At 37.8% G+C, this 288,358-nt stretch overlaps 7 protein-coding genes and 1 non-coding gene across 19 annotated transcripts; 3 read left to right on the plus strand and 5 right to left on the minus strand.

The window, feature by feature from the left end:
* The first annotated feature begins 5,018 nt into the window (after nucleotides 1-5,018).
* LOC106056647 (protein dachsous-like) lies at nucleotides 5,019-104,296 on the plus strand. Of its 4 annotated transcripts, none has more exons than XM_056038978.1 (25): nucleotides 5,019-5,159; nucleotides 7,707-9,620; nucleotides 74,272-74,452; nucleotides 80,604-80,831; nucleotides 82,026-82,262; nucleotides 82,672-82,835; nucleotides 83,092-84,205; nucleotides 84,914-85,401; nucleotides 85,778-86,029; nucleotides 86,482-86,776; nucleotides 87,043-87,282; nucleotides 87,701-88,045; nucleotides 88,451-88,647; nucleotides 88,762-88,931; nucleotides 89,545-89,830; nucleotides 90,373-90,505; nucleotides 91,478-91,693; nucleotides 92,152-92,369; nucleotides 92,773-92,939; nucleotides 94,760-94,890; nucleotides 95,623-95,813; nucleotides 96,441-96,542; nucleotides 97,206-97,347; nucleotides 97,707-97,881; nucleotides 98,404-104,296. In XM_056038978.1, the coding sequence occupies exons 2-25, from the start codon at nucleotides 7,872-7,874 to the stop codon at nucleotides 101,414-101,416; spliced, it is 10,434 nt and encodes a 3,477-aa protein (XP_055894953.1). In that variant the 5' UTR covers nucleotides 5,019-5,159; nucleotides 7,707-7,871; the 3' UTR covers nucleotides 101,417-104,296. The 4 variants fall into 4 exon arrangements, with proteins under 4 accessions (XP_055894953.1, XP_055894954.1, XP_055894955.1 ...); XM_056038979.1 differs by lacking the exon at nucleotides 5,019-5,159 and adding an exon at nucleotides 5,174-5,428; XM_056038980.1 differs by lacking the exon at nucleotides 5,019-5,159 and adding an exon at nucleotides 5,174-5,357.
* Nucleotides 104,297-104,816: 520 nt separating this feature from the next.
* LOC106056652 (mannan endo-1,4-beta-mannosidase-like) lies at nucleotides 104,817-118,204 on the minus strand. Its single transcript, XM_056038982.1, has 13 exons — nucleotides 117,960-118,204; nucleotides 117,344-117,499; nucleotides 116,410-116,593; nucleotides 115,572-115,692; nucleotides 113,897-113,980; nucleotides 111,267-111,305; nucleotides 109,903-110,100; nucleotides 109,107-109,230; nucleotides 108,664-108,874; nucleotides 108,176-108,267; nucleotides 107,426-107,579; nucleotides 107,156-107,227; nucleotides 104,817-105,738 (listed from the first exon to the last, which is right to left on the minus strand). Exons 2-13 carry the CDS (start codon nucleotides 117,346-117,348, stop codon nucleotides 105,514-105,516), a joined length of 1,509 nt encoding a protein of 502 aa, XP_055894957.1. The 5' UTR covers nucleotides 117,349-117,499; nucleotides 117,960-118,204; the 3' UTR covers nucleotides 104,817-105,513.
* A 2,174-nt stretch (nucleotides 118,205-120,378) lies between these two features.
* LOC106056653 (mannan endo-1,4-beta-mannosidase-like) lies at nucleotides 120,379-128,935 on the minus strand. Its single transcript, XM_013213467.2, has 12 exons — nucleotides 128,843-128,935; nucleotides 127,285-127,456; nucleotides 126,784-126,904; nucleotides 126,042-126,122; nucleotides 125,742-125,780; nucleotides 124,952-125,152; nucleotides 124,237-124,360; nucleotides 122,779-122,989; nucleotides 122,250-122,341; nucleotides 121,829-121,982; nucleotides 121,030-121,101; nucleotides 120,379-120,768 (listed from the first exon to the last, which is right to left on the minus strand). The coding sequence occupies exons 1-12, from the start codon at nucleotides 128,845-128,847 to the stop codon at nucleotides 120,544-120,546; spliced, it is 1,497 nt and encodes a 498-aa protein (XP_013068921.2). The 5' UTR covers nucleotides 128,848-128,935; the 3' UTR covers nucleotides 120,379-120,543.
* Nucleotides 128,936-138,392: 9,457 nt separating this feature from the next.
* On the minus strand, nucleotides 138,393-148,535 carry LOC106056649 (mannan endo-1,4-beta-mannosidase-like). Its single transcript, XM_056039046.1, has 9 exons — nucleotides 148,394-148,535; nucleotides 148,149-148,191; nucleotides 145,974-146,162; nucleotides 145,224-145,347; nucleotides 144,233-144,443; nucleotides 143,366-143,457; nucleotides 142,891-143,041; nucleotides 139,534-139,605; nucleotides 138,393-138,647 (listed from the first exon to the last, which is right to left on the minus strand). The coding sequence occupies exons 1-9, from the start codon at nucleotides 148,400-148,402 to the stop codon at nucleotides 138,423-138,425; spliced, it is 1,116 nt and encodes a 371-aa protein (XP_055895021.1). The 5' UTR covers nucleotides 148,403-148,535; the 3' UTR covers nucleotides 138,393-138,422.
* Nucleotides 148,536-151,759: 3,224 nt separating this feature from the next.
* Nucleotides 151,760-184,698, minus strand: LOC106059287 (mannan endo-1,4-beta-mannosidase-like). Of its 2 annotated transcripts, XM_056039678.1 has the most exons (12): nucleotides 184,630-184,698; nucleotides 179,035-179,224; nucleotides 177,114-177,234; nucleotides 174,919-175,020; nucleotides 174,152-174,190; nucleotides 164,805-164,993; nucleotides 164,201-164,324; nucleotides 161,155-161,365; nucleotides 158,953-159,044; nucleotides 157,673-157,826; nucleotides 155,829-155,900; nucleotides 151,760-152,136 (listed from the first exon to the last, which is right to left on the minus strand). In XM_056039678.1, exons 1-12 carry the CDS (start codon nucleotides 184,632-184,634, stop codon nucleotides 151,909-151,911), a joined length of 1,527 nt encoding a protein of 508 aa, XP_055895653.1. In that variant the 5' UTR covers nucleotides 184,635-184,698; the 3' UTR covers nucleotides 151,760-151,908. The 2 variants fall into 2 exon arrangements, with proteins under 2 accessions (XP_055895653.1, XP_055895654.1); XM_056039679.1 differs by lacking the exon at nucleotides 174,152-174,190.
* A 1,068-nt stretch (nucleotides 184,699-185,766) lies between these two features.
* LOC106065948 (uncharacterized) lies at nucleotides 185,767-239,238 on the minus strand. Of its 8 annotated transcripts, none has more exons than XM_056039038.1 (24): nucleotides 226,041-226,462; nucleotides 225,204-225,338; nucleotides 224,371-225,088; nucleotides 222,045-222,166; nucleotides 216,222-216,278; nucleotides 215,439-215,509; nucleotides 214,242-214,338; nucleotides 213,492-213,560; nucleotides 211,275-211,366; nucleotides 210,220-210,293; nucleotides 209,798-209,880; nucleotides 209,001-209,078; nucleotides 207,738-207,790; nucleotides 206,014-206,091; nucleotides 196,406-196,466; nucleotides 195,831-195,942; nucleotides 193,670-193,731; nucleotides 192,787-192,933; nucleotides 192,100-192,270; nucleotides 191,523-191,675; nucleotides 190,575-190,628; nucleotides 188,781-188,837; nucleotides 188,230-188,319; nucleotides 185,767-187,015 (listed from the first exon to the last, which is right to left on the minus strand). In XM_056039038.1, exons 3-24 carry the CDS (start codon nucleotides 224,735-224,737, stop codon nucleotides 186,902-186,904), a joined length of 2,262 nt encoding a protein of 753 aa, XP_055895013.1. In that variant the 5' UTR covers nucleotides 224,738-225,088; nucleotides 225,204-225,338; nucleotides 226,041-226,462; the 3' UTR covers nucleotides 185,767-186,901. The 8 variants fall into 8 exon arrangements, with proteins under 8 accessions (XP_055895013.1, XP_055895015.1, XP_055895019.1 ...); XM_056039040.1 differs by lacking the exon at nucleotides 226,041-226,462 and adding an exon at nucleotides 225,902-226,015; XM_056039044.1 differs by lacking the exons at nucleotides 224,371-225,088; nucleotides 225,204-225,338; nucleotides 226,041-226,462 and adding exons at nucleotides 236,734-236,865; nucleotides 239,101-239,238.
* A 1,779-nt stretch (nucleotides 239,239-241,017) lies between these two features.
* On the plus strand, nucleotides 241,018-241,089 carry Trnaq-cug (transfer RNA glutamine (anticodon CUG)). The gene has a single exon. It is a non-coding gene; the product is annotated as a tRNA-Gln (tRNA).
* A 28,703-nt stretch (nucleotides 241,090-269,792) lies between these two features.
* LOC129927819 (uncharacterized) lies at nucleotides 269,793-270,791 on the plus strand. Its single transcript, XM_056039333.1, has one exon. The coding sequence runs from the start codon at nucleotides 269,793-269,795 to the stop codon at nucleotides 270,789-270,791; it is 999 nt and encodes a 332-aa protein (XP_055895308.1).
* Nucleotides 270,792-288,358: the final 17,567 nt, after the last annotated feature.

Genomic DNA, 288,358 nt, shown 5'->3' on the forward strand with positions numbered 1-288,358 from the left:
GCGAGTCTAGCGGTAAAGAGGTAGGCCTATTGGATCTACAAGTTGACTCGGTGCACACAGAAAATAAAGTCCAGTGCTTTCCGTTTGATCTTTTTTTTTTTTAACCATTTCAATCAATTGAACAATGAGTGTCTTTTCAGCACAAAGCTTGGTTACATTTTAATAAAGAGTTGTGAACCGAGAGTTGATTATACATAGCTGAGGTTCTATTTTCTACTACTAATAGTAGTAACGTTTATTGTTTTAAATAAACTTACGCAAGAATAACAAAATAATAATAATAAACAAGATTACAAAGAGAGTTTGTGTTACACAAACTCAGAGGCGGCCCCCGTTGAAGTCGGATCCCTGTCGGATCTGCATATTCGCAAATAATATTCAAGAGGTGATTTAATTTTGATGTAAAATGTTTTACACGTTTCGGATGTTCCTTCAGAGTTGAAGATAATTACTTCCTAGTCCAAACCTCCCGCAGGACGACGGGGGATGGGAGCGGGCAGGGTTTGAACCCTGGGCCATCCATAAATCTGAACGACAGTCCAGCGCGCAAACCGCACGACCAGGCAGCCATCCGATGGTCAAAAGTAATAATGTTTCAAAGATTCATTTGCCGTAAATTTAAATTTAATAAAAAAATAGTAGATTAGTTTTAGTATATTAAAACATTACAATATTGATCAAAACGTTTGGAAATGAAAATCTACACTTTTTTTTTACACTTTAAGTTTAGAAATTGAAATTCTACATCTTAATCTAGTCTTTTTTAGTCTAAACTAGATCTAGAAATTCTAGATCTAGACTCTAAAATAATTTTAATTAGAATATAAATCCAGATCTAGATATACTGTAATAAAAATCTAGATCTAGTTTAAAAAATCTAGATTAGATCTAAATCAAGATATCATTCCTTTTTTAAACGCGAGTCACATAACGAGGCTTAATAAACATTACTATACCGAGTTCTTTTTTCATTTCATTTGAAGAATTAATTCCATATAACGTCAGAGGGAAAAAAAAACACTACGTCACACGGCCTAGCTAGACTAAAAATCGCCTTCATCTTTAAGAGCCATTTATCGAGTGTTCATAGACTTTGGTGCACCGAGTGCGTTCTTTAAGCATTTCATTTAAAGAATTCATTCCATATGACGTCAAAGGAAAAAAAACACTACGTCACACGGCCTAGCTAGAATAAAAATCGCCTTTATCATTACGAGCCTTTTATCGAGTGTTCATAGACATTGGTGCACCGAGTGCGTTCTTTTAGCATTTCATTTAAAGAATTCATTCCATATGACGTCAAAGGAAAAAAAAACACTACGTCACAAGGCCTAGCTAGACTAAAAATCACCTTTATCAACACGAGCCATTTCTCGAGTGTTCATAGACATTGGTGCACCGAGTGCGTTCTTTTAGCATTTCATTTAAAGAATTCATTCCATGTGACGTCAAAGGAAAAAAAAACACTACGTCACACGGCTTAGTTAGACTAAAATATGTTTTCATTAATACAAGCAATTTTTTCGAGGGTTAATAGACATTGGTGCACCGAGTGCGTTCTTTTAACATTACATTTAAAGAGTTCATTCATATGACGTCAAAGAAAAAAAATTCCATTACCTCACAATAGGCTAGTACCGGTACCATAAAAAAAAATGTCTTTATTTACACGAGATATTTAACGAGGGTTCATAGACATTGGTGCACTGAGTTCTAATAGATATTATTTAAAATGGATCAAAGCCACATTGTTTTTGCGTTTTGTCTGTCAGTCGGTCTGTCCGTTATCTTGATATAAAAAAAACAACTAAAAGTTATTAAAAATTGATTAACCTTTATTTTACGTTTCAAAACATCGCAATAATTTTTAGGTATGAACACAATTGAAAAGTTTATATAATAGATTGTTCCGGATGTTTGTATAAATAGTAAAAGAAAAAGAGAATTTCAGATAAATGTAATACCGTTAATTAAATTTTTTGAATGGTCTCGTATAAAAATTAGATGTACTACAGCCACGTGGAGAGATTTTCATACCTTACTTTGGTGTTTGGATTCTGTTTTCCTTAAAAATCGGAACATAATATTAACGATAATTAGATTTTTTAATGTTTTAGGTAGAAAGTTAAATGTACTGTAAGAGAGTAGTGAGTTAAAATATTTTTCATAAAAATCCGTAAAAACATTATTTCGTAAATGAGAAGATTATTTGTTTATTAATTAGAAGAGGGAGTTCAAACAATTATTTGGCGTTAGTAGATTTTTAAATAAATTCGGAAATTTCTGGCGACGATTTGTAAGAAACAAAATCCGGAACTTTCTTTATCGATTACAAAACTTCTATGTTATGTTTTACAAGAAAATTAAATGTCTAAAAAGTAATTTTCAGTAATCAATTCTAGTAAATTACTTTTTTTAAAAGCCTTATGCGATTTCAAACAATCATTAGGCATAATTCATGTTTTATAAAACAATATCCGGAACATTTTTACACTTAATGAAATATAAGTCAGTATAGAGATTATGATTTAGCATTAATATGCTATTTACATAAAAAACGGAACAACATATTATTGATAATGTGTTTTTGCAACGTTTAAGCATGGAAATTGAATGTAATATAAGTTAGAGGAGCAAACAAACATTTGTTGGCGTTGATTAGTTTTGCACAAAAAAATCCGGAACAATCAATTTTAGATACTTAAAACTATTGAGATGTTATGGGAGGAACATTAAAGGGTAAATCAGATTTTCAATAGCTTTTAGAGTTCTAGTTTTTTAAATCTAATCGTGACGGACAGACCGACCAACAGACAAAACGCACAAAAATAAGCTTCTTTTATTCGGATGGGGGCACTAAACAAAAAATAAATAAAATCTGATTTTTAAAAAAAGTTTAAGGAATTGGTTTAGCACCTGATCATGTTGCGACGTTACGCTACTGCACGAAAATCGCTGCATAAAAAGTCCATTTAAAAAAATGTGCGTGATATTTACATACAAAGTGCATTATTAGCCTTTATAAACAAACAGAAATGTTTTCTTTTAATTTTAGCAGCTAGTTGACCAGAAAAAAACGTCTTTAACTATTATTTGTATTTGTTGTAAACATTTCCTGTACATTTTAAAAATATATTTGACTTAGTGATACTGAAAATACACAAAAATTGTCCATCTTTGTTAGCATATTGTAACATTGCCTCCCTTACATTTACGTAATTGTTTTAGAATTGGTGTATTTTTATGAAAAAATCGCTTACATAATTAATTTTATAAATTAAACGGTTTGCTTTTAGAAAACCAAAAGTAGCCGTTGCACCTAAACTTTTCAAGCCGGATTTAATGATGAAATAATATTTTTCATATCTCTTCTAGTTTTCGAGATCTGAGTGTGACAGACGGACAGACGGACATTTTGCACAAACCTAATAGCGGCTTTTTCCCCTTACGGGGGCCGCTAAAAATACACGTAACATATTGATGGTGTTCCTTCAGGGCACAGTAGATTCGGATCACTATGGAAATTTGGTCCCATGGTGACCTGCTGACCAATGTCAATAAAGCGAAAACTAAAATATTATGGCCTTATCACCAAGTCCTCAGAGCTCGCAAAGGCCTTCCTTCAGGGAACAGTACAAAGGAAAAAGAGACAGACAGAGAAAGCGATGGGAAGACAACATGAAAGAGGTTCTATCCAAGACAAAAGACAGAGAATGGAGAAAGACGGTCGACAAATCTTGCGTGGTGCCCCAACGGTCCAACAGACTAAGGGATAGGTGAAGGTGAATCTAAAGAGTATGTATACTCCTTACGGCTTTACGTTAGGTTAGGTATCAGCAGGTCAGTCACGGACCTTAGTGTGCAGACATTGTTGCAACAAATTTAAGTTGATTATGGGATAAATAAATGAATATTCATGGCTGTCTTCCATTCCGAAAATTAAGGACGAGTGCAGTGTTTTACGTGCCTACGCAGACTCATTTGCGACCTGCATATTTAGCCGCCTCTCATGCAGACAAAGCCATTGTCCAGTCTATTTAAGTTTTCTTTTCGTCTTCTGCACATGTTTCTGTCTTCTATACGGGCTTTCCTTTAATCTCAGATGCGTGTCCCGCGTTAAAATAATTCTATATTAGGATCATATATCGGTTTTAATAGAAGTCTACATGAACTCGAGACCTGCCCGAGTGGGTACCCACACTGCCCAGTGGTTTGAAACTGATGAGGTTCCACTGAATGGGCCCATTAGAATAGCAGTAACACAGTTCCGTTCAAATTTAATGACCTTATCCGTGCTACCATGGCCTTTAATCAAGGGCCGGATTAGACTTGATAAGGCCCTAAGCAATTAGAGACACGGAACCTCTTGTAACGCAGTTTTTCCTTCCGTCCCAAAATGAAAATATGTAACCATTTTTGGGGGCCGCCAGGCAAGGCGAGTCCTACTTTTATTACAGCCAAAAAGTATGTGCATAAGCTTTGACAAATCTATAGGCAAACCATTGTGCTGTAGGTCATTAACTATTCCATGTTTGGTACTCTAGATAGTAAAAGACATTTCTCAACTTTGTATTGGAAACAGGCTATGCAGTATCATGACACAATAACACTCTGAGGGTTGCATGTAGATAGTAGGTCTATATCGTAAATATAAGCAATATAGTGTCTAGGTCTAATGTTTAGTAATATGCCGTCAAATTGTAAACGACCCTTGAATCATAATTGACTGATATTGTGATAATCGATCTTGATAAATGATAATTCATTAGCTAGATCTAGAAAATTTAAATATTCTTACTATACGTTTATGCCCGAAGACAAACTAGATCATATAGCTTTTGACATTTGCTTGATTTAGGCCTACGCTAAATCTATTAAAAAAATCACAATAGATCTAAACTATTCTAAACTGAAAACAAGAACAAGAAGGGAACACGCCGGGAAAATAATCGTCTTCTGCCAGCCCGCGTCGCTCTGCGATAGGCTGTAGCTACGCTGTGTCGCGCGAGCGGGTAGCAACGAACTACCAACAAGAGGGGAAAATCTGCATTTCTTGGCCCTACGGCTAATACACCTCGTCTGACGCTGGAGTACAATTTTACCCCCACTTGCTTTTTTTTATGTTTTTTAATGTGTATAGTTTTACGTGTGTAGTTGAGGTGAGAAGTCATTTTTACTGTTTGTTTTCTTACGTAACCGTTTTCATAGCCTACTATTCATTTTTTTTTAGCTGGGATTACTGGATCTGGATATTAACATGACTCAATGAACTGCTGTGTAGACATTGACTTTGTTTTAGTTTTAGATTCTATCTTGTTTCTAACAAAGTTTCCTGCTTTCACGTGTGTTAACGACAGGTGCCAGTTACGCTTTAGAGTTCTATGATGAACAGTGATAACAGTGATTAGTGTGGACTCTTCTTTTAGGAGTAGGGCTGAGTAGAATCTAACTAACATGTTCCCTGTTGTTGCCGTGTGTAAGATCTAGGATTATCTAGATCTATAATTATAATATCTAGATCTAGTTAGAGTTGGACTGTATTTACTCTATACTTCTATACTCTATAATCTAGATCTAGAATCTAGATTCTATAACTACTAGAATTAACTAGATCTATAACAGACGAGTATTCTATCTATTCTAGAGTCTAGAGAGACTAGATTAGATCTAGACTAGATTAGATCTCAGAGATCTAGATCTATTATAATCTAGATCTATAACTGAGTAGACTCTATAATTATTACATTTACATTAGTCAGAATCTAGAAGTATAATAAGACTCTTCACTCTACTCTGTTTCTAGATAGACTCAGAGTATTAGATCTAGACAGTTAGTCTAGTTAATAAATAATTAGACTAGACCTCTAGAGATCTAGACTCTATATATACATCTAAACTATTCTAAACTTAAAGGCTAAAGGAGTATCTAGACTCTAAGTCTAGATCTAGATCTATATAGTGTCTATAGACTCAAGATCTAAATATCTAGAGTATATTTTATATTATTAGATCTATATAGACAATATAGTCTAGATTACAAGCCTTAGCCAGTTAGATATATCATCATATAGTGATATAGATCTATCACTATCTAATTTACTAGATCTACTAGATCTAGTATCTAATTACTAATCTAAATTTCTAGATCTATATTTTTATTTTATACTATAGTCAACTATAGTGACTATAGACTATAGTCTAGTTTATAGTATAAATAGTCTAGATATAGATCTAAACTCGATCTATTCTACTTGGTCTAGACCAAGGCGGTTACCATTACCTGTTAGTCAATCTAGACTCTAGATCTAGAGTAGAGTGTAATCTGTAGAGTAGTTCAATAGATCATTGTCTAGACATAGATCTATATCTAGATTAGATCTAGATTCTATAATTAACCACAGGCTAGGCATATACTCTAGTCTCTAGATCTATAATAGTGACCTATACTGCTATAGACAGTATAGATCTAGTAATATAGATCTAGGCTAGTCTTGGACTTATAATTATTTTATCATACAGATCTAGATCTAGACTTCGTCAAGTTCTTGTAGATAATCTAGATAATTTGCCTTTAGCCTAGATATAAAATATTATATAGATATATATCTATATTATATATAGTCTTTAGAATTAGATCTAGATATGAATGAGATTGTAGATAATATACTAGCTAGATCTATTAAAAAACAACTAGATCTATTTATATATATATTTTTTTAAAAATATTTTTATTTATTTTATCTCTTCCCCCCCTCCTCCTCCATTTCCAAAAAAATGATCATCTGCCTGAAGTTGCATAGTCTCTCTCATTCAGAAGGTTTTAACAATAGATCCAGTTATCTGTATATATATATAGATTCTATATTTCTGTAAATAATTTAGATCTAGAAGTAATAAAGTTTAGGTCAATGTAGATCTGGATCTAAATTAAAAGCATATAAATACTCTAAGGACAAAGTTTTTCTCTCTTGCAATTGAAATATAAAAATTAATGCAAAAATACTAAATTTCCGTTTGCTTCTGAAGGAGATCTAGATTAATTAAGATTTATATTTATCTTAGAAAACTGTTATAAAAAGGTCAAAAATTTTTGTTCATTCTTATTGCTACAAAATAATCCGATCCCCCTTTCCCTTAAAAGGGCACTCATACTCTGGCATGTCATTAAATTCTAATTGTTAAAAACTTTAAAGGTTACTGTATTTTTTTTAAAGTCACATTTCTGTGGAAATAAATATAAGTGTTATAATTTCACTTAAAAGGTTGAATAAGTCCAATATATTAAGAAGGCTAGGTTCACTTTGCTATCTTAGATTTATAAACAAAGATGTTTAAGTCTGATAGAACTGTTGAGGTAAAACTTAAAAACAAATCATTCCATGTTTAATTTTTGTAGCAGTGTTTATTTGTTTTGTTTTTTAATTATTATTATTATTGTTTTTTATTTGTTATTTTTTGGCTGACAATTGAGGTCTGCTCCTATAGGGGATAAGACTTATAAAGAATTTAATATTTTTGCCTATATACATTTGTAGAAGTAGTCACATTGGAAAATAAATGTCTTCTATTGAAAAAATATTTCTTATTATTGAACACAATTTTTCATTGTCATCTTTTTATATTTTCAATATAAAATTTCCTTTAGAAAAGATCAAACCAATCTCTCATCATTGTATCTATTATTATGTTTTTCTCCATTACTACAGACAATGCTCAGATTTCCTCACAAGCGCTTCAATAACTAGATCTAGAGATTTGGATATTTTGCGTCAAGATCAAGACCTGATGGATGATGCAGTGCCAGGACTCTCACAGCCTCCTAACGTTAACCTATAGAAGCTTCTGCAATAGCCATTTGGCAACAAGTGAAAATGTTCCAGATTGTGAGAAAGATCTGGCGCATTTTCCTGTATCACATCTGGCTTTTAAAATTCCTTCTGTTACTGCTCCCATTCTCTGGAGGCCAGTCTGATACAGTGCAGTACAGCCTGACCCTGAAAGTTGTCGAGAATTCTCCTGTGGGCACTCTTGTGGGAGAGGTAATAGGACAAGGATTTGGTCCGCCCTATTCAAAATGGCTTCCTCCGACTGACAACAAGACCGTTAATAGTTTCAATGTCATTCTCGCAACAGGCAGAGTGACCACCAAGGATTCTCTTGACAGGGAAGACAGAGAGTTCTACACCATTATACTAAGCACCTTAAATTTGTCCAATGCCTTGGTCATTGTAACTATTCAGGTTTTAGATTTGAATGATAATGCTCCAGTGTTTTCTAATCCATATTACAACATTAGCATTTCTGAGTCAGCCCCTGCTGGACACAAAATCGCTCTGGGTAGTGTGAGGGATGAAGACTTAGGTGAAAACACCACCCAAATTGTTGAGATTGTCAGCGGCAATCAGGATGGAGATTTCACCATACAAGTTCGAAACAGCAGCAATATTGATAAAATAATAGACTTGGTTGTAAGTCCAACCAAATTGGACTTTGAGAGGACCAAATTTTACCATCTGGTTATCAGGGCAACTGATGGCAGGGGCCGATCCTCTGAGATGAACATTTACATCAATATTTTAGACCAGAATGACAATGAACCTATTTTCAATATTAGTAAATACTCTGTGAAAATTAATGAAAGCATAGCTGTTGGGACGTCAATCGTTCAAGTGTTTGCAACAGATTTAGACTCTGGAGACAATGGAAGGATAAGCTATTCAATTGACCACAAAACTGATCCAGAAGAGTATTTTGTCATTAATTCAACCACAGGTTGGGTCAGAGTAAACAGACCCCTAGATTATGAAACACAGCAAAAATTTTCTTTGACGCTGGAGGCTAGCGACCATGGAAGTCCTCCACAGATGGGCACAGCAGCGTTAGAAATATTTGTTGACAACATCAATGAGCAACCTGCCAATATTTCCATAGAGTTTCTAGATCAGTTTAAAAATGGCATTGTTTTAGAGGATACATCAGTAGGTACAAAAATTGCAACTGTCAGAATTGATGACCCTGACATTGGTGCCAATGCCAAGGTAAGCATCAAACTGTACCCAAGCTCCAGCAGTTTCAGCCTCCGTGATCAGGATTTATATTTGGAGACTCCTTTGGACAGAGAAACCCAGGCTGTTTATTGGTTGTCTGTGCAGGTGACTGACACAGGCAACCCCCCACTCAGTGCTGTAAAAGAGTTTGTAGTCAACATTGGTGATGTGAATGATAATTCGCCCAAATTTATTAAGTCAGTGTACCAAGCAGAAGTAGATGAGACGGCTGAAATTGGATTAGAAGTCATCACAGTTTTGGCCACCGATGATGATGCAGGATTAAATGCCAGGATTTCGTACGCTATCCAGGACAGCTCCCAGAACATGGGGTGGTTCACTGTGGATTCTAACACAGGCAAAGTTTACACCCGGGCTACACTGGACTGTGATCTCAATGCACATCCAGTGCTGGTCATCGTGGCTAAAGATGGTGGTGACCCACCCAGAATGGCCAGTGCCCAGGTGAACATAACTGTAAAGGATGTAAATGATAAAGAACCGGAATTTGAATTCAGTTTCTACAGTATTACAATCACTGAAAACAGAAGAACTGGGGATTGTTTTCTAACGGTGAGTACTTACTAGAAACCCTTCACAGTGTTCAGATTTTAGTTTTAAAATATTGTGTATGATTTCAGCATTCCTGTTTAACTTTTTATCTATCTAGAGATCTACTTGCAAATATAGATTTTTTAAATTCTGTCTTTTAGTTTCAAAATTCCTTTTTTTTTTTACTTAAGCTTCAACAACATTTAAAAAAAAAATGTATGACTGTAAATGTAAAGCTTTCTTCTTAATTGTTTTTAATCCTTTAGTTAGCAAGATATCATATTGAATGGGATTTTTTTATTTTGTTCATTCTCCCTGTTTAAAATTATTTTTCTTTCCTGTCTTTTTAAAAATATTTATTTTGTTTATTATTTTGAATTATGAGCCAGTAAAACTACTCTAGTTTGCTCCAGGAAAATCCATTAAAATTGTGAGGTACATAATAAAAATATCTTGATTATTATACTAGCCAACAACAACTGTTAGTTAATAAACAAGTTATGGCAGTGCCTCTAATCTCATTGTGCACCTGCAGTACAAAGCTCACACCTGAAGGTTCTGTAAAAATGTTAGTATTGAATCTACCCGACACCTAAAAATTGCCGAATGGCGTAGAATTGGCGTAGAATCGTTTATTATCATGTGCTATTTCAGCTCTTATCTCACAAGTCCTATTCCCATTTTGTGTTGTTGGTTAGCAAAATGTCCTCCTCTGCAAGATGTATGAAAGAATACCATGACGTGATTATTTTTCTCTATTTCCTGTCTTGGTCTTTTCACAATGCTTGCTCTGTCTTAAGGAGTAGACTTTAGTTTACTATCACTTTAAGTAAGGTCAAGTGGCTGTTGTCTTGTGTAGAATTTATCAGGAGGTGAACACAAATCTATAATATAAAGCATATTATAATGCGTATGTATGTATGTCCCAAATTAAAATGAAAACCGATAGACCAATCTTGATCAAACTTGGTACAAATGTTCCTTAGATCATGGCGGAGACCGCAGTGTATGTTTTATGTCCATCCCACAACCGGAGGGCCCTACAAACAGACAAAAAGTACCTAATTGTATCTCTATTAAAGAACGAAACTTTTAAACAAATCGGGTAAACCTGTTTTTTTAGTATGACATAGATCTAAATCCAATCCAGTAATACCCAGACTTAGGCCCGCAGCTAGTAGTTATGTAGCCCTTTAAAATCCAACTTGTTATGTATATAATGATATAAAATATTCACAACCTACATTGTCCTACATTATAGTGATATGATCAATCCATACTTAAAAGATTCTAGATCTACCTAGTAGTCGTTGGGTGGGGGGGGGGGGAATAAGAATCCAATGAATTGTGAAACAAAAATAAAACGAGATTTTAAAAAATTCTTTGACTTCTGATAATTATGCTTTGGTCCAGTGCATCACGAGTCGGCGTGTGGGTCTTGTCCACTGAAGACATTAGTAACGCCGATAGCATTCCTTTTTTTTTTTTCTGAAGCCAGTAACCTTTGGGCTGTTTGTTCTTCTGTGGAGGGTTGCCGAATCACATTTCATTTTTCTTTTTTTTCTGTCGTTTGGCCGTTGGGAAATACCTCCCCTTCCAACAGAAATGCCCCCATCTCCTTCCGGGGATTGGGGGGGGGGGGGGGAAGGCAAAGATGACGTACTAAGATGATTGACAAGAGGATCAGTGTCAGACTCCTTTTTTTTAATTTCAAAAAATGTTGTCATGCCAAATATTTGATTCGTGTTTATTTTGTGTCGATTTTTTTGTTGTTGTTCCTAGAGGGAAAACGTTTGAGATGGGGTAAAAGATCGTTGAATGGGAGCTTCAGTTGGTTTGCGCACTTCCTGTGGGACGCTGCAACCTCTCAGCATGGCTTGCACTGTTTTGTTCTTTGGGAATCAGCTGGGCTGGATGAAGACTCTCATCAGAGTGTCTGCTCAAATGGACGGGACACGGAGCTTTTCTTGATGTCAGACATTCAGTTTATGACCATTGTTTGTCACCACGAGACTTTTGAACATTGCAACAAAATACGAGAAAACAAATTTCATAAATATTTATCCCATTGATTACACTTGAAGGAGCCATATGTATTTTTAAAAGTTAAACGTAACTCCTATTTATGTTGTAGATCTTGTATCTGATTGGGACTAGTAGATGTGTTTTTATCATTTGTATATTTGGTTCTAAAAGAAAATTATAATAAGGCGAATGTCTCTGAGTCTGAAAGTTTAAAGTAGTTTCTGTATTACATAGACATGGCTGTGAACTATATCTTTGTCACATAGACTCTATTCCTTCTGTAGAGCTTTTTAAATAGATAATGACTAATTTAAAAGATATTAAAGTAGGTAAATGAATCACAAGGTTAACTTTATGTATGTCTTGAACACTAACATGGAGGAACATGGGATACGTAATAATGGTATTACTATAATGAATATGCCTTTGCCTTTTTTTTTTTTTTTTTTTGAGATTTCTACTTTACATTGATAGAACTAATGAACTGTTCTAAGTGCTATACTATACATAATAGGAGCGGCTAAATGGGGCCAGAGAGAGAGAGAGAGAACGCGCTGAACCACAATTTAAAATGTCTGAAACTGATCTGCCGATGAGAAAAGAGGACGGGGCTATTGGCAATGCCTAGATCAATTTATATGGAATACTGAACAGACCGTCTCATTGTGCAAATATTTCACGGGGGAGGGGGACCCAAAGTAAAGAGGCCCCCCTATACACGAGGCTGAAGTGTAGTGTAGTATTTGGATCAACTTCGTCTAAACTGAAGCTCTTTTTGCCCCCCCCCCCCCCCCCCCCCGTTCCACCCTTTTCTCGCCACGCCGGGTCCAGTGTTTGCAAACCGAGGGAGACAAAAATTGGGAGGGAGTTGACCTGAATGTTTGGAGAGAGAACGCTAGCACTGGAAGTAGGCTACAAGCCTGGCAGGGTTTGATTGATTTACTCATATTTACCATTTACACTGTTTGAAGGTGGAATAGTGTTTTGAATACATTGTACTTGAAAAGTCTACAGACTATATATTCATCTATTTTTTTTAAAGAAGCTTCTAACTAGACAGTGTGTTTCACGTTGATCGTAGATGTTTGTATTAGTGTGTGGTACAAAATGCATTCGATTATTCACGTAATATAAGTTCAGAACTCTCCATCTATGGGGCATTTAGAGTCCATCCGACTCATGGGCGTCCTATAAATCCCGAAACTCAAAATACTAGTCTTCTGTGGGATTCAAATTTAAGCCCCCCCCCCCCGGGCTATACCAGTCCGCCACAACGCCCTCAGTTGATCGATGGTGTAATTTTTGTTTAAAGGAAACTAATTAATTTATTATCGTATTTTGTTGTATATGTGTAGATATTTTTATTTAAAACAACAACAACAAAGGCGTTTGATTATCTGTTGGTTCACTTAGTTTTACGGTAAGTAATGGGAGAAAAAATACGTGGGGGGAGGGGGAGAGACGCGCCCTCAAACTTACCTCCTCTTGACATTTTTTTCCCCGAAGAGTGAAAGTGGCTTTGACTTTAAGTTTGACAAACATTGTTCCTAGGGTAGGTCAAATAATGGGGGGGGGGGGGGGGGGGAGGAGCTGTTTTTGGTCTTCTCCAGGTCAAGTTACAGTGCACTATCGGAGAAATCTGACACTGAACTCTTTACAAAAAAAATGTTCTCGATATGTGTACCCGAAGCTTATGTTCTCTTGAGTTGAGATTAGTCCTTCAACTTTTACGGTTCGCTATATAGGAGGCCAACGGGAAGAATTATGCGTTGGCTATGTAGTAGTGTCAAATTATTTTAACCGCCACGGGCTAGCTCAAATATTTGGCCCTTTAAAGAAACCTGTAGATATAAATCTAGCCTCAAACTGAAAAGCCATATTACTCCAATTTTAGAAACGCATAGGAAAATAAAGTGGGCGGAGCAAAGGTTTGTGTTGAGTCCATCAGCCTTTACACTCCATACACATACACGCATTTTTTTTTTGTTTCGCTGAGTCCTGTTATAAATGGGATTTTAATTATATTACCGAGACGTTCCCTGTGCAAATGTTTTGCCCCTGGCCTCGAAAATTATTTTTGGCTCCTTCAGTGTCCTTTGAAAAACACAGTGAAGACACAGTGAAGACTTGTTTGTTAGGCTCTGTGTTCAGATAGTATCTTTTGGCAGTCTAGTAGCTTGATAGTTTCAAGTTGTTGCTTTTTTTTAAAAGGTGTTTCTGTAATAAAATAGACTAGGACTAGATCGGCTTTTTAAAAATATATTTTTTATGTTTTGTATTGGCTACCTTGTTTTGTATTGGATACCTTCTGTTTTGTATCAGCTACCTTCTGTTTTGTATTGGCTACCTTCTGTTATGTATTGGCTACATTCTGTTATGTATTAGCTACCTTGTTTTGTATTGGCTACCTTCTGTTTTGTATTGGATACCTTCTGTTTTGTATTGGATACCTTCTGTTTTGTATTGGCTACCTTCTGTTATGTATCGGCTACCTTCTGTTTTGTGTTGGCTACATTCTTTAACAAAGCTGAGACGTGGTGGCCGAGTGGTAAAGGGCGTGGCTTCCAAGCTGAGGGGTCAAAAGTTCGAATTGCAGTAAAGACTGGGGGTTTGAATATAGAGATTTTTAGTGCGCCTATTAGTCCACCTATCTCTAATGGATACCTGACACACGGTGTGCTGGCCTTGAGACTCTCCTTCCTCAGTCCTAGAAACAGATGAGCTTTAAGCCATTCAAAGGTTTGGGTTAAAGGGCTACCTTTACTTTTGAAAGACTGTTTTATTTGGAGTTGATGTTGGATTGTTAACCTACGCAACTCTTGTTCCACTTTCTAATCCCCCCCCCTTCCAGTGCTATCAAGTGCCAGACTTAGAGGAAACAAAAACTGACATTGTTATAATTAATCTTCTTTTTTTTTTTTGGACCGCCTAATGTCCATTCTTCAACTAATTCCATTTACTTGCTAGCAGAATATGATATCCCTTTTTGAATACTTTATGACTTCTTATGATTTATCAGACATAACATGACGTTAAGAATTTTATCGCGGGTAGATTGGAACTGCATTCAAACAAATGTCCCCCTTCCTCCAACTCCTATGTCTATCTCCAGCCTAGACCTAACCCGACCCTCCCCCTCTACGACATACACTCGGAGGGACTAAAAGAAAAAAAAAAGAGCTTGCCTTCAACCAGGGACTCAATACTGATCGTTATCGCCGCTTTCTGTGGGCCTCGCCACTTCTAGCCGTCTCTGTTACCTGTTCCATTGCTTAGAAGAATGGTACTGGTGAAATTAAGAAAAAAAAAATACCATAAAGGCTGTCGGGCCTAGCAGTTATTCCTCCAGTGTGCTCCAGAGATCAATGCACTTTTTTCTTTCTTTTTTTATTCGCACTAGAGTAACTTTTTTTTTTAAATGAAAGATTATACAGAAAGAAAGAAGTATTTGAATGAGTAGAGCGCCTTCGTTTTTTTTTTAAAATCTAATCTCTATCTATCTATCTATCTATCTATCTATCTATCTATCTATCTATCTATCTATCTATCTATCTATCTATCTATCTGTCTGTCTGTCTGTCTGTCTGTCTGTCTGTCTGTCTGTCTGTCTGTCTGTCTGTCTGTCTGTCTGTCTGTCTGTCTGTCTGTCTGTCTGTCTGTCTGTCTGTCTGTCTGTCTGTCTGTCTGTCTGTCTGTCTGTCTGTCTGTCTGTCTGTCTGTCTGTCTGTCTGTCTGTCTGTCTGTCTGTCTGTCTGTCTGTCTGTCTGTCTGTCTGTCTGTCTGTCTGTCTGTCTGTCTGTCTGTCTGTCTGTCTGTCTGTCTGTCTGTCTGTCTGTCTGTCTGTCTGTGATTATTTGTTTGTTTGCCAGCCTAACAACTTGTGCCATTGTGGGTAGTACATCACTTTCTTTGCTTCCTCTGGACAACACGAACACGCCCAAAACAATGTTTGACCGTATATAAGCAGAACGGAATCAACTTTCCGAAAACTTCCTTAACAAGTCATGGGATTTTCTTTTAGTCAGGAGTTGGAACTTGGGGACTAGATGTCAGGGGTCATGTTTCCGTCCTCTATAAGTAGTCCCACCTCATACTAGGACACAGACCTGGGTTCGATAAAAATAAGAGTAGAATGCCCACGACCCTGTCGTTGTCTTTTCACTTACAACAATATTTTTCTTTCTCAGCGGTTTGTCTTGACCATTTAAAAAAAAAAAGTTGAAAGGACTCCTGGTTCTCTTTTTTGAATGCACTGAGGCCTAACGGTTGAATACAGATTGGGTTCAGGGCACTCTGGGGCCAGTTAGGCTAGTTTAAGAGTTCGGCTTTATTCACCGTGATTCCCCCCCCCCCTCCTATTTTAACGTCGTTGGTTGTAGCCTCAAGGACCATTTGCCAACTTACTGTACCGTACTTGGAGTCGCCTTGGAGTCTGTTAAGGTTTGGGAGGAGCCGTGATGGTCTGTGGTGAAAGGGCATGGGTAAGGTGGAAGTCGTCTAGTAATTAAGATGAACTTACCGTGAAAACTATCTTAGGGATTGATGGCCTCTGGGCTGGGTTGACAAGGTCTTTCTCTTGGACCTAACAAAAAAAAAAAACAACAACATTCTGATGGAGGACGAAGAAAAGGCGAGGGGAGAGGACCGCCTGTGGTCAAGTGAAACTGAATTTATTCTCAAAAACTACTAGGCCCCCTTTTTTTGTTTCATAGGGGAGGAACTGGCGAGATGATATCTAAAAAAAAAAAATCAGTTGACTGTGATACCTATATGTCTTCCGTGTTCGCCTTTATGAACTGGCTCTAACCGTACAACAAATGTGTGGTGGTCATAGTTCACTTTCAAGTATTGCTTTATTTCAATGGCAAACCAAAACAAAAACATTTCAACATTTTTGATGAACAAGTTGAATTGAGGTCACTTAAGAACTGAATGTCTCTTTCAGTTCCTGACTCTTATTTTGTAAGCTGCTAGAGAATAACAAGAGTTACGCCCCATGAGATCATCTGGAGAAGAACAAGTTGTGGAGAGTTGTCTCTAGAGAGAGAGATTTTTTTTTTAGTTTAGTTGAACACAAATTGATAATTTAAAAAACAACAACAACAAAAACAACTTGTTATTAGCGTAAAGCACACACTTGCGCACATACACATACACAGTGAGTAAGAGGTACTGATACTTGATAATTTGAATAAAAAACAAATGACTTACTGACACAGTATGTACGTGTGGCATAGAGGACTTGAACGTAGTTGAACCTTGTCTACACTGTACTCTAGTTTTGTGTCCATCTTTAGTTTGACAACGATTGCCATCAACATGTCTGCACGGTGTCTCTTTTATGTCGCATGCATTTTTTTGGCATATGACTACTTTATATCATTCTTGACTTGAATATCTCCCTCTGTCTCTAGTGCTTGACTTGTATATCTCCCTCTCAATTCTATTTACTGAAAACAAATAGCACCCATGATTTTCAATCAAGAACTTTTTGTTTTCATGGTTAGCCTATTATCAACCACCAATAAGTCCTACTTAACCAATTACAAAAATATCCACAAAAGCAGGTCTATGGCCTCCTTCAGTCGCGAAGCGACTATGGATCATCTCATGGAAATGAGATGAATGCCTGGGCATTAGCTGTGGTCGGAACGATGTCGCCCACACATCAGTTCCCCGCACTCCACGCAGCTGATGTATCCAAAGGAACGGCAGTGCCGATACAGTTTAGGGTCAGCGGCGTCGCAGGTTCTGCCAGAGTGTAGCACTGGGTGCTGCAAACTGCCTTAGGGTCGCCAGCTCCTGATTTTTCCTCAGGGTTGACTCCCGAAGCCTTTCCCATTCTTTTGGTAAAGCTGCAAGGCAACAAAGGTTTGAATTCAGAGTTTTCCTTCTCCTAGGTGGGTAGCCAGCCATGGCTACCGAGCCCCTCCTGCCCGAATTTTACTGGTTAAGGCGCCAGTTACTCGCCTTTGCCCTTTCTCCTGTTAGTGAGAACAGTTCCGCCGGACTCAATATCTGAGCCACACGTGAAGGCCAGGAGTTGGACAGGTTGTCAGAAGCTATTTGAGACGCGTGCCATTAGGAAGCATTTTATAGGTAGTGGATATTCTTATTGTATACGTGTAATTAGCTGGCCACTTTTGTTTTCTACTTGAAATTTGTTACAAATATTCTTGTCACTAGATCATAGTCGATGAGAACAAAATATGAAACCCTAGAATAAACTTTTCTCGACTGTTTATATAATATCCACAGTTCACAGAGCTTGATGGAGTGTCTTCACCCATTGTTGCAAATAAGATTTGAATGAATTGTTTATGTAGAACACCTCCTAGTATGGATCTTCTTTCATTTCCTATTAGTAGTCTTCAGTGTTGATAGCGTCATTGCAATGTACCAATGACACTAGATCTATGTGGTACATTCTATTTGTCATCTAGTTGCCGTCCAGCAAGGCACACATTAAAATGTCATCGTGTCTGCGCTCATCTCTCCGAGGGACGCTCCATCCAGCTGGCTATTTTGATAGTCTGCCCCAGCCATTAGCCCAGAGAGAGGAATTTCATTTAGTCGACCATAGGTTAAGCTTTGGCTATTGAGCTATGAACCTCTACTATACCTGAGTGTCTCAATCGAACCGTCGTTTCAACTCTATCTCCAGACTGTCTCGTGCAATAATCTTTACACAAATCATTCTTACAGATTACAAATCACAAATCCCCGCCCCCTCCTTTTTTTTTCCAAAATAAGTAATAAAAAAAGATCATTGGTCAAATGTTTTACCGTTCTTTCCTCTAACTGGACACTCGTGTACTGAGTGAAACGAATCACTTTAAGGGGGTATGTTCTTCCATCTTCCTCGACTATCTTCAACTTTGACCTGTGTCTGGACTGAGTACCGTCTGATCGAGTTCTCTATCACCATTTATGCAGATTGCGTAGAAAACAATTTCCAAATCACCCCCGCCCCGTCCTTCCCCATCTCACTATCTCATACATCGCCACCATAACTGTTTTTTTTTTTTTTTATATATTTTTACTCCCTCGGTCTAATTCTACAACCATCTCTAACCTCCTCCTCCTCTTTCCCCCCCCCCCCCCCCCCGTCTTTTTCATTTTCACAACTTTGCTAGACTCATCTTGGAAGACGAGCTTCAATCAGGAGCCATTTGTCCAACGGGTTTAGAAATTTCTCCTGGCAATCACTCAGGCATCGAAAGTCGTGTTTGTGGGAATGGGGGGGGGGGGGGGGCTTTGGCATGGCCTAATTTTATTGATTGAACCTTTTTTTTTAAAGGGTCGGTGGAAATATTTTGAGGTGAAGTCACACAAATTTTCCCTGGACATGAAATATCTAAGCGGAGACAACTTAGCGAAATAAAAGAGAAAATCTTTCTCGTTGAGCCAACGACGCGTCGAAATGTAACTGGGAAATGCTATTAGATCATAGACTGGCCCAGACTGGGATATTCACATTCCATCAGATTAGCAAGAATTGATCTACAGTAGTAAGAAGAAAACAGGCGCTGTTTGAATTTTTTACTTCGATTCCCCCCCCCCTTTTTTTTTTTTTAAATTTTTGCTATACATTCTTTTACTCTCGGCGAATTGTTGAAATGTGTTTAAGTATGTGTACAATATCTGTGCATGATTTCTCAAAATTGAGTGATTTATATAGCTCCCCCCCCCTCTTTCTCTGTCTTTTCAGTTTGATATTACTCCATCTGGATGAAACTAATGTTCTCATTGCGTTAGCATATATATATATATATATGTGTGTGTGTGTGTGTGTGTGAGTTGAGCCCCACCTTACACAGGTTTTAACAAGTGGACTAGGTTTTAAGTCGGTGTAGTTCTGCTATTCTGACTTAAAGCTGACCAATACGCCCTGAGAGGTTGCTGTAGTCACCAGTCGCACTTGCTTAACGTCCTGACCTGCGAATCAAACGAGAATGATGAATGGTTGGTCCAGCAGCGCGGCCTCCCCCCTCTCTTCTATCTCCCCTAACGCTCTGACTTAATGATAGGATCAGTTATAGTCACAGCACTCCCGATGACTCCAGGGAGGAGGAAAAAAAGCGGGTGGGGGGTGTACAAGGAGAGGTTCGCGAAGGCATTAGTGTTCAATCGTCCCTCCAGCCCTCTCGTCCTCTCCTCCATCTTCTTGCCTGTCCTCGTCTCGCTTAGTTTGATAAGATTTTATGAAGGGTGACGTGCACTCTGGCCCGTTATCTAGAATAGTGTCCGGTTAGTTTCTTGTAGACTTTCCATTCGAGTCCCTCGAAAGTCTAAAAGTAACTGTTCTTTGTAACTTTCATCTGGACTAAAAGATAAAGTCACAAAGAACACGACACAATTGTTACAAACACTGAAAAGTTCTGATTGTATTTAATGTGCATTTCAATCTACGACTTAATTAGAAATAACTAGCTGCTGATTTTATTTCAGATTGAATTGTCTACTAGTTTCTACCTCAAATATTACTTCTTTTTTTTAACTAGCGTTTAGTGTTTTTTCTTTAGAAAAGCCTTAAATATTATTTTTTTTACAACCTGTATTTTTACTGTTATTACAACCTTAGACAAATTGTGACATCTAAATGTTACACTTTTTGTCACGTCTAAATGTCACGCTTCATTAATTTAAATTGACCCGAAGGAAGGGCGCTAGTCGAGCACAGGGATCTGGATAGTGTCCAGGCGTTTGTATGCTGTAGACTTTGGTTTCTGCTTAGTCTTTCATTGAAAGGCGCTTCATTAAATATATTTCACATTCACATTCAATTATTTTGAGCCGTTAATGGTTTCCTTTCAAAAATAGTAGTAGATTAGTTTATATCTAATTAAAGTAATAAAATCTTCACAGTTTGTTTTCTCAGTAGATTAGTATAATTCTAATTAAATTGTTAAAATCTTCACATTTTGTCTTCTATAGGAAGCATGTTGACCGAGCACTTTTCCCACAAGACGCTATTTTAATTTTGTGTGTAGATCCTCTGAAAAACTCATTATTAACAACCTACTTCGGCTTAATTAAAGATAGATGCCTGCTGAGACCTTTTTTTCCTCCCTTCTTAAATTAGATTTAAAAAAAAAAAAACTAAATGTGCACTGGTCTTCTTCATTGCTGCTCCCGTCATCTTGACAATCTTTCCCTGCACCCATGTGGCACCCCCGTGTTATTACTTTCTTTCTCTTCCACTCCAACAGTTATGCTGACCTAATCTTGATGGAAAAAAAGAAAACGCTGCCGTCTGGCACTTCTTTGCCTATAAACTTGTTTACAGATGCCCGCATACACAGATCAAGATATACGGCGGTGATTTTTTTTTTTTTTTGGTTCTGTTTCTGAACGTATTTCTACAGTTTTTTGTTGCTGGCATGGGCGTAGACCACAATAAAACAACGTTGCATTTATACTGTAGTGTTTTAAACAATATACGAACAAGTGATATGAAAATAAATCTAGATAATTATTGATGACTTGCCATGTAGGTAAACGTTGGTTCGTATAAAGAATCTCCTTTTGTTAATTATTTACAAACTCTCTCTCTCAGACACACACACACACATTTTCATTCCTAAATCATTGGTGTATTATAGAGCTTCATTCAGAATGTTTGTGTCAAGATGTGGTTCTTTCAAAAGTTTTACACATTTTTTTTTTGTGATCGTAGTCACGTGGGTTTACAGTATTCCATAGTTAGTTCCTTTATTTCCCACAGCCATGAACAATGACTAGATCAGACGGAACGAGTCACTCCAGCAGTAAATGTGTCAGTCCTAAGGCCCGCTCGTCTAGTTCAAGTCTCTTGCATGGGGATGGGAAGAGCATGGAGTCGTTTGGAGTTGCGCAGATTTTTCGTAAAGATAATTCTCTTGAGAAACTGTCTGGAGTGTGTCCATGGGAGTAAACTGATATGTCACTTGTCAGGCCAGGCCTCACATTGTTTCGGATAAAACGACTCTAGAACCTTCATTGGAATGCTTTCAATATTTCGATTGCCCTGTATGGTCAGGGATTACAAAGTGTAAATCATGCTTTCAACTTACAGTCACAGGTTGAAAAACAATTTGAATGTCAATAATAACATTAATACTACTTCCTAAAGTTCTTATGTTGAGAGTAAGGAAAAGAGGGGTGGAGATGTTATCGGATTTAACTCATTGTTTACTTGAGCCATTCCTCATTTTTGCTCTAATGATTTCGCGCGTGCGCCTCGCGTGATTTCTTTTTAATCCAATCAAGTGTCTTTTGATTGAACTATTCAGGCCGGGTCTGGAGTGGAATGCGAGCGTCAGAACTGTCCGTGATGTGGCAATGAGGTAAAAAATAATTGAAGATCCTTGTCTCGAGTGCCTGGGCCCAAGCTTCGCTCGAGGGATCCATCCCTGCATTCTCTCCCGCTCCTCGTGTCATTTGTCATTTTCACCCCTCTGTCCTGTCTCGCTCCTCATGTTGTCCCTCCCCTCTTGGACTTTGTTGTTGTATTCAGTAGTTTGTCCAGTGTTTGCTTGCCCAGAAAGAAAAGTCGTTGAAGACTGGACACCGGAGGAGAGGGCCAGCTGTGTCATCAGTTGTGTTGTCGTGGGTTGGCTTTGTTTAGCCCTTGCAATCATCATGTGGCATTAGCGCAACTTTTACTTTCAAACTTTGGGAGGGGAGTGTGGGGTTAGACTTCCGCTGCAGCTCCACGCATTCTCATGGCGCTAATTGTTGGTTGAAGCTTATTAAGTCTATGTTGTAGATCTTTGAAATATATAAATTGTCTTTCTCCAGGTTGTAACGTTATATAACCATCAAACACTTTTTGTTATAAAAACATTTTTTTACTTACATAAATAAATACCATCTATAAACTAAATGTCAATAAATAAATACCACCTATAAACTAAATGTCAATAAATAAATACCATCTATAAACTAAATGTCAATAAATAAATACCATCTATAAACTAAATGTCAATAAATAAATACCATCTATAAACTACATGTCAATAAATAAATACCATCTATAAACTAAATGTCAATAAATAAATAACATCTATAAACTAAATGTCAATAAATAAATACCATCTATAAACTAAATGTCAATAAATAAATACCACCTATAAACTACATGTCAATAAATAAATACCATCTATAAACTAAATGTCAATAAATAAATACCATCTATAAACTAAATGTCAATAAATAAATACCATCTATAAACTAAATGTCAATAAATAAATACCATCTATAAACTACATGTCACCACCTTGAAGATTTAATCTGAAGAAAAACAAATGTTCTCTGTGCAATTCAGTGATGGTGAATACATGTAGTTACTTGAACAGATTGAGGGCTGGGGCGAACATAAAGGCGTTTGTAGAACAAAAAAAAAGAGAGACACACTGTTAGGTATAATCGCTACACAATTTAGATCCAATAAAACAGTGTATTTGAAAAAAAAAAAAAGGCCCACACGCATCTGTTTTATTTTGAACGCTTCACAAACTCTCTGTAAACAATCAAATCCATTGAATGGTTTGTTTAGTTTTGAAGATTGGCTGTGTGTGTGTGTGTAGAGTCCCTAGACCACAGAAAGCGTGGACGTTAGTCACTATAGGTATGTTTGCTAGATTTGTGTGACAGTGATTGGAGAATGTTTACCGAATGACTAATTTCTTGGAAGTTTACCTTTTGTTATCCTTTCAAAGGAGAGGCAACACATTTCGTTTCTCCCTTACTCCCCCCCCCCCCCCACCCCGGTCTCTTTCTATTGTGGTGTTCAAGGCCCTTTGTCATCACTGTCCCAGTGGAAAGTGAACTGGTCTCAGGGGAGATCACCGAATCTAGACTCTTGCAGTACTCTAGACTACTCTAGAACCATGACTCCCTAAGCATGTAGTAAGTGAAAAATGGTCTAGGTGTCCTTAAGTCATGATGTTACTGTTTGATGTCCTTATACGACACAACTTTAAACCAAGACTCTCATACTTATTTCATGTGTTGATACAAACTAGCCAAAGTCACCATTCTTATTCCGCTACTATACATTGCCTCTTAACGAGGGCCCCAAAAGTAGGAACACGTTGGTTACAATTAATGTTGTAGTGAATACATCAAAAGCAGTACTATATCTGACATTTTTACTTTGTTTAAAGAATTAAAACTATGTTTTCAAGATGTGAATAGCTGTAGAACTGTTGGATGAAGTCTTTAACGTAGTCTATTACATCCGATGCACTAACGACAACAACAACGTCTCGTGAAGACTTTTATTCCAAGAGCGTCACGTGCGTAATCTCCATCTTCCCCATTCAACAGGCTACTGACTTCACTCAGAGCAGATCACTGTATCACCTGCTCAAAGTGACCACCTAATACGTTATTAGACTACAACGATTCACTAGTTCCCCTTGGACTGGTGCAGGCCATGTAGTGGGGATGTTCATCACAGTAGTTTGCTCTTTAAGTTTAAACTTTCACTTTGAAGATCCAGTTGACGTTCTTGAAGCAACACAATTCACTACGAGAGAACAAGTTGAGAAAGTGATGTGGCCAAGTGTTTTGGTTATTAAAACAAGAGGCTCAATCAAAACCGTAAAAGAATGTTGTGTCAGATTGGTAGAGATTTGAAAGAAATAGTTCAAAGAATGTCAGGGAAAGCACATTGAAAAATCTCTGTTGACAACGAAATAATTAAAAAAAAATCGCTTACTGCTACAGATGAATGTACTTAGAAATTCCATTTTACAGTCCACAATAATTTTATAAGGTGTATTAAAATTCAACAAAATACGCTATATTTATGGTGATTCAATTCTGTTCCATTGGTTCTACTTACTTCCATAAACTACATTGTATGTGATAACATTAGAAAGAAACGCACCAATACTACATTTATCATATACATTTATTATATACACCTCATGTATTGGATACATTAATTTATCAATAGTCTTTTGTAAAAATTGGCTAGGAATTTTTTTTTTTATTTCTTTTGGAAACAGGGGAGTGTGACAAGTCGGATTAAAGTATTGGCCGTTTTGGGTGTCTAGGGGATTTTTATGGTTTGAGAATCCTTACTTGCACATATAAACTACCAGCACAGCGTTATAATGCAGGCAACAAATACTATATTTTAGATGTAAAATTATGTACAGTTTATTATACAAAGGATAATTAAAAGGTAAAATGCTGTACAGATGCTAGAATGGGATCTAGCGTATTTACATTAGGAGACTATCATCATCAGATATTAGAACCAAGTGGTCTGAGTGTCATTAGGCTGGTTGCTTAGCTTTTGGTCCGGTGCTGCACTGGTGAGACTGGTGTGGCTGATACTGATGCTGTCTGCTGGTGGGCTGGCGTAGTGGATCCAGGCTCCGTGTGCAGTCCAACTTGTATGGTTGCAGAGCTAAGCTGCGTCTACCAATCAGTTAAGCCAGTGACGAGTCTGTGGCTAGCGTTGTTACTTGGACTCTTGAAGGATGAGTAGGTCTGATGTCTACAGATCTGGTGCCAGCAAATCTGCTATCAGCTTTAGGTTGCTAAGATTTCAGGCGGGTGTAGCCTATAGATAAAAGCTGCAACGATATGATGTATGCGTTGGTTTAGCCATAATGATAACACTGGGAGGTAGATGCCTTTCCGTGAAGGACATCTTCAGACTGATGTATAGAAACTATAAGCTAGTTTCATAATTATCAAAGGGATCTAACAAATGAATATAGTGTCCCATCAAGGGAGATAACAATAATAATGGGGACTCCCATAAAGGGAAATAACAAACAATAATAAGTGATATATGATAAGTAATACAAGTGTCGTTCACCAATCACGGTGAGTAGCAAGTACCTATATCGCTTAGATAAATGAGATGAAAGGGGAAGGGGAGATCAACGTCTGATACTCGCCCATGCTCTCACATAAGTAAACATAGAGCATAAGTAAATACATACTCAGTGATAAGACATGTTTACATAAATGTTTGGATAATTCCCTGCCAAGGAATTAATCAATGATACTACGTTGAAGGCTCGTGCTGAGCGCTAATATATCAGAGTTAAAACAATAATAGTTAAAGAGCTAAATACATCTGGTAAGAATTGTTAATAAACTCTAGCCCAGCTGGTTTGAACATTTAGCCATTAAGGTCATGATATAAAATATAAGTATACAGTAATCTACTTACATTATCCATGATAAGAATGCACAAATATATACACTAATAATGTAGCAATAAATGCCCAAATATATATATACATTACTAAGTAAAATGGTTCTCAAGCACGTTACTAAGTTACATACCACCAATCCAAGTGAAATAAGGGAATGAAATTAGTCTAGAGCTCAAGCAAGAGATAGATGTGCTCCCTGTGGGCTCTCCAGCGTGAATGAGATCGGACGATGAAGTTCTGTCCATATACACGTGGAGAGATGGGGGGGGGGGGTGAGGGGCGGGAGATAAGAGCAAATGTGGTCTAGACTATTTGACGTCTTTGACAAAGGGGTCCACGCTTGACCGTGACGAGAGTTTCCGGGAGATAGACATTGCGCGAAGGCGCGAGTTGAAAGTCCAGGAAATCAGCCCAGGTGGTCAGGTGAATTATGAAGGGGAGATTATCGGAGCTCGGCCAAAATCAAGGGAGATTATACCTTGATAATGGCTAGTGCTAGACGAACAGCATTGCCCGAGGCGTTAAGTTGAATGGGTACTTTGAAGTGACCAGCCGCTCCCGGAAGGGGGGGTCAACGGATGTTTGCCACGATAGATGGAGGGAGTGTACTCTTGTCAAGAGTCTAGTGTGACACGTGTCAAGGCGGGGATAGTAACATGTGACATCGATGCCAATGGGGTGGGGTTGGATTGGAGGGGTGGTGGCTGTGTTTTTAGCGCTTGATTGGCTAAATTAATACAATTGATGATTAATAGCGAGTAAATAAATTAATTAAATGCTTAGACCTGAGTGATATCTTGAGTGAGCTAAAACGGTTCGTCACAACCCTCCCTGCGTAAGATAGGTCTTTGTTAAAAGATCTATAAAGTGCTAACGTTGATATCACTCAAGTTTCGTCTACTGTCGGTCTCAGCATTTAAGAAATTTTTCCCAGTAGTTAAGAGGTTGCCGAGGTCCAGAGGGGTGTCCGTCCTAAGGGTCCGCTGTCGCCTATGTTCTGTCCGCAGGCGGATTGCCACGTGGAAGGGGCAATTCTGGAAACCTGGGGAAATAGGCCGGGTGGATAGGATTGGGTACATCTCCTTCTTGGGGCAGACCAGTAAGTGGGATGGACGTTATGGCGGAGGGCCCAATGCGCGTATGTTGGACGGGGCTTATCTCTAAATCCATAGTGAGGCGATTCTTCGTGAGTGCGATTTATCGGCTTACCTCTAATTTTCCAGACACGGTCAATGTCAGGGAAGAGTGGCCTTAAAGTGTGGGTGGAGCCGTGATGAGGTCCACTTTCACGAGAGTGAAAGTTTACTTTCCTCTGTGACTTCCTGGCAGCATCAGTGCCAGGGATGAGTGGTTTGATAGCTGAAGAGCGGGAGTTACAAGGACTCTCACGAGTGTAGGTATTTCGCTTACCTCGTGACTTCCTAGCAGTGCCAGTGCCAGGGATGAGCGGTTTGATTGCTGAGGAGCAGGAGTTAAACGGACCTTCACGAGTGTAGTTATTACGCTTACCTCGTGATTTCCCGGCAGTGTCAGTGCCAGGGTGGCGCGGCTTGAGCTTGGCTGAGGGGCCAGTAAAGGATTTGTTAGAGTGGTGACAAGGGCTTCCAACCGGCTGGTTGCTGCCACCTTTCTGCTTTGTCGTTCTACCAACGGGCAGAGAGAAGTATGGTTTATTGACAACTCCTAGAGGTATGTACCTGGAGCCTAGAATGAAGTCATACACTGGCGATTCCATGACAACTGCCTCAATGGTACCATGTACGTACCTGCACTCTACGTGGACCCTAGCAATAGGAAGAACCTTTGGAGGGATCTCACGGTCAATGGACTGAATCGTCACAGTTCTATCTGTGAGATCAGCTGGGTCAACCAGTGCTTTGCAGATAACTGAACTTACCGCACAGCCTGTGTCAAATAAGGATCGGACGTACCGCCCATTTACCAGAATGGTCTCGATCCCAGGGGGAGATGAGACAGGTTGAGGAAGTAACGGTAGGACTTCCGTTTCCGTTAGGCCAAGAGAAGTGGGTTCAGGGGCCACAGTCAGTGTTGATATGACGTATGGGTCGCCCGCTGTTCTATCAGTCTGTGTTTGCTGATTAGTCACAGAGGGTTTGAGGACCGAGGTCATTACTGAAATGGTCTGTGGGGCCTGCTGCTTTTGGCGGTTGCGGTTAGATTTGCGGCTACGCATGCTGTTGTTGCAGTCATGGTAGGCTTGGTTAGGTTTGTTGCCACGCGTGCTGTTGTTACAGTCACGGTGGGCTTCGTTCTGGTTATGACGAGGCTTACATGCTGGGCGATTACAGTTTTCGTGCGTGGCTGGTTGTTGGATTGGTGCTTTTTTAGGTGGGGTTTTGCTCGAGGGCATTGGCTGAATTGGGGCATCGCAGAGACTATTAGACTCAGCAGGAGGGTCGGGCTGAGTAGACAATGTGGTATTGTTGAGAGGAGGGGTATCAGGCATGAATGTTTCATCCTTAGCAGTAACTTCTGTGTCCATTTGGGCAGTGTACCCAGTTGGGACATGAGCCATGGTCTTACTCTCCTCTGCTTCCTGGTCTTGTCTTGCGGATGTGTTGTTCAGCTCCAAACTCTGCGGCCTATAGCTATCTCTGATTTCTAGTATTTCCTTCTCTTTGGCTAAGGCTACTTCTATTTCCCTTCTCTCTCTTTCCATAGCTATTTCATGTTCCCTTTCCTTCTCCTTTCTTCTTTCTTCCATCTCCTTATCAATTTCTGCCCTCACAAATTCTTTCTGCTTTGCCTCATCGTCATACAAGAAGGCCGCGAGTTCTCTGAGTTCAGCTATTATTTGTTTCATGTCAGAGTCCGCTTTGGAGCGTGTGCCACTGGCCATGGTGGTGAGGGGTGCTAGGATGGTGAGGGTGGGTGATGAAGGGGAAAGGCGGAAGGTAGAGTAAGAGGTGGAGACGATGATGGAGCTGCTGAAAGCAATTACTTAAGAGTTACAGGAAAGGTGGTATTGACCTTTGTTTGGTGCTTAAGAACCTGTAAATGAAGTACAATCACAGCAATACAAGTTTAGAAAAATAAAATAGCTCTGAATGACACTCTATAGTCTTGTGCTCTAACAATGATGATAGTTAAAATACTGGAGAGTTGCCTGCTGTGCTTGCAGTATTAGTTGGGTAAATCCCGGACGAGGCTCTCCATTGTGACAAGTCGGATTAAAGTATTGGCCGTTTTGGGTGTCTAGGGGATTTTTATGGTTTGAGAATCCTTACTTGCACATATAAACTACCAGCACAGCGTTATAATGCAGGCAACAAATACTATATTTTAGATGTAAAATTATGTACAGTTTATTATACAAAGGATAATTAAAAGGTAAAATGCTGTACAGATGCTAGAATGGGATCTAGCGTATTTACATTAGGAGACTATCATCATCAGATATTAGAACCAAGTGGTCTGAGTGTCATTAGGCTGGTTGCTTAGCTTTTGGTCCGGTGCTGCACTGGTGAGACTGGTGTGGCTGATACTGATGCTGTCTGCTGGTGGGCTGGCGTAGTGGATCCAGGCTCCGTGTGCAGTCCAACTTGTATGGTTGCAGAGCTAAGCTGCGTCTACCAATCAGTTAAGCCAGTGACGAGTCTGTGGCTAGCGTTGTTACTTGGACTCTTGAAGGATGAGTAGGTCTGATGTCTACAGATCTGGTGCCAGCAAATCTGCTATCAGCTTTAGGTTGCTAAGATTTCAGGCGGGTGTAGCCTATAGATAAAAGCTGCAACGATATGATGTATGCGTTGGTTTAGCCATAATGATAACACTGGGAGGTAGATGCCTTTCCGTGAAGGACATCTTCAGACTGATGTATAGAAACTATAAGCTAGTTTCATAATTATCAAAGGGATCTAACAAATGAATATAGTGTCCCATCAAGGGAGATAACAATAATAATGGGGACTCCCATAAAGGGAAATAACAAACAATAATAAGTGATATATGATAAGTAATACAAGTGTCGTTCACCAATCACGGTGAGTAGCAAGTACCTATATCGCTTAGATAAATGAGATGAAAGGGGAAGGGGAGATCAACGTCTGATACTCGCCCATGCTCTCACATAAGTAAACATAGAGCATAAGTAAATACATACTCAGTGATAAGACATGTTTACATAAATGTTTGGATAATTCCCTGCCAAGGAATTAATCAATGATACTACGTTGAAGGCTCGTGCTGAGCGCTAATATATCAGAGTTAAAACAATAATAGTTAAAGAGCTAAATACATCTGGTAAGAATTGTTAATAAACTCTAGCCCAGCTGGTTTGAACATTTAGCCATTAAGGTCATGATATAAAATATAAGTATACAGTAATCTACTTACATTATCCATGATAAGAATGCACAAATATATACACTAATAATGTAGCAATAAATGCCCAAATATATATATACATTACTAAGTAAAATGGTTCTCAAGCACGTTACTAAGTTACATACCACCAATCCAAGTGAAATAAGGGAATGAAATTAGTCTAGAGCTCAAGCAAGAGATAGATGTGCTCCCTGTGGGCTCTCCAGCGTGAATGAGATCGGACGATGAAGTTCTGTCCATATACACGTGGAGAGATGGGGGGGGGGTGAGGGGCGGGAGATAAGAGCAAATGTGGTCTAGACTATTTGACGTCTTTGACAAAGGGGTCCACGCTTGACCGTGACGAGAGTTTCCGGGAGATAGACATTGCGCGAAGGCGCGAGTTGAAAGTCCAGGAAATCAGCCCAGGTGGTCAGGTGAATTATGAAGGGGAGATTATCGGAGCTCGGCCAAAATCAAGGGAGATTATACCTTGATAATGGCTAGTGCTAGACGAACAGCATTGCCCGAGGCGTTAAGTTGAATGGGTACTTTGAAGTGACCAGCCGCTCCCGGAAGGGGGGGTCAACGGATGTTTGCCACGATAGATGGAGGGAGTGTACTCTTGTCAAGAGTCTAGTGTGACACGTGTCAAGGCGGGGATAGTAACATGTGACATCGATGCCAATGGGGTGGGGTTGGATTGGAGGGGTGGTGGCTGTGTTTTTAGCGCTTGATTGGCTAAATTAATACAATTGATGATTAATAGCGAGTAAATAAATTAATTAAATGCTTAGACCTGAGTGATATCTTGAGTGAGCTAAAACGGTTCGTCACAGGGAGAGAGATACTTAGTTCTATTTGTATCCTATTTGATCGGCGATATTTCTAATGAGAACCTTATCTTTGTTGGCGCGGTTCACACTTTAGAAGCGCGTGGGAAACATGGATATGCGATTTTTTTAAAATTCCTATTCACATTTGAGAAACCCTGGCGTGCTGGCAATGGCCGTGTTTAAAGCAACATTTGCCTGACACAATCTCGCCATTCAGAGATAGGCATTTACTTCTTTAGATTTCCACTTGCCAGAGTTGAACAAAAAAAAAAAAAAAAAAAGAAAAACCTTCGTGTGTGCGTGTCTACATTTGTATGTGTGTTGGTATGTGTGTGAATGTTGAAGTCTATGCGTGGCTATATATCCGTGTGTGCTGGTGTTTGTTTATGTTGGATTTTATGCGTGTTTATATGTCACTTTGTTAGGGAGTTTGCGTGTGATTATATATAGGAGAAATAAGGCGGGCGGGAGATTGTACTGAAGTTTATATGTAAAAAAAAAAAAAAAAAATGGGTCGCTTACGAGATACGGAGGTACGAATCTAAGCGATAAGTCGTTTGAAATTTGTAGTAACTGATACTGGTCTGAGTAGATATGCAAGAAAATCTGGGCCTCTCAAGTGACGCCTGGGAGGACTGCCTCCAGTCTGTCGTCTTTATTCTGATAGATGGTGACTGACATACGACCAGACTTCTCAGAGACTTAATGTGGGGGTCGGAGAGACCTAGTGGGGGGGGGGGGGTTAGTATCGGGAGACACGAATGTGTGAAAGGTTTGGTGTGTGGAGATTCACGTTTTTAGTAAAAAAAAATAAATATTTGTAGCTTAGGTTTGGTCTTTAAAAAAAATTGATTGTAAATGCAAAAGTCATAGTACGTAAGTACGTCAACGGTATGCTTCCATGGCTGCTAAACTAATGAGATAGCTGGTGGAAGTAACAAGTCAAATTTGTTGAAACCAATGTCAAGCTTAGTGCTGCTATTCTCTGAAAGCTGTTTTTGTGGAACTTAAGAAAATAATAGATTAAAATACAACATCGAAATATTCAGGTATAAAGACTTTATTCAGATCCGAGTTTGTTTTATAAATGTGATGCTAACAGCAAAGTGGTTTTTAGTGGAACATCATCGACTCCAATTTACTTTTATTTTAGGACTCACATGACACCATTAGGTGAACTTAAATTATTTTGTTTTATGCATATTTTGCTTGTTTTAATCATCTTTATTTCTTTAATAAATGTAAAATTATTTTTTTTCTCTCTCTGAGTTTAGATCATAGCATTGAGCTTTACTGAAGTATATATATACATATATTACATTCGCTATTCACCTGTAACATTTTTTTTTTTTGTGTGCGTATATCCTCGAACAACGCGTGACTCTTGTATAGTTTACAATATTAAACTTCTTTCCTCCCTATCAAAAGACTCGGCAGATCGGAAACACTAGTCATTAAAACAGAACTCCCGATTCTCTTAAAGCACTACTATTTGGCGTTCTCATACGTAACTCGCCATCTAGTGCGATGCATCATTGTTTTGTGCACATTTCTGATTAAAGCAGAATTATGAAGGCAATCTAACACAATTGGACTTTAGCGAAATGATTCGATCTCTCTCTCTCTCTCTCTGTGATTGATGACCATCTGCTGTCCATTTCCTCCCACCCTACTGCTGAAAGAGAACCAAACGTGAAACTGGACTGAGCCAACTTTTCCGTAACCTTTCATTTCCTGGACAGAGAGAATGTCAGCTGCGCAGAGCATCTGTAATTAGTGGAATTTTGGGGCTTACAATTAGCCATTGGACATTACTGGCGTTTACATAGAACATCACTGGCGTTTGCTGTTTGCGTGTTAAGTGCAAAAAAAAAAAAAAAGGGGGCCCCTTGATGAATTGAATGAGTACATGAACAGTAGCACCCATGTCAGTGTGACTTAAGTAGCAGCATCATTTCTGATTCCATCCTAGGACAAAGTAAAACAAAAGACAATTTATCATGTTCTCTTTAGTTTGTTCTTGTGTCATTAGAGCATGGAACAGATGGCTTGAATCAGCCAAGAAAACTCTTGGCTTAGTAGAAATGACGTCTCTTACTAATATGTAAACGACGTATCCTTTTTTTCCCCCCAAAGAACGCATACAATTTATATGAAAGTGTTTTTTGTTTGCGTCCTCTCACATTATCTAGTTACCAGTAATAATAGGAACACATAATAGAGGAAAGTTCACTAACTATTCCTCGAAGGGTGATTTTTTTTAGTTAACACGCATTCTAGTTTGTTTGTTCTGTTTTTCTTCTATAAGTCTGATAGGAGTGGATTTCTTCAGGGGCTGCTCCTATCTTGTCATTCACACCAGGAATAAATGTGAGCTCGAACTTTCTATCAATCGTTTGAACATACATTTCACCCAAAGGAAGATGTTGATGGATTGACTTGTTCACCCATTAGCTCTTTTTTTTTTTTGTAAAGAAAGAAAAGACAGGCACCTAGCCCTCCCTTAACATCCCATAATTCCTTGGCAGCCTTCTTAGCTTGCATCCATTCACTGGCATGTAAGCCCCTTCCCCAACGTTTAGCCGACTGTTCCAATGGCGTCTCGCTTTCTTTGATCCCCCTTCTCCATGGGAACTTCTATGCAGCAAGTGGCCAACAAAATGGTGATTTGTTCTTTTCTTTAGAATCATTTAAATGTTAGCTTTTACTTTTCTACAAAGGGCTCTGTTCGCGGTCCATTGAATAAAGTAATTCCTCTCTCGCTCTCCTTCTCTTCCTGTCCTATACAAATATAAACATAACATACATATCTTGTGTTTCGAAGATCTATACTGATTTTTTTGTTTTGCCCTGGGCTAAATTAAGCGAACACAATCATTTTGTTTTTGATAATGTTCAAGATCTGTTGATCAACGTTCTTTCTGACGAAAGGGAGGGGAGGGGGCTATCGTCTTTTAAATGACTTTTATTTCCGTGACACACACCCAAAGAATGCCATCATGATTTCATCAAACTTACAGGATCGGATTCTCTGGTATGTGATGATCTACAATTGGGTGGCATAAGATGAACTAGAGTTGTGTGGTGATAAACTAGAGTTGTGTGGTGATAAAAACTAGAGTTGTGTGGTGATAAACTAGAGTTGTGTGGTGATAAACTAGAGTTGTGTGGTTAGTGATATACTAGAGTTGTGTGGTATGTGATATACTAGAGCTGTGTGGTATGTGATATACTAGAGCTGTGTGGTATGTGATAAACTAGAGCTGTGTGGTATGTGATAAACTAGAGCTGTGTGGTATGTGATAAACTAGAGCTGTGTGGTATGAAATAAGACTGTTTTTTATATGATCACCAGTGTAGCGGGGTGTCGTCCGCCCTTACATTCGCTTCAGGGTCTAAACGGTTGCAGGGGCACACCTCGGGGAATTCAGAGACACCGATAGGGTCACCCATAATGTTCTCAACTTTGTACGCACACTCTTTTGTCCTGTTCGAAATGTTTACAAGCAAACCTGCCTCTTCCAATGAACACCAATTGGAGACTTCTTTCTGTTGAACTATCACGGTTTCACACTGACAATGCCAAAATGGATTATTATGAACAATCGCTTTAAGAAATCCTGATTAGTTTTGGAATTGGGTACTAGCTGGTGGGTTCATTTCGCCGTAATATGCAAAGAAAATGGTTGAATCTTATCAGCATAACCAATGAACTGGGGTGATCTTATAGTTACTTCAAATCTTCTCAAAATGAAGACTATGTGTATGGTCTACATCTGTGGTGTACGTAGCTAATGCTAGAGACGTTGTTTCCCAGTGAAACCAAGAGAACTGAACCACAGAATCAATGTGAGATTGTTTTTATTTACTTGTCCCACCTGGCCCTTCTTCACATTCCTCTTGACTTCAACTCGGTCTATCCATGTAAGATTTATGGTCCTCGAGCTCGACAGACCTGGAGCATTCAAACAATTTGACCATTGTTCTGTTTGTGTTTGTGTGTGTGTGTGCAGCGCTCGTGTGTGTGTGTGCGTGTGTCATATGAGCTGTGAATAACCGCTTTCACTATTTCTTTTTGCATTTTGTTTAGAAGGGGAGGGGGGAACCAACTTTTTTTTTATTTCTAATAGCCACTTGACCGTCACTTGTCAAATCTAGACATGTAGATGGAGGGTGACTGGATGTTTCATTACTCTTGGTCCAATGTGAAGCGTTTGCAGTTGAAGTGCAGGATAATAATTTTTGAATATAAGCCATAACATATTGCCTTGTGATAGCTTTTGCACTGCTCGATTGGGTTGTTGAGTGAAACAGAGGGTGGAGATAAGGGGGAGTTGACTGTGGGGAATATGGTACTCGATGTCTGGCGAGGTGATATACGGTGGGGTGGCCCATAAATTATGCGGGTCGAGATCTCAGGGGCGCGCGAGAACAGTGATGGATTAGGAATTGTTTGAAAAGATTTCCCTTTCGCAAGCCGTGGGGATATGCTGAAACGTATGGTATGAAAACCTGGGCTCTGCATTATCGTGTCTATCTCTCCCCCCTTGTCCCATGTTTTTAGACACCATGTTAAGCCTGGTTGACTTGACGTTTGTAGCCTGGTGCTGACCTTGACTCTATATATGTATGTAGATCTTGGTTTCTACAATAGCTCTTGTGTGATGAAAACTTTAACTTTTTGTTTTCCGGCTTTGAGCTCAGTGTAGCTAGGATGGTGGTGATGATAAATAGCGGACTTGGTTGTTGCTGTCTGGGTTGTGTTTTTCCTAAGTAATGTTGTTTCTTCGGATTTACTGACTGCGCCCTAATCAATTAATCATGCTTCTCAATAACCTGTTTATTTTTTTTTTCGGTGGCTGTTTGGAACAACGCTTTGTTGTAGAGCTGAGAGTCCACTGTTTGAATTATTTTATGGGTTGGAATGACATTCAGTTTTCCTTTTATTGTTCATTGTGTCTTCCAGCGCATACATGTTTAAGAGACAACTTGATATACATTTTGTAGACTGTGCACTAGTGCCCTCCAGTGTCTTGCTCGTCTCTTGAAGATTTGTTCCACTTTCTACATGTTCTCCTTCTTTCTAACGCGGATCAGACAGGAACTTGTTGAATTCTGACCAGGATTACTGATTAGAACTAATGCTGTCGCCAGCGGTTCTAATGCTTTCACAGGGTGTATACAAAGTCGTCGACACCCCCAGTTGACCTGCCTTCGTTGGCTGGCTCGGGTTTCTTTTCTCTCGTTTAATGTTCCCTCCTTTTCATTTCTTCCCCCCCCCCCCCCAGCTGGATAAATCATTATTCAGCTACGCTTTTCTAGCTCCCCTCCCCCTTACCACACACACACTCTTGAAAACCCTTGACCCCAACAAAAATAACAGGTGGGACTTTAAGACCCACCCCTCCCCCATTTTTTGTCAAAATTTCTCTACATGAAGACAGTTTTCCGTGCCCTCAATAAAGGACTGAAAAAGAGTCACCTCCTGCCCATGTCTGTCTCTTTCTATGAGACAACTTGTTAATCTCTTTAGACTAGTGTGCGCAGATTCCAAGGACGAGATCCATGTTTTTTTTTTTTAAATAGTATTTATGAGGAGTCATGCCTGGGTTGGTTTAGAATTATAATAATATAGTAATTATCAGGCACTCTACCGTACTTGTATGCTGTAATAGATGCCAGGTTGTCCATTGAACTAGCTAGATCTATTTGGTTTGGTTAGAGCGGAAATCACAACTTTGCTTGCTGGGTAAACTTTTAGTTGGCACTTTCAAAACCAAATCCGTCATCAGTAAATAGGAGTCATGATACGAGTTGTGGAGTTGAGTACTGGTTCTTATATTTTAAGGATAAAAGTTTTTGTTTTGTAACTGGCTTCGACATAAAGTCAGCTCTTCAATGTTCAGCAACACTAGCCGTCTCTTTCAACCTGAAATAATTGGTCTCTCTCTTCCGTCTCATTTAGTCGTGGTCTTCAACAGCCGAGAAGTGTTCTTATGAAATGAACTTATTGGTATTCCATTTAAGGCATGTATTAACATAGTTCTATAGAGACGAATGCTGTGCGTGAAGTTCCACTACTAAATGTTTCAAGTCTCAAGCTCTACTTACAAAACGTTCGCTTGATGGACAGTTTGAAGTCTTTTGGTTGTCTACTATTGACAAGAGTGACGAACACATTTTTTTTTTTGTAATGGGCAAGTAGATTTTAACATGTCTACTTAAAAAAAATCATTTTATCGTTGGAGCATTACAGAACACCCCCCTTCCTTCTCTCTCTCTCTCTCTCTCTCTCTCTCATTCGGTAGGTAAGAATTGAGTGGGTGGGGCGGTCAGACATGGCTGCCTGGTGCGGTCTAGTGTTCACAGAATTGAAAGGGCACTTGTTTGACGCGTCACTTTAGATCAGAAAACAGTCTCAGTCGAGCATGCATCGCTAGATACGGTTTTGTTGTCACACAGTCTGACTACACTCGATAAGCCACCCCCCCCCCCCCTTTAAAGACCGGCCATTCATGCCTGTGGGCTCCACAGATGATGTAAATCATTCTTAAGTACCACACTCTCTTTGCCACAACACACACATCTACACGTTAGGCATGGTCGTTCTAATGTTTTCAGTGTAAACCGATAGATGAAGTCTGAGATATATACATTTATATTTTGTAGAGGGCTCAGTTGCACTTATATTGTATGTATACATATAGATCTATAAGGTAGGCAAATTAAAAAAAAAAATCAAGTCATTAAAACAGATAATTCCTCAAAAGATTACAGGCATTACAATTTTATTTCTTTTCTATAAGCATAACCAGATATTAGTTACGTTAATTAATTCCAAGATAACCCCCCCCCCCCGCCTCTTTTTTTTTCTCAAAGTATTAGTAAGGTAACCCACCTCGACGTAACTTGTATTAATTGTCCCCCGTCTAATTAATCACTACACCTTAACTCGGTGAGCAGGTGCGCCAACACACTGGGCTCAACACACCTTAACATTTGGTCCCCAAAGAGCGGACTCCGAGATCTCCACTGAAGGGAACACACACGGGTCACAGCAACACGCACGTTGATTAACCAAGTGTTTGAGACGGGCCGCCTAATCCAGGAGATTAACATCAAAGCCCGGAGTTCTCCAGGTTGGCTAATCCCGAGTTAGATACACGTTTTGAAAACGAGCAGAAACAGGAGGAAGTCGTGAGGTGTAACTTTTGTTGCTCTTTAATAAATTTTTTTTGTTGCCACTTGCCGCGAGAGAAACAGTTTCTTGGATGAAGTCAAGGGGTGTTCATGTTAACTGGAGATCAAATACAGGATATTAACACAATTTACGGGACGTCACACTACTTTGTAAAAACACTGTTATAAAGTAGATCAACTGAAAAGCAAAAAGTCTTTCAAGGAAACTCTACCCCTCAACCCTATACAACTAGATACCATCCATGAAACAAAGTGTTCTAGTTCATTTATTTCTCGCTGGTTGAAAAGACTTTTGACTTTAAAGTTTATGTTGTCGTTTTAAAAACACGTTTTTTTCCCTACATCTTCCATTGGAATGGCCCACACTATAACGCCTTCTCCCACATTTGTTTTGGTAGCCCTTACAAAATAATCTAATAGGTAATTAAAAAGTTGGAAAATGTCATCGGCAGTGAAACAAAAATGATTTCGAAGTGGGAGAAAACTTTTTTGGGCAGTTGTCAAACTGTATAAAACGTAAGAAGAGCTGAACTGTTTTAAAGGGCATGCTAAGGAACAAATAAATTCATTATATACATATATAATGCATTTTCTACTTCTAATATCTAATGTAAAAAATAGGAAGTTGATTTAGTCAGTGAGGGATTGGCTTTTCATAAATAGAGATAGCCATACTGATGACATTGTGCATTGCAGTGAATGTGTTTGTTTCTTTTACATGTTTCGGATGTTCCTTTAGAGTTGAAGATAGTTTACTTCCTAGTCCAAACCTCCCGCAGTACGACGGGAGCGGGCAGGGTTTGAACCCTCGACCGTCGATAAATCTGAACGACAGTCCAGTGCGCAAACCGCACGACCAGGCAGCCATGTGTTTGTTTGTTTTGGAGCAAATCTCGTCTCGACAGAAACTTTGATGTTATTGTAATGTATTCTAATATAGTAAGTAGTATAACGCTACACACAATGACTAATACTATCAACAGTTTAAAACCATTATGCCCTACCAAAGTCTCTATAGTTCCGTGTTGATTTACATTTGGGCTCTTTAAATAGTTCATTTTGTCTCATTGTCTTTGGTAATAAAACTTTTGTTTCCTTATTTTGAGTGGTCGTAAGCTATTGATCACACACACACACACCCATCAGTCAGATTGGGCTTGGTCCTATTGGTAATGCTTACCCGAGGCAATATCCGTCCCTAGATACTCTAGATATACAGCTGATACAAGGCTTAATGTCAGGGGGGTGGTGGGGATTGCATGCCACTATTTGAAGTTACACTCTACTTGTCTTTGGGCTAGGTGGGGAGAGGAACGAGACGACACGTAGTTTTAGTTTTTAATCGAGCTTCGGGATCAATGTGCTTACAGAGGCTCACTCTGATTTGTAAACCGAAACTCTTATTTCTGTTTAGGTAACGAACTCTTTTGTATTTTGCCTAGATCTACAGGATAGCTAGAAATGTCCGTGTGTTTTTAATGTATTAGATGTATCGAGAATGTGAAGGCATGTCATGCATGACTTAGAAACCTTTGAACATAACTTCATCGGACCATTGGTAGGAGATGACGTTACTATCTGCACAATGTCAAAAGAGGTTAACAAAATTCACTTAGATGCGTGGCAGTTGTGGTTTGTGAGCTTTCTACTGTCTGGCTCCTCAGGGTGTAAGTGAAGTGTTTACATTTTGGGCATCACCTGAGAACCTACTATTGTGTAGTACATTACAGACTTAGCCCGTAGTTGGACACCTCACACCCACCCTCCATGTCTTTAGCCTCACGTCATTTTCCCTCATACAATAATTAATGTGCCCAGAGTTCCAGACTCCAATTAAGTGTCAGATTCATGGGTTTCATCGGGTCCCGAAAGAATTAGTAATAAAGCCGCTGTAGGAAGTTGCTTGTCTAAGCTAGAATCTGTTGACACTATCGCCCAGTCTGTAGGCTCCTTCCTCCACACTCCCTCGGCTTGCCCGTGTTGCCCTCGAACAGGCTCGACTAATTCGATGCTTTAGGATTTTGCAAGTACTTTCCCACATTCCACACGATGTCACAGCATTGGTATTAAACTGAGTAGATTAGTTTTATGTTAATCAGTTCGACGGTTGTTCTCCATACAGAGACATAATGGAAAATACGATACGTTTTGGATACTAAATGTATTCCTTACTTTATCTGAATGTAAAAGTTACCCCAGTGGAGCTAATCGCTCCATGTTAGATAAAGTACAGTACAGATATAAAACTATCCACCCTGAGTCTCCACTAACAGATAATAGAAGCAAGAAACAAACTCGTATGTCGTAGTCTAGCAGACATAGATCTAGGCCTGTGTGGGTAATACATCATGCCCTATTCTACCTGTCATAACTTGTAATTAACAAGTAGAGGTTGGTACGATAAGAAACAAAAAAGTTTTCGGTTTAAATACTCCAGGCTATTTAGAAGGCGGAAAACACGGGGTTGGCTTAATCAAAAGATAAGGCGAATGAAAAAGTTCACTTTAATGTCAGCTCAACTTAAAGAAACAAATCAAAGTTAGTTATACCACATTGACAAGGCTTTCCTGCTAGTCACTAATTAACACTAACATGTCACACGCATTAGTCACTCTAGTGGCCCGTTTGACAGAGTTGTCTTTTATGTTTTAAAACAGCTAACGAATAGATTACACCTCTTTTGTTTTTCTCTTTACATTCTGGGAGGTGATACAAATGGATCTTGTCTCTTCCCTCCACGCTCACCTTCCCCCTCCCTTTTTGTTTCCCTGTTGTTTTAGAGCTTGTTCTTTGTTTTCTCTGAACCTTTTTATTTTCTCTCACAATTCAATTTTTTTAAGTCATCTTTTTAGTAATATAAGTCGCTCTTTTTTTTTAGCACATTGAATTATGTTTGTTAGCTCCAAGATTTCTTCTTGTTAGCATCACGATTTCTCTTTATTACAGTAAGTTTTTGTTGGCCTAAAGAATGCTGATATGCCAAACAATTAAAAACAAACAAAACAAACAAGCAACGTGGGTTGTTCTTATAACAACAAAATGAGACCTCTCAATTGTGTCTGAATTTACTATTGGACAGAACTTGTGTTTTGAGACCATAGCAAGCTTGAAGGTTTCTCCTTGTACAACTTAGAGCTTGTTCTAAAAGGCCAGAAGAGCGTATATAAAAGATGTTTGAGTCATACTCCACCAACTCGTGTTTCTACTGTCTGTCACCTGCCAATCTCAACTGTCAGAGCTTACTGACAGGTCAAGATTATGAGACCTTCTCTGGGAGTGATGGGGGGAGGGGGAGATGCACATATGTGAATACAATTGAGTACGTCTCTGGTGATGTTTAGGGGGCACGAGAAAGCGGGCAGCATGTGCTGTCAATTGCCGCACATGCTGGAAATATTGGGCTGACTTTATTGTTGTAGAAGGCAACACGTTGGTGTGGAATGGTTGATGACGTGAATACTTTCAGTAGCGCCTAGTGGCAGAGAAATAAATAGATATTGTTCAAGAGCTTCAAAGAAAATGTCAAAGTGGAAGCGATGCCTGGTTTTGTTTATTGCACATTTTATTGTCAGTTTGATACACAGTTCTTTTTTATAATAGTTTTACACAGCTTTTGTTACCTAGTCCTAGGCAAAGAGTTTTCAAAATTTGTTGAGTGTCCCATCCTCTTTGGAGTTATAAAATATTTTTCGCACCCACCTCCCACCCGATAAAAAAGAATATCAGTATGACTTATCGAACTGCTGTCCCACTCTGACCTAAGTTTTTTAACCCTTGTGTTGAAGCAAAAAAAACTACTCTGTTTCTCTTGGCCGTACACATTGAAATGTTTGCGAGCTCCCACATCACTCAACTTAAAGAAGTCCTGGGCATTTTGCCGACTATACCTTCTTCTGGTCTACATTAGTTTGACCTGAGACCTGATGGCACACGGTTAAAACCCATGACACGATAGTCTTTCCTGAAAATATTTTCACTTTGGCACGGGAACTATAGTTTAAAGTGAATGACAGAATAATGCCATAACCAGACAACTATGACATCAGAATCATCACGGACAGCTTTTAAATGTGGTCTTAATACTTGATAAATAAAGGGCTCCGAAGATCGCAGTTGGAAATAAAGTGAAACTTTTCATTTCTAATCAACCCTCTGTCATTCTCCAGTCTTCTGTTTAAAAACTTGAATATTCGCCAAACCAATGTGTAAGTAAACTTTTTGTTTACACATCTCTTGAGACATTGACTCATACAGAATTCTTTATATATACCTACCACTATATTGTAATATATATTATGTGAAACTTTTCATTTTGTTTTCAAATGGTATGAAGAAACAGTTTGCATAAAAAATAACGAAAGTTTGATGCCCATACCCCCTAATCCTAAATCTTAATATTTTTGTTTTGTTTTACAGAAATCGTTTAAGCTTAATTGACACGGAACTTCTTGTTCTATATTTTATTAAAATCTATGAACTTTATACTTTAAGAAACAAAAATCTAGATCTATACTATATCTATATTCTACCAGAACTATGTAACCCAGAGCTTCGGGATCAAAACGTGTAACAAAATAATGTCATTAAAATATACTATAACTTATAGCATTAGACTTTAAACACACACATGCACCAGTATTAGGGTCACTATTGACCATACAGATAGTCGTGTGCAAGCTAACGAGGCGCGCACATTAATGCCCACCCACGGATCCTATAGCTCTGATGATGGCCCCAGAGTCCTGCCCTCACTATTTGCCCCATTGTGCTGCTCTTGTCCTCCCAACAGGTATCGCGTTGCTCATCTCTGTTTCCCCCATCGATTTCCTTCCCTGTCAGGAGGTGCGAATCAGATCCACGCTCGTGGGGCATATCACTTCAACGACGTGTCGTCTGCGTCCGTTCGCAATGTTTATCTCGTGCGCGAGTCCTACTGTTTACAGTCGAGAGTTCATAGATGATAAATAGCCAGCCTTCCCTCCAAGCATTGTTTTTGTTGATCTTGGGAGCATGGCTTCTTATGTTGACTGGCCTAGTTGGGTTCATGTGTTGTGTGGACATAATGATTCATTACCAGGATGCAGATTCATTACGGCTCCTGGCGATGTTGTTTTATCTTGTTCTTTCACCCACAGTACAAAAATAGTACCACACTGCATGGAACCTGTTAGTTCTACGTGCACTACTACCAATAAGTGCGGGAGTCGTCAGGGCGCTCCGGAGTCTCCATCACTAGTCTCGAATTTGAAATGTGGGATGGACATGGTGGCCGAGGGATAAAGCGTTGGCTTGTAAACAGAGAGTGTTGATTCAAATTCCGACGGAATGGTATCTTTATTGGATGTTTATTTATGTGTGCTAATTTTCTCCAAATAAAATGGATAGCTCTTGTATAAAGTCAAAGATGATCTGGCTATTCAACGCATGTGTTACCTTCTGACCATTGCAACGGATCAACGGATCCACTTTACCTGCCTGACTTTTAAAAGTCATTTTCAGCCTGCACTGACAATAAAGACTTCATAAAATAGCCACTATAAGCTGAGGTCACCCATTTACAGTTACAATAGATAGAACGTCGTATATCAGGACGTCAGTTATCCGGAACATCAAATATCCGGGCTACTTTTTTTTTAGTTCGTTATCTAGGTGGTCTTGCTGATGTGTAGCGAAAGATCAGCGGTTATTTCTCACTACCTAATTCCACATTCCGTTATCCGGGTGATCGATTATTTGGACAGAACCCGTTCCCAATTAATCCGGATAATCATGTGAATGTCGTTATGTAAACTTTGATGGTCTTGAATGAGTGATGGTTATGTTCAATTAAAAGTCATACTGGACGTCTATCTTCAACAGAAGGAGCACCTTCTTTGAATCTCACGGAATGAAACACATTTAGGAACTCCTGCAACATTTCATGATAGCGTCAAAAGTCAATGGAATGAGTTTTGTGTGTCACTGGGTGCTGTAATGTAACCTGCAAGGTGTAGACTCCAAAGTTTTCATGACTTCTGAAGTTTCACTTCACACCTTCCTCTCCCCACCACATCACTTCTTTTCTTCTCATTAAATAGTGGGAGATGTCAGTCCTACAAATGTGACTTCACAACAGTTGTAACTGAGACACGTCTTCAAGTCTAAACAAAAAATAAAATCTCCCCCCCCCCCTTCCTTTTATACATACTATTTGTATGTTCTTGTATATATTTCCCCATATCCTATACCTCCATAGTTGGACTTTTTTTTTTTTTCTCTCTTTTAAGCCCCTTTCAGTTCTTCTTCTTCTTTTTTTTTTTTTTTTTTAAATGACTGCTTTCCTTCAGTGTATAGTGCTTTTGTTTTTGTCTCTCATTCCTCCCAGCATTGAACTACGTTCTTCTCTCCTTGTCTCTTCCCGCTCTTCTTTGTGCATTCAAAAGGTCCTCACACCTTTAGGTCAACTGAGACGTTTAAGTTTAGGGTTCTCTTTTAAAATGAATCTGTAGAGCTTATCGCAGCTCCTGACACTGTGGCTAGTCTTGTATTGGGAAGAAAGGTGGAGGCATGTTTCAGATTTTTTTTTATTTACATATTTTAATTAAGTTTTCTGATGCATGTTAAAGACTAACACTAACAAACTATTTTTGACTTTTTTTTTAAAGTCAGCTTTTCTTCTACTAAGGCTAAACATAGTTTTATCTATTTTATTCTCCACTGGGGCCATGATTCACAAATATATTACACTCCGAACCAGAAAAAGATGTTGCACATAAAACTTGACATTCTTTGAACCTTGTAAGTGTAGCCAGGGCGGCCCTTTATCTTATGTACAAACAAGTCTACTAGAAAAAGACATGGATGATTGTAGCAACGTTGTATTGGTCTTTGCATTTTGTAAGGTCTACTGTGTGTGTGTGTGTAGCTGTTAAACTATAGATTGAGATCTATCAACTAAACTGGGTATCAACAGTTTCCATTACATGTCACACCAGCAGTCAGTTCTTAGATTTATTGACTACACGTTATAAATATAAGCGACACGTGCCAAGGTGATTGTTTTGTCATGGTAATGTCTACGCAATCCACTGCCAACCCATTTCCCAGACAGAAGGTAACCCAAGCTTTCTTACTTAGTGTCGTGTGCAAGAGACGATGGTGTTATTTCCTCCAGACACTTCCCTTGCATACACTTTATAGTCTTTCTGCCATTATTTTCTGTCATTCGCCCCTCCCCTCCCAAATGTATCCAGCAAACCGAAGTTTCATAATGTGTCTTCTGTTCCTGGTATATATCCATACCATCAGAATGTTCTTCACCTTCCACCCCTCCCCTCCCCTACAACTCCTAAACGTGGCTGAGCTCTGTTACCATGACCGTTTGAAGAGTTTCTGTTCAGACAATGGGAATCTGAAAGCCCCCACGAGAGACATTTATCATCTCCACCCTGCGCGAATATGACCAGGCCCTCGTCGTTGAGGACGCCAGGAAGGTTGGGCGGGGGGGGGGGGCATATCGAAATCACGCGCGTCACATGGTCCGGATTGTTGTGCTTGTCAGACCCCTCATGGCCTGCATGCATGGAATAACAGAGCCTTTCCCTAACAGTCACGCGCCCTCTGCCAGGAAATAAATACTACTTCCCGGGCCAGGGGGAGACAACTAGGTAAGCTAAGTGAGTAAATTCTGCCATAGGCTTGTGTCTTTTCTACTTCAATCTGGCGCATGTTCACCTCGTGCTTAGCGCGAGCAGGTTCCTAACACCCGAGAGTGGGAGGAGGGGGGAAACATGAAAAAAACATGGCTGTTATTAAAAAAAAAACATGTTTCAAAAAAGTGAGTTGTTTTGTTTGGCCACATTTGGTTTCACCCATGCTGCTTCTCTCTGACAGTCGCTCGGACGTCTTTGTCTCTTCAACAATAACTCGATGGAATGCACATGTTTTAAACCATACATAAAAAAATGAGTATTTATTGTTCTGTTGAAACACGATGAAAAACTAAAAACGTGTAAGATCTATTTTTAAAATAATCATGTGTATATAGATCTCTCTCTCTCTCTCTCTCTCTCTCTTCTCCCTCTCTCTCTCTCTCTCCATTTTTTAACATTGCTTATTATCATTTACATTATCTATGTTGGAACTGTTTTATTGTCTTTCTTGTAAGTAACATCCTGATGGGATTGTAGATACACCGGGACACTCTAGTTTAACTATCATCTTCAGACAAATCCCATTGAAGTGAGTTCACTAGAGCACTATCCTTTTTGAAGTGACAATGATTACAGACTGCGGCCTAATGGGATAGCAGTGTTTTAGGCAAATCGTGGCCATTACTGGAGTAGAAACATTATTGTTGAGAGCCCTTGTATCACATCACTGTACAAGACGCGGACAAGAAAATGTGTGTAACTTTACAGGGAAACAATCTAGTAGAGAAAATATTCCTGGCAAATGGTAACGTAATATCTGCGGCCCAGCGTGGCTATGTCGGCCCTGGGCGTCGTAGAACAGTTTGCCCTGCGGCCCAATTTCTCCTTTCTTCCATTTCACGACATGGCGGTTCTATTAAAGATGATTCTCATCTCTTAATGCAATGACCCTTCCTGCACAAAGTGCACCAGCTTAAGGCTACAATCCTTCCTCTTAGTTCATCGATTCCCTTTTTTTTTTCTCTTCTTGTTTAATTTTTTTTTTTTTTGGATTTTTTTTGGGGGGGGGGGGGGTCGGAGGTGGGGGTGAGGTTCTTTCTCAAGGCGATAACGCGCCCTAAACCAGGGGAATGAAAATGGAAATTTGATGAGCGAAAATTTTATGGGTGCATTGATAACGATGGAATTGTTGGGGCGGGTTAGGGCGTAAAATACAAGGAGGAAGGCGAGCAGAAAAAAAAATGAAGATGTGTGCATACAAACTCATTTCTCGAGGAGCTGGGAACAATCAAACTCAGGGCGTAATGCATTTTGTCAACCGGGGGAAATGCGAGGAGGAAGAGCGTGTCAGCGCCCCGAAAGGTTTCAGAGTAGTCACTGCAGAGCTTGTCTCGAGTGGATGAGGTAATAAACAAGGTTAGGACATGTCTGTGGATGAACAAAATGTCCTCGAGCATCTGGTGCTGGAATGTTAGGACATGTCTGTGGATGAACAAAATGTCCTCGAGCATCTGGTGCTGGAATGTTAGGACATGTCTGTGGATGAACAAGATGTCCTCGATCATCTGGTGTTGGAATCTCTAGAGTTTGATAATATGGTTTTGGTGGAGAGACCTATTTATTATGTAGCAACATATGTAGTTCATAACTGGGTCTGGTAATCTTCGAGAAATACTGAAATCTATCTTAATCTTCGGAAAATGCGATGCCTTATTCACTATTACCGATACTAGTGCTGTGTCTTTCATGGGTGGAGCAGTATGTAGATTCAATGTATTTTATAAGGACATAAAGATGCGAGCTGAATAGCAAAGTTGCGTTAAAACGAAAAAAACAAAAACAAACACCGCTGAATAAATGATATGTGGGAAGTGAAAAGTCAAACCAACAGGAAAGGGTTCCTATCCATCTCTAAATATTCATATAGTGTCTCGTGCAGGTTACTCACACTTGTCCAATGCACATTTAAAAATAAGTTGTTGCTGCTCTTCCTCTCATGTCTTGTTGCTAGTCCTCTAAAGTCTTGTTGCTAGTCCTCTAAAGTCTTGTTGCTAGTCCTCTAAAGTCTTGTTAGTTAGTCCTCTAAAGTCGTGTTGCTAGTCCTCTAAAGTCGTGTTGCTAGTCCTCTAAAGTCTTGTTGCTAGTCCTCTAAAGTCTTGTTGCTAGTCCTCTAAAGTCTTGTTGCTAGTCCTCTAAAGTCTTGTTAGCTAGTCCTCTAAAGTCTTGTTGCTAGTCATCTAAGGACCGTTTTCACGTGTATGTAATAATGTGTAAGTTTCTATAATGCGCGCAGTGCGAATTCAATTGTATCGTGTGTGTTTATGTTAATGCCATTAGCTTGTTATGTATGAGAGAGACGAGCCAGACCTGGGCTGTGAGATCCCCCTCTCCTCGACGTCCCCCCTTGGGAAAGTCATTTCTGTCATGGAGTCAGACAGAAGAGTTTGAAAAGCCGACAGCTCCTAAACAACCAAAGAATAGTTTGATAATAACCTGAACGATTCTCCAGAGGGTGCGACGGGCGCTGAGCTGTCATGGCGTTTAGAGATAAGCAGTGTGAGAAGAGTTGACTGTTGAGCCGGGGCATGGTTCATTGACAGCATTTCTATCTCGAATAAAGTAGTGAGCCACTGGATAACTACATTTACACTGTCACATCATTCGTTCTTTTTAGCCACTCATACCACCGCCCTTATTTAAAAAAAAAAAGTTATTTTATACCACAAGAAATCTGAGGCAGTTATGTTGATTATGATTGGAATCTAGGCTGTACTCGCCTCTTACTTGGTACGGTGACGATTAGTTGGTTTAAAAAACAACAACAGGGTTTGGGGATACCGCATAGCTCCAATGTTACCTCTTCTTCTACCCCTCCCCTTTTTTTCTATTCCGTATAGATTTGAAATCCTGTCTACATTTCGACAACAAACGTTCCCTGTTACCAAATTCTCTGTGTTGAAACTCTACTGAAACCAGACTATGGAGTTACAGTAACATTAAACTAAGTTCGATACATCCAAGATTTTTCTTGATCACATGGCTTCAAAAAAAAAAAAACAAAAAACTTTTTAACCCGAGAGCACCAGAGCGAGGTTTTCACTAGACTGTACATTGCCTCTCTCCTTGTAATGAGTTAATGCATCGAACTGCTTCATTACAAGTGTATCCAGTGGGGGACGAGAAAGGTGGCTAACAGAATTACAATACTCTTATAGCTTTAAAGAAAGAGAGAGACTAGACCCATACACATTAACTAGGGATCCAGCGAGTCTAGTTTACTAGTAGTCTTTAAAAGTAGTGCGCTTGCTAGAGTTGTTTTTTTTTTAATGTGGTTTATTCAGGCTATACTTTCACTTACAATAACACACAAGACCAACAGGTTGACGCCTCTATGAGCAAACCATACTAGGTCTGAATAAGTGTATATACTTTTTGATAATTAACAAGCTAGGTTGTTGACTTAATGACTAAAAAAGACTCTCATGCTTGGTGCGTGAACTCACTGCTGTATTGCTAAAACAAATGAAGCAACGACTAAAACTACGCCAGCGGTAAGACATACGACTTTTCAAGTTTTGTCTTCTGGACATGTTTTTGTGTTCTCCTGAACCATGTTTGAATGCCAACACGAAAGAAATGTAGAAAGGTTAAAAGGGGAGAAAGGAGGAGGAGTGTGGGGGGGAATGTTTGGGCGAGAAGAGAATGTTACGTGTATAGCCTTGGAATGTACACGTCTCTCACCCCGCCCCGTGTTTTGTTTTTCCTCCCAATGTATCTACTCACACTGTGACGACTGCATCCTATTTTGACAGTTGGCATTTTCAAAGATCTGCTTAACTGCAAGAGTTTAGGGAGACGAGAGAGAGAGAGAGAGAGAGATGAGAGTATATGGGGGAGGGGGGTAATGTTTGTAAGATGGAGGCGTAGGGATTTACCTTTGATCACCCACCTAAGGTGCCAGCAGCCAGGGTAGACCTTAAGGGTTCTAGATATTCGTGTCCGGTGTTGATGGCGTTGCTTGTCTAGCAACCACCTTTCACGTGCTAACACTATTTACATCACAGCACAATGGGACATACAGTTTAGATTGAGTGTTTTATCATAGGTTCAAAATCAATTCAAATTCAAACAGATACGTGTGTGGTTGGAGAATAGCATAGTTTCAGAATTTTACAAGAAAACTAGTCTTGAAATACAAGTTAAAGTTACCCTTTTTAAAAAATGTCTCCCCCCCTCCCCCCCCAGATACTTACTGCCCCCATCACTTCCACATCAACAATCCTCCCCTCTCTCACCAAGGATATTGGGCTGGTGGGGGTGGGGTCGTGAAACTCTTGACATTCAAACATTTGTACATACAAAAAAATTCTTTGAAATATTTCCATGTTTTTAGAAAGAAATACAAAAGTCAGAATTAATTTAGTAGGTTTAACTACACGCTTAGCTATTCAGTTCAGATCATTGGTACCCTACCTGACAGCCAGAGGCGTCTCCTTCAAACAAAAACTGAGATATTTTTAGGATCCTCATTACTAAGACAATATACTGTGTAGACATTTGCATTATTCATAAGACGCGACAGTTTTTATAGTGACGACTTTCGCCTCAGTTTGATCTTTGTGTGTTCTGATGTTATTCTACCACCTGTCAAGAATGACATGTTTTGATTCACAACAGGCACAAGTACCCGATGTGTTAATTCCCGTGGTCTTTATGTTTTCTTGAGGTAGTACCCTTGGATTTGACCCAGTGGCCCTGCACTCCTCCCTCCCTGGCACAACACATAGAAACATTTGAGATTTATCATGGCGGAAAACAACTAGGCTGTGTTCTTAGTCACACCAAGGCTACTGTACTCACGGATACATCATCTAGCACTGACTGTTGTCATAGGTTTAGATCGGTAGTACTTTGTGGAAATGACACACAATGATGAAGTAAATACTTCATTGTTCTCAATCTCTAAACACACTGGACATAATCTAAACTAATTTAGTACGTTGAACTACACGCTTAGCTATTCAGTTCAGATCATTGGTACCCTACCTGACAGCCAGAGGCGTCTCCTTATTTGTCTACCAGGCGCAGTTCTCAAAGTGATTGCAAATCTTTATTGAGAATTCGAATTTCCTGTTTGCTCGACCAAAAAGAATATTATTAGAAGGCGATGTATACATAACTGGGATATAATACTGTATCGATGTATACATAACTGGGATAATACTGTATCGATGTATACATAACTGGGATAATACTGTATCGATGTATACATAACTGGGATAATACTGTATCGATGTATACATAACTGGGATAATACTGTATCGATGTATACATAACTGGGATAATACTGTATCGATGTATACATAACTGGGATATAATACTGTATCGATGCATACATAACTGGGATATAATACTTTATCGATGTATACACAACTGGGATATAATACTGTATCGATGTATACATAACTGGGATATAATACTGTATCGATGTATACATAACTGGGATATAATACTGTATCGATGTATACATAACTGGGATATATTACTGTATCGATGTATACATAACTGGTATATAATACTGTATCGATGTATACACAACTGGGATATAATACTGTATCGATGTATACATAACTGGGATATAATACTGTATCGATGTATACATAACTGGGATATAATACTGTATCGATGTATACATAACTGGGATATAATACTGTATCGATGTATACATAACTGGGATAATACTGTATCGATGTATACATAACTGGGATAATACTGTATCGATGTATACATAACTGGGATATAATACTGTATCGATGTATACATAACTGGGATAATACTGTATCGATGTATACATAACTGGGATAATGCTGTATCGATGTATACATAACTGGGATAATACTATATCGATGTATACATAACTGGGATAATACTGTATCGATGTATACATAACTGGGATAATACTGTATCGATGTATACATAACTGGGATAATACTGTATCGATGTATACATAACTGGGATAATACTGTATTGATGTATACATAACTGGGATAATACTGTATCGATGTATACATAACTGGGATAATACTGTATCGATGTATACATAACTGGGATATAATACTGTATCGATGTATACATAACTGGGATATAATACTGTATCGATGTATACATAACTGGGATAATACTGTATCGATGTATACATAACTGGGATAATACTGTATCGATGTATACATAACTGGGATATAATACTGTATCGATGTATACATAACTGGGATAATACTATATCGATGTATACATAACTGGGATAATGCTGTATCGATGTATACATAACTGGGATAATACTATATCGATGTATACATAACTGGGATAATACTGTATCGATGTATACATAACTGGGATAATACTGTATCGATGTATACATAACTGGGATAATACTGTATTGATGTATACATAACTGGGATAATACTGTATCGATGTATACATAACTGGGATATAATACTGTATCGATGTATACATAACTGGGATAATACTGTATCGATGTATACATAACTGGGATAATACTGTATCGATGTATACATAACTGGGATAATACTGTATCGATGTATACATAACTGGAATAATACTGTATCGATGTATACATAACTGGGATATAATACTGTATCGATGTATACATAACTGGGATAATACTGTATCGATGTATACATAACTGGGATATAATACTGTATCGATGTATACATAACTGGGATAATACTGTATCGATGTATACATAACTGGGATAATGCTGTATCGATGTATACATAACTGGGATAATACTATATCGATGTATACATAACTGGGATAATACTGTATCGATGTATACATAACTGGGATAATACTGTATCGATGTATACATAACTGGGATAATACTGTATTGATGTATACATAACTGGGATAATACTGTATCGATGTATACATAACTGGGATATAATACTGTATCGATGTATACATAACTGGGATAATACTGTATCGATGTATACATAACTGGGATAATACTGTATCGATGTATACATAACTGGGATAATACTGTATCGATGTATACATAACTGGAATAATACTGTATCGATGTATACATAACTGGGATATAATACTGTATCGATGTATACATAACTGGGATAATACTGTATCGATTGCATGAATGTTTAAAGGACTCGGGAAAGAAAAGAAACTTGTTATTTTTAATGTAATACAAATAAATATGACAAAAGCTTCACTTTGTACAGCCGTAGTCTTTAACTGTAAACTTTTGACTTTTGCTCGCAGATGTCGTCTTGAAATATTGATTCACTTTTTGTCTCTCTCTCCCCCCCCCCCCCCCAAACCAGGCAGATGTTATCTTTAATGGATTATAATAGTGTTATTTTTATTAGATGTTTTCTTGCCTTTTTATGCTATATGTCTACATACTTTTTTTTAAGACACCAAGACCCCATAAAGTACCAAATTCTTCCTGTTATAAAATGAGTCTGGTTTATCAGACCAGCCTGTTTTAAGAACCAAACGATCGCGTCAAGATGTGGTCCGATTAACCGTATTGCTCTGTAAATATATCTGGCAGACCTTGGAGACTACAGGACGTTGTGTGTCTACGTTAAAAGTTTCAACCAGCAGCGACTTTTCCCTCGGTTTTCAACTGGAGTAGGCGCTTCCACTTACCTTTTGTCTTTTGTTCGAATCACTTTGTCCCGTTTGAGTCATTGTGGACTTAACCCGAATTTTTTCAAGATACTCATTATCTTGTGTTTTCTGCGCGTGACGACACAGGGGCGCCGGTAGACAGAACATTCCTTGGCATTCGGCTCATCTTTTATTCAGTAGAATTTGATCTGCTTGTACATGGAGAACACAAAAAAAAAGGGAAAGGGCCCCGGTGTGGGAGGGGGGGGGGGGGTAGAGTGGTACATCCGTTGTGCTCTTGATCGTTATTCTCATAACCTCCCTTCCCAGCCCGTTGAAGCTCTTCAGAAGTCGTCAATCTAAACAAGACCTCATCCAGCAACAGCCTGAAGATTCCTTAAAGTAGCAGCTTCCTTTCCTCTTGAAATTCTTTGGGGTTTTTAAGTGTGCTATTTAAAGTTATTTTTTAAAATCACGTTTTAAATTTCATTTTTTTTTTGTAATAAACACTTTTACAAGGGAGGAAAAGTTTATGGTTTTTCGTTTTGTGCTCTTTTCTCTTTCTTTATCTTCCACATTATTATCTCTCTGCTTTTCTCTCAGTCAGACTTTTTCTATTTCCCACATACAGTCTCTTTGCTTTCTCTCTCTTCCTCTTTCACCTAGCTCATAGATATCTCCCGTTCTCCCAGACCTCGTTTCCATTTCTTTTTTCCATTGTGCCGTTTCCTGCGAGTAACCCCTTGGTATTCTCTGGTAACATCGCCTGTGGGGCAGCCGTCATGTTTTACATAAACGTATCTACTGGGACTAAATAGCACCCACCTATCACCGAGATGTGTGAGCGACATGTGCTGCACGTGTTTGGATGAAAGAAGGCCTAAAACTATGTGTGTGTGAGTGAGTGCGTGTGTGAGAAAGGGTTAGACTTATACCTTTTGTCTATCCTCCCCTCCCCCCCCCCCACACGCCCTTTCCCTTCTAGTGCAGAAGAGTTGTATCTGAAATCTCCAAATTGTTGACAAGTGTTGGAATGTTAAACTTGGGTTTGACACCAGTGAAGACAACGCTGGACGTTACACACAAAAATGTGTTCAACTAAAATGTTGGACGGAAAAGTTTTGAGCCTTCGTGGATATAAGGACGTAAAAGTTTTGAGCCTTCGTGGATATAAGGACGTAAAAGTTTTGAGCCTTCGTGGATATAAGGACGTAAAAGTTTTGAGCCTTCGTGGATATAAGGACGTAAAAGTTTTGAGCCTTCGTGGATATAAGGACGTAAAAGCCAGGGGGAAAGGGGGGGGGGAGATCATTGTGACTACTTACTCTAATTAAACAAAACATTGAGGGAGCAGATAGGTCCAGGTCTATTGAGTAGTTGTATACCGTTCTGAATACATGTGACTAGTTTTGGAATCCAAACAACATGGACATAACATCTTCGTGATATTTGTCTGCCTAAAATTGTAGTATCTCATCTTTAGAGGGAACCGTTTCTTTAAAATGGGTTATTATTATTTATCTAATTGCTAATTAGTAAGGTATGGAAAATATTTGGCCTTTAAAAATCAAATGGCCTTCTTCAAATTGAGAGGAAGTTTGGCCTCTCCTTCAAAAACTGATGGATTAATTTCATCAACAACAACTTGATTGGTTTAAACAAAACAAAAAAATGACAGCGCTATTTCTCTTCAAAATGATTCGATTATTTGGAGCGTAAAATGTAATAGTTTGTCATAATGAGATTTTTTTTTCGTGTTCATCTTAACCCGCCGGTCTTGAACATTCTTCAATAAAACACTGCGCTATTGGATGAACTGAACTCAAGGTCGTTTGGTTGGCTATGTAGGCCGAAACCTCTTGTTGTGAAGGTCATCAGAAAAGCATGTCAGTTTGATAGCACCGAACCACTGCACGACGTGACCGGCCTCAAATTTATAGGAGTCATGACAAAGCGAAATCACTTGATTCAGATGGTTTTGTTTCATGTTGTCAGTGCAATTGTCTAGGACTAGGCTGAAATCATATATGTTGGGGGGGGGGGGGGCGCCATGATACTCGAGAAGAAATACATGAGATTGTCGGACTGTGAAATGTGTATTTTATTGCTTTGCGCATTACACTGTTGCATATCCAAACACATTTGATATAGTATCTGATATATGATATGCAAGGACGTGAATCAGCTCTTTATTGGAGTCCCTATGCCAGGGGAAGGGCGAAGGCGCCAAGGCCCAAAATTGTGCACCATCATGGTCTGTGTAAAACTACGTGATGCCAGACCATTGTTATGTTTCCTACGTTGTGCCATGACATTTGTCTCAGGACTTAATGAACCTGCTTGTCCCATTCTACATGTCTCATTCAGTGGAGCGGTGACTGAACTCAAGGTCGTCAAGTGCTCAGAAGCCGCCAATGGCAAGACTAGAAAAGTTCCAACATTCTCCAAGATTCCCCCCCCCCCAATTTCACGCTTTATTTGTCTCTTGTAAATATACATGTCATCGCATTCTTATTACTCCAAGAATGCTGCTGGGGTTTGACAATGGGATGTGGTAGTGACTATCAAAAAGAACTGTATGACCCAGTACACTGGTGCTAACTGAAAGTAAAATGCTGCGACGCTGTATCGCAAGGTACCGAAAGACAGACACTTTCTGCAACAACGACGGATTTTAATAGACCAGGAGAGATCTCTAGAATCTTAAGTGCTGACAGAAGAAATTGTATCTGGAACTCATTTCAACGATTATAAGGTTGTCATAAGCTTTACACATAGCATGAGTCATCTGCTCATTTTGGGATTTTTTAAAAATAAATAAATGAGTGCTCATAGTAAAACTTTTCAAAGGAAAGACTTCTGAACGCGTATTAAGAACTGAAGGCATCTTGCCAACATCATGAACACTGCAATGTTTGTAAAAGATATGATACTAGACGTCATTTTATAGTTTCTTTGTTTTTCTTCATTTCTATACCACACTAGAACATAAGAAGGAAATCAAGAACATAGGAATGCCTGGGAGGAGTTCTCGTTTCTAAAGGAGATCTAAGTTTATCTCAGAAAGAAACAAATTAATAGCGTTGAATTGCTTTATAAATAGCGTTTCGTTTTATGAGCTTTGGTCACGGGGTTGAAATATGTTCACGGCACTTTAGTCTGGCGTAATAACTTAATGGCAATGTTTGATCTGTCAGACCTGGCACACGTGTAACCCTAACCCTCTTTGAACTCAGCGTGCTCTGATTCAAAACAAGTTTCTAATGAATTTGTTGTTGTCCAACGAGACATTCTCTTTGGATTCTGTCGATGAAAGCCAGGACTAGTTGGCCACGCAGCAAACATCAACGTTCATAGGAAATGACCTTAATTAAGCTCACAAGCTGTAGGTCCATGTCAAAATGGATATTAAGACTCCCAAATTATAATTATGTTGATCTCTAGCTAAAAGTAAAGTTCCCTTTCAGACGTTTCAATCAATGGGGTTGATGATGTAATGAGAGTGGAAAGATCCCAAAACAAAAAATTCCTGGATTTAAACCCTGGACCCCTCGGTTCGGAAGCCAAGCGCTTTTTACCTTTGACTGTACGATTGAGTTATGGTTTTTTTTTTTTGTTGTAAATCCATAAATATGGTGTTTTTTTGTCTATTGTAAATCAATGAATATCACTTGAATGTACTCTTACACAAAACGAATCAGGTGTAACCTTGGTTTGAATGAGCACTACCCAACTTTCCACTTGTTGGTTTGTTTTCAATGAAGAAACACAATGTGTACAAAGAGAAATGTCTTTGGTGTATTAAGGAATAGACTGTACATGTTCTTCTACTCTAGACTCTCTCTATCGTGTGTGTGTGTGTGTCTACAGAGGTGGTGGTTCTGAAGGTACAGGTGATAGCTAGAGCTACGATCAGAGGAAGCACACTTTGGCTGGGGGCTGGAATGAAACATCAATAATACAGGCAATAAAAGTAGTCAGAGAGGACGGGGAAGGATATGCACCCTGCTCTGCACGCACTCTGTAGGGCACGCAAGTCATGAATGAAATACCCGCGCATGCCCGGGATTACATTTGTGTGGGCAAGGCACTGACATTCATTCGATCGTTTTTACGTTATCAATAGATTTTGTTTTTCAAGACGGTCTAGAACTAGATGTTAGGGGCTGCAAATTTGAAGGTCTTGGGACCCGAGATCAAAACTTTTCATTGATCTATTGTAATGAGAGCTGTTTGATTTAGTACAATCTTTATTAATTGGCCTCCTTCAGAAATTACGACTAGGGCTCATCTCGTAGAACACGTTTTCCATGTGGCTGGAGCCTTATTTTGAAGAGACACCCCCGTCCACATAAAACGCAGGTTAATGTAGCATTCACTTAGGTGGTAGAGGAACTAGCTCTATTATTAGGTCACATAAGGGTCAGAGTAGAATGACCTTTGTAAAGACAGCAGATTCTTTCGCTAGCCAAAGACATGCGTTCAACTTCGAGCTAAGACGGGCACTACTAACTTCTTTAGAGTATTCAGTTTTGATGTGAAACCTGTTTTTTTTTTGGGTGAATGTAAGGTAATAGTTTGATTGGTGTCTGTATTACAATCTATTGAATGTAATTAATACAATCTAAGCCATTATACGGCCAGTAATTTCATTTGCAATCTAATTTTAGCGGAAGCGATCGTTTAAATCTAGACCTGTATGGCAGTGCGTCTCCAAAAAGAAAAAAAGTTTTGTAATGACCTAAGATCGTTTCTTGACAATCTGCCACCCACTTTACCATTAATTTACCAATTTTAGTAATCAAACCCGGCTTTATCCTGTCCAGTATTTAGTCTACAAGTCTGTCTTTACCCTGTCCAGTATTTAGTCTACAAGTCTGTCTTTACCCTGTCCAGTATTTAGTCTACAAGTCTGTCTTTATCCTGTCCAGTATTTAGTCTACAAGTCTGTCTTTATCCTGTCCAGTATTTAGTCTACAAGTCTGTCTTTACCATGTCCAGTATTTAGTCTACAAGTCTGTCTTTACCCTGTCCAGTATTTAGTCTACAAGTCTGTTGTTACACTGTCCAGTATTTAGTCTACAAGTCTGTCTTTACCCTGTCCAGTATTTAGTCTACAAGTCTGTCTTTACCCTGTCCAGTATTTAGTCTACAAGTCTGTCTTTACCCTGTCCAGTATTTAGTCTACAAGTCTGTCTTTATCCTGTCCAGTATTTAGTCTACAAGTCTGTCTTTACCCTGTCCAGTATTTTGTCTACAAGTCTGTCTTTACCCTGTCCAGTATTTAGTCTACAAGTCTGTCTTTACCCTGTCCAGTATTTAGTCTACAAGTCTGTCTTTACCCTGTCCAGTATTTAGTCTACAAGTCTGTCTTTACCCTGTCCAGTATTTGGATTTCATTCCTTTTTATGTTAACGCCAACATCTCTGACATTTAATTTAACAAAAAAAAATGAGCATTCAGCTAGGAGCCATTTAAATTATTTTCTTTTAAAGATATTCCCTGATTCGATATTTGGCGTGAGCTATCTTGTCTAACACGCTGACACTTTGTGCAACGTTTGAAAATATTGACATGCTTAAAAGGTTGCTCCAAAAGAAAATGTGAGCTCTTCCCACTGAATGTAGACACTAAGTCAACTTGGCGTGTCTTTAGAGCTCCGTCTAAACGCAATGAATGGACACCCAAAGAACGATGCCGTCCATCTCCAAGGAAAGGTGTGTGTGTGTTTATGTAGAATGTAGTGTATGGCTTTTAGAAACGAGGCAATGATTAGCCTTTGCAAGTTTATCAAGTAGACTTTATAGAATACATTTGGGACAGATGTGTGTGTGTCTTTGTATGAGACACAGTATTTGAAAGGCAGTGCTGTTGATTCATACACAGAGTATATTTTGAATATACCAATAATCATTAAATCATTTACCATTAAATTCTAGAATTTTTATTTTGAAGAGATGATGTAATCTTTTTTTTCTGAGCCAAATTATTTAGTTTTTGAATCCTAATTAAAAAGATATTCCAGCATCCTTAATAAAAACAACTCGCCTCCTCCACGTCCTCTTTCCATTCATCCCTTTCCTCCCAATTCACCCCTTCCCCTTTTCTTCTTCTTCCTCCTCCAACGCCCTTGTTTTTAATCGAATTCCTTAATTAAAGAAAACGCCAGTATTTCGTCTTTCAGTCCGTGAAGACAATTTGCATACCAACGCCAGCACAGCCAAGAAGAAGAACCACAGATACTCTGTGTTGCAACAGGCCTTGCCTTCTCCCTTTAGAGCTCTCCCAGTTTTTTCTCTTCTATAAGCTTTCCACTGGGTTCAGTTTTTGTGTGTCCATGTTGAAGACATAATCTCCAAAGCGTTTTGTTCCCATTCAACTCGAAGAGCGGCGCTATCTTGACAAACTCGGAGGGGGCTAGGAACTAGAAGATTAATCTTTGCATTTTTTTTTTCAAAGGCGGCTCTAGTTGAGAGTGACACTGACTGGGTGTAGATAGGGGACTACGAGGTGTAATACAGAACAAGTCACCGGAAGTTGCGTTTAAACTAATCATGTGCAAGTACGTGTAGTTGGCAGTCAGGAGATGGCCGAATCTGTAATCACTATTGGGTGCAATCTTACATATCAGTCTATCATACCCTCCCCCCAGAAAAAAAACTAAAAAAAAACTGCCAAACTTTTTCGGCCCCCGCGTGGAAAGGGGCCACATATAATTTCCAACACGCATGTCACTTGCTGCATCGATTTAAAAAAAAAAAAAGAAGCAACAAATGGTCGAGTCCAGTTGAACCGAGCCTTTGCGGCTTCATTACGTCATGTGGACACAAGTCAGGTAGCACTACCGTGTGGGCCGGATATGGCCCGCGGACCATTTATTTGAACTAGTTCACCTCGAACTACTGACTACTCATATTGGCCGTTTTCGAACCGTGGACTTGAACTTGGTTGGCTTCTTTGCTATTTAAGTACATAGTCGTGAAGGCTCTCATAGTCTTCTCATGTGCAATGCTGTTTATACATAATCAGAGGTGTAAATACGGTTTAAAAATACCTTACCAGGATTCGGTTTTGTTGATAGCTAAGCAGCAATGTACTCGACAGAGAATGGAATGTATCCCAAGTCTAGGCTCAACATACGCCACCCGAGAACGCAGGCACCCCGATTCATTGTGATCATCAAGGCGAGGCAGCCACCTCCCGCAGAGCAATCCGCTGCGTGCAATGTTTGGACAGCGTAATCCTGCCCATTACTTCATTGATCCTGTGCTTTAGAACTGTACAAAACTTTCCCGCGAAGTCTCCATGAGATACTATAACCCTGCGTTTTGTCTCCCGTCACCCTGTGTTGTGGAGGGCTAGCAACTTATCGGCTCTCTCAATAGTTAGCTATGGCGATCTCTTTCTCTCTTGTTTTAACTCAAACCATTTGAGCAGAGAATTCATGATAGGAACTCGTTAGTTGCCAGGATAGATTTGTTTGAAACAGTTTTACGTGAGAGCCAGAGGAAGTGAGACTTCGGACAAAGAAAAGAAATAAGTTTGCAACTAATAGATAGCGATAGTACAGAACACACACACACACAAACACACGCACACTGAGACCTAAGATCTCATCTGTATCTATAGAGTTTGTTGTAAAGGTTATGAATGAGCCCACCCCTTTTAGTTATGTCGCTGGTCTTACTTTTCAAGGAAGTTTACTCAATAATTTTATACAATAAAGAAAGTCAGTTATACACAGTAATACGATAGATAGTTTTAGACTGTAAATATGTTCTTTCTAACCTTTCTTTCAGAATTGTGAACACAAAAAAAAAACAAAAAAAACTGGACATAACTAGGACAGTTTTGCCAATTTTTATTACTAATGTTTTAAGGAATCAAAATGTTCTAATTTTAATTTAAAATTATTAGTACTATTAGACTTGACTTTTTTTTTGATGCTCCAAACCTACAGCGTGCTATTCACTGTAAAGAGTTGAAACAAAGTTCAGTGCCCTACCAAACTATCACATCAACATTTGAATAGATCCTCTCAGCTAGGGGTGAATACGCTTGAAGAAACCTCACACACTCAATAATCAGTCCTCACTGTTGTGATGAGGGAACAACAAAAATGGGTACCGGAGAAGGATAGGGAATTATTTCCTACGGACTGAACCAAAAATACGGTAGAGACACATTTCTATGTTAAAAGATGTCAATTAGAAATAACTCCAGAAGTCTTATTTTGTAAGCGACAATTTGAAGATTTTCTTTTCTTGACTAAAACTATAAACTTTTCAAAATCTAACTTTGAAAGACTTAGATGTATACAAACTTCTGTTATAGTCTTTGTATCTCTTGGACTTCAGATTCTGTTCAGCCTTGTAGTTCAATGTTCTTTCTCTGTCTTGAGGCCTCAGTCTCACGCAATCTCTAGTGTTCAGGAAGACCTGGACTTGAATGGCTTTGAAAACAGAACCGATTGAGGCCAAGCTTAGTTTGTATTCTACTCAGCGATCTTGCAACACGAAGTACACAAATATCCACTTGATAGATCTAGTAGAATAAGAATTATTTATGAGAAAGTGACGTCGACTCTTCTAAACAGCAGCGGGCAAATACCCAGCAACCTAGAATGTCGATCTACCATCCACGAATGGAATCTGGGCGAGGATGATACAATGCCGAGATCTCAGTGTCAAGCGAGAATGTGACACTGGAAGTGATGCAGAGCTAATGCGCCTGAGAAAGCTAAGACTGACGCACACGTGTATCCCATTAAGCCCAGGCTCTGAGTCGCTCTGGAATGTGATGGAAGTATTACACCCGAGTCCACTCGTTGGCGCGAACAGATTTCATTGACTTGCTAGACTTCCAAGTTTCATGAAAACATTGGACACAACAATGTACATCTTTCTCAAGCCTAGTCAGCGGCGGCGCATTGGAAGGGGGCACTATAGGGCTTATTAAGAATGGTAGTAATCAGCGTTGACACTTCTGTTGATAATACATCGGTTGACACTGTCAACTTTCTTCCCTCTCACTGTTGAGGGAATTCAAATTCATTAGTACTTTCTTCAGTAGTGTGAATATGACCATTTGGGAGTTACAGATAAGTACTGTCATGTGTCAGTTACCACGTGGCAGTATGTGCAAGTACTATTTCACATCTTAGAGATGCTCCAACTCTTTTTCAAGTGACATTTATTTTTGCTAACAATGTTATCCAGAGAATGGAATAGTGTAGCCCTGTAGTGGTTGTTGAATGAAAAAATGTAGCTCTGTAGTGGTTGGTGAATGGAAAAATGTAGCCCTGTAGTGGTTGGTAAATGGAAAAATGTAGCTCTGTAGTGGTTGGTGACGGCGTGTGCAAAAAGAGTCACGTATGCCGTCCCGCTTGTGTCGGTAATGAAGTACTAAAAATAAATTTAATTGGTCCATATGGAGATTTCAACTTGGGCACTTTTTGTCTTGTTTCAACGTACAAGAGTTTCTCGGTACTTTGAAAGTAGACGTCCAGAGAATAAAATAGAATGTCTGGTATGTGTAGATACCTGGCGGTAATAAATGTGCACTGAAATCCAGAAAACTAAGAAATTCATTGTAAGAATTTTAAGCTGATTGGAATTGGCATGCAAGTAATTTCTTTTTGACTTCTCAGTGCAATGCTATTCTCCTCAGCCCCAAGCATTGTGGCTCAGATTATCGTTAAATCATCCTCTCCCTGGCAGCCCCCCCTCCACCTCCTGCTCCCACTCCCTGTTTCAGAAGCGTTTCTCCTTGAAATGTTCTAACCAGGTGTCCTGATCATTTCCAATTGGCTGTTAGACTGCACACGATGAAAAGAAACTTTCAACGGGGACGCCTCGGGGGAAAAAAACAGATTTCGACTCCCCCTTTTCGATTATCGACTGTGTATCACATTCAGAACTGTGGGCTGAGTACCATGTTCTACTAGCTGGGCGTTGAGTACCACATTCTACTAGCTGTGCGTTGAGCACCACATTCTACTAGTTGAGTACCACATTCTACTAGCTGTGCGTTGAGCACCACATTCTACTAGTTGAGTACCACATTCTACTAGCTGTGCGTTGACTACCACATTCTACTAGCTGTTAGAAGCTTGAAAAATGTCTTTTTGTTAAGGAATTATTTTTTTTTAATACTAGAAATAATAAAAATTGAATGTTGAACTAAAGTGTTTTTTTTTTTGTGTGTGTTTGTTTTCTCAAGGATTTAATAACGTGGGACAAGCTTATTTCACTTGAAGAGTTTAAAAAATAGGATTGAAAGTTCATTTTGTAAAAATTAAATTTTGATTACCAAGAGCCAGTCAACAACTTAGAAACTAAACAAGGACTTGGATCTAAGTCTTCACAGAGTGTCTGTGACACGGTGCGCTATTACTGCTCAAAGATATGGATCACCTGAACCTGAGATGCTGCTAATGAGGCTTAGCCACTTGGTCTCAATACTTGCCTCGCACTGGGACACGCCATCCTGTCCTGTCTTGTTAGCAAACACCACGTCATCCAAAGTGATTGGGAGATTTTTGATTGAATGAGTTCAGTGTCCCTCTCTCAGCCTCCCCATTTGTTGATGGAGTCACAGGCTGCAGTTAACTGTGATAGTCATTTGTAGTCTCCGCATTGTTAGTCATGTCTCATTTTAGTATTCATTTGAAGTACTACTCTCTCTCTTTCTCTCTCTCTCTCTCTCTCTCTCTCTCTCTCTCTCTCTCTCTCTCTCTCTCTGTAAGTCTTCCACTCCACCTCCCCCACCACCCTCTTTTTCCCTTTGACTCACACAGATTTAAAGCTTCTCTATTGATTAGTGACTGGTCGCTTCTTCACACTGTGGTTCTACTAAGTAAAGAACATAATGCATAGTGGAAGAGCGTATTGCATATCCCGTGAGGTATAATTATAGAGTGAGGTGAAGGGTTGGACAAAGGGACAGACAAATGGAAAAAGTACTAAGTTGTCAACATACAATACAGTATAATGTCATAAATCACGCGAGCACATTCACTATTGTCATATGTTAGTGGCCATTGATTCAATAGTACTGTAGCTAACTGTTTAGACCAAATTACTTGTAAGTCTTGATCTATGTAGTCGAACTTAAAAGTTCATCAGAAATATTTATGGTGACCTGACTATATTTAAGAAGTGTATTTGTTTTATCATCAATGGAAGTGAACTAAATCTCTGTCTTTGGCACTGCCAGGGTCGATCTTCGTTACATTCTTTGGAGCCCCCCTAACGCCACTAAGAAATTATTATTGTTATTATCATCCTTCTTATCGATTTCCACAGAATTCTAAATTATCTATTATTATTTAACGATACACACAGAAGCCTAAAATAAAACACGTCTTTGAAATAAACAAGGTTACGAGACAGTTTATGTGGAAACAAACTCAAAATCGGCTCTCAAAGTGGTCCATCCTTGCTGGAAAAAAGGCAGGTTTCAATATTTTCAGAAGAATATCGGTATTAAATTCTATCAAAGGCAAATGACAGAGAAGAATGGAGAAAGAAGGTTGACAGATCCTGTGTGGTGCCCCAAAGGTCCAGCAGACCAAGGGATAGGTGTGGGTGAATGTGAAGTTGGATGTGAATCTGTCCTAATTGATGTCTTATAATGAGTATCTAATTGTTTTGTAAACGGTCAATCTCTTATTCAAAGTCTCTAAAATTTCTTTTTTTTTAAATTAATTTAGTTTTATATTTCGGATGTCTGCGTGCACGCGCAACGGACGCGATAATATGAAAAAGAAAAAAAACTACTTAGTAATTGCTGTTTTAAATTATGTCCAGCTTATTTGCACAGTAAATAGATTTTTCTCTTTAATTTTTTTTTTTTTTTTGTAAATGTAGTATTTAGTATGACAGAACTTACATAACTTGGCAATACAATAGTAAAAAAATAATATTTTTTGATTAAAATTATAAAACCTTTTGCATAAATGTGTTTAAAAAAAAGGTTAACAGTTACCTCCCTTATTTAAAAGACTCCAGTGTTTGTTACTATTAATAGTGAATATTTGTGAAAATTTTATGAAAAAACTGCTTGCATAATTCATTTAAAAAATTAGATTTTTCGCTTTCAGAAAAGAAAAAAAAGTAGCCGTTGCATCAGAACTTTGAATGATCTAAAATATTATGATGTCCGATTTTCATTTTCTCTTCTAGTTTCTGAGATGTAAACGGGACGGGCGGACAGACAGGCCACACAAAACTAATAGCATCTTTTCCCCTTTCGGGGGCCGCTAAACCTGGCCGACTGACACGTCGATCTGATGATGAGACATTGAGACAACCCATACTAGTCATCTGGTTATTTGGAGACATTCATAGCCCTATCGGAGCTAAAATCTAAGGCTACCAATCTTACTTGCCTTCTTGGCTCTGTCACACTGGTCGTGTCGCGGAGACATTTTTGATTTTATCAGTTGTTTTTTTTTTCTTTTGAGAGGGAAAGGGAGGGTGCAGAAAAAAAGAAATGGGCGTATCGTTGAGAAAGAATGCACTAAGGCTCAATGTATAATTAAGTCCAGAAAGAAAAGTCTTGTGCATTGAAGACCTGACCTCAAGGCATCTGACACACATGCTAGCTAGCAACTCGTGATGTAGACACCTTCAGACGACGTGACTTTGGAGTTTGTTGAAATGACGCATTTAGCTTCAATATCTGTCCAGTTCAATTGTACAGCAGTAGAGACAGCGACCTCTACAGTCGTTCACACTAGTTCAGTAGTTGAGTTGACTTTTTTTTGGCTTACTTTTCTTTTCAAGCTACAGCGTTTAGAAATTCAGCCTCCCCCTACCTCCCCTTACTGTTGCCTTGCTAATCGTAGTATTCTGTTTGCAGTATTTGTGTCAATTCACTTCCAAGGGTAAACAAAAGAACACTGTAACAACTTATCTTAGGCTTTCTACTTACTGTCACTGTCGTGTTGTCTCTGCATTGGTTTTGTCTGTGATGAAATCTATCGGTGAAAATCACAGACACACCACGCGCGCACACAGAGAGAGAGAGAGAGAGAGAGAGCACTACATTGTAATAAATATGTCAATAGATACAATTTAGTAATATTTTTTAACTATTTTGTATATATATAATATAGATCTAGTTAAAAGACCAGATTTACTCTAGATTTTGATAGGTGCACTCGATGCCACATTTTGTTGATATTAGCAACGAATAAAGCCAATATGCGATGACTTTCTATTTCTATACATTTATTACACTTATAATTATTAATTAAACATGTTGAAACATAAGGTTTTTTTATGAACTTAAAATCCCCCTCTTTAATTCGTATCAATTTTATTTTACATAATATGTTTATTAAAAATTTAGGTTTACTTTCGAAGACATGGCCCCTTAAAAACAAAAAATACTCACAGATGTGTCACACATTAACATTTCATTAACGTAGCGATATCAGTTTTTTTAGAATAAGAGAACATGAAATACCAATACATATCTCATATTTACCAAGTATTGACCCATCTCAGACATTTCCCTTACTAACTATACGATGTTGTAGATTTAATAAAAAGCATTTTTCTTGAACGACTCCCTGTGTTGCTAGGGAGCATTACCACTCATTCTAGCAGACTACGCACCCACTGGCGACATAGCTCTTTGATGCGTCTTGTTCGGTTACAAATGGATAACACGTCAACCTTTTTTTTTTTTTTTTTTTTAATGTACACTCTCTTCAAGAAAAATGGACAAGCTTTTCAGTGGTGACATTAACTAAAAAAAGTACGTCTTTGTCACAAAGCAATTTTTTTGGATTTTTAAACATTTATTTATATAAAAACTATGTTACTCAATTAGTTATTGGTACCATTGTAAAGCTCGTCCATTTTTCTATAAAATACACATGTTTAAAGGTTCATTTGTTGACATACGCCTCATTTGAGGAATAAACCAACAAGGTATACAACGATCACAGCCGCTAGCACGAGTATTTGGTGCGGTGATGTTACGCGTAAAGGATTATTACTGTTATTTGTTTAACCAAACGGGAAAACTTGTATATCTTCTTAAAAGGCTTAAAATAACCTTTCTAACGGTACCATTTTTTTTTACTGTAATGGGATATTTATACTTTAAGATAATAATAATAATAATGATAATAATCTTTATTATCCGTAAGGAAATTTGTCTTACAATTTGTGCATCACACCAAACAAAAAACATTATAACTATAAGAAACCAAAGTGTACATTCACACCAGACTCACTCATAATTTACATGTGACAAAGTTTATACCAGATTGTTCTTATTTAATGATTTGATTGCCAGGGTAACAAAAGAGTGTTTGTGTCTGTTTGTCTTTGGTATCGGTGTCTTGTATCTCTTTTGTGATGGTAAAATCACAAAATCCTGACCCAAAGGGTGATTCTTTATTTCGAGGATCTTGTTAGCTTTTTTATAGATGTTTGGCTAAAACGTAAAAAATGTTACGCAATTTAAAAAAAAAGCAATTTTCGCTTCGGTTTTGGGTCCCGACTGATAGGGATTCGAACTCGAGCGCCTCCCCGCCCCCGTTTAAGTCAGGTAACCATCTCATCATCTAATAAATAGATTTATATTGTAACACACACTGACCGTGTCATAATCTCCTAAATCGTAAAAAAAAATATCTTTATGTATGTGTACAGCTTCAATCTGTAGAAGCTATGAAGTGAAGTAACTGCAGTGCTAGGGCTCAATGTGCATTGTGTGCTCTTATTTGACAGTAATGTGTTAGAGCCAATGTAGCACACACGTGTGAATGTCTTGAGATGATTATGGACGTGACATTCATCAAGTCACTTCTAGATCTAGTTCTTTCCTGAACTGTGGGGACACACACAGACACACACACGTCTTCTAAACTTCTAGATCTAGTTCTTTCCTGAACTGTGGGGACACACACAGACACACACACACGTCTTCTAAACTTCTAGATCTAGTTCTTTCCTGAACTGTGGGGACACACACACAGACACACACACACACGTCTTCTAAACTTCTAGATCTAGTTCTTTCCTGAACTGTGGACACACACACACACAGACACACACACAGACACACACACACGTCTTGTAAACTTATAGATCTAGTTCTTTCCTGAACTGTGGACACACACACACACAGACACACACGTCTTCTAAACTTCTAGATCTAGTTCTTTCCTGAACTGTGGACACACACAGACACACACACACAGACACACGTATTCTAAGTGTTTTCTCAATTTAAAGAGGACAACAAATGAGCACCTAACGTCACCCAACTCCACTGGATTTGAATCAGCCCCACCCTCTCTCGTCTCAGCCCAATTGAAATAAAAAATAATTGACTTTGACGAAAGAGAAGTGAGCTAATCCTCAGTTGGGGCCCAGCAGTTGGGGGCCCCTCAGCGGGCTACACCAGCCACATAGAGCCGGCAATGGGCGAGCTTGATGGGATTAACATACACCGTTGTTATGAAAAGACATTTTTTTTTCTCTTATGATCTGTCACTGAGTGCTTCGTAACGACAAAATGACGGACCTTTTCGCAAACACTAAGACCTGAAAAGGGCGGTAATGGGTTCGCCCCCTTCTCCCCTGGTTTCATTGTGGCGCAGAAAGTGTAACATGTTAAGTCAGTTAGAGGTAAGACAGTATCGCCTTCAGTCAATACACATCTGTTGGTGTACGTATGGGACTAGAAGGGTAGGAGGCGAGTCCTCTTTTAGAGTACCATTAGTTTGAGGAAGATTTGTCTATAGTTCTTTTTGTCTTGTCTTCTTTTCAAAGTTATCTCTAATCAAATACAAATGTATTGAATTCAAGTCTCATATTTCCATAGATTGAAATAATCAAAATGTTTATCTTACTAGACCAAGCCGAGGACGACCTGGCCATCTAGACTTTTTCTTCCTTGTTATGGAAAAATTGGTAGAATCAATTCTAAGAGCTGTCTGTCTCTTAATTATAAAACGGGTTTTAGGGAGTGTGTATACTGTATGTGTTTGTGTGTGTGGGGGGGATGTTTTAACACTGTGTGTTCGTCTCTCTCATGCCGCACAGAGACAGACGTGTAAGGGAAGGAAAAAGAATAACGCCCTCAATGGCTTGACTTTTAACTGGAGAGGTGTTTTGCTATGTTCTTTGTATTCAAAGCTTTTCATTTCGGAACCAATTTGTGCATGTCGATTGGGTCTACTGAAGTCGGGAATACGTGTTTTTTTTTTTTTTTTGTGTTTAGTGCTGTGAACTTGTTCGGGTTATTGAGTGTATAGGCAATATTCTTTTCAAGGGTTAGCAAGATGACTGACTAGTTGGCTGACTTGTGGTGTCGCCTTGCTGGTGCCGAGTTTGAACCCTGTCCACTACCAACCTTAGATTTGTGTGTGGACAAAATAATCTGAAGGAAGATCCGAAATTAAGAACTAAAACAAACTGGAGTGAACGTCACTCCTTCTGTCAGGTCAAAATTGTGTACACGTTATTTCTCCTCTTCCCATTCGCGGATCAAGTTGTAACTTTGCAGAGAATCAATTAGAAAAGTTTACTACAAAGTTAGTTAGTGTGAAATAAATCTTACAGTATTGTGAGATGTGGCCGTAAATATCCCCTTAGATAAGCTTTGTTTTTTCTTTTAAACTATTTTTAAAACTATTTTTCTGTGTTCAGTCTTGGCTTAATATTGCCCCCCCCCCTTTTTTGTTTTTTCTCTTGTATGTCTACATTTGTCTAAGACTTCTTCATCTCCCTGTCAAAGTTTGTTTCCCTATGTCTTGATGTGTAAGACAAATGTTTGTCACTTGGTGCTACCTCTTTAGGTTGTATACAGGCTAGCTTCCTTCTCTTTTCATTGAGTCAAGCATGTTTCCAGACATGGTGGCCTGACAGTACATACGAAAGGAATGGCCACTCAGTTGTACTTGCTCTTCCCACTTACACTACTCAACACTGTGTGTGTGTGTGTGGGAGCTGGCTAGGATTTATTTTGTACTTTGCAGTGTCAATTTTTGTCGTTTTTTTTTTTTTTTTTTTTTTTATTGATTCTCTCTTTCTGTCTGCGTGTGTGTGTAACTCTCCACTTCTAATAGAGTTAATCCACCTTCAGCTAACTGTTCACCAAAACTAAGTCTTAAATGTCATGATTTATTTCGCACTCTAAATGAAGATCTACACTCTAGACATGGACAACGCGAGTGGTTTTCGTTGAACATTACGTGTTCTACCCAGCAACAAGTGAATCATTTACATCGGACAATTAGGGGAGCAAGCAGTGTTGGGGAAACTAGGAGACTTGTTGAATCGTGGGAGATCATAAGTTGCCCCCCCCCCCTTTTATTTATTTATTTATTATTATTTTATTTTTTTTGACAAGTGAATGTCTTTATGAATGTAATGACTTATTTGTGCGATTGCTAGCGACATGAATGTCAATGTGTTGATCCTCACTTTATTAGAGAATACTGTCGATTCTTTTAATACTTTGAACTAGATATCTATATCTGTATTAGTTTTTTTTGAGTCATACTTAGTCTATAAATAACATGCACTAATAGTGCGTATCCTCACAGTGAGGTGGTTGTTTATCTTCCTTCAAACCACTTCCCTTTTAACCAACTTTGACTCTGGCTGGTCCACCAGCCATCATTGTTATGTAGTATACTGCCCGCTGACCACTAATGAAACGAAATGACTGCCCAAAGTAAACGCTCCAACCGTCGGACGCTAATGCCCACGATGGCTGATGTGCTTTTGTGGTAATGACCTGGATTTCCCCGGCCACGGGAGGTCATGTTGTGGTTGTGGGCTAACAACCGGACCTCGAGATCTAACACGTCCTCTCTGGTCGGCTCCTTTGTGCCTTTTATCACGTCGGTGTCATTACGGCTGATCCATGCATGCACCTTTCTAACGGTATGGAAGTAGGAGAACTGTTTTCTTTACAGGGCAATGGTTTTCATTGCTTTGAATAAATCTTCATATTATTTTTGTTAACGTTGTAAACCTAGATCAACTTTTGGAGGCATTTTTGAATGACGTCAAATCTGACATTCAAATAGTCAGTGAGCTGCTGTTACCTTGAAAACAAAAGTGGATCTGTATAAGATGGACTTCTTATGTAGTCCTCATGTTACTTAGGCTAGCCTTAGAGAATTGGGTTTTAAGCCTTATGTCATGTCCTACTTGGTTCATGTCCTTTGTTCATGCCCTACTTGGTTCATGTTCTACTTGGTTCATGTCCTTTGTTCATGCCCTACTTGGTTCATGTTCTAGTTGGTAATAGGTAAAGAACATGGTGGAGATGGTGTGAAAAGTGAACATCAAACAGCTTTGTTTAATTGTAGTTAATAGTGCTCTCTATCTGACAAGGTCACGTGAATGCTATTCACCCAGGTCTATTGATAATACATCAATAAATCGAAATTTCTAGTGAAAGTCTAGTCCGAGTTTTGTAAACCTTGGTTCACAAGTTAAAATAGCAACGCCACACACACCGACGTGCGTGGGTAAACACTCTCACGACACACAGAGCGCCCCCTCCTGTTGAGCCCACAGCACCGCTAGCACTCCACTGTCAACACTCTTCCTCCCTTTCGCCTGGTCCATCTAGGAAGCAGAACTGCAGTGGCTTCTCCACCCCCCCCCTTTCCCATTCTAGTCTCACCTTAGTGGGGAGGGAGAGGGGGCGTCGGGGATGTGACACTGAAATGTCTCAGTCACAATGGTCGCAGCGCCCCGGGATGTCGCATGCTACTCCTAAGTAGTTGGGGATGGGGGCGGACAGTTGGTGACCTGTCCGGCCCTTTGCTGGAGGAGAACGCGTTAGCCGTTGACCCGTAAAACAGTAGAATGATTGAGGGTCAGACAGAAGATGTTCTTCCTGTGCCCCGTCCACTGTAGTTGGAGATGATGGAAGCTTCCCTCCCCCCACCAGGAACATTTCATGGCCAATAACTAGAACTTTACAACGTTATTTATCGAGGAGTCCGCTGTTCAAATCCTTGGACTAAAATAGCGAAAGTAGTTTGCGTTGGTCCAATATGGTGTTGGTAATTGTGCTGGCCACACTTCTGCTTTCGTTTGACCATCGATTTTACATTGACCACACACAATGATTAGATTAGAAAATATTAATACATTTCATTTATTGTGTGTCATTAATATATAAAAAAAAAAGCGGTTATTTTCAAGCACTGTTCCCGTTTTAGTTTATCTAGAGCTAGATATCCAAGTCATGTGCCCCCCCCCCCCCATCTCAGAATAAAAAATTAAATTCCAGAAAAGCGTAATTGTACATTTGGGTGGTGTCTGTTTTGTTTCTTTTTTTCTGCTGTTGATTTCATTGTCATTATTCCTGAAGAAAAATTCACTGAGGTTGGGGTGTTGTAGAGTAGCTACTTTGGGGACTCCCTCTTTGTTCTTTGCAATCATCCCCCCCCCTCCTCTCTCAAAGCTTTAAGTGCTTCTTGTCCCCCCTAGTGTTGAGTTGACTTTAAGCTCTGGCTGTTTGAACTTAACACAGCAAACTGCTTTCACTTGGTGTGGTGAGTTTGATGTAGATGTAAATGCTGGATGACTACTGAGACAAGGGTTCTCAACTAGATGACTACTGAGACAAGGGTTCTCAACTAGGTGACTACTGAGACAAGGGTTCTCAACTAGATGACTACTGAGACAAGGGTTCTCAACTAGGTGACTACTGAGACAAGGGTTCTCAGCTGGTGACTACCGAGGCGGATTCTTAGCTAGGTGAGGGCCGAGACAAGGTTTCTCAGCCAGGTCCACAACTATACAAGCACTATTAGATATACTTAATACACATTCAAACATTATAGCGACTTCACATATATATTGACACTATAGTACTATTTAATTAGCTTCTTCTTCCTTTTCAGCATAATGTTATTTTTTTAACCCCCCTCCTCCCCCAGTAACATCACTTTATCCCAGCTACGGGGGTTCTAGTTGTACAAAGAGAGATTCCGGGATCAAAGTGTTAATGTCTCTGTGCATGTGTGTGTTTGAATGCCTCTGTGCATACATGTGTGCCTGAGTGACAGCTCCTCTCAAGATGCACTTCAGTTGCAACCTTCCAGTGTAATCCCTTGGCACTGTTAGATTGTCTGGCTGTATTCACACGATCTTAACTCCTCTACAGTGGCACAGCCGGTAGCTCATTATGGCAGCGGAACACAAACTCATGCACTGTTTTTTTTTTTTTTTTGTTCGTTGCTGCTCTGTACGTTGAACGAGAACACAAAAAAACTGTGTGTGCGCTACACGGACCAAAATTGTAAAGAGCTGAGAACTGAGTTTAGTCTGAACAAAACCTACACTTCTACAGAACCGCTCATGTGTACATCTAAGTAACATAGATTTCTGGCTTTAGATACATCTTTGTTTTAATTAGTATAGAGGTGTCTCAAAACTTTCCCTATGCTAAGTAGAAAACAGTTGGGCTTTTTTTTTTAAACTTCTAGAGCGTGATAATTCCCCGGAACTACAATTTCCAAGCAAAGTTTCTGTTCCAATAAAATTGTATTTCTTGAATGCCATGTTATTGAGGTAATGTTGTTGCATTGAGTGTCCAGAGCAAGAGAACTATTTCTGATGTCACTTTAGAAAGATGAACAACTTTTTCTTTCTTTTTGGCTCCACTACTGCGCCTCCCCCTTCTCCCATTCTTTATGTTTTAGTCACTTGTTTTCATTTTGTTCCTTTCTAATTGTGGATTGACCTTTTAGTATTGATGCACTCTATTGACGTGTGTATCATGCACTAGAGCACTGACTTAAACACCTGCCTCAATGAGCTATTGTTTCTTCCCTCAGGTTTCAGCCTCTGACCTGGAGTGTGGGAAAAATTCTCCCGTGACCTACAGGATGGCCCGAATGCTGGCACCGCTGTCCGAGTTCCGAGTGGACCCCATCAAAGGGGACATATGTGTCCAGGGCACGTTGGATTACGAGACGGCCACGTCCTACCAGTTCCAGGTGGAAGCCGTGGATGCAGGTGAGTGCGTAGTGTCACTTGGGGGTCTGTTGAAGCCGTGGATGCAATGAGTTGATTAACTGTACATTAACAATTTTTTAGATCTTTGTTGACAAAACTTGATATCTCATCAATTAGGGTATTTGTGATTCAAGACATAGTTAGGGTATATGTGATTTCATCACATAGTTAGGGTATTTGTGATTTCATCACATAGTTAGGGTATATGTGATTTCATCACATAGTTAGGGTATTTGTGATTCAAGACATAGTTAGGGTATATGTGATTTCATCACATAGTTAGGGTATATGTGATTTCATCACATAATTAGGGTATTTGTGATTCAAGACATAGTTAGGGTATATGTGATTTCATCACATAGTTAGGGTATATGTGATTTCATCACATAGTTAGGGTATTTGTGATTCAAGACATAGTTAGGGTATTTGTGATTCAAGACATAGTTAGGGTATTTGTGATTCAAGACATAGTTAGGGTATTTGTGATTCAAGACATAGTTAGGGTATTTGTGATTCAAGACATAGGGTATTTGTGATTCAAGACATAGTTAGGGTATTTGTGATTCAAGACATAGTTAGGGTATTTGTGATTCAAGACATAGTTAGGGTATTTGTGATTCAAGACATAGTTAGGGTATTTGTGATTCAAGACATAGTTAGGGTATTTGTGATTCAAGACATAGTTAGGGTATTTGTGATTCAAGACATAGTTAGGGTATTTGTGATTCAGGCTTGAACTAATTCTCTTCTACTCTATTTCTAATCACTAGATTTCATAGGTCAACTGTTACCATACACACACACTCACAATGACAGAAAGTGCGTCTTCTATTTTCTCAGTTTCAACGCTTACACTCTTGAAAGACGTTATTGCAACAGAGAAATTAAAAGGGAGAAAACTCAAATGATAGAAAGAGAAGATAACTGAATCAGAATCACATTATCATGACATGTGTAGAACAAACATTACCTTTTTTTTTTAAACAAGAGTTATCTATCTTTGGTCATAAAAACACTATTTAATAATGTCGACCCTGGGAAGGTACTGGGCTTTATTCGGGAAGTGGGGCTATCTACGAAGATCTGATTTCTGAATTTGTGAACATGCACTATTTACATTAGATTTTTACCAAATATTTAAATTTTTACTACCTTTACTATTTTAACTGTGAATAGACCTTAAATTTAATTATATTACTGTATAGAATCTGGCCCTTGTTGTTTAGAGAGAGAGTAGTCCTTAAGGGACTGCAGGCACGACATGGCCTAAATTGTGCCGATGTGCCTCAAATCAACAACAAATCTTTGGTCATACATATGCGCAACACAGTCTGTCTCAAGATGTAGCCATAAGTGAACTATTGTAGTCATGTTGAAAGATTGTATATCCTGAACTGGTGAAGGCAGAGCGTTCTTCAATGATATGGTTTGTCTGGAAACATACTGGTAGACCTAGTTCAATATACATGTTTCCCACATTCATTACAAAGTAACCAGTCAGATACATTGAGAGGAGAAATGACACAAGGGATATACACACACACACTCACAGCCCGGCCCACTGACTTCCTTCTCCTCCTTGGCACCCAGTGCTCAAACCCACATGCTTCCATTGTGTCCATCTTTTTGTTAGTGCCTGGCGCCGAGTGCCGCCCCTTTCATGTCTCTTGTCGGTTTACAGTGGTGCACATGGATGTCATTCTGACTGGAAACAAATCATTTCACCTCATCCTCTTGGCCTGGACTAATTACTTGCAGCACCTGGCAGCATGGGACTCTTTTTTTTTTTTTTATCTCCCCTTATTGTGATTACACTGAGCAGACGACAGGGTGTGTGAGAATATCATACAACAGATCTTCACAATCTGCTGTAATCATGTGATAATTAGATAGTCCTGTCTCTCTCTCTCTCTCTCTCTCTCTCTCTCTCTCTCTCTCTCACACACACACACACTTCATAAAGTATCTCCCTATTTCACTTTGGTGACTTTTAGCTGTTGTTGAATTTCCCATCAACACTTGCTGGGGATGTGTGCGTGCGTGTGTGTGAACTCTGGTCCGCGTTCTGCATGTTTCATTAAACAAGTTCGAACATGTCCTAGCTGGCCATAATCACATCAGTGCATCGAAGACTTCCTTTTCATGAATTGCACATTAATTCAACTAAAAAACAAAACAACGCTGCTTTCAATCACGTGTGACATAACTTATATTACTTGATCGGCTTGTGGGGTCACCTAGTTTGAAACTAGTGTGTTTGAAATGCTTCACAATCTGAATGAGCATTGAATTGAATGATTTCATTTTAATATTTTGGGTTTTTCCGATCTCATTGCAGTTCTCTTGTTCAATGTAACAGCTTCATCGCTTGTTGCACACACATCATTTCATTGTAAATATAAACACAACTTCTGATTGATTTGTGGGCACTTAGCAATAACACCATTATCCGTTATGATGTAATAGCCTATGCCCAGCTTTAGTGAGATTCAGTAGGAACATTAAATGCATCGCATGAAAAGTCAAAGCATTGAGAATGTCTCATCTGATGAATCACTGCTAGAAACGAGGCACTAATACTTTATGCCAGTGGTTTGAATGTTATTTCCATTCAGGATCCGGTCAAGTTATCGTTAGGCTAGACTGGTGTTCTATTTCACGAGGCAAACGTGTAGGACTCCATGCGTATCATGGGCGTAGCCAGGATTTTTTTTCGGGGGGGGGGGGGGGGTTGCCCCCGCGATTTTTTTTTATATGTATTTATGTGTGTGTGTGTAAACATAATCTTTATTACATTCTGACCCTTCATTCTTTCGGAAGACGTTTATTGTGCCCTAGAATAGGTTCTTCCATGAGTTAGAGGAAAAATTGTAGATTCCCCGCCATTACTAGCAAGGAGGTCTGGGGGAGCGCTAGGAGCTACCCCAGCGCGGGGCTCCCCCGCCGCCAAGCACTATTTCTGGTATTGAAAGCCAACAAAATGCATATTCTGAGGTATCTACAGTGCAATTTCCTGCTATTAAAAAGTTTTATTTCAAAAACCTAATGTGCTATTCTTACTGACTTAGACCCTCCCGCGCTGTTCGGAGCATTTGACGTCAAGCTGTTTCCATTAAAATCTCTCACAGGTAATGTCTGAAGCCTCTTCCCACCTGCCATGAGGACCTCCATGAATGAGTGGCGTTAAATTATACTAGGATATCATTGCAATTCTTCTTAATCGTAATTCATTTTGTCGGAGAACATGTCCCGCAAACCTCATGCGTCGATCTCTCACAATCTTACTAAGGGGTCGACTTCCAGTTCGGCATAGGATTTCCTTGATTAAGACCCAATCTCTATAACTGACTCCTAAAATCTGTCTTAGCCATCTTTGTTGAGCCACATTTAGTGTTTTTCAATTTCGGCAGATGACTATTCACTGCAGTTTATTAATGGAGCCCTGCCACTGGTAAAAATGTGTAACCTCTCTAGAATACGCTCTTGGAATTAAGTGACTGTAGTTTGCTTTAGATTTTATATCGAAAAGAGAAGTTTTGTCGTCAAAATCATTTGTTGGGGGTTTTCCACCTCAAAATGCTCTGTAAGGGGATCTTAAACTCAAAACCATCTGGAGGGGTTTTAAACTTTAAAAAAAAGCCATCTGTAGAAGAGGGGTTTAAACTCAAAACCCCCGATTGGATTGGCTACGCTCAAATAATTTAAGTGTGTAATTTGCTTTTTATTATTTATATTGAAGAGGTATTTTTAGCATCAAACCCCTCTGAATGGGGTTTAAACTCAAAACCCCTTTTGGCAACGCTCATAGCATTTTGAGTGCGTAATTTGCTTTTTTTCTTACACTGAAGATGTACATTTTAGCCTCAATCCTCCCTGGCGGGGGGTTTAAACTCAAAACCCCTTTGGCTACGCTCATAGATTTTATAGTGAGTAATTTTCTTTTATTTATATTGAAGAGGTACTTTTCAGCTTCAAACTCCACTGGAGGGGAGTTTAAACTCAAAACCCCTTTGGCTACGCTCATAGATTTTATAGTGAGTAATTTTCTTTTATTTATATTGAAGAGGTACTTTTCAGCTTCAAACTCCACTGGAGGGGAGTTTAAACTCAAAACCCCTTTGACTACACTCATAACATTTTGAGTGTATAATTTGCTTTGTTTTTATTATTAAAGAGGTATTTTTACCTTCAAACCCCGCTGAAGTTATGTTTAAATTCAGAACTGAGTCAAAACCCATTTAGCTACGCTCTTAACATTTTGAGTGCGTAATTAGCTTTTTTTTTATATTGAAGAGGGGGTTTTTAAATCAAAATCTTCCTTAACTGTGCTCTTGGAATTAGGGGATTTTCGTTTGCATTTTTTTCTGTTTTGTTTTATAGAATAGGAGGAGTTAACTGCAAAAACCCCAGGTAGGGGGTTTAAAACTCAAAACCCCTGGTAGGGGGTTTTAAACTCGAACCCTCTGGTAGGGTTGTTTTTTTTTAACTTGAACCCCCCTGGTAGGGGTTTTTAAACTCGAACCCCCCTGGTAGGGGGTTTTAAACTCAAAACCCCTTTGGTTGTGCTGGGGCAAGTGATGGTTTAATATTAAAATCTCACCTAAAATAAACAAAATCAAAGCAAAAAATCAGTCACTAAATTCCGCAAGGGGGAGGGGGTTGAACCCCAAACCCACCCCCCCTGGCTACGCCCATGATGCGTATGTTACTTGTGCGAAAACACTTTGAGACTCGCTGCTGTGCAAGTTGATCAATGAGTCTGTTGACTTGAACTGTTTGCTCTGTTAACCTTTAGCCCTTTTGTTTGTTCGCCAAATGAGGGCATAATTAGTTGAAGCTCTCGGGTCCACCTACGTCTGGATCTAGTCAGTTCAGGCTACAGGGACTCTTGGCACAATACATATGCCCCTTTTTTATATATATCTTATCAAACAATATATATTTGTTCTTAAGTACAACATTGAGGCGCCTATAGTGGTATTGTCTGCATTACCCCAATACTAATAATTAAACCAAACAAACAAAAAAAAAAAAAGAAGAAACTTCTAGAAAGAATAGAATAAAGTAGATTAACTTGTAGAGTCAGTCTTCACTACATCGAAAGCTCCTGTATGATTGTGTAGCTTGGAACTATGAAAGGAGTGCAAGATTTCATTGATTCCCAGTCACTGTAACTCTTGATAGGTTAAGGTGTCAGTGAAAAGTGACTGTCAGTACTATGTATCCTCACTTCCAGGTCAATGACCGTCTTTCAAATGTTGGGGGTAGATGACGTAAAGCGAATCTGTTTTTATGAGGATGGCATGTGGCCAGCACAATGACCAAACTGCCTTTACTTCCCCGACATAAGTCAGGTACCCATTAGAGTTGGGTGGGTTAATGAGCCTTCTAAAACTCAAGAAGTTTGAAATCCAAGTCTTCACTGAGATTCAAACTTAAAATACCTCGGACCAGAAACCAAGCAATTTACCACGCTTCATGTGTATCATGTATGACTGTTTTTTTTTTTAAATTATTTTTTTTTGGCTTATGCTTTTCTAAAGAAATGTTCTAGAAATGCAAATATTTTTGTTGTTGTAGCGTGGTTTGGTTTGAAAATGTGCCCCATGTTAAGTTAATCTTGCCTTGAAGGAATCCACTTCATACATAGGGATTTAGACAGTCATGCACTGGGCAACTAATCAATCTAATGTGCCCAAGAAAGTAAAAGTGTATCAGATGTATACATTTACATTTAGAAAAAAAAATTATTCTACCCAATGGTCCGTTTCACTAAAACAAGGACATTGAAATCCTAAGGCCTTCAAGTTAATGTATACTCCCTCCCCTCCTTACAAAATGTTCCTCATTTGAATTCTTTAAAAAAAAAAACTTTCTTATTTTTTATTTTTTTTTTTGCTATCTTAAAACTTAGAATTACTTTTTTTGCTTTTGCTAACAGCTTTTTCAAACACCAGGATAATTAAAAGCTAAAAAACTTATTTTATTAAATCCTTAGTCAGAGCATATAATAGGTTGACAGAAGGAACTTCACATTTTGGATTACTGTAACCTGTTTGTTTAGGACAAACATATTCCTATACTTCCATATTATCTTAGTTTTTTTTGGGAATGTTTTGTAAATTATAAACATTTTTATTTTAATTATTAGATAACTTGACAACTCAGGCTGTGATACAAGTGGAGATATCTGATGTCAATGACAACCACCCCAAGTTTGAACCCAAAGACTATGCCATCAATGTCATGGCTAATGCCAACCCTGGACCCTTGGTTACTGTGCAGGCTAGGGACAGAGACAGTGGCCTCTTTGGAACTGTAACATACTCTATTGTGTCTGGGAATGACAAGGGTTATTTTACCATCAATAACAACACAGGTATCTCATGGAAAAAATTTACAAAAAAATGTAAATTACATTTTGTGAAAAAGTTTAATGTCTTTTTTAAAAGCATAAGTTTGAAATTAAATGTAGTGGGCCGGATCGATTCATATGTCCCTAAGAGATACACGCTGCGCTCCTAGGACTCACAACTTTTAATTGTGCTGTGTGTTCACTCAAATTTAAGGTTTTGGTGACTTTTTAGGTAAACGGGCTGCAGGTCTGGGACTGGCTCCTCATTTGACGTAGACAAATCACCTACTTCACTACATTTACGAAGAATATTCATTTATTTAGATGAGTTTGCTATTTAAATACTTGTCATATTTGTGTATGTCTGTTCTATTCTGATAGCAGCTAGTGTCACAAACCAAAATGTGTACAGACACCAGTTTGTGTTCATGTGCAGCAGAACAACTAATCAATAGAGTCCTATCCTGGCTTTGGAATGGTGACCCCCCCCCCCCCCCCCCCCAAACCAACCGCTCACCCACCTTCTCATAGTTTAGAATGTTTTATTTACAATTGCTATTTCTGTTTCTAAACTAATTTAATTATTTGTGTTTCTAATGTATTTTATTTAATGACATTAGATTTATTGGGAAGGGAAAAAGGGGAGAAACTACCTGTATATTTTTTTATTTATTTTATTGTCAGGTGACCAGGTGACCTGGCCTTAAACAAGGCAGGATAACCTGGGTACTTTGAGGACAAAGCTAGAGTTTGCATGGGTTTTTCACAGCGGAGGGTTGCATTCCCCACTTCTGCTTTTCAAATATTTTATAATTAATATTTACCTTTAAGAATATTTTACTAAATTCAAGGTCAAATTTTAAGACAACCCACTTATTTGATTAAAGTCATATAGATCTCTTAGTTTTTCATTGATGTGTATTTTTTTTTTTTTTTAATGATTCAATAAGCTATAATAAAGTTCTACGTTTTGAACTATTAAATCTGATTCTGGTGTCCTGTGCTATGTGTGTACATGATTAATAAACATATTCAATACTACATCCAAGTGACAAGTAGAGCCACACCTAGAGCCTAAACTGTAGTGTAAAAGCCCTACAAAATTAATTGATAATTTGGGTCATTTCTTTTTCAGTGTCCTTGTTTTGTTTTAAATTAATTGAATTAAATTCTTTATGAAATCTTTTATAAGCATCATTTCTGTTCATTTCTCTGAAGGGTCCATCCAATTGATCAAAGTGCTTCCTAATGGACTATTTACGCTGATCATCAGAGCCACAGATGGTGGTGGACTGACATCTCTAGACAATGCTGTGGTCACTGTCAGTGTCATCACAGGCAATGTGTTCCCACCAATCTTCACTCCCACAATGTTCAACTTCACTGTCAGCGAGGCTGCAAGTATTGGACAGAAAGTAGGACAGGTCCCAGCAAGTCTCTCCAACCCTACTTCAGGTAATCATGTCATGGAAATATAGTTTTAAAAAAGATATTAAAGGTAGAGATGAAAAATCAATTTGCTCATATTTAAGATTATTTACTTCTAAACACTTTTGTAAAGTAGGGAGTCCCACAAGATAAAATAACTGGTATTATAAGCATATATTCTATGAAGAAAGATTTTAGAAGTAAAAATTTCTAGCAAAGTTTGCCTAGAGATATATCTCTGAAAGTATAAACTTCAAATTTTTATTTTTAAAAACAAAACTTGGAAACACCCAAATCTTCTAGATCTATCCCATTTCTAATTTGTAGTTTTGGTTCATTCCATTATTGTTTAAAAAAAAAAAAAAAAACTTGTTTAAAATTTGTTCCAAAATTTGCAAAATTATAAAAATTCAAACATTTTTTTTTTGATGCCTAGAAATCAAGTACAGCATTCGTTTCCAGACTGTGGATTGGTTCAGGCTAGACACTGTGACTGGTGAGCTTTTCTCTAAAGCATCCCTGGACAGGGAGGTCAGTCCTTTTGTGGTACTCAGCATACAGGCAGAAGCCTACTTCCCACCTGTCTTTGCTGTGGCTCAGGTTAGTTCAAATACTGACTCATTGATGGCCTCACGTGATTGTTGCCATTTTTGAATAAATTGTTTATAATATCAAATATTTCTTGCATGTTTTCTCAATTAAAAACAAAACAAAACAATTTATTGTTTATCATAAAGAAATTTAATATGTCCTCCAAAAACTATAATAATAATTCCACACATGTGATATGTATAACATAAGTTACAACATTAAAAGATCAATAATCAATTTTTGGTTTTGTTTGTTCTATCTTCAGGTCAATATTACAATTCTGGATATAAATGACAATGCTCCATATTTCCCATCAACAACAATGTTGGAGTTGGAAGTTCGTGAAGATGAAGTTGTTGGCAGTAATCTATATGTTGCTCAAGCTTTTGACAAAGATCTTGGTAACAATGGAACTGTGCGATACAGGCTCCAGGACACTGCTGATAAACCTTTTTCTATTGATAGCATCTCTGGCAAGATAACTCTAAACAGAAATCTAGACTACGAGGCAGTGCAGAACTATTCCATTGGCATCATTGCTGAAGACCTCGGCACCCCTCGAGCTTTGAGTGCCAACATGACACTCACTGTCAGGGTCAAAGATGTTAATGATAATGCCCCCCAGTTTGACAGGGCTCTCTATTTGTTCAGCGTATCAGAAGATGTTCCTCTTGGTCAAAATGTCAACGTAGTTTCTGCCACAGACAAGGATTCTGGGAACAACAAGAAAATATCTTACTCCTTTGTGGAATCACGCTACAGCTCTGTATTTGGCATTTCACCAGTCAGTGGACAGATATGGACAAGAGAACCACTGGACAGGGAGCTTCATGATTATTATGAGTTCACTATTAAGGCAGTTGACCATGGCAGTCCACAGCTTTCTGCCACAGCACTAGTCAAGATTAATGTCACAGATGTCAATGACAATCAGCCAGAATTCTCTAGAGATGAATACAGGTTCTCTATTGCTGAAAATCTGCCCCCCAACAGTTTAGTTGGTCAACTTACTGCCACTGACCGAGATGCTGGAAGCAATAGCCTTCTGGATTTTTACCCCTCTGGGCTGAACAACAACTTCACTGTTGACCCCAGAAAGGGTGAGATTCGGACAAAGGTGTCCCTAGATAGAGAACTGGTTTCTGAGCATGTTATCATCTTCTATGTCTCTGACAGTGGCTCCCCTTCATTGAGCTCCCAGACCAGGGTGAGAATTAAAGTGGAGGATGTGAATGACAACAGTCCAATCTTCCAGAGACAAGGTCCTTTCATTCTCAATGTTTCTGAGAACCGGCCCAAGGGAACAGAAGTGACCACTCTTGTTGCCATTGATTCAGATGAAGGTGACAATGGATTAGTAACCTATTTCTTTGATCAGAGTAAGTAGTCACTTTTGTGGGTGGATTTGGGTGGACAACCTTGTATAGTTAATGAAGGAATACTTTCTTGATTATTTTATATGCATTTTTATAAACTTGTAGGCTATTAAAATATTCATCAAATTTCAATTTTTTTTCTTTAGAAGACTAATGAAGTTAGAAAAAAGATATCTCAGCTTGTTTAAAACTCACTTTTAAGACAGCAAAATGTCTAAATCTCCTTTTTCAACATTTGATCAAAATGTAAAGTTTTTATCCAACTTCTGAAGTTTTTTTCTGTAGATCTAGAAAATATAAATCAACACAACAGTTGCTACCTACATGTATGGTTTCTTGTGGGGGACTTATCAAGGAGTCCCAGTTTTTAATACAAGATGAGTTTCAAATTTTGCCCTGTACAGATGAGTCATACAGAGTTGTTGGATGATGTGGGCTTAGATAAAGGCACATTTCTTATTCCATATGTTTGGACAGACTTGACTTCTTCCCTTGTGTTATTTGAGCATGGAATGGGTCAGCAAGGAAAACCAACTTGGCAGATTTTAAGTGCCTGATTAACATGCATTAGATTGACATAGGAACACATGTAGGGCATAAGTCTCTTTTAAAGTAACGTCTGTAATTTATAAGAAGATATAAGACAGGGAATACAGTACAATAAAAAAAACAACATATTTTAAAATGTTTTTACATTGACTGTCATTCCAGATCAATCTGAAGGTGTTGCTCTTAACAGTTTTGAAATTCATCCACGCTCTGGTAAAGTGACCACAAAAGAAGTCCTGGATTATGAAACGCTAACTGTATATCGCTTGGTTGTGGTGGCCCGAGATAATGGACGCATTTTTATGGAAACATCCCAGCAAGTGACTGTCCAGGTCCTGGATGTCAATGACCAGGCTCCCATGTTTCCTTCTAAGGCTGTCACATTCGACTGTGTTGAGAATGTTAGTTTGGGCACTGTGGTGGGGAGGGTCAAGGCCACAGACAAAGACTCTGGTGAGAACGGAAAGGTCAACTACTACCTGGTGGGAGGTAACATCTTTAGTGCTCTCTCTGTGGACAGAGTCTCTGGGAACATCACCACAGTTGCAGAGATTGACTATGAAGTGGCATCAACCCACATTTTGAATATCCAAGCTTTAGATAGCAGCGCAGCACTGCCCAAGTCAAGCAATATCACAGTAACTATCAGAGTAAGTCACTCAAATGATACACAAACATCATTGTTATCATAATTTGTAAGTTTTCAGAGTAACATTTAGGTTGATAACAAAGATATTTTGTTTATATTAATGGAGGTAGAGTTTCTGATCTTCTTTAAACTTTATTGAAAGTAAAAATTAAGCCAAGGCAAAAAGAGTAGTGATTCTTAATGATGATTTAGGATTGACTGAGGAATTTTCATAAACTCTTTAGTATAAACAGACACATTGCTCTAAAGCTCTTCTTTTTGCACAGGTTCAGGTTAAGAGAGAGTATGTATAGACTTAGAGATCATAATGTTTAGTTTTCATTGCAGATGTAACTCCTTGAATGTCTTTCCTCATTGCTTAATTCCATGCTCCACAGATCATAGATGTTAATGACAATGCCCCTGTGTTTGACCAGGATCCTGTAATTATCCGCACCATTGCAGAGAATACCCCAAAGAATCAAGTGATCCACAAGTTCATTGCCACAGACAGGGACTCTGGGGTGAATGGAACAGTTCGTTTCTCCATTGAGACGTACTCTGGAAAGGATGAAGGGCTCGGTCCATACTTTGACATCAACCCCAGCACTGGTGAAATGTACATCTCAGGACTCATTGATTATGAAGCTGTAAGTAAATGTTGAATGTGGTTTAGTAGATGTATATTGATGTAATTCAGCATTCATTTTTTTTGTTTCTTTTTATCTGGGAATTATAAGTTCCCAGATGAATGTGAATTGAATCCTAGATTGCCTATGTAAAGCTAAGGCTTCCATAATGATTATGAATGCCAATGAGGACCACTTTAATTTATCAGTATTTTTAGTATGTCCATGAGTCCAACCAGCTCTAATGGATAACTGCATAGGTTAAGGAAGTAAGGAAAGCTCAGAAATGTTTGAGCACAGCCAAACAATAGCATGTCACTGGCACACTACATAGATAAAAGCCAAATGTAGTTCTCAACCCTCGATATAGTTAACAGGAATTTTAATTTGCTCATTCCATAACAACAAAAATTTTAAAGCAACTTTTTTTGGGGTGTTTTTTTTTTTACATAATCAGTCCTTCTCTTCCACAGGTAAAACAGATTTCGGTGATGGTCAAGGCCCAAGATTCCTGCCCGTCACCCTGCAAACCCCTCAGCTCTTTAATGACCACCATAATCTTTGTCACAGACATTAATGACAATGCCCCAGTGTTTGAGTCCCCGTCTGAGCTGACCGTATCAGAGGAGGAGGTTGCTGGTTATGTGGCGGTGGTGGTGGTTGCTGTAGATGCAGATTCAAACATTGACAACAGCGGCAACAACATTGTGAAGTATTACATTGTATCTGGGAATGAGGACGGGAAATTTCTCCTGGATCCTGACACGGGTAATTGCTGCTTGGTTCATTGAAATTTGTTTATACATTAGAGCTACACATTTTTTTATTTCATTTTAAACTCTCAAATATAGCCCAACTCAACTTCACAAAATAAAAAAAAACATCACTTCTATACATTCAATAGCCAATGGGAAATTGTTGCCTTGGCAAAGGTCTCTGCTTCATGATCCAATGTTGTTTTTCATGTGTTTCTCTAGACTTTTCATGCAGTTATTTCTTCTGAGTCATTTGAGCTTTTCAACTTTTACTTTCAGGCTATCTAACAATTTATGATGCTCTGGACCATGAGGTGCAGACAGGCTACCTCTTAAACATCAGTGCCGAGAACCTGGGACTGCCCAAAATGGTGTCCTACCAGCAGCTGAACATCACTGTAGCTGATGCTAATGATAATCCACCAATCTTCCAGAAGACTGTCTATCATGCCAACATATCAGAAAATGCCAACCCACTGACCTCATTTTTTACAGTCAAAGCCACTGATGCAGATGAAGGTATGCTATGGTTTCACCCACTGTTTAATTAAGGTTATAATGGGTTTCAGTATAAAATCTGAAACCAAGTCCTTTGTCACCAATGAGATCCCATTACAGAGAAACATGTCATAGTCGACTCATGCCTTTCAGTAACTATAAATGACCTTCTTCACTTAACTGCCTTGCCATCTTAGTATCTAAAAGGATAATAGTGGTCCTTATGATTGATGGAATGATAGTTGTCAGACTGATTTATAATTACTGCTCGGTCAATAACATACTGACATCTGGGTCTGTGAGAAATTTTCAAAAAAAGAACAGTTTTTAAAATACATTTTTATTTACAAACTATTATTCTCGTGGATGATTGATTGAACATGCAATGAAAATCAGCAAAGTAATAACATTTTAACCTTTAAAACTCTTTGTATCTCAGGTGCCAATGGTCAACTGACATATCAGATCCCTACTGGCATAGCAGGAGACAAATTCTCTGTGGATGGCCGCACAGGTGTGGTTTCGACCACATTGAAACTGGACCGGGAAGAGATGGACTCTTACATACTGACAGTCTATGTGAAAGATGGGGCGTATCCCTTCCACTACAGCAGCTGCACAGTCTTTGTGACTGTGACTGACCTCAATGACAACCCACCCATCTTCAAGAACCCACCTTTTCAGATCAGCATTCCAGAGAACAGGGACCAGAGCTCAGTGCTGACAGTGGTAGCCCTAGACAGAGACATTGGTGACAATGCCAGGATTACTTATGAAATAACTGGTAAGACGTTAGTTTCAACTAAACCTTCTAAAGTGTATAAGTTGTTCAAGGCAATGGAAGTGTTTTATGGGACAACCTTTAATCCAAAAAAAGATTTGCTATTGATTTAAATTATCTTCTGACTTAAAAGCTAAACAGATTTTTAAAAAATGTCAACATTTTTAAATGTGTTTAATAGCTTAAGCAGATTTTTAAAAAGAAGTTTAATGTGCCTATTGCTCCATTGTGCATTGCCATAAAATCAACATTGAGTTTGAAGTAGATGTAGTCAATAATGAATTTAAACAGTAATCCTAACTTTTAAAAAAGTAATGCCTAGCACTTCATTGAAACAATACACTTGCTTAGTGAATGTTAAGACTATCTCTTCTGTTTAGCTGCAAACATTTTTCACACTCTTTACAGGTGGCAATGATGGAAGCTTCAGCATTGACCCTCAATATGGTCATTTGTCTACTCAGGCTTTGGACCGGGAAACAAGAGCTCTGTATAATCTGACCATAACAGCAAGAGATCACGGGGCTTCTCCTATATCTGCTAGCACCTATGTACTGGTGAATGTTTCTGATGAGAATGACAATAGCCCAGCATTTGATAAATCAGTAAGTTCTTTGTCAGTCTTAGTCTTGTTTGGTCAGATGCTATTTTTATTTCACTTCTGTGTTTAACTGTTTTGTATGCTCTGAAGACATTTTGATCATTCTCATATCTGACAGATTTATGAGGCTTCTATCAGTGAAGATATCAGTCCTGGCCAAGTCATGCTGACTGTGACTGCCACTGACCCAGATGCAGGACTGAATGGGCTGGTCATGTACTCCTTGAGTAATGAAACTGATGGCTTCTTTGAGATCAACAGTACATCAGGGGAAATATACACTAGTGGGTGAGTGAGACACACAATAATTGGAGTGGAGGCTATCTCACTAAGTTGACCTGCTCCCCACTACCAAGTATTATTAAGTATTTTGATGCTGATTTTCAAGAATCATTACTAAGTCTAAAGAATTAAAACACAATTTTTTTCCAATAAAATCTTACCTTATACATTTTAGACATTAATCTAAAACAAGACACATACTATACTTATCTAGGTGTTAATCTAGTTTTGTATGTTAAAGAATAATCTCTCATTAGTTTTTCTGGCTGATTCAGAACATATAGCTTGAATTATTATCTAATCTATATAGCTTCAATTATTATCTAATCTACATAGCTTGAACTATTATCTAACCTATAACTATGAATTAGTGACAGATTGTCACTTTTCCAGCCTAATCGTTACCCTCCAAATACCAGATGATGCTGTTAGTGATGTGCTTTAACTTATTCTTGCAATTATTAGTTTCCCAATGCTTTTAGTTGGAGATACTTGTAACTTTTTAGCTTCTAATGGTGTAATAAAGATTTCATATAAAGGCCTATTGTTTTTTGTTTTTTTTAGGAAATAAAATAGATTTGAATTATTTCCATTAAAAATTTGTTTGTTTGTTTTTCAGCACATTTGATAGGGAGAAGAATGCTTCTTTCTCTTTCATCATTATGGCTTCAGACAGCGGCGTGTCGGGCCCAAGAAACACTACAGCCCGGGTAGATGTGACCATCACTGATGTGAATGACAATGCCCCTAACTTCACCATGGTACCTTTTACTGCTAACATCCGTCAGGACCTCCAGATTGGGGCCACTGTGCTTGTTGTCACTGCTCTTGACCCTGACCTGGATGCAAATGGCAGAGTGGTGTACTCCCTGATGAGCTATGCTGGAAGTGACAATAGCCTACAGGTCAGAGGCAATGCATTATCAATTCCTATTTCAATATTTAGTTTTTTAATATTTGTTTTCAATATGGTTTCCACTCATATTTTGGGGAAAGTAATGGGGTAGTCATTGTACTGGCCAAATGACACCCTTGTCAACCATCGTCTATAGACAGTTGACCTTTACATCGTCTGTCCTATAGATCACAAGGTATGAAAGGGGTACTTTATATATTATTATATGGTGAAGCCAGTGTACACCTGAAAAGTTAATGATCAAATCCTGGCTTGGCTATTTTTACATTGTTCTATAATTTATAGAATTCACAGTTCTTATGACTGTAAAAGTGAATTGGTCTTTTTTTTTTTTTTTTTTTACCAATTTTGTAAATGAATTCTTTCAAATGAGATTTTACTAAGGTTAGTCTTTAATCTCAAAGTTTTTTAATGAAGAAAACTCATACAAATTAAAATAATAGAGTATACTCCAATAGTCATAGTATCTTACAAATATTTCCAATTAGGTCCAATTTGTTTGATTAACTTTATCAATATTTCTTCTACTAGTATTTCCAAGTGGACTCCACTACTGGAGTTGTAAGGACCAAAACATCACTTTCACCTATCTCAGGTGCTCAAAGGCTATATGTGGTGGCCACTGATTCTGCCATAGCGCCTCAAGCCAAACTGTCTTCTACTGGTGAGCTCATCATTTTCATCTGATTTGATTCAAATAATAAATATCTGCTTAGAAATATTCACTGGAGGAGTAACAAAGTACAACTGAAGTAACAAAGTACAACTGAAGTAACAAAGTACAACTGAATTGAGCTGGGTGAAGAGAGAAATCCAATAAGTTCAGTTTATAGACATGACTAATTTAGATTACTGATCTGAATCCTCCAACATGTAAAATGAGAACAAAAGAAAATCAAGCAATAGTTTCTTGATAGCAGTTCTGTTAGACTTACATTCAAATCAGTAATGTAACAAAGCTTAATTTAATTCATTATTTTCATATTCATATAGACCTGCTCAGTATATTCATATAGACCTGCTCAGTATATTCATATAGACCTGCTCAGTATATTCATATAGACCTGCTCAGTATATTCATATAGACCTGCTCAGTATATTCATATAGACCTGCTCAGTATATTCATATAGACCTGCTCAGTATATTCAAATAGACCTGCTCAGTATATTCATATAGACCTGCTCAGTATATTCATATAGACCTGCTCAGTATATTCATATAGACCTGCTCAGTATATTCATATAGACCTGCTCAGTATATTCATATAGACCTGCTCAGTATATTCAAATAAACAAACATCCCAGCCAGGACTGAACAATATATTGAATCTGTTGGAAACTGGATCCTTAAGTCTTGTTTAAGAATGCACAGTATATTGAATCTATTGGAAACTGGATCCTTAAGTCTTGTTTAAGAATGCACAGTATATTGAATCTGTTGGAAACTGGATCCTTAAGTCTTGTTTAAGAATGCACAGTATATTGAATCTATTGGAAACTGGATCCTTAAGTCTTGTTTAAGAATGCACAGTATATTGAATCTATTGGAAACTGGATCCTTAAGTCTTGTTTATTTATATTTCTTTCTATAGCTTCATTTGACTGTACTGTGTTCTTATTGTGATGTACTTCCCAGGTATGGTGGAGATAACAGTGGGCTCTCCTGCAACAAACACTCTGACTTTCAGCAGCAATGAGTACCATGCTGCCATTGATGAGAACTCTTCAGCAGGCACCAATGTCGCCAATGTCAGCGCCAGCTTTGGCCAGGGGCAGGCCTCTCCAGGTCAAATCTCATACAGATTTGCCAGTGGAAATGAGAACCAAGCATTTCAATTAAATTCAGCTACAGGTTGGTAGATTGTTGGTCTTTGCAGACAATAATCTTAGTGTTTTAACTGGCATGGCTCAACATAGAATTAAAACAGAAGATCCTCCTTTTTAACTCTACCAGTCCAAGATTTGCAAGCTTACAGGAATGTCATCTATACAAAGGACACCTGTTTTTTTTGTCAACAGCTCTGCCTTTGTCTTTCCACTTGTCTTAAGCTTTCAAGTGCTGCTGTTTACTAAGCAATTCTGGCCAATAATTCATGTCTGGTTGCTTTGTCTGAAATAATAAATCTGACAACTTTTGATACTTGCCAGTTTTTTTTCTCCTCCATTTCTTGTCCATGGCAAAGTCCAATTCACTGTTGGGTATAATATGTGGTTATCAGTGTGCTAGTTTACATGTTAATGTCATAAAGTTTTAAGTTGGTTTTGAATGAGATGTAGTCAAGTAAACTTATGATGCCATACTTTTTACAGGTGTAATCACAGTGTTTAGCCCCGACAAACTGGACTATGAGAAGGTCCACAGGTTTCGCTTGACCCTCACTGCCTCCTCTGGAAACAACATAGCTTATGCCACTGTTTGGGTTGATCTGAAAGACGTCAATGATAATGTTCCAAAGTTCTCTCAGAGCAAGTATGTGTCTGCCATCTGGGAGAATAACCCACCTGGTGTTCAGACTTATGTCACACAGGTGAGTTGAAATGTGGGATCTAACAACATTTGGTGGAGTGCTAAGTCACACAGTTTAATTAACAATAACCCTATACTGACATCTCACACAAGATATTACCTTGATAAATGTTTTCTTTGCATTAGTAGACAACATATATTGATAGAAGATAATTAATACTCCATATATTTTATTTTATCCCTTCACTGGTGCATAATTTTTAGAAGATAACTCTCACCAACTGTCTAGTTGCCTTCCTTACTCTCTAATTGTTCCACAGCTGTCTTATTCTCTAGGTGTCTTTATTTGTCTCTCAACATTGCTGTCTAGATTTTCTTTGCATGGAGACATTTATTTGAGACTCTTAACCAACTTTCTATCAACACAGCTAGAATATCTAGAATAGTTTACTTCTATTTCCCAGGTGTTTGCTAATGATGCTGACAGTGGGAAGAATGGCTTCATTTTCTTCACCATTATTGGGGGCAATGATGACAATGTGTTTAAGATCAGTTTGCCCCAGACTGGCATTGTGGTCACCTCCGAGGATGCTGCCCCGCTGGACAGGGAGGTCAAGCCCAATGGTTATAGGTAAGTCCTTGATATTTTGAATCATAGTTGGTTTACTTTTCATTTTTCTCATTTTTTAATATTTACAAATTTATTTTTATTCTTGTTGTCGAGGACTTGACCCAGGTTTTAAAGCCTTCATGGCATTTGACACTCTCAGTAACTTGACTCTCTCAATAACTTGACTCTCTCAATAACTTGACTCTCTCAATAACTTGACTCTCTCAGTAACTTGACTCTCTCAATAACTTGACACTCTCAGTAACTTGACTCTCTCAATAACTTGACTCTCTCAGTAACTTGACTCTCTCAATAACTTGACTCTCTCAATAACTTGACTCTCTCAGTAACTTGACACTCTAAGTAACATGACTCTCTCAGTAACTTGACTCTCTCAGTAACTTGACTCTCTCAATAACATGACTCTCCAATAACTTGACTCTCTCAATAACTTGACTCTCTCAGTAACTTGACTCTCTCAATAACTTGACTCTCTCAATAACTTGACACTCTCAGTAACTTGACTCTCTCAATAACTTGACACTCTCAGTAACTTGACTCTCTCAATAACTTGACACTCTCAGTAACATGACTCTCTCAGTAACTTGACTCTCTCAGTAACTTGACTCTCTCAATAACTTGACTCTCTCAATAACATGAATCTCCAATAACTTGACTCTCTCAATAACTTGACACTCTCAGTAACTTGACTCTCTCAGTAACTTGACTCTCTCAATAACTTGACACTCTCAATAACATGACTCTCACAATAACTTGACACTCTCAGTAACATGACACTCTCAGTAACATGACACTCTCAGTAACTTGACTCTCTCAATAACTTGACTCTCTCAGTAACATGACTCTCTCAATAACTTGACTCTCTTAATAACTTGACTCTCTCAATAACTTGACTCTCTCAGTAACTTGACACTCTCAGAAACTTGACCACATACAATTTTTTTTACTTAAATACTAATAGAAATGTTAAATGTTTCTACTAGTAAACACACAGTAAGTTTAAGTTGTGTCATAATGATAATTAAAAATAAATCTATACAGGATTACATTGTTAATTATACAGATTTTTTTTAAAGCTTATATCAATGAGTCTCCATATTAAAATAAAAAAAAGTAACCTGACCCAGATTCAAAGTAGTTCAGAGCTCCATGGGATGCCTTCCCGCCTGTATACCATGCTACATCTTTGAATGTTATGACTAGAAAGAAAAGCTGAGAAACACATTTACATTTTTAAAAAAAATTTTACTTGCCAACATGAAGTTTGCAAAGTAACTTTTTTAAAGAAGGTTTTCTTTTTACATTCCTATGCTCTGAGAGCAGCAAACTGACCAGTCCAGTCGATAGCTGTAGTGTTCTGATGGTCCATCTACTGATTTCTTGCTCACCCACTTAACTTTGTAGGAAATATATTCTGGTCAACTGACTTGACACTGTACACACTTCAGAAACATATAATAGGGACAACATTTGTACACACTTCAGAAACATATAATAGGGACAACATTTGTACACACTTCAGAAACATATAATAGGGACAACATTTGTACACACTTCAGAAACATATAATAGGGACAACATTTGTACACACTTCAGAAACATATAATAGGGACAACAATGGTACACACTTCAGAAACATATAATAGGGACAACATTGGTGCATAAGATTTGAGGTGACCTGTTCTTATCCCACTTCATCTTTTAAAGAATATTGATAGTACATTTTTAGTGGTTACCTATCTAGTCTAATCCATGTAGAGACATTACAGTTTGATTGATGTCAACATTGAAATAGCTCCGCTCTTATCTTCTGGTTTCAGATTGACTATAGAAGCTAGAGACAATGGCTACCCACCAAAGTTTACGACATGTATCTTGATCATCAGCATAGTGGATGAGAATGACACACCTCCTTACTTCCCAGAAATTCAAGACCTGTATGTTCCTGAAAGTAAGTTATAGATAGATAGTTGGTGGGCTTGAGGAACTGCATATTTCTGAAAGTAAGTTATAGATAGATAGTTGGTGGGCTTGAGGAACTGCATATTTCTGAAAGTAAGTTATAGATAGTTGGTGGGCTTGAGGAACTGCATATTTCTGAAAGTAAGTTATAGATAGATAGTTGGTGGGCTTGAGGAACTGCATATTTCTGAAAGTAAGTTATAGATAGTTGGTGGGCTTGAGGAACTGCATATTTCTGAAAGTAAGTTATAGATAGATAGTTGGTGGGCTTGAGGAACTGCATATTTCTGAAAGTAAGTTATAGATAGATAGTTGGTGGGCTTGAGGAACTGCATATTTCTGAAAGTAAGTTATAGATAGATAGTTGGTGGGCTTGAGGAACTGCATATTTCTGAAAGTAAGTTATAGATAGTTGGTGGGCTTGAGGAACTGCATATTTCTGAAAGTAAGTTATAGATAGATAGTTGGTGGGCTTGAGGAACTGCATATTTCTGAAAGTAAGTTATAGATAGTTGGTGGGCTTGAGGAACTGCATATTTCTGAAAGTAAGTTATAGATAGATAGTTGGGGGGCTTGAGGAACTGCATATTTCTGAAAGTAAGTTATAGATAGATAGTTGGTGGTAGAAAAAGAAACAAGAAAAAATTATATCCACACTTTTTGGATGCCTTACTTTTTAAAATATATTTTTTGGTTTGAAATAAGGATTTTTTTTCCCTAGATCGTGACGTTGGTTACACTGTTGTTATGGCAACGGCTAATGATGTGGACCTAAACCCAATTCTGGTGTACGACTTTATGACTGATGGTAACCCTGACAACACTTTTAGCCTTGATAGCTCCAGTGGACGTCTGACTTTGGCCAAACCTCTGGACCATGAAAAGAAATCCAAGTATATTGTTGGCATTCAAGTAAGTCATGGCAGTTCTGTGTCACTGCTATCTAGTCTTAGACTCAAGTCACTGCTATCTAGTCTTAGACTCAAGTCACTGCTGTCTAGTCTTAGACTCAAGTCACTGCTATCTAGTCTTAGACTCAAGTCACTGCTATCTAGTCTTAGACTCAAGTCACTGCTATCTAGTCTTAGACTCATGTCACTGCTATCTAGTCTTAGACTCATGTCACTGCTATCTAGTCTTAGACTCAAGTCACTGCTATCTAGTCTTAGACTCAAGTCACTGCTATCTAGTCTTAGACTCAAGTCACTGCTATCTAGTCTTAGACTCAAACACTTTACTTGCTGATGATTGGCCTCTTTATGATTTTTCTTGTTTTAATAAAAGATCTAATGAATACAATAGTAAAAACTGTATTCAATCAGATGCTGTTTATCTCATTAGTATTGAAGAATATAAGTAGAATAAAATGTTAATATTTGCTGAACATAACTATCTATTATTTAAATTTAAACATAAGTTCTCAAATTTTAGCAGTTTGACTTGCATGCTTACAAATGTATTTCTAAAGTGTATGGGTTGATTATTTTTCATACATGGCTTTCAAAAGTCTTAAATGTTTAAATGTAAATTGTATCCCAGGTCTCAGATGGAGTCCCTGATCACACACAAAGCAAGTGGATCACCATCAATATTGATGACATCAATGATAACGCACCAGTCTTCTCCAAACAGAGTTATGAGGTAAATGTTCCTTTTCTACATTATCAATCAGTTCAAAGGATTGCCTGGACAAGGCTTGGACTCAGAAATGAAGCTTTGAAGTTATTTCTGTGAAAGTTTGGACAAGGCTTGGACTCAGAATTGAAGCTTTGAAGTTATTTCTGTGAAAGTTTGGACAAGGCTTGGACTCAGAAATGAAGCTTTGAAGTTATTTCTGTGAAAGATTGTTTCAAAATTCAAAACTTAGGAACATTACAAACGTCTCTCCCACATTTATTAGGATGTAAAGCCACTTTTTTTTTAACTAGCCTTGTAAACCATTGAACACAGACACAAAGGTGAAGGATGGCTGCCTGGTAATGTGTTATGTGCACTGGACTGTCATTCAGATGGTCCTGGATTCATAGCCTACCTGTGCCATCCCCAGTAGTCCTGCGATGGGGAGGGGTGTTAAGCCAGGATGAAATTATCTTCAAATTTGGAAGAACATCTGAAATATGTCAAACATTTTTAAGACATTGAATTATATAGAAGAGAAAAAAAGGGTAAAACTATTTCTTCCATTAAGCATTAAAGTAAGCATTTTTTTAAATTATGAAGGAAAAAAAAACGAGTTTAAAAGGTCTGCTGTGTTCACTACCCGTTTGATGTATCTGTTAATTCCAACTGTTAATTTTATTGTAGGTGGCGCTTCCTGAACAGACAAGTATTAACCAATCAGTATTGACTGTTCAAGCTACAGATGCAGACTCTGGGGAGAATGCTTATATAGAGTACAGCATGGCTCCTTCCCCAGTCAGCAGTTTTTCAATCAACCCACAGACAGGTAAAGAGAATCTCAGTCCTCTTTCTATACATACAATCCACCATGTGTTCTTTTAGTTTTCAACATTGACATTGATTTTAATATGTTTTATGGGCCGGTGTGCGAAAGTTTTCGTGTTTTGTTTAATTCTTAAGTCTTGTATATTTTGTGTTTTAAATATGTATATGTTTAAATGTATGTTTAGAAATTTTTTTTGGTTCACATGTCACTTGCTGATTTGTCAAGTCAGGTTTTCATTATGTTATGTTTTCCTTGAAGGTTTAGAACAGTTTAACTAATTTCCATAACTCTTGTTCTTATCTGTAGTTGACTTAAGTCTATAACCTTATTTTCATTGCCTCCCTTGTATGTTTGGCCAGGCACCATATTCACCAACCGCATCATCACCTTCACATCTGGTGAGTCTATCATCCAGCTTGTTGTAGTGGCCAAAGACAAAGGGTCACCTGTCCTGTCGAGCATGGTGGCTGTTCACATTGAAATCACAGATGTAAACAAGTACCCTCCCATCTTTGTGGAGCCGCTCAGATATAGGTCAGTGTTTCTTTTCTTTTTTTTCCAAAAGTAAGTGTACAACTAATGCTGAAAACTATTCCTTGTGGCTTACTTCCTATCACAAGGGCTTGTTTGAATCCTGACTGAGTTGTGTTTGTGTTCGCTGAGCACCTAATTTCAGCACAGAAACATTCTCCCACATACCCACTACCATACAAGAGACCAAAGCGCATTGAGCATGCTAAAGAATGAAAGATGCTCCATAAGAAAAAAATTTAAATAAACAATGATCTTAACATTCTAGACTCAAATTTAACTAAATTTTAACAATATTATCTCTGTAGTATCAGCATTCTTGTAAACTAAGACATTCTACATTAGAATCATCACTAACCTTCAAACTCGTTTTCTATCACTTAAACTCAAATCACACGTGATCATTGAATAGTTTGGAACCTCTGTTTTAATTTTTTTTAAATGTGTTAGATTCAAGAGAGTAATTCAAGAGAGTAATTCAAGAGAGTAATTCAAGAGAGTAATTTTAATCTTTGTTTCTTTCAGTGCAAACATCAGTGAGCTAGCAGTTAGAGGACAAGTAGTCCTACAGGTATCCGCTATCGACAATGACACAAATTACCGTGGAGACAACATTAATTACACTCTCATCGGCAGTGGCACTTCATTTTTTTACATACGCCAACGTACAGGCCAGATTTTCTACAATGGCGGCATTGATTATGAGCAAACCAAGCAGTATCAGCTTACAGCTGTGGCCACCGACAGAGGGATCCCAGCTAAAAATGCAACCATCCCAGTCATCATCAGAGTGTTGGATGAGAATGATAACCCCCCTCTGTTCCTGGAGAACAGCTACTCCATAACTCTGGATGAAAACTTCACCACCCAGAAAGTTTTCATGACAGTGAATGCAACAGACGCAGATTCTGGGCCCAACGCTGAAATCAAGTTCTCCATAACATCTGGTAATACTGAGGGCATATTTTTCAATCCTCGAGGTGAAGGCGGGCTGATCATAATGCAGGACATGCAACTGGACTATGAAACACAGACACATCATCGGCTGATTATGCGTGCCATGGACTGCTACAACTGTAGCAAGAGTACTGTCAGGTTGTCTGCATTTGTCACAGTGGATATTTTTGTACGAGATGTGAATGAGTTCAAACCAAAGTTTCCAGTCAAGTTTTACCTGGAAGAAGTTCATGAAAATGCAACGGAGGGAACATTTGTGTTCCAGGCCAATGCTTATGACGGAGATGGAGGAGAAATGGGCATCTTGACCTACAGTCTTATGAGCGAATATGACTACAGACTGTTTGCTATTGACCCCTATACTGGAGACATCACCACTAAGGTGGTCTTTGACTATGAGGCTGTAAAGAGTCCACACTTGTATAATTTGACCATCTGTGCTACTGACAGAGGATCATTCTATGACATGGCTGAGGTGACAATCAGGCTTCTGGATGTGGATGAGTTCCCTCCGCACCTCAATGCAGAGGAATACAAGTTTGAAGTCCCTGGATCTGCCAAGGCTGGAGATTTTATTGGTCAAGTGTCTGCCACAGATGCAGATGGTGGAGAAGCTGGTAGGCTGGTGTACGTTTTCTTAGAAACAAGCCAGTACTTTGCCATTGATTCAGTGAGTGGTAATATCACAGTCGCTGTCACCTTGAACAGTGACCCGCCCAAAGTGGCAACATCTCGAAAGAAGCGAGCATTCACATCAGACAGTGAGAGTTTGGTCATCCAGGTGTCTTCTGGTCAACCTGGCTCTCTAAGAGATGTTGCAAGTTGCATTATTACCATTGACCGGCTGTGTGCAGGATGCCAAGCACCAGAAAGTGTCCAATCAAGTGCTGGAATGGATGGTGGGATACTTGCGGCTATAATTGTCATCTGTGTGCTCTTCTTTGTTGTGGCCATCATCGTCATACTCATTGTGTTGTACAGGCGCAGGCAGCCCAGAAAACAAGTGCCCAGTTACCCAAGTGACTCAATCAGTGATCTCCAGCCTCCACCCCATCTTCCACATGATCGCTCTGTCTTTGCTGATGTTATACGCCGGCCAATGAATGCACATGTGCAGGAAAACCTCATTGCTTCTGATGTCTTCGATCAGTCCCAGAATTCTGCGTCAAGTGGACGGGGCTCTGCTGAAGCTGAGGAAGAAGATGAGGAGATCAGCAGAATCAATTCAAACAACTTTCTGAACTCATCTCAAGCTTTTCGTCAGAAGGCGATGCCAGACTCTGGCATTCAGCATGACGATGACACATTGTCTGAGCCAACAGCTCAGACACACCAGGAGTACCTGGCCAATCTAGGCATTGACTCTTCCAAAATAGGCAAAAACAAACAAGCCTTCATCACCACCAGTAACCATTCCAATGGAGTGAAACATCTGGGCAGGTCAGCAGAGAGCATGCACCAGTTCTCAGATGAAGGTGGTGGAGAGGGCGGAGTGGACACAGACTTGGAAAAATTAACTGACATGGAAACAGATGAAGAAGGTCGACCCCAGATCATGAGCTTCCATGAGCCAGACACTCACAATGTGGGCTCGCTGTCAAGCGTGGTCAACAGTGAGGAGGTCAATAGTGGCTCATACAACTGGGATTATCTAATTGACTGGGGACCCCAGTATCAGCCTTTGGCTCATGTGTTTTCTGAAATAGCTAAGCTGAAAGATGAGAGTATTACTCCTAAAAAACAGCCAATAAAAACTGTCCCACAGAGGCAGATCAACTCTTTGTTGAAGCCTCATGTTCGTACAGTCCCTCCTCCAATTATAACCAATGTTCCACCTATGGGAGTGGCTTTGCTTCCAAGTGATGATGACCATGACTTGGCAGATCCTTCTCATCAGACTTCAACATTGCCCATCATAAGAAACATGAGCCAATCAAAGCAACAATCCAACAATAACAATCACCCAAATCATTACCATCACAATCATTTACCTCATCACAATCATGGCCACCTCCATCACGGCCAGCTCGGCGGTCTGCAGCAGCAGCAGCCTCAGATGGTCAAAACTAGTCATCAGGCTCCAGCCTCCAATAACCAGTTCAACGCGGCCAGTTATAACCAGGTGTTTTCCCCTCACAATAAACTCTTATCTCACCCCAACACCAGATCACCTCACTTGACAAGGCACCCACAGCAACATCACAGCCCTCGCATGGGCATTCATCCTCACCACCATCCTCCACCACCCCTCCACCCACCACCTCCCATACCACAGCCCAACCAGTCCACATCGGGCAGCCGGTCTCAGCCCACATCTGGCCATGCCTCTACAATGAACATTTCTCTTTGTTCGCTGCCCCGGTCACCCATAAGCTACGAGTCTAGTGTGACCTCTGCAGCCATGACACCATCTCTGACTCCCTCACTCTCTCCGTTAGCCACCAGGTCACCCTCAGTGTCTCCGGTGGTCAGCAGTGGTCACACAACACCGGGCAAGTCAAGCTCTCGACAAAACTTGATCAAACAGTCTTCCAATTCTCACAGTAACTCTTCAAATTCAGAGAAAGAATTCACTATCTAGAGCATTTAAAAAGTTTGTTTACAGAACTTCTATTCTATTCATTGTGTAAACTGTATCAGTGGTGAACAACTATCAAACATTATTGTAATGTGTTCATCAATCATGCAGAAATAGATTTTATGGGGAAAAAGATAAAGACCTGTGGACTTGTTGATCTATTCCAAGCTGAGTTCCATTTGGTCTGTGCTGTGGCTTTATTCGAGTAGTGTAGTTGTTTGTTTTGTTTCTCTGCCTCCTCTCAGTTTGTCTCATAACAAATGTAAAGTAGATCTTGCCAGAGTTTGACTCTTACACAGCTTCAAGTCAATTGTACATAAAGGAAGCTACAAGTTTATTACTATTTAACCCTTTCTTCCCACCCTCCCCCACCAGCAAGGTGTTGATGTTGGCATCTCATGAAATATTTCTGTTGTGGTCCACAGTTAAGTTGTATATTAGAAAGAAACAATAATGATATTACTCCTACTTAACACAAATGTTTTGTTGCTATTGTGCTGCTAAGAAGATAATGACTTACTGCTTTGTACTCTAGGATGTAAGTTAGCTCACAACTACTTTGTGTGAGCTGATGTGTGAAGGTAACTTGTGGAAGTTTCTAAATGAAATGGTTTTGTAAATAAAGTCACCCTGCTTGTCATTCCCATTGTAGTTTCTTCATAATATGAAGGTGGCATTAGAATGTCCATTTAGAATCAAAACATTTGATCTGATGGAATGGAGTTCAATGTAAGATGATATACCAAGTTTTCCATACTGGTTGTTTTAAAGTCAACATCAAGCCTCATCTTCAGATACAAGATTTACACTGAGCTCTTTATGTCCAGTGTTATTGAGGCCAGCGAACAAAAATAAACTATCAGTTTAATCATGTATTAGTTAATGTTGATTTATAAAGGTTAGATTTGATCAACAGTTGAGTTAATTATACTACTGTTCCTGAATTAGTTTTGAAAATGCTGATATAAAAAGGATTTGATCCATAATTCTATTGTCTGTGAATGATCAAATCTCATAACTTAGTCATCGTCTGGACAAAAAACAAAACAATAGAAAACATAATGCAATGTATGAATCTGTTTTTGTTGAATGTTTTTGTATTTATTTGTTAGGTAAAATGTTTTCTCCTAGTCTTGAGATCTGCTCTATACCTAGGGACACTGTTCTTCCACAATAAGCATTAGTGTACAAACTTTTGTTACAGTTGTTTGGTGGTGTCCCTATGGCACAGTGTATCTATGGGTTCCTAAAAACAAATGAGTGTGTATGTATAAATGATATTATTATTTGAGCCTGTTAATGCTGTCCCTTGGACGGTGAAGTTATTGACTGGTGGGATGAATTGATGTGGGACAAGATAAGGTGTTTTGTTTCTAAATGAAATCTTCAAAGTTCAATTATTCTGTGAAATGTCCAGTGCCAGTGCTATTTTTTCATTACTTCTTTGAAAAAATTGTTGATTATTTATAGGATCAGTTTTAATTGACAAATGAAGTAAATTAATCCTCTGTTTCACTTTGCATTGTATTTTCTCATGACTTGCCCACTCCCAGTTAGTACCATAATTTCTAGTAGTACCAAGAGCTCCAGTAGTACCAAGATTCCTATACATTCTGGTATATAAAGGAATACATTTAAAAACTTGACCCTGATCTACCTCCTACACCCCCCTACCTCCTGTGTACTCATCACCTTGCACAAAGAAAAGTTTGTCAAAAGCACTGGCCCAGGAGCTCCCTCAACAAGCTTTGCTTCTCATAGTGGATGTTTTGATGCCAAGTTTGAACTTCACTCTCTTCCCCCTTCCTGTGTTAAATACATGAGAATCATTTCAATAGGACTCATTGTGTACATGAGTGAAACAGGTCACAGACATGGCTAGAAGTGTAGTCATTGTGTACTGAAAGTTGTACATGGCTGTAATGTGTGGTGATAATTAAAAGCATAATGACATTCATGGCTGTTATATTTTTATTTCAATATTGGTGCAGAGAGTGTTTAGCACCAAGCCAATGTTGTTTTAGGATTCTGTTGATATTGTTTATAATGGTTGTTGTTTTACTGTTCAACAATTGTTGAATGAAGTCTTATTTTTTTTGGTTGCTATTGAAGTCTTTATGAACTCAATTGTCAATAACAAGATTCATTTCTCTTTTACCATTTTTGGGGGGTTTTGTTTTATATTCCAGTGTAAATGTCTTACAGCTGTAGTTTCACTTCATAGTATAATCATATTTATTTTTTTTGGTTGCTATTGAAGTCTTTATGAACTCAATTGTCAATAACAAGATTCATTTCTCTTTTACCATTTTTGGGGGGTTTTGTTTTATATTCCAGTGTAAATGTCTTACAGCTGTAGTTTCACTTCATAGTATAATCATATTTGGCTAGTCCTTGTTCTAAGAGGGGACAACTCTTTATTGGAACCAATTATTGATTTGTTCTTTCCCCTTACTCTTAACTACACATGAAGTGATAGAAAAGTAGATCCTACCATCATTTTTTTTATGTATTTAAAACTTTTTAAATATCAGAACAAAGGGAAAAAAATGCATTTTACACATTTTCATAACAAAAGATTACATCTGTCTATCATTTAGCTCTATTTTGACATTAATGTTCAATTTCCTGTATCTCATCCCAAAACTTCTTGACCCATTAGTTCATCTGCAAGTTCATAAACAATAACTCTGTTCTGTCAATGGAATTCATGAAAAATTTTGTTTTCTCCCTTGAATGTTTGTACATTTAGACAGGATCAAATATTTTATTAATGACAAATGTGTATAGTGACTTCTATGACTTTGTTTATTGATGATGTTTATAAGAATTTTTTAAAAACTGCAAATCAAAACTGCAATAAATTATTTGATGAACATAAAACACATTTTGTATTTCACTATTTTGTAATTAAGATTGTTTCTTTGTTTAACCCAGTGAGTAATTTGGTAAAACTTTCTCCCCACAAATGAATTATACATCTCTGAAGCTTTATATAATCTTATTTTATATTCAAACGCATTGAAAGCTTTCAACAATCTCAAAGATTCTCAGGAAAGGTTTCTAGTTATTATTTAATCAATGTTTCACCAGTTACTACTGAAACCTGTTTTGTTTTGTACTTCCAATATACAAAAGGTCTATGATTATGTCTAGGACATTTCAATCTCGACTATAAAACTCTGAAATGTTACGTTACTCTCAGCAATCCATATGTAAGTTTTGATTCCTATATTATAATATCCAGTTTATCTTCTTTATTTCTGACAAAAGCAGAGTCTTTATGACTGGAAATATTGTTCTAATCAATCTCTAAACAAATATTACTGCTACAATGTTGGATTAAAAGAAGCTAGTGTCTTGTTCTGGACATTTTTTTATAGTGAATCCAAGAGTAACAATATTCAAAATTAAGTAAATGTTTATTAAAAAAACAACTTTATTTGCATCTAAAGTTTTGGAAGGTATCACATAGAATAAGGGAGAAAACACAACAACAGAAGGCCTGTCAAGGGGGGCAACTTGAGCTCTTAGGATTGTCACAAACTAGCTCTATTTTTTGTGAACCAAAAGATCAATGAATGAATCCCAAGATAATTACGTGAGCCTAAAAAATCAAAATTGTTAACCCAAAAATCAACGTGAGAACCCAAAGATCAACGTGAGAACCCAAAGATCAACATGATCTCTCAAGATCCAATGACTTCTGTCTCATTACAAAATGTAAACTAGTACAGACATTGACATGATAGCAGCCCAATTCTAAGCCATAATTGAACATTTAAAATTTCTACCTATGATAAATTTTCGGTTCTACAAGACAGACTAGAGCATAGTTTTAGGAACAAATACAAATATTTTGTGGCGTTGGCCTTTTATTCCACCTAGAGACTACACCACCACAGTGTAGGTCTACACATTTAGTTTTAACAGGAAACTTGAATAAAAAATTAAAAGAAACTAAACTTAGACAAAACTGAAAATGTCTAAACAAAAAACAACGATGGCACCTATTATTGTAAAGGTCATCTATTTCGTGACATTGTCCTTATTGAGCAGCCATGCAGGCTAGTAGCTATTAGGACAGTGGGCTAGGTAGGTCACTGAACGCTAATAGGTATGACCCCATTGGTGGTCAAGTCCTTTATGTGACGAATGCCATTCCCCTGTTCTGGGTGACCAACGAAATCCCAGCTCCATGCACCAGCGTAGCCGTGATTGTAAGTCCAGTCAAACATCTGGACAATGGTCATGCCGCCACCATCTTGTTCGTTGAATTCCCCCACAAGGATTGGTTTGGAGACAACATACTCTGTGAAATTGTTCTGCAACAGAAAATGTTTCATTCTTGATGAAGTTCAACAAAAGATAAATGTCGATATCAAGTTATTATCAAAGTTTTTTGTTTTTTTAGTTCTTTCAATATAGACTCTTTGTGTCCTACGAGACTTGTGCAAATAGCAGAATAGCTTAATGCAGTGCTATAAGGCGCGATACTTTTGTAAATAGCAGAACATCTTAGTGCAGTGCTATAAGGCGCGAGACTTTTGCAAATAGCAGAACATCTTAGTGCAGTGCTATAAGGCGCGAAACATGTGCAAATAGCAGAACATCTTAGTGCAGTGCTATAAGGCGCGAGACTTTTGCAAATAGCAGAACATCTTAGTGCAGTGCTATAAGGCGCGAGACTTTTGCAAATAGCAGAACATCTTAGTGCAGTGCTATAAGGCGCGAGACATGTGCAAATAGCAGAACATCTTAGTGCAGTGCTATAAGGCGCGAGACTTTTGCAAATAGCAGAACATCTTAGTGCAGTGCTATAAGGCGCGAGACATGTGCAAATACCTAAACATCTTAGTGCAGTGCTATAAGGCGCGAGACTGGCGGGAAGCCGCAGCGGAACAAAAAAAAACAACAAAAAAGGCTAACTAGCACCAGTTACAGCCATATAAGAGTCCAGTAGTCCGAGTTTCGGGACTCAACGCCTTCACAAAATGCCGAGGCAAGTCCTCAGTCCCCATTACCCCCACACCCAATGGAAAAAAATGATCATCATCGAATCGATAATGATTGACAAAAAATCAAAGAAAAATTATCCCTATTCCAAGTGCGTATCATGTATATCAGTGACATGCACTCTTATTCGCGCAATACGACTTATCAAGAGATATCTGGAGCCGTCGAACGATTTCGCATAAAATTGTTTACACGGTTTCTTTAACATCTTAAGTGCTCTGTAAAATTGGTTTTTGTTGACTCGCAGCAAGAACGCGGAAATTCACCAAACATCGCAAGCTTTTTGCTAAACCTTTGTACGTGTATTTTCGTCATTTCCTCAAAATGGCATTAGTTTCAGCTTTAATAGAAATGTTCAACAGAAACAAACAAATAATTCACCGAGACACTTGAAAAAGTGAACCAGGAAAACCAAAGAGATAGATAGAGAGAGAGAGAGAGAGAGAGAGATAAAGAGATAAATAAAAACAAAACAAGGAGGCTGAGTATCCAGTATGCGTGTGTATGTGTGTGTAGGGCAGTGCGGGCCTGTTCATGTCCAAAGTCTATGTGTCTAAAGTCACGGGCTAAAAGTATGTTCGGAGGATCGTTAAAATGGCGGCCGTTTATTGGGAGTGAAAAAAAAAAAGCAACGAATGTTCCGGTGAGACTACAATAGTCTGGGAACAAACCAACAGCCGATGTGTAGTGCTAGTTAGTTCAAACTCTTACACTATCGATAGTTACCAAAAAGGGTGATTCTTTGACAAACTTGCCTTCCCATGAGTAAGAGTGGAATTGATAGAAGTCCATGACACCCTGTAATAACAGCAGACAGTTGACAGCATTTAATCAATTACTATAACATGTGTATATGTACATTATGCTTTTTTTTTCTTTAGATTTTCCAGTAAGACATTTAGCCGGAGGCCTACAGGCTAGAAGACAGAGATTACATTCTCACACGTGACACGACTCTAGGACAATGATAAAGTTAATGAAAGACCAAATTGTTACCGTTGGTTTTCCACCTGCTTTGATCAGACAACTGTCCGAGTAATGGTCTACATCCCCAAACTTGTCTGTGTTAAATCTGGGATTTGAGACACCAACACTGACCAGGTATTTGGGGTCAATCTGTTTGATTGCAGCCGCCTGCCAGTTGAGAAATCTAAGAATAAATCAATGCACAAATTGATATTTTAAACCAAAACTTAGTTAGTGCACTGAGATGATGTCTTTGAACACCACAAATAAGGAGCAAAAATGTAGATCTTGACAGTTGGTCTTGTGGTCTTCGAGCAGACGTGACTAATGAAAAGACAAAAGACTCGAACTGAAATTGGAGCTTGACAGGTTCTATCTAGGAATATGCTAATACTAGTGTCAGAGCCAACTGTTTAGAGGTTAAATAATGAGTCAAAGGTCTTTTCTACGGATATCTATAAGAGATATGTTTTGTATGCTGAGAAATATGTTTATTTTACGAATCGGATGCTTCTTCAAAATCGAACCCCAAACATCTCGCAAGACTATGGGATGATGACAATGGGGAGGATCCCACAGTCCAAAGCTGCTATCTTCCAATCTTTGTTGGAAAACCTTACAGAAATAAAATATTCACTTGTGATTTTTTCATGTAATGGCCCAGCAGAAGTCAAACGTGAAAACTCAAAAGAAGTAAGTGTACACTTATTGAGAATTTCGTGGAGTTCTTTCCTTGTAGGAACACGTCAGAGTAATACTTGGAAGAAACACTTAAAATACCTTAGAAATTGTTCATAGTTGTATTTTTTACCAGCCCAACCAGCGCCACTATATTTCAAAGCTGTGGTGTCGAAACAAGGATCCGCGTGAACCTGGAAACACAACGCAAGCATAAAGTTCTGATTTTAAATTGTATTTGTATTAGTTCTCTCAGTCTAATAAACAAAAACAATATACATAAGTTGATATTTAAAGCATGGTGATTTAAATAAAATTTTGAAATAAACAACAAATACAAGATTTTATCTCTCTCTCTCTCTCTCTCTCTATCTATAATATATAAACAATATAATATATATGTAATATTTATATAAATAAAATATAATATCTATCTATCTATCTATCTATCTATCTATCTATCTATCTATCTATCTATCTATCTATATATATATATATATATATATATATATATATATATATATATATATATATATATATATATATATATATATATGTAAAGAGAGAGGGAAAGAGAGAAATAAACTCACGATTTCTGGGTTCAACATGCCTTCAGGTTCATTCATAATGTCCCATGATCCCAAAGCTGGATGACCTTTGACCGCGGTGGCCCATGGTATTAAGGCATTGTCAATGTAGGACTGGAGTTTCACTGGGTCTCTAAGAAGTCCATCCAGTCTGTTGTGTGCGTCTTGGTTGACAGCAGCGTTCCACAGACATGGCGTGATGAGTATATCGTATCTAGAAAATGGATTCATTTTTAACATTAACTTTTTAGTGAAAAGAAACGAGAAGAAAATATGAAATCTATAATTTATTATATAGATTATTTAGTCTGACAAGAGACAAGGATCTTTGAGTTGTTTTTTTCACAGTTGAGTCATGACCTATACTTCACTAGGAACACAAAGGACATATGGCGATGAAATGAAAGTCACAGTTGCTAAGGATTACGAGCGTTATCAATTCTTACTTTTGTCCAAGATTAAGTAGCTCAATAAATTCACTCAAGAACGTTCCTTTGGTGTCCAGTCCAATGACCATTCCACTGCTGTTGAAGGCTGGGGTTGTCTCCGCTTGTATGTGAATCCAAAGTCCTGGGAAAATGTTTAAAATGTAGGGACAAACTAAGCATCATCTAAAACTCAATTGGAAAACAAAATGACTTCTAATCTTTTCTAATTCTGCAATATCACAAAGGTAGAGGCACATTTCCTATTCCATAATCTAGGTCAAATTGGTACAAGTTCTCCTTCTTCTCTTGTACCTGAATCCTCCATAAAATCTAATGACTAAGCAGAGTTTAAGTCTCAAATGAACATGTACGACTAGATTAACGAATGGAAGGACGTCATTATATCCCTTGAAGGAACGTCTGTAATTTATAATTTAAGAAGACAACATTATCTTGTCTACTTAGAAGGCTATTTACAGCCTGTACAAACCAGGACGCTTAGAAATAGCTAGCGACGCCAGCTTGAGGCCGTCAACAAGTTCCACAGAGAAAGAGCCAAACAGTTTTCAAGCACAACACCGGCTGCCTGGTCGGTGTGGTATGCGCGCTGAGCTCTCGTTCAGTCGTATCGATGGTCCTGGGTTCATACCTAGTCCGCTTCCATCCAACGACATCCCGGCGGAGGTTTGGACTAGAATGTATTCCAACACTGAAGGAAGATCCGAAACATGTCAGACTTTGTACGAAAGGATGCTGGCTACGTGAGTATGAAAGCTCTATGTAAAGTTAAATCTTTGAAGTATAAACTACGAACTCATGGAGTTGCCTCCAGCGTCGTGTAACATTCTCATCTGATGCTCCAGCTGGACTTTACGTTGCTGAAAGAGCCCATCCCCAAAGTCATAGGCGTAACTGATCCAGGGGAGGTTTACCCCAGAGAGAAATATTCTTTGGTTGTTGTAGGTGAAATGAGTTCCATCGATACTCAGCCTGGATCCAGGTTGGAAAGTACCTGAAAAAACAATAGACAAGTGCGTTACATCTAATCAGTACTAAATTACATTATGCCCTAAAATTTCTGGTTAATTATTGTCAGAAAATAGGCCATCCTCTTTCTACTGCTTTTCAATTTCATCGCCTCAATATGCATCAAAACTATCATCAAGAAAGAAGGGTAGCACCATCAGATCTACATCCACGACGTCTACAAGAGGTGCTTTATGGCACAACTCTATTTTGCGTCTGTTCTAGTTTCTTAATGTTTTCTTGAGTTGAGAGATCCCAAACAGAGGATGTATATTCTAATATTGGCCTAACTAAGGGTCAAATAGCGTTTTAATTTTTTTCTCCTGTATAATAAGTAAAAATTTCTGTCTTGTAATAAACCCTAATGATTTGTTTGATTTTTAAAATAATTTCATCAATATTGACTTAATCCTGTGCACTCTCAGGGAGCATAGGGCCGCTTCATCAATATTGGAACCTAGTAATCACTTCTCATGTATTTTTACACTAGATATTTTGAGTTTTTAGTCTGTGTTAATAATGAATGACTTGAGATGTTTTTATTTATTATTGTACATTGTGTTATTCTTAACATCAGACATTTTTTTTTGGTGGAAAGATATGCTCCAATTTGAACCAATATCTTTATGTTGTTTTTATTGTTCTATATGTTATGAAATGTTCTGCGAAAAAAATCTGCGTTTTGTTCTTAAATTAATGAAATTAGGTAAGTCATTTATTTATGTAAATTAGAAACAGTAGCGGGCCTAAGACTGTTCCTTGGGGGTACATCTGAGGTTAGTGTTATTGGTGTTGATTTGGAGCCACTGATTATTACAGTTTATTCTCTCATTATCGAGAAATTCTGAATTATTATAATGAACCAGTATTCCAAAGTATTTACTTTTTTAAAGCAAGCTATTGGAGTGAACTTTATAAAATGCATTAGAAAAGTCAAGTAAAATGGCGTCTATTAGCTCATCATTATCTGATACATCAACATCAATCAACATCCCATGCTACAAATTGTTCTCTTGATCATCACGTCTTATTGAATAAGATTTGTGCATTCAAGCCAAGGCCAACTGTTCTGAATATGTATTCAAATACATACAAATAAATAAAGTACTAGATACAACTTGATTTGTTCATGTCACACAGACTGTTATTTACCTGGTGCATTAGTAGGCTTTAAAGTATGACCAGGAGCCGCTGAGGAACAGAAAAAAAATGATTTATTTCGATTTTACTTTATAATTGCAAATGTATTTACTTATTTATTTTTTTAAAGAGATACTAAGATCTCTATCGAATGAAAATTTTCTAACCCAAAGTTTAAACTGCACTTGATATTACATACACATTTTCAAAAAGTACTAGCTATTAAGAGTATTGTGTAAATTTATACGGTTATAGTGTAGTTCATGGGCGTAGCCAGGATTTTTTTTCGGGGGGGGGGGGGGGGGGTTAGAGGGGGATTTTTCTCCCCCCCCCTCGCGAAAAAAAAAATTTGTACATATGTATGTATGTGTGTGTTCATAATCTTTATTACATTCTGACCCTTCATTCTTTTGGAACACGTTTATTGTGCCCTAGAATAGGTTCTTCCTGGAGTTAGTGAAAAAATTGTTGATTCCCCGCCATTGCCAGCAAGGGGCTCTAGGGGAACTCTAGGAGCTCACCCTAGCGCGGGGCGGAGACCCGCCGCCAAGCACTATTTCTGGCATAGAATGCCAACAAAATGCATATTCTGAGGTATCTACAGTGCATTTTCCTGCTATTAAAAAGTCTTATTTCAAAAATGTATGTGCTATTTTTACTGACTAAGACCCTGCAGCGCCGTTCGGCGCATTAGCCGTCAAGCTGTTTCCACAAAAATCTGTCACTGTTAATTTCTGAAGCCTCTTTCCACCTACTCCGAGGACCTCCATGAATGTGTGGCGCCAAGTTGTACTAGGATGTCATCGCAACTCTTATTATGCGTAATTTATTTAGTCGGAGAACATGTCCCGCAAACCTCATGCAACGCTCTGTCACAATTTTACTAAGGGTTCGACTCCAGTTCGTCATAGGATTTCCTTGATTTAGACCCGATCTCAATAACTAACTCCTAAAACCTCTCTTAGTCATCTTTGTTGAGCCACATTTAGTGTTTTTCAATTTCGGCAGATGACTATTCACTGCACATTATTAATGGAGCCCCGCCACTGGTAGAAATGTGTAACCTCTCTTGGATACGCTCTTGGAATTGGGTGACTGTAGTTTGCTTTAGATTTTATATCGAAATGTGAAGTTTTATCGTCAAAATCATCTGTTAGAGGTTTTAAACTAAAATTCTCAGGACTTTGTTGTTGTTTTTTAAATTCAAAACCCCATTTAGCTACGATCATAGAATTTGGTAACTGTAGTTTGCTTTAGAGTAATATTGAAGATAGAGGTTTTCCACCTCAAAGCGCTCTGTAGGGGGATTTTAAACTCAAAACTATCTGGAGGAAAGGAGTTTAAACTCAAAACTCCCTATTCGCTTGGCTACGCTCAAATAATTTTAGAGTGTAATTTGCGTTTTTTTTTTTTATATTGAAGAGCTATTTTTTAGCATCAAACCCTTGTGAAGGGGGATATAAACTCTAAACCCCTTATGGCAACGCTCATAGCGTTTTAGTGCGTAATTGCTTTTTTTTTACATTGAAGATGTATTTTTTAACTTCAAACCCCGCTGGCGGGGATTTTAAACTCAAAACCCATATGGCTACGCTCTTAGATTTAAGAGTGTGTAATTTGCTTTTTTTTTATATTGAAGATGTATTTTTTGCTTCAAACTCCACTGGAGGGGAGTTTAAACTTAAAACTGAGTCAAAACCCATTTAGCTACGCTCATAACATTTTGAGTGCATAATTTGCTTTTTTTTCATATTGAAGATGGGGTCTATCGTAAATTTTGGAGGGGTTTTTTAAATCAAAATCTTCCTTAACTGTGCACTTGGAATTTGGGGATTATCGTTTGCATTTTTTGTGTGTTTTGTTTTATAGAAGAGGGGGATTTAACTACAAAAACCCCTGGTAGGGGGCTTTAAACTCAAAACCCTCATGTTAGGGGTTTTAAAGTCAAAACCTCCTGGTAGGGGTTTTAAACTCAAAACCCCTTTAGCTGTGCTGGGGCAAGTGATGGTTTAGTATTAAAATCTCACCTAAAATTAACAAAATCAAAGCAAAAAAACATGTCACTAAAGTGCGTCTTCCCCCCCCCCCGTGGTAGGGGTTTCAGACTCAACTCAAAACCCTATGGTAGGGGTTTTAAACTCAAAACCCCTTTGGCTGAGATGGGGCAAGTGATGGTTTAGTATTAAAATCTCACCTAAAATTAACAAAATCAAAGCAAAAAAACATGTCACTAAAGTGCGTTTCCCCCCCCCCCCCCCCCCCCCCCCGTGGTAGGGGGTTTCAAACTCAAAACCACATGGTAGGGGTTTTAAATTTAAAACCCCTTTGGCTGAGATGGGGCAAGTGATGGTTTAGTATTAAAATCTCACCTAAAATTAACAAAATCAAAGCAAAAATCAGTCACTCAAGTCCGTCTCCCCCTCGGGGGGGGGGGGGATTTCATTTCGGGGGGGGGGTTTGAACCCCAAAAACCCACCCCTGGCTACCCTCATGGTGTAGTTAATATAATAAAAGACGCTGGGATAAACAGTGGGATATATAGGTCAATATTTACATAAAGATAGTGCTAACAACAGAAGCCTTAAATACATTTATTCAATAGTTTGTTCTAAAACATATCGCCGCCTATCTGTGGACTTTACCTGTCAGTGGTCCAGGTGTAGTCACTTCACCTGTAGTTGTGGTCAGAGATGCTTGGACTTTAGGAACCACATCGCCTTCACTTGCTGGTGTCACAGAAAAAAAATTGTCAAGAAATATCTATATTAATCATTTAATGATTAATTAGTGCAGACTAGTTGGTATGTACCTTCGACTATATAGTCTGATATGTTCTTAGACCAGACAAGAAATAGTCATTGATCGTGTAATTCTAGTATTACTTGTTATATGTTATAATTATATTTAAAAAGAAAATATAACAAGGTTACGAAGACAGTTTGTAAGGAAACACAAACTCAAAATTGGCCCCCGAAGTGGTCCACCCATTCAGGTAAAAAGGCAGGTTTAAATATTTTCACTAAGAATATCATAATGAAATTCTATCAAAGGCAAATGACAGAGAAGAATGGAGAAAGAAGGTTGACAGATCCTGTGTGGTGCCCCAAAGGTCCAGGGAATAGGTGAAGGTGAATGTAAAGTTAGATCTGAACCTGGCCTAACTGATGTCTTATAATGAGTATCTAATTGATTTAATTGTTTTGTAAAGGGTCAATCTCTTATTTAAAGCCTCATGAAAAAAACAAAAAAAATCCTTTAGTTTTGTGTTTCATGGGGCCCATGGAGATCCGCAGTTCACGCGATAATACGAAAAACTATTTATTAATTGTTGTTTTAAATTATGTTCAACTTATTTGCATAGTAAATAGATTTTTTTCTCTTTAAAAAAAGTTAACATTTTTTTTGTAAATGTAGTACTCAATATGAGAGAAATTACATAACTTAGCAATACAATATCAAAAATCTTAAGCCATTTACATAAATATGTTAAAAATATGGGGGCAGCTAAAAACTTTATTTAAATATGTTTAAGTAAACGTAATGACCTAAAAAAAAAGCAAAAGAAAAAAAGATTACAGCTGGACATTAGAACTTTAGATCTAGATGTCCATACAATGAATATAACAATAAATAGTCTCACAAATATAGTCTACCTTTCTAACAGATGGTTAGAGTTAGACTAGATCTTAAGACTTCTAAATCAGAAATCTAGATCTAGTTCTCGATTCTTATATAATGAAAGTAATAATACAACAATTGGTACATCGAGCTGGCGTTGCAAAAGTAGGCCTTACAATTTATATACCCGGTTTAGATACCCGGTTTGAGCATAATTAATTATTTTTTAAAAATTTAATTAAATTTATTTTAAGTAGTATGGAGGCGCTTGGCTTCCGAACCGATGGGATCTTTCCCCTTTCCACCCTCGTTAAACGTGGGAGATAGAAGCAGACGACCTTTACATCATCTTCCCTATAGGTCACAAGGTCTGAAAGGGGAACTTACTTTTACTTACAGAGCAACATATTTGTAATATGAGAGTCTTTAACATCCATTTTGACATGGGACTACAGCTTGCTCGCTTGATGAAGTTAAGTTTCAATGAACAGTTCTGCTTCTACTGCTCTACTCTTTGGGCGCCTCTGAGTCCACGCAGCTTTAATGGGTACCTGACACTAGTTGGGGAGAAGTAAAGGCGGTTGGTCGTTGTGCTGGCCACCTGACACCCTCGTTAACCGTTGGCCAATAGAAACAGATGACCTTTACATCATCTGCCCAATAGATCGCATTTGTCCCGGTTTGTAAGTTTGGTCTTACTTGTGGCAAAGAAACTGATACACAGTCTGTCTCCCACATGTTCGTCCTGGTTCCAAGCCTGATTATGTAAGACATACACCTTACCACCATCTCTAGTCTCAGCAACAGTAGCTGTCCAAACCTGTACAAGCATTTAAGTCACGTATCAAGAAAATGTAGTGGTTGGTAACACGAGTGACACACTTCTGGACGGAAGTGGAAATAATTCAGAACCACTGAACCATAGCTTACAAATATACAAAACAATATCTAATAAAATACTCGGAAATACCTAAAGATAAAGGCACATGGTTTATTCGTACAAGTGTCAATTGTAGCCTGAATCAGCCAATGACTTAGATGAGTTTAAGTCTCTGATTAACATTCACGACTACACTAACAAATGGCTACCTATAGTACGTCATTATCTGATTTAGTCAACTTGAGTTAACCCATTGCAGGAAAAGCACTATAATGAAGCCTTATAGTAATAGATCTAAATTTAGGCTTCTGTGTTTTAAAAAGTAATAGATCTAGATTTAGGCTTCTGTGTTTTAAAAAGTAATAGATCTAGATTTAGGCTTCTGGTTTTAAAAAGTAATAGATCTAGATTTAGGCTTCTGTGTATTAAAAAGTATACCTAAAACAAGGTTTAGAAAGAGACAGGGTTTGTTTTTTCTTATACCTGACATTTGTATATTCTAAAAAAGAAAACACAAAATTAATCATTAAATTTTAAAATAATCACTTGGTATTTAAATGCTTTTCTTTGCTGAACAATTTAAATATTGAAGAGACTGATCCAGTAGGATGAGATTATATATAGACAATAAGTGACTATTTTAATATAGGAGCTTACGTTCATACTAGTGACCGGAATGTCAAAGGTCAACGTGACATTCCACGCATGTAGGTCCTGAAAGATGTCGAAGCAGGTTTCGGCTTGAAAGCCTCCGTTCCAGTGATTGGTGACAGGGACGTCGACAGCGGCCCAGGCAGAGTGCAGCAGGGAAGCCCACAGAGAGGCCCACAAAATGCAGGTTCTGAAGAAAAGAAAAAAATATTTTGAAAGCTGTAACACTGAAGTACGAGTTAGACAAATAGTGGGTCAGGGTTTCAATGCTTGGTTTTTTTTTTAACTTGTTCTCTGTTTCCAGAATTATTTGACATCTTCAAACAGGTAGTAGGCCTAAATAAGTGAAAATATTTAGATCTGTGCCAGTGTGACCTACTTTGGTTAGATCTGTGCCAGTGTGACCTACTTTGGTTAGATCTGTGCCAGTGTGACCTACTTTGGTTAGATCTGTGCCAGTGTGACCTACTTTGGTTAGATCTGTGCCAGTGTGACCTACTTTGGTTAGATCTGTGCCAGTGTGACCTACTTTGGTTAGATCTGTGCCAGTGTGACCTACTTTGTTGATAAAAGATACAGAATGTTTTTGCTCTGACAAAGCATTTTAAAATAAATTATTCAAACTACAGACAGTGTATTGAAAGAAACCTATCTTTAGCTCTTCAACTTCTGAATTGAACACTAAATCTTTTTGTAAAGGGAAACTTTGTATTTGTAGAATTAAATTTAGAAAAGGACATAAAGGGCACTACTTTGAGATTAGTCATTGGTCTAGCTCCACAAATGTAAACCTTCGTCTAAACATTTAAATTTTGCACTGAATAAAAATGTGATGCATCAAGAAAAAAAAGTTCTCGTCTATTTTTTTCGTTTCTTTCAATTTCCTTCATTCATTCCAAGGTCCCGCTATTTGTTGAAGAAAAAAAAAAGGTTTCCTTACCTCATGATAATCAACTTGTCTTTCTGTCTAGCTGTTCAATGTAGAGTTGGCATCAACGCTAGTTCTGTACTGAACTGTGCACGTATTGACAGACTAGTCGAGATAAGTGGCCGGGTCAGAAATGAAGCGTAGCAAGGAAAGATACGATGTAACGTACTATAAATACAACATGTCAGAATGTAAGGTATTTTGAAAAAATAAATAATAGTAAGAACATAAATGTTACTTAAAACCAAACTGCAAAACAAGACAGAGTTATCTACGTCAACATGAACAGACAGGCCATGAATGTTTTCATTAGGGAACACTGTAGAGAATTAGTTCAATCATGACCTAAACAAACACACTAAAGAAAAGACACATTTTGACAATTCTTTTATAACCCATTTTGAGCGGCCGCCGTAAGGCAAATACTCTGTTCTGTCTGACCGTCTGTGAGGTTTAAATCTTAAAATGTAAAGAGCATTTGAACAATTTCACCATTACTATTTCTCTAAATAGTTGTAGCATTGACTTCTAGTCACCTTATGTTTCTTAAAATTAAATGTAGAACCTTTATTTTTTTTTAATAGATTCACAATTTTGAAAACAAGTTTAAAAAGTCTTATTTACTTACAAGACAGTTTGATCCTAAATGGACTAGTCTGAGCATGAAAACTGATTCAAATAAATCATCTTTCACAAATGTTTAGGAATTTCAAGAATGTCATTAGCAGCTTCTGTTGATGACAAATAACTGGACGCTCCAGGCGCCGCTCTTGAAGGAACCTAACGCTTTAGGCACGATTTCACTGTAAACAGATTGTCAACTTGAATAATATATTTTGAGTTAAATGAAAACATGCTGATAGTTGCTCTGTACAATCCTTCCTTATGGTGTAACTCCACTGACCTCTTTTTTCTATCTTGTAATCTCTTGGTCTCTGAAAAGTACACAAGTGATTCAAAATGCTAAAATATCCTCAGATTTCAGTTCTATTGGAAATGTTCACAGTAAACTTCACAATGTCAAGGACGTTAAACTGAACGTCATTGTTGCCAACTAAATAAAAAAAAAGGTTGAGTTAAAATTGTCAACACGATTTCAATGCGTGGGAGTAGATCTTGGTATCAAACTCCTGTATCACCTCTAGTTAGTTGTCCATTTTGTTATAAAATAAGTTTTTCAAGTCCTAAAATAAAAGTCTTATCTTACCTTCATTATGGTGAGACATTGTTTTGTGAAGTAATAGAAAGAGTTTAGAACATTTCCTTGTGTAGTGTTATAACACATGCACATAAATGATCAAGTACCTTTCAAAACAAAACCTAACGTATGGACACTTCCTTGAGTTCGTTGACTGGAGACACCAACAAGCCAGCTCTTTATCTCTTTGTCATGTAGCACAATCTTCTGGGCCTCATTTCTCATGCGTGCATTCTATGTGCTCATTTCCAAGGGACTTCCAATGGAAGTGTTTCATGGAATGTATTGGACAAAGACAGTATTGGATCTTCCGATTGGTTTAGAACTACATCGTACGAGTTTGTGTAATTTTTGTGTCCCACAAACTCTCTGAGTGTTCTCTTTCGCAATCTACTTTCTATAATAAACAACAGTTCTTTGAGCAATGAGAAATGTAAACATCATTGTGATCACTGGTCAACACTTTATGAAGAAATAGGAACTTCTCTTCTACTTAGAAATACTTCGGACAGTACATATGTCCACTGCATGGAGTGGAACAAAGATACAAAGAGACCAGAAAGCTTTGCTTTGAGAGAGATCACTGTTAGACTAGAAAGATTCAGAAACTGTCGTTGTGTTTTCATGTTTGAATATAAATTCAAGATAAAAAATATTGATTAAACATCGAATTAGTTGGGTTGTTTTTTTTATGTTAAAATAAAGCCAGGGCCAAGCCAACTTATCTTTAGTACTTTGGTAATAGTCATTCATCTATGCTCTAATTGTTTCCGCTGCAATATTATTCTTGGTTTATCCAAATTTACGGGGTTTTTTTTCAGATCATATAATGGCTTAAGAATTTATCAATATTTAGCCCACAGTTATTTAAAAAAAATGTATAATGATGCTCATATAAAAATAAAGTCAGTTCCAAAATAAACAAGGATTCATAGACTTGTAATAGCAAATGGTTCAACAACTGTTAGATATTGTGATTTAATTTAATGTCTCTATTGAATCTAATCGTATTTTTAATCAAACAATTAAATAAAAATAAATACTGTGTCCGAACAGAGTTGGGGTTTGATGGTTTTTTTTGTTTGCGTAACTAGATGTAGTTCGCTATTGTATTGCCTTGATAGGGTCATAGAGATCATTCAGTTTCACTGTGACACACATCTTGTTAAATCCTAAAGGGGATGCCTTTAAATAATCTTGATACATATTTGTCATTTACTTTAAAATGAACTTAAGATTCTTAAACACACACACATACATACATACACACATACATACATACATACACACATACATATATATATAATATATGCATATAGATCGTAATTAATAAGAAACAAATTTTTGTTTGTAAAAATGTTTTACATGTTTCGGATGTTTTATCAGTGTTAAAGATTATTACTTACTAGTCCAAACCTCCCGCAGGACGACGGGGAATGGGAGCGGGCAGGGTTTGAACCCGGGACCATCGATAAATCTGAACGACAGTCCAGTGCACAAACCGCACGACCAGGCAGCCATCCTTTAATTTCTCTTCTTGTTATTTAGAAAAAAAATATTGAGGAGATTTTTTTCTACTCTACAGAACTTACAGCTTTATAATAATCCTCAAACATATATTTTATAAAGTTCATAGAACAAGCACCATTTCATTGAGGGGAAGGGGAAATTAACTCTAAAAAAATTCAGAACTCTTTGACGGTATTAATCTTTTTAAGCCAACTTTATACGAATTAAAAATAACCAAAATGTGATCATTTGTACATGTTTTAAAATTTATATGAAGTCAAATACTATTACAAAGTAGACATAAACAAATCGAGACATAAGAACATAAAAATACAAATAGTTTAATGGTACAAAATATACAGTTTATTTTACCTCATATTGTGTTAATTTCAACATGACAAAATAGCGCCACAGAAAAAGAATTCAACATCTACAGACTATCCCCCACTGAACCAAAGAGAAACAAATTCTCTAATCCCAATCAGTGTCTAACAGTGGAAACCAATTAATGAATGTTGATTGGTATAGGTCCATTGGAAGTCAAGTCTTTGATGTGGCTAACTCCGGTCCTCTGGTCAGGATGACCCACCACGTCCCAGCTCCAGGCACCAGCGTAACCGTGGTTGTAGACGTAGTCAAACATTTGTGTGATGGTCATGCCGCCGCCATCTTGTGTCCAGAACTCGCCAACAAGGATTGGCTTGGAGACTCCGTAGTCTGAGAACGAATTCTGAAAGTAGACAATTCTGTTTACAGACATTGGAATCACTCTGGTAAAAAAAATATTTGTGTCTACAGATAAAATGGATGTAGAAGATGCTTAGTTGAACTAAGAGTCTGAGGTTGAGATTATTTTGAGATTGTATTAAATTCATGCTAACTTCAAAAACGAGATTTGGATTTTCAAAAATCACAAACAAAAGCCAAAATGTCTGAGTATATAAATAGTCCCACAAAGAACGACTCAATAAAAGGAAAACAAAAAGGTTACCGTGAAAGCTGCTTCTTGACTGAATTTGTTTTGCCAGGAGTACGAGTGGAACTGGTAAAAGTCCATCACTCCCTGGGATAGGAGCAAAAAAAAAAAAGATAAAAAAACATTCTTCAAAACAAGAAAGATTATAATTCTTTTATATAACTAATTGAGTGATTGTTTTGATCTTATTAATAAAAGAGTTTGTCAGATTAAAAGAAAAAAACAAGACTTTTTTTTTTACCCCGCCCCGTTTCTTCCCCCCTTCCCACCCCGAGACAAAAATCCCAGACAAGCGAATGTATAAATCTACACTTTATAATATGCTAGTCCTTTAGATCTAGACCTAGACAAACGATGAGCAAAATGTTCCTGAATATGAATTGATTAGACTATACTGATCAAACTCTTGAATAATATAATGCTTACATGAAGACATACCCGAAGACATTAATTACGTTCAAGAGAAATATTTTCTCGTTCTCCAAATTAAGATTTCTTTCTTTTTTTTTTTAACCTTAAAAAAGTAGAACGGTCAAACTAGAGTTTCCCCTGTGGCCATCGAACAAATATTTTTTCTCAGCGATATTCTTCAACTATTAAATTTCTAAGCAAATCGTTGGAGCAGTTTTCGAGATCTGGGTCCAGATTTCACCCACGAAGATAAAAGTTGAATAGAGGAATTGTAAATAGATATGAAACAAAGTTATTTGCTATAAAAAATTTTTTTTTTTTTTGCTCTGGGCAAACAATTTCATCGATTTAAAAACAATGGCAATACAAAGTTGTCAATTTGATAAGTTGCTAAGACGCTAACCTCTGGTTTCCCCCCTGCCTTGACCAAACAGCTGTCCGAGTAGTGGTCAACATTGCCGTACTTGTCTGTGTTAAATCTGGGATTGGAGACACCAACGCTGACCAGGTATGTCGGATCGACTTTTTTGATGGCTGCAGCTTGCCAGTTGAGAAATCTAAAAATAAATTATTATTTTCATATTTGTTCTAAGAATCGTAAAGGCCTTATTTCTATTAATCAAGGTCAATAAAGTTTCCCTAATTGAAAATGTACATAGTGGGTCGATACCAAGCAGAATTTAAGACCAATAAGTTCTGATAAGCTACGAACCGATCATCGGTTAACATATCACCACTTTTCATAAATAGCTAAACCAAAAACCAAAACATATTTTGTTAAGAAAGAAATTACAAAAACAAACAAAGAAAAAAAAAAGATTTACCTGAGAAACTCTTCGTAGTTGTATTTTTTCCCTGCCCACCCAGCGCCACTGTTTCTAAGGGCAGTTGTGTCGAAGCAGGGATCAGGATTAGACTAAAAGTAGAAGAAAGACAACTCACTTAGCAGTAGAAACAAAAATGTAGCACTGGAAACATTTTGTTTAGTTTTCTCTTGACCATCTACAGAACAAAAAGTAAGACTAAGATCTAATGGTCTTTAACTTCCTTTAAAAACTCTACATTTTGAAAAACAGGGATCCTACACTTACAATATTAATGTCATAGACTTACGATTTCATACATTTAAAACAAATATATATATATATAATGATGTAGGCGTACTTTGTCCTTCACAGATATATTTCACCCTTGCATAATTTATGAGAATATTTACAAATCGAGATAAGTGGTGTGGAGTTAGTTCAAGAAGTGGTGAACCCACATGATTAGTCCTCGGTCTCACAGGGTTTAAGTGGATATTTACATGAACATTACAAAAATATATCACAGAACAATCAAAACCTCACTAACCACTTCCGGGTTTAACATGCCCTCGGGCTCATTCATGATATCCCAAGAACCTAGAGCTGGATGACCTTTGACCGCGGTGGCCCAAGGAATCAAAGCTTTGTCAATGTAGGACTGGAGTTTCACCGGGTCCTTAATGAGACCGTCAAGTCTGTTATGTGTGTCTTGGTTGACAGCAGCGTTCCACAGACATGGCGTGATGAGTATATCGTATCTAGAAATAAATTAATGCATGGCGTGATGAGTATATATTATCTGACAAGCAATTAGAAATTATTATTTTTTTTTACAAAGCTTCTATCAACTCAGTCTGTCGGTATGTCTAGAACATATTTTGAACATGTTATTTCTCCCACTTCCCATTCTCGGATCAAATTGAAACTTTGCACAATTAGTCATTGTTTGTAACAAAACAAGAAGCCCTAACCGATAGTTAATAAACCTAGTTATTGTGATAGGCCTTGCCATGTAGGCCTAGTTGTTGATGCTTGTCTGACTTGTACTGATTACCCTGGAGATGTCAGAGTTTCTTGTACGGGTGTATTCAATGCAACAAACAAGAACAAAGCCCGCACAATTAACACGTATGAAAGTCTAAACCTTTGTATAACACAGATGATGGTCCAATACTGAAAAGGCCACAGTCGAGTCTCTGTCTATAAAACCACGTTATCCCTAGGAAATCCACAAACTGACTTCATTTACATAAGTGATCTCTAACCCAACTAAGTCGTAACGTCACTAAAGTCGCTTTCAAAGTCCGTCAACTATGGTGAGTCTCTATACAAACTTAAAACACTAAGTGTCTCACATTAGTAATTAAATTTGTTTGAAAAAAGAAAATAAATCTTACAGTATTGACATATATTGAGTTCTTCTCTGTATATCCGCCATTTTTAGTTTTTCTAATTATTTTTTAAAATTCTGCTTTTTTCTTATGAACAGTTATGGTTTCTTACTTCTAGATAAAATTTAAATACAGTGAAATAAATTTGGCATCAACTCATATAAAACCAAACGTCGTTAGTTAAATAATAAATAATTGTTTATGAAAGATTTTTTTTTTAAATTGTAAATTGCAAAATAAAAAAAAAAAAGTAGCTGCCAAGCTGATGTTATTATATGTCTTGGGTTAAGCTGACCCAGTGGCAAGGCGCTTGGCTTCCGAACCAAGAGGTCTAGAGTTCAACTCTGGTGAAGACAGAAGTTTGTGATCTTTAGGGCGTCCCTGGGTTCAGGCATTTCTGATGAGTACTTAACATACATTAGCTGGTCGTTGTGTTAGATACATAACATCCTCGTTAACAGAGGTGCTAAAGTTTCTAAATAGATTTATTATCTGGCTTCTACGAAGTTTTTACAAGAAACGCTCTACACACTAAGTTTCCGGCTGAGATTGGAAATGAAAAACTTTTGTCCATTGAAAACTGCTAAGTCTACATAGAGTAAAGAATCACTCACTTTTGTCCAAGATTTAAGAGATCAATAAAATCATTGATGAATGTCCCTTTAGTGTCCAGTCCTAAGACCATGCCACTGCTCTCAAACGCTGGAGTTGTCTCTCCCTGAATGTGGATCCAAAGTCCTAAAAGAATTACAAAACAGTATTGCAAGGTAAATGTCTTTTCAGATCATTAAAGCCAGTCAGATATCAAAGCCAATCAAATGCTATTAAAAGTAATTAAAGCCAATCAAATGTCATTACAAAATAATATAATTATATTTTATATACCAAAAAAAAAACAAATGCGTGTGTTTAATGTCACGATTTAACGAATACACACAATAAAACACTCTATAGTCTATTTATTCTCATTGGAAATGCTAGACTGCTTGACTTCAAAGTATTTGAGCATCTTAAGGAAAACAAACAACAACGTTACCTCTGGACCATTGCAATTAACGAACTTTTTAATCGTTTTTGTTGCCGTTTGAATATTTTTTAGTATGCAGAGCTGCTTGATCTGGAAACCAGTGGGCAGTTCATCTCAGATATCAGACTGGTTCTCTGAACCATTCTACATAAAATACAAAGCTACTTTTTTTTTCTAAGATGTTTGTCGCTTTCTGTGACTCGACATAAAGACATCCATCAAACTCTCAAACAATTAAATGAACTCTGACCCAGACAAGATCGCAAAAAACAACAAAAAAAAAAAAAAAAACAGGAACTTACTTATTGAATTTCCTCCAGCTTCGTGTAACAGCTTCAGCTGGTTCTCCAGCTGAGCCTTACGGTACTGGAACTGGCCTTCACCAAAGTCATAGGCGTAGCTGATCCAAGGGAGGTTAGCCCCAGAGAGAAACACCCTCTTATTGTCGTAGGTGAAGAAAGTCCCATTAATGGCCAGTCTGGCGGCTCCTGGGGTAAAAGTTCCTGAAAGTGATAAATCATTGGAGACTATTTAATATTTGCTTAATTCCAATGTAACGCTGCATCATCTACTTCAGTGGTTCCCAAACCTTTTCTTTAACATAGCATTTCGCACATTCTGAATATATAACGGAACACTTTGCTCTTTTTCAAAGAGACGTTAATTCACAGGTGGCCTACTAGTTAATTATTCCAGTAGTTTGTGGAACACATATTCAGGTCTCGCGGGACACTCTCCTGTTTTAGGAAACACCGACCTAATTAAATGAGGTCGCTCCATTATGTATAGAAGTTGACTTCTTGAGACAATCGAACCCTAATGAGTCTAGTTTTATATTGGGAAAGTCTATTACAAATTGATTCTTATCAGGTATATATTTTATCATACGTTTTTAAAAAAAATGAGTACATAAGGCCAGGCAGCCTACTAAGTGTAAAAATGCAGCGCTTTGGAGTTTTGTTTTAATCTAATTGTTTACTCTTTCCGCTGCACCGATGTTAGAAGTAATCAAACTAGATAAACTTAGTATTTTGTGTGGCAACTTGCTCAGGTGTGATTAAAATGTCAAGGTAACAATTTATCAACTCTTACCTGGTGGGTTGGTTGGTTTCAGGGTCTGTCCAGGAGCAGCTGGAAATAAACAGAAAAAAAATCATTTCTCTTGTTTATACTGACCTAGGATTAGGTAAGTATGAGTCAGGTATCACATTTAATCACGCTGTTACGATATTGAAAAGAACAATTCAGCCAACAAAAGAAATGTTTCTTTATTCAAAATCTTAGATCCTTAGTCATTAATAGTGATATATAATTAGAGATGAAAAGTTAGATTTCTCGATGGATACAATAAAGTACAAAAGTTATTTTACAATCAAAGTAATTAATGTCTACCTGTCAAAGGTCCTGATGTGGTCACAGGGCCTGAATCACCGGACAGAGAGGCTGTTATTTTTGGCTGTACATCTCCGGTGGCTGAAGGCACAGAATAGTTTATTTTATTTTTTAATTACTTTTTTTTTTAATAAAGTCAAACTTGTACTAAATATTTGTTACAAATTAGCTTTTTACACAATTGTAATAGAACTGTAACGTAACGCTGTAACAAAAAGGACTAATTTGTATAAGAGCAACTTGCTAGTATGTAATGAGAATGGAAATAGACGGCTGAATCCTTCCTGTATCTTTCCTGTATCCTACCTGTTACCCTCCAGTAGCCCTCCTGTTACCCTCCTGTAGCCCTCTTGTAGCCCTCCTGTTACCCTCCTGTAGCCCTCCTGTTAGTATGTTACCCCAAGTAGCCATCCTGTTACCCTCCTGTAGCCCTCCTGTTAGTATGTTACCCCCAGTAGCCCTTCTGTTACCCTGCTGTAGTCCTCCTGTTAGTATGTTACCCCCAGTAGCCCTCCTGTTACCCTCCTGTAGCCCACTTGTAGCCCTCCTGTTACCCTCCTGTAGCCCTCCTGTTAGTATGTTACCCTCCTGTAGCCCTCCTGTTAGTATGTTACCCTCCTGTAGCCCTCCTGTTAGTATGTTACCCTCCTGTAGCCCTCCTGTTAGTATGTTACCCACCTGTTACCCTCCAGTAGCCCTCCTGTTACCCTCCTGTAGCCCTCCTAGAGCTGGCTGTACTTACTCGAGGCCTGGAAGCTGATGCACAGTTTGTCCCCCACATGCTCATCTTTGTTCCATTCCTTGTTGTGTAACACAAAAACTTTACCTCCATCTTTGGACTCAGCCAGCTCAGCTGTCCAGGCCTGGAAACAATACGAGGGAGTACATGCACAGGTCAAAGTCTCAGTAGACAGAAATCAAATAGTTTGTATTTTACATTTACACGGCAGACTTACATGAAGCAGAAGATTACAAAATATTTTCTTTCTAAGAAAATGTTATTTACAAAACCTGTAAAATTGGGGCTGTTAAATGTTTACAAGTATGGTTTGGAAAGTGTGAATGGATCCTTAATGAAGCGATGCCATTGTAAAAGATCTTTTACTTTCAGCACTACGTCCATTGTTTCTCTTTATTTCTCTTTGTTTCTCTTTGTTTCTCTTTGTTTCTCCTTTATGTCTACTTTTGCTTCATTTTAAAATGTTTAATTCGAGCCTTAGAAAAATCAAGCTTGACAACTCACGTTCAGACTGGTGACGGGCTGGTCAAAGGTCAGGGTCACTGTCCAAGAATGAAGTTCCTGTGTGATTTCAAAGCAACCTTCACCTTGAAAGCCGCCATTCCAATGATTAGTGATGGGTATGTCAATGTCGGCCCACACCGAAAACCAGAAGAGAACAAACACCAGACAGGATCTGAAATGAATATTATAAAATGAAGGTCTTCGTGGCCCATGGATGAACGAAAAGTACATGTTTCACGTACAGACCAAGCTTTGTCCTACATAACAAAACCTTCAAACAAGCATCGAAATTAATCAAAATATTAAAAAATCCTTGGGTGTGAGAGAATAAACATACAGTTTTTTACCAGAGAGACAGAGTCAGTTCACTGAGTTGATATAAGCTTTGTAAGAAATCAACAACGGAAATCAATTCAATATGTCTGTCTAGTACGAATCTTGTACACGTTATTTCTCCCACTTCCCATTCTCGGATAAAGTTTAAACTTTATTCATTCTCGATGACAGCACATTTATCAGTTAAAAATTAACCAATTAACTTGTTAATAAAAAGTGATAATTATTAAATTAGTATATTTTATATTGAAAAGGGAGATAAGGTGTACAGTATTAAGAGCTATGGCAATAATTGTGCAGTGTTTTCCCTTGTTAAAGCTGTTTGTTTTTTATTAAACAAAATATTTGCCTTGTTCATCTCTTATTTCAAGTCAATTCCTATACACACCAAGTCTGAAGCGTATCAACTCAACTCTTAGACATAATAATATCGCCATAGACGTATCGATTGGGCTGCATTTTTTGGTATTTGTAATCTTTACTAAGATATTGTTTGCTATAAATTTTGCATTATTTGATTTTTATTACACTGTTATAGAGTATTGTAACTATTAGGTCTATAAATTGTTTCACCACAATTAATAATAATTAAAAGAAAAGTTCAATCTAAAATAAAAATATACTTTTTAATTCATTTTCATGATAAAAGTTTTGTATGATCGGTTATAAAAATAAACTGATCAGCTATGAAACATTGATATATTTTTGTATAGATTTCTATTTGTGTATTAACTTTTATTTGTAAATTTAACATATTCAAGATAAACGTAACAATGTCAAGATGCTAAATTGAGCATCCATCGTTGTCAAATGGAAAAGCTCAGTAAATGTGATTCTTCTGTGCTAAAAAGGGCAAAAATAATGATATACTTTTAAAAAGTCACAGCTCTTTTTTTTTTTTTATTCTGTAGACCGGAGACATCAAAAAGTGCTAACTTTGAAAAGTTTATCCGCCATAGATAGAAATATCTGTTAGATTTGTTTGTTTATATTTATATATTTCAATTATAGCTTTTTATTTTGTTATATGATCCATATTTACAAACATGTATTTATTTAGTTATATATCTGGACAATCATAAATATATTTCTAGTGGCTCAAAAAATAATTCTCAACCAAAATGTTATACGAAATGCAAAAAAAAATGTAAGTAATCATTTTTTCTATAAAACATTGAAGTTTTACATAGAGACTACTCAAACAATAGTTGTCAAAGTTTACCTCATTGCGATTTTAAAAAAAAACACAAACACAAAATGCCAACTGATTAGGTGTAGCTAGTGTCCTTACAACTTACCTTATCTTTATAAGAATACAAAGTCCTGATTTCTATCTATCAAGGTAGTCACCAGGTCAAAAAGTAAGTTCGAGATTTCGAAATTAAGTGGAGTGAAAGTACAAACACACGTACGATGATTTTGATTTGTTTCGTTCACAAAACGTAAAACTTAGAATCCAGTACATTATACAATAGGCATTGCCTTACAGAAGCTACCTCACTTCAAGATTTTCATATATAGAGGAAAACTTTAAATAGCAAGTTTTTTTTTTTTGGTGTATTCGGTGTACAGACTAAGATATTCAGTGGATAACAGACGTTTTGAAGTTACATCATAAGTTTTTGGCATTGCATTCTTAGCTCTTCCACCTGTAGCTCATTTTTTTAAAATGTAGTTAGCAGCATTGAAGTCTAATTTTGCGACATTTGACATTTTAAAGCTTATGATGAAAATTCCCATAGCACACACAAACACACAAATAAAACAGTAAAAAAAATGTAAAAAAACAGGCCTACATGTGGTCAAGCTTTACTCTTCAACTATCTGTCTATAAAAAGGATGAAACGAAGATTCTAGAGACTCTTGACCAAAACAAAGTATTTTACACAGATTCCAAGAATGAGAGATTGGTTCTTTACCAACTGCTACCAACTGTTACGTCCGAGACTCTGAAGGACCCTCATCAACGAACTGATCATTGATCACATCTGTTTATTAAGGGTTCACGACTTTTGAAGCCAGACCGGATTCCTTTTTTCTCTTTTACCCATTGCCTACAAAGCGAAGGTATTTTTCTATTTACTTAAAGTTACACGTAGTTTTACTTGTATTCTTGCAATCTTAATCTTCCAACGATTCCAAAATACACTCACAAATTAGGGGATATAACAAAATTCGTTACAGATGCGTGTATCTGTATCTAAAGGTCAGACTTTGACTTTGTTACGTCCATCTTACGAAGTCTCCAATGGGATGGCAGGGGAGACGACAAAGATCATGATACAATGTAGCACAGAACTCAGAACAAGAGATAATACATATTGCTAGAACCGCTGGAGTGGACGTTTGGTAAGTATTTGAACTCCCACACAATCTACTACAACATTGTCCAGTGGGCGGTGTGACCGAAATCAGTCAAAAACACGTAGCAGACAAGATTGTAGTTTGTTGTCGGAGTCGTCTAGTCAGCCCTTGGAAAACAAATGAAGTCCTTACGGGCATCGTATGTTTAATCATGGGCGTAGCCGCGTGGGTTGGGGGTTGAAATCCTTCCTCTCTCTCTAAAATCAAATCCTCACTCATTGACATGTTTTAGTACATAGGCGCCATTAATAAACTAAAACTACGAGAATTCAAGCGACAGCCTGAGAAAAACAAAAGCAAACTTCATTCATCAAATTACAAGGGGGGGGGTGTGATAAATAAATAATAAAAAAAAAAAGTTAAGCAAAACTACAGTTCCGTCAGTGTAGTGCGGTGGTGCTGGCCCCACACGGATGACACCCACGAGGGGATGACACCCAGGCGAAACGAAATGAAATTTTGCAATTATAGAATTTAAAAAAAAGTGTCATTTTTAGGCACAATTAATATTTATAAATATAATTTTTTTTCCGCTACCAATAATTTTGGTTGAAATTCCAACAAAGCTTTGTGCTCTCTTTATGGATGTGAACAATGCTTTGATTTAAGGAACGTTTTCCATCAAAGCTATTGAGATGCTGGCTAATTCAATTCTATCAACAATATTTCAATATCTATCAAATGACGACAGACATCAGACATCAAGCTTTCCCAAAGTCTGCCATTAATATAAATTACGTAGAAATAGAAAGAATACAAGAAGAAATTGAGATTTCTAGGGATAATGATGTCAGGGAACAGAATGCATATATCTCCAACGTTGGCTGTTAAAGAAGCTTTAGTCAAAATGATTCAGCCCAAAGTGAGCCATATTGTATTTATTTTGAGAATACATTTCCAAGATAACAACACAAGACAGACAACACACAAAAAAGTCACATAGTGCACATGTTTCTCATGGGGTAATCAAGAAGGAGGTTCTCAAAAGATATTCTGAATGTGTATTGTCCGTGGCAAGTATCGGGACCTGCAGAAATGGTCATAACGAGCTCAAGACAATAAGAACAAGGTCCTGAGGACTTCCCACAGCGCAATGATCACCACTGAATGTTTTACATAGAATTATAGAAGACAAAGGTGTTTTGAAGAACAGCTAAAGAGAAGGATAGTTGTTTATCCTCAACAACAGAAAGTCAATTGTAATCTCGAGCTGTTTGCAAGAACTAATTTCTAAGATATTTTGAATGATTGGACTATTTGTCGTTCAATGGTAGATGTAAAGTAAACAAAGTGAGGTAAAGGAGGTGGGTGAAGGGATGTGTGTTATGTGACATCTTAGATCAGCGCTTGGTCAACTTCTCATCCAAAAGAGCCCGATTCTAAAAATACAGCTTAAGCTTTTTCAAAGAGCAAGACGTATTTATGAATACAATAAGGATCCAATGACAATCTTTAGCTCACCCTCTGGCTGAATATGTTTTCAATGAACTCAAACTTATTATCATACTTTCGTAAAGATAATACTTTTTAAAAATATATAAATAGCTAAATAATATTTACAAAACTACAAGGGTAAAGAAAGTAAGGGTAAAAAAGTAAGGGTCAAGAAAGTAAGAGTAAAGGTAGAGGAATGAAATGAATAAAGAAGGTTGACCGATCTGGACCAACGGTTCAGCAGAACAAGGGACCAGTGAAAGTTAAGGTGAAGTTAGATGTGAACCTGGCCTAACTGATGATTATCCAATTGATCTAATTGTTTTGTAAAGGGCCAATCTCTTATTCAAAGCCTTAAGGGAAAAAAAAACATTTCTGTAAAAAAAAATTCTCCCCTTTCAGTGTTCTAATAGCCAGCGCTGCAGTGCAAGCGATGACATGAATTACTAATTATTAATTGTTGTTTTAAGATATGTTCCACTTATATGTAAACTAAATAGACTTTTTCTCTTTATAAATAAAAGTAAAATTTCTTTTTGTACATCATGTAGTTAGTATGACAGAACTTACTTAATTTAACAATACAATTGTAAAAAAAAGTTTAGTGTTCCGCTTGCATTTGGCGCCAATGCAGTTGACGCGATAATATGAAAAACTACTAATTAATTGTTGTTTAAAATTATGTTCCACTTATATGCATATTAAATAGATTAACTTAGCAATGCATTTAAAAAAAATGTTTTTTGACAAAAAATCTAAAACCGTTTGCATAAATGTGTTAAAAATATGGTAAATGGAATTCTCAGACAGACTGACAAACCACACAAAACTAAAAGCGTCTATTTCCCTTTCGGGGGCCGTTAAAAACAAGCAAAATAACAAAAATACTATGAGAAAATACAAAGCTTATATTAATGTGTATTAATTAGTTTGGATTTATGGATTTATATGGTTTGGAACATGTAATTAAATCTGTAATAGTCAGGGCCGGCCTTAGGCCACTGTAACCTATGCGACCGCAGTGGGCCCCGCGCTTTCATAAGCCCAACGCTAATCCTAGATGTAAATTATTAAATTAAACCACTTTATAACCTTATAACTGATTTTACGCGGCCCTTGATTAACCAGAAGATCCTGAAAATCTCCTGAAATAGCAAAATATACGAAAAAGTCATGGAAATCTCCGGAAATTATTAAAATCTTTTGATAGCTCATACAAATCTTTTGAAATATATAGACAAAAATTGTCATTTTGTGGTGTCATTCAATATGGCAAACGCCACTCCTACGCGCGATAAAAAAAAGGGCATTATACAATACCCGCAATTGTGGAATCTAGTGAAAGAAGCTTCTCGCGCCTCAAACTTATGAAGAATTACTTGATGTCAATAATGCTCGAAGATAGATTGAAACATTTGGTAATTCTTGCTATTGAGCGTGATCTTTGTAGGAAACAGAATTATTACGATATACTGTATGCAGGGCCGGTCCTAGCAATTGCGGTGCGCTATGCGAAACGGATTGCGCGGGGCCTATACTGCCTTTTCCTTGACTTTTGGCTGGAAAGATTGAAACAACATCCATGTTTCCAGCCAACTTCTTTTCACTGTCACAAGAAGAAACAACAGGAAGAAACTTAAAACGTTCATACACAACCACAAGCTCTTTCACATTAACACTTATCTGAGAGATACCGATAACATGTGCTCATTGTGACTTATGTCTGGAGTACAATCCAATATCACTGCATTCTTGATGTCTTGAAGGATAGCATTCACCACAGCATCAGCTACAACAGTAATAAGTTCGTTTTGAATCTTCTTTCCCAGGAAACGATCTTGAATTTCTGCATTGGTAACACGTCGAAGATGTTCTCCCATTACTGGATCAAACTTTGCGAGTAATTCTACTAGACCAGGAAATTCCCATTCTTTGGCTCTTTAAGTCTTTCAATGGTCCCTCTGAAAGCTAAATTGCGCTTCGCTAGAAATCGTACAATTGCAACTAGTCCAACGTTTAGTTTCAGAATAAAGCATCTCCGGGTGAATGCTTTTTTTTTGTTTTTACTTAGTCTTGCTCCAGCTTCACAGCAACTGGTCATGGCGTCTAAATGCCTTTGCGATTTTTCATGCTCTGCTTGCCTTGTGGTACAGCTTTGCCACTGGTCTAATCCTTCATTTAAAAAGCAACTTTTTTGTTTTTCCAGTAGACGACAATAGAAACAATTGATCTTGTATGCTGACACAGAATATATCAGCCAAGGACGCAAAACACTTTCACCATTACTCAGGTTTGGTTTGCAATGCACTTAAGAGAAATGTCCACCATCCTTATTTTTTGGAAAATTCTCCAAAGTAATCTCAGATGGACCTTTTTGTAATAAATAGTCAATACAAGATCTTTCCATTTTTTTTTCTAGACACATGGCAGGATAATCCAGATTTCTCAATGACTCGACCACATTTAGCTCATTATCTATAACTACACGTTGATCAGTTATTACATTATTGCCTTCATTTCTTGCGACGTGTTGATCAGTTGTTAGTGTTACATCATTTTCTTCTTCTCTTACGACATTCACCACTTCAGGTTTAGCATTCTTCATAGAATCTGTTTTAGCTGTCTCACTAGAAGTGATTATGTTCTCATGTTCGTGTTTTAATAGTTTTAAAAACGTATTCTAGTTCTATTGGAAATTTCGTTTCGGTTAAAATTCGCACTATTATAATATTTTTATTTAAATATGAAAGCTGACAATGCTTTTTTTTATTAGCGTAAGATTTGTGTTTTCCATATAACAATTTTGTCAAATTTTCAGGAGATTTTAAGAATAATTTCCACGATTTTTTCGTATATTTTGCATCATTATGCAATTACAGATATACTTAGCGCGGGGCCTATGAAAGCGCGGGGCCCACTGCGGCCGCATAGGTTGCAGTGGCTTAACACCGGTCCTGACTGTATGACTTCGCTACACGCGAGGCTCGTAAAGTAGTTTTGTACGTAGTAAAGAATGAATAAAATGCAAAGACGAATTTATTTTCTAATACAAACTCTTAAATTTCCCTTATTTCCCGTATCCCTACCCAAACTGGGCCCTGCTCAATCCGTTTCGTATAGGGCCCCTCAATGGTTAAGTCCGGCCCTGTTAATAGTTATAGACTAATAATAATAAATTTGTGCGGTTAGAATTTTTTTTTTTACCAATAGTTTTTGTTTAGCGCTATTTCATGCTTTTAGCGTACTCAACAAGCTATGACCCTGTCTGGACTAATCGGAAAGGTGTATCTGTCTGGGTGATCGCTTTGTATGTATGTATTTAAAAAAAAAAGAAAAGGAACGACCTGAATTCGAACTTGTGGGCTCAAGCCAACGCCGTAACAACTCTAATAGCGAAGAGCCTATGAACATGAAAGATTGTATAGTTATCTATTGTTTTTATTTCATGTTTGTGTTCACTAAACCTGAGAATGCAAACTAGTATAAAGGGGATTAATTCAGCTTATACCACCATTTCAGTCAAGTACTCAAAGTATTTATTACCAATAGTTAATTAACTAATTGGTTACTTTAAAAAAAAAAAAGATTCTTGTGTTGTCAGGTAAAAGAAATAATGGCGCAAAATTTCAGCTTGATCCGAGATTGGGTGTCGGAGAATTAACGTGTACAAACTTTAGGACAAACAGATGTTAGCTAGCTAGTTTAGTTAGTTTAGTTGCGCACTTTATTAGACCAACTGTGAACTTACATTTTAGAGTGACGACATAGACTTTGGGTTAGAGATTAGGATAGACTGCTACAGTTACTGCTAGACTTTCAAGGGGTTAACATCATTGTTAGTGACGGACTCGACTGTGGCCCATTCTGTATTAAACATTGTTTGAAGTTTCACCTTGATTGAACTTAGTCATTGAGTCTTTGTTCCTGTTGGTACCTGTTCATCTTGTGGCGGATGTCATGTTCTAGAAACTCGCAATTGTAATACATTCTACATGGTACGCACGCATGTAGTATAATTAAGAATCGTTAGAAACGCTAAAAGTACATCTTATTACAAATGCATCCGTTGCACAGACAGACAGACGGTCGGTGTAAGTTGATATAACCTTTGTAAAAATTGTACCTGATGTACATAATTTTTTTTTGGTCGATTTGATTACCAACGGCCATCCGTGCTATTGTTCCTTTCTAAACATGTGCCTCTTGTTTCTGTAAGTATATAGTCGAATGTATTTGTACTTTTACAAGGCAAGTTATTTATAGTATTCTGTTCATGTATTATAAATGGTGTAAAGACACCGTCATTATAAAGACAGAAAGAAATAACACTTAAATAAAACATAGTGTATCTAATAGAGAAAAAATATTAGAAAACCAGTGACTTAGCAGAATTTAAATTGGTTTACATGCATGACTAGATGCATGACGCGTAGGACGTAATATTCTTATTTTTTGAAGTAACGTTTGTATTTTATAAGATACGATCAGGGCCACCCTAATAATTGCGGGGCCCTATGCGAAATGGATTGCGCGGGGCCCAGTCAGGGTAGTGATAAGCATAATATCAAAAATTAAGATTTTGTATTAGAAAACAGATTCGTCTTTGCAATAAATTTTTATTAAATGAAAGCTGAAAATGCCTTTTTTTTTTAATCGCGCGTAGGATTGGTCTCCTAAAATGTCAATTTCCAGAAAATCCTGGAAAATCAGGAGACCACGGAATCCCTGTTATTATATATAAGTTATAATGATTTAATTTAATAATTTCCTCACAGAAATAGCGCGGGGCCCACTGCTGCCACATAGGTTGCAGGTCCTAGGGCCGGACCTGGATAAGATAAGAGATAATAGATGTGTCACTATTATCACTAAAGAAATTAATTTCAAATCTCTGGCACTGCCAGGGTTGAGCTTCCGTTAATGGGAAACAACATTCAATGTGTGTCCTCCGAGTAATTTTCTGGTGATTTGGAAGGTCTGCTGCAGAACTGCGCTTTCCCCCCCCCCCCTCCCCGGGACCGGTAATGAGGATTTTTTTTTTTTAGGGCAGCGGTTCTCAACCTTTTTAGTTCTATGAACCCTTTAGAATTAAATTCAAAATAAAGAAAATAATCTGGCGTGCAGTTATGAACATTTCTATTTGGTATTTATCATATTCGTGTTCCATACTTATGTGACAATTGGAAAAGCATGACGGAATTCGGATAGTGATCAAGGTAATAATAAACTACAATGCTTCAATTGTTGCGATAATGTGACATTGCTTCTGTTTCACCAAATTAGGAATTCTTGGGACAGTCTTCTCAACATCACAATGAAATATATTGTTATAAACCCGGTGGTGGCACAGATGGGGGTAGTGGTGTGAGTGTAGTCAGCCGACGCAAATCGCCCCAGGCCAGCACTAGACGAGCGGTCAACCGTGACGAGTTACGACGGTCAGCCGAGACGAGTATCAACATGAAGGTTCGAGTAGGATCGTCGTCGTGAACAGAGCTCAGGAGCGTCACGAGGGATGTAGTCATATGACCACCCAGAATGGTCGAGCGACGTTCTGCCCGGTTCGAGAAGGCCAGTAGGGACCCTATATAAGAGCGGAGGTATCGCAGTCAAGACGGTCGAGAAAAGGGGCTCAATACAGCAAGGTTCAGAAAGGAGGTTCACGGCAGGGGTTCAGAGCCCGGTTCACTACAGTCCGGACGACTACAGCACAGTTCAGCGGTGTGGTTCTGTACGGAGCATTACGACGGTTCAGTGCGGAGTACTGTCAAGTACAGTTGAGACGGCTGGCGTCTTGATCTTGGTCTGCGATCGAGTCCGACACAACGAGCCTAGTGTGTGAAGTCAGTCCTGAACTGTTGAACCCAGTGCAAGCCCGGAACGAGACGGAGAGGCCAGTGCAAGAGTTGATACTGCGGAACGGTGTTATCGGAGAGATATTTGTACAGTATACGTTTTGCCAATTGTACAGTACTGGCTGTTATTTATTCAACTATTAAAGTGTTACGTTACTTTGGAGCCCTGAGTTGTCAAGTTCTTTAAGTTGGTGGTGTATGGTGCAGTTTGCAGAGAGCCTGGATAGTGAGATTCGTAACAATATTTCTGTATTTAGCTATAGTTGATAACTAATAGGCTGGAAAACCCAAGTTTTGGGCAAACAAATATATTTATTGAACATGTAAGAGGAAGGCGCAATACAGACCAATCGGGTTTTGACTGCTACACTAAATCCAGATTTGTGTAACTGACAGTAAAGAGAAATGTTTTGTGCTTTTATAAATGAGTCCAATAAACTCTTTCTGTGCACTTTCCATAAGTGCACAAGGTTTGACAGATTCGGAAAGTATGATGTTTGAGAGTATGTCCGCAAGCATTCACAATTTGTTCTTTCACACATTATCATTGTATTCGTTTGTCAGGTTCAAGGTCATATTCCTGACAGAGACTAGATAAAGTTGGCAATTATGTTTGTCAACTTGGAGCACCATCTGTTCAAACATCACTAATGTCTACTTGTCCAAAAATGAATCCACTTTCTGTTATACATCACGTGTTGCAGCCGTCTCAATTGTTCTGCAAAAGAGACACTTGTCTTTTCAATCGACCTCATTCACCAATCGTAAACAAACAACATTTAGTCACGTGATCTTATTGATAAAACAACGAAAAAAACCTTTCACGTGACAACCATCATGAATTAAACATTAGATCGTAAATTATATAGAAGAGATAGAGCACCACGTGCTAAATGTTGTTTGTTTACGATTGGTGAATGAGGTCCATTGATACCCTCTCTTTATTACTTGCTAATCTTGTGCAAGATTCAGATGTTAAATGTCTGGTGTTCACATTACAGAAGAGAGAGAGAGAGAGAGAGAGAGTAGAACTGAAGCAGATAATTCTTCTTTATTCATAGCATAAGTGAGAAACACTAAAACAATATTTAAACAATATCAAGAAATATAACTCAGAAATAAATGAAGTAAAAAAATGTCTTTAAATCTTTACACATTGATGGGTATTACACCATTAGAAGTTAAGCCCTTAATGTGACTGATTCCACCTCTTTGGTTGGCTCCGTGAGCCTGAAGGTCCCAGCTCCAGGCTCCAGCGTAGCCGTGATTGTAGACGTATTCAAATAGCTGGTTAATGTTCATGCCTCCACCATCTTGTTCCCAGAATTCACCGACTACAATTGGCTTTCCGGTTCCGAAATCTCCAGCAGAATGCTGCCGGGAAAAATAATAAAAAATAAAAAGATCAGTAAAGATAAGTATTTGTTTTTTGTTGATTAGTTGTATTCGTGTGTATGTGGGGGTGGGGAGGTAGTTTTGCATACAGGCATTAGTGTAAGAAGGAGAGCTAAGAAAAAGCCAAAGTCATGAGCTTTCTACAGAGATTGTCGTTATTTTTATTCCATTTTATAATTACTTGTCCCTAGCATGTGACACATCCATAATTGGAGAGAGAGAGAGAAAGCATTTTATTTATCTAGGCAAATCATATTGAAAATATTTTCATTACAAGGCTTTAATTGTCATGCAACTAAATATATGATCACATTATAGACGTACAAGTCTCCTATGTGCACGTTTGTATTGACTTCCGAAACAGAAAAGTCTGGAAGTATTCAGACAAAAGATATATATATATATATATATATATATATATATTTTAAAATAGTTCCAGTCTTCTAAGAAAGTAACTGACGATTTCGCTCAGAGATGCTATATTAGTAATACAGTAGATATAATCCTTTAAACTGTCCTTACAGAAATTAGAAGGTATAGAGTGAGATGCACCATGTGGTTGTTGTTTCTGACAGCTGCTAGTTACTTAAAGGATGTAAACGTGTCTTAAATACATTATAATAGCAACAACTATGACACAGAGTTAAAAATCTCGAGAGCTAAATTGTATACATATTAACAGACGCTTGGAAAAATAAAATATAGAATATGTTTGTACTTGGGTGGGTATTGTGACATTGTAAGACTAACCATTCTAGAGTCAATTCATTTTTTAAAAATCGAACAAGGAATATTATAAATAAATATGTTGTTCTTCATTTCACTCTAGCTTAATACACACACACACACACACACAAATTCTTACCTTAAAAGGGGAGACGTTGTCAAAGTTCCCTTGGTAAGAGTACGAATGGACTTGGTAGAAATCTAGTTTACCCTGCAGCAGAGACATTGTTTAGGTGAAACAAACTTCTGTCAATCTCTTTTGTTATTTGTACGATGATAAATTTAGTATAAAGAAGCAAAAAATAAAAAATCATTTGAAAAAAAAAACAAAAAAAAAACTTATCTAAAGGGGAAGAACTCCGCACTTAAAACTATCAATTATGTATACGTTATATCAAACAAAATAATTAATTGACTAATTGAGTATTTTTAGCGGCCCCCGAAAGGGGAAAATACGCTATTAGTTTTGTGCGAAATGTCTGTCCGTCTGTCCCGTTTAGATCTCGTAAACTACAAAGATATTGAAAATCCGACATCACAATATTTTAGACCATTCAAAGTTCTGATGCAACGGCTACGATTTTTTTTTCCTGAAAGCGAAAAATCTAATTTTTAAAATTAGTTATGCAAAAAGTTTTTTAAAGAGAAAAAGCTAATTAGTATGCATTATAAGTTAAACCTACTTTAAAACGAATAGTAATCTTGTAAACATCACTTTTGTAAACTTTTTTATTATGCGGAAATTTTTTTTTTTTTTTTTTTTTTTTATTTGAGGATTGGAACATTTAATACACAACAAAACCAAAGAATCATACACAACACTTAAAAAACTGTTACACGAAAGCCTAGTAAATAGGATTAAGTGGGGGAGAGTTCTTGGGGTGACAGAATTCAAGGACACATTCATGAACTTACACAGCAGACATATCCCACCAAAAGCTAGAGAGGTAAGTTATAGACTTATCTTTGGGATGACCCCTATGGTTTGAAAACGGGCAAATGACCGTGAATGTATATTATGCCATATTGAAAATGCTGATAATGAGAAACATATGTATTTGGAATGTCCATTATTCCTTCAAGTTAGAAGTACTGTAAGGGATTTATTAGAAGCAAACTGTGGCAACTAATGTAAATGTTATCTTCTCTATTGTTTTAAACAAGCTGCCAAAACTAAAAAATAAAATGACAAATAACTGTAACTTGATTATTGTTTCTGAATACAGGAATCTTGTTTGGGCTAGCTGGCTCAAATGTCTACAATCTACATAATAATAAGGTGTTTGATCCTAATCACTTAGAATTGACATATAGAAAAATAATGGATTTTAGGGTAGAGAATTATCTAGTTTAACTTTCATATACCTGTACAATGCTCAGGTAGTTTTCCAGAAATAGGGTGTTGGGGGTCAGGGATATCTGATATTGTGTGGATTGTTCTGGAGTAGAGGATACTTGTATCATTTTTCTGTCTTTAGGGGGTTCAATGGTTAGGATGGTTAGGTAGTATGTCTTTGATATTAAATAATATTTCTATTACTATTATTATATTTTTAGGTTAATCACTTTTCAATTGTTTATGATTTAATACTTGTGAATTATGAGAACTTACAAATAAAAACAAAAAAAAAAGCCCACAAAAGAGGCGAGATGGCCCATAAAGGGGCACATAGAGACCAAAAAAGAGGCAAAGAAAAGAGGCCTAAGGCCCAAGGATTCCTATGATGATAAAGCTAAAAATGAATAGCGGAAATTCTGAAGTTTCCTTTAAAAAAAAAAAGAGCTTGAGCTGTAAAGCGCTTGGCTTCCGAACCGGGGGTCCCGGGTTCGAATTCTGGTGAAGACTGGGATTTTCAACTTTGGAATCTTTGGGAGCCTCTTAGTCCACTCAGCTCTAATGGGTACCTGACATTAGTTGGGGAAAAGTAAAGGCGGTTGGTCCTTGTGCTGGCTACATGACACCCCCGTTAACCGTAGGCCACAAAAAAAGATGAACTTTACATCATCTGCCCTATAGACCACAAGGTCTGAAAGGGGAACTAGTTAGGCCAGGCTCACATCTAACTTTACATTCATTTTCACCTATCCTTTGATCTGCGGGACCGTTGGAGCACTACACAAGATCTGTTAACCTTCTTTCTCCATTCTTATCTCTCATTTGTCTTTGATATAATTTCATTCGGACTTTCTTTATGAAAATATTGAAGCCTGCCTGGGTGGACCACTTCGGGGGCCGATTTTGAGTTTGTGTTTCTACACAAACTGTCTTTGTAACCTTGTTGTTTATTGATTCATGTTTGTTAGGTAAAATAAATAATTCTTTAAAGTATCAAGTTGATGGGATAATACGTGATGCAGAAATAGCGTTAATAATTATTTTAGGGGAATAAACCCAACAAATTTAGCCATATCTGTGAATACTGAAGTATTAGGGTATTTTTTCGTATCAAACAAAATAATTAATCAGAAGTAATTGATTGTCTAATTGGTTACTTATTGAATCATGAATAATTGTGCGAAATTTCAACTTGATCCAAGAATAGGTGTGGGAGACTTAACGTGTACACACTTTTTACTTGACAGACATACAGACAGACAGCTTGAGTTGATGTAAGCTTTGTAAAATTATATAGATTTCCTGGTTTACACTTCAGCCAATTTGGGGGGGGGGTATGTTTAAATAATTGGCTTTAAAAAAGGTATGCTTATATCCTTAGTGATTATACACTTATTATCCAGAACTAGCCAAAGTAAGGTTTTTTGTTTTTATTTAGTCATATCTTTTTTAATTGAACTTCGCAAACTTTGCGAGTCTAATTTTTTTAGATCGATAATAATCTAATGAGGCTTTTCATAGCGAATATCGGACCTCACAGCCATCTTCGAGTTTATAGAAAATGAGACTGAACTTATCTTTGGACATAAATAAAGTGCATACTTTTGCATTCTGATTGCTATTAGTATTTCTATTCCCACAAACGTTTTTGTTACACTATGTACCATCTTTCAAATAGGTATTTTATATATGTTACAATCTTCTATAGTATCTCTGGCTGTATAGATTTTATTTCCTTAACTTTAATGTTCTTCATCTACTCAGTGGTTTTACCATGATTATAATTACATAAATAATCACACTCAGTGACCCATTAAGGGTCGAGCTTGCTTCCAGTTAGGACCCTTGACCAACGGGAAGACCAGGAACGACAGATGGCTCTTCACCGATCATTCTGTCCAGAGATTCCCCATTCACTAGATTATTATTTAATAATATCCGCTATCGTGAGACACGACTCCTTGAGCCAGTGAAGCCGGAGGCCGAGCACACTGGGGGTTCCTATATGTTTCTATAATTACTTGTATCAGTCTTCTAATTTAATTGTTGGTCTTACTTAAGTACAGTGCATGGATGTATGATTTTGCTTGAAGTATTTAGGTCTATGTCACCACTTTTAGCATCTGAATTGATTGTGATAAATGAAAAGTTACGACTCACGTTTGGTTTACCTCCCTTGAGCAGACAGGCATCTGAGTAATGGTCGACAAAGCCGAAACGGTCAGTGTTGGATTTAGGGTTCCAGGCGCCAACAGTGACTAGAAATCCGGGGTCGACGTGCTTAATAGCTGCAGCCTGCCAGTTGACGAATCTGAGACAAGAAAATGTCTTCTTTGAAATAGACCGATTGAGATTTTAATGATTAAAATATATATACTAGCTAGCTGCTAATATAGTTCAGTAGGACACAACCTTCCTCATACTGGAGGCCATGTATATTTATGATATGGGTGCAACAGCCCGCGTCATCACCAAAAATGCGTAGAGTCTGACGGAACTGAAACTCTGCAGTTACATTATGCAATGTGGGCAAAATTTTGGAAGGGTCCGATGGCCCCATGTCCCTATGTATAGCTAGAGTCGATTAAAGAGATCTTTACTCACAAGCTAGGTCTACGATAAAGTGAGTAGTCACCTGATGATGTCATGGTAACCATATTTCTTGGCAGCCCAGCCAGCTCCACTGTTTTTCAGAGCAGTCGCGTCATAACAGCGATCAGAGTTACCCTGCTCAATAGAACAACAAACAAATCATGAAAATGTTTACCTTCTCATTTGTATGTCATGCTTTGAATGTTTGTGTGGTCTCTATAGAAACAAGCAACAGAACACGTTTTACAATTTACTTTTTTTTTTCAGTTTGCAAATTCTTAATCGGCAAAACCTGGAACCTGAGTAGACAGGGATTTCGAAAACGGCTCCAACGATTTTCCTAGAAATTAGACAGTTTATGTCTATGTTTGAGAAAAGAATTACAAGCTAATTGGCCACAAGGGGAAAACTCTGGTTTAACCGTTATAATTTTTCAAATTATAATCTTCTTTAATATTAAATTTTGGCTCTAGACATTCTTTATCTTGAACACACGCAATAATAAAAAATATAAAATACTGTGAAAACGGTTTTACCCTTTTTGTTAAAAAGTTTTATACTTTAATAGAGATACAATTAAGTAGTTTTTTTATCTATTTTTAGGGCCCTCCGGTTGTGGAAGGGACATTAAACATACACTACGGTCTCCACCATGCTCTAAGGAACATTTATGTCAAGTTTTATCAGGATTGGTCAAACGGTTTTGATTTGTATTCGGGACATACATACATACATACATACATACATACATACATACATACATACATACATACATACATACATACATACATACATACACTTTACTTTCTGCTTTATAGATAATACTAATATTCAATAGTTTCCTATTCAGTACAAATTCACAGATTATATCTGCTCACTTGCAATTTATTATGGATGTACATGTACTCACGATATCAGGGTTGATCATGCCTTCTGGCTCATTCATGATGTCCCAGGCGCCCAGAGCAGGGTGACCTTTGACAGCAGTAGCCAGGGGCGTCAACACTTTATCAATGTAGCTCTGCAGCTTTCTTTCATCGACGATTAGACCGTCGAGTCTGTGGCTGTTATCTTGGTTCACAGCGGCGTTCCATAAGGTGGGGAACACAAGGATGTCATGGCTGCAATGCAAAATTGGAATGACGTGTAAGTAGCTAATGCTGTAAGGTGGAAAGTGACACAGGTGTACTCAGGTGTTTTATGACGCATGCGACGCTTGATGTACACATTAAAACCTCTTATACTGAATAGTTGATTTTACCCCCAAAGAAATCAGATTGTTTGTTGTTTGTTGTTTTTACAGATAAATTGAGTAAATTGAATAAATTGACCCTTATAATGTTGAACCTCTATAATTAAGCGATATAACAGTGTTACAAACTTGTACAGGAGTGGTCTCTAAAATATTGTTTACAAAGAGATTTAAAACAAAACAAAACAAAAATTATTAGAAGCTCACAGCTTGATGAAATTAGTCCTTACAAGAAAAGTCCGCTTCCAATTTTCTGATGACTGATTTAGACCTATCCTGAGCTGAGAATCACCCACAAGGTAATATAAAATATATAATTGGAGAGAGAGAGACAGAGAGAGAGAGAGAGAGAGAGACTGAGAGAGAGAGAGACTGAGAGAGAGAGAGAGAGACTGAGAGAGAGAGAGATTTTGAAGTCAGTTTGAATTATGTGGTTCTATTCAAATAATTTTTTTTGTTGCTTCAAAAAATGTCCATTTCATTCTTCGGAATCATTCAAATTGAGAAAAGACAGACTTTTCTTATGACACATTTTGTTTAAAGTAATCAAAGTCCAGGTCAATGTTTACAGTCTATTATATCAGCACATTGTAGTCGCGCTACGTAGAATACCATGTTTTTATAGGAAAAGGATTTTCAGATAAGTTACCTCTGTGCTAAGTTCAACATATCTTTAAAGTCATTAATAAGTGTTCCTTGATGGTCAGGCGCTGTGACGTAACCGTTGCCGTCAAAGGCTGGGGTCGTTTCTCCTTGAATGTGAATCCATAGTCCTGTCAAGAATATCATTATACATAGTGAATACCTTATAGATTTAATCGCAGATTCTTTTGTGCTAGAAAGTAGAAGATACATTTATGTTAAAGACATTGGAAGAAATATTACTATTTTTTCTTTCGTTGTGAATAAATCAACGGCAGAACTATTTAATTACAAAAATATTAACCTTTAAATAACATAAAAAGGTTAACAAAGAGAAAGTTTCAGCAGCACCTTCAATGCGTCTCTGAAAGTCTTCCACATGGACCCTGCTACCCGAGAGACGGAAGTACATGATGTTTCGTTGCGTCGCGCTGTGAAAATTGGCGCTAACATTTCAGAGGACTAGAGAAACTGCTGGCGGAAGAAAAGCGCCGAGAAAAATAAATGAAGGCATCAGACACAAGCTCCAGCCACATGAGGAGGCACAAAACCGAAATGCGAAAACCTCACGTCCCCCTGGATGACATATTTGGTCATCATCGTGTCAAGATGGACGAAGTAAGTGAGTTTTAAAGTAACATTGTATTTACATTATTTGAACTCAGATACACATCTAATGTTAGATTAGTCATAGGTTTTGTTTTTCCAAGGAAATTTACTTTTATTGTCAAGTGAGTGTGAGATTTGGAGTACTTACTCAGAGAGTTACCTCCCGCTGCCTTCAGTGCTGCTAATTGACTGTTGACCGCACTTTTGCGACTTGCCCACTGATGGTCACCAAAGTCATGGGCATACTGGATCCAGGGCAAGTTGCCACCGGAAAGAAACACCCTTTGACCATTGAAGGTGAAATGGTTGCCTGATACTGCCAGTCGGGCGCTAAGTGCTGATGAAGATTTCAATCAATCATTTGAAATTTCTTGACATTTAAACAAATATTTATAATGGTGTACCTAACCAGCCAGATAGATTATTGAGTGATATACTTACTATAGGACGATAAAGTAATTATAAGCTTGTGAAAAAAAAAGGAATATCAACTTTATTATTCTACTAGCATGACATTACGCGCGGCCTGCTTGTCTAAGTTTGTGTTTACTAATCTAGTGGATTGGATTTAGATGTATGTTAAACTTAGCTAATGATCCTTTCAAGTTTTTTCTCTTTCGCTACGAAAATAAAATTAGTTGTGCGAAAATGGGTTTACCCAAAGCCGATACATACATATCTATTAAGGTAGCAAACACCTCAGAGACCCTAATTTTCTTAATTTTGCATTAGGAATGTTTTTTTTCTTCTAGACAATTACATTATAATTACATAAAATTAGGTTGAGTAAAAAAAAATATGCAAAAATGGGTCCAAGATGGCGCCACAATAGTAAAAATATATAGTATATTTCATCACTTCTAACTCAGCTCCTAATGAAGTCTTAACTTTCAGATTTGAAAAACAAGCTTAGAGTATAATGCTTGAGGGCCCCTACCAGTTTTAATAAGATATAATGAAAACTTTTTTTAAAATTAATTTTCAAAAACATAGAATACTAAAACGATAGAAAGTTATTTCATTTTGGTCCACTAAAAAATTAATTTGATAAAATTCCTTTAATGTATTGCAATGAAACTGCTAGCGGTCCTCCACAAAGATATAAGGAGTGTATGTGGCAAATTTTAAAGCAATAGAGCTATATTTGATCAAGTTATCAATGTTAAATGTTGAAAAAATCATTTTTCTGAAAACTGGAAAAAAAAAACATATAATATTCTTTATTTTACTTACAGATGACTTTTAATGCCATTCTGGTGTGTACATATCCCCTTCTGAAGCTGCTGTGGTATCCAGGGGGCCTTTTTTATGGCTCTTAATGTTTTTCTTCTTTTCTTTGCTGCTTCTGACGACTTGATGTCGGAAAAAAGAATGCGTTTTTTGTCGCAGTCAAAACACTTTTTGTATGTGTAGTATCCAGGTTCTATACCGAGGTATTCTAAACATTTAATGATTGATACTGCTCCATCATTGAAATAAGAGATAGCACTATACACTGCCTCTTCTATAGTTTCTTTCTCTACATACAATTCTTTAGGACATCTTTCCCAAATCAATTTGTTCAAATTTTCATTTCTGTTCTGTGTCTTGCCGTGAGTTCATTTTCGCAACAGCTCCTCATTTGCCAGATCTTCAAAAATGGGTTCCAAAAATGTTATTACAGCTTCAGGGAGACCATTTTTATGCTGGTAAGACTTTGGGTCAAGTTTGTATTTGCACCAAGAGTTGTCAGGGCAGTAATCCTGTCTTGGTATTTTTTTCAGATGATCCAACATGAAAAAGGACAGCTTTGACGTCTGCTTTCATCTGATCCAAATTGCCACTACTCTGACGGATAGCAAATCCAAAGTAATTTTGGAGTGTGTCTATTTTTTTGCTGGTTAATCTGCCGATAAAACTAATGCCCTTGCCATCGTCAAGCTTTCGTCCTTGTTCAGTCTTGTTCCGCATCTTTTCTGGACGTGGCCTACGCATTCCAGTTTTTCTATAGGCTTCTCTCCATATGGCCTAGAATCAACCGCTTTTTTGTATGAAGAAGTATCTCCATCACCTAAATATTGAGTGTATCTGATATTTCTGGTTTCAACAGAGCGCATAAAAATGTTGACTGCACCTGCAGCTTCCATCGCTCCAACACTACCTGCATAATTAATTGTGCAATTGTGTTGTAACCTCCAGGACTCATATTCAACTGTTCCCTTTCTTTATTCCCAATGCTGACATGCCTTACAAATATTGGAAAGAATTTCTGTATCCGCGTAAAAAAAAAATAAACCTCTTTGTTTGTTTGTATAAAACATAAATATAATTAACAATACATTACCTAATTTGAGCACACTAAACACAAGAAGCAAGCACGTTATTGTCTGAAAAGATTAAAAAATACCAAAATATTTTTTTTTAGCAATTTTATTAGTAACTCGTAAGCTAATCAAATCAGGTCACATTTATTTCTTTAGAAAGTCCTTAGTTACTAGGTCTATTTCCAAGTATAATTAACATCGCAATAGAATATATTTACAAGCTTTAGATAAATGTGTGTATGCAACTATAATCGTTCAGACTTACTTTATCCATATTGTTTGGTTTCCCTGGCTATGATCTTAATGAAGCGATTAGCCTCTAGTCGTCCAATGGCTGCTTTTCTTTATATAGGTTCAATTGAAATGGGGTTATTGCTTATCAAGTCAAGCAAACAAGAAAAAAGCAACTACCGCTGAACTGAATTATGGAAGAATTGGTAAAAATAAAAAGTTGGATCAGAAAAATATTTAGATTTTTTATTTTAACTTAGTTCCATAGATCAAGAGGACCTTGGTCATGTTTTAGATTTATTTGACACCGATTAATGGCATTTTATAATGAATGTTTGAACGTATCTCTTTTACTGCAATCTCAACATTTTTTGAAAGATACAATCATTACAGTAGAATGAAGAAAAATGTCCAAGATTTTAGTTATTTGCTCTCCAAACCTCAGTGTGAAAGTACTCTGAATACATTTCATTAGGACTAATCAAATCTTTAAAAAGACATATGTCGTAGTTACATCAGAGCTGGCCAAAGTGGATGGCTTCTCTCCATTAGTGCTAGAAAAGAGAGATTCAAAAACGCCTTTATTTCACTTTCAGTCAGGGTCTTTCATTGTCATCCATCGTCACCGAGAAGCACAAAGAAGTACATAGAAGTACAAAGAAGTACAAAGAAGTACATAGAAGTACAAAGAAGTACATAGAAGTACAAAGAAGTACATAGAAGTACATAGAAGTACAAAGAAGTACAAAGAAGTACATGGAAGTACAAAGAAGTACCAATAAGTGTAATTCATCAAGCTGGTTGTGTGTTTGTATTTATTTTACTATGCGTTTGTTGTTTGTACTTCCATCTATAATGTTATCGTTGCAGTAGTCAATGGACAATTCTAGTCAAACTGATATTTCATTTGTTTAGACCAAAAATCATCTCATCTTTTAAGAAATAATGTTTACAGCCTTCCCGTACCTGTTTTCTGAGGCACATTCTTACGAAACAAGAGTAATGCTCGGATCTTGAATGCTCGATGCTCCCGTATTTCTGAGTATGTTTAGCTAATTATTATCCCAATATATGATCCTGAATTTTATGTGTCTCCCTCACGAGATAGGCATTGTATAATTAAGTTTACTGGACATTTTTTGTCCGGGAATTTTTTTTTTGTTAGATGAATTTTGTTTATTGTTCATTCCAATATTGTTTACAGTTAATCTACTTAAATCTAGACTTTGTTAATCTAGGTTTTATCTATTGTTTATCTAAGCTTTGTTAATTGTTCTTTTAAGTGTTATTTGTTCTTTATTTAGTTCTTTGTATTATTGCTTTGCTTGTATTTTCATTCAGTTCTGTGTAGTGTTTGTGTAAGTGTATTATTTAAAATTATTTTTATTTGTTTCTCTTTAAATTTAGGTTTCGTCAGAAAATGACAAACTCTAGAAATATGTAGTCTAGAAAACAGATTGTAAGTATAGGCCCAAGTCTTATCTTAACCTCTACAGGGACATACTGTACATTTATATTTGAGTTATATAACATATAAGCCGACTGTAGCCATCCCACACATTAATACATAAAAACTCAAACCTGAAAGTACTAATGAACTCACATTTGTTTTAACTTTTTGTTGAAACGGTAGCAATTAGTCCAGTCAAAATTCTCTTATCATTATAAGAGCAAGGACTTGGTATGTGTATGTATTAATTTGTGTATGTGTGTTCTGATAAGATAACACTTAGACACCACGACATCAAACAGTACGACTTAATATGTAAATAATTTTTTTTTTGGTTTGTTGTGTCAATATTTCTTGACCGGAGTCGGAAACTTTTTTTCCCAATACGCTCCCTCCTCTTGCTCCTCCTGCTCCACTCAGACATATTGGGTAATAAGTTCAAGGTCGTCTTCTCCGTCTTCTTTCTCATGATCAAGTTGAACAGTTCATAGAACCAGTCCGCTATCTGAGATGTTCAGTTCATAGAACCAGTCCGCTATCTGAGATGTTCAGTTCATAGAACCAGTCCGCTATCTGAGATGTTCAGTTCATAGAACCAGTCCGCTATCTGATATGTTGAGTGGTCTCCAGGCAGCTCCCCCCCCCCCATCCAGTTGGTCTTCTGATACATGGTTTGGATCCAGTTTAGGAATGAACTTTTTTGTTCCCTTGGCAATTAATTCATTCAATAAATTTTAACTTTCCGATGTTTGAGTGGCACGGCTCAGGCCAAACTTGGACTCACCGTGCTCCCGCTGCGGAGAAGAAGAGGAAACTGTGCCTCATTCTTTTCGACAGCTCTAGTCTTGCAGATCTGCGTCTCGATAGCTCTGGGAGGCCACACATTATTGATCTGTGTGGTGACATACATGCTCCATTCAAAACAGCAGGGTTTCTGTCCAGGGTTTCTGTCCAGGGTTTCTTTCCAGGGTTTCTTTCCAGGGTTTCTTTCCAGGGTTCCTGCAAGAATGCATTTGAACCTCTGGTTTATGGAGTGTTCAGAGTACCATTTTATATTATTACTAAAGTCTACTACATTTATTTAATTTGATCTCAAGTTGAATTTGTTTCTATTGTAATAAAAGTTCTATTTAGTTTTGTTCACAAAGAAGTCATTTCAAGTTTTACAAGTTAAAATATAATGCGCCTACAGCGGGCTAGTTGTCTACCAGCAGCTTGGTGCTACAAGTCAACGCTCGTCCACAACACCTCTCAAGCCCTCACTCGAAGTTTGGTGGGGATGATGTTTGAGAGTAACAGAGGAGGGGACCTATATATTTTGTGTACTATCTTATAAATGCATCAATCGTTAGCTCTTTGGTTTTGTTATGTCTTATGCACAAAAGTAAGGCTTATTGCCTCACAGATAATACACATTAGTATTATTATTATATGTAGCATAATACAACATTTTCCAGTAGACAAGACTATGTAAACTGTTTATTATATTTAAAACTTTTGCCTGTCTCGCCGCAGCTGGGAGATGAACTTGGCAGCTGGGGCTGAATCAGGTTTGTCATTATGTCCTAGTAAAAGGAAAATAGGTCATTAACACTAAATAATACTGAATGATCATCCTGTAAAATTGAGCTGGGATTTGTTGATCTCTATTTCTGGAGGGACATCTCAAAGTTACAAGTCAGACCAGACATTCCATGAAGTTTGGGAAAGTTGACATTGCCAGACAAAGATCTATTGAACAGACGCAGTGTTTGAGTTCCACCAGAAACAAATGCATCATCATTATACAATTACGAACTTTTAAAATATGAAATATATAAACATGCCCAACAAAATTGTTGTAAGTCCAAACTAGTGCCTCGAGAAAATATCAATAAATCCAAATTATGTATCTTTCGTTCCGTATGATGACTGCTTGAACAAAATGTCCACTTTACAAGCATAACAAAACACATTTAAAATTGCATTTATTGTAAGAAATACAGACAAGAGTTAGTTTATTTATAGTGCATGAGGAGGTTTGTTTGTAAAGCCAATTACTTCTAAATAACATCGCTTTTATGTGACAGAAAAACATTCAGCCATTATTAAGCCCTAATTCATTGGAGGACTATAGGTATTTGGCCATTGTCAGTGTAATCTTTGATATGTGCTATAGCTGCCCTCTGGCTATCCCCCTCGCCCAGGAGATCCCAACTCCAGGCTCCAGCATAGCCGTGTTTGTACACATAGTCAAACATCTGTGTAATGGTCATACCGCCACCATCTGTCTCCCAGAATCCACCGATGAGAATTGGTTTGTTCACTTTGTAGTCTGAAGACGAGTGCTGAAAGAAAAATTAAATAAATATAAAAATAATTTTTAATAAACTTCTTTAATCTTTAGTAAAATATCATCAATTATTTTGAATCAATCATCTAAAAGGTTTTCATGCTGCATTTTCAAAAGCAATTTAAAAACAAGAAAATAAAAAAAATACTTTTTAAAAAGTTGTATCAATTATTTTGGATCAGTCGTGTAATTAAATATGTAACAGATCTAGACTAACAATATAAAGGATGTATAAAAACAAAAAAAAAAGGGGAAACGACCTCAATTTGAACTCATGGCTCAAGCCTTCTCAAGCCAACACGGTAACCACTCTGTTAGTGAAGAGCATATGAATATGGAAGAATGTATAGCTATCTATTGTTTCTATAGTCTCGTCCTATTTTTCAGGTTTGTGTTCACTGAGACTCAGACGACGACCTATAAAGGGGACTAATTCAGCTCATATCAACATTTCAGTCAAATAGAATTTCTTTGCCTTAGTCGAGATAGCAAACAAAATAATTAATTACCAATAGTTAATTAAGTTATTGGTTATTTTTTTAAATTGATTCTTGTGTTGTCAGAGATGTGGGTGTAGGATTAATAACGTGTACAAACTTGTTACCAGACAGAAAGACAGGCAGGCAGAGTGAGTTAATCTAAGATATCAACTTCGTAAAAAGGTCTGGCCCGAGCCTCCATGGTGGTCTATTCAAACATTTATTAAGTAGAAGTCTTTTAGTCTATTTTTAATTAAAGGTTTTCAACGAACGACCAAATTCTCTACATCAGGGGTTCTCAACCTGTGGGTCGCGACCCCCTTGGGGGTCGATTGAAGATTTGACCATCGAAAATATGGATTGTTATTGTCTATTCTTCTATTGCTGTGTGTGTGTGTGGGTAGGGGGGTCAAGGCAGAGTGGGGGATTGTAAAAAGGGGCCGCCGAGCATAAAAGGTTGAGAACCGTTGCTCTACATTATTGTCATGCTCGCTCGTCGACGATTTATTACATTTTCTAAATAAAACAAAACTTATTAATTGTAACTTAATTGATAAAATTATTGTTAATTTTGTATTGATAAATGTGTTGTCATTGACAATGAATTATTGTGCGAAGTTTCCACATGATCAGAGAATCGAAAATGGGAGAAATAACATGAAAAATTTTGACCCGGAAAGGAGGACAGACATATGGAGTGATTTGATATAAGCCCGGTGTACTCGGGTTTCAGGGGGACAAATGTTGATAAAGATCAATTGCTAAGTGACTTTTAAGTTATCCCCCCTAAGTGATCATCCAAAAAGTGGAAGAGGAAAGCGGGTTGATTACTAATGCACACAAACAAGCTGAGCATTGAAGCACATGACGGGGCCTGGCCGGACCTTTCCGTGGTGGAGGCTATCAAGCATGGGCAGGTTATTACAGCACAGTACACACTGGCTTCTTTCTGTTTTGCACAGTTTAGAGTTTAGACCAAACTTTGACTCTCCTTCCGTAGCGGGGATGACAAGGTAACAATGTCTCAAACTTGCCGAATGGAACGCATTATTCGAAGCCACTGGGTTTCTAACCAGGGCTTTTAAAAGGCAGCCTTTCTGGACCTCAGTCAAACGTATCTTGACGATGACGGTGAAGCTTAACTAGATGGGGCAAACATTCAAGAGAAGTAAAGCTCTAAATTGACCAAGCCTCAAACCTAACATAGACACATCTTCTAAATCCTGACTCGACACATCCAGTCTAAGATTTGTATAAAAATGCATGTACAGAAAGAGACATTTTCATTTCAAAATTTCACTTTCTGGGTTTAAGATAAGATAAGATAATTTTATTGATCCAATCAAATGAAAATTCAGTTTGACTACAATTGACAACATCAGCGTAACTACTGTACAATAACAGTATAGATGAAAAATTCAAACAACATTCACACACGAAACACATACACATTCACAACCAGCGCTTTATGAATTAGACTTCTATATACTCCTCGATGACGACAGTCCACGACAGCTGATCTTGTAACACACTGACTGAAAGTGGGATAAAGAAGTTTTTAAATCTTTCAGTTTTAGTCCTAATGGAAAGGAGACGACCACTTCTTTCAGATCGTATGTAACAGTGGTTTAATTTGTGCAGGTTGTCCTTAAGAATCGACAGTGTTTCGGAAAGGAATCTTTCATGAAAAAGCTCTTCAAGAGATGATAGCTGTATTCGAGTGACATACAATGCTTTTTTAATTATTGTATTTAGTCTAAGTCTTCGTGCCAGTGAAGTATTACCAAACCAGAATGTGATGGCAAAGTTAATTAGACTGCTGATGGTTGCTGTATAAAAAAAGTTTTATAATTGTTTTGTCGATGTTAAATTTTCTTAGCTTTCTGAGATAGAAGAGTCGCTGGTGAATTTTTGTGTAGACGTTTTCATAGTGTTCATCTCATTTCAATTTGTTGTTGATGATTGTTCTTAGATATTTATATTCTTGTACTTGTTCTATGGTTTGATTGTTTATCTGAATTTCTGCAATATGGCCTTTATGTTTCCTAAAGTCAATAATCATTTCTTTAGTTTTCTGAACATTTAAAATTAGAAAGTTATCTATACACCATTGGTAAAAGGTGTTAGTTGTTGAATGGTACAGATTTATTTCGTCTCCTACAATAAGGCCGATGATTGCTGATTTAAGCCATGAATTTAGAAAGAGTAGGAGAAAGGGAGCTCAACAACACTGAAAATAAACACTCATCAAACTGACCAGTGTAGGGCAATGAAATGCTGAAATTAAAGAAATGTCAACTCAGACCAGTGAAAACTGAGGCACCCTAGAAAAACTCAAAAAACAAAGATTTACTGCTGCAGGGGTAAACGACGAAAATACGAAAAACATGCATATATGTAACCCTGTTGGACCAAGTAAAACAAAGGACGTTTGGGCCATGAGGCCTTCATCAGCTACAAAACAAACAAAAAATGAAAAACAATTACAAAATAGTCTTAAGTTAACTTATCTGTCCGATGTTGTTCTCTATCGAGGCTGCAAGGCTATTTAGTGAAAAACATACAGACAAACAAAGACTTTACAGACACATAGATGCAGTAATGGATAAAAGAAAGTTCAAAGACTCAAAAAACAAAGATTTACTGCTGCAGGGGTAAACGACTGTATAGAAAATACGAAAAACATGCATATATGTAACCCTGTTGGACCAAGTAAAACAAAGGACGTTTGGGCCACGAGGCCTTCATCAGCTACAAAACAAACAAAAAATAAAAAACAATTAACACAAAATAGTCTTAAGTTAACTTATCTGTCCGATGTTGTTCTCTATCGAGGCTGCAAGGCTATTTAGTGAAAAACATACAGACAAACAAAGACTTTACAGACACATAGATGCAGTAATGGATAAAAGAAAGTTCAAAGACTCAAAAAACAAAGATTTACTGCTGCAGGGGTAAACGACTGTATAGAAAATACGAAAAACATGCATATATGTATTTTTTTTTTAAAAAAGAATTTATTTGTATTGTGCTTATGTAAAGTTAGTCCAATTATGTGAACTATTATATTTCTGGTTGGATGAACACAATGATTCAACTTGATGCTTATGCCAACATGCAAACCCCAGAAAACATGGCATAGAAATAATCTACTTAACCCTATGAGTTTTAATGAAACCCTATACACAAGGATGGCTCAATACTTTACTTTGAATGGTGACACGTCATCAAACACACCATGCCAGGAATTTGAGTGGTACTGAAAAAAATCCATTACACCCTGAAATAGATGAAAGTAATATTATTATTGCGTTTATTTTAATTATTTCTTTTCTTTTTTTTGTATTTTTCTGTCTGTAGCATTTACTCTCAAAGGTTTTAATTTTTATTTCAGCCTCAGTGCTCAGTGTCCAACTTTCACAACCATCCAGGCCGGGTAGAGAGACCACTAGTGTAGAATACAGTTTTAATTTTACTTGGAAGCTGATATAGGTTTAGCTTTTGAAATCAAATACTCCTAGCAGATACATAAGTCCAATTCTTTGGTGAAGTATGCCTCGAACATAGAGGACAAGTGGATCAGTGTTTAGAAAGGCTAAAGAAATGACTCGGGAAGAGCCAGTGTTCAACAAAGGTCAACGGTTTTGAAACATTAAGTACTACCAAAGCCTTACATGCCATAACGTACATTCTAAAATACAGACATTACTTCAAAAACGAAGAAGATTACGTCCTGGGCGTTCTCCTAGGTCAATCTAGTCATGCATGGTGTAAAGTAGGCAAGGAAAGATTGAGATTTCAAAAGTATTTTTCTAATTATTGTAATAGTTAATTTAATGTATGTAGTTATAATAAATGTAATGTCATTAACAACGAAAATTTAAAATAGAATGTGGACAGTTGTGTAATAATAATGTAAACTCTCAGTATTATGTTTCAACAAAAATAAAAAAAAAACAAGATTACAAAGACAGTTTGTGTGGAAACACAAACTCAAAATCGGCCCCCGAAGTGATCCACCCAGGCAGGCTTCAATATTTTCAGAAAGAACATCCGAATGAAATTATTTCAAAGACAAATGAGAGATAAGAATGGAGATAGAAGGTTAACAGATCTAGTGTAGTGCCCCAACGGTCACGCAGATCAAAGGATAGGTGTAAAGTTAGATGTGAACCTGGCTTAACTAGCTCCCCTTTCAGACCTTGTGGTCTATAGGGCAGATGATGTAAAGTTCATCTGTTTTTGTGGCCTACGGTTAACGAGGGTGTCTTGTAGCCAGCACAACGACCAACCGCCTTTACTTTTCCCCAACTAATATCAGGTACCCATTGGAGCTGGGTGGACTCAGAGGCGCCTAAGGATTCCGAAGTTGAAAATTCCAGTCTTCATTAGGATTCGAACCCAGGGCCCCCGTTTCGGAAGCCAAGCGCTTTACCGCTCAGCTACCCCGCCTCTCCTGGCCTAACTGAAGTCTTATAATAGATGTGATTGTTTTGAAAAGGATCAATCTCTTTTTCGAATGCTCAAAAAAAAAAAAAAAAATGTATGCGGTGTGATCCAGTATAATTTGATTACGAAAATGACATTTACAAGATTACTATTCGTTTTAATTTAGGTCTAACTTTTAATGCATACTAATTAGCTTTTTCTCTTTAAAAAAATCTGCTTGCATAACTGATTTTTAAAATTAGATTTTTTCGCTTTCAGAAAAAAAAAGTAGCCGTTGCATCAGAACTTTGAATGGTCTAAAATATTGTGATGTCCGATTTCAATATCTTTTCTAGTTTACGAGATCTAAACGGGACGGACGGACAGACGGACAGACAGACAGACGGTCAGACATTTCGCACAAAACTAATAGCGTCTTTTCCCCATGGGGGGGGGCTGCTAAAAACGATAATTTTTATTTATGAAATTTTGTGGGAAACGTTGACAGGAAGGTGTAGGAGGGGACCTTGAGCAAACCTCAGCGACAAAATCTTCTAACATTAATATCATGGCTAGATCAGGGTCCTTCTTTCTTTCATCGAACATCTAACAGGTTGTACTTACCAAAGGTTTGCCTCCAGCTTTGACCAGACAGCTGTCTGAGTAAAAATCAAACATTCCGAACTGGTCAGTGTTTGATTTTGGATTCCACACGCCAACACTAACAATATTGTTTGTGTCTACAGCTTTTATAGCAGCAGCTTGCCAGTTCAGAAATCTACGTGATATAAATATAGCTTATTATCATGTAACATAAAGCAGCTATTGCATTAAGTTTATTTTTAGATTGAATACTTTCTAGCTCAAGACGTGTTTGCATGTTGTTGACAAGTAATGATAAGATTATTTAAAACGATGAAGGGTTTCCGTAAGATGTAAAAAATAATTTGGTCGTGACTATAAGAGATAGTATTTAAAAGACTGGATATTCAGTTTTGATGGAGCGCGGGAGACTAGAGTCAAAGAATTTAAATTGTATTGTATCGTACATCAGAATCAGAAATGCATTGTCTGATCAACACAATGTCATCGTAACCATGGGCGTAGCCAGGATTCTTTTTCGGGGGGGGGGGGTGTTGGGGGGGGGGTGTTGAACCCCAACCCCCCCCCCCGGCTACGGCCATGATAGTAACATCAAGACTTCGTCGTCATCTGACTCTCTAAATAAATGACTCTAACGTATCGTATCCCATCTACCAGTAATGCAGTGCTGGTGTTGCTCTACATGGAGAGCAAGCAAAAAGGAAGGGTCATGGATTCCAGATGGTGTACAGTGTACACACCAAAAGTAGAAGGGAAGGTAAAAAATGCTTCGGCGTCTGGTGAATACAGATGCCCAATCCGTGACCGCAGTTGTGTATCAAGGATTGACTTCATTAGACACATGGGAAGTCGCAAAGGAAGACAGTTTCCTCCAGAGAGATGCCACAGATAATTGTAATACAAGAAAACAGGAGTCGATTAATATAATATAGTCGTATCGATACTCCTCTCTTGGCACTAGCTGTACGTTCAGGTCATATACGTGCTGACAGGCCGTAGCAGAACGAAAGTGAAAAAAAGCAAGTCTCTAAAAGCATCAGCTACAGTAGCATGACGCAAAGAGTACCATAGCCAGAGATAAACAGTAGCCAACCATAGTTTTACTAAGAAGGAAAAACTACCATAGTTTGATAAAGATGGAAGAGGTGTTTAAAGAAGTGTTTAAAGAAGTGTTTAAAAATGTTGGAGGAGGCAAGGCTGAGATGAACTTGAAATGTTCGTAAAACCTCCAATACAATCGCAGGTAATAAAAACAAAAAAAAAGTGAGACGTTATATAAATGTAAGAAAATGTTCAATCACCTTAAAATTTGTTCATAGTCGTATTTTTTCACGGCCCATCCAACCCCACTGTTAAGTAAGAAGGTTGTGTTAAAACAGGGCTCATCGTTGTTCTGAAACAAAATACATTTTAAAGTACTTTATTTATCGTTTGTATTGTGCACATTAGAAACAGGATTTTTTTTTCCATTCAAGATGTTTTATTTCTTATAAACAACCTATGGGAACTAAGCTCAATGTTTCCAAATTGAAATAGAAAGATAATTTAATGATGTCTTCGTGTTCTAGAAAGAAATACAACTTTTATTTGTCACTATTCCAGCCCGCAATTTCTAAAGTTTTGACACAACTTATCAACTTAAAATCATAGCACGTAACATTGAAGCTACAAATGACGAAAGTAATATATATTTAGATCGCACATGTTTCTACAATTTAAATTTTCTGATTTAAAGCATCTAAATCCTTAAAAAAAAAATACGTATTGAAGAAAGGAATTTAGATATGTAATGTAAAGCCGTGTTCTGTAATAACTCTCAAAATCCAAAGATTTTTTTTTTCTCAGTGTGGGCAGCAGCAACTCAAGTATCAAGTTTTTCTGCCAGCAGTCTCTCCTCCTCAAGATGATACCTCTGACATGTTCCTCTTGGTGGTCAATTTGGTTTTTGATTATGCCAATAATGTGACTGCTGATGTGCTGTTGAGTGGCCACTATGTTAAGTTGGAAAGACTGCAACACCATGGAAACTTGTTCAAGAACAGATGAATAATTGACGACAATGAAAAGAAAATCAGAAACACAAGAGGAGGAGACATTTACTACACATGTGTAGTTTGTTTGGTTTCACTTGTAGTCGTTATTTTAAGATCCGCCAAACAAAGATCTCAAAGTTGAGACTTAACGCTAGAATGGATTCGTATTTTTCAGTTAATTGTGTCTCATACAAAAGAGGTAAATTTAGCACCAACGCTATCGCTAAGGACAGTTATGAAAAAAGATTTTTTTGTTTCTTGCTGCTGCCAGTACTCCTTGATTCAAATCAATGTTTTGACTCGGACGATGGCATGCGAAGGACTTTCTTGTATCTCTTCTATTGTAAATACGTGAACATTCAGTGGACCTGCTGTTTTATCGAGCGCTGACACCGACAGCAACTCCACAAGACTCTTGACTTTTGTTCAAAGAAAATATAACATTTATCACATCGAAAGATAACTGGCAAAAAAAAACTAATTCTAGACCTTAACTAAATATTTCCCCTTTGTAACCTTTTGTGTGACTAAAGAGGCCAATCCTTTGTACTTTCACCCTTCTTTCTACAACTGTTGTGTCTGGCATCTGGAATCTAGGACCTTTCCTTTAATGCTCGCTCTTCATGTAATCTATCCAGTACCACTTTTCCCAGCTGTTAGTGTCGATTTTGAAGAGCTTCATGTTGTGTTCGCAAACATTAGTATACCTTAGCAGTGGAGGATCAGCGGATCTCCTGCCTTCTGTTAAATCACCATACAGAATGTCTTGTGAAAGTTGATCTCATTCATAATAACAGTTGCTATGTGCAAATGAAAACAAATCGTCACGACTAACATGCTATAGAATATGTGACACCCTTTATAGTGCAAAGAATTGCAAGCCTTTAATAAATCGTACATGGTAGGACATGAACTACAGATTTGCCTATTCTAGTTACAATAATAGCATATCTTTACAACTGTACTTCAGTGGAAGCACCACATGTTAAGTTACTACACTTTATAATAGTCCAATGATAGGCCTTTAGATTTAGAAACTAGAAGAAGATACGCACAATTTTCCTTGATATTAATTTATTAAACTCTTGAATCAATAATGTCTAGTCACCTGCAGGGGGGTGGGTGGGGGGAGGGGTACATGGTGCTGCACTTGCACCCCCCTAGATTCTGACTAAATCTAAATCTAGTAATAAAAAAAAAACATCTGGAAGATGTATTTCATTAAAAAATATTTTTTTAAATTGGCTAAAATGTGGCCACTCAAAATTCAGAGGCACGCACTTACATGATTGGCCATCCATTACATAATCTACTACTACATTAACCAGTGGAGGCACTACATGTTCAGAGGCTATTTAGAAGTTAATTGATTGGTGGTGCGAAAAAATGGCTAGAATTCGGATATTCAGAATCCAGGAAGGTGTAAGTGCACCCCCTTGCACCCCCCTGCTGACGCCAATGGTTACCTACCACATCCGGATTTAGCATCCCTTCCGGTTCATGCATTATGTCCCAGCCACCTAGTGCTGGATGAGCGTTGACTGATTTGACTAGCGGGGTCAAGGCATTATCAATGTAAGACTGAAGTTTGCTACTGTCCCTAAGCAGGCCGTCCAGTCTGTGGTGAGGGTCCTGATCAACTCCTGCATTCCATAAGGTGGGGAACAGGAAAATGTTGTACCTGGTGGATTGATATTGGTATTGCAATGACTAGAAATAGCTTTCAAAGTAAGGAAGAGTTGTTCACATGTTTTCATAAAAACAAAATGCTTAAAGAAACGAAGGTTTTCAGTGTAAGAAATGAAGATACAGGCTAGACAAATACATTCTGATCCAATACAAACATAAATGAAATACATCTGCTAATCTCAGACAGACACAAGGATAAAAGTACATTCTTTGTTCCATATTCTAGGACAAATATGTAGAAATGTTTCTTCTTCCCTAGTGCTAAGAGCATGAATGGGTTGCCGGAGTCATCCAGGAAAACCAATGACTTGGCAGAATTTAAGTCAATGATTAACATGCATGAGTAGCTTGACCTAGGGACAGATGTAAGACGTAATCATTTTCATTTTTAAAGTAACGTCTGTATTTTATACGATAAGAAGATAATCTCCAAGATTGAGTGCAATTGGAAATGAGTATATGGAACTTTCTATAGATTGAATAAAAGCTTGATTAATATAAATATTCTTCATAGTCTAAACCCATTTTATATAAATATAAGTGTATATAAATGTATATCAAGAAATATGAATTTATATTTCAGCATTATAGATATGAAATATAAGACAAAAGAACTGCCAAATGACTTTCCTTACAGATTCGAGACCCTGAAATGTTAAAACAATGGCAGAAAATGTGTACTATCTATATAAATAAATCTCTTCGTGGCTAAAGCATGAGGTATATCACAAATGAAAAAGTCATGGGAAAATAACTCTTTTATTTCTGCAAGTCAGACTAGCGTTACCCCAAGTAACTTTCGCAGTGACAGAGAGCGAGGTTCAGAAAAAAAAAAGAGGGGGGCGTATGCTCGTAAATAATAAAATACGTACATTCAAACATGGCGGGAAAAAAAAAGTGTACAAAATAAAGGCAGTTTTGATAAGGTATGTTTTTTTTTAAAGATCTATAATATAGTTTGTGAATTTGTTTAAACTACAGAATCAAATTGTCTCAGCTCAACACCAGAACGATCTAAAATTATAGTCTAGTACAGTGTTTCCCAAACTATCTCCTTAATAGAACTCTTCCCACATTCTGAATATTTAGAGGAACAATATTTTCAGAGATCAATTCACGTGGTGGCCTATTTGTTAATTACTCTAGTAATTCGTGGAACACCTAGTCAGGCCTCGCTGAAAACTAGGGTTCCGCGGAACACAGTTTGGGAAACACTGGTCTAGTGACATGCAATAACCAAATGTACAAACTTTCAGCTCATTATTTTAGATGGCTTCATTGAGATTCATTTTAGCGTCCTTGACATTGGTAAGTTTAAATTTTCAATCGTGAACACAAAGTTGTAAAAGAGTAAGTTCCCCTTTCAGACCTTGCAACCTATGGGGCAGATCATGTCAAGGCCATCTGTTTCTGTGACCCACGGTTAACGAGGGTGTCATGTTTCTTCTTCCCTAGTGCTAAGAGCATGAATGGGTTGCCGGAGTCATCCAGGAAAACCAATGACTTGGCAGAATTTAAGTCAATGATTAACATGCATGAGTAGCTTGACCTAGGGACAGATGTAAGACGTAATCATTTTCATTTTTGAAGTAACGTCTGTATTTTATACGATAAGAAGATAATCTCCAAGATTGAGTGCAATTGGAAATGAGTATATGGAACTTTCTATAGATTGAATAAAAGCTTGATTAATATAAATATTCTTCATAGTCTAAACCCATTTTATATAAATATAAGTGTATATAAATGTATATCAAGAAATATGAATTTATATTTCAGCATTATAGATATGAAATATAAGACAAAAGAACTGCCAAATGACTTTCCTTACAGATTCGAGACCCTGAAATGTTAAAACAATGGCAGAAAATGTGTACTATCTATATAAATAAATCTCTTCGTGGCTAAAGCATGAGGTATATCACAAATGAAAAAGTCATGGGAAAATAACTCTTTTATTTCTGCAAGTCAGACTAGCGTTACCCCAAGTAACTTTCGCAGTGACAGAGAGCGAGGTTCAGAAAAAAAAAGAGGGGGGCGTATGCTCGTAAATAATAAAATACGTACATTCAAACATGGCGGGAAAAAAAAAGTGTACAAAATAAAGGCAGTTTTGATAAGGTATGTTTTTTTTTAAAGATCTATAATATAGTTTGTGAATTTGTTTAAACTACAGAATCAAATTGTCTCAGCTCAACACCAGAACGATCTAAAATTATAGTCTAGTACAGTGTTTCCCAAACTATCTCCTTAATAGAACTCTTCCCACATTCTGAATATTTAGAGGAACAATATTTTCAGAGATCAATTCACGTGGTGGCCTATTTGTTAATTACTCTAGTAATTCGTGGAACACCTAGTCAGGCCTCGCTGAAAACTAGGGTTCCGCGGAACACAGTTTGGGAAATACTGGTCTAGTGACATGCAATAACCAAATGTACAAACTTTCAGCTCATTATTTTAGATGGCTTCATTGAGATTCATTTTAGCGTCCTTGACATTGGTAAGTTTAAATTTTCAATCGTGAACACAAAGTTGTAAAAGAGTAAGTTCCCCTTTCAGACCTTGCAACCTATGGGGCAGATCATGTCAAGGCCATCTGTTTCTGTGACCCACGGTTAACGAGGGTGTCATGTGACCAGCGGAACGACCAACAGCCTTAACGTATCCCTATTTAATGTCCGGTGTCAATTAGAGTTGGGTGGTCTCGAAATTCTTCACCAAGATTCGAACCTGAGACCCCTCGATCGAAAGCCAAGCGTTTTACCGCTGAGCCGTCGCGCCACCTATCGGGATCAAAAAATAAGTTATTATTCTACGATCATACTGTAAAGCCAGGCGGAGTAACTCCTTGAAATCATCGAGGAATGTTCCCTTTGTATCCAATCCTGTCACCATACCATTGCTATCAAATGCTGGACTCGTCTCCCCTTGCACGTGGATCCACAATCCTGAAATAAGGAATGTAGGATTAACTCTAACTGACTTTCTAATTCTGTGACAGGTGGCAAACAACGCTTGGATACGTATTAATAGGCTAGAGTTCGAATCTCGACTTGAGCTAAGTTGTATTTGCTGAGCCTCTAAGGGCAGCACGAAAACCTCCCAAATGTCCCCACGCGCCCAGTAAGTAGATTAAATCTTAGAGCACTAAGCATAATTTAGCATAAAGGTTGTTCCATACACTTAAAAAGTAAGAAACTCTCTTTTTTTAATTTTTTTATTAAAGGAAACCTCAGAATTTGCGCTACTTTCTCAATAATAATAAAAAGTAAAAATATCCTACTTTTATTAGGGTGCACTGTAATAAAAATCTATTTGTAGACAATATGAATATCAGATTAGTGATTCATACTTTATTTCAATTTTTGTTCTCTCTTTAGTGCACTCCAATAAAGGTAGTTATTTGTGTTGTTTGTTAGTTGACTGACTCAAAGAGTTGCCTCCAGCCTCATGCAGCTTCTTCAATTGCTCTTCCAATTGATTCTTTATGGACTGGAACTGCCCGTCGCCGAAATCATGGGCGTAACTGATCCATGGGAGGTTTCCGCCAGACAGAAAGATTCTTTTCCCGTTGTAAGTGAAATGGTTCCCGTCGATGACCAGTCTGTTCCTCACGACTGCAACAGAACAGGGGAAAAGGATTAGATTTCCTTCTGGTGTCAATCTTATTGGCGTTGCCCATGGCAATCTCCCCTTAATTAAATAGTAGAGTACCTAAGGAAGGGCAAGTGGAGCAGCCGCCCAGGAGGCAGGAGCATAGGTGCGTCCAAATGGATATCAAATATGGATCATCTCATAGAAAGATGAATGCCTGGGAATTAGCTATAGTCGGGACGATGTGGCAGCCTCTCCCCTCCCCACCCCACAACGCCAAGTGCTAATACAGTTTGGAATCAGCTGCTTCTTAAGCTCTGCCAGGAAGTAACAAAATATCTCAATGTTGTAACACTGTCTGCTGCAAGTCGCCTAAAAGTCACCGGCGACAGATTTTTTCCTCAGGGTTATATTTCGAAGCTTTTTCCATGTTTTGGGTAAAAGAGATTTGAATTCAGAGTTTTCCTTGTCCTAAGTGGGTGGCCAGTGTCGCGTAGTATAGACAAGTGTCTTTTTCTTTCTCCTAACTGTGTTTTTTTTATTTCCTCTACTGGTAGTACGTGTACGGGGCGAGAGTGTCTTGTATTTTTTTTTGTTGTGAATTGTTTTGCTACGTCAGAAAGTCCGGTGACATCTATGGGTCTTTTTTTTTTGGTCATGAGGCAGTTCACCCTCTAGTTTGGTTGTAGCGGACGGTGTGTTGGCTCGTAAAACGTTATTTGTCTGTACCAGCTTCTCGGACTTATTATTCAGTTGGATTTTTGGGACCCCTGTTTAGGGGTGCCAGTGTTGGAGTGTGGGCGTCGCTTGCCGTCTCAGAAATACATATTGCAGTTTTTCATTGTCATTGTCAAATTGGCGATTATCTGAGGTCTAACCTTACTATTACCGAGGTTGGCAGTGTTGTGACGCCAGTCGGTCAGAGTCTGGTGGACCATAAAGCCAGGGTGACAAGTTAGTTGCAGTAGCAAAGGTGCTTAAATTAATTATTGAATATCTTTATATATACCTATTATATATATATATATATATATATCTAATATATATATTGTCTATTTATCATCCTCCTTGTACATACACATATATGTTTCATACAATTAAATTCATATATTTTTGTTGTTATTTAAACTATTCACCTAGTTGTTTACTGTATGTACGACTGTGTGTGAGTGATGTTCTTGTCAGGTTGAACCCCGTATACAGCTAGTTAAAAACGCAAATAAATCCTAAACCTGACAAATGGGGGCTCAGAGTCCGGCAGTGACTACTAGGTCATAGATTGTCTTATCTCGTCTTGTTATCTTATAAAATAAAAATAAAAAATATACTGCCTATTACCCCTTTATTGTATTTATATTTGATGTTATTGGGTACAATTCGCTGAAGAAAAAAAAAAGTGTTTGTGTACTTCTTATAATTGTTGGGACATCAAAAGTGGCAGAGGCTTGAAACATTGTTAAATTTATCATTAATTTGTTTGAATTCACCGCCATATTATTATATGTGTTGATTGTTGATATTGAGGATTGTACCAATGCTAAATTTATCATTTATGATTTTGAACTCATCATCATAGGACTATAGGTGTTGATATTTCAAGATTGTGATTTATATTCATTTATTTAATTTTTTCTTTCATGTTATTTTGTGCTTCACTACCACCGAGTGACGAGTGTCTTCTCGCTCCCGGCAACAGGCAAGTGTGTGGGGATTGACCGTTGATACCGGTGTTAGAGGCCATCGTTCCTATATTGGTGTGTTGGAAGTCCCTGTAACAGCTATCTTTCTACGCATCGGCCTGGAGTGAGGCGTTTTCTCTCCGACGTTGGATACTACTCAGATAGGTTTTCTTTCTTTGCCATACGACACACTCTAAGTTTTAGTTTACACCTTATGTCTGTATATTATAGTATATCATAGTAATAATAATAATAGTATTAGTTGATTTAGCTGAACACAGTAAGGCACTTAGACCATGGAAACCAGGTTAACGGTAAGGTCACAGTTTATTAGTGATGGCCGTGCTATGGGGTACTAAGGGGAAAGGTTAGAGAGATATGTGAAGGAACGGAAAGCTGAATATGATAGAGATAAGGAAGACGCGAAGGCAGAGGAAGAGGCTAGGTTTGAGCGGCAGGAGAAGTTAAAGAAAGAGGCGAAGGCAGAAGACGAGGCTAGGAAGAAAGAGGAAGAAGAGAGATTTGAACGTGATGAGAAGGCCAAACGCGAGGAGCACGAAAGATGGAAGGAAAGAGATGCCAAGGAGTCAATCAAGAGGAAAGAGGAGTTGGAACTGGCTAGGCTTAAAGAAAAGTCTGCGCCAGAGGCAGGCGGGGCGGCAGGACAGTCAGGGGATGTGCGATACAAGAATGTCTTAGACAGACTTGACAAGAGTTTCCAGGGAATGAAAGATGACGACGACCTCCTAGCTTACCTAACACACTTTGAGGCCGTTGCAGCAAGGTGCAAAATAGAGAGAAAAGAGTGGTCCTTGCTGTTGTCATATAAACTGACCACCGCACTCAGAAACTTCATGCTAAGGGACAGTCTGTTCCTTAGCGAGAATTATGAAGAAGTCAAGACTGTACTTCTTCGCCATGCAGATATCAACGCGGAAACCTGCCGCAAAAGATTCCATCGCGTGAGACCTAGTCAAAACGACTTTAGGAGATATGTAACAGAATTGAAAATGGCCTTAGATAATTGGTGCAAGATGGCCGAAGTCGGTAAAACAGTGGAGGAGTTAAAAGATCTGTTGATCAAAGATAGGATCTTAGAAAGCGTATCGAGTCATGTATACAGGCAACTGGTTTTGAGCAAGCACAGAACAGTAGAGAACATGCTGGAAGTTATAGAAGGCTTTAAGGTTGCTGGCTCAGATGAGCCGATTTGTAAGGAAGAGAGTGTATATGTGGCGGCAGCATGTTGTGAACCTGTGGGTAAAAGAAAGGTAATTGTGTGTTTCAGTTGTGGTGAAAAGGGGCATAATTCAACCGAGTGCCGTAAAGGTGTTTCCCTGTCTAACGAGATTGATGTTGAAGATGTGAACTCTAATGATATTGTCAGCGATCAAGATCAAAGGTCAAGACATAGATGACTAGCGGGTCGTCGCGATTCGGATGGTCGCCGTGGGTATAAATTAGTGCCGGATCGCTACACAGTAACTGTTCAAAATTTGCCATTCAATGTTAACTGGCAGAAGTTAAAAGATAGATTTAGAGATGTTGGTTTAGTGCAGTGATTCCCAAAGTGGTCTATATAGACCCCCAGGGGTCTACGAAGACTTTCAAGGGGTCTACGAAAGTGAAAAAGTAAATTGGGGGTCTATGAGATGTCCGTGGGGGTCTACGAAAGTGGATTTCATTTAAGCAAGTCATGACTTTAATTTTCACACCCGTTATTTAACTATTTCATACACTTATAAATGATTTGTACCTCAGTTATAAATATTTATCCTACTATTCAGAAGTAAAACAGTTGTATTTAATTTTAATACTAATTTAAATAGTTAATTTTGTTTACATGTAACATGTTTAACAAAAAGAAATCTAGATTTTACAGCGTTGATTATTTATTCTCTTGTCAAATAAGTGGTTGTCTAACTGCCTTTTATGACCATATTGAACCATTTACAGTGGAGGATTATTTGAAACTATTTCGAGCTGATAAAAATATAAAGGTGTGAAAACATTTCGAAAACTCAAAGATTAAGTTCAGAATAGATTCACAAAATATCCCTTCAACATCATATAGAGAAGATGGTGATTTGTGAGCGTCTTACAAGATCTATTTACTTATAGCCAAATATGGAGAACACTATAGATAAAACATTGATTTTACCAGCCGTTGAAGTAGTTTTAATATATTTTATACAAACCTACATCTGATATTAATAAACGAATTTCTTTAAGCAACACTAAAGTTCAAGGGCGTATCGGTGGGATGAGCATAAAACTGAAAACTACCTAATGGTCTTCAGCTCCATATTTTTCCCCAGGGCTGACCAATGAAACCTTTCCCATGTTTGGGTATAGCAGCAAAGCAGCAGTAGTTTAAATTATGTTTTCCTTCGGCTAGGTGGGTAGCCAGTCCCTCCTGCCCGAAGCTTACTTGTTTAGTAACTCACCTTTGACCCTTCTCCTGTTAGTGAAAACAGTTCCGCGGGCCCTAGTTTTGAGCCAGACGTGAAAGATCAAGAAATACACGAGAAACTCTTTGCAAAAACTGTTATAATAATACTTAAGAGAAATTAATTAATTAATATTTAATGTTTGAAGGACTACTTCATAGAACAACAAATTCCTATATGAAACCATATCCGTAGAAACGGATGAAGAAAATGCAAAGAAAACAAACATTTCCAATGTGTATGGTGATTCCAGCAATACATATTAATTGTTATTTTTATTGGTTTAAATTTGAATTTTATCTGTAAAAAAAGAGATCTCTCTAACTTATGATGTAGCCTTAAATTACCTTTTCACTCTTTGACTCACTGCAGTTAGAACTTAGTTTAAAAAATTAGTTAATGAATGGGCAAAAATGCAATATAAGTTAAGCAGGGGTCTACCGAAAACCAGAAAACATGGCAAGGGGTCTACGAGACAAAAATGTTTGGGAACCACTGGTTTAGTGGGATTTGTTAAGGTTTTAATGGCAAACGGGAAGTCGATGGGCGTAGGTCATGTAAAGTTAAGGAACCTGGCCGATGTTGCGAGAGCTGTTAAATATTTAGACAAGTCCAAACTTGGAGGTAGAACTATTGTAGCTGTCCCACATCGTATAAGTGCGCGGGGGTAACGATATGATAACTTTGATTTTCTGTTATATATATATATATATATATATATATATATATATATATATATATATTTATATATATATATGCTTTGTTGGTCAAACGTTCCAATATTTAGACCTATGGGAGTAAACTGGAACTGCAAGTGTGCGTTGGCATTGAATAGGCTGCAGACTTGTCTGAGTAAGTGTCCTATTCTTCGTTTACCTGATACTTCTCTAACTTTTTTTTTCTTCAGACAGATGCTTCAGATAAAGGAATTTCTGGCATTCTCTGTCAGTGTATCAAAGGTGTGTTACATCCCATAAAGTACGTAAGCCGTAAATTGTTGCCTCGGGAGCAGAAGTACTCTATTATTGAACGGGAAGGATTAGCCATAGTATATTCTGTTAAGGAACTGGACAGGTATTTAGCAGGTAAAACATTTCACCTGCTGACTGATCACAAGGCCTTATCGTATCTCAGGAGCACAAACTTTACAAATGCACGTATCACAAGAGGGGCATTGATGCTACAAGACTACTCCTTGGACGTTGTCCACGTAAAGGGAGAGAACAATCTGCTGGCTGATCTTTGTTCAAGATTGATATAGACTTCCATCCGCCATTTATCTTATGTTTCTATGTGTTATAACATTTGAACTTGTGTTTTATATTATGCATATGATACTAATTTCAAGAATATAATGTGTATTTATTTACCATGAATATAATTTGGTATATTATATTAATGTTGTATTTGTAAATATGATTTTGTAATATAACTCGGTTCTTGGCCCAAGTTGATATGGGTCACCTTTAAAGTCAAGGTAACCAACTTTTCTTTGTTATTGGATTTTTATCTTGACGTGTATTGTGTCTCCTTGGTTCATTAATTGGTGACTCCCCATCATTTTTTTTCTTCCATTATTACATTTTGAAATGTCACATAGATGCACTTATGATCTTTTTGTTCTTCCTTGTTCTTTCTACAAAGTTTTGTCTTCGAAAGGATTTTTGATTACTGGAATTTCTTTCAAAATTTCCAGTTCGTCGAGGAGGGGGGATGTCGCGTAGTATAGACAAGTGTCTTTTTCTTTCTCCTAACTGTGTTTTTTTTATTTCCTCTACTGGTAGTACGTGTACGGGGCGAGAGTGTCTTGTATTTTTTTTGTTGTGAATTGTTTTGCTACGTCAGAAAGTCCGGTGACATCTATGGGTCTTTTTTTTTTTGGTCATGAGGCAGTTCACCCTCTAGTTTGGTTGTAGCGGACGGTGTGTTGGCTCGGAAAACGTTATTTGTCTGTACCAGTTTCTCGGACTTATTATTCAGTTGGATTTTTGGGACCCCTGTTTAGGGGTGCCAGTGTTGGAGTGTGGGCGTCGCTTGCCGTCTCAGAAATACATATTGCAGTTTTTCATTGTCATTGTCAAATTGGCGATTATCTGAAGTCTAACCTTACTATTACCGAGGTTGGCAGTGTTGTGACGCCAGTCGGTCAGAGTCTGGTGGACCATAAAGCCAGGGTGACAAGTTAGTTGCAGTAGCAAAGGTGCTTAAATTAATTATTGAATATCTTTATATATACCTATTATATATATATATATATATATATCTAATATATATATTGTCTATTTATCATCCTCCTTGTACATACACATATATGTTTCATACAATTAAATTCATATATTTTTGTTGTTATTTAAACTATTCACCTAGCTGTTTACTGTATGTACGACTGTGTGTGAGTGATGTTCTTGTCAGGTTGAACCCCGGGACCTCAATAGTATACAGCTAGTTAAAAACGCAAATAAATCCTAAACCTGACAGCCAGCAAACGCCAATGAGCCCCTCCTGCCCGAAGCTTACTGGTTTAGGGACCAATTAGTCGTCTTCTTCCCTACTTCTGTCAGTGATAAAAGCTCCGCCTAACCCAATATCTGAGCCAAAAGTGAAGGTCAGGAGTTGGACTAGTTGTCAGAGGCTATTTGAAAGTTTGAAACGCATGCAATTGGAAGTAGGGGTGCACCGTATACCATTTTTTTGATATCCGACCCAGTCGGATTTGGCTGGATAATAAAATAAGATATCCGCCCGGAGCCAGATAGCGTACCTACATGTATAGTAAATAACTACAGACTGAACATTTGGCAAGAATTCTAAATAGTTTACTTTTGTTATATTTTTTATTTTACTTATTGTTTCCCTTCTTGTTTTAAACTCTATTACTCATTGATGGATTAAAATTTATCAACATTTATTAACAGAGATTGCAATTTAATCTGGTGACTTGTTTGTCAATGTTGAATATAGACATGAATATTGTACTAATGTAAAACTCTGAAAGAAAAAGTGCAATCTAAGTTGTATAGTAGGCAGATGTATGTGTATTTTAGACAATAAAGTTATCATAAGGTTCGTGTTTTAAAGGCTTAAACCGCTTCTGGTTCTATTGTCTAGAGCCTGATACTGATTGAGGCTAAGTACAGATCGAAAGTGATAACAGTAATGACGATGAATTACTTGACACTTCCAAATTATTAAAAGTATGGTTATCAAATCGAGACTTTCTTCACAATAATAAGATTCGAAGTTAACTGGTTAGGAAAATAATTATGGGTTAAAAATGGTCAATGACTATAAATAAATTCAGTGCCACGAACTAAACAAATAAGGAGTGGGGGGTGTTATGCTATCCGTTTAAAGTTAGCTCAGGTCAGTGAGTTTTTTTTAATGCTAGTAGGCTATACTCACATCTGAGTCTTATAGTTTTCTCTACATCAAAATTAGTTATTACTCGCTTTATGGGCTATGAAATATAGTAAAATACTCGTGGCATTTGTAGTAAAAGGTGCTTTATAGTCAAGCCTCATATTTGAGATTTATCTCCAACTAAACAAACCTGATACCCATGTAGTAACTATGGTGTACTTTGTATTACTATCCTGCATTAATATTCAGCCTAAGACGAATTAGGCTGGATAGTTGAAAAGGGCCGGATATTTGGCCGGAGCCGGAGATACTATCCAATTCAACCTAATGGAAGCATTATACAGGTAGTGGGGTGATTACATCCATGACAACTTCCAGCAATAATACAACCTTACGGAACTAGAAAATGAGTACCAAAACCTTGTTGATCTATTGTGTTCTGTTTTGCTTACTCGTTACTGCTCATACAAATGTGGACACCATTGGAAACAGTGGACACCGACAGGCCTTTCTGCCTCTGGCGTCCCTAGTGCCTGGCACCCACAGTACACCACAAGGTAAATAACGTGGGCTAAGGTCTGACTCTAATAATGATTAAGTATTGACTTAAATATACAATGTGCTATAACGATGTATTACTGATACACCAGAATGTGTATCGGTTACAAAGTAAATTAGGTTATTTTAACTCGGCAACAAATACCAAACATATTTATCTACATGAAATTTGCAATAATAAACTTCTCAAGGACTATGGTAGTGGAGATAGAGCATGCATATGTCTTAACAGAGTTACTAAGAATATGCAGAGATACAGTTACATGGTGGAACACATGATAGTAAAAATCAGTTATAAATAAAATTAAAATTGAGTGGATTGGATTGATTTTAACAAATAACATCTATTTAACTTAAATATATAAACATAATAACAAAATAGTTGTAAGTGAAATAAATATCTGTCTCATTCTTTTCAGAAACTAGAATGTAAGTTTATACGGAGTTTTTTAGTTTTTTTTTTTTTTTTTTTTTTTTTTTTTAGTTTGCCTAAAAAAACTTTAAAAGTGCAGCCCAAAGTGCAGCCCAATAGAACCTGTGACAGACATCATGAAAAGAAGAGACAGTGAATTGATAGCTATGACCAGATCTGACTCGGGACACACTGGATAAAACACACTTTACCGTCCCATAAACACCAGTTCAAACAAATTATTTCACATGCAAAACTCGTATAAAAAAAGTTATATATCTACTTACCGACTCTTAACAACGAGGCTACGTACACTATTAGAATGTTAGTCACGTGTCGATAATGTGTGTTCGGACCTAGGAATCTATTTAGAAATCAATCCATGACTCAATCTGAACTAAAAGACACAAGCCCCGATCTTTGAGGCCTCAGTTGTGTTCCAACACTTAAACACTGGATCACAAAATGCGAAGAGCGAGATAAAATTTACAACGACTGGAAAAGAGAAGCTTCTCTTCATGCAGTATGACATTCAGATTGATTGACTGCTTGCTGTGACTCAAGGTTTGTGTTCAATTCTGTCAAACGTTTTTGAATGTGGAAGGCATCTAGGACCTAAATGTATCTAGACTTCTAGGAGATATAGAAAAGTGAATGAACTACATCCCCTACATCCCCAAGTCTATGCAATGAAACACGACGTGAAAGTAGATTTCCAATACCTGGAGATAACGTGGTGGTGGACACGTCAGAGAACGGAACTGAAACAAACAAAAAGAACATATTTATCGTAGGTTTTTTGACAGACTTTTGTGACAGAGGTTTTGTGACAGACTTTTGTGACAGAGGTTTTGTGACAGACTTTTGTGACAGAGGTTTTGTGACAGACTTTTGTGACAGAGGTTTGTGATAGTGGTTCTTGACAGCGGTATGTGACAAATAATGAAATAAAATACGTTTTTTAAAAAAGAAAGTAATTTTAAAATAATCTTTCTCTCGAAATTCCTGTTCAGTATATTATTGAAGCATTTATGGAGACCATGGGCGAAGCCAGGGGGAGGAGAAATTAGTGGTTCAACTCCCTACCTACCAACTCTCTGAATGTTGTTTTGCGTCAATTTATAGAGTTAAACTTGCTCCAGCGTTGCCAAGGGGGTTTGAAGGTTAAAACCCACCTCTTTAAAAAAAAAACTGAAGCAAACTAGTCACCAAAAGATAAAATTGAATGGACTTGATGTCATGAAAATTAAAACCGTATTAATGTACTTGGTGTGTTTGTGTGTGTTCGCAATGGAAACAATGCTATTATACATTTTTATTATCATTATTTATTTAAATTTACCGCTTCAGATTTGGTCAAATAATTGTCTGCTGAACAGTCAACACGTGAAAGGAGCAATATTATTTTTGTTCTTGATATTATTATTACTATTATTATTATTTAAGTTGTGTATAAATTCAAAAAAAAAAGAATTGTTTTCTAATGTACCTGTGACATCAATGGAAGTATATGTAGTTGTTGGGTCGTTGCTGCCACCATTGGGCAGACCACTAATTGACGCTGTAAGCTTGGGCACCATGTCACCATTCGCTGAATGGGGAACATAAGAATGTGAATTGTAAGTTTGAAACAACATTTTTAAAGGCACTAGTGACATTTTTTTTTAACTGACAAGTTTAAATAGAACCTATTTCCATCTCTTTCGAGCCTAGATCTCATTGGGATCTGTTTGAGTACGTCGGACACTCAAATTATAAAACAGAGGATCAAATGAAAGATAGAAAAAAGGATATGCCGAAGAATACAATGAAAGATTTATTAAAGGATAAAAGGAAAGTTAAATTAAAGGACAAAATAAAAGAGTAAAGAATAGAGGGAACGATAGAGAGAAGGATAGACAGTGGCGTAGCTAGGGTGGGGGGAGGAGGGGGGAGAATTTGAAGATCCCCAGGGCCCCCACTTGAGGGGGGCCCCTAATAAGTGTCCGAAATTTGTTTTTAAATAAATTAAATATTTTTTCACTGTCATCTAATCTTGCTTTTCATGTTGTTAAAGAAGTCAGTGACCAGTTTGCATGTATTCCACACAGAGTAGTAACTCTTTCCGTGCGGGGTTATTCTCAATTTCAAGGAGTAGCTTCCATTACGCTGAATAATGCCGTGTTACTCTCAGAAAGTAGTAGTTTAGTGTAGTTTATTTTATCATCCTTATCAATGAAGAAGAAACCTGATAAGAGCACTGAAAACAAAGGACACCATGAACGTGTCGAAGAAAAGTATCACTATTCAGATGATTCATACACAGCAGTCGAAGAACTGAAAATGTCTCTTGATGAGAGAAGTAGTGCTGAAGAGACTCCAGGGGAATACCTTTTACCAAAGTCACAGAAAACATCGAAAGTAAGTGATGATGAGTCAAGTGATGGTCTTCCAAAATCACTTTCTCCAGAAGTGGAAGAAGCTGTAATTAATTACAAAGGCTTCGGATAGATCCAGTCTGGTATTTTATCTGAGGAACTTCGAGCGAAGATTCTTCTAAAAATCTAAAGGGTAGCTTATTTTTCTAAAACAAAGATGAAAGGTATTTGTTTCCAGTAGAGTTTACCCAAAATAAATAATGAAATTTGATATCATGGTTCACTAGAAAGCTTCCAACAGTAGAAATGTACAACCGATCTTGGCTCTTCTTCTCTCCACACTTGGGATTGTCTGTTTTGTTTTACACGTGTACTGACATTTATTGCATTGAGCGAACCTAGAGTTGGTTTCACCAAAATGGAAGAATCCGCAGAGACTGCAAGAACATGAAGAAGGAGTTCGCCACAGACAAGCTCTTATGAATTGCAAGTTAGAAGAAGAAAAGCTTATGATAGAACCAGATGAGCTGGCCTTAATAGCAATGGAGTCAAAAGTACTAGAAAGTATCGATGTAGATGGCGTTATGGATGCCTTTGCTGCACAGAAAGCGTGAACTGATACAAATTGAGATTTGTCACTAGTGCATTATTTCGCCAATAAACAACGGTATTATTCATTAAAAGAGTCTTAATGATTATTTCTTGCTAATTTTACTGATATACTGTACCCATTTGAATGTAGTCTTACATATTTGTTAAGTACATTATTATATTTGATGTCGAATGTCAAAATGCAAGGGGCCCCCAAAGAGTTCAATCCCCCCGGGCCCCCAAACCCCTTGCTACGCTCCTGAGGATAGACAGAAGGATAGACATAAGGAAAGAGAGAATGATAGAGAAAATGATAGAGAAAAATAGAGACAAGAAGAATAGAGACAAGAAGAATAGAGAGAAGGATAGAGAGAAGAAAAGAGAGAAGGATAGAGAGAAGAATAGAGAGAAGAAAAGAGAGAAGGAAAGAGAGAAGAATAGAGAGAAGGAAAGAGTGAGGGACAGAGAGAAGGTAAGAGAGAAGGATAGAGCGAATGAAAGAGAGAAGGATAGAGCGAATGAAAGAGAGAAGGACAGAGAAAAGAATAGAGAGAAGAATAGAGAGGATAGAAAGATAGAGAAAAAAGTAGAAAGAAAAATAGAGAGAAAAATAGAAAGAAGGATAGAGAGATGGATAGAGAGAAAGATATAATGTGTATGGATGTGTCTGGATAAAATGAGGAATGTATATCACATTATGAACTTCGATAGAGTTGCGAGTGTCAATGGTACTCACTGTGACCTTGAAAACCTAAGCACAGTTTGTCTCCCACGTGCTCCTCTTTGTTCCACTCTTTGTTTTGAAGAACGAAAACTTTCCCGCCTTCCCTGATTTCCACCACATCCGCAGTCCATGTCTACAGGGGGGAGGGGGAGGAGACACAAAGTGAGATGTCTACAGGGGGAGAGACACAAAGTGAGATGTCTACAGGGGGAGAGACACAAAGTGAGATGTCTACAGAGGGAGAGACACAAAGTGAGATGTCTACAGAGGGAGAGACACAAAGTGAGATGTCTACAGGGGGGAGGAGACATAAAGTAAGATGTCTACAGAGGGGAGGAGACATAAAGTAAGATGTCTACAGGGGGAGAGACACAAAGTGAGATGTCTACAGGGGTGAGGAGACATAAAGTAAGATGTCTACAGGGGGGAGGAGACACAAAGTGAGATGTCTACAGGAGGAGAGACACAAAGTAAGATGTCTACAGAGGGAGAGACACAAAGTGAGATGTCTACAGGGGGAGAGACACAAAGTAAGATGTCTACAGAGGGAGAGACATAAAGTAAGATGTCTACAGGGGGAGAGACACAAAGTAAGATGTCTACAGAGGGAGAGACACAAAGTGAGATGTCTACAGGGGGGAGGAGACACAAAGTAAGATGTCTACAGAGGGAGAGACACAAAGTGAGATGTCTACAGGTGGGAGGAGACACAAAGTAAGATGTCTACAGGGGGAGAGACACAAAGTAAGATGTCTGCAGGAGGAGAGACACAAAGTAAGATGTCTACAGAGGGGAGGAGACACAAAGTAAGATGTCTACAGAGGGAGAGACACAAAGTGAGATGTCTACATGGGGGAGGAGACACAAAGTAAGATGTCTACAGGGGGGAGGAGACACAAAGTGAGATGTCTACATGGGGGAGGAGACATAAAGTAAGATGTCTACAGGGAGGAGGAGACACAAAGTAAGATGTCTACAGAGGGAGAGACACAAAGTGAGATGTCTACATGGGGGAGGAGACACAAAGTAAGATGTCTACAGGGGGAGAGACACAAAGTAAGATGTCTACAGAGGAGAGACACAAAGTAAGATGTCTACAGAGGGACAGACACAAAGTGAGATGTCTACAGGGGGAGAGACATAAAGTAAGATGTCTACAGGGGGAGAGACACAAAGTAAGATGTCTACAGAGGGGAGGAGACACAAAGTAAGATGTCTACAGGGGGAGAGACACAAAGTAAGATGTCTACAGAGGAGAGACACAAAGTAAGATGTCTACAGAGGGAGAGACACAAAGTGAGATGTCTACAGGGGGAGAGACACAAAGTAAGATGTCTACAGAGGGAGAGACACAAAGTGAGATGTCTACAGAGGGGAGGAGACACAAAGTAAGATGTCTACAGGAGATACACAAAGTAAGATGTCTACAGGGGGGAGGAGACACAAAGTAAGATGTCTACAGGAGAGACACAAAGTAAGATGTATACAGGAGAGACACAAAGTAAGATGTCTACAGGAGAGACACAAAGTAAGATGTCTACAGGAGAGACACAAAGTAAGATGTCTACAGAGGGAGAGACACAAAGTGAGATGTCTACAGGGGGGAGGAGACACAAAGTAAGATGTCTACAGGGGAGAGACACAAAGTAAGATGTCTACAGGGAGAAGACACAAAGTAAGATGTCTACAGGGGAGAGACACAAAGAAAGATGTCTACAGGGGAGAGACACAAAGTAAGATGTCTACAGGTGGGAGACACAAAGTGAGACACTTTCAGACAGTCCGAAGAGGGAAGAAAAAAAGAGAACCTTAAGGTACAGAGTAGATAGGGCTGAGAAAGAGAGAAATGGATGGCCGACGAGATAGAAAAAGAGACTTAGCAAAAAGAGAACTTACACCAAATTTTACTTTACACGTAAACATTATTACTCACTTCCAAGCTCAGTACCGGCAGGTCAAAGGTCATGGTTATATTCCACGAATGAAGCTCGCTGGTGATATCAAAGCAAGCGTCTCCTTGGAAACCGCTATTCCAATTGCTATTTATAGGAACCTGTACATCGGCGTGGACAGTGAGGGCCAATAGGTGTACTAAAGTACACAAAGCTTCCACTAGAAATACGCTTTAGATGTATTTATAAGAATATTTAATTAAAGTTAATCATTTAACTGTCAACTAATAAAAAAATCATTTTATTGTCAACTATAAATTATCAAAGGGAGATAAACTACTCATTAGAAAGAAAAGGGATTGTTATAATTACAATGAGAAAAATAACGAGCCTATCCAGCAATCGTCATAACAAGGAAATAGAACAACAAAATACTTTCTTCAAAAAAAAGCAGAAGTGAATATTTCCTTTGGATCAGTTGTGTAATTAAGTTTGTAACAGATCTAGACCAGGGGAGGCTACCTTTTTCCATCGAGGGCCGCAAAAAAAAATTGCGAACGGAGGGTCGCACATATATATATATATATAGATATAGATAGATAGATAGATAGATAGATAGATAGATAGATAGATAGATAGATAGATAGATAGATAGATAGATCACTAGCGGATCCAGAACTTTGGACTGGGGGGGGGGTCGATTTTTTTCCAAACCCTAACCCTAACGCCCAGTAAACCCTTACCCTACGCATAAACGTGCGTACATCACACACACACACACACACGCACGCACGCACGCATGCACGCACGTTGCTCACACACGTACGCACGCACACACACACACACACATACATACATACATACATACACACACACACACACATACATATATATATATATTAGAATTTTAAAAAAGCAGCATTTCTCAACCTTCGGCGAAAAACAAAACAATTGGTGCAGCGCTATAAGGTTCTCTTGTGGGGTTCGGGGCGAAGCCCCAACGACATAAGTGTTTTCTTGCAATCTTCACTGCAGAAACCCATTCTCCTGACATCTACAGCTCATTACTCATCAGTGGAGATCGCGGCGAAGCCCGAAGACATAAGTGTTTTCTTGCATACTTCACAGAAGAAACGTATTCTCCTGACCTAAAACTCATTATTCATACTATTAAAAAAGGACCTTTCGGATAATGTTGTACTTGAAAAATATTCTAATATGAATTTATAGGCATTGCAAATAAAACCGATTTGTTCCTTGAAAAGATAGGATACCCCACGTATTTAGATTTTGGCTTTGAGGATCGCCGCCGAAAAAAGACTTATTCGATAAATAGTGTCCGAGAATACTCTAGTGAGTTATAGTTCCAAATTTTTTAGCTAGAAAAATATCAGATTGAGTAAAGGTTGGGAAAAGGCGACTATAAAAACATTATTTGAGTTTAGAACTCATCTCAATCATAACTCTTATACTGAAAAATTTCGTTTGAATTCTAACTTTTCCAATGCAAAGTCTTTCTTAAAATAATTATGATAAATTCATGTGAAATTACAAAAACTCTGTCTGGAAATGGGAATGGCGGTAGAGTGAAAACGATTAATTGTCGCTCCTTTAATAATTTCTGCTAAAGATTGCATTTGGCATTAAAGAATAGGGGTGGGGCGACTCAATATAAGAATTTAATTTATAGTATATATAAATTATATTAATGACAGATTTTTTTAATTTTGTAATTTCTTAACTATGATACAAAAAGAAAAAGTATTGATTTGTCCGATGGAGGAAATACGATTGCATGTATCGCCCCTCCCACCTGGTACAACCCTTTTTCATTTAAATTTACTAATGATACAATTTGAGATTAGAGTGTGGTACGACATAATATACAATGGTCACATATCAATACGTAGTTTATATTATATAGATATTCAACTAATTTTATTCACAAACTATGATTCTCCACAAAAATAGGACCGCCCCCCCCCCAACACTCAGAGGGCTAGAGTGGGGTGGGCAGTACATGCAATCGCCCCCCCCCCTCACCCCACCGAATCGGCCAAAATACCAGAAAGGGAGCGACATAATATAAAATTTATATATTAATTCAACTAATTTTGTTCACAAACTTTGATTTCTCCATAAAAACGGACCGCCCCCCCCCCATTCAAAGGGTTTAGGTGAGAAGGGCAGTAGAGGTATTCGTCCCCCCCCCCCCCAACACCAATCGGCAAACAGGGAACGACATAATAAAAAGATCGGTTAAAATATCAATAACAAGTTTTAATGATATAGATATTTAATTGATTTTGTTAGCAAGCTGTGATTTCTACAAATAAATTTGACCACCCCCCCACTCGAAAGTGTAGGGGGGGGCGGGATTGATACCATCGCCCCCTCCCGACCCCACCAAATCAGCCAACATACTAGAGGGGGGGGCGAAATAATTTTAAAAATATAAATAATTAGTATATATTTTTAACATAAGTAATAAATTCGTATAGAAATTGTGTTGTACTTGAAAAATATTCTAATATGAATTTATAGGCCCATAATACATTGCGATCGTCCCTACCGCCCCCCCCCCTGGATCCGCCAGTGAGATAGATAGATAGATAGATAGATCTTTGAAAAATACGGCAGTTAACTATGTCTTTTAATTCATGTTTGTACTGCATTGCACATTTACATTACAACAAGAGTTAGCAATTTCTGAAACTAGTTTTGTTATTTTTTTAAATCGCCTTTTACATCACAATATTTCACCACAAATGTACAGTTTTACTTAATGTAAACTATTTAACTGTGTTCACACATGCTTAATCTTACGGAACTTTGAGACTAGTTTACTAGTTGCATCCTCATGAGTGCTTTCAAATAACAGTCAGTCAGCATCGCTCCGTTCTTACACTTGTTTAAATGTACACAAGAAAATACTAGTTCACAGATGTATGTGGGCCGAAATAATGTGAAAGATTAAAACTTTTCAAGTGTGGACATGCAACTTTTGGCATCCATAAAACGCCAGCGGAAGATCTGACTTGAACTTCTCTTTCATAATTTTCTTTCTAGTATGTCTTCTGGAGCTGAAACTGCTACTGTGCGAATTGGTGAACTGAGGGTATTGAAAACTGTTCCAAGTTTTGACGTCTTTAATTTTGATTTCAATTTCGACAATCAAAGAATCAAAATCAACCATTTCACAAGAAACAGCTTCACCTTTCAGCAAAGAAAATGACAAAACCTATTTTTACTTGCTTGCCTGGAGAAATACTCTAATACATTTCATGTGCAATTCACACATACAACAAACATGAAGTCTGTCTTCCACGCTTCCTTAGAAATATTAGTAACAAAGTCACAGTCAATGTCTTCAAGGAACATAGTGATTTCTTCCTTGAGATCCCATATTTTTCTTAATATCTTGCAGATGCTAAGCGGATATTATTGTGCTACCGAACATTAGAATAAATTGTTTCCAAATTTTCAAGTACTTTTTGGATTTGCCACTGCCTGTGTTTAAGATACCAAGCTCTGATAACTTTAATTCTTGTGAAAATTGTGCCAATAACATGTTTGATATTCAATGAAGCTTTGCATAAACTTTCCCATATAAAGTTTATGGTTGGAATATTCTTTAATTTTTATTTAAAACCTATGTTTTTCCCAAGCAAAGCACGATCGTCATCAGTTGTTGCCATGTTGTTCAATGCATCTGAACACTTTCAACCAGTTCTTCATAGCATTGTATAAATACTGCGCTGAGTTTGTGTCTGCTGAATGCTGTGACATATTGCCAATTAGAATAATCTTCGTTTACTTTCAACTTGTTAGAATGACGTGTATAGTCAATGTTTGTTTAGCCTTTCCATCAAAAGAATCAGAAGTTTCAATAGTTTATAACACGCATAAAACGCTCCGGCGGACAGCATGTGGCCACCCCTGATTTATATGGCCTCCTTCAGTCGCGAAGCGACTAAGGATCATCTCATGGAAATGAGATGAATGCCTGGTCATAAGTTGTGGTCGGAACGATGTCGCCCAAACATCAGTTCCCCTCTCTCCACGCAGCTGATGGGATTTTCAACTTTGGAATCTTTGGGCGCCTCTGAGTCCACTCAGCTCTAATGGGTACCGGACATTAGTTGGGGGAAAACTAAAGGCGGTTGGTCGTCTTGCTGGCTACATGACACCCTCGTTAACCGTAGGCCACAAAAACAGATGAACTTTACATCATCTGCCCTATAGACCACAAGGTCTGAAAGGGGAGCTAGTTAAGCCAGGTTCACATCTAACTTTACACCTATCCTTTGATCTGCGTGACCGTTGGGGCACTACACTAGATCTGTTAACCTTCTATCTCCATTCTTATCTCTCATTTGTCTTTGAAATAATTTCATTCGGATGTTCTTTCTGAAAATATTGAAGCCTGCCTGGGTGGATCACTTCGGGGGCCGATTTTGAGTTTGTGTTTCTACACAAACTGTCCTTTGTAACCTTGTTTTTTTTTAAATTGATTCGTGTTTTGTTGGGTAAAATAAATAATCGTTTAAGGTATTAACTTTGATCGGAGAATGCATGAGGGAGAAATCACGTTAACAAGTATTTAAGGGGACTAAACCCAACTAATTTAGCCATATCTGTATGGATAAAGGATAAGTTCCCTTTGTTGGTATCAAACAAAGTAATTAATTATCAGTAATTAATTGACTAATTTGTTAATTTTTTATTTATTCATGTCTTGTCTATGCTAATCAATAATTATATAAAGTTTCAACTTGATCCGAGAATGGGTGTGGGAGAAATAACTGTTCACACTTATTACCAGACACACAGAGTGAGTTGATATTAGGTTTGTAAAAAAAAGGGGGAAGACCTGAATTCAAACACATGCCTCAAGCCTTCTCATGCTTCTCAAGTCAACACGGTAACCACTCTGCTAGTGGAGATCTTATGAATATGGAAGATCGGACTTGTTTCTATAGTCTCGTCTATTTTTCAGGTTTGTGTTCACTAAGACTCAGACGACGACCTATAAAGGGGACTAATTCAGCTTATAACACCTCTTCAGTCAATTACAATCTTTCCCTTGTTTGAGATATCATACGCAATAATTTATTACCAATAGTTAATTAAATAATTGGTTAAATGTTTTATTTATTCTTTTGTTGTCAGGTACAAGAAATAATTGTGCAAATTTTCAGCTTGATCCGAGACTGGGTGTGTACAAACTTTTTACTAGACAGACAGCAGAGTGAGCTCATATAAGTTTTGTATTAAAAACAAAAACACAACCTAAAAAAATACTCAAAAAGACACAACTATAAAGGCACATTTCTAATTTCACTTGCTAGAGCTGGCTTATATATCTGATTTTTCCCAAGTACCATCATGATTAGAATTTTAATGGAACAAGCCTGAGTCAGCAGAGTTTAAGACTAACATGAATGAATGACTATAGGAATGGGTACACTTAGGATTTAATTATCTTTTGTTAAGAAGAAACGTCTGTAATTTATAAGATAAGAAGCTAACATTTAATTAAAATACGTCTGTTGATGTTAGCTTAGCATATTTTACTTAATTTACAACTAAAACAAAACACAAAAATTGGTTTATGATAAGCTCTGTGCACTTACATCATTGTGCTGATCAAAGTCCAGAATAAAAAAGTCAACACACGTACACATCTACTGTGTAAGTGTCTGAATAGACTATTCCTTATCTTTGTCTCTTTTATTTACAAATGAGCCCAAATTGTTTTATTGTTTGTATGGTATATATAAAATGTATAACTAAATATTAGTTTAGTAATAAGCAATAAAAGCAAGCAGAATACAACATTACTTTAAAATAAGCTTATATTGAGTGTATCAATTAGTTTAGATCAGTCATGTAACTATATAATAATAAGCCTCAATCTATAAAGGGGAATAATTCAGTTAAGTACTATTTCTTTCCCTTATTTGAGATACCAAACAAAAGTAATTTATTACTAATAGTTAATTTACTAATTGGTTAGTTTTTAAAATTGATACTTGTGGTAAAAGGTAAAAGAAATAATTGTGCAAAATTTCAGCTTGATCCGAGATTGGGTGTCGGAAAAATAACGTATATAAACCTTTGGCCTGACAGACAGACAGACAGAGTGAGCTTTGTAAAAATCTGTTTTGGGACAACTTTTTAAAAAGTCATCCTTGTACAGCTTGACATAGAATAGATACAAGCTTTTGTCTCAATGGAGGACCGTCGAATTTATAAAACTCGCAAAGTAGTGGTGAGCTGCCAGGTGAAAATGTGTGGGAGATTCTAACTCTATCAAACACTTGTGACGTGTACATTTACTTTCAACACACGTAAACATTGATCCATCATTTCATAAAGACAAAAAGGTCTGTCATATTGTTATATCCATTAAAAACGTTTCACGTGACATGAATTGAAATTTTATAAAAAATGAAATATTTTTGTTAACTTTTAAATTTTGTAACATTATACTCAAAATAGTTTTCTGGTAACTGGTTCAGAGTCCAAGAAAAAACACACATCCTAAATGTTTAATAAGTATGTTGGCTGTCAGTACGTTTTGTTAATGTACTAAAGACAACTAAAGTTTAGTTCTAGATGTGCTGAAATATCCTAGACTTATTGTCTGTAAGAATGTTTTGTTTTCTCTTTTCTCATAGCTGTGATGTATGAAAGTGAATACAGATACAGTTTATTGTCACAGAACAATCAATTATATACACATGTTAAACAGAACAACAGAATCATCATCATTGTCAAAATAGTTTATTCTTTTTGAAATATATTTCGATATATTCTTTTATAATCAAACAAAACAAACATTTGTATAGTATCCAATGTTTAAAATAATTTCATACCAATATAGAATAGCATTGAATGTCGTTAAATTAAATTACTGTCAATAGTTTATCAATCAAGTCAACATGAGGCCAGCAGTACAAGGTGTCAATAGTTTTTCAATCAAGTCAACATGAGGCCAGCAGTACATCGTGTCAATAGTTTATCAATCAAGTCAACATGAGGCCAGCAGTACAAGGTCCAATAGTTTATCAATCAAGTCAACATGAGGCCAGCAGTACAAGGTGTCAATAGTTTATCAATCAAGTCAACATGAGGCCAGCAGTACAAGGTGTCAATAGTTTTTCAATCAAGTCAACATGAGGCCAGCAGTACATCGTGTCAATAGTTTATCAATCAAGTCAACATGAGGCCAGCAGTACATCGTGTCAATAGTTTATCAATCAAGTCAACATGAGGCCAGCAGTACAAGGTCCAATAGTTTATCAATCAAGTCAACATGAGGCCAGCAGTACAAGGTGTCAATAGTTTATCAATCAAGTCAACATGAGGCCAGCAGTACAAGGTGTCAATAGTTTTTCAATCAAGTCAACATGAGGCCAGCAGTACATCGTGTCAATAGTTTATCAATCAAGTCAACATGAGGCCAGCAGTACATCGTGTCAATAGTTTATCAATCAAGTCAACATGAGGCCAGCAGTACAAGGTCCAATAGTTTATCAATCAAGTCAACATGAGGCCAGCAGTACAAGGTGTCAATAGTTTATCAATCAAGTCAACATGAGGCCAGCAGTACAAGGTGTCAATAGTTTTTCAATCAAGTCAACATGAGGCCAGCAGTACATCGTGTCAATAGTTTATCAATCAAGTCAACATGAGGCCAGCAGTACATGGTGAAAATATAATACGATATCAAACATTGCCAAGTGGTGATGCACTGAACACAAAGTCCAATGTGTGAGGTCTGTTAGAGCTCCATTACCACTGAGAATAACTAAAATAATTGCATAACTATCAGGTGTATTTGTGTGTCCTTATTGATTTCATTCACGGACTTTGAGAGGTCACGTAGAGGTCAGTAAGTCACTACCGGACTAGACTGCTCAACAATCTTTTCATTAGAGACTCCTTGTACTGACACCAGCTATCTTTAGTGTATAAAACTTGTTTGGTTTCTTCAGGACTCAAATAACTACGTTGCTAAAGGGAAAGAATCATAGAAAATATATATCAATATAAAAACCTTATATTAGGTACTTGACGAAAAGGACTCATTGATAAACCATGATTCTATGTACCACAACATTATACACATCAATTCATTTATATTTCCACAGTAAGTAATTTTGTATTGTTCAAGTGGAACTGGGGTGTTATAAAAAAGGAGAGCTTTCGTACACAAAGCTTAATGTCAATTTAATTTTTTCGGCTTTTTAATACAATTGTAGGCTAATAAATATAATTTCCAACTTTTTCCATATTTATTATTACAGTAGCAGTACTCATTGGCTACGGCCGTTGATTTGTTCTCTGAATTTATATGTTTTTTTATGGCCGAACACCTTTCTTTTCTTTTTTTATTTTGTGTGTCTATCTCGATTGTGTAGGGTAACGATCAACCAACATGCTTTTTTTAGCACGTGATTTAGTGTAACTGTTACATGGTGATGTCACCATCTATATTTCCTTCTATCTCTCTTTCTCTGGAACCTCCATTTTATTTTTTTTTCCTGCGCATCGTAATTTCTCCCACATAGCCTTTGGACTTGATTTGAAAAGATCCGCTCCATAATGCGCCCCGACACATACACAGCATATTTTAGGCCCGTTAATTTTAGTAGTACTTTGACTTATCCCCCTCCCCTGCCAACTACAAAGAGTTTGTCCTTCATACACATTTCCGTTCCCCTTGCTATATTTATCTTAACATTTTGTTCTCTAAATCAAAAGCAAAATCAATCCGTTTTATTTATTGTAATCGTTTATTTGACCCCATTTGAATGTATACAAATGACAAAAGATTTACATTTATCTTTACGAACTATATGGATTGTTTTTATTTTTTATTTATTTATTTATTTAGACCGCGTCTAAAAGGAAGTGGAAATGACGTAAGGCATATTAAAAATAAGTAGACTTAGGGGAAGAGAAAAAAATAGCTGTAAAATACGAAGTGTTTTTAAATGCTTTATATATAGACTGCGGCTTTTGGGGGAACTACCGAAAATAAAATATAAAGGTTTGATGGAAAGCTTGCGGTTTTTCGCGAATGGCGTTCTTCGGTTTGATATTCCGTCAAAACGAAATTTCATGCGGATCTGTACGACAGTTTAAGAGATCTCTTGATCAGTTTGTATTTTACAAATATAAAGTCAATTGAAGTAAAATAAACAGAGTTAGAAGATACCAATTACCATAATTTCAACTCTCAACATTGTATTGTTTCTGGCGTGGCGTAGGAAAAATCGTTTGCTTATCCTTATCACTTCAGCGCCGTCACTTATCTGTAGATAGAAATGCAAAATATTTAGAGGCATGTTCGGTAAGATAGACAGTCGAACAGACAGACAGGCAACGGACTGGTAACAGGTACGTAGGGTCTCATGTAGGTAGACAGACAGGCAACGGACTGGTAACAGGTACGTAGGGTCTCATGTAGGTAGACAGACAGACAGACAGACAGATAGATAGATAGATAGATAGATAGATAGATAGATAGATAGATAGATAGATAGATAGATAGATAGATAGATAGATAGATAGATTGATAGATAGATAGATAGATTGATAGATAAGATAGATAGATAAGATAGATAGATAGATAGATAGATAGATAGATAGATAGATAGATAGATAGATAAATAGATAAATAGATAGATAGATAGATAGATAGATAGATAGATAGATAGATAGATAGATAGATAGATAGATAGATAGATAGATAGATAGAACTACTTAGGCCTACCAGAGATAATGTTGTTTCATCTGCGGTTAGTTCCGGCTGCACAGCAGATCCATAGTTCTGTCATTGAAAAGTTCACTTAATCAGTACTTTTATATATTATTTTAAAAAAATAACATTCTAGTAAATATGTTATAAGTAAGTGTTTTTTTTTTCGTGATTTAAATATGAAAAAAAAAGTTGTTGTTTTTAAATTAATATTTGTATTTAAACAAAACCGTGCAAATAGATTTTATGCGTCACATGTATTTCATGAAACAGAAATAAATGTATGATAAGGAATGAGACATGACTTATTGTATTTGAGTCATAGTTATAGGGCCTACGACTGATTTTTCAACTAGATCTTTAGCGTCTTTTCTAACTAGACCTATAACTTCTTATCTAACTAGATCTTTAGCGTCTTTTCCAACTAGATCTTTAGCGTCTTTTCTAACTAGACCTATAACTTCTTATCTAACTAGATCTTTAGCGTCTTTTCTAGCTAGACCTATAACTTCTTATCTAACTAGATCTTTAGCGTCTTTTCTAACTAGACCTATAACTTCTTGTCTAACTAGATCTTTAGCGTCTTTTCTAACTAGACCTATAACTTCTTGTCTAACTAGATCTTTAGCGTCTTTTCTAACTAGAACTATAACTTCTTGTCTAACTAGATCTTTAGCGTCTTTTCTAACTAGACCTATAACTTCTTATCTAACTAGATCTTTAGCGTCTTTTCTAGCTAGACCTATAACTTCTTATCTAACTAGATCTTTAGCGTCTTTTCTAGCTAGACCTATAACTTCTTATCTAACTAGATCATTAGCGTCTTTTCTAACTAGACCTACAACTTCTTATCTAACTAAATCTTTAGCGTCTTTTCTAACTAGACCTATAACTTCTTGTCTAACTAGATCTTTAGCGTCTTTTCCAACTAGATCTTTAGCGTCTTTTCTAACTAGACCTATAACTTCTTATCTAACTAGATCTTTAGCGTCTTTTCTAGCTAGACCTATAACTTCTTATCTAACTAGATCTTTAGCGTCTTTTCTAACTAGACCTATAACTTCTTGTCTAACTAGATCTTTAGCGTCTTTTCTAACTAGACCTATAACTTCTTGTCTAACTAGATCTTTAGCGTCTTTTCTAACTAGACCTATAACTTCTTATCTAACTAGATCTTTAGCGTCTTTTCTAACTAGATCTATAACTTCTTATCTAACTAGATCTTTAGCGTCTTTTCCAACTAGACCTATAACTTCTTATCTAACTAGATCTTTAGCGTCTTTTCTAACTAGACCTATAACTTCTTATCTAACTAGATCTTTAGCGTCTTTTCCAACTAGACCTATAACTTCTTGTCTAACTAGATCTTTAGCGTCTTTTCCAACTAGATCTTTAGCGTCTTTTCTAACTAGACCTATAACTTCTTATCTAACTAGATCTTTAGCGTCTTTTCTAACTAGACCTATAACTTCTTGTCTAACTAGATCTTCAGCGTCTTTTCCAACTAGACCTATAACTTCTTATCTAACTAGATCTTTAGCGTCTTTTCTAACTAGATCTATTACTTCTTATCTAACTAGATTTTTAGCGTCTTTTCCAACTAGACCTATAACTTCTTATCTAACTAGATCTTTAGCGTCTTTTCTAACTATATCTATAACTTCTTATCTAACTAGATCTTTAGCGTCTTTTCCAACTAGACCTATAACTTCTTATCTAACTAGATCTTTAGCTTCTTATCTAACTAGATCTTTCAAATTTGTGAATGAACCAACTATTAAAATGAACACATAACACTCTGTCTACTACCTCGTCAGATTCTGTTTGTTCAAATCTGAATTTTTTAGCGATGTCCTCAAGTCCCTGGATGTTTAGTATAATAAATGATTCATGTATCAAAATACAAATATACAACAGTGTACTGACAACATTGGAAGGCTATAGTCTATATTTGAACAATATCAAAGGTTCTAAATGGTATACACAGCTTTGTTGTAGCTGATGGTAAAGAGTTAAAGAGTTAAGGGGTTTGGGAGTTAAGCTGAATACAAAATAAAGCGGAGAGGAATAACAGATGAGAGTGGAAAAAAAAACAGAATTCCAATACTATTGCTAATAGTTATCATTTTAAATAAGTAAAATATTTTTAAAATACTTTTTAAAAAAGTTATATTGAGTGAAATTGCATCAATTATTTTGAGTCAATCGTGTAATTAATTTGTAATTGATCTAGACTCTAGACTAACAATAATAAATGTGTGCAATTGGAAATTTTGTTTCATTGTATTTGTTTAGAGCAGTGATTATTAAATGATATATTTTCTCTAACGACCTCATCCAAACCTATTAGGCTAGCTTGTTACACCGACTTGTTCAAATCATCCCTTGAGAGTCATCCTCTAGAGAGATAGCGTAGCTATCGACAGAAGCTCTGATCACTAAACCCGTTAATGAGAATAGGCCTTTGTTTCATGTTTAATTTCGTAGCTCTGTAATTTGAGACTCGCTCTTCAACATATACAGTAGTTCATCTTAGCTTGTAGCAATACATCCTCAGTCTTCATATAAAATAGCCAATCAGCTCTATTACACTAAATGGCAGAACACTGCTTTAGACACTTCTAAAAAGCTACAATGAGGGCCATATCTATCTACATTATCTACAGTCCAATGAAAAGCAAGTGGGTTCAGGTATGTGCAATACAAGTTGGGAGGCTCTGTTGAGTGCTACCGAAAATAAAAATAAAAACAACTTACAAAAACGTCTCCTGGCTTGAGAAGGTCAAGCTGAACGCACGTCTTCCTGAGCTGGACGTCTTTCTTTTGACGTTTCTTGAGTGGCCGTACGGGTGAGACGTCAGTGAAGGTAGTTTTATCTCTTGTTAAAAACGCTCGAGGAAAGTCGTTACTCTAGAAAGAATATAGAATGCACGAGAAAATACAATTAGTGGCAATGCAGAAAAATAATGCAAGAGAAGAAAATATCAAATGGAATACATCCTTTATACTTCAGAGTTGAAGAAATGTAAAATGTAAAATGTAAAATGTAAAATATAAAATGTAAAATGTAAAATGTAAAATGTAAAATGTAAAATGTATATTCTAAATGGCTTACATAATAGAAACACGATCATCAATGCAAGAATACATTTAAAAAATTAAGGAATTTTTTTTTTCATTTTTTCTTTGCTTCTTTGTTTTGTTTGTAAATAGTTACTGTGTGAGCTGTTTATTTAGAAAGGGAGTGAGGCGAATGCTAAGTAAAGCTCTAGGAACTAATGATGTCTATAAAACCCGACATTGACAAAGTTCAACTGTTCTGTGAAATACTCACTTGAATGTCTGGTAGAAAGTGTGTCGTCTGATTCATCTCGCCCCTGGCACTGAGTTGGCTCCTCTTGGACCAGGGACCTTTCAACTTGATTTCAGGGGACATAAGTCTGGAGGCTTTAAAGTCAGGGGCATTTACTACGATGGTCGGAAGAGTAAATTCTCTCTCTGGTTTCTATGGTTACAATAAATAAAAAAATAGATTACTTTACTGATTGTCTACGAATGATTGTTTAATAGAGAGGTCACTCAATTCGGAGACTTAAACAAAAATCGAACAGAATGATTATCAATATAGGTCTACTGATGTCTTTTTATCTAATGTTCTCATTTCCATTACATGAACAGCAAAATAATATTTAAATTCAAATGTCAGAAGCTTTTGCAGAGGGCATATTTATAACCTTTTGCATTTGCAGATCAGTCTTTTAGCCTGTAAAGGCTTGTGGTCGTTGTGCTGGCGATATGACACTTTCGTTAGCCGTTGGCCATAAAAAATGACCTTTATATCATCTGCTCTATAGATTGCAAGGTCTGGAATGGTTATTTTACTTTATAGAAGTAGACTATACAAATCGCCAAGTCCAAAACAGTAGACTGACGTCTGATGGGTTAATGTACATTTCATAGGCACCTGTCTGAAAGTATGCACTCAGCAAATGAGATTTATCTATGCTAAATTTCTGGTTACCATGACAGTGTCGCTTTCAGGTTCCTCCACCAACAGATCAGTGGTGCCTACGTCTGCAGGGGTGAGTTCAAAACTTCCCTCTGTACTTTCGAGAACGTTGACTCTTTTTGTGTTTATCTCCCTTGGTTTCCGGCGTTGTCTCATCAACTGAAGATGGAACAACAACATTTCTTTTCTTTTGTATAGGGTAGTTTCATACTAAATGAATCAGAATAGTCTACTCTTTGTTTTCTAAGATCTTTACTTTTAAAAGAAACTTTTAGCATAAAATACAGTAATAAAGAAAAAGTAGAGACAGTGGTATGCAGAAATGTGTGGGATACTAAAGAAAAACATAAAAAAGGTAAAAGAGTAGCATTGAAAAAGATTTTTAACTAGAGTGACCAAATTAACAATGCAAGGAAATTAAATTAACAATGCAAGGAAATTAAATTAACAATGCAAGGAAATTAAATTAACAATGCAAGGAAATTAAATTAACAATGCAAGGAAAATAGATTGAAAAATTCCGGTTGCTGTTAGATAATTGAAAAATTTACTTTTTGCTAAAATTGGAAATTCGTTTCTGGATTTCTAAACACAAGCAAAATATTAATTTATGTTAATTTTTAAATTATTTATCTTATCAATACTTTCCGTATTCTGTACATCAGATACCAGAATAGACGTTGCAAAAGTAATTGTGTTCTAAGGACGTAAGATCAAAAGATTATCCATGTCCATGTTTCAAAGTAGTCAAGCATTAACACACACAGAGTAACTAAGTTTATCATTATTAATTAGTGATTATTGTGGTTAGTGATTAAAAAATTCATTAATTTATATTTCTTTAATTTAAAGATTTGATAAAATATCATTTTCCGGTTTAAAAAGAATAAACAACCTGCGAAAGTGAAAGGTTGACATTCCTCAGGCGTCTCTGACTGTCCAAATTGCCTAACATTGCTGTAATAGAATAATATTCAAGTAGTTTGTTTAATTTTTAAAATTAAAGAGTGGAGTTCTAATCTAGAACTCCCTGGGAGGGGGAGCGGCTTCATATTTCCAACCCCATGATGTGTGTGTGGGGGGAGAGGGGTAAACTCAACCCCCCCCCCCTCCATTGGCTATACTCATGGAATTGATTTACTGAAGTTTGCTTCAGTTTTTTTTTTAATTGAAAAGTGGAGTCTCAAACTCAAAAGACCCTCAAGGTTTATGTTAAATTCACCTCACCCTCTGGCTAAGCTCATTGAATTTGGTGACTGTATTTTGCTTTAGATTTATATTAACATCATCAGTTAAATATAAAAATACTTTTAAAAACCTTGCTTATATTGAGTGAAATTGCATAAATTATTTAGAATCAATCATAACTGTACACATTTTGGGGGATTGAACCTTTCAATCTCTGAAATTGTGACGATCAGTCAGCTGAGCATAAATAATCAACCTCAACAAATTACGCGAAACTTATCGTTCTATTTTTACTCTATTAACTTATTTAGCCACGTGAAAACGTGTTGGTCCAGACTTTCCATACCTCTCCCCCCTTCTTTTATCCCATTGACTTTTTCAAGCCACCCCACATTTGTCAACGATCATCTGGGCAAAGTCTCTTGTTTTCTTCAAGCGTCATGTTTGTCAATCTTGCTGACTGTCAATAGCGCCAGTCGAACTGAGCTCCTTTCATCTTGCAAGACAGCCAGACTATTCCCTCCCCTTTGTCTAGACCCAGAGCATAATTCATGCTTGACCTTTAGCCAGGTGTTCTTCAGACCTTATTGGCTAATAACTGGGCGGTGCTAATCTTGATAGAGTGTCAATTGTCTATCTTGACCTATTACGTGACATCCCATGCTTCCTGGTCCAATCCCTATTTCTGGCCCAGCAGCATACAAGTCTTAAACTTTTCAATCAGGAGCAGTCACTCTATTCTCTATAGAACATTGAAGGGGTTCATTCACAGATTCTATTTGTTGTGCTCCTTTATACTTAGTGCCTATTCACTCCTGATTTCCTGCTATCCTGTTACTGGATCTGGATTCCTATTAGCTTTCCTGCTTTCCAGTGTTTGATCCTTTCACATTCCTGCGACTGAACCCATCTCTACCATCTGAAGTCAATCTCACCCCCCGCAGCCTGCTTCTTCGTCGACACCTCATCGGCATTATTTTAATAATTAATGGATTTTAATTACATACACTCCCATACAATGGGGGCTTTTTACAGCGGCGCATGTCAGCCGTATCTCTCATTATTGCAAGGCTTATCTCCAGTTAGCTTAGTACATTTTCCGAATTAAAAAAAAAAAATTAATTACGACTAATTCACTAACTAAACGGTCATTTTTAAGTTGATTCTTGCGTTTTCATCGATAATGAATAATTGTGCAAGGTTTCAACTTGATCCAGTGTTACATACCATTCATTTTTTTTCCCGTTAGGTCAAAACTGTTTAAGCAGCTAAGCGAAAACAATTCCAATAAGTTGAATAGCATTAGTCATCTAGTCTCATTGATTCGTTATCAAAAAAATGGTAGTGTCACATTGACTACACTTTCTCTTCCTCCCAAGTCATGTCTGTCAGAGGCGGAACTATGGTCTCTACCAGGTCATGTCTGTCAGATGCGGAACTATGTTCTCCAAAAATGTATCTCACTTCATATTTGTTTACCCAAATATAGATCAGCAGGTGTGGTGGCTGAATGGTTTAGCGTTTGTCTTACGAACCAGGGGTCCTGGGTTTGAATCTTGGTGAAGACTGGGATATCTACGGCGCCCCTGAGTCCACCCATTTCTGATTGGTACATGATCTTAGTTGGGGAAAGTAAAGGTAGTTGGTCGTTGTGCTGGCCACATGACATCCTCATTAACTGTGGGCCATAGAAACAGATGACCTTGACATCATGTGAAAGGGAACTTTACTACTTCAACTTGCTCCGGGAACGGGAAGTGGGAGAAATTAAATATTTGGCCCAGACAGACGGACAGACAGACGGAATGTGTTGCTGTATGCTTGGTAAGAGAAGAGAAGTAGCTCGTGCTTTCTGACACTTTGTTTACCTCGAGCATGACTGAAGGTTCTCCCTAGACCAGGTTCATCTTTGTCCTCTTGAAACAGAAGGTCAGAGCCAGTGTCAAGGACATACTGACGTCTCACAAGTTTCACTCTACCCTGTCATAACAAAGAGAATTGAAAGTTTCAGAAAGTCTCAATCTTTAGGAACCAATTGGTTTGTTAGACATGAAAATGTCAGTAACTGATGTGTCTCTCTATTTATATTTTAGTAATCACAAAGATTCTTTTTCGTTTTAGTTGAAATACACAATTTTAAGCTTTGGTTCATACTAAAAAGTGAAAAGGAAAATGTAAGGAACTTTCACCCGGGTCACAGAATAAGCTATAGATAAGGTCCGCCCATTGCAAGTAAATAGCAGAATACCGTTATGTACTTTAGTGTAAATTTTTAATAGCCATGATATTAGATATATTTTAGTGAATCATGTAGACTTATGTCTCTTATGAAACATCAATTCTAATTTCAGTGGAAAAATCAAATCTAAACTGCCATTTTTTAAAGTATAAAACTAAACGATAGCCTATATAACTAAACGCTCTGGATCTAGGAACTACTTACAGATTTGACAACATGAAGCCATGGAGTCTTATTAACATCTGGGCAGATTATTTTATTGTGACTGAAACGAGACAGAACAAAAATGAGACTCGTTATTTTTTTTATTAAAAATAACATTTATATTTTTTTTATATTTAATGCGTTAATATATTTTTTAATAAATTGAAACTATTTGAATTTGCAGTATTATGTAATGTAAGCAAAATTAAATATTTAGAGCAGAAAGAAAGTTTAACAGGCAAACATTAAACAAGAGTAGAAAGAAAGTTTAACAGGCAAACATTAAACAAGAGTAGAAAGAAAGTTTAACAGGCAAACATTAAACAAGAGTAGAAAGAAAGTTGAACAGGCAAACATTAAACAAGAGTAGAAAGAAAGTTTAACAGGCAAACATAAAACAAGAGTAGAAAGAAAGTTGAACAGGCAAACATTAAACAAGAGTAGAAAGAAAGTTTAACAGGCAAACATTAAACAAGAGTAGAAAGAAAGTTTAACAGGCAAACATTAAACAAGAGTAGAAAGAAAGTTTAACAGGCAAACATAAAACAAGAGCAGAAAGAAATGTTAACAGGCAAACATTAAACATGAGTAGAAAGAAAGTTTAACAGGCAAACATTAAACAAGAGTAGAAAGAAAGTTTAACAGGCAAACATAAAACAAGAGCAGAAAGAAAGTTGAACAGGCAAACATTAAACAAGAGCAGAAAGAAAGTTTAACAGGCAAACATTAAACAAGAGCAGAAAGAAAGTTGAACAGGCAAACATAAAACAAGAGCAGAAAGAAAGTTGAACAGGCAAACATTAAACATGAGTAGAAAGAAAGTTGAACAGGCAAACATTAAACAAGAGTAGAAAGAAAGTTTAACAGGCAAACATAAAACAAGAGCAGAAAGAAAGTTTAACAGGCAAACATTAAACAAGAGCAGAAAGAAAGTTTAACAGGCAAACATTAAACAAGAGCAGAAAGAAAGTTGAACAGGCAAACATAAAACAAGAGCAGAAAGAAAGTTGAACAGGCAAACATTAAACAAGAGCAGAAAGAAAGTTGAACAGGCAAACATAAAACAAGAACAGAAAGAAAGTTGAACAGGCAAACATAAAACAAGAGCAGAAAGAAAGTTGAACAGGCAAACATTAAACATGAGTAGAAAGAAAGTTTAACAGGCAAACATTAAACAAGAGTAGAAAGAAAGTTTAACAGGCAAACATAAAACAAGAGCAGAAAGAAAGTTTAACAGGCAAACATTAAACATGAGTAGAAAGAAAGTTTAACAGGCAAACATTAAACAAGAGTAGAAAGAAAGTTTAACAGGCAAACATAAAACAAGAGCAGAAAGAAAGTTTAACAGGCGAACATTAAACAAGAGCAGAAAGAAAGTTGAACAGGCAAACATTAAACAAGAGCAGAAAGAAAGTTGAACAGGCAAACATTAAACATGAGTAGAAAGAAAGTTGAACAGGCAAACATTAAACAAGAGCAGAAAGAAAGTTGAACAGGCAAACATAAAACAAGAGCAGAAAGAAAGTTGAACAGGCAAACATTAAACAAGAGTAGAAAGAAAGTTGAACAGGCAAACATTAAACAAGAGCAGAAAGAAAGTTGAACAGGCAAACATTAAACATGAGTAGAAAGAAAGTTGAACAGGCAAACATTAAACAAGAGCAGAAAAAAAGTTGAACAGGCAAACATAAAACAAGAGCAGAAAGAAAGTTGAACAGGCAAACATTAAACAAGAGTAGAAAGAAAGTTGAACAGGCAAACATTAAACAAGAGTAGAAAGAAAGTTGAACAGGCAAACATAAAACAAGAGCAGAAAGAAAGTTGAACAGGCAAACATTAAACATGAGTAGAAAGAAAGTTGAACAGGCAAACATAAAACAAGAGCAGAAAGAAAGTTGAACAGGCAAACATAAAACAAGAGCAGAAAGAAAGTTGAACAGGCAAACATTAAACAAGAGTAGAAAGAAAGTTGAACAGGCAAACATTAAACAAGAGTAGAAAGAAAGTTGAACAGGCAAACATTAAACAAGAGTAGAAAGAAAGTTGAACAGGCAAACATTAAACAAGAGCAGAAAGAAAGTTTAACAGGCAAACATAAAACAAGAGTAGAAAGAAAGTTGAACAGGCAAACATTAAACAAAATTAGAAAGAAAGTTGAACAGGCAAACATTAAACAAGAGCAGAAAGAAAGTTGAACAGGCAAACATTAAACAAGAGTAGAAAGAAAGTTGAACAGGCAAACATTAAATAAGAGCAGAAAGAAAGTTGAACAGGCAAACATTAAACAAGAGTAGAAAGAAAGTTGAACAGGCAAACATAAAACAAGAACAGAAAGAAAGTTGAACAGGCAAACATTAAACAAGAGTAGAAAGAAAGTTGAACAGGCAAACATTAAACAAGAGTAGAAAGAAAGTTGAACAGGCAAACATAAAACAAGAGCAGAAAGAAAGTTGAACAGGCAAACATTAAACAAGAGTAGAAAGAAAGTTGAACAGGCAAACATAAAACAAGAGCAGAAAGAAAGTTGAACAGGCAAACATAAAACAAGAGTAGAAAGAAAGTTGAACAGGCAAACATTAAACAAGAGTAGAAAGAAAGTTGAACAGGCAAACATTAAACAAGAGTAGAAAGAAAGTTGAACAGGCAAACATAAAACAAGAGCAGAAAGAAAGTTAAACAGGCAAACATAAAACAAGAGCAGAAAGAAAGTTGAACAGGCAAACATTAAACAAGAGTAGAAAGAAAGTTGAACAGGCAAACATAAAACAAGAGTAGAAAGAAAGTTGAACAGGCAAACATTAAACATGAGTAGAAAGAAAGTTTAACAGGCAAACATTAAACAAGAGCAGAAAGAAAGTTGAACAGGCAAACATAAAAGAAGAGCAGAAAGAAAGTTGAACAGGCAAACATTAAACAAGAGTAGAAAGAAAGTTGAACAGGCAAACATTAAACAAGAGTAGAAAGAAAGTTGAACAGGCAAACATTAAACAAGAGCAGAAAGAAAGTTGAAAAGGCAAACATTAAACAAGAGCAGAAAGAAAGTTGAACAGGCAAACATTAAACAAGAGCAGAAAGAAAGTTGAACAGGCAAACATTAAACAAGAGCAGAAAGAAAGTTGAACAGGCAAACATTAAACAAGAGCAGAAAGAAAGTAAGTTGAACAGGCAAACATTAAACAAGAGCAGAAAGAAAGTTGAACAGGCAAACATAAAACAAGAGTAGAAAGAAAGTTTAACAGGCAAACATTAAACAAGAGCAGAAAGAAAGTTGAAAAGGCAAACATTAAACAAGAGTAGAAAGAAAGTTGAACAGGCAAACATTAAACAAGAGCAGAAAGAAAGTTGAACAGGCAAACATTAAACAAGAGCAGAAAGAAAGTTGAACAGGCAAACATTAAACAAGAGCAGAAAGAAAGTAAGTTGAACAGGCAAACATTAAACAAGAGCAGAAAGAAAGTTGAACAGGCAAACATAAAACAAGAGCAGAAAGAAAGTTGAACAGGCAAACATTAAACAAGAGCAGAAAGAAAGTTGAACAGGCAAACATTAAACAAGAGCAGAAAGAAAGTTGAACAGGCAAACATTAAACAAGAGCAGAAAGAAAGTAAGTTGAACAGGCAAACATTAAACAAGAGCAGAAAGAAAGTTGAACAGGCAAACATAAAACAAGAGCAGAAAGAAAGTTGAACAGGCAAACATAAAACAAGAGCAGAAAGAAAGTTGAACAGGCAAACATAAAACAAGAGCAGAAAGAAAGTTGAACAGGCAAACATTAAACAAGAGCAGAAAGAAAGTTGAACAGGCAAACATTAAACAAGAGCAGAAAGAAAGTTGAACAGGCAAACATTAAACAAGAGCAGAAAGAAAGTTGAACAGGCAAACATTAAACAAGAGTAGAAAGAAAGTTGAACAGGCAAACATTAAACAAGAGCAGAAAGAAAGTTGAACAGGCAAACATAAAACAAGAGCAGAAAGAAAGTTGAACAGGCAAACATTAAACAAGAGCAGAAAGAAAGTTGAACAGGCAAACATAAAACAAGAGCAGAAAGAAAGTTGAACAGGCAAACATAAAACAAGAGCAGAAAGAAAGTTGAACAGGCAAACATTAAACATGAGTAGAAAGAAAGTTGAAAAGGCAAACATTAAACAAGAGCAGAAAGAAAGTTGAACAGGCAAACATTAAACAAGAGTAGAAAGAAAGTTGAACAGGCAAACATAAAACAAGAGCAGAAAGAAAGTTGAACAGGCAAACATTAAACAAGAGCAGAAAGAAAGTTGAACAGGCAAACATTAAACAAGAGCAGAAAGAAAGTTGAACAGGCAAACATTAAACAAGAGCAGAAAGAAAGTTGAACAGGCAAACATTAAACAAGAGTAGAAAGAAAGTTGAACAGGCAAACATTAAACAAAAGTAGAAAGAAAGTTGAACAGGCAAACATAAAACAAGAGCAGAAAGAAAGTTGAACAGGCAAACATAAAACAAGAGCAGAAAGAAAGTTGAACAGGCAAACATTAAACAAGAGTAGAAAGAAAGTTGAACAGGCAAACATTAAACAAGAGCAGAAAGAAAGTTGAACAGGCAAACATTAAACAAGAGTAGAAAGAAAGTTGAACAGGCAAACATTAAACAAGAGTAGAAAGAAAGTTGAACAGGCAAACATTAAACAAGAGCAGAAAGAAAGTTGAAGAGGCAAACATTAAACAAGAGCAGAAAGAAAGTTTAACAGGCAAACATTAAACAAGAGTAGAAAGAAAGTTGAACAGGCAAACATTAAACAAGAGCAGAAAGAAAGTTGAACAGGCAAACATAAAACAAGAGCAGAAAGAAAGTTGAACAGGCAAACATTAAACAAGAGTAGAAAGAAAGTTTAACAGGCAAACATTAAACATGAGTAGAAAGAAAGTTGAAAAGGCAAACATTAAACAAGAGCAGAAAGAAAGTTGAACAGGCAAACATTAAACAAGAGTAGAAAGAAAGTTGAACAGGCAAACATAAAACAAGAGCAGAAAGAAAGTTGAACAGGCAAACATTAAACAAGAGTAGAAAGAAAGTTGAACAGGCAAACATTAAACAAGAGCAGAAAGAAAGTTGAACAGGCAAACATTAAACAAGAGCAGAAAGAAAGTTGAACAGGCAAACATTAAACAAGAGCAGAACGTGTCGAGCACAAGGACCAGTTGCCTGACCATTCTCTACGAAATATAGCTGGAACTTAGCGATGGCTGGTACTCTGTAATGGAACTTAGCGATGGCTGGTACTCTGTAATGGAACTTAGCGATGGCTGGTACTCTGTAATGGAACTTAGCGATGGCTGGTACTCTGTAATGGAACTTAGCGATGGCTGGTACTCTGTAATGGAACTTAGCGATGGCTGGTACTCTGTAATGGAACTTAGCGATGGCTGGTACTCTGTAATGGAACTTAGCGATGGCTGGTACTCTGTAATGGAACTTAGCGATGGCTGGTACTCTGTAATGGAACTTAGCGATGGCTGGTACTCTGTAATGGAACTTAGCGATGGCTGGTACTCTGTAATGGAACTTAGCGATGGCTGGTACTCTGTAATGGAACTTAGCGATGGCTGGTACTCTGTAATGGAACTTAGCGATGGCTGGTACTCTGTAATGGAACTTAGCGATGGCTGGTACTCTGTAATGGAACTTAGCGATGGCTGGTACTCTGTAATGGAACTTAGCGATGGCTGGTACTCTGTAATGGAACTTAGCGATGGCTGGTACTCTGTAATGGAACTTAGCGATGGCTGGTACTCTGTAATGGAACTTAGCGATGGCTGGTACTCTGTAATGGAACTTAGAGATTGATGGTATTCTGTAATGGAACTTAGCGATGGCTGGTACTCTGTAATGGAACTTACAGATTGATGGTATTCTGTAATGGAACTTAGCGATGGCTGGTACTCTGTAATGGAACTTAGCGATGGCTGGTACTCTGTAATGGAACTTAGCGATGGCTGGTACTCTGTAATGGAACTTAGCGATGGCTGGTACTCTGTAATGGAACTTAGCGATGGCTGGTACTCTGTAATGGAACTTAGCGATGGCTGGTACTCTGTAATGGAACTTAGCGATGGCTGGTACTCTGTAATGGAACTTAGCGATGGCTGGTACTCTGTAATGGAACTTAGCGATGGCTGGTACTCTGTAATGGAACTTAGCGATGGCTGGTACTCTGTAATGGAACTTAGCGATGGCTGGTACTCTGTAATGGAACTTAGCGATGGCTGGTACTCTGTAATGGAACTTAGCGATGGCTGGTACTCTGTAATGGAACTTAGAGATTGATGGTATTCTGTAATGGAACTTAGCGATGGCTGGTACTCTGTAATGGAACTTACAGATTGATGGTATTCTGTAATGGAACTTAGCGATGGCTGGTACTCTGTAATGGAACTTAGCGATGGCTGGTACTCTGTAATGGAACTTAGCGATGGCTGGTACTCTGTAATGGAACTTAGCGATGGCTGGTACTCTGTAATGGAACTTAGAGATTGATGGTATTCTGTAATGGAACTTAGCGATGGCTGGTACTCTGTAATGGAACTTAGCGATGGCTGGTACTCTGTAATGGAACTTAGCGATGGCTGGTACTCTGTAATGGAACTTAGCGATGGCTGGTACTCTGTAATGGAACTTAGCGATGGCTGGTACTCTGTAATGGAACTTAGCGATGGCTGGTACTCTGTAATGGAACTTAGAGATTGATGGTATTCTGTAATGGAACTTAGCGATGGCTGGTACTCTGTAATGGAACTTAGCGATGGCTGGTACTCTGTAATGGAACTTAGCGATGGCTGGTACTCTGTAATGGAACTTAGCGATGGCTGGTACTCTGTAATGGAACTTAGCGATGGCTGGTACTCTGTAATGGAACTTAGCGATGGCTGGTACTCTGTAATGGAACTTAGCGATGGCTGGTACTCTGTAATGGAACTTAGCGATGGCTGGTACTCTGTAATGGAACTTAGCGATGGCTGGTACTCTGTAATGGAACTTAGCGATGGCTGGTACTCTGTAATGGAACTTAGCGATGGCTGGTACTCTGTAATGGAACTTAGCGATGGCTGGTACTCTGTAATGGAACTTAGCGATGGCTGGTACTCTGTAATGGAACTTAGAGATTGATGGTATTCTGTAATGGAACTTAGCGATGGCTGGTACTCTGTAATGGAACTTACAGATTGATGGAATTCTGTAATGAAACTTAGCGATGGCTGGTACTCTGTAATGGAACTTAGCGATGGCTGGTACTCTGTAATGGAACTTAGCGATGGCTGGTACTCTGTAATGGAACTTAGCGATGGCTGGTACTCTGTAATGGAACTTAGCGATGGCTGGTACTCTGTAATGGAACTTAGCGATGGCTGGTACTCTGTAATGGAACTTAGCGATGGCTGGTACTCTGTAATGGAACTTAGCGATGGCTGGTACTCTGTAATGGAACTTAGCGATGGCTGGTACTCTGTAATGGAACTTAGCGATGGCTGGTACTCTGTAATGGAACTTAGCGATGGCTGGTACTCTGTAATGGAACTTAGCGATGGCTGGTACTCTGTAATGGAACTTAGCGATGGCTGGTACTCTGTAATGGAACTTAGAGATTGATGGTATTCTGTAATGGAACTTAGCGATGGCTGGTACTCTGTAATGGAACTTAGAGATTGATGGTATTCTGTAATGGAACTTAGCGATGGCTGGTACTCTGTAATGGAACTTAGCGATGGCTGGTACTCTGTAATGGAACTTAGCGATGGCTGGTACTCTGTAATGGAACTTAGCGATGGCTGGTACTCTGTAATGGAACTTAGCGATGGCTGGTACTCTGTAATGGAACTTAGCGATGGCTGGTACTCAGTAATGGAACTTAGCGATGGCTGGTACTCTGTAATGGAACTTAGCGATGGCTGGTACTCTGTAATGGAACTTAGCGATGGCTGGTACTCTGTAATGGAACTTAGCGATGGCTGGTACTCTGTAATGGAACTTAGCGATGGCTGGTACTCTGTAATGGAACTTAGAGATTGATGGTATTCTGTAATGGAACTTAGCGATGGCTGGTACTCTGTAATGGAACTTACAGATTGATGGTATTCTGTAATGGAACTTAGCGATGGCTGGTACTCTGTAATGGAACTTACAGATTGATGGTATTCTGTAATGGAACTTAGCGATGGCTGGTACTCTGTAATGGAACTTACAGTTTGATGGTATTCTGTAATGGAACTTAGCGATGGCTGGTACTATTTAATGGAACTTAGAGATTGATGGTATTCTGTAATGGAACTTAGCGATGGCTGGTACTCTGTAATGGAACTTACAGATTGATGGTATTCTGTAATGGAACTTAGCGATGGCTGGTACTCTGTAATGGAACTTAGAGATTGATGGTATTCTGTAATGGAACTTAGCGATGGCTGGTACTCTGTAATGGAACTTAGAGATTGATGGTATTCTGTAATGGAACTTAGCGATGGCTGGTACTCTGTAATGGAACTTAGAGATTGATGGTATTCTGTAATGGAACTTAGCGATGGCTGATACTTAGGGAACGTACTACTCAAGAGTCTATCATTTAGCATTCTCTGCTTACAGATAATGGGGGAGTAAAAGAAACAATGTAGTCCATTCCTAATTTCTAAAGATTATGTCATACTAGCGTTACCCACTGGCTACGCATGTTGATTTGTTCCCAGATAATACTCTGTTCATTTTGCCATGGACCCATCCTTTTTTTTTTTTTTTTTGCTTATAACAATAATAACAAGGTTAACTCTCCTCCGCAAATTAAAGTATCTATTACGTTGGATCGGTCCGGCCCGAAAATTCAAGCATCACTTCTCTACCCCCCCCCCTTTCTCCAATCTCTCTATCTTAATGAAAAAACTTATTTGCACTCTTTGACCATTCTACTGTTTTTCAGTTCTTAATGGAACTATTTGATAGGCTCTATGACCAATCAATAAAACTGCCCGCATTTTAACAATCCCCCTTTTGGCCCGTGAATTTTATGTTACGTTTAATTGGAGCGTCTTGCTTTTAAACGCCCTCCTAAACACACTCACTGTGGCTTTTGAATTCTAATATCCCTTTTCTCTCCCCATGTATTTTAATATCTATTACGTCATATTAGATCGATCCGCTTTATAACGCCATGTTCATGTGCACATGACCTATGTACAACGGAGCAGCTAATCTGCACAGTAATGGATTTCGCACATTAGCGAGATGTGGACAAATATGCATGTCAGAACTCGGAACTGGGTTTGCGTAGTCACAAGATGCAATGGACTCATCCTCAATCTTCAGAATCGAAAACATTGTCACAGTATTATACAGGGCCTTTTTAGTGACGGTACGCACCGGTACGACGTACCGGCACCTTTTTGAATGTGGGGAAAAATTATTACTTTTCTTGTGTTTTAACGTATATTATTAATTTATAAGAAGTAAAAAGTTTGGCAATCAATCACTGAGTACCGTCACCTAATCATCGAATACCGGCAACTATTTTTCTTTTACAAAAAAAGGACATATATATGTATATATATTAGCCAGAACTGTAATCGCATACATGAATGTATCTACTCACCTATAATACTGATATGTAATAGATGAAGCATTTGATTCAAATACATCAGCTGGAAATTCTTTAAACAGATCTATAGACCTATGAGATGTTTTTTAAATAAATTAATTTTCACAGTTTTGATTTTCAGCTTTATTTTAAACTAAATAATATACGAATTTCTTAATTGAATTTTCAATTGAATATATTTTTTTAAATGTTTAAACAAGAAAAATATATAAAATACTTTAAAAAAACAACAACAAAGCTTCAGTTAAATTGCAACCATTATTTTGTATCAGTCATGTTATTAATGTTTAATTACTAGAACTTTAACTCTATACATTTAATACGATAAAGGTTTATTGTCCAAAAACGATAAACAAACTGGTTTACCAGTGGAACATGGAACATTTTCTTTCTTAGTGTAATCCTTTAGCGCAACGTTCATGGCTATAGCCTGCTCATTGCCCTATGGTCCAACCACTTTTGTGGATCAGTAGGGGGGGGGAGGGATAGGAGGGTATCTGTGAGAAGGTTTCCGTGCTGCCTTTTGTTTCAAAAGCATTTTGTTTAAAAAGGAAGTTGCTTGAGTCCCTTTTCTATTTAAAACTAAATTAATTAATTACGAGTTATGATTAAATAATTGGTTAATTTTTTGCTTCATTTATATCTTGTCATCGACAATAATTGTGAAAAGTTTAAACGTGATCCGAGAACGGGAAGTGGGAGAAATCACGTAAGAAATTCCACCCAGACAGACATAAGCTTTGTAAAAAACACAACCACAAAAAAACTTGCTTCTAAGTTTCTTTACCAAGACGAATCCTGTTGACCTAAATCTCTACTTCCATTAAAGAATGAAATGTGTTGCCTGAATCAGCCAGGAAAATCAACGACTTGAGTTTAAGTCATTAATTAACATAAACATTGATTGACAAATGAAATGCTAAGGACGTAGTTATCTATTTCTTTGAAGTAACGTCTGTGATAAATAAGATAAAGAAATCTTTCTAGTAGGTCTATTTCTCCGTGTAGTTCTTGTCACGCTGGTTGTTTTATTCATCCTTTTTTTTTTATCTCTCTCAATTTCTACTTTGAAGTTTATTTAGCTTCTATCCTTTACAACACTGTATAAACTTCAATCATCATTTTTTTAACTACTAGCTACATGACTAAATAGATTAGGTATACATCTAGTTATTTTGGAACGGTCCCGAACTAGTTTGTATTTAAAAAAAAAGACTTGAAACCTATGAATTGAATTCTATGTTAGGTGTTAGGCGTTAAGTCTACTTTCTTTTATACATTAGTTTAGAATGGTTTAGATCTAAATTAGTTTTTTGAGTTGAAAAAAAATCATTATATTAATAAATCATGTTTATTCCTTAATTACGCTTTAACCCTGGCTAGTCGATAACTCACAGAACATGAGATTTTGAAAAGTATCACCTTAATGGATGACTGGTTCTAGTTGGCTATCGTCAATGTGAAGATAGAATAGTCTTGTCCGGCGAATAAGGACAGTAGAAGTTCAAATACTCGCAATACTAACATCTCAGAGTTACTATAAGTAAGAATAGTCTTATTGTTGTCAAAGTATGAAACAAGGATACTAGATCATTTAAGGAAAAGGACTTCTGCTTTAAATTATTTGTAGATATTCACCAGACACCATGCGAAATAAAAACATCAGATCGTTAATTTATTTTTCTTATAATTAATTGGAAACAAAAAAAAATACTTACAGTAAAAACTCTACCGGAAGTCCTTGCGTCGTGTGAAGTAATCGAGAATAGTCCTGTAATGAAATAATTTGTTTTGTACATTCATTTGTATGAATACACATGTATAGTAGTAGAGCGATTTGGTTACGCGAACTGTCACAGCAAACCTGCGACGAATGTCTAGGGACAGATGATGATGAGGATGATGATACTAGCGTTATTATTTAACGTGTACATTTTAATTCGACTTTTTCAGACAGAGGAAAACAAACACATTTTTAATCAACAATGTTTTAATAGAGACAATCTGAGATGTCCCTCTTTTAGTTCAAAGTCACTCTATTAATGCCTTTCACAGACATATAGTCCATAAATGTATTACTCAACATTGTAGTAATCTGTGAAGGTCTCACTCAAGAATGCTGTACTCCAGTGCCTCCCAAACTTTTTTCTTAACGGAACACTTCACACATTTTGAGTATTTTTTTAGGGAGACTAATTCACGTGGTGGCCTACTAGTTAATTATTCCACAAGTTCGTGGAAAACCCTTCCACGCATCACGGAACACTAGGGTTCCGCGGAACACAGTTTGGGAAACTCGGTTGTATTCCAATAAAAAGTGTCGCATTTGAAAATTTCATACTCAAGAATGTCACATTCCGAGAAGTCATATTCAGAGAATGTCCAACTCAACTGATTCACATTCAAGAATGTCTTATTCAAGAATATCTTATTCCAAAAATGTCCTTCTCAACAACGTCGTATTCCGAGAAATGTCTTAAATCAAGAAGTTCGTCTTTTAAGAATGTCGCCAAAAACAAAAAAGATTTTAAGAGGTTCTGTAAAACCGGTAGAAAAGTATCCCGATAGAGTCTAGACAATATAGTGAATAAAGAGCTTAAGAAATAACTGCTCTAAATAACTGCTCTAAATAATTGCTCTAAATAACTGCTCTAAATAACTGCTCTAAATAACTGCTCTAAATAACTGCTCTAAACAACTGCTCTAAACAACTGTTCTAAATAACTGCTCTAAATAACTGCTTTAAATAACCTAAATAACGGCTCTAAATAACTGCTCTAAATAACTGCTCTAGACCTAACACATTGTCAACAGTTGAGACTTCAAAACTTACTTTCATTTGGTGCATCCCGCCCTACAGCTGTTAGTTTCTAAACATCCTTTGATCTATCAATATTTCCACATGACTGATGTCACTCACGCGTATGCTTATTTGGCTCTAATTAAAGCGCAACCAAACTCAACGAAAGAGATAGACTTACTGGTTTGGACAGAATGAGAACCTCGACTGAACCAGAAGCCACCAAATGTTCCTGTCTCTGATGTTCAAACTCATCTGCCTGAAGACATGGGCACATACTTACATTTACTTTATCAGTTCTTAGAAGACATTTATAATAATAATGAAAGGCAGTGGCGTAGCTAGGGTGGGGGGAGGAGGGGGGAGAATATGATAATTCCCCGGGCCCCCACTTGAGGGAGCCTCCAAATTAGTGTTTTTTACATTAAAAATTAAATATTACGCAAAATGCAGGGACCCCCAAAAAGGTCAAGCCCTCCGGGCCCCCAAATGATGGAAAATTTCTAGCTACACCCCTGATGAAAGGATAGGTTGTTTTTTTACTGGAAAAAGCAATACTTACCTATATTTATCAACATCAGATAAATATTAAAGTGTAAAACTTATATTTAAAAATTGCATGTTATATGACAGTATATTGCATCATATATTATAATAATCTATATAATAAAATTGAAAGTAAAAAGACTTTGCAAGCTATAGGGTAGATTTAAATATCATCTGTTTCTATGGTCGACTGTTTTTGAGTGTCATGTGTGGTCAGCACAACGACCAACCGCCATTACTTTCTAAAGTCAGATACCCATTAGAGTTGGATGAACTTTGTCCTAAAATCCGACAGAGATTCAAACCCGATACCCTATGGTTTGGAAGCCACATGCTTAACCACTCAGCCCCCACCCCCCCCACCCCCCACTATTACAAACTTACGTCAGACATATCTCCCTTCTGCATTACACCAATCAGTTACAAACTTACGTCAGACATATCTCCCTTCTGCATGACACCAATCAATTTATTGAGACATCCAGATGGAAGTTTGTACTCTCTAAGCTTGTGGACTGAAATAGATTCAATAGACCGGAGAGTTCCATAAGTTCATGAAATTCAGTTTTTTTTTTGCTTATCATTTAACAGAAAGTATTCGAAACATGAAAGATAGTGTGTTTGTATGTAAAAATGAGAAAGGCAGAGGGAGTGAGGGTGAAAAGAGAGAGAGAGAGCTAAAGAGAGAGAAAGAGAGCTAAAGAGAGAGAGAAAGACATCTAAAGAGAGAGCTAAAGAGAGAGAGAGAAAGAGAGCTAAAGAGAGAGAGAGCTTAAGAGAGAGAGAGAGACGAACTCACAAGAATATGAATGTTAAGTGTTTCCGTAAAACAAAATAAAAACAAGAGCACTAACTTCTTCCTGTGATTACAAAATAAAACAGTTCCGGTGATCTCCCTTGATATGCTATATGCCTGTTGTGATCATATCTGAAGCGAAGTAAAAAAAAAAAAAAAGAGAGAGATATTCTTTGAGTAGTCTATTGAAGATCTGCAAATGTTTAAAAAATGTTTTGTACACAAAAACACATAATTATATAGAGAACGAACAGCCGGTTTTATGTTTGTCTTTTACTGAAATCGAGAAAAGTAAACTGCAATAGACCTTGTAGTACTTACAATTCAATACAAAGTCGACTCTTTATTTTAAGATGGAAACCGTAAAAAGACAGCTAAATAAAATTATATGTCTTTCGTGTCAACAATTACGTCAGGTGTCTCGTAATCAATAAGAAAACTAAGTTACCTTGTCTTTTTAAAAGTTCCTTCAATACTGAATAAAATCGCAACTCTTTAGATTTGGTTTGACAAAATAAAAAGTAAAGTAACCCATCTCAGACCTTGCAATCTACGTGGCAGATGATGTACTAGTCATATGTTTTTTAGGCCAATGGTTAACGAGCAGGGTGTTATGTGGCCAGCACAAAGACTTTACTTTCCCCAACTAATGTAAGGTGCCCATTACAGTTGGGTGGCTAAACCCCAAAATCTTAGTCTTCACTGAGATTCGAACCCGGTTCCCTAGGTTTGAAAGCCAAGTGCTTTACCACTCAGCCAGCAAGCTTTTTCTTTACATTTGTAAATTCATTTGGATTGTCATGCTAGTGGTGGGGTGGGATAAACAAATGATCTGGTTACAGTGAACAGAAGAAATAGTTACAAGATTGAACAAAATTAACTGTCAAAGACAATAATACTTATTGCTTCTAGATAACTTTAACATGGCGTCACTTCACTCATTATGCATAGTTTAGTTGTCAATGAACTAACTTCTCAAATAGCAACATTCTTACCAAGTAAGGCATATTCCACAAATCGAGCCAAGTTTAACTGAAATCTTATTTCTCGTAAGTCTAGCCAGGTGCCATTTAATGGAAATCGTATCTTTCGCAGTTCTAGCAGGTTACGTACCTCTCATAAGCCACGACCCTAGCCAGTTCCACAATCATCTCATCTGGAAAAAGATTTTGAAAAGCTTTTGTTGTTTTCAGTAGCCACAGAATCTGTCAGAGAAACAAAAATGTTTTATGATGTTATTGTAAAGTGCAGCAAATGTAATGTGCCATGTCATTGACTGAATTGAATCATTTTTAATTCACGGAAACGTTCTGCAAGGTATGCGAGTTTGCTTATGGTATGTTTTTGTGGCATGCACTTCTTCCAAATGTACAAGTCAAATGTGGCTCTTCCAAATGTACAAGTCAAATATGGGTCTTCCAAATGTACAAGTCAAATGTGGATCTTCCAAATGTACAAGTCAAATGTGGGTCTTCCAAATGTACAAGTCAAATGTGGATCTTCCAAATGTACAATCAAATGTGGGTCTTCCAAATGTACAAGTCAAATGTGGATCTTCCAAATGTACAAGTCAAATGTACAAGTCAAATGTGGATCTTCCAAATGTACAAGTCAAATGTGGGTCTTCCAAATGTACAATCAAATGTGGGTCTTCCAAATGTACAAGTCAAATGTGGATCTTCCAAATGTACAAGTCAAATGTGGGTCTCCAAATGTACAAGTCAAATGTGGATCTTCCAAATGTACAAGTCAAATATGGGTCTTCCAAATGTACAATCAAATGTGGGTCTTCCAAATGTACAATCAAATGTGGGTCTTCCAAATGTACAAGTCAAATGTGGATCTTCCAAATGTACAATCAAATGTGGGTCTTCCAAATGAGTCAACCTTGTTGAATTTTAAAAATGTTTTAAATGTTTCGGATGTTCCTTCAGAGTTGAAGATAATTTACTTCCTAGTCCGAACCTCCCGCAGGACGACGTGGGATGATAGCGTCCTTAACCAAACTTTTAATGTTGTAAACCCTTCCAGCGTTACATAACACTAAGACCTTGAGTTTTGCAATAAGAAGTTGTGCTTTTCTTGTATTTAGGTGTGGTGGTTGAGTGATAGAGCGCCTGGTCTCCTAACTGAGAGTTTTTGAGTTCTAATCCCTTTTCATTTTGAAGACTGAGTTTTGAATCTTCGCGTTACCCACCTCTAATGGCTAACAAACATTTGGTTTGAAAAGTAAATGGGTTTGGTTTTGCTGGCCACATCTTCGGCATTTTGCGTCTCAAAATTGAATCTTTTCCCTTTGCAACTTCTTGTGTGACTAAAGAGCCAAATTCTTGATACACAGCTGCGGTCGCGGGTTGGGCATATGCAATCACCAGGCGCAGTTGCATTTTCACCCTTCTATCTACTTCTGGTGTGTATGGCATCTGCAATCCGAGACCCTTCCTTTATGCTCTCTCTCCATGTGGATCTATCCAGTGCTACTTTTTCCCAGCTGCTAGTGTCGATTTTGAAGAGGTTCATGTCGCGTTTGCATACATTTGTGTACCGTAAAAAGTGGGCGACCAGCGGCTCTCCTGCCTTCTATTAGATCGCCATACAGGATGTCATAAAACCATGAGAGTTACGTCATATGTCCCATGGATCGCAAGGTCTGACAGAAGAGCTTTACTTATGACCGTGATTTAGTCACTTTACACATTTAAATCTCATGCCTTACTGTTTACAGTTGAATGAATATTTGTCTGTACAAAGCTTGTATTCACTCACTTCGTCTGTCTGTCTGTCTGTCTGACAAGATCCTTTAATACGTTTCGTCTCCCCCTTCCCACTCCAGGATCTAGTTGAAACTTTTCACAATTATTCATTGCCGAAGACAGTATATAAATCAATTTTTTAAAAAATAAAAAAATTTGTAATTAATTTGTGTTAACTAATTAATTTTGTTTTGTATAGAAAAAGGGAAGCGTAACTTTGCAGTATTGAGAGATATTTCAGGGATTGGGCGTTTTTTCTCCTTATAAGTTATTATTTGGTTTGTTTCAATGATGATGGCGGGCTACACACTAGTGTGGACAGGCCATAATGACCATATTGCAAGAATAGTAAAGTAAGTTTCAAAATAAACAGAATATCATATCCACACAAAATATTTTCACTTTATACAATTTACCACATAAGGCATAAGATGGGACCAACAGAAAATGGATCTAGTACAAACACAATTTCTCGACGAGTGTTAATATAAAAAAATCTCCAGACCTGACAAAATAAAAGTGAATTACTTCCCCTGAATGCTAAAACATAATTTTCTCATTGCCCTTGTCTTCCTACCTTTTTCATCTGTTCATCTGTACGATATTTTGGACTCGTCATCAGGGTATCTTGTAACTCAAAACTGAGCTGAAAGAGATACATTACTGTGACAGATCAAAGTGTAGAGATATTGCAGTCTTAGATCAAAGTGTTAAGACATTCAAAGTTTAGAGACATTTAAGTGACAGATCAAAATATTTAAGTATAATATACTAGTTGACCGGCTTTCCATGACTTTTTGGTCCTAACGGACTTGCCCTGCTATTTTGTGACGGGTGAATACTTCTTGTTCTCCCCCCCCCCCTCTTTTTTTCGTAGGGTAACTCTAGTCCGACCTGCTGAAATAAAAGAGTGATATTTCCTTTACTTCTTGTCCAAAAGCCATGAAGAGAATTATATAGATAGATGTATTAGTAGTAGTTTTTTTTTTCATGTCACATTTGAAACATTAGCGTTAGTCTGATATTTGTTTAAAATTTTTTTTTAATTTTTTTTATTTTCACATGAGAGAAATAATCTTTTAAAATTTCTACATCAGAGAAATCATCTATGCCAGTGATACAAAACCTATGGACCGCGGGCAATATCCGACCCTTGCGATGCAACATGTCTCCTCAAATCTTTAGATCATGGTACCTATTATAGAGGCTCTGTTCCATTAGACTTTTTTCTTTTTGGCATTTATACGGTAAGTGTAAGATATTTAAATGGACAAATCCATAAGAAGGTTATGTAATACTGATGTAGGCCGAGACTTGAAGTTCTTACATTAGACTTGACAGCTCCTGGACTTCGTCGTCTGTGTAACATTCTTTGTTTTCTCATGATCGACGGTCCTGCCTCAGGGTCTTCTGGGTAGAAGTACCTGATGACATGCAGTACAAAGTAAAATACGGTATATCTATGGTACATTTAGCCATTTTGTTGATAGAGAGACGGGGGGGGGGGAGGAGAGAGACAGAGAAAGTGAATGAGAAAGAGAAAGACAGACATAGAACAAGAGAAAAGACTTTTAAAAAGACAAAAGAAAGGAGAAAGAAACATGCTAAATATAACAAGCCAACACAGAAATATTAAAAAAAAAACAACAACAAAGCTTATAGTAAGTGTTTCAATTAGTTGGGATCAGTCATGTAATTAAATTTGTAATAGATATAGACTAATAATAAATTTGTGTCATTAGAAAATATTTTATTACCAATTGTTTTTGTTTAGCGCAATTACAAGATTTTAGCTTTTTCAATACGCTATGATCCTATCACTTATCTGGTCAGTAAAAAAAAGGGGGCGGGGGAGAGGGGTAATTGTGTGATCGCTTTTTAAATGTTTTTTTTTTTAAAGGGGAACCATCTGAGTTCGAACTTGTGAGCTAAAGCCTTTTCAGACTACTCAAGGCAACACGGTAACCACTCTGCTAGTGAAGAATCTTTGAACATGGAACTTGATCCGAGAATGGGTATGGGATAAATAACTTTTTCCAAGGAGCGAAACCCAACTTATTTAGCCATATCTATGAATAGTGTAGAATTAATTTCCCTTATTGGTATTAAACAAAAAAATTAATTAATTAATTACCAGCATTTAATTGACGAATTGTCTTTTTTTTATTCATTCAGTTCTTTTCTATGCCAATATACAAGTGTGCAAATTTTTAGCTTGATTCAAGATTGGGTGTTGGATAGAACATACACAAACTTTTTAGCTGACAGACAGACAGACAGAGTGAGATGATATAAACCTCGTATAAGCTTTTTTTTTTTAAAGTATCTTTATACATTGAAGTATCTTTTATGTTTTTCTTTTTAATAGCCTAGTTTAGTACGTTTAGCTCAAAGTTTAGTTATTAAGTGTTAAACGATTTAAAAACATTTTTCAAATATCATTTTAGCGCACCGTTTCAGGAAAGTTTAGAACCATTTACTTTTTATTTCTACCACCAAAAACATTATCTCTAAAATGACTAACCGTCTGCTGGCATTAGCAGCACACGTGACCACATATACCATCTTAAAGATGTGACGAAGATAATCTGTGGACTAGAAAAAACATAATAGAAAGGTCTAAATAATCATTCATTGCTCAGGGAATAGTAAAATAAAATATGAATAGATAGGACGTCATAACAGGATGATCCCTTTAGTTATTTAAACATTAGATAGTGATATATTGATCTATATTTGTGTCAACAAATACGTATTGTGATAATAGAATGTATGGACACCTGGGAGAGACCATAGTTCCGACTCTGTCAGACCTGACCAGGGAGATACCATAGCCTACGCCTCTGATAGTCAATATGACACTAATCCCTTTTGATAACGAACCAATAAGACTTAATGACATCAGCTTATTGGACTGACTTTCGCTGAGCCTGCTAACACGGTTTTGACCTGACACAACAAATAATGCAAGGTCTGAAGCAGCCGAGTCATGCCACTGGATTCAACGATCACTTAGAACTGAAAAGCCTAGAAAATATTTTTCTAAACGTGTCTTAGTATTTTCAATTGATAAACTCTCTCTTGCGTTTCCAGAAAAATTATTTTTTCGTAAATGGTAAGCAAAGTCGTCAGAGTCAGCTGGTGCTGCTCACAAATTGAAATGTCTTCCTTCAATCAAAACTTGCCAAAGCTATTATTGAGGTGTAAAGACAAACATCTATCCATCATTTGTTATTATAAAACACATATTTCTAACTCTGCAGCTAAAAGCACAAAGTTTCACAATTTTCTGTTGTTGTTTTTTTACCTTCCAAAGTTTTCTTCTTTCTTGTTTCATTGTCATAGAGTCCATTCGGCTCATGTTCTGGGGGGAAACACAAATGTTTATGTCTCACAAATAGATTCGTTCAAAAGACATTTGGTAATCCTTTTAAATATATGTTCTTCAAACAATAATACAAATAAAGTTATATATTATTATTATTATTATTTTAATTATTATTATTATTATTATTATCTGAAATGGAAGCAAAATGTGAGAAAGTGACAAGAAATGGGGTAAGCCTATTCGTCTTGAATGATGTAAATACATATGCCATACTAAACAAGCAGGCTGTGCTGCCGGTGTAAAATGTGTCGCCTTTACAAACTGTGTTGTTCCATGATATGTATCTCTAGAGCAGTAAATGTACTTAAAGAGATCCGTGGCTGTTCTAAGAAATTTATTGGAACAATAAGGAACCAGACGTAAGTCAATTTGTTGTATATTTCCAGTAATAACTTTGAGGTCTTAGGGGGTTTGGTTCAAACCTTGGTGCTTACACAGTAATAACTTTGATGTCTTAGGGGTTTGGTTCAAACCGTGGTGCTTACACAGTAATAACTTTTAGGTCTTAGGGGTTTGGTTCAAACCTTGGTGCTTACACAGTAATAACTTTTAGATCTAAGGGGTTTGCTTCAAACATTGGTGCTTACACAGTCTTAGGGGTTTGGTTCAAACCTTGGTGCTTACACAGTAATAGCTTTGAGGTCTTAGGGGTTTGGTTCAAACCTTGGTGCTTACACAGTAATAGCTTTGAGGTCTTAGGGGTTTGGTTCAAACATTGGTGCTTACACAGTAATAACTTTTAGGTCTAATGGGTTTTGGTTTAAACATTGGTGCTTACACAGTCTTAGGGGTTTGGTTCAAACATTGGTGCTTACACAGTAATAACTTTTAGGTCTTAGGGGTTTTGTTGAAACATTGGTGCTTACACAGTAATAACTTTTAGGTCTAAGGGGTTTGGTTCAAACATTGGTGCTTACACAGTCTTAGGGTTTGCTTCAAACATTGGTGCTTACACAGTAATAACTTTTAGGTCTTAGGGGTTTGGTTCAAACCTTGGTGCTTACACAGTAATAACTTTGAGGTCTTAGAGGTTTTGTTCAAACATTGGTGCTTACACAGTAATAACTTTTAGGTCTTAGGGGTTTGGTTCAAACATTGGTGCTTACACAGTAATAACTTTGAGGTCTTAGGGGTTTGGTTCAAACCTTGGTGCTTACACAGTAATAACTTTGATGTCTTAGGGGTTTGGTTCAAACCTTGGTGCTTACACAGTAATAACTTTTAGGTCTTAGGGGTTTGGTTCAAACCTTGGTGCTTACACAGTAATAACTTTTAGGTCTAAGGGGTTTGCTTCAAACATTGGTGGTTACACAGTCTTAGGGGTTTGGTTCAAACCTAGGTGCTTACACAGTAATAGCTTTGAGGTCTTAGGGGTTTGGTTCAAACCTTGGTGCTTACACAGTAATAACTTTGAGGTCTTAGGGGTTTGGTTCAAACCTTGGTGCTTACACAGTAATAACGTAAATGGGGAAGATGATGTAAAGGTCATCTTTTAATATGGCCCACGGTTAAGGGAGTCATGTGGTCAGCACAACGACTCACTGCCATTACTTTTTCCAACTAATGTGCCTGTTAGAGCTGGGTGGACTAAAGATCCCAAAATTAAAAATTCCAGTCTTGACCAGGGTTCAAACAGGGGACCCCTTGGTTTGGAAAGCGCTCTAACACTCAGTCAGCGCATCTTTAAGGTAACAATAAACAGAATGAAATCCTTATTCTGAAAGAGGGAGTTTAAGATTGATCAGATTCCCCTCCCTGGATGAGCCGCCTCTGTTTATCATACGAAGATGAACTTGATTTGTTTTTCAACAACATTACAGAAGAGGGAAACATATTTGTCATGGATTTTTTTTTAGTAATTTTTCTCCTAACCCTAAATGATCGAGCGTCACATTATAACAATCACACGCACACACACACAATCATTATCTCTTTGTTGTCCAAGTCGATAATCGATTGTTTTCCCCGCAGCTATTAAATGATTAATCTCTGACGTAATCAATCTAGATCAGTGAGCTGGGGAGCTCATCAATAACTCAGTCTGGGTTTGGGTACGCCTCTGACTCTGTGGTGAATAAATGATGTATACTGGTGTCAGGTAAAACTTTTTCAGTTGCTCTACGATGAAACTGAATGTATACACACATACACACACAAGAAATAAAGTCTTCTTTTTCCCAATAGTGACTTCATAGAGACCGGATAGAGAATCAATAGAAACCTAATGGAGTTTTAATACAGATTTATACAAACTAATTACAGACTTAAAGGAGTTTTAATACAGATTTATACAAACTAATTACAGACTTAAAGGAGTTTTAATACAGATTTATACAAACTAATTACAGACTTAAAGGAGTTTTAATACAGATTTATACAAACTAATTACAGACTTAAAGGAGTTTTAATACAGATTTATACAAACTAATTACAGACTTAAAGGAGTTTTAATACAGATTTATACAAGCTAATTACAGACTTAAAGGAGTTTTAATACAGATTTATACAAACTAATTACAGACTTAATGGAGAAGTGAAAATAAAAATAAACACTTAATAAAGACTTCACAGACTCTTGAAAGATAATAAATACTTTATGAACAGTAAACAAACGAAAAAACAAACATTTGGAAGAGAATACAAAATGGATAATTTTAAAGGGAGTACTGACAGGACAGGATTGCACATGCATTGAACGTGTCCAAGTAATACAGAGCGGTCCAAAAGTCTTGGTTTCAAAGCCTGAATGAGAGATCGGGACTATGAGGTTGAAAATGAAGGTGCTGGGCATGACAACCTCATTATTCTAGGAGCCTGCTACACTCTTACTTCCTTAGACTTAGATTCACCTGTAGTGTCCGGTGATTAGTGCGGCAAGCTGACTCTACACAGATCGATCACCAACGATGTTTACAGCCTCTACCAAACTGATATACACTGCCTAAAGGTCTTCCATGAAGGGGTGACTCCATGTTACACTAGGATGGCGATGTTTACGCTTGCCTCTTTTGGCTTTCGGTTTCTACCTTTGGGTGAGCGTGCTCTATTTTGTCAACGGAAATGACCCACAAACCTCTCGGGACATTGGGAAAGAATTTCTTTTAGTGGTATGCTGCCCATTCGACAGAGTTTCTTTTAAAAAATCAATTAAAACAAACAAAAAAATAAAATAAAACAAAGCTTACCTAAATGGTAAGAACTCTTCTCTTAAAACTAGAGCTATTTCCCTTATTTGCTATCAAACAAAATAAATATTTACCAATAAATAATTGACTGTTTGAGTATTTTTTAAATGGATTCATGTTTTGTAAGATAAAATAAACAATTGTTTAAAGTATCAAATTGATCGGAGTATACGTCATGGTGAAATAGCGTTAACAATCATTTAGGGGGACTAGACCCAACAAATTGAGCCATATCTGTGAATACTGAAGGATTAGTTTCCCTTGTTGGTATCAAATAAAAGAATATATTACAAGCAAATAATATACTATTTGGTTACTTTTATTTTATTGATTCATGTTTTGTCTATGTTAATGAATAATTGTGCGAAGTTTCAATTTGATCCGAGAATGGATGTGGGAGTGATAGTGTGAAAACATTTTTTACCAGACAGACAGACAGAGTGAGTTGATATAAGCTTTGTAAATAGGTAATGTCCAAATAACTCATAAACAGACATAAGAAGAATGACGTCTACTTTAAAACCACAAGATTTTGTTTGTCAAGAAACAGAAATGTTTCTGTTTTGAACCTAGTATAAAGCCACTATTCGTACAACACAAATGTACAATGAATACATACAAGAAATACAGACAAAGTTTGCCCAACCAAATGTGGGGCGACAATGTACATTTGAAAGAAAAACATGGTAGTGCAGCATTGATTTCTGATAAAGGTTATTAAAACAATCGATCAAAACGAATTGATCCGTTTTCATTCTTCTGATTATACAGTAACATGGTTGTTATTTTTTACTGTAATTTCTTTCAAAAAAATTAAAATTTGAAACGAAAGATTTATACTCTAGGAAATGGGAAATCGATCATCGCCCAGAAAAACTTCCTGTAGACCTGGTCGTTGGACAATGAAACGTCCAGGTGGCAGGAGGTCGACAAAAAGATTTGCCTTGTACTGAGAACAATAACACTGCCCAGTATACCGTTTACAGAGCTGCATGCGTGATGGCCTAGCGTTCTTTTGGAAGTTTGAAGTTCTTAATGAAGTTTTGTTTCTTTGGCCCAAAACACGCAAGGAGATAGTGTGTAGGTTATTTGCGCCTGCTTTAGAATAAAGAAATCATAAACCAATAACATACATTTAAAACAATAATAAAGGACATCTGAGCTGTTGAAACAAATAATACTACATTTTTGTTTTCAAGTCTAAAAATGTTTTAATATTTGTAGAAAAAAATATTTGTAATTCACTGTACCCTATAATCTCACAGTCACAGACTCATGAATCTGGTATGATGTCATGTCTGGGCCCAACCAAGTCACGTGTCAGAAAAAGGTAGAAAGGTAGCAGTAGATGAAGTGATCAGACCGAAAAGATGTGTGGTGGCAGCTTAAGCGAAAGAAACAGTTCAGAGTCGGGGGCGTAGTGGCTAAGTGGTTAAGCCCGTGGCATCCGAACCTGAATAAATCAATTTAAACAAGGTTACAAGGACAGTTTGTGTGGAGACACAAACTCAAAATCGGCCACCGAAGTGGTCCTCCCAGGCAGGTAAAAAGGAATGTAAATATATAAAAAAAATTCTGATAAAAAGTCTAAAACCATTTGCTTAAATGTGTTAAAAATATGGTACATAGCTATCTACCCTACAAAAGAGCATTCAGTGTTTGTTACTATTAATAGTGAATAGTTGTCAAAGTGGTGTATTTTAGAAAAAAACTGCTTGCATAAGTGATTTAAAAAATTAAGTTTTTCACTTTCAGAACAGAAAAAAGTAGCCCTTGCATCAGAACTTTGAATGGTCTAAAATATTGTGATGTCGTATTTTCACTATCTTTGCTAGTTTACGAGATCTAAACGGGACGGACAGACATTCCACACAAAACTAATAGCGTCTTTTCCCCTTTCGGGGACGCTAAAAATTGACTAATTAGTCAATGAAATATTCGAATTAAACTATTTGTTTGATATAGAAAAAAGAAAAATGAATATTCTACATTATTGAGCTTTATAGTTGTAAATGTGGAGTTCTACCCCTTCGATAGTTTTTTTTTTTTTTTTGTTTTGTTCTGTTTTTGTTTTTTCCTTGTTTCTCGGACACTTTCTTTCTAAAAGTTCTGAAGGTTTATTTAAATCTAGTGATATAAAAAAAAAAGATTAAAAGTTTAGGTAGTCAGTTGTTGGTCATTTACATTCGAAGTATTCTCAGTTTGGATTTAGTTATTCGATGTATTGTTTGCGTGTCATTATATTGGAAAGTGTGTCAATTTACTCTTCACATGAAGTCTGCGTAAGCAAGTAACTCCATATTCTGAAATTTAAATTCTGCTTCTGCATTCTTTTCAAAATAATCTGCACCACGCTGTGTCGCTAGACCTAGGTCTAGAGCCACTACGCCATAACCACCAGACAGCACACGTACAAACTCATACTGACAATAGAGACTTCACTGAAACAGAGAATAAATAGACTCTTTAGGCACTGTAAGCAAACAAAGAAAAAAAAACAGACATGAGAGACAGACAGAGTACATAACGACAATAGATAGTGTAATGTTGGACTTACTAAAACTCTTTCCTTCTGTTCCTTGTTAAAGTTTCCCAGAAAGTCTAAAAGTTGAATCTTTGGTTTCACCATTGAGTTGATTTCTTCAAGTCTGTTGTTGATGCCTTCCATTGGATCCTCATCTAAACATTTAGAACAAGATATAAAACAAATATAGTTTTGACAAGTGGAGAAATGGAACTATTGCTTACAAAGGCATGTTTAAAGAGTTACAGTATACTCGAACAGTAAACTTTTTATTATTACGGTATACGTGTATGCATGTTTTGTGATGGCAATTTCAAGGAGTTTGTTCAATGTATCTGAAAAGATTTTTCTGTTTCTCCATATTTCTCATTTCTAATGTTAAAATTGGATTTAAAGCTCAGGTGGCTTTGTTATAGGCACACTAGTTTCATATCAGACTATTGATCATCTTTTATACACACACACACACACAAACATACAAAGAGAGAGAGAGGGAGAGTCAAACCCCTGGGGTGCTGCCTTGTGGTGTGCTGCCTTGTGGTGTGCTGCCTTGTGGTGTGCTGTGTGCTGCCTTGTGGTGTGCTGCCTTGTGGTGTGCTGTGTGCTGCCTTGTGGTGTGCTGCCTTGTGGTGTGCTGTATGCTGCCTTGTGGTGTACTGTGTGATGCCTTGTGGTGTACTGTGTGATGCCTTGTGGTGTGCTGCCTTGTGGTGTGCTGTGTGCTGCCTTGTGGTGTGCTTGCTGCCTTGTGGTGTGCTGCCTTGTGGTGTGATGTGTGCTGCCTTGTGGTGTGCTGTGTGCTGCCTTGTGGTGTGCTGCCTTGTGGTGTGCTGTGTGCTGCCTTGTGGTGTGCTGTGTGCTGCCTTGTGGTGTGCTGCCTTGTGGTGTGCTGCCTTGTGGTGTGCTGTGTGCTGCCTTGTGGTGTGTTGTGTGCTGCCTTGTGGTGTGCTGCCTTGTGGTGTGCTGTGTGCTGCCTTGTGGTGTGCTGCCTTGTGGTGTGCTGTGTGCTGCCTTGTGGTGTGCTGCCTTGTGGTGAGCTGTGTGCTGCCTTGTGGTGTGCTGCCTTGTGGTGTGCTGCCTTGTGGTGTGCTGTGTGCTGCCTTGTGGTGTGCTGCCTTGTGGTGTGCTGTGTGCTGCCTTGTGGTGTGCTTGCTGCCTTGTGGTTTGCTGCCTTGTGGTGTGCTGTGTGCTGTCTTGTTGTGTGCTTGCTGCCTTGTGGTGTGCTGTCTTGTGGTGTGCTTGCTGCCTTGTAGTGTGCTTGCTGCGCTTGTGGTGTTCTGTGGGCTGCCTTGTGGTGTGCTGCCTTGTGGTGAGCTGTGTGCTGCCTTGTGGTGTGCTGCCTTGTGGTGTGCTGCCTTGTGGTGTGCTGCCTTGTGGTGTGCTGCCTTGTGGTGTGCACAGACTAAAGTGATAACCTAACATTCTTCCAACCAAAAAATTAAAAACTAGAAATAGAGCAGAGAGTTCTCAAACCGTTGAGGTACATGTACTCCAAAGGGATACAGAAGAGTAATTTTAATAATGATGGATTAATATTTTAGGACAATTCTCTCTCTAACAGATTCTCTCTCACTCTCTCTCTCTCTCTCTTTCACAACAGATATAAATATTTATAAAAGATAAAAAACAACAAATCACAGCGATAGTCGTAGACAGCCATTTAATCAAATCTATCTTCATCTAAGTATCTTATCATATGAGCCACAAAAATTTGAAACACAAAGGTTTGGTTCGAAAAAAAAAAAAGATACTAAGTGGAAGTATGGCGCCGAATAGAGGTCCAGAAGGGCTAAACTTTTAAAACAAATCTCCAGTAAGTACACACCTATGTTGATGAAATAGCGATTGTATTGTTTGAAGTATTCGGTCATTAACTGATTGCTTTACAATGAAGTGGAAAATAAAACAAGCAACACATAGAAAATCCTTTTTAAAAAGCATATCTAAGGGACAGAACTCTGTACTTACAACTATATCACACAAGAATATAGAATTTATTTTCCTTTTTCATTATTAAACAAAACAAAATTAATACCAATAATTAATTAACCGTGTGAATTGACAGTAATATGGTTATTTTTTTTTTATTGATTTATCTTTTGTTAGGTACAATAAATAGTTGTTTTAAGTTTCAACTTGATCAGGGAATAGATATGGGAGAAATAATTTGTACAACTATTCAAGGGGACCAAATTCATTTTTACGTCGATGAACAATTGTGCAAAGTTTCAACTTGGTCCAAGCATGGGTGTGGAAGAAATAACCTATTCAAACTTTTTACCAGACAAACAGACAGAAAGACAGACAGGCAGACATAGTGAGTTGATATAAGCTTTGTAAAAATAATGGTATACGGAACCTGGCAGGTGAATGGTCAGCTGTTTCTTGGTTCTCTCAAATCTCTTGTAGCGCTTCTCCGTCTCATCCTTCAGGAGCCAGTTATGCTCTATCTCGAACTCCGCTGCCCGCTCGGACCTTAGTTTGGAGGCCTCCAGGCTTAGATCCTCGCTATCCTCCATGTCGTCTTCTACTACACTCAGTTGTGGCCCTTGGATTCTAGGCTTGGGCGTGATGGGTGAAGTCAAAGGTGGAGGATTCTCCCCCTTGGGTGAGATAGGGCTTAGGTTTTTCACGAAGGGCTTGGTCAGCGTGGATATACCCGTTCCTGTACGCCCCATGAACTGCACCCTAGTCGCGGGTCGGTCGCTGTCCAGTGTTGATGGCATTGCGACAGGGTGGCCTCGTGATCACACGTCAGAGGTCACAGGGCAACAGTTACTTGAGATACTCCAACCGGGTCACTGGGTAATTCAGATAACTATTTCCTCTGGCTACAGTCACTCTATGTATCCAACTGACAGCTCTCGCCTAATATATCCCATTAAACAACAGTCATGTGATGTTTTCCACCGAAACTCTGCTTCTAGATGTATCCCATAAGGCCACATTATGTATCCACAACACTGACCAAGTGAATTGACAGTAAAAGTTCTGACAAGTTTAATGGACAAACAGTTGAGACTTCACGATCAACTTCAAAATGTCCACCACCTTCAATTGAGCTTCAATGGTGCCAACTAAAAAAACATGAACAAAAGGAGCTACAAACGGAAATGCTCAGAATGTGTGATTCTGTAGAAATACAAAGTGCACTCAGAAAATGAGTGAATATCTTTTTACAAAAAAGTATACCTCATCTACACTTCCTTTAGTGTTCTCACGGGAAACTCCGAACATGTTTCTATTTATAGTTTGTTTTTCCCGCTATAGATATGAATCTTTACTTAGGAATAAACGATGCTCACGTGCTACGGTAACGACCGAGATCTAGTGTAGTGAAAAAGAAATTCAAAACTAATTTTTTTACATTAACTTTAGCTTCTTTTAAAACATTAAAATTTTAAAATTAGTGCTCTTGTCCACTGTAAATATTTACATTCTACATTTATTTCAAATTTCAAATCGGCAGGGGCGTAGCTAGGAATTTCCCATCGTTTAAGGGCCCGGGGGGGGGGGGGCTAGACCTCTTTGGGTGGCAATGCATTGTGCGTAATATTTAAGTTTTAATGTAAAAAAAACACTCGTATGTGGGCCCACCTCAAGTGGGGGCCCGGGGGGATTTTCAAATTCTCTCCCCTCCTCTTCCCACCCTACCTACGACACTGTTTCTCGTTAGCTTTCGCACTTCTAATGAAAAGTCAAGATTTTATTAAATGACTTAATTTTCAAATATATACTTAACGATAGTGAAACACTGAACTCATCCTTAATCTTCGAAATCGAAGACATTGCTATTAGTATTAATTAATTAACTTTTAAACTATTGTTCATAGAATATGCCGCACTCATTTAATTAACGAAATCAAAACGTAAATAGATTTCTCCATCACCCGGTGGTCAACGGTGTTGTCTGCATGACTTGTTTGGAAAGATCCAGGTCGCAGCTGGGTTTCCGTGTTCTCGTGAAATACTTTCCTCCGGAATCAATGTACTACACAAACATGAACTAACTTATATTCGAATACATACAAGCATCGTTCAGAAACTTCAATAGAATCCTTTGTCTGAAACTATACACATGACCCTAGTGCCTTTAAAATGTTCTGATTATTCCATTGCACTGAATTTTGAATCAAAACGTGTCGACACTAAATCTTTGTGTTCTCTATCACGACAGCATGAAGTCTGTACATTGTCTTTATTGTCAGCTTGGAGAAACTGTACAAAACTATATCTTTATTCTTTCCTGTACCTCTCTTGTTGTTTCTCTCTCTCTCCCTCTCTCTCTCCGTCTCTGCCTCCTCTGCAGCCTAATTCTCGCTCTAGTTGTCTCTTGGACCTTTGATCTCTCTCTCTCTCTCTCTCTCTCTCGCTCTCTCTCTCTCTTACTTGACTTCCCAGTCCTATTCTCTCTTAGGGTATAAGTAGTTAAGTCAGCATACTGACTATATCCGAATAGCCCCAAAGGTCGAGAGAGAGAGAGAGAGAGAGAGAGAGAGAGACATGGCTTAGATTGATTTTTGGGGTTGTGGGTGAACGAGAGGAACTGGGGGGGGGGGGAAGGAGGTGGTGGTCTTGTTCTCTGGAAGATTTTTATGTTACTTGTGACCCAGCAGACGACGTTGTAGCCAGGTCAAATGCTACCCACGTATCGCATGCCTTTTTTTTTCTCATCTCTTTCTGTTTGCATGAATACCTAGCGGACTTTAAGTCTTCCCTACCCGCGGGTAGCGCGATGCGAAGTCATGAACCAGTGAGCTGAGGTCACAGGTTCGATTTATTCAAAATGCTCAGAGTTTAAAACAAAACAAAACAAACAAATTATTGTAAATTATAAAATCAAATTATATATGAAAGGTAGTCATGTCATTAAATGTGTAATAGATCTAGAGTAACAATAAAAAATCATTTATAAAATAAAAAAAAAAAAAGATAAGTGGGACCTAAATTTAAACTCGTGGCTGAAGCCTCCATGGGCAACCACTCTGCTAGTAGAAAGCCCATCAACATGGACTATTGTATAGTTATCTATAGTTTCTAGAGTTGCATCCTCCTTTTCAAGATGTGCTCACTAAGACTCAGACGACAACCTATAAAGGGGATTTATTCAGCTTATACCACCACTTCAGTCAATTACAAATTCTTTCCCTTGTTTGAGATACCAAACAAAATAATTAATTACCAATAATTAATAAACTAATTGGTTAATTTTTTTGGGTTGATTCTTGTGTTGTCAGGTAAAAGAAATAATTGTGCACAATCTCAGCTTGAAATGTGATCGGGTGTGGTGAGATATAACGTGTACACATTTTGGACCAGCCAGACGGAGTGAGTATCAGATTTGTTGAACTTTCTAACCCATACATACGTAACCTACATAAGGTTAATCTAAATGTCTTGTAAATTAAAACTGAAATCAACATACTGTAAGTGGAGATTTTGCATACTAGAATTTGTTGGATTTTTTTTTTGATAGAATTGTTCGATCATCTTGAAGCAGAACTGATTTTACAGTAACAACAAAGAGTATCTGGTCTATATACAAACTTGTGAAAAATGTGATGTCTAGTAAATATTTAGCGATAAGCAGTCAAATATCTCTATCTAAAAGTCAGGACACTATGACTCAGGACACTGTCTGGACACTATGACTCATGACACTATCTGGACACCATGACTCTGGACACTATGACTCTGGACACTATGACTGTGAACTATGACTCTAGACACTATGACTCATAACACTATCTGGGCACTATGACTCTGGACACTATGACTGTGAACTATGACTCTGGACACTATGACTGTGAACTATGACTCTGGACACTATGACTCTGGACACTATGACTGTGAACTATGACTCTGAACACTATGACTCTGGACACTATGACTCTGGACACTATGACAATGGGAACATAGATATTAACAAAATAAAAACCAAAACAAGAAGGGCAGCCTGTTTTTAGAGACATCATCAGTAAACAAAGAATCAATGCGACATTGTTCTAGGTCTGAGTATAAAATGACTTGTTAAATTTCATATATTAAAAGTGTGAGAGAGAGACATAATGAAAGTGTGAGAAAGAGAGAGAGAGACGCAGAGAGAGAGATAGAATGATGAAAGCGTGTATGCAAGAGAGAGAGGGAGAGAGAGAGAGAAAGTGAGACAGAGATAGTGAGACATAGAGAGAGATTGAGAGAGATTGAGTGAGGTGGAAAAGTAATTAAATGAATAAGAGAGCGATATAGAGATAGAAGGAGAGTAGAGAGAGAGAGAATTGATAATAAGCAAAAGCGAGAGAGAGAGAGGAGAAAAGACTGGTAGTGAATGATAAAAAGAGATAGATAATGTTGTACAGAAAGAAAATAACTTTTCTGAGATAACTAAAAGTAATTAACAGCAAAGAAAGACTATTAGGAAACAGATAGCACTAAATGAAGTGTCCTGTCCCAGGTCAAATTCAAACATGGAAACCTTCTCTCTGTTAGCATACACACACACATACTTAAGTCAGTACTTTGTAAGTTCTCTAGAAGTCAACTCATGCCTCTATAAATGTGTTTATTTGTATTTAGCTGTGCGTGGGGGTAGAGGGATACACTTGAAGTCTGATTTACTACCTAGTCAAGTGACTAGACTTAGACAAACAGATCTTGGTCATGTGCAACACTGCAATTCATTGTTCAGCTAATGGATTACGTATTGACATTTCAAAATGGAAATTGGAGACTTGATCAGTGGCTTATCAATGTACAAGTCGCTTAGCTGGTGTTACTGAAGCGGACTCATTGCTTGCCGTTTTTTGGTACTTCACTAACAGGCGGGATCTCTCTCAATTAACTCTGTGACTATTGTATTAGTTGAAAGTTGGAAGCGTGGTCGAGAGGCTAAGTGCGCTTGAATTTGGTTTGGCTTGGCTTGGCTACCTAGAAGGGGGCTCGACACCCGACTCGGGCAGAGTTGTGTATACTGAGCGCCCAAAGGCAGCACGGAAAACCAACTCCTAGATACCCCCTCCCCCCCCCCCCACTGGTCCACAAATGAGACTAAAAGCGCTCTGAGCATGCTACAGGCATGAAAGTAGCGCTATATAAAAAATTACTTGTTTGTTTACTAAATGACGACTAAGTATGTAGCTAGACATTTGGAGTTTCAGAGTTAAAACAGTTCCAGAAAGAGTGGGGTTTCATGCATATACATATGTGAGAGAAAATATGTAGTATATATGTATATATACAGAGAGAGAGATAAGTAGGTAGATAAGTAGGTAGATGAATAAAAAGATAGATAGATTGATTGAAAAACATGCAGTATATGAATAAAGTAAAATCCATTGAAAATGTCAAAAATGTGGCAGATGGTTAAACCTAAACGAACATGAGTTGATGGAGATTTTAATTAATTAGTTTATGTCTTTCTCGAGACCAATCACATCTAATGAAATATTTTGACATTTGTTATGAGATGAGGCGGCTCAAATATATACAAAGTAAACGTGCCGGCCACACAAAACTTTCTCATTGTCTTTGGACATACAAACGAGTTGATCGTTGTCATGTGCCAATGATCTAGAAACAACATTCATTGAAGGACACACAGATAAAAAGACAGACTAACAGGCAAATAGGGCTGTCAGACAAACAAGCAAAGCATCAGAAATATAAGATAAAGAGATAGAAGCAGATAGACATGTACGGTGTTAATTCTCGGCCGTTGGTTTAGGGTTACAAAACCGACACGTAGAGGCGCATCTCATTTCTTTAATCTATAACTTGAAATGAACTTAGAGACTTGTTTTGTAAACCAAAAATCTCAGGTCACTTTTATTTCTGTCGCAAGTCTGTCGCTTGTTCTCACCTTCTTCAACGTTCACTCCAGTATTTATTTACTTTGACAGACCAGCTCTTAATTTCATCAGAATCTAGAATCTTTTCAATCCTACACAACCAAACCAACCCCCCCCCCCCCCACCTTTACTCGTGGTTACATTATAAACAAGCACATACATTTCATAACATACATATATACCGAGTCAGCAGACATACAGATACACAAGCAGACATACATGAAAACATTCAAAACATGCCGAGAAATTGTAAATTGCCACTTTAATGAAACGTTAACAATGGCTAGACTATCTAACACCTGTAATAGTATTCGTTAACAATGGCTAGACTATCTAACACCTGTAATAGTATTCGTTAACAATGGCTAGACTATCTAACACCTATAATAGTATTCGTTAACAATGGCTAGACTATCTAACACCTGTAATAGTATTCAATCTTTAACAAAGAAAAAAAAACCAAAACAAATAACCGTAAGACATAAATTCACCCCCCCCCCCAAAACATACACAGACCGACACACACAAACACAGACTTCACACTCGCGAACACAAAAGTGCTCAATAAAATGAACCTGTTCCCCTGTGCTATCTTGAATACACACACACACATAGATCTCCTCTCACACAGGCCCTGATATGAAGTCAATTAACTTGAGAAGCAATCAAGAGGCTCTGGAAGTATTTTGTTTCTCTGACTTTCAGTTCGCCACTTAGACAAGGAAATGAGTGGCTGTGAGAAGAGAGAGAGAGAGAGAGAGAGAAAGAGTAGAGGGGGGATTGAGAGAGGGAGTGAAGGGGACCTCTTTTGTTCGATTGTATTCTCAGCCACGTCTTGATCTTGGTTGATAGAGACGTCGGTAGAGACGTCAGGTATTTCAAGAATTGAAAATCAGGAACAATGACCCACTCTCTCCCCTTCCCTGAAACTAAACTTCAGATTCGGAGGTGGGTGCGGGGGTGGCTAGGGACACGAAAATAAGTTAAGTGAATCTTTAAACACTTATTGAGATTTTTATGAACTTAGGCGAAATCTTTGTATTCAAAAATATTCTTTAAAAATCAATAACCAATCGATCAATTAGCATTGTCAAGGTATTTCCTTTTTAAGTCGATCGAGTCAGGTTTATTTAACCTGGCGCTTGTAACTTGGGTTAAGGTTTTTATACGAGTTTAGATCTTTAGAATGTCTATTGCTTGAGCCATGATCTTGAAATCAATAAATCGTTACTGACATGCGGGTCCCCAATTAGAACAGACGAGATTCATCACAACAAGCAGAAAACAAAAAATACATTTCCTCTTTCACACCTTCTGATCTACAAGGCAGATGAAGTAGAGGTCACTTGTTACTAAGGTCGAAGGTTAACGAGGATGTCATTGGGTCAGCGCAACACCCAACAGTCTTTACTTTCCCCAACTCATGTTAGTTAACCATTAGAGTTAGGTGGACTCATGGGCGTCCTAAGAATCTGCAATTCCAAATCCGAGTCTTCACCGAGTTTCAAATCCATGACCCCTCGGTTCTGAAGTTATGCTCTTCACCACTAAACCACCAAGTCCCTTGAACAATGCTATTCAGTCCAAGGCTTAGCAAAGTTCGCAGTGCTCAGGCCTTAGAAATTGCAGTTTTTTGACATTTAAGTTAAATCTCAATCGGGTCCGTTGTGTCAAAAGCGTCACATGAGGAACCAACATTTTTTTAACGTCATTCCTCTAGCATCTTGGGGATTTCTAGTATGGATGTGACCTTTAGTCACATCTTCCCATTTCCAGAAAGTTTGGTAGAACATATCCACATTTTTCTATACATACACATTTATGTAGACATCAACAAAAGTTGTATTGCTTGATAATGTGTCTGCTCTAGAACTATTTCTATAGTTTACATTTGACTTGTGTGTCTTTTCATTTGTTTGTTGTTTATAATTCTTTAAACAGGTAAACTATCAAATCTTTCTTACTAGAAAATAATTTTAGCCTTTGAAACTTAATCAAAATGTAAAGAGTTTTCAATTCACAATTCACATAGATTTGTGAGCCCATACTCATTAGAGAACCTTGGTATTTGTACTGGATACACTACTCTCTCGTAGGTTAAAGTCATCGTAAACCTTGGTATTTGTACTGGATACACTACTCTCTCGTAGGTTAAAGCCATCGTAAACCTTGGTATTTGTACTGGATACACTACTCTCTCGTAGGTTAAAGCAATCGTAAACCTTGGTACTTGTACTGGATACACTACTCTCTCGTAGGTTAAAGCCATCGTAAACCTTGGTACTTGTACTGGATACACTACTCTCTCGTAGGTTAAAGCCATCGTAAACCTTGGTATTTGTACTGGATACACTACTCTCTCGTAGGTTAAAGTCATCGTAAACCTTGGTATTTGTACTGGATACACTACTCTCTCGTAGGTTAAAGCAATCGTAAACCTTGGTACTTGTACTGGATACACTACTCTCTCGTAGGTTAAAGCCATCGTAAACCTTGGTACTTGTACTGGATACACTACTCTCTCGTAGGTTACAGTCATCGTAAACCTTGGTATTTGTACTGGATACACTACTCTCAAGTAGATTAAAGCCATCATAAACCTTGGTATTTGTATTGGATACACTACTCTCTCGTAGGTTAAAGCCATCGTAAACCTTGGTATTTGTACTGGATACACTACTCTCTCGTAGGTTAAAGTCATCGTTAACCTTGGTACTTGTACTGGATACACTACTCTCTCGTAGGTTAAAGCCATCGTAAACCTTGGTATTTGTACTGGATACACTACTCTCTCGTAGGTTAAAGTCATCGTAAACCTTGGTATTTGTACTGGATACACTACTCTCTCGTAGGTTAAAGCAATCGTAAACCTTGGTACTTGTACTGGATACACTACTCTCTCGTAGGTTAAAGCCATCGTAAACCTTGGTACTTGTACTGGATACACTACTCTCTCGTAGGTTACAGTCATCGTAAACCTTGGTATTTGTACTGGATACACTACTCTCAAGTAGATTAAAGCCATCGTAAACCTTGGTATTTGTATTGGATACACTACTCTCTCGTAGGTTAAAGCCATCGTAAACCTTGGTATTTGTACTGGATACACTACTCTCTCGTAGGTTAAAGTCATCGTTAACCTTGGTACTTGTACTGGATACACTACTCTCTCGTAGGTTAAAGCCATCGTAAACCTTGGTATTTGTACTGGATACACTACTCTCTCGTAGGTTAAAGTCATCGTAAACCTTGGTATTTGTACTGGATACACTACTCTCTCGTAGATTAAAGTCATCGTAAACCTTGGTATTTGTACTGGATACACTACTCTCTCGTAGGTTAAAGCCATCGTAAACCTTGGTACTTGTACTGGATACACTACTATCTCGTAGGTTAAAGCCATCGTAAACCTTGGTACTTGTACTGGATATACTACTCTCTCGTAGGTTAAAGCCATCGTAAACCTTGGTACTTGTACTGGATACACTACTCTCTCGTAGGTTAAAGTCATCGTAAACCTTGGTATTTGTACTGGATACACTACTCTCTCGTAGGTTAAAGCCATCGTAAACCTTGGTATTTGTACTGGATACACTACTCTCTCGTAGGTTAAAGTCATCGTAAACCTTGGTATTTGTACTGGATACACTACTCTCTCGTAGGTTAAAGTCATCGTAAACCTTGGTATTAGTACTGGATACACTACTCTCTCGTAGGTTAAAGCCATCGTAAATCTTGGTATTTGTACTGGATACACTACTCTCAAGTAGATTAAAGCCATCGTAAACCTTGGTATTTGTACTGGATACACTACTCTCTCGTAGGTTAAAGCCATCGTAAACCTTGATATTTGTACTGGATACACTACTCTCTCGTAGGTTAAAGTCATCGTAAACCTTGGTACTTGTACTGGATACACTACTCTCTCGTAGGTTAAAGCCATCGTAAACCTTGGTATTTGTACTGGATACACTACTCTCTCGTAGGTTAAAGCCATCGTAAACCTTGGTACTTGTACTGGATACACTACTCTCTCGTAGGTTAAAGCCATCGTAAACCTTGGTACTTGTACTGGATACACTACTCTCTTGTAGGTTAAAGTCATCGTAAACCTTGGTATTTGTACTGGATACACTACTCTCTCGTAGGTTAAAGCCATCGTAAACCTTGGTACTTGTACTGGATACACTACTCTCTCGTAGGTTAAAGCCATCGTAAACCTTGGTATTTGTACTGGATACACTACTCTCTCGGAGGTTAAAGTCATCGTAAACCTTGGTACTTGTACTGGATACACTACTCTCTCGTAGGTTAAAGCCATCGTAAACCTTGGTACTTGTACTGGATACACTACTCTCTCGTAGGTTAAAGCCATCTGGCCTTGGTACTTGTACTGGATACACTACTCTCTCGTAGGTTAAAGCCATCTGGCCTTGGTACTTGTACTGGATACACTACTCTCTCGTAGGTTAAAGCCATCGTAAACCTTGGTACTTGTACTGGATACACTACTCTCTCGTAGGTTAAAGCCATCGTAAACCTTGGTACTTGTACTGGATACACTACTCTCTCGTAGGTTAAAGCCATCGTAAACCTTGGTACTTGTACTGGATACACTACTCTCTCGTAGGTTAAAGTCATCGTAAACCTTGGTATTTGTACTGGATACACTACTCTCTCGTAGGTTAAAGCCATCGTAAACCTTGGTATTTGTACTGGATACACTACTCTCTCGTAGGTTAAAGTCATCGTAAACCTTGGTACTTGTACTGGATACACTACTCTCTCATAGGTTAAAGCCATCGTAAACCTTGGTACTTGTACTGGATACACTACTCTCTCGTAGGTTAAAGTCATCGTAAACCTTGGTACTTGTACTGGATACACTACTCTCTCGTAGGTTAAAGCCATCGTAAACCTTGGTATTTGTACTGGATACACTACTCTCTCGTAGGTTAAAGTCATCGTAAACCTTGGTATTTGTACTGGATACACTACTCTCTCGTAGGTTAAAGTCATCGTAAACCTTGGTATTTGTACTGGATACACTACTCTCTCGGAGGTTAAAGCCATCGTAAACCTTGGTATTTGTACTGGATACACTACTCTCTCGGAGGTTAAAGTCATCGTAAACCTTGGTACTTGTACTGGATACACTACTCTCTCGGAGGTTACAGTCATGGTTTCACAGTGCTCTTAATAAGCACTCTCACCCAACATTCACTTTCAATATAACATTAAAACGGCCAAGACTCAAAAACATTTGTAAAGCTTTTTGTAGGCTAATATCACTTTGCATTATTTTGATTTAAGAACAATTTTATGTTCACCTTTTCATTGTCCATGCAGAATGTTTGTTGTCTATGTTGATAATGGACTTCAAAGTTAATAAGTTGTTAAGTTATTGATTCCAGCATTCCGTGACTAGTTGATAGCGTGATGATTCAGTTCTGACTCTTCAAAAGATGTTTTTATGGAGACCATGGAGGAGCATATCAAAAGGGCAGGAGACAGAGGGGTGGGGGAGGTATGAATCAATGAAGGTATTACACTACAGACTATTATGGGCGATTTAAGCTTTCTCTTGCCTGATCAAAAGCGGAAATCGATGGACAGGTCAACATAAAATTTAACACAGAATCGAGACATTATTTCTTTCAGCATTTCTTGTTCATTCCATTGTTACAGTCATCCAAATGGCAGCCCAGAGCTCTCTGATAGGAATAATAATTATTAAATTCTAATGACCCTAAAAGAAGAAAACGAATGTTATTGATAGTTGAGTTCATTTCGTCGAGACTTAGGTCAGTGATTTTTATTCGTGTCTCCTACTCTGTACGTTTCTTTCATTTTCTTCTTGTTTTGTTTTTTTTTTAAGTATATTTTTATAATATTAGGAAACCCGTTCGTATTTTCAATAAATACAGACCATAGACCTATATATATATATTATACCCAGACTGGAGAACGGAAAAATAATTCATATCCGATAACGATCAGATCACAGACCTGTATATATAGATTGTTATGTACGTAACTCTTTTTCAAGCTGTAAGGGAAGTCGCCACGAATCTAGCAAAATCGATATTTTCTGTCTTAGGAAATTAATGATCTTCAGTTTTCAAAGTTTAGAAATAATGTAATACTATCTTGCGGATTTTAAATAAATGGGCTATTAATCACAGTACTAAATATTAACACAAATCTATGAAATAAAGCTATTTTCTGTTAGTTTCCATTGAGATAATGTTTCGAAAATCCTAGATCAAAATAATTCAAGTCTGTTGATTTTAATCATCATATGTACATTTTCCTTGATCTTTCTAGATTATGTATCACAAATCGCAAAATAATAATTATGAGATGAGAGTGTCCATATAATTCATGTATAATTACAAGATCTAAACATTAAATTATATGTTACATAGATTAGGGTTGAAAAAAAACTTTACTGCTCCAAAGTATCACTACAAAACAACACCTTGTTTCAGCTTTTTAATTTTTTTTTTTAATTTTTGTGTAGTGTTAGAGATTTCCATGTCCAGTCTAGGTATAATATATGCCTGTGATATAGACTCTATCCTAATGTCCAGTCTAGGTATAATATATGCCTGTGATATAGACTCTATCCTAATTTAATTCTCTTCAGATTTCGAACTACCGGTAGATACATGTAAAATAATTTCCTTGTCAAGGGAGGTAAATCCAACATGCCTATACAGTAGGTAAGAAATATTTTTTTATTAATTATTTCTCTTTAATAATAAAAGAAAGTTACAAAAGAGAAATAGTTACTGAAAGTAAATGAAAGGGTAATTAAATGTATAGTATGAAAACCCAGATCTATTTTTATTTCTTCCAGCTTTACTAATTACCGTCAATTAAATGGTCTCCAATGTGAATTCTTTTCCACGTCTTCAGTGCTTTGGACATTCTGGAAGTGTAAGGGATGCAACTCGTATATTATTTAAACGACTCCTGGCTCGCCAACATTTGGTCCTTGCAACCTGTGAAATGTTTTTACAAATAATGATTTAAGATTACTTAATCTATACTGCAATGTTTTGAAACAACGTGATTTAAATATAAAACTTATTTTGCGTTTTGTTATCGGAATAACATTTAAGGTATTTAAGTGAAGTGTTCAAATTGTTTATTTTGTTTCGCACTTAAAATCAGTAACATATTTATTATTTTTTACATAATTTCAATTATTAGAGTATTCACTACACAAATAGTATTTCACTCATAGACTAATAAACATTATACATTAAAACGAAAGTAATATTACACCACTTCTGTAGTTCACCCTGCGAAAAACGCTCTGGCTACGCATATGTATGCATCTACTACTGTTTGTATGACAAATGACAATAGAGATACTAATTTTTATTTGCGAGGGGAAAGTCTTGTTTGTCATTGTATCCATCTGTACTCTGTAGCTAGCTCACTACCTAAAGTGCTAAAGTAGGTCAAGAATTGCTGTTGTTGTTTTTTTTTCGTGTTGCCAATTTATCTGATTTTGTTAGAAGAATAAATCTTTTTAGCTTCTCTTTATTACATGTAACATGTTATTACTTTTGAATGTATGGGTAAGATTAATAATTATTATTTTAAAAAATATAAGTGTACGCTAAATGAATATATGGAGATGCTGTGATTGAGGGGTTAAGCACTTGGAACCGGAATCTCGTGTTCGAATCCTGATAAAGACTCTAGGTGGATCACTTCGGGGGCCGAATTTGAGTTTGTTTCCACACAAACTGTCTTTGTAACCTTGTTTTGTTTTTTTAGTTGTTGTTGTTGTTGTTGTTTACATATCTAGGCCTACACTTCAACTACAAAGCTGAGTAGTAATAAAAAGAATTATTTGATGGTAAACTAAACTTTGTATGAAGCGTTATTTGAACATTTACTCTATGACACAATACAAACATTGCATGCAACACAACTCACAAATAAGATTATAACATTATATATGGCACAATTTGAACATTCTATGTAGTAGATAGAACCACCGAACACCCCACCTTTACATTTTGTATAACGCAAAAGGATTAATATTATCTTCTCACACTAGACCTACTAAACTTGAGGCACTTTAGTCGACCTGAGTTGTTTCCCTGTTGATCGAGACTTCAGAGTACTTCAGACACACGCTCTGATGGAGGAAGGAAATATCAATAATCCCGTCACAGACCACGATTCCTTGACACACCTGTCCGTCTCAGGTATACACCTTTGTGTCGGAGTAAACTCTTATGTTACGACCATTACCAACCATAGGTGATTCTTTGATGGGGAAGTTTCTTACTTGAAATTTCATTCTTCACTTTTATAGTACAGGCCATGCCCAGAGTATCAAGTTTGAATTTTGGATCAAAAATTTTTTTTTAGAACGTCTGTAAAAGAAAATTTTGGGCAGAGCCAAAGTAGCTGGTCATTGCGCTGACCAAAAACAAAACATGTTGTGTTATGAGAATGAATGCCTGCACGAGGAAAGCGCGAGTGGCTCTGGAAATACATGATAGGGGGAGATAACAAGGCAGGAGACAGAGTTTGAAGTTGGAAAAATATTTTTAAAATAGAAGCGTTAGGCTCAGTGTTTCTGTTTGCATGAAGTTTGTTTAGTTCTGGAGTTTGTTTAGTTCTGGAGTTTGTTTAGTTCTGGAGTTTGTTTAGTTCTGGAGTTTGTTTAGTTCTGGAGTTTGTTTAGTTCTGGAGTTTGTTTAGTTCTGGAGTTTGTTTAGTTCTGGAGTTTGTTTAGTTCTGGAGTTTGTTTAGTTCTGGAGTTTGTTTAGTTCTGGAGTTTGTTCAAAGATTGATTAACTGCTCTTTATTGTGAGGTGCATTGCACATCTTTTTTTTTTTTTTCTTAAAATGTTTCGGGAGTTCCTTCACAATTGCAGATTATGACATCCTAACCCAAACTTTCCTCAAGACATCAGAGTAGAGCGGCGGGGAGGCTTTGAACCCGGAATCCTCGAAACCCCAGTCAGGAGACCATTCCTCATGACCAGACAGACAACAAAGTTAGAAAACTCTTTCTTGAAGTTCTGTCCATCACCTATCTCTCTAACAAGTCATTACTTTCCATTGATAATATCCCTTGATTGGCTTGAACCATTTCAAAATGTGAATATTGTTTTTGGTCAGTCAGAAATGAACATTGAAAGAACACTGACATTTCTCCAAGATAAATATAAATTATATTTTATAGAAATTGTAACATCAATACTTACAACAATTAAATAAAGAAAAGAAAGTATTATCCAGTTTTTTAAAAAGCAAGACTACACTACAAGTTACATGCGCCAAGTTCCGACTACTAATGTGACATGTTATTAGGGCTACACATCTGCTAAAGGATCTATGTAGAGACCCAGGCTTTTTCATTGTTTCAATTGACTGTCATGGCTCATTGACTTTTTATTCTTTTGACAATCTCTGCCCGTGTCACCATTCTCAGGTTACAAGTCTGCTGTCCTACCAGCGATGTTTGTCCCAACTATTCAAAAATGTAATAACCTATTCTATGACTAATCCTAATTGGAGTTAAATGTATCCGTTGTCTATTTTGTCGCAACTGTAGGAACTACTCTAGAGTCAAAAACCAAAAATGTTAAACAGAAGTCATTTATTTCGACTGTTCACTAACCTGTGCATTGTGACAAGATATTTTAATCAAATTTCAGAACTATCTCTTCGTATTATTACATTCACTAACATGTTATTTATATATCTGGATCTACATGTTTAGTTCTATGTTTGACCTTTCGTGGTTCGGCCTATTAGCTAAGTTATTAGAGAAGTAACGTTCCCTTTTCAGAAAATATGATCTATATGGCAGATGATGTAAAGGGCATCTGATTCTGTGGTCCACGGTTGACGAGGGTGTCGTGTGGTCAGCACAACGACCAACCGCATTTATTTTTCCTCCATGATCCCGAAATTAAAAATCTTAGTCTTCACCAGGATTCGAACCGGGGACTGCCCGGTTCGGAGGCAAAGCGCTTTACCATCGCGCTAACATGATTGCAGTGTATTGGATCTCTATACCGATTTTTTTATTCCTACAAATTCTTCTTATAACAAATAAAATATGAGTGCTAATATTTGTTTAATATGTTACTTATATATAAAGTGGTATTTCATTTTAAAAAATCAATATAAAATTCCTTGTTTTCATTGATATCCACAATTCTCTAAGCTTTGATAATAATGTAAGATTTCTTTTAAAAAAAAAGAAAGAAAGAATTTGTTTATAGTGTCTTGAATTGTCTTCTCTTCTGGTCCTCACACTTTGTAATGATTTTATTTTTTTTATGTGGGAAATAACAGTTGTCTTCTTGAACGATGAAAGGGGCATTATCGTGTTTGCAACTATTTTCTGTGCTTTAAGCTATTGTTATTTCCCTTGCTTCAATAAAAAATTAACCTATTATCAAGTCAACGGAAATGATTCCGAATTTTAAAAAAAAAATTATTTCTGACATTTAAGGATATTATATAATAAGAAAATCTACCTGACAGTACAAAGTAGCATTCCCACATCCCAGATAGCCAATATTAAATCCAAAATCAGAGGGATGACCATATTTCTTCTTATTTCCATATTTCGACATTGGTGTTTATTTTTTATGTACACCAAATGTCTGTACATAAACGTTAAAAATTCATTATTTGAATTAAGGCAAACTCGACCAACATCTTTTAAGTGAGAAGCGTGGATGGTTTGAAGTTCTTGAAGATAATTTCAGTGTGGGTTATGTCACTGAGTGGTATAGATCTCTTGACTACCCATCTTGAGTTCAATTCCCGATGTTGAATAAACATTTTAGTTCGAAATGTGACTCGGAGTTGTGTTTGCTGACTGCTTTACAACTGATGACCACACACAAAAAAAGGTTGGGCTAAACTCAAGTGGCACTGTGTGCATGCTCTGGGAGCTTAGAAGACGAGTTATACCAAAATTAATGATGTAATAATGTTAACAGTAATAACCAATGTGTTCCCCACTAGATCAAGTTAAATGTAACTGTGGCAGCCGTGGAGAACCTGACTTGCGCACCTCCACAACATAGCCTTATTTGTAACCGTCAAACATTATTTATTAAATATTTTTTCATAGAATTCTATGACATAACTATACTATAAGTGGTTCCATGGTGTAATGGTTAGCACTCTGGACTCTGAATCCAGCGATCCGAGTACAAATCTCGGTGGGACCTAATATTTTTATTTATTTTTATCTATAAAAATCTAAACGTGGGTTTTTAATAAAATAAAAAAAAAGAAAATTCCGGACGCAAGAATGTCATTTGTTGTAAAATTCAGGTCAAGTTTTATTTTAAAACGAAGGAAAGTGAGTTTAAGGAAAAGTTAGGAAAGACTTAATTACAAATTTGATAGATGGTTTTCTCATACAGAAATGAAAATGATCAGTAGCCTCACTTACACACACATAAGTCTCACTTTGACACTCAGAAGTCTCACTACGGCAATCACTATGACACTCAGAAGTCTCACCACGGCCCTCACTATGACTATCAGAAGTCTCACTACGGCCCTCACTATGACACTCATAAGTCTCACTAAGACCCTCACTATGACACTCAGAAGTCTCACTACGGCCCTCACTATGACTATCAGAAGTCTCACTACGGCCCTCACTATGACTATCAGAAGTCTCACTACGGCCCTCACTATGACACTCATAAGTCTCACTAAGACCCTCACTATGACACTCAGAAGTCTCACTACGGCCCTCACTATGACTATCAGAAGTCTCACTACGACCCTCACTATGACTATCAGAAGTCTCACTACGGCCCTCACTATGACACTCATAAGTCTCACTAAGACCCTCACTATGACACTCAGAAGTCTCGCTACGGCCCTCACTATGACTATCAGAAGTCTCGCTACGGCCCTCACTATGACACTCATAAGTCTCACTAAGACCCTCACTATGACACTCAGAAGTCTCACTATGGTATACTCTACCCTCTCTCTGACACCCAAAACTTTTTTTCACGCGGTAGAAAATTCAGACTAGCAGGTAACGTACAAGTCATGGCCTGTCTACGGGACTTAAAAGTGTATATTGAACTAAGCAGAGTCCACTTGAGTAACATTTTGATCAGAACTCGACACATTGTCAAACCTTTAGAGTTAAGTGTACCCTGCAACATACATTCTTTAACATAAAAACATTATTAATAGGCTCACACCATGTAAGAATTGTGTGTTTGTTAACTTTTGTATTGCCTTAAAGATATGCTCTAAGTATTAACGATTTTCAAGTGCTTTAATATGTATATCATATGGTACTGGTATTTATATTTCCCCGCCTTGGTTACGGTAGTATAGTCTTATATTTGTACAAGCGTCTTAGAGCTAGGAAACTCATTCTACTGGACGGACATTGTGCTCGACATAAAACTTGACGTAAGTAAAATATAGGATGAAACTGCCAAAAGTAGAATACACAGACAACGTATAAGTTGGAGGGTTCAAACCATTAGACCAATATCTAAGTTGTGCTGTTCAGTGGTTTCAAGATCATGCAATATATAGTTTTTCTTCTGTATGGAGTGTTTGGGGGCCAATGTCTCATTCGGACCTCTTAACGAGGACATTTTGAAGAACATGGTCAGAATTCGCTGGTTACACTTCAAAAGGGCCAATTCCACTAGTCCCGATTCTCAACTTCCGGAACAATATGTTGTCTTATTTTGTTGTGTTTGGTTCTGAAACGAAAAATGGGATAATGGTCGAGCTTGTAATAGTCTTCATCTTTCTTGTGATTTCTCGTTTGTTCTATTCACTATCAGTTTCTTCATTTCTTACGAAATGCAGACATTTTATACACGTTTTTATATAGCTGCATAACAGGAACCTTTGGAACCTAACGAACTTATGGAGCAAATGATGTTGAGCTCTCATGTTTTGAAACGGTGACACTGTCATGTGACCAGTACAACGTCAAAACGACTTTGTTTCCCCTTTATTTCCCCAACTGTTCGGTTGAATTTAAGACCTGGGCCTCGAGCTATAGGCCCTCGCTTCTGGAAACGAATGCTTTAGCCCCTGCTACCACCGCTCTTGTATGTGTATACATAAAGTGTAAATACTATGTCTAGATCTTTCAAATCCTTCAACTGATTCCGTGTCTATCTTTCCTCCCTGTACCTACTAGATTTAATTCAATTTAACAATCTATCAACGTTGGCCTAAATTCACTGTCACTGCATTCTTACATTGAGGCAAACACACACACACACACACACACAACACATACACATCCAAAGCCACGCCCTTGCTGCCATCATTCCACTTTTATACCCTCCTTTGTTATAAATCCAATTACAAGTTCCGCCTATGACAAAGCACAAGAAAGCTTGCAGTAAGTTAATTTAATCTTATTTTTCCCCCTCTCCATTTAGTTTAGTGGCGCCCGAAAGTCGACAGTCAGGCGGCATCCACTAATAGGTTTGTTTAGGGAGCAGGCTCCCCACATTGTACCATCGTTTACTTCCCTGTCTAAATTGTCCCCAGTCCCTGCACCGCTCCTGATCCCTTCAACCAGCCAGTGTTTGAACTGCCACCTGGTGACGTATTCCACGGGGTGGTCGAGCCGTACGAGAGGAGTACTACAGGAATCATTTGGTCAACAACGACATTGATTTGGACAATATTTAGACAAGTCACACGTTGACGGGAAAGTCAGATTGTAAAGGTGTTAAAACATTATTAGGAACACTATCGTTAGGATACTATTTTTAGTGTTAGGGCTAATAGAAGTGTTACATATTTACTAGGATGGAGTTTACATCTGACATAGCATGGTCTGGAGGTCGAACGGCTTTGCCATGTTATAATTACAGGATTTTTGTCAAGGTTTGAAATAAAGTCTAATACAACGAACATGTGAACTGTATACTTTGTGTATATGCAAAGGACTAAAAAAAAAAGGCAAAAATAAGGAAAGAAGGGAAAGAAGTTGTACTTGACTGATGTTATGGTATAAGTAGAATTAGTCTCCTTTTTCCTTAGTGTAGAGAATTAGGTCGTTTGAAACTAACAAAAGTTCTATAAAAACGTCTATTTTTATAAGCACCTCGCTGGCACAGTGGTTAATGCATAATCTTGAGCACGCCAGAGAAGTCTATTTCGAATTCAAATTGAACAACCTTTCAAATAAAAAAATATAAAAATGCATTTAGAAAGCTATGACCTAATTACCAGACTGATCCAGACTAATTGATACAATTACTTTATTTTTAAGCTTTTCACTTATTTTTACGTTTTTTTTTTAAATAAATTTTCTTGTTTTCCTTTTACAAAGATTCTATCAATTCACTCTGTCTGTCTGTCTTTATGATTAAAAGTTTGTACACGTTATTTCTCCAACATCCAATCTCGGATTAAGCTGAAATTTCGCTCAATTATTTCTTTTACCAAGACAACACAAGAATCAATAAAACAAAATTAACCAATTAGTTAATTAACTAACGGTAATTGATTGTTTTGTTTAGTATCTTGAACAAGGGAAAGAAATTGTACTTGACAGATGTAATGTTATAAGTTGATTTAATCCCTTGAGGACCCGAGCCTGAATATTTTTGTATGCCTTTAGAAAACGATCATGTCAACATTCACCAAGATTCTCCCTTCTTCCCTCCCCTTTTCACAACTGGTCCAGACAAGTTATAGGAGCATAGCGCATTGAGAAAGCTAAAAGCTAAACAGAAACAGTTGATAAAAATATCGGACTCAAGTTCATGTATAATAGTTATACTTCATACTGGCAAAATGTAGCCCCATGCCACATGAACCCAGACCATTGTACACATGGATAACAAACAACACGTTACATTTTGGTGACCAGACTTATTTTGTCTTGGCCAATAGAGAGTGTAATCACATGACTGATTCAAACTAATTGATACAATTAATACACTTAATATAAGCTTTGTTGTTTTTTTTTTTTGAAGTATTTTTTTTTTCGATCATAATTTTGGCTTTTATAGGCTACAACTTTACAATGTCAATCTTTACAATTCTAAGACCATTTCTATGGAAAATACAGCTAAGCATTGGGGTCAAATTCCAATTGAAAAGAAAGATAAAGTTGTAAAGATTTGAAACTGTCGGATGAGGAACGGAATAAAGAATCTCGTCGCCTTAACACCCCTATACAAATTCCAATAAAAAAAAAAGGGGGGAGGGGGGAAGGGGCAGGGGCATCAACTCTAAACTGTTTTGTTTAACGAGAAGAAAGTAATTGTCAAGCAGGTGCGGGTATTCTCCCTTTCTTTCCTATTAAATTGTCAGCGAACCACGCAAAGTAAACATGCCCCCCCCCCTTTCCCAACAAAGTCGTTTCACACATAAAGTTCCTCTCACGAACTTTTCTGGTGAGAACCTTAAGAATTGGGGCCAGAGTTTCGCTGTGGGTTAGTAGCTCCATCCGTATGTAGAATTATTTTTTGAGAATCGATTCCCTATTAGAATCGACGAAGATCTTTGAAGACTCCAAAGCAAAACCTTAAAAAGTTAGGGTTTGTTGTTTACAGTACAAGAGATCAATTATTGTTTACTCTTGCCTTTTAAAGAAGTTTCAGTTTCAAAGCGAGACTTGTGTTTCCCGTTTCTAGTTTGAACGTCTGAATGGAATAAACCACTTCACTAAGGATTTGTGGTCGTGATGTATACGTCTCGATCTCCCCGGGTTCGAACCCTGTCCACCGCTATTCCTTGCCGTCCCCCCGCAGTCCTGCAGAAGATTTCAGCTGGTATGTACTTTCCAAAAACTAGCAAATGCTAAAAAGTTTGTCTATCTGGGAAGTACCATATCAACAAATGCCAACCTAGATGATGCGGTAGACTTCCGTGTGGCACGTGCCAGTGCTGCTTATGACAGACTTCAATAACAAGTGTGACAACGGAGAGGACTATGCACATCTACAAAACTGAAAGTCTACAGTGCTGTCGTCCTCTTCACTCTTATATGCATCATGACCCTGAACATTATATTCCCGCCACATCAAAAAGCTAAAGTCCTTCTGCCTACGCCACGAAAAATTCATTTGACGAACTGGTTTGAAACCATACTAGATGTTGAAGTCCTACAGTTATGAACAGCAAAAAGGTTGCAATTTTGATGGGCGGGACATGCAGTTCGTATACCAGAAAATCGCCTCCCAAAACGACATCTTTACAGGAAGCTGTGGACAGGAAAGCGCTCTCAGGGGGGTCAATTCAAGGAGTGTGATATTGACATACACGGCTGGGAAACACTAGCTCTCGATCGCTTCTCGTGGAGTGAAGTCGTGAGTGTCGGAGTCTCAAGATACGACGCAAGGAGAGCGGCCAGCATGAAAAATGGCATATCTGCAGTAGGCTTGATTTACAATAGAACAATGACACTTTACATATAAGCTAGGCCTATTATAATATAATTGTTTTAGTTCACCTGAAAAAAGAATTCGAAATGGCAAGTTCTCTTTCATTTCACTCCGTTGACAAAAACCAAGCGATAAAGAGTTCCAGCAAGACCGTTGACTAAAGTGTCTAAACGATGCTGGAATAACAGTAGTTTCATTCGTTATCTTTATACCTACCTTGCTGGGCCGGTCTTAGATACTCGGGGGCCCTAGACGAAGTGAATTTGGTGGCCCCAAATGAAATAGAAAAATACAAATAAACAGCGAAAAAATAAATTTACGCAATTAATTTAAAACCTAGTGTACAATAACATTGGGAACAAGTTTCGCCAATTCATCTCTGAAAATCGGTGGCCGCCTAGTTTGCCTATGCCTAAGGCGGCCCTGTTCCTTGTTTTCAAGTCACGAATGAATGATGAATAAACGAGTTCCCTAACCAGGGTCAAGCAACAACCACGACGCTTTGCAATCAACCAAATCTGTAGACTTGTGTATGTGTGTGTGTGTTTGTGTTAATGTAAGAAAGACATACCAAATGTACAAAAGCGAAAATAAAATGTATTTCTGAATAACAAATCAAATGTATTTCTGAATAACAAATAAACTGTATTTCTGAATAACAAATAAAATGTATTTCTGAATAACAAATAATTTTTTTTTCAAGAAAGCTTAGAATCAATGTGCATCTCACGCAAGAAAATGATTAGAATCGAATCGATTCTTAAATAATTGGAATCGTCTATTGCAAGTGTATGTAAAAGGGGGGGGGGAGAAGATGTGTACATGATGAAGTTAATGAAATCTTCTACCGAGACAGGGCTAACTGTTGCCCTTCCAAAGCCCCCAGTATCTGTGTACTCACCTACAAGTAGTGCTATAAACTTAAGGGATCTTTATCTTTCCACTGGGTGCAGGACTTCTAATTAGACATACGTGTAAACAGTGTGCTCAACTTTGAACCCAATCTGTCCAACATGGTGACAAGTTTGGTTGGGTTTTTCAAGTCTAACGAAAACATTTTTTTGTTGGTCGTCATCAAATAGTCACCTAGTATTATATACTATCAGATGAATGCAAGCTTACAATATCCATCCAATACATCCATTGCCCCAACGGGTAACTGCAAGCTTACAACACAAGTATCTATCCAATACATCCATTGCCCCAACGGGTAAATGCTAGCTTATAATCCATCTATCCATCAGATACATTGATTTATTGCTCAAAGGGTTAATCAGTGGCGTAGTTAGGTTGGAGTAGGAGGAGGGGGGAGAATTTGAAAATCAAAGAGGTCACGCCTCACGGGCCCCAAAAAGATGGCAAAATCCTAGCTACGCCCCTGGGGTTAATGTTAGAGTATATCCACCTATCCACCTAAATACATGTATTGCCATTCGAGTAAATAATAGTTTAAAATAAAAGCAGTAAAGTCCATTTATTACTTGCTATATAGGCCTACTGAAAAACAAGTGAACAAAGGTCGACTGGTACAACCGGTTCCATGGTGTAATGGTTAGGACTCTGAATCCAGTGATCCGAGTTCAAATCTCGGTGGGACCTTAATATTTTTTTTTCCCCAACTCATGTTATTTGTCAATTATTCGCCCAAGTAAGTCTTACTAAAACCTAAGTATAAGTGTTTGTGGTATAAAGTAGTAATTGTCTTTTTCATTCTCTCGGGTAACTAAATTCACAATTGTAGATACTTCATAATAAATATATAATAAATACTTAATACATAATAAATGTATATAATATTTTCCCAAATCATTTCTCATACCAGACAATACAAGAATCAATTTAAAAAAATCATAATTAGTTAATTAACTATTGTTAATTAATTATTTTGTGGGCACAAAGGAAAGAAATTGTATTTGACTGATGTGGTGGTATAATTTGAATTAGTCCCCTTAATACTTTATAGAGAGAAAAGTTTGAAACTAACAATAGATAAATATAAAACCGTCTATTTTCATAAGCATATCACTGGCACAGTGGGCGGTGTATTGGCTTAAGGAGGCCTTAGACCTCTAATTCAAATTCAGAAAGCCAATAGCATAAAATAGCTATAAACAAAAAACAATTGGTAAAACAAGAAAATTAAAAAAAAAAAAAAAAAAAAGCTGATCTAAAGGAGAGGAACTCCGTCCGTTAAGACCGTCTACCAATAATGCACAAATTAGTTTTTGTTACTCGATATGAAACAAAATAATTCATTATTAAGAATTAATAGACTAATTTTGTTTTCTGTTTATTAATTCATGTTTTGTTGACTAAACCCAACACATTTAGCCATATATGTGAATACTGATGTATTAGTTTACCTTGTTGCTATTAAACAGAATGATTAATTACCAGTATTTAATTGTCTAATTGGTAATTTGTTTGTTTATTGACTCATGTCTTGTCTATGTCAATGAATAATTGTGCAAAGTTTCAACTTGATCCAAGAATAACGTGTGTACACTTTTCATCTACATAGTTAGTTAATATAAGCTTTGTATATATTATTTATTATCGCAAAGATACTTTATCCTTGGTCTAGATCTATTACAAATTTAATTACATCGCTGATCCAAACTAATCGATACAATTACACTTAAGCTTTTTTTTTTAATTAAAGTATTTTTTTTTAAATCTTGCATATATAAAATATCCCTTTTTTTTTTAACATTCCAAGTGCATAATTTAAAGAGGGGAGTTAATCAATCAGCAGAACTGTGACGGTAACGACTTCACATCAAACTGACCAACACATTATCAGCTCTATCGGTGTTTCTTGTGCGTCTTTTTCTGGTAGCGAGTGGGTTGGTGGTCTTTTAGGTTCCGCTACTTCAAAGCCTCGAAGATGATCACACCGAAGGCCACTGGGGAGGAGACTGCTCCAAACAGCACCAGCCCAATGTAGTGTCTCCTAATGACCGCGCACTGGACACTGACGGTGACCTACGGTCAGCCTGTGAGTGTAAAAGACTCGCATGGAAGTCTCGTGGGGGAATGACATCAATGGGGTCAAGTTTGTCCGAGTTATCTGCTGACCGCCTGGTGAGGTCCGTGCGACTCCATTTCAATGATGGTGTTGGTGTCGGTAGGGGGGCGTGCGGGCGCCGATGTGGGAATTAAATCGAGGGAGGTGATGCCGCAACGTGCCTGATCAAAGAAAATGTACAAATATGCTCCACCTCTGAATGTATAAAATATGCTCCACCTCTGAATGTATAAAATATGCTCAACTCTGAACCACTGGGAGCCGCTTCAGAAATAATCATTATACAAGCTTGTAAGATGGCGCCTAAAAAGTTACATTATGTTGAAAGAAAACAAAAATTTAAACTAATATTGGCGAAATATAGAAAATGAACACAAAAAATCTTCTCAAGTTATGAATAAAGCCTATACTAGTATACTTTATTATAATAGTTAATACCCTTCAAACAAAAAACATATAGTTATCAATAAAAAATTCCGAATATCAAATTTCGAGAAACATACAAAAAATACTGTTAACAAGATTGAAGTAATAAAACCAAAGTTTGAGGAAGAAAAACATTCTAAAGCATAGCTGTTTATGATTTAGACAAATGAACAATGTAAACATATAGTACTAATTGAAACTTTTAAATCCGTATCAAGAGTGATGAACATTTTTCTGTTCACACCTTTAACTAGCTTGGAACACATCATACTCAATGTCAAACAATTTTATTTAGCTTCATTTTCAAATAAACCGACTACCTTAATTAGTGACTAGAATCTCTCTCTCTCTCTCTTCCTCTCTCTCTATCTCTCCCTCTCTCTTTCTCCCTCTCTCTCTCTCCCTTTCTCTCTCTTCCTCTCTCCCTCTCTCTCTCTTCCACTCTCTCTCCCCCCTCTCTATCCCTCTCTCTCCTTCTCTCTCTCCCTCTCTCTCTGCCTCTCTCTCTCTTCCACTCTCTCTCCCCCTCTCTCTCCCCCTCTCTCTCTCCCTCCCTCTCTCTCTTCCTCTCTCTCCCTCTCTCTCTTTCTTTCTCTCCCTCTCTCTCTCTCTCTTCCTCTCTCTCTCCCTCTCTCTGTCCCCCTCTCTCTGTCTCCCTCTCTCTCCCTCTCTATCTCTCTCGTCCTCTCTCTCTCTCCCTCTCTCTTCCTCTCTCTCTCTCTCTCTTTCTCTTTCTCTCTCTCTCTCTCTCTCTCTCTCTATATATATATATATATATATATAATAATAATAAAGAGTCAGAGGTTACTTGGACTTGTCCTTTTAAACATTTTCCCCTTTTATTAACTCTACTTTATTTTCTACCACACTAGTCCCACTCTATTGACTGAGTTTTTCTCTGACCATAGATAGTAAGTGTAACGCATAATGAAGTCTATAATTAGGATATCCGAGCCCCTCAGAGATTGGTTTATTTTCCTACGTAAGCACATTGATAAGTTTGATGAGCTGGTTTCAAACCCAGGAAGGTTCCTACGTGGTCCCTCCTGTCTGTCCGTCAAGCTGCCACCCCCTCCCCAATACCATAGCCATTATATCTTAATTTCATTTCTCCGCTCCATTTACCAAACCACAACTCTTCATTTCTTTCAAGTCTCCGCCTCTGATAGTTACGTCTCCGCTCTTGGTGCTAATCACCAGACGTCCTCTGGTCAGAATCGGACCAGGCTTGCAACAGGAAACTGTATTAAAAACCATCCCTTACACACACACACACACTTGCTCATTCTAGAACACTCACATACACATATGCACACTCACACCACATACTCACTTTCTAAACAGACAGATAACTGATAAGGGCGCCGATGATGGCGATGATGATAATGGAGCGCGCGGGAGCTGGAACCAGACGCAGAAACGCCCCAGGGAGCCGGAGTAGTGGTGGGCACGTGCCGTAAAACTAGACCACTTCTGAAGGACCTGCAACAAACACAAAGATGTCCAGGAATCAAGTTGGACAGAGGCGTAAGAAAGGTCATGGACACTGGTCATTCCCTACGCCTTCAGTGTATTTAATCTTCTATTGTTATTTCCCAAATGGCAGTAGAACCCTCTCCCTCCTCAGAGGAATAGTTAAAAGATTAGTTTGTATTTTATTTTGTTGCTGTCGTCCTCGTCATTTTTTGGCATAATATCCAACCATTTGTAGACCTATGGTCTTATATCCAACCATTTGTAGACCTATGGTCTCATATCCAACCATTTGTAGACCTATGGTCTCATATCCAACCATTTGTAGACCTATGGTCTCATATCCAACCATTTGTAGACCTATGGTCTCATATCCAACCATTTGTAGACCTATGGTCTCATATCCAACCATTTGTAGACCTATGGTCTCATATCCAACCATTTGTAGACCTATAGTCTCATATCCAACCAATTTTAGACCTATGGTCTTATATCCAACCATATGCAGACTTAAAATCTTTTATTGAACAATTTGTAGGTACACAGTACACCTATGGTCCAATATTATACCATTTCTAATGGTCTAAAATCAAACCATCTATAGTATTATGAACTAATGTCAAGCCATTTTTATCAAATCATCTGTGGACATATGGTCAAGTATTAAATCATTTGTTGACTCGTAATCTAATATAGAACTAATTATTGACCTAAGCCTGACACCAAACCAGTTGTAGAAATATCAGTAAATATTAAAATATTTTTGACCAGTTGGCTGATATCAAATTAATTGTTGGCCTACATTTATTTAACAAAGAAGTTGCGGCACGTTTTTTTTTTTTTTTTTAATTCACATAGATCTGAATCTATATTTGACATGGAACCAGAGACCAAGATCTGAATCTATATTTGACATGGAACCAGAGACCAAGATCTGAATCTATATTTGACATGGAACCAGAGACCAAGATCTGAATCTATATTTGACATGGAATCAGAGACCAAGATCTGAATCTATATTTGACATGGAACCAGAGACCAAGATCTGAATCTAGATTTGACATGGAACCAGAGACCAAGATCTGAATCTATATTTGACTTGGAACCAGAGACCAAGATCTGAATCTATATTTGACATGGAACCAGAGACCAAGATCTAAATCTATATTTGACATGGAACCAGAGACCAAGATCTAAATCTATATTTGACATGGAACCAGAGACCAAGATCTAAATCTATATTTGAGTTAAATGCATTTTGCACTTCAGAAATTCATTCTCCTGGCGTATACAACGTCTTTTTTCTCATAGTACGAAGACATCGAAGAGCCAAAAAAAAAATTAAATAAAGGCCATCTAAAATGGGGCTGAGCAAGCCGATATTAAAGTTTTGTTTTTGTTTTTTTTTACATTCGAGTTACATATTTTGTTGACAAACTATTATTTCTAAATAAATTTAGAACCCCCCTCCCCCTACTCAAAGGGTTTAGGTGGGAAGGGCATTTGATGTATTCGCCCCCCCCCCTCCTAATCGATTAACAAGAGAATGACATAATATAAATATCGGTTAAAATATCGATAACAAGTTTTAATTATATAGATATTTAATTGATTCTGTTAAACAGCATAATACACAAATATAAAAATAAAAAAATTATATTGTTATTCAATTAATTTTGTTCACAAGCTATGATTTCTCCATAAAAGTAGAACCGCCCCACCCATCAAAGGGTTTAGGTGGGTGTGACAAGTCAAAAACTCGCTGTCAGAGTCACTCTAAATTATCACAGCATTAATTATTATTTTTCCTTATTTATTTATTTTATTTTAATTATTTCCCCATCCTACCTCCAATTTCTTCACCCGCCCCACCTTTCCTCTCTACCAGGCTAGACTTAGTCCACCACCTTGGAGAAAATTAGGCCAGTCCTTTCATTTATCTGCCCTTGACCGGGGCAAAGATAGACACGTTCTCTTTAGTCTTATCCGCGGATGTCCGCCGCGATTGACCCCCCCCTTGGGTGGAATGTAGGTCACTCTTCCCCCCACGTCTCTCTTTGATCTAAGAGATTACACGGGTCAATACACCGCGTGGTACTCCAAGGTGTGACGCTTGTCGGACTTCACCCACGTGTAAGCTAATTCTTAGCCTAGGACGTTTCCTGTGTCCGCCCACATTTCCCAGGCATATATAAGTAGATTCAAATCAAGCCAGACCCTTTCACTCCTCTATCGCTGTCGACCGAGTCTGGACTCTATCATTTATTCTCCCTCCTAGAGGAATACCTGGTGCCTCCCTCAGGTGTCTGCCTATTTATCGGATCACTTACCTGCCTATTTGCCTACTGGCCTATCTATGTGCTTAGTGCTAATCAGCGCTGCACTTGCCTAGTTGCTATCAAGAATCACCTATTGCCTAGTTATTGGATCAACGATCTATTTACCTGCAGTTGTGCTTAGTGCTATTCAGCGCTGCACTTGCCTATTTATTTATTGGATCAACGATCTATTTACCTATCTATGTGCTTAGTGCTATTCAGCACTGCACTTTCCTATTGAGCATCATCTACCGCCCACGGAGATCTACTCAACTCTACTACTTGGCGCTATCGGCATTGCCCGCCTATTCGACAGCCCACCTGTCAAGCTATTAGGCGCGACGTCCCTATAGAGTCAGATCTGTGCGAGACGTCATAGCTACGCCAACCCTCTGCAACTCACTGGACATATCCTGTTACCTACACTGCCCACGGCAGATCAGCTCTGCCCGCAGTAACCTTGTGCCCACGGTATCCGGCCACCCGCCATACTGTGCCCACTACAGATACTAGAACTTGGGACTGAGACTCCACAAGAACTATATCGCCGGCGTCCCTCTATCCGCTAGAGCGCCACCTCCAGCTGCAGAACCTCAAGCCAGGACACAGCCAGCTGCGACATCGACAGGACAACCAGCTAAGTCAGAGGACAAAGTGACATACTCTCTTATTATGTGCAAGAGTGATGATTAAACATAGAATATACTAGAGATAGATGCAAACCCTCCCCCTTTTTATTATTATATGTATATTTATGTAAATAAATATCCTTTATTTTAACTTTTGTATCTATCTTTCATTGCTTTGTCTCGTTGCGTGTCTGCTCCCGATTCATATGCTGATAAGTGGGGGTGTGATAGCATTAAAAATAATCATCCCCTAGACATAAAACGTGCCAAACACACGTCACATTTCCCCACCTGTCACATTTTGGCGAGCCCGTCCGTGGATTTAACCCATTAGTACAGCAGGCACGAACAGGCAGCAATAACTAAATTCCTATCAATATTTTTCTAAAAATATTTATAAGTATCATCACTTCGCATGATCAAGAGTGTCACTTCTGTCATATTTTATTTATTATTATTATTGCATTTCATGTGTAATATTTTCTTGCAGGAACTTGTGATTAACATAGGCAGACACCACATTCCTTTTGCACTCTTTCCTATAACCAGCGACTCACTTTCGCTAACCCACTTTCTTTAATTCTAGCTCAATCCTATTATCCATTCTATCTGCCCCTGCATCATCCTAGTACCTCTCATCTCCCACCCCTCATCATTATGGCCAGCGGCACACGCTCGAAAGCGGACTCTGACATGAAGCAGAAAATGGCTGAATTGAAGGAGTTTGCGGCCACCTTATTTGACGATGAGGCAGAACGGAAAGAATTTGTGAGAGCACGATTTGAGGCGTTTGAAAGAGAAGAAGAAAAAAGAAAGGAAGACGAAAAGGAAGAAAGAAGATTAGCAAGGGAGCATGAAATAGCTATGGAAAGGGAGAGAAGGGAAACTGAAATAGCAATGAGGGAAAGGGATAATGAAATAGCTATAGCTAAAGAAAGAAAAAAAAAGGAAGCTGAAATAGCTATTGCTAAAGAAGTCACAGAGCGAGAAAGAGAAAAAGAGCAACAAATTACAGAGAGAGAAAAGATAGCCGCGGACAAAGAGAACGAGGCCACCCGCCAGGCTTCTTCCGAGTCTCGCCCGGCTAGCCCAGCATCCTTTCAAAGTTCCTTGAACGGTCTACCCCACATGCCAATGGAGCACTTCGACGACAAGACAGAGAACATCGAAGTTTATCTTGTCCGATTTGAAGAAGTAGCACGCTTCTACGGTCTGCCAGAGGAGAAATGGTGCTTCCGGCTATCCCAATGCCTCCGAGGCAAAGCCTACGAGGTTTACTCCAAACTTCCCTCCGGCCAGCGAGAGGACTACACAGCCCTCAAACAGGCGCTACTCGTCCAGTTTGAGCTGACCGCCGAGGCCTACCACAAAAAGTTCAGAGGCTCCCGCCTCGAACGCAGAGAGACCTATAGCAACCTCTGCGAGAGGCTGGACAAGTACCTTGTCAGGTGGCACGCCCTCAGCCAATTGCCAGAGACTTTTGATGGCCTAGCATGCCTCATACTCTCTGAGCAGCTGTTAGAATGCATGTCGCCAGAGGTCAGAGTTTATGTCAAGGAGCAACAAGCAACTGCACCCGCCGACATAGCTTCCGCCGCTGATAGGTACTTGAACGCTCGTAAGGACTTAAAAGGCAAAGCAACCGCGACAGACCAGCAAACAGACCAACCAACTTCTCCTGCTCAATCCAACCTTGCTCCTAAAACTCCCCAGCCCAACCAGGCACCAGGCCGGCAATCAGTCCCTCATAACCACAATAACCGCCCCAACCACCAGTCTCGCTATAACCAGGCCAACTACTCTCAGCGTGACTCACGTCATGGCGCGCGTGACAGTAGACCCACTCCACATCGGCAGCAGCAGGCCCCACGGACCCTATCAATGGTGGCGCCAGTCCCTCAACCCTCTGTGATTGATCAATTTGACCAACCAGAGGAGGACACATACGTCGTCTCCACGATGGCCGTGGCTCCTCAACCCACTGCCGTTGATCTCAGCAGATTAGAACTCCCACCGGTGCTACCTCACCCCACCTCTTCTCCTCCGGGAGTAGAGAACATTCTGGCTAACGGTGTCGAAGTTTTGGGCCTATACGACTCAGGCTGTTCGTTCGGCGCGGTTATCAGTAAGGCACTGATTGACCCATCGGATCTCACTGGTGGAACAGTGACAATCCAGTCTATCGACCGTGCCACTCCTCCGCAGGTTCTACCTGTCGCGAGGGTGCACGTGGAGTGCAGATACGTACATGGCACCATCGACGCCGCCGTCATGGACACGCCAGTGTATGATTTCATTCTAGGCTCCAAATATGTCCCTCTTGGAGTAGTCGACAAGCCATACTTCTCTCTGCCCGTCGGTAGATCGACAAAGCAGAGAAGTGGCCGCAACCAGCAGGTTGGAAGCCCTGGTCGCCACGCTAACACGCCTAATCCCGACTCATCAGCGAAGCTCACCCCACTCTGCCCTGGCATTGACACCGCTAGAAAGTCTCGAGTTGAGTCGTATACGCGAGCTCGTGAGGGTCTACTTGACCCAGGCTACTCAGCCAAAATTGACCTACATTCCTCTGACATTGACAGTGTCAGAATGCCCCGAGGTAAGATGAACCCTTGCTCTCGCGGACTCACTCCTCTTCATGGCTCATCAGCCACCATTCCGAATCAACCTCCCCCTGGCATTGATAGTGTCAGGAAGTCACGAGGTAAGCCGAACCCTCGCGCTCGTGAAGACTCTTCTCACCCTGGCCCCTCAGCCACCATTCAATATCAACCTTCCCCTGGCATTAACCGTGTCAGGAAGCCACGACGTGAGCCAGATTATCGCACTCGTGGGGACGTTCTCAGGCAGAACTCCACATTCTTTATCAGGCCACTCTTCCCTGACCTTGATCGTGTCAGACGATACCGAGGTAAGCTGACTGCCTACTCTCGTAAAGAAGCGCCTCACAGCGGCTTCGGAGGTAAGCCCCAACGAGCACACGTGCCTTGGGCACCCCGCCTAAGCCCCAATCACCCTCCCCAATCCGCCCCAGGAAGGAATTATTACTCACCCAATCGCCCAATCTACTCTCCCGAGCAACCCCAAATGTTTCACCCAGGTGACTACATACTCAGGGACGGAAAGTAGACCACGGACAGACTTGGACAGACTCTCCTCCTGGCATGGATACCCCTTTATTTTCAGATTTTTTTTTTCTAATGCTGTGATAACAACTGATCTTAAAGTTAGAGTGACATCAGTCTGCTCGCACTTTATGGATCTTTCTGCGATAGATCCATCTTGGCGGCGGCGTATGTGACAAGTCAAAAACTCGCTGTCAGAGTCACTCTAAATTATCACAGCATTAATTATTATTTTTCCTTATTTATTTATTTTATTTTAATTATTTCCCCATCCTACCTCCAATTTCTTCACCCGCCCCACCTTTCCTCTCTACCAGGCTAGACTTAGTCCACCACCTTGGAGAAAATTAGGCCAGTCCTTTCATTTATCTGCCCTTGACCGGGGCAAAGATAGACACGTTCTCTTTAGTCTTATCCGCGGATGTCCGCCGCGATTGACCCCCCCCCTTGGGTGGAATGTAGGTCACTCTTCCCCCCACGTCTCTCTTTGATCTAAGAGATTACACGGGTCAATACACCGTGTGGTACTCCAAGGTGTGACGCTTGTCGGACTTCACCCACGTGTAAGCTAATTCTTAGCCTAGGACGTTTCCTGTGTCCGCCCACATTTCCCAGGCATATATAAGTAGATTCAAATCAAGCCAGACCCTTTCACTCCTCTATCGCTGTCGACCGAGTCTGGACTCTATCATTTATTCTCCCTCCTAGAGGAATACCTGGTGCCTCCCTCAGGTGTCTGCCTATTTATCGGATCACTTACCTGCCTATTTGCCTACTGGCCTATCTATGTGCTTAGTGCTAATCAGCGCTGCACTTGCCTAGTTGCTATCAAGAATCACCTATTGCCTAGTTATTGGATCAACGATCTATTTACCTGCAGTTGTGCTTAGTGCTATTCAGCGCTGCACTTGCCTATTTATTTATTGGATCAACGATCTATTTACCTATCTATGTGCTTAGTGCTATTCAGCACTGCACTTTCCTATTGAGCATCATCTACCGCCTACGGAGATCTACTCAACTCTACTACTTGGCGCTATCGGCATTGCCCGCCTATTCGACAGCCCACCTGTCAAGCTATTAGGCGCGACGTCCCTATAGAGTCAGATCTGTGCGAGACGTCATAGCTACGCCAACCCTCTGCAACTCACTGGACATATCCTGTTACCTACACTGCCCACGGCAGATCAGCTCTGCCCGCAGTAACCTTGTGCCCACGGTATCCGGCCACCCGCCATACTGTGCCCACTACAGATACTAGAACTTGGGACTGAGACTCCACAAGAACTATATCGCCGGCGTCCCTCTATCCGCTAGAGCGCCACCTCCAGCTGCAGAACCTCAAGCCAGGACACAGCCAGCTGCGACATCGACAGGACAACCAGCTAAGTCAGAGGACAAAGTGACATACTCTCTTATTATGTGCAAGAGTGATGATTAAACATAGAATATACTAGAGATAGATGCAAACCCTCCCCCTTTTTATTATTATATGTATATTTATGTAAATAAATATCCTTTATTTTAACTTTTGTATCTATCTTTCATTGCTTTGTCTCGTTGCGTGTCTGCTCCCGATTCATATGCTGATAAGTGGGGGTGTGATAGCATTAAAAATAATCATCCCCTAGACATAAAACGTGCCAAACACACGTCACATTTCCCCACCTGTCACATTTTGGCGAGCCCGTCCGTGGATTTAACCCATTAGTACAGCAGGCACGAACAGGCAGCAATAACTAAATTCCTATCAATATTTTTCTAAAAATATTTATAAGTATCATCACTTCGCATGATCAAGAGTGTCACTTCTGTCATATTTTATTTATTATTATTATTGCATTTCATGTGTAATATTTTCTTGCAGGAACTTGTGATTAACATAGGCAGACACCACATTCCTTTTGCACTCTTTCCTATAACCAGCGACTCACTTTCGCTAACCCACTTTCTTTAATTCTAGCTCAATCCTATTATCCATTCTATCTGCCCCTGCATCATCCTAGTACCTCTCATCTCCCACCCCTCATCATTATGGCCAGCGGCACACGCTCGAAAGCGGACTCTGACATGAAGCAGAAAATGGCTGAATTGAAGGAGTTTGCGGCCACCTTATTTGACGATGAGGCAGAACGGAAAGAATTTGTGAGAGCACGATTTGAGGCGTTTGAAAGAGAAGAAGAAAAAAGAAAGGAAGACGAAAAGGAAGAAAGAAGATTAGCAAGGGAGCATGAAATAGCTATGGAAAGGGAGAGAAGGGAAACTGAAATAGCAATGAAGGAAAGGGATAATGAAATAGCTATAGCTAAAGAAAGAAAAAAAAAGGAAGCTGAAATAGCTATTGCTAAAGAAGTCACAGAGCGAGAAAGAGAAAAAGAGCAACAAATTACAGAGAGAGAAAAGATAGCCGCGGACAAAGAGAACGAGGCCACCCGCCAGGCTTCTTCCGAGTCTCGCCCGGCTAGCCCAGCATCCTTTCAAAGTTCCTTGAACGGTCTACCCCACATGCCAATGGAGCACTTCGACGACAAGACAGAGAACATCGAAGTTTATCTTGTCCGATTTGAAGAAGTAGCACGCTTCTACGGTCTGCCAGAGGAGAAATGGTGCTTCCGGCTATCCCAATGCCTCCGAGGCAAAGCCTACGAGGTTTACTCCAAACTTCCCTCCGGCCAGCGAGAGGACTACACAGCCCTCAAACAGGCGCTACTCGTCCAGTTTGAGCTGACCGCCGAGGCCTACCACAAAAAGTTCAGAGGCTCCCGCCTCGAACGCAGAGAGACCTATAGCAACCTCTGCGAGAGGCTGGACAAGTACCTTGTCAGGTGGCACGCCCTCAGCCAATTGCCAGAGACTTTTGATGGCCTAGCATGCCTCATACTCTCTGAGCAGCTGTTAGAATGCATGTCGCCAGAGGTCAGAGTTTATGTCAAGGAGCAACAAGCAACTGCACCCGCCGACATAGCTTCCGCCGCTGATAGGTACTTGAACGCTCGTAAGGACTTAAAAGGCAAAGCAACCGCGACAGACCAGCAAACAGACCAACCAACTTCTCCTGCTCAATCCAACCTTGCTCCTAAAACTCCCCAGCCCAACCAGGCACCAGGCCGGCAATCAGTCCCTCATAACCACAATAACCGCCCCAACCACCAGTCTCGCTATAACCAGGCCAACTACTCTCAGCGTGACTCACGTCATGGCGCGCGTGACAGTAGACCCACTCCACATCGGCAGCAGCAGGCCCCACGGACCCTATCAATGGTGGCGCCAGTCCCTCAACCCTCTGTGATTGATCAATTTGACCAACCAGAGGAGGACACATACGTCGTCTCCACGATGGCCGTGGCTCCTCAACCCACTGCCGTTGATCTCAGCAGATTAGAACTCCCACCGGTGCTACCTCACCCCACCTCTTCTCCTCCGGGAGTAGAGAACATTCTGGCTAACGGTGTCGAAGTTTTGGGCCTATACGACTCAGGCTGTTCGTTCGGCGCGGTTATCAGTAAGGCACTGATTGACCCATCGGATCTCACTGGTGGAACAGTGACAATCCAGTCTATCGACCGTGCCACTCCTCCGCAGGTTCTACCTGTCGCGAGGGTGCACGTGGAGTGCAGATACGTACATGGCACCATCGACGCCGCCGTCATGGACACGCCAGTGTATGATTTCATTCTAGGCTCCAAATATGTCCCTCTTGGAGTAGTCGACAAGCCATACTTCTCTCTGCCCGTCGGTAGATCGACAAAGCAGAGAAGTGGCCGCAACCAGCAGGTTGGAAGCCCTGGTCGCCACGCTAACACGCCTAATCCCGACTCATCAGCGAAGCTCACCCCACTCTGCCCTGGCATTGACACCGCTAGAAAGTCTCGAGTTGAGTCGTATACGCGAGCTCGTGAGGGTCTACTTGACCCAGGCTACTCAGCCAAAATTGACCTACATTCCTCTGACATTGACAGTGTCAGAATGCCCCGAGGTAAGATGAACCCTTGCTCTCGCGGACTCACTCCTCTTCATGGCTCATCAGCCACCATTCCGAATCAACCTCCCCCTGGCATTGATAGTGTCAGGAAGTCACGAGGTAAGCCGAACCCTCGCGCTCGTGAAGACTCTTCTCACCCTGGCCCCTCAGCCACCATTCAATATCAACCTTCCCCTGGCATTAACCGTGTCAGGAAGCCACGACGTGAGCCAGATTATCGCACTCGTGGGGACGTTCTCAGGCAGAACTCCACATTCTTTATCAGGCCACTCTTCCCTGACCTTGATCGTGTCAGACGATACCGAGGTAAGCTGACTGCCTACTCTCGTAAAGAAGCGCCTCACAGCGGCTTCGGAGGTAAGCCCCAACGAGCACACGTGCCTTGGGCACCCCGCCTAAGCCCCAATCACCCTCCCCAATCCGCCCCAGGAAGGAATTATTACTCACCCAATCGCCCAATCTACTCTCCCGAGCAACCCCAAATGTTTCACCCAGGTGACTACATACTCAGGGACGGAAAGTAGACCACGGACAGACTTGGACAGACTCTCCTCCTGGCATGGATACCCCTTTATTTTCAGATTTTTTTTTTCTAATGCTGTGATAACAACTGATCTTAAAGTTAGAGTGACATCAGTCTGCTCGCACTTTATGGATCTTTCTGCGATAGATCCATCTTGGCGGCGGCGTATGTGACAAGTCAAAAACTCGCTGTCAGAGTCACTCTAAATTATCACAGCATTAATTATTATTTTTCCTTATTTATTTATTTTATTTTAATTATTTCCCCATCCTACCTCCAATTTCTTCACCCGCCCCACCTTTCCTCTCTACCAGGCTAGACTTAGTCCACCACCTTGGAGAAAATTAGGCCAGTCCTTTCATTTATCTGCCCTTGACCGGGGCAAAGATAGACACGTTCTCTTTAGTCTTATCCGCGGATGTCCGCCGCGATTGACCCCCCCCCCTTGGGTGGAATGTAGGTCACTCTTCCCCCCACGTCTCTCTTTGATCTAAGAGATTACACGGGTCAATACACCGTGTGGTACTCCAAGGTGTGACGCTTGTCGGACTTCACCCACGTGTAAGCTAATTCTTAGCCTAGGACGTTTCCTGTGTCCGCCCACATTTCCCAGGCATATATAAGTAGATTCAAATCAAGCCAGACCCTTTCACTCCTCTATCGCTGTCGACCGAGTCTGGACTATATCATTTATTCTCCCTCCTAGAGGAATACCTGGTGCCTCCCTCAGGTGTCTGCCTATTTATCGGATCACTTACCTGCCTATTTGCCTACTGGCCTATCTATGTGCTTAGTGCTAATCAGCGCTGCACTTGCCTAGTTGCTATCAAGAATCACCTATTGCCTAGTTATTGGATCAACGATCTATTTACCTGCAGTTGTGCTTAGTGCTATTCAGCGCTGCACTTGCCTATTTATTTATTGGATCAACGATCTATTTACCTATCTATGTGCTTAGTGCTATTCAGCACTGCACTTTCCTATTGAGCATCATCTACCGCCTACGGAGATCTACTCAACTCTACTACTTGGCGCTATCGGCATTGCCCGCCTATTCGACAGCCCACCTGTCAAGCTATTAGTCGCGACGTCCCTATAGAGTCAGATCTGTGCGAGACGTCATAGCTACGCCAACCCTCTGCAACTCACTGGACATATCCTGTTACCTACACTGCCCACGGCAGATCAGCTCTGCCCGCAGTAACCTTGTGCCCACGGTATCCGGCCACCCGCCATACTGTGCCCACTACAGATACTAGAACTTGGGACTGAGACTCCACAAGAACTATATCGCCGGCGTCCCTCTATCCGCTAGAGCGCCACCTCCAGCTGCAGAACCTCAAGCCAGGACACAGCCAGCTGCGACATCGACAGGACAACCAGCTAAGTCAGAGGACAAAGTGACATACTCTCTTATTATGTGCAAGAGTGATGATTAAACATAGAATATACTAGAGATAGATGCAAACCCTCCCCCTTTTTATTATTATATGTATATTTATGTAAATAAATATCCTTTATTTTAACTTTTGTATCTATCTTTCATTGCTTTGTCTCGTTGCGTGTCTGCTCCCGATTCATATGCTGATAAGTGGGGGTGTGATAGCATTAAAAATAATCATCCCCTAGACATAAAACGTGCCAAACACACGTCACATTTCCCCACCTGTCACATGGTGGGAAGGGCAGAAGATGTATTTGCCCCCCCCCCCTCCTCCAACCCAATTGGCCCACATGGAAACGACATAATAAAAAGATCGGTTAAATATCAATAACAAGTTTATTCATATAGGTATTTAATTTATTCTTTTAACAAGCTGTGATTTCTACACAGGGCCGGTCCTAGCGATTGCGGGGCCCTATGCGAAACTAATTGCGCGGGGCCTAGTCTGGGTGGGAATAAGGATAATAAGTGAAAATTAAGATTTTGTATTAGAAAATAAATTCCGCTTTGCATTTTATTCATTCTTTTCTAAATACAAAATTGCGATCAAGTTAATTTTACTTTACCAATCTTGCAACATATGGCCTATTTATATTCCAGTGACTATAAAAGTAAATAAGATATTGGAACTTCCGGTTAAGGGGAAAATTCGTCTGATTATTACATTTTATTACATGAAAGCTGACAATGTCTTTTTTTTTTTTATCGCGCGTAGAATTGGCGTTTTCCATAATGAATGACACACACAAATGAAAATTTTGTCTATTTTTCATGAGATTTTTAAGAGTTTTCAGGAAATTTTAATAAGTGCAGGTTATTTCCAGGAATTTTTCTTATATATTTTGCGATTAATAATTACACATAAAATTAGCGCGGGGCCTTTAAAAGCGCGGGGCCAACTGCGACTGCATAGGTTGCAGCGGCCTAAGACCGGCCCTGTTTCTACAAATAAATTGAACCCCGCCCCCCCCCCATTCGAAAGTTTAAGTTGGTGTGGGGGGGGCGGGATAGATCCCATCACCTCCCCATCCAATTGGCCAACAGAGGGCCGGACGAAATATAGGTTGAAATATAAATAATTAGTATATATTATTAACATAACTAATAAATTCGTATACAAATTGTGTGACTTCTTTACTAAAATTCGTCCGCCTACCCCCCCCCCCCCTTTTCAGGGGAAGGGGTTGGCCAAGTGGGGGGCGGCGATCACCCTTACTGCACCCCCCTTTCCCCCCAGGGATCCGCCAGTGTTGGGTTGTCTGTTGTTCTATGTTATAGACACGTGTACCTGTACATGTAGCATGCATGCCAAACGATTGAGAATGGGATTCCTTTGAAAGTGACTGTATTTCTTTACTTTGTACACTTAGTCATACATAGGTATGCTTGCTGTTCATTCAAGAGAATATGATTTTTTAGCGGCCCCTGTAAGGGAAAAGCCGCTATTAGGTTTGTGCAAAATGTCTGTCTGTCCGTCTGTCACACTCAGATCTCAAAAACTAGAAGAGAAATGAAAAATTGTATTTCACCATGCGATGCGGCTTGAAAAGTTTAGGTGCAACGGCAACTTTTTGTTTTCTTAAAGCAAACCATTAAGTTTATACAATTAATAATGCAAGCAATTTTTTTTCATAAAAATACAACAATTCTAAATTAATACATAAATGTAAGGGATATTATGTTACAATATGTTAAGAAAGAATGATAATTGATAATTTTTTGTGTATTTTCATTATAACTAAGTGCAATATATTTATAAAATTTACAGGAAATGTTGTCAACAAATATAAATATTTGTGTTTTTTTTTTCTGTTCAATTAGCTGTTAAAATTATTATTATAAAATATTAAGAAAACATGTATGTTTGTTTATAAAGTCTAAGAATGCACTTTGTAAGTAAATATCACGCACATTTTTGTTAAAATGGACTTTTTATGCAGCGACTTTCGTGCAGTAGGGTGACAGCCATAGCAAAACATAAAAAGTTTTAAATAAACGGATTTTATTTATTTTTTGTTTAGTGCCATCATCAGGATAAAGCCGGCTTATTGTGTTCGTTTTGTCTGTCAGTTTGTCTGTCCGCCATGTTAATATCGAAAAGAAAAAAGACTAAAAGCTCTTGAAATCTGATTCACTTTTAATTTTACTTCCGAAACATCGCAACAGTTTTAAGTTTCTATACTAGATGTGTTCCGGATGTTTATATATGTATAGAAAGAGAGAGAAAGAGAAAATTCCAGATAAATTCAATGTCATTAATTACATTTTTGGAATGATCATGTATGAAAATAAGATGTACGATAGCCTTGTGGAGAGATTTTCATACCATACTTTTGTACTTTGACTTTATAAGGAATATATTCTTTAAATTTTTAATGAAATGCTATAAGAACATGGTGCATCAATGTTTATTAAACTTCGTCAGCTTTCTCGTATTAAAAAAAAAAGACATACTAGCTAGATTTAGTTCTAATCTAGATTTTCTACTCTAGATCTAGATTTTTTAAAAACTATATCTAGGTTTTTTACACTAGATCTAGATTTATATTCTAACTAAAATCGTTGTAGATTCTAGATCTAAAATGTCTAGGTCTAGTTTAGACTGATACAGACTAGATCAAGATCTAGAATTTCAGTTTCTAGAGCTACATCTAGTCTTGAAGTGTAGATTTTTAGTTCCGAATTTCTAGATCTATATTGCAATGTTATAACATATTAAAACTAATCAACTATTTTTAAATTTAAAGTTCCTTTTAGTCTAATGATAGATTATCTAGGCCTTTTTTAATGTAAATGTTATCTAACTTGCATCTAAATTATTTTTCAACATTTAGATTTTAGATCTAGATCTAGTAGATACTGATCTTAAGAGTGCTAAATCAGAAGTTTATTTCAGGTCACTGGCGGATCCGGGGGGGGGGGCGGTAGGGGCGATCGCCCCCCCCCCCCACTCGGCCGACCCCCCCCCCCCACCCCGAAGGGCGGGCGGACGAACTTTAGTATAGAATTCACACAATTTGTATACGAATTTATTACTTATGTTAATAATATATACTAATTATTTATATTTCAACCTTTTTTTAGATTATTTCGCCCCCCCCTTCTAGTATTTTGGCCGATTTGGTAGGGTCGGGAGGGGGCGATGGCATAAATCCGCCCCCCCCACCATAAACTTTCGAGTGGGGGGGGGCGGTCCTATTTACTTGTAAAAATCACAGCTTGCTAACAGAATCAATTAAATATCTAAATGATTAAAACTTTTTATTGGTATTTAACAGGTCTTTATATTATGTCGTTCATCTTTGGCCGATTGGAAGGGGAGGAGCGAATACCTCTACAGCCCTTCCCATCTAAACCCTTTGAGTTAGGGGGGCGGTCCTACTTTTATGGAGAAATCATAATATGTGAACAAAATTAGTCGAATATCTATATAATATAAACAGGTGGAAGTGCGATACATGCAATCACCTTCCCCCCCCCCCCCCCCCATCGGACAAACCAATACTTTTTCTTTTTGTATTATAGTAAGAAATTACAAAATAAAAAAAATCTGTCACTAATATAATTTATATATGCTATAAAGTAGATGAATAATAAGCTGTAGATGTCAGGAGAATGCGTTTCTGCAGTGAAGAATGCAAGAAAACGCTTTTGGAGTCGGGGCTTCGCCCCGAACCCCACTAATAAATAATGAGCTGTAAATGTCAGGAGAATGCGTTTCAGTCGTGAAAAATTGAAGAAAACGCTTTTGGCGTTGAGGCTTCGCCCCGAACCCCACTGATAAACAATGAGCTGTAGATGTCAGGAGAATGCGTTTTTGCAGTGAAAAATGCAAGAAAACGCTTTTTGCGTCGGGGCATCGCCCCGATCCCCACTGATAAACAATGAGCTGTAGATGTCAGGAGAATGCGTTTCTGCAGTGAAAAATGCAAGAAAACGCTTTTGGAGTCGGGGCTTCGCCCCGAACCCCACAGATAAATAATGAGCTGTAATTGTCAGGAGAATGCGTTTCTGCAGTGAAAAATGCAAGAAAGCCCGAACCCCACTGAGGAAACTTACAGCGCTTTCCCAGACCCCCAAGCGTGCAAGAGAAAGGCCTCAACATGACTGTTTTTTTTTTCCTGTTTTTTTTTCCGCCGAAGATTGAGAAACAGTCTTATTTTATTCTCACATATATATATATATATATATATATATATGCTGTACGCACATTTATGCATAGGGTTAGGGTTTACTGGGCGTTAGGGTCAGGGTTTGGAAAAAAATCGCCCCCCCCCCACTCCAAAGTTCTGGATCCGCCAGTGTTTCAGGTAGATCTACATCCGCTTTCTAGTTTCATCTCAATGCAAATGCCAATAGCTCTGTTGGTAACTGTGCTGGGACATCGAGCAGACGTTGCCGTAGTACAAGTTCTTTTTCTTTTCTTTTCAATTACAGAACAATACTAAAAGATTATCTAAAATCATATTGTACATATTCGGTAGTTGTCATGCTGAAATGTGTAATACATTTCTTTAATAATAATAGGCTTTTAGTTTGTTATTAAATTATGTTTGGACTAGGAAGTATATTATCTTTAACTTTTAATTTTTTTTTTATAACGTCCAATGGGACTTATATAATATTAAAATAAAAAATAAAATATTATTACTTTTGACAATCAAAACAAAATCACGTCTTGAATACTCCTTGCAAATAGGCGGATGCGATAGGAATCCGACGGGGCCGCCTGTGAGTTTGTGTCTCTTTGTAATCTGGTTACATTTATAATTTTGTGTAGTATTTTTTTTCTTGTCGCATATTGTGACGACAATTGAGAACTCTTAGTTTGGGTTGCCATTCGCTATCTTAGGCTTGAGAGACAAGCCGTGTTTCTTTTGGTCCTGAATATTTCTTAGTTTTAAGCTCCTGAACAGCCTCAGCCATATTGCCTTGGATCTAGTCTGGGGTTTTAGTCTTGGCGTTACCCATTCCAACGTTGGGTTTATATTGTCGGTACTGGTATTACTCTTGACAGTGTCGTCGTCATCTTTATCGGTGTTGACGTTTAGAACTTCACGACAGTCCTTGATGGCCATTGCCCAAGTTGGTGTGTCAATCACAGTTTCTAAAGTATCTTGATACAATGAAGAATCTTGGGTGCAAGTTGTGAAGCAGTTGATATTGAAGTCACCGTTGCGTCCCTGTTGTTATACAACATTATGAAAGCGGCTTATAACATTAATATTCTTGAATTAGTTACAATGAATTCATAGTTAGCTTTAATTTCTCATTATTCAAAGTATTCATGTCAATATCGTTGTGTAAATATCATAGTATTAAATTCATCCACACTGTTTATGACCCTATGTACGACTGTAAGCGCATGGGTATGTCTCTTAGGCTGAACTTAGAGATGAATAGAATTATATAACACAAAAGAAACATCATTCTGCTCAAATTAACCTACAATTATTATAATTAAAATTATAATTGAATTATATATACATTCATGATTATTTAATAATAATGCATAACGAAAATTCTAAAGCAAACACCAGTTCATATTAATTTAGACAATCCACATAGTTCTTTTGTGTTATTCGGCTTAGCGTCTCAGCAAACAAAATGGCTATTCCTACAGCAGTATAATTAGTTAGCTCTAACATGTATCATACCTAACAACCAAATATATGACTGTTTACTAAAGTGCAATAGCATTTCTATGTAAGTTTACATTGAACTGCAAAATTGACGGAAGACAATCATCTCAAGAAATATCAAATTAGTTGGCCTACTTTTGTCGGAGAAACTGAACTTTATGGCTGGGAGAAAGTTGCGTGGAAATTAAACGATTGATCCATACTACACCTGCCAACGTTATTAGAGGCCTGTTTGACTTCATCGTTCAAAGAAAAATGTCATCAAATCAAATGTCCGTGTTTTCTAAAATTGTATTTGTTTAAACACTGGCACAGTCTAGACAATAATTAAACATTACTGAGGTAACATGAAGTACTTGTGGAGTAGAGAAGTACGATCTTCCATCTCAGTACAAGCTTAAACAAATACACCATTCATTAAAAATAAACGCTATCACGTATAGCACTATGAAACCCTACAGAGTAACGAGCTAGCAAGTGAAACTGAAACTACTATGGAAATTAAGATATCAATTCAATCGTTTTCTCAAGGAATTAAAATTAAAAGTAAATAAAGTGATAACAGTGTGCCATTTAGTGAAAACATAGGGAATATCATGAACCTAATTCTCTTAGTTCACTACTGCAGTTTGTTATGTTCCAGAATATAACAAAAGGTCTACTTTTGATTTACAAAGTGTATTATCTACTTATGCTGCTACTTTCACAGCTAGTCAAAAGGAGGCCTGTATTAAGACCTATCTTTCAAAACCTTTTTCAAATAAGTAATTAATTTCAACTCTCCTGTTTATGTCTGACACGTCATCACATCACCTCGAGCCTACATTATGTTTGTTAACAGCTCTATATAAATTAAATTATTATTATTATTATATTGTACAATTACGAAGATATTAACAGAACATTGATAGGGCTAAAGACTTAGTTTAAAAATGTCGGCAATAAGTGAGGACCATCTACGCACTGTTATGTTTGCCTACACCAAAGTGCTGAGTCCCAGCGCGCAGGTTATCGCCATCTTTGCAAACGTTCTGAATGTCATCACATTCTGCCAAATTGGACTAAGAGACAGTGTGAACATCACATTCCTGCTTCTGTCTATTTCAGATCTGGTCTACGTGGCTCTGGATACCTGTAAGGGCATCGCCTCTGTGATAGCTCTGTCTCCGTGGCAAAATGATCTCCCAGTTAGCATGATCACCGTGGGTGTTATCATACAGTTTTACCAATACATCTTTCTGGATGCTTCCACATGCATGGAAACTTACCTGGCCATTACCAGATGCTGCTGTGTTGCCATGCCCCTTAGATTTAAAAATATTTTCACATTCCAAAGAACTGTGTTGATCAATGCCGTTATATTAATGTGCAACACTGTCTTTAGAATCCCCATTCTCTCTTCCTATTATCTGACATGGCAAACCAACCCATTCACCAACCTCACAAAACTCGCTTTCTATCCCTACAGCAGCTTTCAGATATTGAACTTCATCGAACTGGTCGTGGCTAGAACTGTCTGCCCGGTCATAGTTCTCCTCATCTCCACGGTATGTTCTCTTATCCTGGCTAGATCCTTGATACAGGCTTCACTGAATCGTAAACGGATGACCAACGTCTCGGGCTACCATGGCGATGTGAACAAGAACAAGAACCAAGTGTTGAAGGCAAAAGAGGTCCAGCTGGTCAAGGCTGTGACCCTTGTGATAATGCTCTTAGGGTTTCTACAACTGATTCTTTCTTTGTTTTCTCTGGCTCAAGCAGCAATGCCCGAGCTTTTCCCAGGCAGGAAGTACAGGAATCTCCATGGTGTGATCACTTTTGTTGTTAACCATCTGATCCTCTTACATTGTGCTTATAAAATAGGGATCTATTATTTGTTTAACACTCGATTTAGAGCTATAGTCAAAATGTTGTTCCATGTTCACGTGTAAGTAGCTATTATCTTATCTTATCTTATAGATTACAGAAGTTACTTTTTAAAAAAAGAAGATAATTGCGTCCTACGCATTTCACGTGTCAATCTAGTCATGCATGTTAATCAATGAATTAAACTCTGTTAAGTCCTTGGTTTTCCTGGCTGATTCAGTCAACCCATTCCTTTCTCTAATGGCACTGGGGAAGAGGTAGCACTTGTACGAATTTTTTCTTGCATAAGGAATAAGAAATGTGCCTCTATCTTTGTGTCTATCTGGTCTGTCTATCAGGTTTTGTTTTTCTTTAGTAAATATAGCTACTTTACTTTTTATTTTTTTTTTGTCCTGAAGTGTCTCTAATAGTGATGGTACTAATGGTGTTACTCTAGTCAATTTGGAATATTCATTTTGTTATAAATCTCACTACTCTATTTTGTATTTGTTCTAGTTTCTATATGTTCTCTTGAGTTGAGAGATCCAAAACAGAGGATGCATATTTTAATATTGGTCTAGCTAAAGTTATATATTATTTTAGTTTTATGATCTTGTTTGATTTCTAAACATTTCTTTTAATAAACTCTAACGTATTGTTTGATTTTGTAAATAATTTCATAAATATAGGGACTCTGTGATAACCTTTCATTTATTATTACACCTAGATATTTTGAGTTTTCAGTCTATGTAACTGGTTTACCATGAATGAACTAAGTAGTCTTTATAAGCGGCCCCCGGAAAGGGGAATGGACTCTATTAGTTTTGTGTGGTCTGTTTGTCCGTCTGTCCGTCAGTCCCATTTATATCTCAGAAACTAGAAAAGAAAATGAAATTCGGACATCATGATATTTTAGATCGTTCAAAATTATGATACAACGGCTACATTTTTCATTTCCTAAAGGAAACCATTTAATTTTTTAAAATTATCTATGAAAGCAGATCATTAAAATATTAAACCACTTTTAAATGAAAAACTTCAAGCCGGAGAGGTTAGTTCTTTTTTTTTTTTTGCTAATTAGATTTTTCCAGGGCTTTTGACAAAGTTCACCACCGTACTTTGCTTAAAAATTTAAAATATTTTGGCATTGATGGTACATTTGCATCAATGGATTAAGAATTTTCTGATAGGGAGAGAAATGGATCTAAATCAACACCAATACCAGTCAACTCAGGTGTAAATAAATTATTGCTTTTATATAGCGCTACTTTCTTGCTCATAACATGCTCAGAGCGCAATGGCCCAATCTTATTTGTGGATCAGTGGGGCGGGGGGGGGGGGAATCTGGGAGAAGGTTTTCCGTGCTGCCTTTAGGCGCTCAGTAAACACAACTCTGTTCGAGTCGGGTGTCGAACCTCATAGTTAGCCAAGACAAGTTCAAGCGTACTTAGCCTCTCAACCACGCTTCCTACGAAGCTCAATGAACAGTCCACTAGTTCAGTTGCATTAGCTCAAGAACAAAAGTCAGATTATTCGCAGACGATTGCATAATATATAGTGGACCAATTAGATTTTACTCTATTTTTTTGCTTTTTTAGGATTTAACCATACATTGTGAGATATTGTCACAAAGTTATTTAACTAGAAAAATAGCAGATTGAGTAAATGTAAAAAGGTGACTAGGAAATGAATATTTGGGTTCAGAACTCATCTAAATCGGTACTCTTATACTGAAACATTTCGTATGAATTCTAAATTTTCCAAAACAAAGTCTTTCTTAAAATAATTATGATAAATTCATGTGCAATTACATAAACTCTGTCGCCATATTTGACTAATCTGTTTAAAAACGTCATGTTTTCGTTTGGAAAGGGGAGAGGGCGGTAGAGTGAGAACTATTAATCCATGCTCCTTTTTACAATTTCTGCTAATGATTGCATTTTGCATTAAAGAATAGGGGGTGGGGCGACTCAATATAAGAATCTAATTTATAGTATATATAAACTATATTAGTGACAGATGAATTTTTCTTTTAATTTTGTAATTATTTTTTTTACTAAAATACAAAAAGAAAAAATATTGATGGGCGGAAGGCGATTACATGTATCGCCCTTCCCACCTGGTACAACCCTTTTCATTTTATATTTATTAATGATAAAATTTGAGATTAGAGTGTGGTGCAACATAATATACAAATGGGTTTCCTACTCGGATCCAAGTATCACTATAAATAAATATATATACACAAATGGGTTCAAATATCAATACGTAGCTTATATTATATAGATATTCAGCTAATTTTGTTCGCAAATTATGATTTCTCCATAAAAGTAGGACCGCCCCCCCCCCTCAGAAAGCTAGAGTGGGAAGGGCAGTAGGTGCAATCGTCCCACCTCCCATCCCACGAATCGATCAAGATACCAGAATGGGAGAGACATGATATAAAAATTATATAGTAATTCAACAAATTTTGTTCACAAACTATGATTTCTCCATAAAAGTAGGACCCCCCCCCCACACTCAAAGGGTTTAGGTGGGAAGGGCAGTAGATGTATTCGCCCCACCCCCACCCAATCGGCCAACAGGGGAGCGACATAATATAAAGATCGGTTAAAATACCAATAACTAGTTTTAATCATATAGTGACGATACGTAAACGCTTGCATATAAAAGTTTCATTTGTACTTTATTACGTTCGGGAGAAAAGTTTGCTGTTAGAATTTTTTTTTTCTTTTATTACCCATCCCCCTGGACCAACTTGACCAGAGGTATTAAAGTGATAAAACTCATCCAGGATGACCTTCGTCCATCTAACTATCCCCCCTCCCCGCGTCCAGCGACCTGGGCAGCGAGATTGATATCTGCACCACCCCATTCTCCTCAGGCAGGACACATCCGCCCATACAAAGAAACAATAGAGTCAGGTAGTGACATCTTCCCGTCCAGGCAGAAAAAAAATAACTTTCCTAATTGCCATCTTAGTAACTCCTGACCTGATCACAAGTTTAGATAGGGCCCCTTTGGTTAGCTTAATGAAAATTCAAAGTTCTATTCTACTGGGTACATTAGGAATTCGGAAGCTTTAATCCCATTGGGTCAAGCATGTATGTTATTTTAAAATAAAATTCAAAATACCCTGAATCCATGGGACCGGCACTAGCGACTATGCTAATGAGTTCAAGTCCCAATCTATATAAGAGTGGACTTAAACTTTAACAGACGCTCACACCTGCCAGACAGATTTCTGCATTTAATAGACAAGGCTGGAACTTACCTTCCCTCATATAGTCTGTTACAAGTGTATTATTTTGTGCATTCATTAATACTATGTAAGTATGTAACCTTTTATTTGTATCTTCAACACATTGTTTATTATCAATGGGCTATGTCTAAGCCTATTTTAATTATTTAATTATTTTCCTCAACAAAGCGTTGCGATGATTTAATCTAGATCTACTGGAGCGATCGGGTCTTTTACAAGATTCCGAGTCATATCCTCTCTTACTAGATCCATGAATATGTTTGGCTGTATAACATGTCAGCTTATTTTAGTGACGACATGTATTATACCGCAGCCGTCTGTGGCATTTACAGTCATTGTAATTTTACTTCTATTCAATCCCGCTATGTTGTGAATAAGATTTAATCTATGAGCATATCATTCCCTTCCCCTTTATTATATCCACATATTACCAACTTTAACTCTACATGATCTATATAACATTGCCCACTAGAGATGTATGCAACTCTATTCTTTTATGTTGGTTTTATTACTGTGTAGTTTTGTTCACATTCAAACATTTGGCTTACCTGTATGACGTTTTCTAAATACGTCATGAAACAGGTCCACTGGTTATATCCCTTTTTTTTATTTTATATAATATTGCAGTTCGAAGTTTAAACCTGTGGTTTACTTGTATGATCTTAACATCATGGCTTTTAGCCTCACGTATTGCTTAATGTAGTTATTTCCCCTGTTTTACTTATGTTAAATGTATGCATTGAACTGAATGAGTTCTATGCCTCACATGCACAATCTGATTGATTGCATTGCATAAGAGAGTTCCTACCTACTGCCATGAGGAAGTTTCTAAATGATTTTTTCTTTTCAGCCTGGTTGTTATTGGCGGTGCAATATTACACACACTAGACGTGCAGTCTTTTCACCACTAGATCGGCACTGTCTACACCTGTTAGATCATCAGCTTTGACTGGGTCTGCAGCGTCACCAAACCTGAGCCTACAACGTCTGAACTCCCCCCCCCCCCTTTTCTGTCAGCGAGAAGGAATCTCAGTAGTGCACACTACAAGCGGCCTAAAGCTCAGTGCCCACTACTCATTACCTACGGTCCAGTGCCCAGATACTTGTCCAGTGATCAGCGCCTACTGCCCAGCTTAAACTGCCCAGTTCCCGGCTCCAGCTATTCGCTGCCCAATATCTACTACCCACTACCTACGGCCCTGAAAATACACTTCCCACCTTTCGATACAGACGTACTCCTCTTCGAGTCAAGCCTCATCGATCTACAAGAAGATCAGCTCCGAGTCCTTCCTGGCATCTACCAGACGAGTCCAGCGGCCAAGATAAGAAACGAAAATAGGCACTTATCCACTCCTTCATATGCAATCAATGATGAAATGAATCCATCAAAATCATTGTTAACACACTACCCAAGCTAGTAGTATATTCTTGTAAAATTAAACTATTCTTATATTTAACATGTAGTCTCTTCATTCGTTCTCATTGTTAGCTCTAGTGTGCCTGTTCAAAATTTACTTATGTGAGCGGGAAAAAACTCAAAATTACTTCCCCTAGAGTAAACGTACCATAACCATTTGAAATATTAAAAACATCGCCACACATATAGATATTTAATTGATTCTGTTAATAAGATGTGATTTCTACAAATAAATTGGAACGCCCCCCACTCGAAAGTTTATGGGGGGGGGGGGGGGGGAGGCAAGGGATTGATGTCATCGCCCCCTCTCCACCCCACCAAATCGCCCAACATACTGGGGGGGGGGGCGAAGTAATCTAAAAATAGGTTGAAATACAAATAATTAGTATATATTATAACATAAAGAACAAATGCGTATACAAATTGTGTGATTTCTATACTAAAATTCGTCCGCCCCCCCTCCCCTGGGGAGGGTCGGCCGAGTGGGGGGGGGGGGGGTCAATCGACACTACAGCCCCCACCCTGGATCCGCCAGTGCTAAAATGTTATTTAACCTTGTTTAGGTCAATAACAGAATATGCATCATCTGTTTGGGACCCCTCAACTCAAGAAAACATTAAGAAACTGGAACAAACACAAAATAGAGCAGTGAGATTCATAGCAAACAAATATTCAAAATTTTTCTAGACAAATACCTATAGTAAAATCACTAAATTTAGAAAGCCTTCAGGACAGAAGACTCAAAAGTAAAGTAACAATTGTAACAAAAGTAAAACATTGAACCATAATCTTCATATGCAAAAACAAAATCTGATAAAATACTCAGAAAGGCACAAAGAATCAAAGATTCCTCGTTAGATATTCCAGGACAAATTTGTACAAATGCTCCTTCTTCCCTAGTGATATTAGTGCATGGAATGGGTTGCCTGAGCTAGCCAGGAAAACCAGTTACTTAGGAGAATTTAGGTCATTGGTTAATATGCATGACTAAATGCATGACGCGTAGGACCTAATCATCTTATTTTTTGAAGTAACGTCTGTATTATATAAGATAAGATAAGATAAGCTTCATTTATAGATTCGCGCATTGGTACAAAAATTTTCATCTAAGGTCACACTGGAAAACGTATCAATATATCATCATAAAATATATTCTCCATTTATTTACTAACTTACGGAATGGAAAACTGATTCAAATGCTGTTTTTAAAAAAATAATTTTGATATGATCTTCATTATAGTTGTAAGTTTTAAAAAAACGAACTACTTTTATAGCGCGCAGTTTTGACATACCTTCCTTATACACTTGACAATAATCTAAATTAGACTAAATAGAGGCCAAATTTAGGTCTAGATTTAGATTCAAACGTATTAAACAATTCGCACAAAATTTACATATTATTAAAGCAATAGCTTATCTTTTAACTATTACTCACTAGTAGGCCTACTAATCCTGATCATAATATTGGCCTTCTAGATCTAAGACTAGTAATTTTAAGATCAAAAGTGCAAAATTTTTCAGATCTAGTTTGTCAAAAGCAGCCGCTAGCGTTCACTGAGCTAACCACGCTAGCGTTCACTGTGCTAACCACGCTAGCGTTCACTGAGCTAACCACGACGTCTTGGTCCTCAATGTTTCCCTCAGCTGTGTTCAAGAAGTGGCAGATTTCCTTGACTTGGTATGTGTATGTCTTTTTAGCTGACGGGGCCACTTGTGAATCCAATTGGGAGAGCATAGTTTATAGGACACTCATTAAATTGTACCTACAATGTGGCATGAAGGAATGAGAGATTGAGATATTTAAATGTACTAAAGAAAGATGCTCAGACTAATTGATTTGTGTTCCTCAAAGAAAAAGAATGACTGGAAGCTTGGGCACTTATGGGAAAATTAGAAAACATTCATGTCTATTGTTCTGCATATTGTCGAGTACAAAATTGTAAAAGCAATCAACGTGGTTTCGAAAATTTGGGAAAGTGAGCAACAAGATCAACATAAAAGCAGAAATTCAACTGGAGAAGGTCGAGGAAGAATGACTTCAAGAGAGTCAAAATGAGGCTATTTAAGTAGATCGATCTTGCTGTGAGATCCAGTTTTTTTTTGCTCTACACATTTGCGGAAAGTTAAAAGTCAATTTGTTGACAATACCGCTAACTATTTTTAAAACTAAATATCAAAATGCAGAGAAGACTTGATAGTTCAGCAGGTCATCCTCGAAATTGATCAAAGCCAAAGAATTTCTCAAAGCCAAAGAATTTCTATGACACAGAGACGGATGTCTTCACTTGATGTTCTTGTCACTGAATTAGAAATAGTCAAAAGTTGAGAAATAGGTACACTGGTTTCTGACTTTGCTACTTAAAAAGCCAGAAAAATGCCGTTTTAATTCATAAATGTTTGATCTATTTATTGTTAAATAATTGGTATAGAACAAGATAATATTTTTGTTATTAATGTCTAATAGTTTTATATTATCGTTTGAAACACCTTAATTGGTTTAATTTTGTTAAGAAGTTGTCCCGTACAAACAGTGACCTTCAAGACTGGTATGGTAAACATAATGACATTTTTACTTATAAAAAGTACAATACTCGCATTGGAATGTTCTTTGGTAAATGTACTGATACATTCAGATTACTTTTTTTTTGGTCACACACTAGATTTGTTTTATTGGGAGGGGTGGGAGGGGGGCCCATGGCTATCTTGCTACGCTACCGGTCACAACATCACAAATTGGTCGACTCCCAGTTCGGCATAACATTTCCTTGATTAAGACTCGATCTCTATAACTGACTCCTAAAATCTGTCTTAGCCATCTTTGTTTAGCGGCATTAAGTCTTTTTTTTTTTTTCAATTCCGGCAGATGACTTCCATGCTATTCACTGCACTTTATTAATGGAGCCAAGCGACTGGTAGAAATGTGTAACCTCTCTTCACTACGTTCTCGGAATTTAGTGACTGTAGTTTGATTTAGATTTTATATCGAAAAAGGGAAGTTTTATCGTCAAAAACATCTGTTGGGGGATTTTTAACTAACATATATCTGGAGTTTTTTTGAACAAACTAAAACCCCCTTAATCATAGATTAAGGTGACTTTAGTGTGCTTTAGAATAATGTTGATGATGGGGTTTTCATCCTGAAAACAATCTCTAGGGGGATTTTAAACTAAAAACCATTTAGAGGGGTTTTAAAATTAAAGCCCTTTGGATGAGGGAGTTTAAACTCAACCCCCCACGTCTATGCTCATGTGTAATTTGCTTTTTTTATATGGAAGAGGGGGTTTGTAGCTTCAAACCCCGCTGGAGGGGGGTTTTATACTCAAAACTATCTGGATGGGGTTGTAGCATAAATCCCTCTGGAGGGGCTTTTTAAACACTGATGTATGCTTTTGTCTTATATTGAAGACGGCTTTTATCGTTAATAAAATTTCGGAGGGAGTTTTAAACTTTAGACTCCCCTTGGCTATGCTCTTGGAATTAGGGGATTGTCGTTTGCATTTTATGTTTTGTTTTTTGTTTTATAGAAGATAACCATAAACCCCCTGGAAGGGGATTTTAAACTCAAAAACCCCTTGGCTGCACTGGGGTAAGTGATGTTTTAATACTAAAATCTCCTCTAAAAATAAACAAAATCAATGCAAAAAATCAGTCACAAAGTTCCACTCCACCCCCACCCCCCTGGCTACGCCCATGCATCAGACATATCATTTCTTTTGTTATGTTACATTAAATTAATACTTTTTTTTTCAACATTTGTTAAACGCTTAAAGTTTTATATTATCTGGGGATATTTCTATTTTAAATTTGTTCACAAAACATGTGGCGGATTAAGCCTTTCCGCTGGCTGGAGTTAGCTATCTAAGCCAGGTGCTTTAAGTCATTTTACGTTAACCTCTTGCTGTCTCAACATCCTCAAATATCGAAAATGTATCAAAATCCACTTGAAATGATTTCCATGGAAACTGCGGAGTTTGGGAGAAAAGAGATAGAGTGAGACAGACAGACAATCTGATAGATAGATAGATAGATAGATAGATAGATAGATAGATAGATAGATAGATAGATAGATAGATAGATAGATAGATAGATAGATGAGCTGGTTTCATTTAAATTTCAAATTCAACATCAAAGGGAAACAAACTCTAAACAAAGGAGGTCACTTTCGGATTAAATAATCTCCCCTGCTGTGCTACAATAAGCCCAGGCCCTGCAGCCAACGCAAACAACAAAAAAGGGAGAGCAAGCCAGAGTTCACATAAATGTGTAAAACATAATGGCGTAGTTAGGCAAGAGTTACCGACTCCTGTCTGTTGACCCCATAGTTATCGACCCCTGTAGGTGAATTCCCGCTGGATGCCTACAGTGCTCTGTTGGAGAGCCGAATGTCTCTCGGAGAGAACCAAATGAACATTTAAATGGAATGGACAAGTTCTCATTAGCCAGTAGCCAAACTAAACAGAATAATGGACGTCCCTGCGATAGTGTCTTCATTTTCAAACCGTTGTGAGAACCTCTAAGCTCAATTTATTTTCACAAATTACGCAACAAAGTATTTCAACTTTTTTTTTTTGGCCGGGAGAAAGGGGAATAGCCATTTAAACAAGAGAAATATTTTTAAAATACTAATATACATGCACTGGCGGATCCAGAACTTTGGAGTGGGGGGGGGGGGCGATTTTTTTCCAAACCCTAACCCTAACGTCCAGTAAACCCTAACCCTATGCTTAAAAGTGCGTACAGCATATATATATATATTCGATATATGAAAATAAAATAAAACTTTCTCAATCTTCGGCGAAAAAAAAACAGAAAAAAAAAAAAACAGTCATGTTGAGGCCTTTCTCTTGCACGCTTGGGGGTCTGGGAAAGTGCTGTAAGTTTCCTCAGTGGGGTTCGGGGCGAAGCCCCGACACCTAAAAGCGTTTTCTTGCATTTTTCACTGCAGAAACGCATTCTCCTGACATCTACAGCTCATTATTTATTAGTGGGGTTCGGGGCGAAGCCCCGACGCAAAAAGCGTTTTCTTGCATTTTTCACTGTTGAAACGCATTCTCCTGACATCTACAGCTCATTACTTATTAGTGGGGTTCGGAGCGAAGCCCCACTCCATAAGCGTTTTCTTACAATCTTCACTGAAGAAAAGTATTCTCCTGACATCTGCAGCACATTATTAATCAATGGAGTTCGGGGTGAAGACCAGACGCCAAAAGCGTTTTCTTGCATTTTTCACTGCAGAAACGCATTCTCCTGACATCTACAGCTTATTATTCATCAGTGAGGCTCGGGGCGAAGCCTCAACGCTAAAAGCTTTTTTTGGCATTCTTCACTGCAGTAACGCATTCTCCTGACATCTACAGCTTATTGCTTTTTAGAGGGGTTCGGGGCGAAGCCCAGACGCCAAAAGCGTTTCCTTGCATTTTTCACGGCTGAAACGCATTCTCCTGACATCTACAGCACATTATTAATCAATGGAGTTCGGGGCGAAGCCCCGACTCCAAAAGCGTTTTTTTACAATCTTCACTAAACAAAAGTATTCTCCTGACAACTACAGCACATTATTAATCAATGGAGTTCGTTTTAAGCCCCGACGCCAAAAGCGTTTTCTTGCATTCTTCACTGCAGAAACGCATTCTCCTGACATCTACAGCTCATTATTTATTAGTGGGGTTCAAGGCGAAGCGCCGAATCCAAAAACGTTTTCTTGCATTCTTAACTGCAGAAACACATTCTCCTGATATCTACAGCTTATTATTCATCAGTGAGGCTCGGGGCGAAGCCTCAACGCTAAAAGCGTTTTTTTGGCATTCTTCACTGCAGTAACGCATTCTCCTGACCTACAGCTCATTATTCATTCTATTGTAAAGGACCTTTTGAATAATGTGGACAAATATTCTAATATGAATTTATAGTCCCTTAATACATTGCAAATACAACCGATTTGTTCTTTGAAAAGATAAGATACCGAACATATTTAGATTAAGGCTTTGAGGATCGCCGCCGAAAAGAAAAATATTCGATTAATAATATTCAATAAAATGTAAGCATGTATAAATTGTGAGTTATAGTCCTAAATTTATTTAACTAGAAAAATATGAGATAGAGTAAAGGTTGGAAAAAGTTGACTAGGAAAAGATTATCTGGCTTTTGAACTCATCTCAACCGTGACTGTTATATTGAAAAATTTCATTTGAATTATAACTTTTCCAAAGCAAAGTCTTTCTTAAAATAGTTATGATAAATTCATGTGAAATTACACAAACTCTGTCTGGAAAGGGGAAGGGCGGTAAAATGAAAACGATTAATCCTCCCTCCTTTTTATAATTTCTGCTATTGATTGCATTTTGCATTAAGGAATAGGGGTTGGGCGACTCGATATAAGAATTTACTTTATAGGATATATACATTATATTAGTGACAGATTTTTTGTAATTTCTTACTATAATACAAAAAGAAAAAGTATTGGTTTGTCCGATGGGGGGGGGGGGAGGTGATTGCATGTATCGCACTTCCACCTGTTTATATTATATAGATATTCGACTAATTTTGTTCACATACTATGATTTCACATTAAAAGTAGGACCGCCCCCCCCCCACCCAAAGGGTTTAGATGGGAAGGGCAGTAGAGGTATTCGCTCCTCCCCTTCCAATCGGCCAAAGATGAACGACATAATATAAAGACCGGTTAAAATACCAATAACAAGTTTTAATCATATAGATATTTAATTGATTCTGTTAGCAAGCTGTAATTTCTGCAAATAAATAGGACCGCCCCCCCCCCACTCGAAAGTTTATGGTGGGGGGGGCGGATTGATGCCATCGCCCCCTCCCGACCCTACCAAATCGGCCAAAATACTAGAAGGGGGGGGGGCGAAATAATCTAAAAATAGGTTGAAATACAAATAATTAGTATATATTATCAACATAAGTAATACATTCGTATACAAATTGTGTGAATTCTATACTAAAATTCGTCCGCCCCCCCCCCGAAGGGGGGAGGTCGGACGAGTGGGGGGGGGCGATCGCCTCTACCGCCCCCCCCCCCCTGGATCCGCCAGTGTATACATGTACAATTAGTTTGGATCAGTCATGTGATTAAATTTGTAATAGATCTAGACCAACAACAATAAATATGTGCTATTAGAAATATTTTTAAAAATTCTTTTTGTTTAGCGCTGTTTCATACTTTAAGCTTTCTTACTACGCTATGAGCCTATCACTTATCTAGACTAGTTGGGAAAATGGGGTGTGAAGAAAGAAACGTATATCTTGGTGAATTTTACAGTAATCGCTTTTCAAAAACATTTTTTTAAAGGCTGGAGGGGGGGCGGGAACGATCTGAATTCGAACTCGTGGCTCAAGCCTCCCCGTGCCACTCTGCTAGTGAAGTGTATATGAAAATAGAAGATTGTATAGTTATCTATTGTTAGTTTCAAACTTACTCTACAATGGTGACCTATAAAGGGGACTAATTCAGCTTATACCACCAATTCATTCAAGTACAATTGCTTTCCCTTGTTCGAGATACCAAAAAAAAAATAATTTCCAATAGTTAATTAACTAATTGGCTATTTTTTAACATTGATTCTTGTGTTGTCAGGTAAAAGAAATATAGTGTAACATTTCAGTTTGATCCGCCAATTATAAGCTATCTTGACATAATCTAAGTCTTATTTTTCACCTCAGAGCCCGACTTAACAGAATTAAACAACTAACAAAATCTGCCCTTGTGGAATGACACCAGAGAATTCTGACTACGTCCTTCAAAACTGCATTCTTTATCAAGAGGCCCGAACAAGACACTAGACACTAAACATCTTTATGGAAAGAAAACTATATGGAGAGCTGTTTGATTTGGAAATCACTGAGGAGTTCATCTCGTCTATTGGTCTAGTCATTTGAACGCTCTAACAAACTACTGAGAACGAGGAGAAAGACTTATGTGTATAACCTAGTATTGGGAGTATCTTAACATAAATATTATATTTATTTATAACAATCTGGCCAGGGCCAGTAGTGCTTTTGGACGCCTTCGCTCAACATGTCTACAAAAATCAATGTCTACCAAGCGGTGGTTCTCTCAACTCTTCTATGTGGATCTGAGACATGGGTATTATACAGAAAGCAACTGAGACTACTTCAACGCTTTCACCAAAGATGCTTGCACTCCATAATTGACATACGGTGGCTAGACCGCACTACAAACAGCGATGTCCTTGCGAACGCCGGTATGGACAGTATAGAGGGACTTCTTATGGTCCGACAGTTACGCTGGGCAGGACACGTATCCCGTATGGGGGACGAACGTCTGCTTTAAGCAGTCTTTTTTGCTGAGCTGAAAGGTGGTCGACGTAACAGAGGTGCCCCGCGGAAGCGCTTTAAAGACCAGCTTAGGCGCCAACTTGCTTTAACTGACATAGAAGAGAGCACCTGGTGGCATGCGGCTTCAGAAAGAGACAGCTGGAGGTCAATTACGAAGGCCGCGTGATTCACGAGGACAGACGTAGACGGAGAAAAGAAAATCTAAATCAACCACCTGCGGACAATGGTTTTACCTGCGCTATCATTTGCAAAATATGTAGGTTACAGCTGGGGCTACGATGGCACGGGAAATACTGCATTCCTAACTAATCTTCGGACTCGAAGACCAGCGTTATTATTATTGTTATGTTTGTTACGTTACATTTATTTGGATGCATCAGTAACTTAATGTTGTTACTTGCCCCGAGGAGTAATCGATGTTAAACATTGCTTGTTCATTCTTGCACCAAACATATCTAAACATGTGTCCCTGCATAGCTTGCCTCCACTAATTTCGCGAACTCTGACACAACTCTCTTTACTGCTTTGAGAATTTCCTGCCGAAACTATATTTAGGGATTTAATCAACGAATGATCATTATTATCACTAGACCAACGTTTAAATTATTCCCTTCTATTTTAAATCTCGAATTACCTAAGTCCACGGTTCTAATGTTCACCAAACGTCTAATAGAAAGGAAAGATCTGTGAATTCGTCTTGGTATTATTTTAGAACCTCTAGAAAATATTATACTTTCTTTTTTCCTTCATAATTTAAATTTTTTCCTCCACTCTTTTTGTTTTTACTTTTTCTTATTAAAATTAATATTCTAATAATTAGAACATGCCCCCACTAATTAATATCCTCTCCTAATTAATGAAGTAGACTGACGCCTCTGTTCAATATCTTGAATACCCATAAATGTTCACTGTGTGTTCTCTTGACCGGGTGTTCAGTCTCGACTGAAAGTTGTACAAAACCCTGTCAGCGCCTCACTTGCGTGGTTCTCAAACAAACAATAAGTTCCATTTAGAAAATAGAATGCCTAGGTATTCATTGGATTATAAAGAGGTGAGGGGCGGCCCAACGATTCCATTATGTTCGTGGGGCAGAACGTCACTACATCTCATGCGAGGGGCAGAACGTCACTACATCTCATGCGTGGGGCAGAACGTCACTACATCTCATGCGAGGGGCAGAACGTCACTACATCTCATGCGAGGGGCAGAACGTCACTACATCTCATGCGAGGGGCAGAACGTCACTACATCTCATGCGAGGGGCAGAACGTCACTACATCTCATGCGAGGGGCAGAACGTCACTACATCTCATGCGAGGGGCAGAACGTCACTACATCTCATGCGTGGGGCAGAACGTCACTACATCTCATGCGAGGGGCAGAACGTCATTACATCTCATGCGAAGGGCAGAACGTCACTACATCTCATGCGTGGGGCAGAACGTCACTACATCTCATACGAGGGGCATCCTAAGGAGGTGGCAACGTTCACGACATATTCCATTCCCCCCCTTTCCCTCCAGGTCTGTGAAACTTTCGGGAACATTACGCTTGTTTCTCAAATTCTTTTATCTACAATTCTGGGAAAGTTGATTACATTTAGATGTCCACTTTCGTGTTTGTACAGATTTCACTAGCAAGTCAATGAACCCAAAGATAGCGTCATGCATTGCAACTGAAGGAGGCCATAAAACTAGTCAATCTTATTCTGTCTCATACACTCTAGTAAAACTGTATTAATACATTTAAAGCCATAATTTGAACTAGAATTGTAAACCCAATGCTGAAGCAACGTCCAAAATTTATGAATCTAAAACAAAAAGGAAGCCATTCGTTTAATAGAGCCAAAGTCATAAGTCTAATGGAACCAAAGTCATCAGTTTAATGGGGCCAAAGTAATCTGTTTAATGGAGCCAAAGTCATCTGTTGGATGGAGCCAAAATCATCTGTTGGATGGAGCCAAAGTGATCTGTTTAATGGAGCCAAAGTCATCTGTTGGATGGAGCCAAAATCATCTGTTGGATGGAGCCAAAGTGATCTGTTTAATGGAGCCAAAGTCATCATTTTAATGGAGCCTTAGTCATAAGTTTAATAGTGTTCAAGTAATCAGTTTAATGGAGCTAAATTCATCAGCTTCATGAAGCCAAAGTCATCTGTTTAATGGAGCCAAAATGATCAGTTTAATAGAGCCAAAGTCATCATTTCAATGGAGCCTAAGTCATAAGTTTAATAGTGTTCAAGTAATCAGTTTAATGGAGCTAAAGTCATCAGTTTCATGGAGCCAGTCATCAGTTTAATAGAGCCAAAGTCATTAGTTTCACGGACCCAATCGGAAACATGTAGGTTAAAAAACGAGCCTATATTCAAGTTTGTAAAATTCCGCTTCCTAAAAAGTGAACAATTCAGTTGTTTCTGAGTTGTTTGTTGTTTTTGTTTCTACCACACCACCATTCACTCCTCCCCCTCTCAGCCCACCCCAGCTCTTTCTCTGCTATCACTATTTCCTCATTCTCCCCCTTCCCCCCAGTATCCAAACCAAACGTTTCGTTAATTTCGTTACAACAATCTGCCAAACGTAGCCTTTGCTTTTTAACGATGATTTGGACACGCCCATAAAGATGGTGGCATCTGGTCAAAAGTCAACATCTAACCCAGCGGATTATCAACAGTATACACATATTGCTCTTTTTTTTAACACAGTGTTTCTAAGCAGAACTGTCCAATCTTAATAGCCTGGTTTAACGGTCATCTGGAACATTCGATGTCAAGTAGATAAATCTGCTACGGGGGATCTTTCTCGAGCGCCATCTCCCCCCCCCCCCCACCTCTATCAAGCTTTCATGTATCCGGCATTGTTATTTTAGCTCCCACCCCCCCACCCCACCCATTGAGGCTGTGGTCATTAACAGCAAAGATTCCTGGTTGCTTTAGTCTTGATTAAGGCCTCGATGAAGAATTGACTGTAGCGCCACCATTAGAGACCTTTCAGACTTTCAGAAAAGCTTTTTCGGGACAAGGCAAAACAAAAATGGTGCGTTAGTTTTAAATATTACTCACTAGAGCATGTGTAGATAGTGTGTCACTATACAGTCTTCCAAGAATAAAACAAGGGAAAATAAATGTCACAGCATATTTCGAAACGCGAGAGTGATGTATAGCTTAATCTCTAGGACTAAATAAGACAAGGTTTTAGAGTTTAACAATAAGGGCATATTCAAAGTCGGCATCATATTTTATAAATAATTATTTGACATTATAGACTATAAATAATTATTTTACATTATAGACTATAAATAATTATTTGACATTATAGACTATAAATAATTATTTGACATTATAGACTATAAATAATTATATACAATTTGTAGATATCTGTGAAACTGAAACCTGGCCAGTGATGAAGAAAACGAAAACATTAATGATAGAGGGATTGTACATGCGTAGTCGTGCAATAGATGTAGCGCTTGAGGACGTCCATTGTCAAAATAATAATAGGAAATAGTAATATTTCATATAACAATAGCACGCTCCTACTATTTCCCTGGACCACTGCGGCTGCGCGTGATTCCACATTACGCATAACAAAACCTATGTTCCTGCCAGCTATACTCAACTTCACATGCGAAGTTTACATCAGAAACTTGAATTGTATTGATTACATTGCCAATGAAACAAAAGAGTTCTTCATCCTGCCTTTTGACAAAGCTTATTTCAACTCTATCTGTCTGTCTCCCAGGTAATAATTTTTACACGTTATTTCTCCAATACCCAATCTCGGATCAAGCTGAAAATTTTGCACATTTCTTTCTTTTATCTGACAAAACAAAAATAAATTAGTTAATTAAGCATTTGCAATATATTATTTTGTTTGGTATCGAACAAGGGAAAGAATTGTACTCGACAGATGTGGAGGTGTAAGCTGAATTAGTCACCTTGATAACTCGTCACTAAAAAGTTTTGGCAATGCTAATAAAAGGGACATCATTTCAACACTTCCTGGACACTTCCGGTGTTGAGTCTTTGATCTGTTACGTTGTATTGGAACGCTCCGCTTGAAAGGAATTGAGGAAATAACAAACAATAGTAAAAATGTTGAATGCGGAATGAGTATTTCACAAATGTCCTCGATCCAACCAGAAACGTTATTGAGTACATACTTTCAAGCCAATCCGTTCCAGAGACTTCATTGAATGAAGGAATGATTGGCTTTTTTTTTTTTCTTTTTTTTTGCTTTAGTTCAATTTTTTTTTTTTTGATACGGTTTGTGTGAAGTGAGATTTTTTGTTTTATTTTTATTTTTATGGGCTATAGCTAACGTGTAAAACGTCTGAGTGTCTAGAATGTGTGTGTCTATATAGAGGCTGGTTGTCAAGTCTTTCTCTTCAACAGAAACAAAAAGAAGTCTTGTGTTAGGAGTGGACTAAGTTGCAAATTAAAAGTTTCTCTTTCAAACTGTTTCACGGTCAAAGTAAAACTTAAAATTCTTCCTCTATCTTCAGTACTTCACGGGACAAAATATATGGAGGAGGGGGACACATTTTTGTCTTTATGGTCTACAAATGTTTTTTAGATATGCCTATGCTGTGTCTACAGCGGCCATTTCTTGCCTTTCGAGTGAAGAAGGAAAAAAAGTTTCTGGTCAAACTAACCAGAGG

The sequence above is a fragment of the Biomphalaria glabrata genome, chromosome 8 (genome assembly GCF_947242115.1).
Source record: "Biomphalaria glabrata chromosome 8, xgBioGlab47.1, whole genome shotgun sequence".
NCBI lineage: Eukaryota > Metazoa > Mollusca > Gastropoda > Planorbidae > Biomphalaria > Biomphalaria glabrata.

Coding starts and splice junctions, on each gene's coding strand:
- LOC106056647 (XM_056038978.1), top strand. CDS start 7,872: ATGTTCCAGATTGTGAGAAAGATCTGGCGCATTTTCCTGTATCACATC. Junction 9,621..74,271: donor CTGGGGATTGTTTTCTAACG/GTGAGTACTTAC, acceptor TTCTTCCCTCAG/GTTTCAGCCTCTGACCTGGA. Junction 92,940..94,759: donor GTCAAGCCCAATGGTTATAG/GTAAGTCCTTGA, acceptor TTCTGGTTTCAG/ATTGACTATAGAAGCTAGAG.
- LOC106056652 (XM_056038982.1), bottom strand. Junction 108,268..108,663: donor GCATGTTGAACCCAGAAATC/GTGAGTTTATTT, acceptor TTGTGTTTCCAG/GTTCACGCGGATCCTTGTTT. Junction 105,739..107,155: donor TCAAAGAATCACCCTTTTTG/GTAACTATCGAT, acceptor TTTCTGTTGCAG/AACAATTTCACAGAGTATGT.
- LOC106056653 (XM_013213467.2), bottom strand. Junction 126,123..126,783: donor CATCAGCTTCCAGGCCTCGA/GTAAGTACAGCC, acceptor CTGTGCCTTCAG/CCACCGGAGATGTACAGCCA. Junction 122,990..124,236: donor CTCTTAAATCTTGGACAAAA/GTGAGTGATTCT, acceptor ATTTATTTCTAG/ATACGATATACTCATCACGC.
- LOC106056649 (XM_056039046.1), bottom strand. Junction 145,348..145,973: donor AGCGGGAGGTAACTCTCTGA/GTAAGTACTCCA, acceptor TATTCTTGACAG/GACTATGGATTCACATTCAA. Junction 144,444..145,223: donor ATGTTGAACTTAGCACAGAG/GTAACTTATCTG, acceptor TTTGCATTGCAG/CCATGACATCCTTGTGTTCC.
- LOC106059287 (XM_056039678.1), bottom strand. Junction 164,994..174,151: donor CACCACCACGTTATCTCCAG/GTATTGGAAATC, acceptor GTTCTGTTGCAG/TCGTGAGGAACAGACTGGTC. Junction 161,366..164,200: donor TTACTCCGCCTGGCTTTACA/GTATGATCGTAG, acceptor TCAATCCACCAG/GTACAACATTTTCCTGTTCC.
- LOC106065948 (XM_056039042.1), bottom strand. CDS start 224,737: ATGCCATCAACACTGGACAGCGACCGACCCGCGACTAGGGTGCAGTTC. Junction 193,732..195,830: donor AACCTTCAGTCATGCTCGAG/GTAAACAAAGTG, acceptor ATTCTATTACAG/CAATGTTAGGCAATTTGGAC. Junction 188,320..188,780: donor ATGAAACAACATTATCTCTG/GTAGGCCTAAGT, acceptor TTCTATCTACAG/ATAAGTGACGGCGCTGAAGT.
- LOC129927819 (XM_056039333.1), top strand. CDS start 269,793: ATGTCGGCAATAAGTGAGGACCATCTACGCACTGTTATGTTTGCCTAC.